At 39.0% G+C, this 238,064-nt stretch overlaps 8 protein-coding genes and 3 long non-coding RNA genes across 14 annotated transcripts; 7 read left to right on the forward strand and 4 right to left on the reverse strand.

Annotated features, from left to right (window-relative positions):
* The first annotated feature begins 52,553 nt into the window (after nt 1-52,553).
* On the forward strand, nt 52,554-87,319 carry hecw1a (HECT, C2 and WW domain containing E3 ubiquitin protein ligase 1a). Of its 3 annotated transcripts, XM_086066049.1 has the most exons (30): nt 52,554-52,708; nt 58,563-58,620; nt 60,231-60,546; nt 61,029-61,136; nt 62,515-62,609; nt 68,289-68,364; nt 68,733-68,902; nt 71,184-71,326; nt 71,411-71,511; nt 72,483-73,384; nt 75,907-76,483; nt 78,294-78,392; nt 78,811-78,964; nt 79,598-79,707; nt 79,821-79,927; nt 80,127-80,312; nt 80,626-80,760; nt 80,865-80,979; nt 81,087-81,183; nt 81,557-81,640; nt 81,734-81,840; nt 82,164-82,278; nt 82,366-82,479; nt 83,290-83,442; nt 83,542-83,640; nt 83,733-83,862; nt 83,963-84,109; nt 84,215-84,329; nt 84,412-84,610; nt 84,917-87,319. In XM_086066049.1, exons 2-30 carry the CDS (start codon nt 58,594-58,596, stop codon nt 85,026-85,028), a joined length of 4,893 nt encoding a protein of 1,630 aa, XP_085922175.1. In that variant the 5' UTR covers nt 52,554-52,708; nt 58,563-58,593; the 3' UTR covers nt 85,029-87,319. The 3 variants fall into 3 exon arrangements, with proteins under 3 accessions (XP_085922175.1, XP_085922174.1, XP_085922176.1); XM_086066048.1 differs by lacking the exon at nt 58,563-58,620; XM_086066050.1 differs by lacking the exons at nt 58,563-58,620; nt 78,294-78,392.
* Nucleotides 87,320-87,750: 431 nt separating this feature from the next.
* Nucleotides 87,751-109,768, forward strand: LOC147155777 (uncharacterized). Its single transcript, XR_015091963.1, has 3 exons — nt 87,751-87,890; nt 97,068-97,173; nt 108,151-109,768. It is a non-coding gene; the product is annotated as an uncharacterized LOC147155777 (long non-coding RNA).
* ubr2 (ubiquitin protein ligase E3 component n-recognin 2) lies at nt 88,984-111,601 on the reverse strand. The gene is made up of 47 exons (XM_086065621.1): nt 111,359-111,601; nt 110,066-110,224; nt 108,145-108,428; nt 107,606-107,684; nt 106,226-106,336; nt 105,868-105,998; nt 105,539-105,677; nt 104,763-104,825; nt 104,544-104,664; nt 104,340-104,447; nt 104,089-104,177; nt 103,336-103,434; nt 102,868-103,031; nt 102,636-102,735; nt 102,436-102,564; nt 101,315-101,498; nt 101,019-101,080; nt 100,780-100,890; nt 100,616-100,681; nt 100,429-100,545; nt 100,289-100,352; nt 100,069-100,193; nt 99,922-99,974; nt 99,730-99,832; nt 99,599-99,647; nt 99,238-99,392; nt 98,779-98,881; nt 98,588-98,697; nt 98,382-98,465; nt 97,227-97,408; nt 96,953-97,164; nt 96,769-96,862; nt 96,011-96,172; nt 95,130-95,218; nt 94,997-95,054; nt 94,724-94,872; nt 94,587-94,642; nt 93,822-93,918; nt 93,665-93,732; nt 93,385-93,523; nt 93,204-93,294; nt 92,296-92,423; nt 91,989-92,097; nt 91,634-91,765; nt 91,378-91,548; nt 91,204-91,305; nt 88,984-90,452 (listed from the first exon to the last, which is right to left on the reverse strand). Exons 1-47 carry the CDS (start codon nt 111,455-111,457, stop codon nt 90,311-90,313), a joined length of 5,442 nt encoding a protein of 1,813 aa, XP_085921747.1. The 5' UTR covers nt 111,458-111,601; the 3' UTR covers nt 88,984-90,310.
* LOC147155779 (voltage-gated potassium channel regulatory subunit KCNG3-like) lies at nt 111,499-117,706 on the forward strand. Its single transcript, XM_086065622.1, has 3 exons — nt 111,499-112,413; nt 114,789-115,545; nt 116,808-117,706. Exons 2-3 carry the CDS (start codon nt 114,971-114,973, stop codon nt 117,433-117,435), a joined length of 1,203 nt encoding a protein of 400 aa, XP_085921748.1. The 5' UTR covers nt 111,499-112,413; nt 114,789-114,970; the 3' UTR covers nt 117,436-117,706.
* A 5,049-nt stretch (nt 117,707-122,755) lies between these two features.
* LOC147155780 (uncharacterized) lies at nt 122,756-125,065 on the forward strand. The gene is made up of 3 exons (XR_015092164.1): nt 122,756-122,904; nt 123,225-123,313; nt 124,042-125,065. It is a non-coding gene; the product is annotated as an uncharacterized LOC147155780 (long non-coding RNA).
* Nucleotides 125,066-141,768: 16,703 nt separating this feature from the next.
* On the forward strand, nt 141,769-174,351 carry tgfbr1b (transforming growth factor, beta receptor 1 b). Its single transcript, XM_086065752.1, has 9 exons — nt 141,769-141,865; nt 157,368-157,619; nt 158,948-159,217; nt 160,529-160,759; nt 163,937-164,104; nt 165,711-165,867; nt 167,580-167,704; nt 167,921-168,051; nt 168,446-174,351. The coding sequence occupies exons 1-9, from the start codon at nt 141,802-141,804 to the stop codon at nt 168,569-168,571; spliced, it is 1,524 nt and encodes a 507-aa protein (XP_085921878.1). The 5' UTR covers nt 141,769-141,801; the 3' UTR covers nt 168,572-174,351.
* Nucleotides 174,352-177,498: 3,147 nt separating this feature from the next.
* On the forward strand, nt 177,499-184,520 carry lancl2 (LanC lantibiotic synthetase component C-like 2 (bacterial)). The gene is made up of 10 exons (XM_086066401.1): nt 177,499-177,770; nt 178,647-178,852; nt 179,311-179,428; nt 179,492-179,699; nt 179,795-179,942; nt 181,228-181,374; nt 181,442-181,624; nt 182,136-182,312; nt 182,571-182,643; nt 182,790-184,520. The coding sequence occupies exons 2-10, from the start codon at nt 178,688-178,690 to the stop codon at nt 182,864-182,866; spliced, it is 1,296 nt and encodes a 431-aa protein (XP_085922527.1). The 5' UTR covers nt 177,499-177,770; nt 178,647-178,687; the 3' UTR covers nt 182,867-184,520.
* Nucleotides 184,521-184,760: 240 nt separating this feature from the next.
* Nucleotides 184,761-189,915, reverse strand: vopp1b (VOPP1 WW domain binding protein b). The gene is made up of 5 exons (XM_086066402.1): nt 189,615-189,915; nt 185,970-186,028; nt 185,755-185,832; nt 185,535-185,668; nt 184,761-185,260 (listed from the first exon to the last, which is right to left on the reverse strand). Exons 1-5 carry the CDS (start codon nt 189,663-189,665, stop codon nt 185,055-185,057), a joined length of 528 nt encoding a protein of 175 aa, XP_085922528.1. The 5' UTR covers nt 189,666-189,915; the 3' UTR covers nt 184,761-185,054.
* Nucleotides 189,916-192,196: 2,281 nt separating this feature from the next.
* On the forward strand, nt 192,197-196,748 carry LOC147155784 (uncharacterized). 2 transcript variants are annotated; one of them, XR_015091909.1, is made up of 6 exons: nt 192,197-192,289; nt 192,510-192,557; nt 193,013-193,090; nt 194,023-194,394; nt 194,549-194,658; nt 194,836-196,748. It is a non-coding gene; the product is annotated as an uncharacterized LOC147155784 (long non-coding RNA). The 2 variants fall into 2 exon arrangements; XR_015091908.1 differs by having other exon boundaries at nt 194,549-196,748.
* An 838-nt stretch (nt 196,749-197,586) lies between these two features.
* On the reverse strand, nt 197,587-207,465 carry stk17a (serine/threonine kinase 17a). Its single transcript, XM_086066636.1, has 7 exons — nt 206,997-207,465; nt 202,996-203,208; nt 200,627-200,774; nt 200,420-200,546; nt 200,282-200,330; nt 200,025-200,201; nt 197,587-199,051 (listed from the first exon to the last, which is right to left on the reverse strand). Exons 1-7 carry the CDS (start codon nt 207,176-207,178, stop codon nt 198,682-198,684), a joined length of 1,266 nt encoding a protein of 421 aa, XP_085922762.1. The 5' UTR covers nt 207,179-207,465; the 3' UTR covers nt 197,587-198,681.
* Nucleotides 207,466-207,894: 429 nt separating this feature from the next.
* On the reverse strand, nt 207,895-236,216 carry reck (reversion-inducing-cysteine-rich protein with kazal motifs). The gene is made up of 21 exons (XM_086066495.1): nt 236,009-236,216; nt 226,846-226,904; nt 224,557-224,631; nt 224,146-224,182; nt 223,899-223,984; nt 223,763-223,810; nt 222,723-222,756; nt 222,385-222,582; nt 221,968-222,232; nt 220,772-220,945; nt 220,272-220,484; nt 219,511-219,647; nt 219,228-219,371; nt 218,964-219,152; nt 217,746-217,868; nt 216,145-216,316; nt 214,644-214,833; nt 213,929-214,139; nt 212,749-212,822; nt 212,095-212,250; nt 207,895-211,161 (listed from the first exon to the last, which is right to left on the reverse strand). Exons 1-21 carry the CDS (start codon nt 236,079-236,081, stop codon nt 210,940-210,942), a joined length of 2,880 nt encoding a protein of 959 aa, XP_085922621.1. The 5' UTR covers nt 236,082-236,216; the 3' UTR covers nt 207,895-210,939.
* Between the last annotated feature and the right edge of the window lie 1,848 nt (nt 236,217-238,064).

A 238,064-nucleotide genomic window follows, 5' to 3' on the forward strand; every position in this document is an offset into this window, starting at 1 on the left:
TTCCCATGTGATGTGTGGGGTGTGTTGAGCGAGGACGTGCTCTGCACCTGGGAAGCTTTGCTTAGTCGTTGCATCGATTTTGGCTGTATTTTATTCAGAACCCTGTTGTGTCTAATTACAAACAAGGGATGACTATATTTCAATTCCATTTTAAATTTGTGTAAATGTTTTTAGAATGTGGAAAGAAGCCAGAGTACAGACGCAGAACTTTTCAACAGCACACAAGAAAGCCGGACTCGGGACTCAAACCAAGTATGAGGCAGAAACATAAATCAAATATCAAAAATATATTGCAGAGAGGGGTCCATAAATATTTCATGCACATAAAAAAAAACAAAAAAAAAACAGTATGTTATTTTTCAAACCTGCATACTGAATGGACACCACGACATTGAAAACTACAACAATAAATATTTGTAAGCAAGTAAGCTATCAAAGTATATTTTTTTTCTTTTGTGACTTGACGTCTCTGCTCAGGAATTCAAACACCTGAAGGTTGTAGAGAAAGAGAAAGAGGGGGGCAAAAAAAGCGAGCTGACATCTCTTTACAATCAGATTGAGCCAATGTATTAAACCAGGTGAAGACGCCTGAAACTTTATACTTCATTCTATTTTAGTTGTCAGATTCTTGACACTGTTACCCGGAGCCAAACACCCCCACTTTCTTGCACTGACAGCATTTGTCATTACACTATTTATTTTGCAGCCACACAATCTCTAAACCAACATAGCAAATCGAAAGGAGTGAAACTTCAGCATAGGAAAACATCAATTTTGTGAATGTGATTCATTTACAGAACGTGGCATCAAATCCCAGATCGAGTTAAAAAAAAGGAAATACCAAATGCACATAACGCTGAAAAAACAAATGTTTCAATCAGGAGATATTTGAGTGTAAATAATTCTTCTGTAAACAAAACACAGCTTGGACTGCTAAAATGAATTTTCAAGGAGGAGATTCAAGTGACGCTTTATTATCATTATCGTTGTTTGTAAAATTTACTCAGATATTGCAACGGGTCAGATTTGAATTACAACGGAATATTGCATATTCATAATAACAAATGTTTGCATTAAATAGTATTAAATAACCATTGTTTGCGTTGTGTGCTTCATATCGATAATTTTCCGAGTGTTAGGCGCAATATATGTTTAAAATTAGAATTTAGTAAGATAAAGTATTTTTTTAATGGAGTCACAAGGGTCAGACTCCTCCTATTCTCCGTAGGATCTCATTTCTCTCCTGTCAAATCGTTGGACTCCCTTGACTCTTTTTGTAATGAGTTCACGGGATTTGAATGATAATTAAGTTTGACTTGTCACCTCTGGACCAAAGTAAGAACTGATAAGAAAATTATTTAAAGGTTCAGTATGTCTAGGTGGGTAAGAGACACACTAAATAAGAAAGCCCCTGCTTCACATCTTTCCTTCTTTTGTCAGGTTCAATAAAGCTTTGAAAAGATGACAACTAATGTTCATTAGGCGTTATCAAACGTTAAATAAAGATGTATTCAATTCAGTTAGCATTGGTTTATTTGTATGTATTCATGCAGCGGTTGCAACTGGATTCTGCCGTGGGCCAAATACTATTCGTTGTCATCTTAACAGACATGATACAGGATTGGTATTATGATAGTACTGGAATGAGTTAACCTTCAGACCTTCACTAAAAGATGAACAAGATGAATTTATGTGGAACCGTGAATTGGTTATCTATTCATATTTAGATTTCCGGTTTCTATAATCTGATCAAAGCGTTTTTTTGTAAAAGTGTGACATATAACTTGCAGCAACTGGGATACTAGCTGTAACTTCATGACAGTAATGTCTAGGCTTCCATTTACTTTAGAAAACAAGAAAGTAAGAAACAACACAGAGACTGGTTTGGGACATTAACTCATTCACTGCCATTCATTTTAACAATTTTTATTAGTTTAACATTTTTTTCCCCATTTTTGTTAACAAGAGTTTGAATACCTAGAATTTTTTTATTGTAGAAGAACAGATATAAAATTTTGATTAATCGTGAATTAACTAGTGAAGTCATGCGATTAATTACGATTAAAAATTGTAATCGCCTGATGGCCCTAATTTTTAATAATCTTTTCTTTAAAAAAATATTACATTTTTTAAAAAAACAATTACAATTATTTTACATATTTTCTTTAAAAAGAAAATATTTTTAAAAATTTGGGCCGTCAGGCAATACATTTTTTTTAATCGTAATTAATCGCATGACTTCACTAGTTAACTCACGATTAATCACAAATGTTATATCTGCTCTAAATGTACAAAAAATATATATAGGTTTTCATACGTTAACAAAAGTGGGGAAAAAAATGTATTTTAAAAATTAAATAAATAATAATTTTTATAATAAAATAAAAATTAATTTATGACATCTATAGCCGTCAATGGCAGTAAATGAATTAAAAACAAAAAAAACATTTTATGCTTGTTGCTCATACTAATTGAACTGTTCTTACCTGTTGGCGTATGAAACAACACAGAGACTGGTTTGGGACAATAACTCAAGTTTGCCTATATTTGACGCTGGTTGCTAAGCAACAAAAAAAAGAAGTAGCTTGGTGCATTTTTCTTCTAGATTAGATGTAAAGTATTCCGTAGCTGGTAACATATTAAATCGTTCATTCATCCTCTACGTTAGCTTTGGGCCAATTCAAAGCTAATAAGATTATGACATCATCATATGATAATGATACTATAATTTGACATGTAAAAACAATGTGGGGTTTTTTTCACATACAAATGCCATCATTCCAAAATGCAGCATTGTTACCACCTCAATCTTCCGTTGTGCTCCTGTGGATGTATGAATCATTCAGAGTGATTAGTTGCTGGAATAGTGAGTGCAGTGTGCCCATCAAATACATAATAAAGTCGATTTATGCGTGAGCGAAAGCTGCAATGCTAAGATATGCTTTTGCCTTGCGCAACGCAAGCTGTGTCGCCGTCGTGTCGGATTAACATGTAAACATTTATTTTACTGAGTAACATTAGGTTGAATAAAACAGCGTTGTTGTGCATCAACCTTATTAAATCTTAAATGTTCCGCTGACACATAAAACACTGCGGTTGCGTTGAATGTCAAGCATTGAAGAATTCAAGCGTGACCGCGGAAGTAATTGCTTGTCTTTAAAGTTTGAGCATTTATTCGATATCCTTCAGCTTAAGGATCATGTACTTGTAATACTTTGTTCTCACTGGTATTATACAGTATGTAGAGGTGATATATGGATAAAAATGCCAACATTCTCGTTTGTGTCTTTGGTATTACGTTACATTTCCAGACTGTGTAGTATTCCGCACATATCAAACGGCATTTGTTCAGACAGAAGATACTTCACATCCATATTTAACCGCCGCTGTTCTTCACTCTGTTTGCACGTCATCTTGGAGAGTTAATTTATCATACAGAGCAGCAGATGGAGCTCAGTACAACCTTCAAACCGATACAATGAAAAGACTGACTCGAGTCACTGCATTTTATGAAGTCTTAAGGTCAAAGGTTCAATCACGTGTCCGTGGGAGGTTTCTTCATAGGTGACCGGATAATCAAGCGGTCTTGATTTTAAACTCCTAGCCTTCTCAAAGTAAAGTGGGTACTCTTTATTTATTGTGCTAGCCCCACCGTTTCAAGAGTATGTCATACATAACTCATTATGAAGAACTTCTTTGAAGAAGTCCAAGTTAAAATGTTCCAAAAAGTGCAAGTCAGGTAGCTAGCTAGATAGCTACATAGTTATCTAATTTACTAATTGCTAGCTAGATAGCTAGATAGTGAAGTGAATTAATTTAATTATAACTGTTTGATTTATAATATTACTATTTAGAAGTGGACATAACTGCTTTAATTTACTCAGTATGTCTCTGTGTGAGAATTCAAGGTGATGTGGGGGGTTGAAGCGAATGTGTTAAATAGATTCCTTTGTCTTTACAAAACCAGTTGGGCAAGAGGGGAGAAGGGACATCTCTTGTGGCTCTGAAAACCACGTAAATCTTTATCTTGTGAGAAGAGGGGGAAGTTTGGTGACGTGTATTGATGTATCATGTGACTGTCTGAGAAGGAGAGGATTGGCCGAAGAAGACAGAGGAGGGGTTTGAAGAGTCACGAAAGGATACTAGTGTTTGGGACAAGAGGAGGAGCGACACACATGAGGGAGAACAATGGCGGAGTTCAGCCGATCTCATGTGTCCATAAGCTTATGTAAAAATAAATCCTGATTCCACCGATCTCATTGTCTGAGTTTGATAATCAACATTATGAACACGGGAAAACAAAGAACGATTTTCCAACAATAGCTAGATAGATAGATAGATAGCTAGATAGCTAGATAGATAGATAGATAGATAGATAGATAGATAGATAGATAGATAGATAGATAGATAGATAGATAGATAGATAGATAGATAGATAGATAGATAGATAGATAGATAGATAGATAGATAGATAGATAGATAGATAGATAGATAGATAGATAGATAGATAGATAGATAGATAGATAGATTCTAATGTTCTACAAATGTGCTTTAGTAATTTGTGCTAGCAGCAACCATTTCCACAACAGCTGCACTTGACCCTTATTGTATTTTCTGAAAATTGCCAAGTAACATAATGGTGAGTTTTGAAAATGGTTGACAATTATTGTCTTGTTTGCTTTTGTTGTAGGATTGTTATGCGTGTATATCTGACTGCGGCTATACACTGGCTTATCAAGCTCAAGTCTAAATGATGTCCCCGGAGAAGCGCCAGTACGTCTCCGCTTCCTCAGCCTTTCAAGACACTGCTAACCGCACTGTTCGTGTCCACTGCCGCTCGCACCACCCACTCAACTTCAGCATCTGTTTTCAACTGAAAAAGTCACTTTTTAGTTGGAGAGGATCAAAGCCCAACTTTTTTAATTAGCTGTATTCACACCATTTGCTGAGGGAAAAGGCTTAATTCATGTTCCCCTTTTTTTAAAGTATACAGGCCTGATTTACAAAAGATCCCACAGAGCTATTTAGAGCCTGAGTTTCAAAGATTCCAAATAGCAGGCGCTAAATTGCATTTCACTCTAACAGATTGCGCATGATTTACTTTTGTCAAACCTTAAAAAAAAAAAAAAGACAGCTGACGACTCAACACTTGATTTGATCTATGGACGCCCTGCGACGTTAAACAGCGAGCTTGTATACTGCTTTTGAGGCTGAACATACAATATATTGTACTATAACACTTTTATTCAACCATAAAAAGATAGATTAACACTCAAGGAAGAAGCGGTTGCTACAGAGAGAGGACGTGGGCGACAATAGAAGAGTGGGGATATATTGAGAGGCTCAGCTCGCTCCCATTCACTTGAATTTACCCGCCGCCGTAGCTCATGTACAATTTGCGGCAAAGAACGTGGCGGCTGTTTTTGTACATGGAAACCTTTCGTGAATCAGGTTAAAAAAATGATTAGCATTTTTAGAGAAACACCATTTAGCTGAAACTGCAACAATATCACTGCTCAGCTGATGCACTCATGAAGCATTAAAATTAAGTTAGCCAAGGGTTCCACTTGCTCATGCTATTATAAACTTGGCTAAATAGAAACACCTTTCTGTATGGAATTCATATTAACATATCAATGGCTTGAATTTTTTACATTTAAATATATGTAAATGAGTGTAATATACGGGGCATCAATATAATATAGAGCAGGGTTCACCAACTGCGGTCCTCGAGGTCCGAAGTCCTGCAGGTTTTAGATGTTCCCGTCTACCAACACACCTAATACTAAAGATCAAAATAGTTTACGCATGCATTGATGTACTTTCAGTTTTTTTCATTCCTATGTTTCCTTGAGCTCAATTTGTCCCTGAGTTTTATAACATGGACAATGAAGGTGCAAAGAAAGGGGAAACATGGGCAAAAATGTGCCCGTTATATATGAATCCCACAACAATTATCGTTGGAGCCTTGTCCATATTTATGATCTTGCGCCGTACACAGGGTTTGTTGTGTTCTACAGTATATGACTTGCGAAATCCTCCGCGCTTCATACCTGCACATGACTGATATGCATGTTTAATTTCAAGCTGACAGGTTCATTGTGTCTCCACCTTACAGTCGCACTTGGATTCATGTCATAACGCTCACACTCTCCGAGCAGACGCAAATGAATCACTTTTGGTGTACTCAATCTTTACACAAACATTACTGCGCTGTGTGGGATTTGTCTACAAACGCAGCTTTACAGAAGTTAACTTGTTGTGAGTTCAATGTGGGTTCTGGAATCCATTAATTATAATCCTGTCAACATCTTTCCCCATATGTGTGTGAGGAAGGTTGCCGCTGTCACCGTGGCGCCTTGACAGTTTGCAGCGTTGCGGCTGGTTCAGTGAGGGTGAGTGTGGGCTGGATACGCTCCCCTTCACTGGCAGGCAAAGGCTGCATTATGCTAATGTAACAACCAGAGGGAAAAAAAAAAAAAAAAAAGACAGTCGAGGGAGAGAGATAGAGGCTGAGGGGGATGAAAACTAAGGGGGGGAAAATGAGCAAAAAAATAAATAAAAAAAGAGCATGAAGAGAGGAGAGGGTCCGCTTTGCGAAAGCAAGTGAGGGAAGTCACATTGTCGATACGTGCGGGGGGGCAAACATGTTGTCATCTGCTGCATTTAGATGTCCCCCGATTCTTACTCTTCACACACCGTTTTAAATTGGGTTAGACAAGTGTTGCTGAGCGAGTCCAAATGCATTTAGAAAAACAGCAGAATCCTTTCAAAGAGATAGAAAACGGAAGAAACAGACATCGCGGAGCTGATAGCTTAGGTTAGCCGCATCAATTCGGCGTTCCGTGTGTTCATATCCGAAAATAGTCGCATTTAGAATTGCGGTATGCACTCTCCTCCAAAAGTAATAGGACACTTTCTTTCACCTGCAAAAATAAAAATAAAAGTAAAAATCTCACTTTTAATATTCCCCATTTGATGTGTTTTGGTCTACATTTATGCTAATATCACATATGTATCCATACATATGTAGATTCAGCGTTTTGCATTCACATTGAACTGTGGCCTTTCATACATAGAGCTGCTGATGAAGAGCTATAGAAATGCATGGACTGTAATGGCACCATCCGACGCAGCGAGTCAAGGATTGCCACCATACCGCTAAGCCGTAAGTACCTTTTATTAAGGCTTTTTTATACTTCTTTTTTTTTTTTTTTTTTTAAAGCGTGGGAGCGTTTTATGACACTATCAAATATAGGCTATGGCCTGGTATATAGACCAGGGAATGCTCTCTCGCAGTAAGATAAAATATGTCAATGCACACTCAATAAGGCAAATGCAAAAGTTAGCATGGCAAGCATATCCAGAGGCGGAAAGATAAATGTTTTAAAGCGGCAGTGTTTTAAGAGAACACTCAAATCAGTCAGACTGAAGGTGAATCTCATTTATCATCATTTCATCTTTCGCATGGAGTCATTTGCTCATGAAGCTTTTGCAGTGAATGAAAATATATATTTCCACCAATGACTGTTTTAATATGAAAAATATCAAAATTGATCACAGGTGTTTGTAATTGTTCGTTAACTCATTCGCTGCCATTGACGGCTATAGACGTCAAAAATTCATTTGAACTATTTCTATTAAACATTTTTTACCATTTTTGTTAACAAGAGTATGAAAACCTAGAATTATTTTTTTGTATATTTAGAACAGATGTAAAATTTGTGATTAATCGTGAGTTAACTAGTGAAGTCATGCGATTAATAAAAATAAAAATAAAAGCTTTTTTTTAAGAAAAGATTATTAAAAATTAAAAAATTAATTAATAAAATTAATAAACTTTTTTTTTAAAGAAAAGATTATCAAAAAATTTGGGCCATCAGGTGATTACAATTTTTAATCGTAATTAATCGCATGACTACACTAGTTAACTCACGATTAATCCCAAATTTTATATCTGTTTTAATACAATAAAAAAAATCTAGGTTTTCAAACTCTCGTTAACAAAAGTGGGAAAAAATGTTAGACTAATAAAAATAGTTAGTTTTTTGTTTTTTACATTTATAGCCGTTAATGGCAGTGAATGAGTTAATTCCACCTTTATAACAATCAGAATCATCTTTAACGGCCAAGTATGACTGAACTGAAGAACTGAAAAAACGTAAAAATAACAATGACCAACTGAGCGGGAAGCCTGGCGGTTCGCTAATTAGCGCCCCTGGTTTCTTAGATAAAATTGCTGGCAATAATTTTATTATTATGTTATGTTAGTCATATGCGCCTTAGAAAAGGTTATTCTTAAAAGAAAAAAGAAAAGGTTACCTGGCCAATTGATGCAGATAATTATGAAAAAGAACACACGCACATTTGCCATTGCCATTTAAATATTCAGTTTAAGTCTGAGATGGAAGTGGAGACAATGTCACTCCCCTTCACCATCTTAAATTAGCCACTTCACCTTCTCAAATTGGCATCACAGCCCTTGACTTGTTTGACATTAATTTATATGTGTGCAGAGGTCGTGTATTTGCATGCTTATATATATTATTTTGTATGACAATTTGAGTGTATGTTTAAACACATAAGTAGCGAGGTTTAAAAATGAGGTTATTTTGTAACCAATACATTTTCTTATGTTAAAAGAGAGAGAAGAGAAACATTCATAAAGTTCAGCATCTTAAAACTTACAATTGCTTTCACTTCAACTGCAAATCAGTGTCTGTTCTCCATCTTCTTTTCGAGTCGTTTCCAAAACAAAATGGCTTCTCGCGCAAGTCATTCAGAATCAACAATCTGCTGCTTATTTGATTTTTTTTTGCTCCCCAATTTACTAAATTTCTTTCTCACACCTGCATTTCATGACTTTATTTTATGGTACCCAGGGATCCAATGTGGGAATGAGCTATAAAGATTTACAGGTATTTTGTCCAAGCGCATGCCATTATTGCTCACACTAGGCCTCGGCACTCTCTGGAGGAGATGGTGTAGTTCATCAGCTGAAGTCTTGGAAGCAATGCGGGCAATCGGAGCATGGATGTGCTCTCAAGGCAATAAATCCGAACAAATCCTTTTGCCCTGGCCCGGTTATGAGTGTGATGCCTCTCTTTTCTTACAGTCAAATGGGCTCCTGGCAGCTCCAACTCACCGCAGTGCTGTTTAATATTACACATTCAGGTTGTGATCAAGTGAGGAAGAACAATTATTGTCATTCCAAATGCACAAAAAAAGGTATAAATGGGCAAATTATTTTGTATCCTTCATATCCGTCATTGCCAGACGTTTTTTCAAGCCGAACCAAACTATGATCATTTTATTTAACCGCTATTTTACCACCCGGATGTCTTTAAACATCCAAAGTCCCACATTCTGACAGCTGAAATTCTCAATACAATTTTGTAACAGCTGTTAAAAATCATGATCCTGCCTGGAGGCAGTCTGTCGTTCGTCAATTGTCAACTAAATCCCTGATGCCTTTAAAACCCAAGGTCACAAATTCTGACAGCTGAATTTTCAACACAATTTTGTAACAGCTGTTAAAAATCGTGACCCTGCCTGGAAGCACTCCATCGTTCGTCTATCGTCAACAAAATCCCTGATGCCTCTAAAACCCAAGGTCGCACATTCTGACAGCTGAACTTTCAACATAATTTTGTGACAGCTGTTAAAAATAGTAACCCTGCCTGGAGGCACTCCATCATTCTTCTATCGTCAACAAAATCCCTGATGCCTTTAAAACCCAAGGTCACAAATTCTGACAGCTGAATTTTCAAGAGAATTTTGTAACGGCTGTTAAAAATCGGGAGATAGCATGGAGACACTCAGTCGTTCGTCTATCGTCAACAAAATCCCCAATGCCTTTAAAAATCCAAGGCTTTATTCTGAAAGCACAACAAAATCCCTGATGCTTATAAATCCCAACGTCACACATTCTGACAGCTGTATTTTTAAGATAATTTTATTAACAGCTGTTAAAAATCGTGACCCCGCCTGGAGGCCAAACTCTCCCTCAAAGCCCTACTTTGAAGGCCTGACACTTTTGAAACCCAAGGTCACACATTTTGACGGCTGAATAATCCAAGTCAATTTTGTAACATATTGTTCATGTACAACAAAGCGGATGTAAACAAGCTAGTTCGTCGTTCCCATTTCAGTTGTTTGACAAACAAGATTTATCCCCTCTGTGGCTGCATCCACCGGCTGTCAGACTGGTTGCACCAGTTCTGCTTTTGTAATTTTCTAATCAACTGTGTTCAAATTACTTCTCTGTATTTGCCAAATGGAATGTACAGCAATCTCATTAATCATTTGGGATACGATTCATACTCCAAGAATGGAATCGGTCCGCAAGACCTCCAGAACATGTGACAAGAAAGCAGGTCATTAAAATGCTTGGTGAAAAAGCAAGTGACTAGTGCACAATTTTAGGAAGTGTTTTCAGTGGCGACAGAAAGTTATTATGCGCAAACTCATTTCGTCAGAGGTCTCTAACTGCCCATATGTCTCGCATATCCCACCCACATTTAAATATTACATTGTTACCCTCAGCGCTCACCCTCATAAGCTGTCAGTTTGGAAAGCGCTTATTGGACTTTTTATTGGCTTAAGTTTCAACTGTCAGCACGAAACATTAGCAGCTGATTGAGCATAATGTCTGCGATCTTGGAGATTACACATCCGGGAATAAACAAGTGAAGAAGAAACAGGATGACTCACTTTATCCATACGGTACAAGGAGTCAGTGAATGTTTGAGGAATATGAAAACGGTGTTAATTATACACTGTTTATTCACGAGAAAAGGTTTCATCACTAGCGCAATGGGGATAGAAGCCTCTTGTGGCACACATTTTTGAAGTGGTGAGGAGTCTTTCCCCCACTGATTGGCGACCTGCTGTAGTTATTAAGATAGCAGAGAACAGCTTGGACACCGGTGCGAATCGCATATGGTCGAAGCTTGGAAAGATGCAAAATTGGCACCATGCAGTTCTAATTACCCACATTTTTGAACTGTTGGTGGAGTTTCTCAGGAGTCAACCATTTTACCAATTTACAAGCACTGCCACATTCTTTTAAAATGTTTTTTTTCCAACATTTTTAACAGCTGTTACAAAACTGAGTTGGAAAATTCAGCTGTCATAATGTGTGACCTTGGGTTTTAATGGCGTCAGGGCTGCAGAGTAGGGTTCCGAGGGAGAGTTTGTCCTCCAGGGAGGGTCACAATTTTTAACAGCTGTTACGAAATTGAGTTCAGCTGTCAGAATATTTGACTTCAGGTTTTAAAGGTGTCAGGTCTTTATGGTGGAGTTTCTCAGGAGTCAACCATTTTACCAATTTACAAGCATTGCCACATTCTTTAAAAAAAAAAAAAAATCAACAGTTTTTAACAGCTGTTTAAAAAAGGGAGTTGGAAAATTCAGCTGTCAAAATGTGTGGCCTTGGGTTTTAAAGGCGCCAGGGCTGCAGAATAAGGTTCTGAGGGAGAGTTTGGCCTATCACAATTTTTAACAGCTGTTACAAAATTGAGTTCAGCTGTCAGAATATTTGACCTCAGGTGTTAAAGGTGTCAAGGGCTTCAAAGTGGGGGTTCAAGGGAGAGTTGGGCCTCCAACAGAGTCACGATTTTTAACAGCTGTTTAAAAAATGGAGTTGTAAAATTCAGCTGTCAGAATGTGTGACCTTGGGTTTTAAAGGCGTCACGGCTGCAAAGTAGGCTTCCGCGGGAGAGTTTGACCTCCAGGGAGTGTCACAATTTTTAACAGCTGTTAAAAAAAATGGAGTTGGAAAATTCAGCTGTCAGAATGTGTGACCTCGGATTTTAAAGGCACCAGGTCTACAAAGTATGGATTCAAGGGAGAATCTGATTTCAAGGCAGAGTCATAATATTTAACAGCTATCATAGTGATGTCCGCTAAAGCTTGCACACCTCTTTTGCATTTATGCTCTCACCTTGCATATCCCCCAACACTACGTTACACTTTTAAGGTCTCTCAAAAACCTTTCGTGGATTAACCTCTGTACTTGTCAAAGAAGAAGCTTTCGTTTTATTTTAGGTGGGTAAAATAACTTTTTTTAAATGAAGTGATATTAACTTAAAATGTCTGTTACATCCCACCTACGGGTGTGCAGGACGCAACACAAAGCCGTGAATATTATTTTCACAAAATGTTCCACTATGAATATTATCAAGTAACTTTGCACATCTTGACGAAAAGAAATGTTAGTGGTATACTATACGTTTTACTTGATACTGGTAAAATAAGGTGCAACGGTTGTTTTGTTTTTAATAGAAATTCTACAAGTTGTGCTACTTCAGTATAAAGAAGACAGTATTGTGACTTAACCTGGGGAATTATGAGTCAAACTGAGTTTCATGGATGTGAATGGAATGCGTCTGAGAGCTGTACGCCATGTTACAGGATATAGCGGAGTGTAAAGAGAATTTCAAAACTGCGGGCTTTGTCTTCATTTTTGAGACCCAGCTACTGTTGACATTCTGACAATGCCCGAAACATACCCAATGATAGAACACAAGCTGATTTCAAGGATTCAACATCGTATTTAAAAAAATAAAAAATAATCTGTTGAGTTAGGTTGTCGTCAAGCTGCTTTGCTATGATTAAATTTGGTTCTCATGCTGGCACACTTGATGCTCATCTTGTTTGTGTGATGTTTGTTTCCTAATTGAGTCTTCAGGTTATGCGACAGCAAACAACCTGTTGGGACTTAAAGAGGCTATTTTAAATTATAGTTTTACTAGAGGGTAATAGGTATAAACAATTATTGTACGCAATCATACCTTTTTTTATTGCACATTTCTCACAAATGTTCTGGGTTCACTATTTAAACTGTTGCTTCGCTACCTTTAAGGGGAATCTTTTTTCTTTTTCTTTTTTTCACTCAGCCAAGTGCCAACTCATTGGCAAAGAAACTTACTCCGTGGGCGTTATGTTGTAAATTAGCTAAAAGCAGGCAGTTGTGTAATTTCACACTTGAGGGTTGGGAAGGATTTCCAGAGACCAGTAACTATTTATATACAAGAAATTAAAAAGTTAATGTCCTATAATACTTCCCTTTTAAGGTCCAACGCCATAATAAATTGAAAGATTAAATTGGCATGTTAATTGGAGATTTTTTTTTTTTTTTTTTTTTTTATAACTGGCTTCCCACATATTTCGTAAACACTCCATACCCACATCACTCGTGAATGCAAAAGTAGATGTTTAACATTTAATAATGTAATCTGATGTGAACTGACTTCGATGCAGGCAGTATTTGCTCATTTATGCTTTGGTTGTCATTATACGTACCCTGTTGAGCTTGTGTTTCATTTATTAAGCCAATTTTTGATAACCTTGGATTAGGAATGTAGCAAGTAGTGGCAATAAAATGTATATTTCCACTCAGCCAACATTGATTGAGAAGCTAAATATATTGTTTTGACGAGCTTTGCGTTTGTGTCGTTTTACCTCGCTATATGCTTAGGAGAACATAACTCATGGTCACAGACAGCCGTAATTATGTCGACTAAGAATTTACGAGTATGGAAATTTCAAAAGAAATCGCTCTGAAAGCATACATCTATGTTTTGGACATTGATTATATGCAATGGCATGTATTTGCATTCTTACCAAAAGATGCATCAAATAGAGTAAATAAGAATAGATACAAATAAAACACCACCGCTTTCTTCTGGCTCAGTTCCTGACATTTCCAGCCATCAGTCGCAAGGTTTTTCCGATTCAAGCTCTGCCAATCTTTAATTGCCTGATTTCCTTTCATAACAGCAACTTTGCTTTTAAACTCATTCAGTTCATTTCATATCCAATTAAGGTTACTTAGTAGTGTTGTGAACCGTAAATTCCTTAGCGCAAGAATTGGTATCCATTACTTGTCACTTCGAATAGCAACATATAGCTATGTGAGAGGTAGCACTAATAACTTTATTATAAATTAATGAGACCAATTTGAAAATATTATTTGCGATTTAGTGACTACTGTACATTTACACCCCACTCTATTTACACATGCAGTATACCGTTTCTGACAAATGCTAAAGGCACAACTAACATGAACTCTAATTAAAACCAAACAAAAACATTAGAGTGTCTGATTTTCCTCCACTTTACACAACTTGCTGATCCATACCAGACTCCTGGAAGATTAAAATGTTAAGTGGTTGGCTTGAGGCAGCCACAGAGCCCTCATCACTTCTCGTGCGGTTTCATAAAAGTAATTCACTTATCGATTCGCCAGTCAAAAGTGATATGTGTAAGAGACCAGAGGGGTTTGACAAGGTTGATCTATGGAGGAGGTGAAAGACACAAGTGGGCAATGCGGCGAGGAAGGAGTCGGGATAGGGGAGATAAGGCAGGTTCAAATAATTAAGTCACAAATGCCAAGTCGATAATCAGCGCGGCGGTGATATGACGGCTACTTTACTCCCAGGAAAAGGATGTTGACGGGCTAGCATAAATATTGGCTCGTTCTTACAGATTGCAACACATACCCGTTCCTGTTGGGTTTTTAAAACCTATATGCGTTGACAGTCGATAGCATTCTGACACGTCAATGGAGCTGAAACATACTCAATGTAACGCGCTAAGCATAACTTCAAAATAAAGTTGAGCAAATACAGTCATAGATTGACTGCAATGCAAATAGCCTTAGTACACTTTTACTTTGAAGTTGACCCACGTCGCGGCGTGACGGCTAGCTTGACTTCCCTTTTAGACGTTTAGTATTTCTTCGTTATAGTTGCGACCAACATCAACGCAACGCAATCCCGAACTCATGTTCAATCGCTAATTTAGGACTAATTAATCACGCCATCATTGTATGATACGGTAGAAGTCTCCAACGTAAGTGGCTAGCGGCTAGCTGGCTGGTAGCTGTAAATGAGTTTGACAGCTCGTACCTGGCTTACTTGAATTCTTTTTCAATATTCTGATACTTTCTAATACATTCTCCATATTTAAAGGAAGGGAATGTGCATTAAATTGCACGTTCTGGTGTTTTCATCATTAACTCATTCACTGCCATTGACGGCTATAAACGTCAAAAATTCTATTCTAACTATTTCTATTAATTTAACATTTGTTTCCACTTTTGTTAACAAGAGTATGAAAACCTAGAAAAAAATATTGTACATTTAGAACAGATATAAAATTTGTGATTAATCGTGAGTTAACTAGTGAAGTCATATGATTAATTACAATTTTAAAAATGTAATCGCCTGACGAGATGGGGCGTTAGGTGATTAAAATTTGTAATCGTAAATAATCGCATGACTTCAATAGTTAACTCACGATTAAGCACAAATTTTATATCCGTTCTAAATGTGCAATAAAAAAAATCTAGGTTTTCATACTCTTTTTAACAAAAGTAGAAAAAAAAGTTAAACTCGTAGAAATTGTTAAAATTATTTTTTGACGTTTATAACCGTCAATGGCAGTGAATGAGTTAAAAAGGAAAAAAAAACAAAAAAACTTTATCTTCATTTATTTTATAAAACACTTTTGCCCAGAAAAAAACATTCAACTCAAATTGTCAAACACGGCCGTTTAGATTTTAGGAACACAACTTTAAGCCATTAATACCTTGTTATTTTACACATGAATGCAATGACGACATGAAGTCTTGTTGGAAATGAAAAGCATCCTTCTATCTTCAAAAGGCACAGTGCTCAATGAGAAGCTCAAAGCTGCGCACAGATTTTCGTATCACTAGGATCGTGCCGGAGTGCTATAAGAGAGTCTGATGGTTTTAAGCCTTGTGACTGTCTTATAATATCCTTGTAGTATCTTTGGACAAATCATCGTCTAATTGCTCCAGCAAAGCACCGATGATGGCGGGAGCGAGAGAAGTAGAAGATAAGGGTGTCAAATTTTTAATGATCAGAACATGGCTCTGGGATAGTAAGACATCGGGACAGTGGAAGCTAATTAATTATACAACCCATGACTACTCCCCACAGAGTCAATCTAACACCTTCTTCCATATTTCATTCAAAGTTTGCAAATCTTGCAATCAGGAAGACGAAGAAGAAGCGCTTGTTTAAAAGCATTCCAACAGGAAACTTTCGGAGACGGAACTCCTTCGCGGGCAGTTGATTTAATTAAGTGTAATTCGTGACTTTATTCAATGCCAGCCATTTTCTGACCATCCTTTACCCGAGAGTGCTGACAGCGGAAGATCAACTCCCCGTTACTTCCTAGTAGTAGCTATTCCAAATATGGTCAGTTTTGCACTGTTGTCCTTAAAACCCCAAAAAAATGAGTGCAGTGTGAAAAGGCCTTTCTATTTTTTTTTTAATAAAGACAAAACATGTTGCAATGCTTTGAATGTGTTTTATAAGTGCGCTGAAAGTGATAATTATGCTTTATTTTTTTTCATAATTTTATAGCATAATTGAGATATTAAACTTTCATACTGTTTGACCTCAAAGTAATAATTGCAACATGGGAAGTTGTGAAAATTCATCTATTTTCTATACCTTGTGCTGCAAAAAAATAAAAGTATTCAACCTTTTTTCTACCAGTAAAAAAAACTGGCTTTAAATCATCTCTATTTATTTAATGACTTTATGGCTTTCTCATCCATCAGTTTAAATCTGAATGACAATAAAAGCTCGTTTTAACTTACCCTTTTCCAGCCTGCACCGTATTTCGATGTAGCTATGATTTTAAGCTACATTCTCTCAACGGATCAACGTGTGTCCCCAACTCTCGGTCCCCTCACACGTGACACAGATCTTGATGTTATTTAATCAGTGTGAATTGCAAGGATATTGCTCACGGAGTGGCATATTTTTATTCCATCTGGGCCGTACACGTATGTTAGCACGTGCTGCCAAATCTGTTCCCAGAGGCGAGTGACCTACATGTAGCTCGCGTTGGGGACGCGGCCATTATAATTTGTCAAAGTCTATGTCAATGTATAAATCCTGTGTCAGATATTTGCAGAAATACTTAGGCTGAGTAACAATAATAAGTTAAACCAAAAAAATAAGACAAATGTCTGTTGAGTGTAATGCAGTACAGCAATACTGTAAATATAATAAATATAAAATACAGAGAATTTACCAAGCTAAAGATTTGTTATTTTTTGTTCAGCCAGAGTTTTGGCAACTGAGCAAAAGGCCACCATGAAGGGAAATAATCCCTGCCTTTCTTTATCAGCTCTTCATTCATGCGTTTCTTTTTATGTTAAGGGCTTGAGCAAGGATTTCCTTCTCCAATAAAATAAAAGGGTGCCCGCCTCTGTAGTTCAAGGATGATCATAGCGCAAAGCCCTCAATCTCCTCCATTTGGGAGCTGCAACATGTTTAGATGCAGCATGGCGGAAAATGCGTGGGGTGGAAGAAGCCTTGGGAAAGGATTTTGTAACTTTTCCTTTTGTCAGCCATGAGAAAAATGAATGATTCTGGCACGATTCCAATCACAGATTGTAATTTTCCTGTGATGTGATGCAAAAAATGGTTGCGTTTGTGTTTGACGGCATGCAATACAAGCATATTATGAGGGATATGCATGAGAAATCCATAACTCTTTTTTTATTATCAAATTTGTAATTTCTAAAGTTCAAAGCAAACATGGTGAAGCAGCATTTAGCTGTTACGCTGCACGCAAATGGCATAAGCTGCTAGCAGAAGTAAAGTCAGTCCCGAATGTAACTGCATTTAATTCCAGGTAAAAATAATAATAAATTCTCCCTTGTTCTAGCGCTTTTACATGCATTAGTAAGATTTTAATCCGTGGCTATCAAATTTAGTAGGTGATTAATGTTTTTTCTTCCAATTTACACGGGTTGGCGGTAAAGATTGTATATCAAACATTGTATCCTGCTTGGAGAGACTACAGAAAGGGAGGGAAACAAACGTGCCCTGATAAAAATGTTGTGAGTTAAGACAACCAGAGAACTTAAAGATGTTATGATAGCTTATTTTCCTCTTTAAAAAAAAAAAGTTTTTTCCAAGCAGTTACATTTTGTCCTGCTGTGATGATCTGCTAGCGCTGACATGCTATCAACCAGACATCCATAATTAAAAAAAAAAAAAAAAAAAAGCCACATCAAGATATAGTACATCAACAGGAACCGGATTGAACCAATTAGTGCAGCAACTATTTGTTCTCTAGCCGGTTATTAGACATTGGGTCACGATTAGCTCATTAACTGCCACTGACGGCTATAGACGTCAAAAATGAATTTGAACTATGAGTTTCACATTTTTTTCCACTTTTGTTAACAAGAGAATGAAAACCTATTAAAAAATGTATTGTACATTTAGAACAGATATCAAATTTGTGATTAATCTTGAGTAGTGAAGTCATGTGCCCCTAATTTTAAAAAAAGAAAAAAAATTGGGGCGTCAGAGGATTATTTTTTTTTAATTGTAATTAATCGATTCATCACAAATTTTATATCTGTTATAAATGCTCAAAAAAAATAATCTAGAATTTCATACTCTTGTTAACAAAAGTGGGGGGGAAATGTGAAACTAATATCGTTCAAAAGAATTTTTGACGTCTATAGCCGTCAATGGCAGTGAATGAGTTAAAGGAAAAATAAACCAAAAATTTGAACTTTAAGGTTTACATTGAGGGTTACTAGAGAGTGTGATAGAAATTAAAGAAACTCAACATCCTTTTTGTTAATACGTTATTTGTCACGGGAATCCACGCGCTCCTCAAATCAACCCGCCGTCTATGTATAAGAGCACCTCACATCATTTGTATGGCCGTGAGGAGTATGCGAGTCTGCTAGATTTCCCCTCATCGTCGCAAAAGAGCTTGGCAGCGAGTTGTTATGTACATGTAAAGCTCAACGCGATGATCTATTGTGCCTTGTACTCCACAGGTGTTACCTATCTTATATACTGGACACTATATATGTAAATGTGGCGTATACATACAGATGAAAAGCATACAAATACAAATAGGTGCCAAATAGGATCACTGTGCAGACCGACAAAATAACAAAATTCTGTGTATGCTTGTACTGGGTAAAATTTAACTCAAATAAATGTGTTGGCTTATTTTTTTTGACCATGCAGACACTGGCATTTCCATTTCACAAAAACATTTGTACATTTACATTGACCATACCTATAAAATATTGTACTTCATCAATCTGCCAAATGTCAGTTAGTCCACTTTGACATAAAAGCAGCTCACAAAACACTGACATCAAGGGATCAAATATATTTGAAGGCAAGGACTGAAATACTATCCATATCTCTCATTTAAAAGTTTAAGTTGATATATTATCAAATAAAATAAATAAAAAAATCACTAAAAGACACACAATCTGCTTCTGCTGACACTGAATTCCTCATTTCCAGTTCGGCAGACTGTGGCAGATTTTAAGTGCTGGGATTCATGCATTATCCTATTAGCTATAATTAATTTAAAGAGGACTTGATGAATTATGAATTGATTGATTTACCCAAGGCAAGGTACATGCACAGGTATACTGACGCAATTTGTGCAAACAAATCCCTTAATAAAAGTCTGCATCTGACAAAAATGCTTTGAACGGTTAGTTATCCCCGTAGGTCAAGAATGGGTCTACACTTTTCCAGCTTTCCAGGTTTCTCCCTCCAAATAAGAGTAAAATATTCTTCAAACTATCAAATCTCGTACTCCATGAGAATCATTTCTTGATCGATGGGAGCCCAGAGGTCATACAAGGCTCCATTCCAAAGAGACGCTTGAAATTCATAACACCTCCCTGAAACCATCTTGCTGCATCTGAAAATGTCAAATTTAACTCGCATTTGAAGGCTGTAAAAGAACTTGCTAGACCTCCTAGAGAGAACCAGATGACAATTTAAAGGAAGATTGACCCAAAAGTCATTATAGGGTTCCTAAAGATATAGCCTATTTATCTATACCAGGTGTGTCAGAAAAGTTCCAGGACTGGAGTCAGAAAAGATTTCAGGACTTCAAGTCACGACACGTTTCCAGTCTTGTCTATCAGGCTTTCTTACACTCCTGCGGGAGGATTCTTCCGGGATCCCCCGCAGCTTCGTCATCATCACTAAAATGGGTCCCCTTGAAGACCCACTTGAGCTTATAAGAAAGCGGAAGAGCTCCAGCATGCAGATGTTGCTCTCAGCCGGGAACTGTCAGATGCTCAGGGGACTGTGAGTTCTGTCCAAATTGATCAGGAACGATCCCCTGCGATTGCGTCCTACATTTGTTCAAAAATGTATTCAAAGCTGGTGATTTCTTTCATTATAATAAATACGCCATCGCTCGTTAATTAGGATTGTGTATCTGGGTTAAGCCGGTTTATTTGACATGAGATGAGCTGTATGATGACCGTCCATTGATTTTCAGATAAAAAGTGATGCAGTAGCAGTCACTCTACAAAAAGACTCCTGTCTGGATTTTATTGCATCTCTCCAACTGACAAATTTAAGAGGGCTGTGCACTGTCAGCTGTCTGATCCGTACTGATCCGCATTTTAACAGCTCGAAGTGTCCTTCGAGAGCCAAGTGGACAGTTAAATAGATCGGATATTTGACCAGTTGTGGTGTTAGTGTGTGGACGGAATGCTCGATTGATAACTTGACTGCGATGCCTTTCCTGCTCGAATGGCTTTTTTTGAAGTGGACTTTGGAGTAAAAGCTTACAGGAAGGAAGTGTGGGTCATAAACAGATCGCCTCTTCTATTTTCGATACCACTTATTCTCATTAGGGTCCTGGGGCAGAAGCACCCGTGACTGGTCACCAGCCGCGGTGAAAAGATTTCATCTAAAGCATAGGTCTGAAACTCCAGTCCTTTTAGAGGTTTTCCCTCTTCCAACACACCTGATTCAAAGGATCAGCTCATTAGCAAGCTCTGTAGAAACCTAATAACTATCCTGATTATTTAATTCAGCGTTTCTCAACCCTTGTCCTCAAGTACCCCTATCCAGCCTGTTTTTCATATCGCCCTCAGTCGACACAGGTGTTTCAAACGATCAGCCGATCAGTAATCTCTCCATGAAGCCTGATAACAATCCTCAGCCGTGTTGGCTGAGGGAGACGTGGAAAACAGGCTGGACAGGGGTCCCCGAGGACCAGGGTTGAGAAACATTGCTCAAGCTCAGGTCCTTGAGGTCCACAGTCCCTGCATGTTTTAGAGATTTCCCTCCTCCAACTCACTTGATTCAAAGAATCAGCTCGTCAACAACCTGATAACGATCCTGATGATGTGGTTCAGGTGTGTTTAAGAAGGGAAACCTCTAAAACGTGCAGGACTGCGACCCTCGAGGACTGGAGTTTGAGATCTATGATTGAGCACAGATCTTGAACTCCAGTGCTCAAGGGCCGGAGCCCTGCACGTTTCAGAGGTTTCCCTCCTCCAGTATACCTGAATCATATCATCAAGATCATTATTAGGTTTCCGCAGAGCTTGCTGATTTAAAGATCTTCTATCTAGAACACAGGGCTCAAATTGTGGTCCTCGAAAGTGTGTTTTAGATGCTTCTCTCCTCCAACACACCTGATTGAAATTATAACAATTCTGATTGGTTGATTCAGGTGTGTTGGAGGAGGGATTTTTTATTTTATTTTATTTTTATTTTTTTTTTTAAACAGTGGTGTCAAAGTCCGGTCCTCGAGGACCTGTGTCTTGCGTGTTTTAGAGGTTTCCCACGTTCAACACAGCTGATTCATATTTAAGTTCATCAGCAAGCCCTGCAGGAGATAGATCATTTTCCTGATCATTGAATCAAGTGTGTTAGAGTAGAGGAACCTGCAGGACTCAGGCCCTCAAGGACTGGATCTTGACACATGCAGGACTGCGACCCTCGTGGACCTAAGTTTGAGACTTATGATTTAAAGCACAGGTCTCGAACTCAGGTCCTTACATGGGGGGAGATGGGGGGATTTTGTGTTTCAGATGTTTCCGTCCTCCAACACACCTGACTCAAACGATTAGGATCGTCATTAGGCTGCTGCAGAGCTGCTGATGAGGTGCTGAGTTTGAGACCTGAGATCTAGAATGATCAAGATCTGATAAAGCAGACCCAGTTTCCCCAAGAAAAGTGCAAATGTTTGTCATTCACATCATCAACGGTCATAAACAAAAACACTTCTCCAATGTGTAATTAGGGGAATTTAGGGGTCGAATTTGCCACAGCAGAAAAATACATCAGAGTGCTTAGATCCATGTAGATAAAGATAATTGCCTTCTGTTTGTCTTTTTGTCGCAACAACAATGAAACTCCCGCTAACACCCATGGACATAAAGATGATCATTTCCCTGCAAACACTTCTAATTCACAGAGCTGTTAGTTGCGGCAGCTTCCCGTGCCTTTTTTTTTTTGCCATTTCCATAATTCAACAAGTTCTGCTGGCGCCGAAGTGAGCGAATCGACTAGGTGAAACGAGGCTAAATCCCATGCTGAATGCGGCAGACATTGGAAAGGATGAACGGGGGAGTCTGGGCTGGATGGTGATACGCAGAAGTAAGTCGGCTCTCTTTGCTATATGCCACTCTTGAACAGTACAGAATATCTGAAAAGGCCATGATGGCAGCCAAAACCATTATCATTGATTTATATATGCCTGGGAGCGTTGCTTACCCACCCTGATGCATCACCTGCCAAACACACAAAATAACTTTATCTCATAATAGGTAACTTCGCTGTCACGAATAATGATAGATTGTCACATCAGGTCTGCTATCTTTCCAAGCGACTCGTCTTTTGATTTTCTACACTTGATTGGATCTTTTAATTTCACCCAACAAATTAATGAACCAGCACATACGCGCGATTATGCACTTGACTTGGTTCTTTGTTGTTGTTTCTCCTTTTCACAATGTTGAGAGATCTGACCGATGAATTTCGGATTCTATTTGACAAAGACCTCCGAGAGTTGGAAAATGCACACAGCTCTAAATTCTGTTCTGAAGTGGTTGTCAGATTAGAACATTTCCCGAGCAGAGACGTTGTTTTTATGTTGAACATAAACAAGCAAATTGGGCAAAAATGTGGGACGTCTTTAGTCTCATCGAGCTGCGTGGAAAAATAGTGGCTGTTTTTAATGCGCTCAGTCTGTCTGTATTTAATGTCCTCTGCCATGGTTTGTGTATTTTGTGACACTGTCATTTGAAATTAGCACTAAAATGTGCGCTTTGGCCGCCTCTCCACTCATGTTTACTATCTCCTTTGCTAATGGTTGACACAAATGTTCACCATGAAATGTGGACACTGGGTAATGTTGGAGAATTGAATGAAGTTTACGGTGCACCCCCGCACATGTAATCCTGTCCTGTACCTGATCTTGTAAAAATGTAAGCAGAGTTACGATTCAATTTGTCAGACCTGAAGCTGGTTCATCCTCACTGTGCAAATGTCCATTAAAAGCGGGACAGTCCCTGTTTTGCCCCTTGTCACGAGTCCCGGCGGATATCGCCAGCTCCATTGTTTTGTCCTACTATTTATGCAGGTTCCGTCCCGGCAGTCCGTATTTTTTTTATTTAGTCCAGTCAGCAAGCCAATTGTTTGAACCATGTGTACGTCAATCACAGTCGTCATAGCGATTCATGAGACTAATCTAACTACATCTAATCGCCAGGAGGCATGTTTTTGTCATCCAGAAACTAGAACTACTTCCAGCTTCCGTGTCATGGGATCATGGGAAATGTAGTCCTACGAGCCTAAGTCTGCGGTTGCCGGTCAGACCCAACTGAACTTTTCTGGTGGCATATTTCCAATGTTACAATGTGGGACCCGCGCGAGGAGCCAATAGCTAGCTACCGGGATGAAACAAAAACGGCGAGTGCATTGACTTGTTTAGCGCTGTTGAATTGTCGACCAAGATAGCATTTAGCATTAGCTAAAGCAATAACACTTTCCAATTGGCATGCGTGTCTGTTTTAGTTCAGTTAGAATGAATTTGCAGTTAAAAGAAGCACGTTGCTTTGTAGTTTGCGGGGTTTTTTGGGTTTTTTTTGTTACCGTGAGCATTCCCAGTCCATAGAATACCTTTCATGGTGATCGGTCAACAGTTAGAGTACTACCTTTATCTACAGCTAGTCAATTTTTATACAAAATGTTTGACTTTTGCCAGGGGTCTTAAACATGTATGTTTAATGTTGTTTCCTTAACATTGATTCCTTCAAGAGTGGAAACGATCCGCCCCGACACCCCTTGGGGAAAAAAAATAATAATTTCAAATTTGATGTCTGCGTTTGAACAAATATTATCCAAGTCCCCACTTACAAATGTTTACACGGGAGAAGGGACATCCATGTTGCAGTTGATTATATTGACCTGAACTTGGATGACATCTACCTCATCGTACCGAAAATGAAAATGTCATGAAGACCCTTGGAATTACACTGTTTATACAGCGCTTGAATTCTGTGTGAAAAAGTGATTGAATCTAAAAATATAACATTGATATCAAGTGATTCTTCTATGATAAGAACTGACGTTAAGTTCTTTGAAGAGTTGATCTTTAGTTGTGCAATAAAAAAGTTGAGGGGGAAAAACAAAACTCGGTATGCAAAAGTACTGCTTTCGCGGATCCTCAGTCTGTTTTAGACGGAGCACAGCCTAAACAGAGGGTGTCTGAGGTTATTCTCTTCATCAGTTCCACTTTCTTTCTCACACTTTCTAGCCAAGACTGATACATAAGGCCTGAAAGAATAGGGAGCCACGGGAATCCAGCTGTCACAGAGACCTCAAATATAACCTGAAGAAAGCTCCATTCTCCAATTCTCAGCCCTCCTAACTCACTCTCTCGTTGCCTTTTCTCTGTTTTGCAGCCTCCTCATGATCAACTGTCTTTTTTCTTTCCGGGTTTAGCTTGCTCTATCGTCCAAAATTTCCAAGGGAGCAAATATTTAAGTACACATTCAGTACCTCTGCCAAGACCCAACAGTCCCCTTTTACGCAATTAATTAAGCACCCATAGCTGCATGATCCTAATTCAAGCTCTGTGAATGTTTAACAGCCAACCATTGTTGGCAACAAAACAATACAGTTAAAATCATCCTTTATGAAATATTAGCTGTGCTGTAATCCTCTTTTTTAAAATCCATTGCAAGCAAACAATTGCTGGTGAAAATATAATTTCAACGGTGCAGTCAGCCCAGATTGGACATTGATATAGAGTTCATTAAATTTGTTTTTGACTGTGACCCGTATGTGGGTCTCTCTCTGTGATACTGGCAAGGATATCATCCATTCATCCATCATCTACTGCTTATCCGGGGTCGGTCGTGGGGGCAGCCCAGCCACTTCAACAAGCTCCTCCGACGGGACCCCAGGGCGTTCCCAGGCCAGCCGAGAGACATAGTCTCTCCAGCGTGTCCTTGATCGTCCTCGGGACCTCTCATGCCTGTCCAGGGAGGCGTCCAGGAGGCATCCGAACCAGATGCCCGAGCCACCTCAACTGGTTCCTCTCAACGCGAACGAGTAGCGGCTCGACATTGAGTCCCCTCCAGGATGATCGAGCTTCTCACCCTATCTCTTAAAGAGAGCCTGGACACCCTGCGGGGGAAACTCATTTTGGCCGCTTGTATCTGGGATCTTGTTCTTTCTGTCACGACCCACAGCTCGTGACCATAGGTGAAGGTAGGAACGTAGGTCCGATCCGCCTGTCGATCTCCCGCTCCAACCTACCCTCACTCGTGAACAAGATACTTGAACTCCTCCACTTGGGGCAGGATCTCATCCCCGACCCGGAGAGTGCATTCCACCCTTTTTCGACGGAGGGCCATGGTCTCGGATTTGGAGGTGCTGATTTTCATCCCAACCGCTTCACACTCGGCTGTGAACCGCTCCAGTGGGAGTTGAAGATCACGGCTTGAAAAAAGCCAACAGCAACATATCATCTGCAAAAAGCAGAGATGCAATGTTGTCTGGGGCTTCATGCCCTTGTTCGGGTCACCCATGGCAAACAGGTCCTAGGTGAGGGACTATAGAAAGCATCAAAAATACCCCAATTTTGGATCGCGGTTTCCCTTGCCCGAACGCGGGTCACCGGGGCCACCCTCTGGAGCCAGGCCTGGAGGCGGGGCTCGAAGGCGTGCATCTGGTGGCCGGGCCTATTCCCATGGGTCCCGGCCGGGCACAGCCCGAAAAGGCAATGTGGGTCCCCCTTCCTATGGGCTCACCACCTGTAGGAGGGGCCAAAGGGGTCGAGTGCGCAGTGAGCTGGGCGGCAGCCAAAGGCGGGGACCTTGGTGGTCCGACCCCCGGCTACTTAAGCTAGCTCTGGGGACATGGAATGATACCTCTCTGGCAAGGATATCAAGTGTTCTTAAATGTGTTTTATAGTCATGTGGATTATTTAATATTTACGGAATTGTTTTTTCCCTCATCCTTTCTTTATGTTTTCCCTTAAATTGGGGCACTGTTTGGTGACCCGCCAGTTCTGTCTCCCTCTGTTGGTCATTGTTTTAATTTCGTAGCTCTGCACTCGCACATGCGCAATGACAATAAATTTGATTCCATTCAATGCCTCGAGGGTAGCAAGTTTTCCTCCACGAGATCATCAAAGCAATGCACTTAAAATGCATAATTCATAGTTTAATGGCACCCACTTTTGATCTGTGTGCATTGAGCAATCTAGCTCGTTTTTATAACAACTCAAAAGATGGTATAGCATAGGCTATCGTGCTTTACCAGTATTTTGTCATCATCATGACAACATAACGTTATGGTATGGACGCTATCGGAAGGCGCTCTGGTATTTATTAATGATGCGGCTGAAGTAACGTGTATAGGGCTTCTTCTTTGCTCACACGCAGCAATTCTACAAAATGTTTAGGATGGGACTTCACAGTGCAGATAAATACTGATACTGAGAAACTGTGGTGGCATTTTTGCAGCTGTAAAATCCAAGGAGATGTCAATCCACAGCAATTACCGTATACTGTATAGCGAAAAGCTAAAACAACAAATCTGATGACATAAGACATTTTCACAGCGCTGTATGTCATGCTGTCATCTACTTTTTCTCTTACCGTGACCTCACAGTCAGCACCTTACTGTGCCTTAAAAAAAATAATAATGTTAGGTGGGAGGTGTCACTTCCAGCTGACAGAGTGAAAGTGATAACTAACCACTTTCACATCCATGCCCGGGGTCCTCGGGGGATATGGCAAAACACAGCGGTTGCATGGGGATGGCTGCCATGTCCACTCGTCAGATATAATGCAGAATTGAAGCTCAAAATTTGCCTGAGTAAGAGACTGACACGAGTGGTGCATAGTTTTTTTCTGTTATCTTTATGGAAGAAAGCATTTTCTTATCATTTTAAAGACTCGACGACGGATGATATAAAAAAAAAAGAAGAAAAAAAGCTTTGAGTTTGGGGATATTGATTGAAAATGCAGAGGAAAAAAACTATGAATAATATGAATAATGGATGCTTCTGAGCATTTCTGCAGGGAGAGATATGCTTGAATTTATGAAAAGGCAAGATTCAGACACTTGTCAAAATTAGTTCTGGAATTAAGCTTATGAAGACTTTCGTTAACACTGACCTGCAACATCTAGAGTCTGTATTTAGTTTACGAGTATAATTGTCATTTCTAAAGGGAGCAAAAAAAGTGTGTAAAAGCATGTAAGTAAACAATATTCTGATATTCTGATTTGTAGACACGATCTGGATTTTTGGGGTCGAGCAGCGAGCTTAAAAAAATGATAACCAATCACTGATCCAAACACAAGATTGACACTTGTTTATTAACTGTTTTGTTTTGTTTTTGGCTTTTTGGGGTCAATCAGCATTCGAGTTAGAAAAAAAAAATGGTGATCAAATGTGACTGCCCTGTGACTTGCATTCTGTGTATGAAAAGTGCTGCATAAATAAAGTTTGATTGAGAACACTACCCATAATGCTAACTCTTTATCAAAGGTGTGTTTTGTTTATACTCCCTCAAAGTATGAAATCATCACAATAGTCAATATTATAGCCTCAAGGTGCTTTGCCAATTTATTTGACTTACTGCCTAGAAACCATATTAGATTATCAAAGTCCATCCATCACCAGCCATCCAAGACCATTTAACCCAAATTATCCCAATCGAGCCATAAAGCCTCCGTGCCAACATTGATGAATGAGCTGTCATGTGATGACAATAGCCGGTTTAGACCTAATAATTATTTCCCTACCTACCTGCGATTGTCCAAATCATCCAAAATTTAAACGACAGCATTCCATAAATGCCTCAAAGCAATATTTTTGTGTGCATACGCACGTTTTACATTGCTCCGACTGCTGCCGCTAACCGTTGCCGTTAAGCTGCCAGACGAGACTTTCGGAGTGCAGATGAATGAGGTCATTCTAAGCCAGGTGTTTCATTTAAAATGGGAATCGCAGTCGACTCAATGAGCAATTTTACTAGTTTTTGTTTTTACGGCGGCACAAGCCCCAATCAGGAGGGGAATTGCTCCCAGCAGCAGTAGAAAAGCACTGAAAAGAGAGATATTTCCATCCTCACTTAATGGAGTTTAAATTGAAACACGTATCGGTAACAAACAACCTCAATCAGCTTTGGATGAATTATCGTGATGATCACATCCAGTCAACATGATTTCAAGCATAATCTTCTCAAGTCGGAACAAATTTATTAAAAATGTCTAACATACTGTCCAGTTCTATCGACATCTGCAACAATGTTTACTCTATTACATTGCCCTGTATGTTTGCACTCCAAGATAGCATTTAGCATTAGCTAACTAAAAACACAACCGCCGGTCACCAAATTGACAGGCGATTCAATTTACTATAAATAATTCCTGGTGAGAATATTGTATACCGTAGTATGCAAAATTGTAGCATGCTGGTTTTTAATTTTGAAAATCTGGTCACCCTAAAACTGACTCGAGGAAGATTTGTGCGTTACCATTGAACTTTGAAATACTTATAAGCCGGGAGAGCGTATACGTCATTTTATTTATTCATTTTTCTTACCCGATGAAATGCATCTTACACGAGAGGGTGACGTGGGCCCCGCGTCATATTTTCGAATTTTATTTGAGCACTTACGGCTGACGCAGATTCGCAGGAGATATGAAATAAAAGACGCAATTGTTTGTAGACAATTCGGATGTTGAACATTCTGAGGGCTTTGGAACGGAAAGGACGACGAATAATTATCATTCAATCTCCCGAGGTTATTACAACTGCGCTCCAGTGTTGAAGGTAAATATACCCGCAGATGTGACACAGTTGTTTGTTGATTTTATTTTATTTTTTAAATATTGAAGGTCTATAATAATAATAATAAACTTGTGTGAACGCCACATGTGTAAGCTCTGAAATGATTTTTGGAATTATGTTTCTATACAGCTGAGATATCAATTATTTAGCATTGACAATATTGTTGAATTTCCAGGAAAACTTCAGGTTTTTGGGGGTGACTCAAAAGTCACCCGTAGGTTTTAGAGGCATGTTTTGGCGGGCGCTTTAGTCCTTAATGGGTTAAAGAGCAATTCTATAAATATGGGCAATTTTCAAGCGTTTATTGACTGTTCATATCGATGTTCCCGAACGTCCATCAAAGTGCACGCTCATAAATTGTCATCTTCAAACACTGTTGCCTTTTTGAAAAGGTTGCAACTCGTGACAGATTTTTCTGAACTTATTGCTGTGTGCTCGCTTTTCAGGGAAAGGCAACATATTGGACTGCTGGAAGATGCTGCCAAGTGATTATTGCAACAGCTGTGCTGCACAACTTCCTGAGGTAACGTTGCAATTCTTCCTCTGATCAGGATCAAGCAGATGCACTGTAGCCATAGCTGAGACAATGACCAATGAGGAGTTGCACAACGAGCTGGTTTCATTACAGCACTTCCAGATAAGATTCATACACGATAACTGTAATCACCATGGCTGTTTTTTTTTTTGATGCAGTACCAAAAAAAAAAAAAGGCGTAGACAAATTATCGAACGATCCAACCATTTTTTTTTTTTTTTTATCATGTTGGTGTTCTCCACTAGTTTATATGGGGGATAGAAAGAGACTGTACTGTATTTTTTTTCTGGTCCATATCCAGCCATTTTAGTCATAGAAAGCACTACTGGTGTTCTCAGACAAAGCTCCCTCGGGCAGCAGCTGCGTGAAGGCAATTCAAAGTTTGGAGTGAGTCTTCCAGCGTTCCTTCTCGCTCTCCACGTCGGGACAGCGAACACAAAAGTGTGTTTGGTCTCAGTGTTCAGGTCCTAAGGGTTTACAGGTGCGAACGCCGATTGATTCCTATACGCATCGGACTCCGGCGCATGCTTTTTTCGAGGATTCCTGACAGGTGTGGAGTGAAATTCCCAGATGCCAAAACAGATCTACTTTATTTACCCACTACTTTTTATATGGCTCTAATTGAGCTGTTGTTTACGTTTACAGCCAAAGCTAATGACACGAGCGATTAGGTTTATTTCGCAATTTTCAGATGTAAAGCTGAGAAAGCAACAGTGTTTCTCTTGATATTCTACAGTTCATCAGGGGATTTACCGTACAGTATTTCAGACTGTAGGATTGTTAACTGAAGCACTTGGTGTTGCTTATTAAAAGCAGTGCAGCCATTACACTAAGTACAGTAGTAATTGCAGACTCTCTTCTTTCACATTAACTGGTCTGAAAACCGCAGATAGACACATTTGGCAGCTTACTTTATCTATTATGTGGAGTACTTAGGCCTGGTTGAATCGAGTGGTGTGAGCACAAGCCAGCTGACCAACGACGAGTTGCAAAACCAGATGTTTTCATTACAGGTCTTCAGATAATATTCACACATATTAACTGCAATTAGGCAGCCAAATAAATAGAGTACAGAACTTTGAATAAAGACGATTATCTCAACAAGTTTTGATTTTTTTTCCCGTACCATAATGTTCTCCTGTAATCTAATTGGCCTAATAGAATATATATTTTCTCATTAGGCACATTATAGTCTACGGATTCTCCCGAGCAGCATGACTCCCAACAATGAACAGTATAGTTTTAACCTACGCTTAACATGGGTTTTGTTCAAGTGAGGTTTCCCTTTAACCTTGACATATCAGATAATTGCTGTCCTGACCTGTCCACTCTAAATATTAAAATTTTATTTTCTTGATGAATCATAATTCATGCTATATTGACATGCATGCTTATGCCATTCATCCATCTTCTGCCGCTTATACGAGGTCGGGTCGCGGGGGCAGCAGCTTTAGCAGGGAAGCCCAGACTTCCCTCTGCCCAGCCACTTCAACCATGCTGTTGATTAATGCTATTGGGAATATTGAACACATATATGCTATAGAAGTTGATTCTCATATAACATATTTTGCAGTAACATTCAGTTATTTGTAGTGTATAACAGTGTTATAACATTGTTATAACAGTGTTATTACATACATACTGTAGTTGTTATTATGCCTAGCGCCACCTAGTGACTGTGAGTATGTTTAAGATGAGAAATGATATATGTGAGATGATTTCACGCAATCATTAGTTTAGTGCATCATCTCCAGAGTGAGAGCAAACTTGACATTCTTTACTTAGCATGCATTTGTGTGGGTGGGTAGTCATATTTTTCATGCATGCTTGTCGGGTTATAATGACTTCCAGGTGGTGCGTATTGATTTTGGAGCAAAGGAGGGCGACAAAGTTCTTCTAAGTTTCTCTGATCTTGCTTAGCAATTAAACCAAACAGGCAAAGGACAAATTACTCGACTGAACTCCTAAATCATTGCGATTTTATTGAGTGTTATCTTCAAGGTGGCCAAATAAACCCTTCGTGCACACGCACCAGCACATAGGCGCAGAAAAGAAAAGAAAAAAGACCAAACAAGATTGGATTAAACAATTTAATGAGGGCAGCAAAACATAGTCTGGTTGCAAGTGAAATATAGAATGAGGTTCAGCAGTTAAATGGGACAATTAAGCTGCTGACTTTGACACAGCAAGGTCACAGCATTTTTGTTTTGTAGTTCTCTTTGTTCCGTGACTTAAAAACAACTAAACCACCTAAAAAATAAAATAATAAAAGACATTCGATACAACTTTGGTAGATAGGTGCAGATTTTATGCTTTTAATCAACAGTATCAAGTAAGATGCCGTCATCGTAATATAGCGTATTGGTGATTTGCACATTTAATCATACGTTTTTATTTGTTTGTTTGCCAGTTTGTATCACTTCCTGTACAAGTAGTCGGAGAGTGCATCTAATCTCCATAACAAGCTGTGTGCATAAATTGATGAAAATGTAAACAGTAAAATTAACACGCTTTAAAGATTTTATTTGACATTTACAAGATCCGTTTGTAAACATATGCTTACAGTTACCACGAGCGACGATTGCATTCACGCCAATAGCGTTTTTCATTAACACATCACTCAGTGTTTAACGGTGATGGTGAAAATGCTGTTAAGTGTCAAATTACAAGCGTTGCTGTTAAGCGTGAATTAGAAAGCCGTGCCATTGCCGTGGCATTAGTGTCTGCTCTAAAACAAATACGTGAAAAGCACAGTCAAAAAAAATATGGTGTGGTAATTGATGTGGTGGGGACGTAGCGATAGCATCGGTGCTGTGCGGATAATGGCCGTACGGTAAATAGCAAATCCCCACAAATAATTAGCATTCCCCAAAAAGGGGTTATAATTGCCTGTACTCATACTTTAAACCATAAATATGCCACGCCGTATTATCCCAAAACACGAATATGGCGTTTTAAATGTTGCTTGCCGTATATAAGCTTATATAATCACTATATTGTATATATCACGTATATATGTGACTGTGATGTACCGCGTAAAAAGGTCAACAGTTCACAGCGGTCTTGTTCTTTGACTTGTCACATTGCCTCTTTCTGTCAACAACCTATTTTCCGCCAACGTTCTCTACCATGAAAAATAAGTCGCCGTTGCGTGATCTGGTTGGGGCCACTGTGAATGGAGGCATCACATTTAACAGCACAGAGGATGGCGGCTAGCATGTTAGCCTCACAGTCACCGGAATGAGATTCCGATTTGAGATTTCCGATTTGAATCACTGTGTTGAGGTTGTATGTTCAGGACTACGTTAGAAAATTCCCCTACTGCTAAATTAAAACTCATTTTGAAAAGAGATCAATTGATCTGGTATTTACCATTGAAAGGCTCGTTTGTTAGCCACACAGGCTTAGTTAGCATTGACGCATGAAATGCGAGTGAGTCACTGTGAATGAATACTCACGAACTTCAACGTAACAGGGCTACTTACCGTGTTGTTGTTGTTTTGAATTGCCCTGATCTAAGTTACGTGTTAGCTAACATCAATTATATGTACGCTATTTATTGACTCCGGCGCACTCACGATGGATGGGTATTTTTCAGCGGAAGCATTCTTTTCTTAATCATCCTGAATACGGTGAGGACGTTATACAGACCCGGGAGGTTAGCAAAGCGCACTCTTCCTATTCGAGCTGTCGGCGAAGCCTGAGGCTACGATGCGGCGTCAAACTGGTTTTGCTTGCTTCTCACAAATCCCCCAAAATACACTTTTTTACGCCTAAGAGTTGAGAACAAATGGCCAAGTATCTCAGATGCTCTTTCTTGAGGTGTTGCATAAAATAAAAACCAATAAAAAGTCCCGAACGATAGCTTTTGGAGATAAGCGCCGTCAACAACTACAGACAGACCGCAGCCTCTCTTAGCACGGTAGACGGGGCCAAAAGTTAGTGAGCCGAGTCAATATAAAAGATTTACAACCAGGGAGAAGGACTGCAGAGAAAGCTACTGAAGGAATGATGAGGGGAAAAGACATCCAACAGCTTTGTGACGGCTTTATGGGGAGCAAAGTGCTAAACCTCACATGTTTGAACAGCTTTTTTGAGGGTTATGACATAATGTAAGGGTTATAAGAATGATGTTTTGGTGGAGAGCAATAATGTGTTTTGAGCAACACTTTAAGTTGGCGATGTACAAAATTTTGCTTGTCCGTCATGTCAGGGTGTCGAAATTGTAATCGTCAATCCATCAGTACGTCATTTTATTCCAACCACGCTTCCTCGCCCCTATTATAGGACCGTTAGTGATGATTACACCGACAGATGAAAACCTACTTCTGTTAATGCTTAGTCCGTCATTTTCATTTTTATTTTTATTTTTAAAGCTTCTCATCATTCATTAGCAAAACGACGGACGTCAGTACTGATGGAATACGCTAGCCTGGCAAGCCACACCCACTTTCTGGAAAGAGAAAGTGGGTGTGGCTTGACAGGCGTCCATAAACAGCGATTCGGCTCCGGCCGAAAACAGGCCGGCCAATCAAATTTGTCTATTTGCGTGACGTCGTCTTCATATTGCCATGGTCCCAAAAACTTATTCATTCATAGGTTTTTTTAAAATGTTTTTTTAATGATAGAGCATACAGAAGGCTTTGATGCAGCCTCTGACCTGAAGAGAACGGTTGAAGCAATGGTAGTTATTACAAAAAAAACGGCCAGTAGGTGGCAGCAGAGTATAAGAGATCAACCAGGGTCATAGCTCTTTTTACCAGGGTTCTCAACAGGTTTGTGAATAATGATGAAACTTAGCTATATTCTAATGCTAATTGCTGCAAAACGGAAACAGATACAAATAAGAAGAAACTCTAATCTTTCTTTTGGTAGGTTCCATGTTTTTATAGCAATAGAACAGAATATTATAGTGGGCCTTGCAAAATCAGTCAAAATCCCGTAAAACAGCCGGAAGTGAAGGGGGTTGCTTCAGTGAAAATGGCTGGGAGTGAATGAGTTAAAGGTACGGTATTTTTGTGAATGCCCATTTCTGTTATTATTCTTAAAATGTGTTTTTCCACGGCTACTTTTAACCTTCGCCGTAACAACACCTAGCAAGTGTCCTCAAATAAACCCCGTCTGTTTTTTGTTTTTTAAATGTACTTCTCAGCACTTTCCCCACACCTGTAAATTACTAGGTGGTTTTTTTTTCCACATCAACAGTTCCCCATCTAATTTGCTGATAATGTATCCCATCTTGAATTGCCAGCTCTCTCTCAAAGGACCACTAACGTGTCCTTTCTTAAACTGGTGTCCGCCTGATGGCACTTATTTCAATAGAGGGCATTTGGAGCTGCTTAAAACTTTACACTTTTATTCCCTAGAGGCAGGTTAGACTTCAGAGGCATTCGACAAGACTATTTGTCTATCGGAGGAAATACAATTATTGTTGTTAAGCATTTTTGGTGAAACTGGGAACATTCTGGGTTTTATTTATGCAGAGTTTAATTGTATTTTTGTTTTATGAATGGAAGTAAACTTCAACTGGGAGTGACAAATAAACAGCTTGAAGCAATATGAAAATGGTTCCGCTCATGTTGTCTGTTTCTTAGCGGGAATTAAAGTCTCTCATCACTTTTCTTTTTTAGTAGCCGCGAGAGGGCTCGGAAAAGTTGTCAACACTGACTCATTGCTTTTGTGAAAGCCCCTCTCTGGTCGTAGTCATTTTGTTTTTACAAAAAGTAGAAAATAATGATGGTCTTGTATCAATTAAAGAAGGGATTCCCGATGGCCAGTCCGCCTCTGCTTCTGTCCTTAAAACACATCACGTTTCTGTATCGAGTTAAGTGTGCCTTAAGTATCTGTTTTTGTAATAATGCTGCTAAACCTAGCGATGCTCAAGTGTTTAACATTGATTGCTTTATTTTATTTTCTCCCAGCACAGTACAAATTATATGATTATACAAGTTCACCACAATGCAAGAAATGCATGTACTGAATGTCGTTTCAAAACCCACATTGAAAAGAGTTTCAATTAAGATGCAGCAATATGGTTTCTGATTATAGAATGGATATAATTGCTTTGTGTGTTTACAAAACCCATTCAGGCTCAGGGGCAGCATATTCTACTGCGTTCCACTCTGGCAAGAATAGTTCTCGTTTTTAATTCACATGTTGTGTGATTGCTCCAACATTCTTAGAAATGTTGAAAGGTATTTTCTACAACCATACAAAGAGAGCTCAAATTGTCATTCAAGCTTCTGAGTAAATGAAATAAAACACTGAAATGTTGTATTTGTATTGAAGAGAAGATTTTGTGCTCTTTTTACCAGCAGTCGTGAGCATAGAATTTTTTTTATTTTTTTATTTTTTGGGGGTCACATATGTTTCTTTGTATTCCCATACATTTCTTTGTAATGAATGGATGAATGTGGGGTTGTTGTTTGTTTTTCTTTTTTTTTCTCACAATCATACGGCAGACGTTTACAGGCACATAATAGAAAGCCGCTTTGACAAGGCCAAGTCGTCTTAGTGGTCAAGATTGACTCACGGCTGTTTGCCAGCGTAGCAACGATTACTTTTACAGAACTCAGAAGGCCCACGATTAAGAATTGTGGAGTTGGTTACAAAAGTATCTCTAGTCTCAATGTCCATGAACTCACGCAAAGTTGTTTACAAAAAAAAGTTCAGCATTGTTGCTATGGCTATGTCACACTTAAAACAGGTCGCACACTCATTTTGACACATTAGGTCAGTATTTTTATGTACTTGTTGACAATTTTCCACTCTTTTAATTAAAAACACATTTAATTTTGATAAGGAAAATCTCTATATGAAAAACGTTTTCCTCCTCCCACTCTTCCCTCACTTGATTCAAGTTACTTCGTCAGACGCAAGGGAGAGACTAAAAAAAGCAGTTAAAGGGGTGGGGGCGTGGGGGGGGGGGGGTATACTACAAATGGAACTCTGACTGATTGTGGTTTAGCATGCCCTCCATGCCTTGCCCGGGGGGCGTCCTCCTCGGGAGATCCTCGCAACCATCTTAAGTGCCCTTTCCATTTCTCTAAAAACTCAAGTGAATTTTCACGAGCAAAAAGTCTTCAAGGGCGAAGGGCGACACGGCATAATTTATCATTTTGTCAAAGGGATCCGCTGTGGTCAATAGATGTAAACACAGAGTCAAGGTTTCTGAATTACAAGCAATAAGTGGTCGTTTGGTCTCAAATGAAGTTTCAGTGGCTTGTTACTAACACAATGCTTGCTAACGCTTGTTAGCAGGAAGCTACGGCTACATGTGCTCATGAATACTGCTATGGTCAATAGATGTAAACACGAGTCAAGGTTTCTGAATTAGAAGCAACAGGTGGTCGTTTGGTCTCAAATTAAGTTTCAGTGGCTTGTAACTAACACAATACTTGCTAACGCTTGTTAGCAGGAACCTACGGCTACATGTGCTCATGAATACTGCTATGGTCAATAGATGTAAACACAGAGTCAAGGTTTCTGAATTAGAAGCAACAGGTGGTCGTTTGGTCTCAAATGAAGTTTCAGTGGCTTGTAACTAACACAATGCTTGCTAACGCTTGTTAGCAGGAAGCTAGGGCTTAGTACATGTGCTCATGTATACTGCTATGGTCAATAGATGTAAACACAGAGTCAAGGTTTCTGAATTAGAAGCAACAGGTGGTCGTTTGGTCTCAAATGAAGTTTTAGTGACTTGTAACTGACTGATAGAATGTTTGTGAGAACAAATGTTAGCAGGAAGCTACGTCGACACATACACCTCAAGATATTGTGAAGCTAGGAATAGTGCCAAGTTCTTCTCAATGGTAGAATAGCTCAATAGAGAATTTCTGGGAAAATAAATAACTGACCATATGAGTGACCTCCTTCCGCATCCCCCCGCAGCAGCACAGCTCCAGTTCCCACAGTACTTACACCTCCAGAGTCAACAGACGACTGGGTTTTGGTTAATTGCCTTCTGCACTTCCAACTACCTTTGAGGGGTCATACGCTTGGAGAATTTTAATGCGGCAAACACACATTTTACGTCATCTATCAAGTGTTCTAACAACAGCTCATTTCAACAAGGTGCTTTTGACTCTCATAAGGTCTGGTCAACTTTGTAGACAGACTAACTGGCAACATTCAAATATTGTCATTAACACTCAATTCCCTCTTAAATAGTGGATTTATCAATGCCTAACACAGAACCAATAGTTTTGCTTCACCGCCATATTGGCACGCTTGCAAACTGCTCCTGGAAGTAGCCCAGATTTTTGAAAGAGTCTTGCTATTTTTCTTCAGTTTCAGGCAAAAGGAATTAATTAATTGGGCCAATATCAAAAACACTAGAGGGACATAAGACTCCTTCACGGCATCCCGAGGCGCAAACAATACAAAAGGGACGTCCTCATCACATTTTTGTCAAGAGAGACCACATTAAAAAAGACTCGTCCCACATGATTTCCACTTACTGTAAAATCCCGTGAATAACATGCACCCATATATATGCCAAAATCTTTTTTTTTTCTTCTCTGTGCTTGTATATAATATGGTCCCCCGATTTGCTGCTATCCTTTTATAATCAACAAGATTTGAAGTATGTGCCACGATGTCAGTCTCACATTTGCTCTCTCATGTTGTATGTTGCATACATGCAAGCTTGTTAGGCCGTTTAGCATTCCCTTGACGTTTGTAGTGACATGCAGTTAATACTCAAATCTATTTCTTTGATTAAAACCACAAAAAAAAAATGCGTAGCCTTTTACTGCTACTGCTTTAATGCTACTTTGAACTTGAAAATCGGGGGTTAATCTGGTTGGTTATACAGTATCTGATAAATCCATTCTCTTTGATTAAGTTCAATTTAAACTCAATCAACTGCTTCCTCTCAGAAGCTTTCGTTATGCTTTGCTGCTGATTAAATGAGCAATCTTTATTTGGGTGCTCGTGTATTTTCATCTAGTTTGCTTGCACTTTCTTTTAATGAAGCATGTCCGCTCATCTTTTCCATTCCAGGCCCATTCATCATCTTATCTGTTTACATCAGACGATGATGACTATCATTGTGACGGACGACAATGAAGTGAAGCCGAGTGGGATTTCAAACACGCTGGCTCACTCAGAATTTGAACTCAAGATGCCAAACTATTTGTTAAGTTGTGTTCATTTTAGCAAACTATGAATATTTTTGTGCCTGAACTTTTTGGTGACTCCATTATCTTACTGCTTTAAAAAATACGGACTGAGTATTTTCCTGTCTGCTGCACAATAAATACAAATAAGCACCTTGGTCAACCTTTATTTGTCACTCCCAGTTGAACTTTATTGTAAAACTGAAAAATTTAAAATGGACGGATGGATATTTAAACTCCAAATTGCCCAACCAAACTGTAAAACTTCATCTGCTAGCTTAATGCTAATGTGAAATGGACTGGCTAATGAAATTAGCATCGATGTTAAGATAATTCTAAACTCTTAAACAACAGCTACTTACATTGTCGCTATGAAAAAGGTCATTAAGGACATACTCACACAAGGTCAAACTGTGCCAGAGATGGCCGACATATACTGCTTTTTAACTCATTCACTGCCATTGACGGACATAGACGTCAGACCATTTTAACTGGGCTGGCAGTGAATGGGTTAAGCATCTGGACCTTCGCTCGTTTCCGCGCCATCACGGAGTTATACAACGCTACATTCTGTTTATTTTTTTAGCATGAATGGTAGTGAGTTTAACATAGGGTGACCAGATGTACCATTAGCATGAGCTAAAGTAATACACAACCACAGGACAGTTGTTTGACTAACGATTCAATTTGTTATAAATAGCTCCTGGTGAAAATCTGGTGTACATTTAATTTTCAGCTAAATTGTAATGTCCCAGTTTGTGATTTTTTGAAAATCTGGCCACCCTAGTTTAGTATTTATTTTTTATCATTCAAGTAGCCCACATCTTTTAAGAGTCACTCACACAAGTCTAATGTACTGGACTTTCAGGGTCAAGTGGGCTGAAGCATGGCAGAGAGAAATTCACTTCCTTTTTACTTTCAGTTTAAGGAAAGCATTTGATATATTCCGCCTCTCTATTCCAATATTGCACTGAAATGTATTGAAGAACTTCAAGGATTGCATCAAAAAGGGATTTTTGATCTGTTGTTCCTTCTTTATCCAGGAGCCCCTGAAGAAGCACAGCCATTGTAAAGACTTTCATGTTTTGTCAAGAACGTAAGAATAAGAACTTGTATAACATATCTTGTGGAATTATGTCTCAGTTGTAGTGTTTAAAGTATCCCATGAATAATAGGGTGGCCCAGACCGGTCAGCCTGAATATATTCCGCTTGATTCACATTAGTTAGACACGTTCCTTGCAATTTGTTGTGCCATAATAATGGTTGACCCATTGGTATAATTCTGACCGGCCATACGAGTGGATATGACGTGTCCTTTGCACATGCTATAATTATGTCAGTAGCCCTGTAACTGCGGCTATGACGATTATGATGACAAAGCCCGGGCAAATTAATTTTCAATAAAGTGCAACAACATGCAGGGGTTGAGTGCGCAGTGAATGATGAAGCATTCCCAAGCCTCTTGCGTTGTGTGATGATAACACATTTGTCATGTCTGATAACAGCGCCCGATTCCAGTCGGCTAAGTGTCTGACTTCTCGGTTGTTGGGCGGTTTTTATCAATTTAAAATTGCCGTATCGGTGACATCACACTCTGATGCCGCCAAAAACATTATCCGCAGACCATCAAATTGTTGACAGCCAGTGTTCCAGCAAACGTCTATCAGCTCAAGCAGAGCAGTGGTTTTGGACAAAAGACGGCGTCTGTATCATGTCAGAGCTCAGCAGCGGTGTGCATTCAACCACTTTCAATGATTTTTTTCAAGCTTACATATTCACATCAGGGGCATTGGGAAAAAGCAGTTCACGCTCAAATCCCCATTGTGATATTCTAGAAACTGGGAATTTCATAGACGCCGCGCGAATGTATCTTTAGGAAAACCGCTCTTCATTTTTTTGTGATTTTTTTTGGCGAGGTTGCTCGAGCAGCATTTGAACACAACATGTACTAATGGGTCTGGTGGGCATCCAGAAATGAGTGCTATTAATAATAGAGAGCCCATTGGAGTGTGCGGCCCCTATTATCTCTGTGAGCAGTCTTGTGGGGATAATGTCAAGGGTACTGGATGAGTGTCTCAAATTAGTATTCATATGTGATATTAGCCTAAAGCAACCTAACGAATTTAGGCTAGTGCGACGGCGGTTCACAGCAGAATTAGCATGCTATCTTTGACGTGGTCACTCAGATTGACTAAATTAGTAAACTAGATTTTTTTTTTTTTTTTTTTTAATGGAAGGTTTCTGGCTCTATCTTTATCTTGAGAACAAAGTGGTAAAATGACAGTAACACACTTGCAAGGAGCATGGAGAAGATGCTAACATGCTAACAGCGTGCGAATGCGCGGCAGTGTGACTATGACCTTTACATATAAATTTAGCTTGACATTTCTTCAACCCTCTAAAGTTTTAAACGCACATGGCATTTAATTGAGCAGGTGGTCAAAACATTGCAGCCTTTGTGTATATGTAAGAAATAAAGCAAATCAATTACGTTGACCAACTTTTATTGTCCATTTCCAGTACTATCAACAACTGGAAGATGCCCAGTGGGATACAAGTGCTCGCAAACGGCCCCATAACTGAACTACAGTAATGTGATTGTGTTTCTGGCCTGAAGTGTTCATTGAACGTGGTTTCTGTTCTGGAAAAAGTTGTATTTTCTGAGCTACTGAAGCAAACACAAAGTCCAATATAGACAGCCTTTCAAAACTGTAACCAGCTTTGATATTTACCTACTGTCCTTGGACGCCACAGGGTGATATGTGTCTTTGTTTTGTTTTGACCTTATTTGAAGTGTCCAGGCCATTTCACACCAGGGATTCACTTGGTGACGAGCTTGTAGCGCTTCTGCAGCTGGTCACCTGACCCCTAACACACTCTGCACCCGAAGAAGCATAAACTCTCTCCTCCTTTATCTCTTTATATTCCATTTTCTGGCCCACTTATTTTGGCGTTCTGAGGCTTGCAAGTTACACATTTATGCAACATGTATTAGGCCTTTAAACAAAGTTATTCCTATTTTTTGTATTCCTGCCACTCTACTTCGACATAATTAATCATCATTCCAATTTCAACATATTCCAAATAATTACGCTATGGTGGTTAGTATTTTTCTTATTCAAAATATTCCAAAAAAAATCTGAAAATTAAAAAATCTGAAAATTAAAAAAACATTAACCATTCATTCCCAATTGTGCATTTAACATTTGTTCACATTGATTCCATTTCGAAATTAAATCATTCAGTTCATTAAATTCACCTTCGGAACGATTTTCAAAATATACCAAAGTTTTGCACATATGAAAAATTCCCAATTTTTCACCACAAAAAAAGGCCTATATTAGGACATATTTACTCCTTCAACACTACGTGAACGATTAAAACCATTCCAATTTCAACATGTTCAGCTCATTCCAGTTCATTGTATGCTATGTTATACAATATCATTCTACATCATTCAGAATCATTACAAGTAATTCCACATGCTTCAATGTTTTTCATTCAGCCTTCTCCACAATTTCTCCAGAAATTGCAAATTTCATTCCGGCTCATTGTTTCATTCCATGTCATTCAATATCACTTCCTATCATTCCATATCATTAAAAGTAATTCCACATCATTCAACGTTTTTAGTGCTGTCACTATTGAATATTTTTAGAATTGATTAATCTATCAATTATTCCATCGATTAATCGAATAATCGGTTTCATTTGAATTTTGCATCAAAGTGTATTACAAAATCATTTTTTCTCTGATTACTGTATATTCCCCAGTGATTGTTGTTTATTTCGTACTTTGTATTCATATAGCGATTAATAAAAGGGGGATTGACTATGTTACCAGTTCGGTCATTGTCTTCCAAATTAAAAACAAATGTTTGCAAATTTCTTATTCTGATTAAACACAGAAGATAATCAGTCTTCTTTCATGAATGACTACAGAACCAGTGAACAATTACTGTAGATATGCTGAAATCTATGGATTTGGACAATTCTGAATAAAATAAAAATGGCTCAGAATGATTACTTTCTTATTAAAATAGTTGTCGATTAATTGATTAATTTTGACAGTTCTAATGTTTTTTTCATTCAACCTTTCAGCCTGCACACGCAATTTCTCCCAAAAACGCAAATGTCTAGTTCTGCATAAAATTAATTCAAAAGACATAATTTCATGAGAAAACATTGCTTAAGAATTACTGAATGTTTGGAGGTTCCATTGCTGCCGTACTCCGGATCGGCGCTCCCCAACCTTTTATGCACCGTGGGCGGGCCAGCATAGAAACAAGTAAAAATTAATTAATGAATGCACAAATCACCATTACAATGAATGTAGTTCTCATTGTCAGTGGGTTGCTAATACAAAAGGTCAAGCAATTAAGTAGATCTTTGTGGATCAGGATGAGATCAGACTACGAAAACTGTCGAAGGGGAGCATATTCATGCTTGCCTGCTGTAAAATGCAGCAGACATGACCTCGACGAACACGGGCTTCATGTTGTTTTTATATTCCAGCTGCCACAACGGCATCGTTTTTCAATTATTAAGAACTCATAATCACATTTAACATTAGCTGAGAGTTAGCATTAAAAACAAATGCTTGTATGGGAGAATGAATTTGAAAACAATGCATACTATATAAAACTCATCTGTTGTTATTTAGGGATCTTGTCACCAGTGAAATCATTCCTCATCTATGTTCTTACCGCCCTCATACCTTTTCACTGTTCAATTATACATCACGTCTCGATTCTGCAAGTATGAGTGGCTGGCTTTCCGCTCATTTGATGTGCAGATGAAGGAGAATCTGAAATGCACATTCGCAAGTGTGGCTGTGTAGAGCAAAAATAAGTGCTTGGATTCGGAAGTTTCTAGCTGCTCTTTAAAAAAAATTTTTTTTAACTCCATTTAACTCATCTGTCTGTCTCAATCACATGATCAGCCATTTGCCCTTCAAACAGTGGTTTTTTTTGTTTTTTTTTATCAGTATAATGATGTAACTGTGTAGCAACAGACAGTCCGAACTGGGCCATCCCATTGAAAGACATCACGTCGCAGTTTTTATATCTCGATCTAGCCATCAAAAAAAGGGTGCGGCTAAGTATAATATCATCTGAATTAAGTCAGCAGAATATTTCCATTAGTAATCTTGATATATAATGTTTCGAAAGAGAGCAGAGTGCAACACTTTACGAGCTTTAAAACAAGTTTCACTTCGCTGGGGATCAAAAATAGTGGAAGAGATCGCCAGGAAGTACAGCGCGGTGCCCTCCTCAAAGAGGATTATGTCCTCTTACCAGCGTGTGGGCTTGTTAAAATACAACGGCGGCAGTGCTTAAGGATCTGGCTCAGAATTTTGTTCAAGCACATCTTAATACAAGTGTTTCATGTAACATGTACTTCAGAAGAAGTATTTTTGCATTGGAGTCATGGTCTCGGTTTTCAGCAAAACAAGGCGATTCAAATCAAAGCTAAATCAACTCACATCCTTGTATTATTGACACCAACGATGCATTTTACACACTGGAAAATCATTTCAAATGATAACTTGATTTTGTAAGATATCACATCGGAAACGAAAGCTGATGTTACATTTAATCCTTTAAACTAACTTTCAGCTAACTCAAACTGGAGCTACCACACATTTAAAATAACTTGATTTTTGTAGGTTATTACATTGGAAACAAATACTGATGCTACATTGAAACCTTTAAGCTAACTTTAAGCTAACTCAAACTGGAGCTACCACACATTTAAAATCATAACTTGATTTTTGTAGGTTGTTATTATTATTAATATGGAAACAAATACTGAAGCTAACTTTATGCTAACTCAAATTGGAGTGACCATACATTTTAAATTACAACTTGTTTATGTGATTAAATCGGAAGCGAAAACTGATGCCACATTTAAACCTTTAAGCTAACTTTAAGATAACTCAAACTGGAATCACTGTATATTCGAAATGTTGATTGACTTTGATTTTGTAGTGTCAAACTGTTAGCATCATAAACCATTTTGATTAACATTTTAACATTCTTGGTGACACAAACGCAAAACTAATGTACACCAGGTGGTGGTTAGAATCACCAATCAATTTTCAATATAATTGGCAGAAATAGAACCTAATTTCCAAAATATAATTTTGCTTATAGTGTCCCATGGAGACTTTGTTAATGCTATTTGCCTTTTGAGGTACCATTGTACAGTAAATTAATAGCTGTCTAGTCAATGAATTTAATATAATAAAGTTTTCCAGTTCCTGGCTTTCAGAAGGTTTTATATATATATCGTAGTTCTTTCTCACCAGTCAAGAAAGACTCATTGACCCGACTTCAAGTGTCATGTCATTTTCAACATCCTTTCCGGAGATGTTCTAGCCCAGGCATGTAAAGGACAACTATCTAATTTTCCTATTTCATGTGTTGTGAGTGTGTAGTTGCACCAGAACATGAATAATAGTTTCCCTACAAGAGTGCTCACATCTAGTGCAAGAAATGATCTCTGAGAAATTGTGGCTGTATTTATCTGTGTCGTCTCATTTGATAAACTGAGCTGAGAATCTTTTGAGTGGAAAATTTTGACATGACTGATATATAATGCATGGCAACAAAGACAAAGAAGTGTTTCATAATAGGAAAATGCTGTCAGGTAAATTTAGTGGTTTAAAATGTTGTTGTTTTTGTTGAGCTTGAGGTCCAAACATAATTCATCAATTGTAGCAGGTTTATTTCTGCGTTCAATCAAGAAACACAAACATGAGTAATAAGAACGAGAGAACAGTATGGGCCATGGATGGATGATAGCTAGATAGCTAGCTAATATTATGAAGTAGCATAGGGAATTTGACCAAATTGCGAAAAAATATTGATTAGCCTACTTGCCCAAAAAATATACGGTATGTATTTTTCAAGGGGCTCTCTGTATTCTACACGGCCAGTGTTGTATTGAGCAGAAAAATTCTTCCAAGCATTTTTTCCATTATGCCATATAATGTGGATGGAGCTCAACTTCCCATAGCTGATATATGTACAGTGAACCCCATTTATCACAGGGTATATGTTCCGGACCTACCCGCAGGTAAAAAGCCGAAATACAGAGAGACCATAAAAAAATAAATTTTCCAAATACAATATTTTCCTCTTTCTTTGTTTCTTTGTTTCTTTCTTTCAAGAAAGGGGAAAATAGTTCTCCAAGTTTACTGTAAACCTGAGATGTGAATAAAGCATTGTATGTTTAAATACCAAAAATGTCCAAAAAGATCACATTATTTCGTATAACAAAAGTCTAATAGCATCATGCTAACATAAAATGTGAAACGCCACAGAAAGGCTACAAGAAGTTAGCTTAGATGATACGTAATTATAATCAATGGTAATTATAGTCAACTATTCCAGTCTCTGCCAGAGGTGGCAAATCCAGGTCCAGAAAGTAAAAACCCTGCCACAGTTCGGCTTTAGACCCTGATGCTAGCTAGCTCCCTAGCTAGCTCCCATGATGCTCGTTTACCAGCTAAGGAGCTATCTTTAGGGTGGTGCTCGTTTACCTCCTAGGAAGCTAGCTAGCATCAGGGGCTAAAGCCAAACTATGGCAGGGTTTTTACTTTCTGGACCTGGATTTGCCACCTCTGGTCTCTGATTTACACCTGATCAAGCTAGAACTTAGCGTAGCAATGTTTACATGAAAGCCCAACCAATCCGAAGGTCTTAACAGCTGTGGAACTGCTGTTGAGGTGGTGTGTGGGCGGAGGAGGGTCACAGTTTTCACAACGCTGTCATGATGGTTTAACAGCAGCAAAGTGAGAGATAACACATAAATGTGACAGCGTAAAAGTAATTGGCTTGAAAGGGCAGCACGTTAGAGTGTGATTGGAATACATGCGACTAAACTAATGGACCGTAGCAGAGAAAGTGGAAAAAACTGTGCTGTGACTTAGAGGGCATTCACAAGGAGATGGTCTTACTGGCTGAACTTTTACTAAGCTTCATTTGTTCTAGTAAGCAATGCAGGGGCTGTAAAGGGACAGGGGTTCAAACAACATGGTATCACCATCAGTATTGTGGTCAGTTATCCATAGTTATGTGTCCTACAACCACTACAACTTTTTACTTTTTTTTATTTGTATTTCTCTCTGCAGCCACGAGGGGGAGCTTCCATTTTTTAAAATCAATATTGCATCATCAATTTTCTCCATTGGGGAGCATTAAGCCATTTAGCGCCCGTTTCTGGAACCATGAATATTACATGAAATTGTTCCCTTGTCCGAAAATTGATAAATGATGTAATAGGAAACTCGCATAAAAATAAAAAAAATGTTCTAGCCTTGGGTCCAGTGCGAAACTAATTTCACCTAAATTGTATGATTCAATCAAGTACATAACAAGCAATTAAAAATATATATTGCGTTATTGGGGAAAAAATAGAAGGTGAACATTGATGGAAACCGTATAGTATTGATATGTTTGAAAATTACAAAATCAAACCAAAAAAAACCACTTTTGGAAAGTTTGATTGCAATTGTAAAAAGTGTTCAAATAAAGGAATTCAAAGTGGAACAAACAGCCAGCACAGAGCCCACAAGACAAAAATGCATAACACCAAATTGTTTCAGATGTAGAAATCCTTGTTTGATCACATCCTCCCACCAAAATATATTGAAAAAGTGCAAGATGAATATAAAGGAATGAGCAGCAGATGGATGAGGAGAGCAAGAGGGCGCTTAGAGTTACAATATGCGTTGCACAATGCAGCAGATTGTCTGCCCTGCTGCTGTTGGCCAGCAAAGACAAGTCGAAGCAATACAGAAGCACGCACACACATCCCCTTATGTAAATACACGATTCCGCACTGGTATGACAGAGGCAGATAGATAGAACTACATGATGCTACAGAGAGCACACAGCAAGGCTTCTCAATACTTCAACACTAAGGGAGGGAGTGGGCAGAATGCAATGACAGGCGTGAGGACAGAATGACCACACTGCCCCCTACAGGTGGCATGGGATACAACATCGAGACGGCAGCAGCCCAAGCTCGTCCTTCCCACTGCGACGCAAAACAAGTGACAGTACTTAAATACATGTTTTAGGTATTAATACTATATTTGAATATTTAAGTTGAACATGTTAAACTTCAGCTCCATTTCCTTTAGAACTTGTTTCCATCTAGCAATGTTATTTGATGGCAAAATAACTTTCAATAAATCTCTAAATTTCACACTACTGATACTGAGCTACTTGTTGTCGACTAGAGTTAAAAAAAAAGAAGATGAATAATAATCTGTGCTGACTGAGCAGTTTGTTAAACCAATTTACTCATTTAGTTAGTTTAATTGCCATTTAAATCCTATCCAGTTATTAAAAAAAAAAAAAAACACTGTCTCCTAAAGAAGACAAATCTTGATTCCACTATACTGAAAAAAACATTTGAAACCTGACATTTTTAGGTCAAGTCCTTGAGAAAGTTATTGACAGCTATGGATATATTTTTTCCCTGCTATTGAATAAACTGGAAGACTTCAAGTCAGGTTTCAGACCTCATCGCAGTGACAACTGTCTGGGCACTGATGCAGGTACAATCTCAATCTTAGTCCTTTTGGATCTGAGTGCTGCCTTTGACAGTCCATCAATTTGATCTTATTAGAGGTGAAAGGACTGGGTAGTTAACTCTAACTTGAGAACAGGAAGTACTTTGTTCCAATCGAAAACGTTTGGTTAGACAAAAGAACAGAGATTTGTGGGATCCCCCGGGGCTCCATCCCGGGACCCATTTTGTTCAGTGTTCACATGCTGAACCTTGGCCAGGTAGTATGCGATAATAATGTGTCCAGGTAAATCAACACTCTCTGAAGTCTAAGTCATGGCTTATTTATTTATTTATTTATTTGTTGCCCACAGAAAATGGGAGAAATTACCTTCAATCATAAGACTCTCCTGAACTGGTCAAGTGTAAGTCACATTTAGACAGACAACCATTCACACTCACATTCACACCTATGGACAATTTTGAGTCTTCAAATAACCTAATTTGAATGTGGATAGAGATAACCCAGGAACCTGACCTGAGATTCCACCAGTGCTGTCATTTTAGCAAATATTGTCAATCAATTCCTGGAGGAGCTTATTATCTTTGTAATGGAAGCTCTTTCACTTTTTTGTTATTGCAAGAAAGCCGATCAATGTTTCCATGTACTGTATGTTCACTACCAGCATAATTCAAATGCTATTTAACTGGTTTCCACAAAGCAGTGTGTCATATAGGGCAAAGGGAAGACATTTAACTATCGTTATTGATCGCAGATATTTATTTTTATTATGATCCGTCTTTGTAGCAAGTGATCAAATGAATATGCTGGACCTTGCTGCCACCTACAGGGCACATATGATGGTAGCGGTTTAGTATAGATGCTTTCTGTTTCTGAGTCAGTTTGCAAATTATAATAGAGAAAATGGTTCAGATTGTACATAACTGTATATATGGAGTGTATTTTGAATCACAGTTCTACAGAAGCTTTGTGAAAAAAATATGGCAAAAAAAACAGAAATAGATAGTAGTCTAAATCTGAAGGGATTTTGTCATCTACAATTCATGATTTTTTTGTTGTTGAGAAAACATGGCTAGAAATAACACAGAATGCAGCGAGAGACTCCCTTAAGTGGTACTGCAAGTTCAAAATGCATGTGAGTCCTAAATGAGGTTACTACTTCAGTTTAGTTCACAAACCCAGCGGCAGAGGTGGCAAATCCAAGTCCACAATGTCAAAACCCTGCCACACTTTGGCTTTAGCCCCTTGTGCTAGCTAGCGTCCTAGCAGGTAAACAAGCACCCGGGGAGCTACGTAGGGAGCTCGCTAGCTTCCTCAATTCAAGTTTAATAGGGCTATGAACAGAGGTGGCAAATCCAGGTCCAGAAAGTAAAAACCCTGCCAGTTTGGCTTTAGCCCCAATTGCTAGCCAGCTAGCTCCCCGGGTGCTCGTTTGCCTGCTAGGGAGCTAGCTAGCTAGCTAGGGCCTAAAGCCAAACTGTGGCAAGGTTTTTATTATCTGAACCTGGATTTGCCACCTCTGCACATGACTAAACTTAGAAAACAGGTGAGCCGTGATTGGTCGTTACCTGAGCAACGGTGATGTCATTTTCAGTCAACAGCAAAGTGGCAAAATGGCCGCCCCCCTTGAGAGGGGAAATTAAGCATCACAGTGAACCATAACCACATAATTGATGTTTAAAACCTACACATGGTGAAAAAAAAAAAGTTTCATAAATTTAACAGCAGAGGTGGCAAATCCAGATCCAGAAAGTAAAAACCCTGCCACAGTTTGGCTTTAGCCCCATGTACTAGCTAGTGATCTTCCTAGCTAACTCCCCGGGTGCTCGTTTACCTGCTAGAACGCTAGCTAGCTAGCACAAGGGGCTAAAGCCAAACTGTGGCAGGGTTTTTACTTTCTGGACCTGAATTTGCCACCGCTGGGCCCATGAAAATGTGTCCAATAAGCATAAGGATGAGGAGATGATGTCTGGAGGAGACGGGTGACGTGAGGGATGGCAAAGTAGAGGGAGTGGAAATGAGTATTGAAAGGGAATAGGAGATCATTTGAGGGGGTGGGATGACAGCGAAACAGGTGGTTATCAGGGGACCACAAGTGCAGCCAACTTCGGAAGATGTAAATGCCGGGTGCTCATTTACATTCACGGAAGCAATTTCCCTTTTCCCCTTCAATCAAAGTTTCGCCCACACAAAAAGTGCAATCCCGCTATGAAGTTATTGCATTGCAATTCCCTTGGCAATAACGGAAACAAGGACTGCTATATCAAAATTAAAATATCGTGCAGCTGTCACGCTGAGAACAATGTACAGCAGTTTGCTTGTCGGCTGATAATGGAATTAATGCAGGAACAAAAGTAGCACGGATAAACTGTCTGTCCAGAAGGTGCCTCCAGAGACCCGGCCGCTCGGTTCGCCGCTGTAATTGACGACTGTGAATAACCAGACTTCTGTCAGTTGCTAAAAGTACAACTCACATCTGTTCATGTTCTAATAATAAGAGGAGACTCGCAGGATCCACACAGGAACAAATGAACTGCCTCTGTAAGGAATATGCTGATCTGGTAGTGAAGCGAAAGTGCTTTATTCATATCTAGTGGCTCTCTTTGATACCAAAGGAAATATGGTGTCTAGCAGTTGTAACCCGGTTTACTGGCAGAGTCCCCCCCCTCCCCCACCCCCCTGCTGTGTCTAATCTGAGAGTGATCAAAGAGGCGGTGCGCATCTTTTGCATCAATAAAATGTGTCAACGTTGATAGCGGTGGGAAAAGAAAAGCAATTCAAAATGCTCACATACTATCAGTCAGTTCTTTTTTTGAAAATGCATGTGCATTTACAGTATACGTTGACATAAATTTTCACATTTATTTTTCATTTATTTTATAGGTTACTCAGTGAAACACATGTTAGAGGTATTGACTTGGATTTTAAAGAGGGGTTAGGACAAGATATATATATATATACCAAGTAGTGTATATCAAAGATGAATTCTGTTTTTGGCCTATAGGCACGAAAACTTTTTTTTTTCTATAAATGAAGAAAAAAAACATGAAATGTTACTGCCGAAATAATCTGTGCAGTGGAATATTTCATCATTTTTGAATTGTGAATATGCAGGGTTTCACTGTATTATGTTATACAATTATGTTATTTTACTTTATTAAAAACTTAACCCAAACTGATGTGTGTGTTTTTTAGATTAATTTAGGACATACTGTACTATGCATATAAATGTACAAAGTATAGTTGTTAGCAATATAAAGTGCGAGTATAGCAATGCAGATCAAAATACCTATCAATATTTCATAGCAAACACACATTTTTGTATTGAATATTTGCAGTGAGTAGAATAAATAGTCTTGAATACAACAATAATCTTTTCATTATTATTATTATTATCATTATTATCTGTAGTAGTAGTAGTAGTAGTAGTAGTTGCTTTGTGTATTTTGAGACCGGGTGAGGTGATGATGTTGGGAGATGATGACGCGAGGAAGCGTTGGGAGGGGCGAGGGGGCGTTTCCTGATTGGTTGTGAGGTGTGTGTTTTTTAGATTAATTTAGGACATTCTGTACTATGCATACAAATGTTCAAAGTAGAGTTGTTAGCAATATAAAGTGCGAGTATAGCAATGCAGATCAAAAGACCTATTGATATTTCATAGGAAACACACATTTTTGTATTTAATATTTGCAGTGAGTAGAATAAATTGTCTTGAATACAACAATATTTTTTTCATTATCATTATCATTATTATATGTAGTAGTAGTAGTAGTAGTAGTTGCTTTGTGTATTTCGAGACCGGGTGAGGTGATGATGATGTTGGGAGATGATGACGCGAGGAAGCGTTGGGAGGGGCGAGGGGGCGTTTCCTGATTGGCTGTGAGGCACTTTGCTCCCACTGTATCAAGTGACCCATATTTATCTACAGTCTTGCCAAAAACGAAACTTTCAAAATAATAGCGTACTTCGTCAGCGCAGGCCCAGTCGCTCGCGTACAATTTTATCTCCCTGGTTATACACGTTTTGACGACATTGTTAACACACGACGTATATTTACGCAAACTAGTTTTTTATTAAAATATTGAGTAGATTTCTCCAAGTGTGTCGACGAGGAGTGCTGTTATAACAGGAAACAGATTCCTCGTTTAGTCCCACTTGACTTTGGTCCAGAGGAAGAGGAAAGGATGTGACTCCAGTCTCTCGTGTTTGTCATCAACCCTTCATCTTTCAGTCTTTCTCTTCCAAATGGAGCTCGATGGAAAGTAGTCGGCGTGTACCAGTTCCGGTTTTCACATCCGCATCTGGAGAATGATCCACTCTCAGGTTATTTTATCCCAGGTAGGTCGATCGTCACCATTGTTGCTGTGTAACGTTAGATGATGCAGGCTCGGCCCACAACTGCGCCCGTTAGCTTGCATGTTACATCGTCTTCTAGTCGGAGAAACAATGACATGCCGAATAACATTCAAAAGGAGTAACGATAATGGATCGATTATGAGAAGAATTTCATTCATACCTTTTGTTTTGAGGGAGGGCTAATCGTGGCTGTGCTGTGACACTAATACCGCAGAAACGAAGCATTATGACAGTTCTTTTTTCTTTATAAATAAATAAAATAGGCATAGTCACATTTTATGAGATTTGTCATGCATACATTTTGGTACCCTGCTGAATAAATCCTGCTTCCAAATGAGTAAAGAAAGAGGAAATTTATTTTGAATAATAATGTCACCTTCTTCAAATAATGACCTTTTGGAAAAAATATATTATTATTATCTTTTGCCTTAAACATCTCTTCAACTACCAGTACATCCTTACAGATAATTCAATTCGACCCTTGAAATTAAATTATTACTAAATAAAATATTAATCAGTATTTGGTTAATTTTGTGATATTTTTTATTTATTTTAGCAAGGTGACAATAATGAAATTTTTATTGTAGTCTAATTACAGTAAAAGGGATGAAAACAATCTAAAGTTTTTGCTCAAGATTACGTAGCTCTGTTAGCTGCTATGCTAACTGATCAGGAAAAACGTTTTTGTTTAATAACAAAAGAAAAGCTTGGTTATTATTCTGCTTTTTTCCTGATCATATGAGGAACATAGGTTGATTGGTTTAAGTGACACACTCAATCATAGCTTAAAATATTATTTAAAAAAAAAAACAGAAGCAGACTTCAGTGTAGCCATGGTTAGCGCAATTAGCTTGATGATGTCATTTATGTTGAGTCAAGTGTCAAAAATCATAACAAAAATGTCATACTTGAAAATGTCCTCTAATTCTGATATGACCCACAGATATTATATTTGTGGAAGCTGTATTTGTGAAGCTAGTAACTTTAGCAAAAAAAAAAAAATCCATCTTTGAAATGAACATTGTTCCAAGGATTTTAGCTCAGTCCCACTCTGTCCTAATTTTACTTTTATGATATTTTATTTATTGGCTGCTGAACAGGCACAATGCACATTAATAAGCATGTCTGTAAATGGGGCAGAGTTAACCAAAAGGTTATTTTGCATCTGTAGTCCCCAGATGTTAAAAAGTAATCCTTAAAAAAACCCAATTTTAATTACAAAGTCAATGAGGAAAATTAATGTTAGACTAATACAACACCATATTATTGGACAACGATGGAAAGTAACAATTTACTTTCAAGTACTTTAATTATTTGTTTAAACGGAGACTGTAATTTTTGATAACACTATTGTAAAATTGGGATTTCCCCCTCTTTTGTTTGGGGATTCCCCCTTTTTTTTTTAAATCCTCTTAAACGCTGGAGCAACACATGACCTGAAAAACACTCATTATTCCTTTGTGTGAAAAATGTCATCGTTGGTGTCATGCAAACTGATCATCTGTCTCGCCAAAATAACACTTTCACCTCGCTGTCAATTTGACACCAACTGCTGTTCTTGCTAATATATGACTAGCACGCCACCAATAACTCAACATGTAAAATTATTGTTCATATCGATTATCTTAGTTCCAGATTGTCAAAGTTTGTTGAATCCGCTTGCTATATGCACTCCTCATTTCATAAATGTATCCAGCTATGTCTTGAGGTTTCATTTCTGACTGCAGGCTACGAGCTTTTATGTCTTTACAAAAGTCAGCTTTTAACCAAGAAAGGAACATTTTTCCGCTGTGCGCCGAGGAGTGTGGAGCAGTGAAGTATGGCTAACCTTCCTCCATTAGTCGGGACTTTCAGACACGGTCGCAAATGAGTAACGTATACAATCGGACAGACACAATCAAAAGGAGAATGAGTTTCGTTTGAGTTCCAATTTTTTCTCATTTTAAAACAAATTTGTTCCATAGTCAGAACATCATAATAATAGTTAACTTGCATGTATTATAAAGAGCCCAAACAATTAGAAATTGGCAAAAATCAGCAGATTTATTTCTTTCTTTTTTTTGCACATTAACACATGACAACATAAAAAAATGGACATTTAAATAATAAAAGAAAAAGAAAAATCTGTAAAAATGTGTCGATCTTTACCGATTTTTCTCTCTGTTGTAGATTAAACAAATAGGATAGAGCATTTCAAAACATTATACTATATTTTTATTTTAGCTTAGCTTATTTGACTATATATTATAATGAAGGCTGGGAAATAGTCAACCAACTAAATAAAATTCATAACTGAATATAAATGATAAATTCTTAACTGAATTTACAGATCCAATTTTCTAATTGTTGTTTTTTAAGCAGTTTTTGCTTCCCGTCTCAAAATGAGCATATTGTTTTTTACGTGAAATTGGCAAAAATCAGCCGATTTTTTTTTCTGTTTCTTTTTTTCAATTATTATTTTTTATTATCACGTGACAACAACATTCAAATAAATACCGAAAAAACAATAATTGGTAAATATCGGTCGAACTTTACCAATTTTTCTCTCTGTTGTAGGCTAAACAAATATTAGGACAGAACACTTCAAAACATTATACAATAATTGTATTTTACGATATATTTTAAAGAAGGCTGAGAAATTAAGTCAAACAACTAAATAAAATTCATAACTGGTTGTGTTTCAAGCACTTTTTGCTTCACGTGAAGTGGAGCATCCACAGTATCCAACAGTCCATATGGACAGCAATGATCGGCTGACAACCTCAGTTACTCATCTTTAGTGTAAACAAAGAGTTGAAGAAAGGCAACCATTGGAGATCATTATTGAGCTGCAGTAGGAGATAATTTCATTTCCTGCATGCTTTCCTGTCTCCTATACTGCCTGCTCTGCATGTGTGCTCAATGAATAATTATGTCATCTCGAAGGCAATTATACGAGTTTATCTTGGGGACTTCAGAACAACGAAGGACAACTGAATATTTCCCTGGAGAATTCGACATGTGTGTCAGTGTAACTGGCTGTGTCACCCATATAATGGGATACTAAAAGACTAATGAGGACTGTGGGGATTTGAACCTGAATGGATCAGGAAGTCCTTATTTAGCATTTGCGTGTAGTCGCGCACATGCGGCAATTTGCTAATTGATTGGATGGAATGTGTAATGAAACAGTTCCTCTAAAGACGATTTTTTAAATCAAAGGCATCTCAATGAAGCTCAGTGAAATCAGCATTATCAACTCATTCACTGCCATCCACGGCTATAGACGTCAAAAATTCATTTGAGCTGTTTATATTGGTTTAGCATTTTTCCCACTTTTGTTAACAAGAGTATGAATACCTAGAATTTTTTATTTTATTAGAACAGATATAAAATCTGTGATTAATCGTGAGTTAACTAGTGCAGTCATGCGATTAATTACGATAAAAAAAAATTAAATCGCCTGATGCCCCTAATTTTTAATCATCTTTTCTTAAAAAAAAGAAGAGATTATTAAAAATAAAATAAAATAAAAGATAAAAAATTAGGGGCACAGGCGATTAAATTTTTTAATCGTAATTAATTGCATGTCTTCACTAGTTAACTCACGATTAATCAAAAAAAATTATATCTGTTCTAAATGTAAAAAAAATCTAGGCTTTCATACTCTTGTTAACAAAATGGAAAAAATTAATTAAACTAATAGAAATAGTTCAAATAAATGTTTGACGTCTATTGCTGTCAATGGCAGTGAATGGAGTTAATAGGCTTACATTGCCACCAAATTTTGACTTAAGCGTGAACCCGTCTGACTTAGTTCAATGCAATTAGAGCCGTGTTGTCCATCCTCAGCTCAAAACATTCGAGTCATTATCCAAGGTTGTATGTAGGCAGTAGGAGTCATAAATCAGAATAATGGCAAGTGGCTCTTGACGTTCAAGTCCGTCTTCTTCCAAACAAAGTGGGCGGCACCATCTGCGGCTTTGCTTTGATGGACACTCGTGACTTAGAGAAAGATCAATGATGCCAAATGCGTGTCGGTGTAAAGCGTCTTTTCATCAAGCCCTCAAAAAGTGGAGATAGCTGGTTTTAAACCAGACAGTGACAGACACATTATCATCATCGTACTGTAATGTTTTTTTTTTTCCAAGCTTACTTAAATGGTCCACATACAGATATTAATCGGTCATTGAAAATAATCTTAAGTGAACACGCTATATTCACAATAGCAATGTTATATGACATGATATGGATTTTATTATCGTTTGTCAGAGCTTGGAACGTAATAGACTGGTTGTCATAATGTGGTCTGGAAACTGAATGATTTGTTATGACTTGTTTGGGTCGCCCACTTTCTTTCCTTTGTTGATGATCTTTGTAAACACATCAGAACTTGTCATGCCCAAACTGATCACAACACAAGAAGTGTACCATGAATATATTATATTAGGGCATTTATTTTAGGCAGATACCGATTTTTGGCAGAAAAAAAAAGCTGATTAATCTTCCGATTATTAAAAAAATATATATATACATATAAAGCATAAAATTAGCCTCCTCCCCAATTCCTTTTCAATGGGTGTCACACACACACTATCGCTATTAAGATTCTCTGTTCACTGGTTCTCTCAATACTGACTGTTCCTGCGCGTTTTGGCCTCTTGGGGGCAGTGTGGTGCCGTGCATCCATGGCGTACACACTTAAAGTGAGTACGGAAGAAAGTTACAATTGAATTATATTAAAATAACTCGTTTTTCACACATTGGAAAGAATGTGTGCCTTTGTGTAGTGTTATCTCACCTGTGGGCATGTGTTCCCACAGCATTTGTGTGTAGATATTCGTTATTTGAAGGAAAAACACTCCCGAAGTCGATGCTAACTTCCTGTTAGCATTTGAATGTGATCCTCCCTTCGATTTTAGCATTAGCGCTAGGCTAGCGATGTTTTTAAAAACGAAGCATGTTTTGTATTTAAATATACAGTGGATGTAATTATTAGCATCGTGTGTTTAGTTTTACAGTTAACACCAACGGAAGTGTCATTAAACAGCTTAAAGGACCCTTGGGGACAACAGAATAACCAGAATAACATACGCTACACACTTGCTAGTTGCTAATGCTACGCAAGCGGGGGGGGGGGGGGGGGTCGCAGCCGTTTGTGTGTACAATAAAGAAGGTAAGATAAAAATATATATATATATTAAAAAAACAGTCTGCTGTTAACATACGGTTACAGTGCTGTATAAAGAAACATTTTGAAAATAGCCACTGGAAAAAATGTAATTCAGTCGAACTGCGGACGCCTTGGACGTCCAGATTTCATGGGAAATTCAAGGAAAAACAATACCGCTTTTGTTCAAAGGTGCTATTATAATCAACGAAAGCCAAATGCTGCTTTGTTCCGCTTTAACCATTATTTTTTATATTTTTTTAACTACTCTTAAAATATTTTTGGGTTAGCATTAGGGCTATAACTGTTGTTGTTTTTGCCAAAATCTACCCATTTAGTCAACACTAGTACACCAATGATTTGGTGCTGTCTTTAAAGTTATGAACAAATATGAATAAATGTAAGGACCTGGAAATAAATGCTGAGATAAATATGTTCAGTGTAAAAGTACAGCAAAAGTAAAGAAATCAGCCTTACTCTTCCAATTTGGAAGGGTGTGATAGGTATGTTTTCTTTATTTGTGTTTTGCTGTTTTTCATCTGAGAAAGATGAATTGTTACTTCATGGTTTCCCCTCTCATAAGCACACACAAAAACGTGTGATCTACACCTGCTTAATTCGCCGCCTCTGCTTTTGTGTTGTGTGGTTTGTAACCGACCACCCCTCTCCTCCTCACACTTCCCTCAGGTTTTGGTCTGCTTTGGGTTGACTGGTCATTATGCTGATGCAGCTCTGTAGTATCAAGGTCAGTGTGCCCCCCTGGAACCCCGCTCCCACCACCACCTACCGCCCATGACCGTCTTCTTTCGTTTGCCTGCTGCCAGCCATGATTCAGCTAATACAGTTAACTGCATTTCGTCCTGAGAAAAATAATCAAGGTTTTGCTATATTATTTCAACTTGTTTGCTTTACATGTTACAATGACAATAAAGATTCTATCTATCTATCTATCCAGTTAGTAAACCATAGGCTGAATCCACATTCATTTTCTGCCCTCTCCTGTTGTGTTATGACAATAGCAAAAGCATGATTTTTGCTTTGCGTGCTGAGAAACTGCCTCTCCTCTACCAACTGCATGCTCCAAAGTGCTTCAGCATTTAACTGACCCGTCGAGGCTGGCTGAGCCATGCCCCCAAGCTCCTTTCTAACTGGAGCATTCCATGATCCAAGATCCTAGGATGGGAAATTGTCTTACTTGGTTGCGACTATAGTAAACTGCAGTCACAGTGTCCATGCTGAAGTGATACAACTACTACATGGGTAATGTCACAAAATGGATACATCAATAGCCTATTGGTTTCGTAACCTTGTTAGAGGTACTGAACCCCACCAGTTTCCTACGCACATTCACTGAACCCTTTTTTTTTCTTTAAAATTTTTTTTTTTTATAGAGCACTTTAAAACAGCCACGGCTGTTTTCTTAAGATGGAACCCAGGGGCAGCAGATACAATGAAAACAGCAGAGGCCCCAGAATTGAACCCCGTGGAACACCATACGTTCAGTTACACGTGATTCAAATTGCACATATTTGTCCAAACACATTCCTTTTTTGCTCAGCATAGTTAGTATGTAGGGATTACAATAATAAAAATCACGACGTACCATCACAACAGGGTCAGATCACCACGAATCGTTTGATTGACCAATTTACACTATTCCAACTAAACTGTTCATGTTACCCCTACTACCATCTGTTTTTTCTCAATTTCAAAATGAATACACAAAGATTTCCCCCCCCCCTCGAATTTCTACATTTTGAGTGATTTAAACCATTCCAGTTTTAAAATGTTCAGCTCATCCCCAATTATAATTATTCTTTTTTTTTTTAAGATTTTTGTCCCCCCCCCCCCCTTAATTCGACATGGTATGACCGATTTACACCATTGCAACTTTAAACTATTCAGCTTATCCCTAGCCACAATTATTTTTCAAAATAAAGGCCCATTATTAAGTTTTTTTACTCCTCTAATTTCCCAATTTTTTGACTGATTTAAGCCATTCCAACTTTAAAGTATACAGCTGATCCCAACCACAATTAGTTTTCAAAATTTCAAAATAAAAGCCCACAATTAAGATTCCCCCACTCTAATTCCCCCCCCCCCCCAAATTGACCGATTGAAATCGTTCCAACTTTAAATTGTTCAGCTTATCTCTACCAACATGTTTTTCAAAAATTTTAAATAAAAGCCAAGAATTAAGACCCCCCCCCCCTAATTTCTAAATGTTTTGGCTGATTGAAACCTACCTCCCAAAAAAATTCAAAATTTCAAAATAAAAGCCTAGAATTCTTTCCTTTTTTAAAAAAAAATGCTATCTGTATAACTGACAAGTTCTTGCTGTGCATTGCATTACAGAACCTGTACCAAAATCGCCTTTTTGGCCTGGCGGCTATGGCCTCACCCACCCGCAGCAACCCGAGTCGCCAGCGCTGTAAGGATCGTCACAGCTATGGGCCAGACACCTATGCTGTCGGCGGTCTGAACCAGGAAGCCTTCATGTTGGGGTTGTCACGGTCAACCAGTGACACTGACCTGGTCTCCCCGGACACTCGCTCCACCCTCACCGTAAGCTCTTCTCACTACACTATAGGCCAGTCCGAAGACCTAGTGATCGCATGGGACATCAAGGAGGAAGTGGACGCTGGGGACTGGATTGGAATGTATCTCGTCGGTGAGTGAGTGTGAGAATGTTATGATTATTCACTGGCATTTTTCTTGTTTCATAACAAATTATGTAAGAACAGCTATAGGCAACTATTTAAAAAAAAAATGTCAGAGTGCTTAAGTAGGAAAGTGCAAGACTTACTGGTTGTTCACACGTTCTCATATAGGTCAACGAAAATTCAATCTGACACCTCCTGGCATAAAGATGACCCAGGATTTAAGATTTCCAGCACCCTAAAATTGAACCCAAAAAGAATGGATCAAGACATGATCATTGTAGTGGTTCAAAAAGATTATGTATGTACAGTTGGCGTGGGTTCAATCCCATCAGTTTTTAGTCAATTTTTTTGCCCAAGTCAGCTGGGATTGGTAAACAGTGAAAGGATAACAAGAGAGATGCAACAATAGCACCATTAAAATGTGATTAGGGTATCTGTGGTTCAAATCCCATGCCGATTCAAGTCTTAGTGATTCTTTCTCTTTTTCCAGATGAGCCTTTATCTGAGAACTTTCTGGATTATAAGAACCGAGGCATCAATGGATCTCACAAAGGACAAATAGTTTGGAAAATCGACTGCGGTTCTCACTTAAATGACTGTAAGTTACTTTCCCAGCAATTTTCTTGTCCCTTAGGAAAAACAAAATATTTTTTTTCTTTTACTAGCCAACTATATTTGATGTTTTAAATGTTATTTGAAAGTAAAACATGTACGGTATTTATTTTCATAACACTGAAAGCGCTGGAGTACAAATGTTGCCATTTTGAATCTTTTGAGTTTCAAACTGTAGTCTAAAATTGTCTCTAAAATATCTTTCTTTACATTTAGAAGCCTGCTGGAAAAATAATAATTTTCATTAATTCATTTTGTGGTTCCTGTTCACGGGCTGCATAGACCAAAATATATTTTAATTTGATAAACATTTATTGCCTGAATTATTAATATTTGATGTATCCCTTTATCAAGGGGGGGGGGGGGGTCCCAAAAGTTGTGTAAAAAAACAACAACAACAGTTTAAAGCCTCCCACATGCTCTAAACACTAAATTTATGAAATAATTCAACTTATTTCTTTAAAGTTGTACATTGTACATCTAACCGCCAAAATGTTCACCCAACGAATATCAGCTAGCTCAATGCTAACAGACAGGATGCCCACAATGGTTTTTATTGTGTTTTTATCCCTTTGGCAGCAGATGTGTCATTGTTTGTTTGTAAACATGCTTTGTTGTCAATAAATATTTCAATCAATTAAAAACAAAACTGAAATTAGCATCGATTTAAAAGAGATTTCTTTAAAGATGTACATTGTACATCTAACCACCAAAATGTTCCACCAAACAATTTGATTTAGTCATACGAATGTCGGCTAGCTTAATGCTAACAGACAGGATAACTGAAATTAGCATAGATTCAAAAAAACATTTATTTTAAGTTATACATTGTACATCTAACCACCAAAGTGTTCACCCAAACAACTTAATTTAGTCTAACGAATGCCATCTAGCTCAATGCTAACAGACAAGATACACAAAATAAGCATCGATTTAAAAGAGATTTCTTTATGTAGATTGTACATCTAATCACCAAAATGTTCCACCAAACAATTTGATTTAGTCAAACGAATGTCTGCTAGCTTAATGCTAACAGACAGGATAACTGAAATTAGCATAGCTTTAGAAAACCTTTCATTTAAGTTGTACATTGTACATCTACACACCAAAATATTCCACCAAACAATTTATTTTAGTCTAACGAATGTCAGCTAGCTAAAATGCTAACATACTGTAGACAGGATAACTGAAATTAGCACAGATGTTACATATTGTATGTAGTAAGCTTATTGTTGGGGACAATCTATCTTTTCTTGCTTTTTTAATATTGCATCTCTTATTCTCTTCTAGTAGACAGTAGCTTTTTTTTGTTCCGTTAGTTTATTAAATCCACCCCCCCAATATCTGCCATGTTCCGCCCACAGCTGAGACACCGGTCTGCTTTAAGTACTACCATGGCGTCACTGGAGCGCTGAGGGCAACCACACCCAGTCTAACCATCAAAAAGGGACCAGTTCCTGTGAGTATATCTTGAGTTAATACTCAATGCTGCTTAAGATTTAAAGGCCTCGGTTTCCTGATTTATGCTACATTTGCTTTGTTTAGCATCTGTGCTTACACACTGCCCACTTATCCACCATTGCTGGGTTTACTCTGTTTTGTCTTCAGCATTTGCCGGATACCCTCTTGAGCACAGCTGGCAGTATTTGCCAGTAAAAGATCATGTCCTTGTCGCTTCAACGGCTAATCGTATTGGTTGCTCTGTGTGTGGTACTGAATCCCGAGGAAGTGTGTTTGTGTGTGTGTGTTAACCTCCGAGTTCTTCGAGTGTGTCTGTGCTGACGCTCCTCACGCGCAGATGACAAGAAACGGCTGTTAAACGGGAAATTAATGGTTCATACGGAAGTCATCACTTGTAATTTTGTTTTGATTTGTCTTAGAAAGATGTGGAATTAATAAGAAAAATAATTTTGTTGAACCTTTGCGGTCGAAAATTTATTAAGATTTTTTTCCACGGGAAAATAATATCAAGTACATTCCATTAGTGATGAACGAGATTGTGGAATAATAATTGCTATTTTATATTAAATTGTATACGGTGAACCCGTTTATCATGGTCGGTAAGAAATTGCAATATAGAGAGAGAATGAGAAAAACTAAAGCAAAACATCACAACCTGCTAGCTTAATGCTAAAATATAATTAAAGATGCTAGGAATGTAACGATAACGGCAATATTGCGATATTAAAACTGCCACAATATCGTGGTCATCAGGTCACGATATTTAAAAGCAGCACATCTGTTGAAAAGGCAGGTTGTATTCCATGTGTGCAGTTCTGGCACCCTCTGTTGGTTAGTTTATTCACGCAATAAAATTTTAATTATTATTAACTATTATCTCCGTCAAAAAAAACATTACTTTTCGTCTGCTTCAGCCGAAAACAGCATTGTAAACTACACATTACTATACATTCTATACTATACTTTGCACATGACAATGACATGGCATGGGCCAAGCCTTTTAAAAAAAAAAAATTGTGATTTTGTTTGCAGTTTTTATATCGCCAACCTCCCCACAATATCGTGATAATTATCGTAACGTGATATTTATTGTCTTATGACGCACTGAACACTTTTTTCAGATCAACCAATTGAGCACTGAAAAAAAAAAAAGAGCAGAACATATTTCACAATTATCTAACAAAGTGTCATCATCTGTGTTTACCTTTAAGTCACGCGGTTGCAGTATCAGCATTTTTTTCCAACTCACTTTGGGACATCCGCTATAGGCATTGCGATTTAGACTTCAGAAATTATTATTCTACGAGTGTCTTTTTTTGCGAGCCTTCGTTGCGATCTACGAAGTTGTTCTCAAAATGTTGCATCAATTTTATACACTGACCTCAGATCACGTTTTATCTGCTGGTTGAATCCGACTCGGTTCCTCAGTACATCCATCTGCATCAGGCATACGCCATATCTTAGCTGGCGACGATCAGACCTACTCACTTCAATTTTGAGCTCTTACTGTCAGAGCGGTCTCGTGTGGGACATCTCCATGACAAAGTGCATCATGATGGCTTTTGATTCATGAACAACTTCTGACATTATCTTGACTTTATCGCACGCTGGAGCAAAACTTGAAGTATAGCATCAGAGAGGTTAGAGGAACATTTTGATATGTTGCATTGCAAATATGGAACGAAAGTCAGTCTTGTCATTCCAAAGTGTTTATCAGTCAGACCCGGGAAGGGATTGTATTTCCATGTGTGCCTTTTCAATCTGCTGCTGCGGGCACTTTGAAAATGCTGATGGAATGAGAACTTGATCTATACTCGCTTCTTCAGCACAAAGGAGTAAAAATGAGCACTGATAGGAAAAACGGAGGGTGGAGTCAAGATAACAGAGGACAGTCCAGTCTAGGTAGACTGGAATGAGGTGAATCGCTTCCAGTCAGTCCACATAGGCAGGATGTGCAGGACTGGTTTACTTCAACTGGTCATAATGGTCAAACTGCTGCAGATAGAGAATTGCATCAATGTACGCATGTGATGGACTGCATGTGTCTTCAGCTGGGACTGCTACCTCCCAGCCAGCATGGAAGGAGCAGCAGAAAAAGGATGAGGCTCTGCTGGATTGCTTGGGTAAAAGCTCAACATTTTCTCTTGCTTGACATATCGCCTGCTTTGCTCAACTACGTGATTTAAGAACTGAGGAGTGGTGGCACATTTGCCATTTCACTTTTATAGTATAATATTTTGTCATCACCATTAAAAAAATTATTGTGGGAATAGCATTCCCACATATGTTATTGTGATTTTTATTCTCCACACTTTTTTTTTGCCGTGTAACAACTCCCACATAATACTTCCGATTTACACTGTTCAGATTTCAACTTGCTTCAAAAATTCACGCCTCCCGGGGTATATCTGGTCTGATTCCACATTACTTACAGTATTTGCACAATTTACCGTTAAATATCAACTTTTCCCTATTCATTTTCAATGGGAAAGTACCACTTTACACACTTATAATTACCATACTGCTCGGTGGCACAGTTGGCAAAGTGCATTGTCCAGTAACCAGGAGGTCATAATTTCATAATTTATCCCTCAAATCTTAACATTCAGCTTTCGGCATTCCCATGCAATTCCTTATGAAATTGCACTTAGTCGAGTTTGCTTTAAATATTGTGCTTCAAATACTGTATAGGATAGAGGTATTTGATAATGACATATTTGGGCAAAAAATTATGTTGAATAAATAATATCGTGATCTTTTGTTTAGACAATAAGCAAATTTTAGTGCAGGGTCATCAGGGATGAAATAAAACATCCCACTACTAAGATATATTTTCACTACGTTGTCAGTTTTAATCACGTTGTGCTTTCTTCAAAGTCCTATCAAATACATAAAAATGAAGCTCGAATGAGAGTTTGAATTTAAAAACAAAAAGTAATTTTAAACCATTTTAATAATACAAAATAAGAGCAGCGATTTTTAAATGCTTCGGCACGATACTGAGTTATGTTGTAATTCTTACGCAACAGTGTCCAGTCTTGTGATGGTAATTACTTTCTGGTAAGTTGATTGATTTTCTACTAATGGCTTTTTTTTTTTTCTTGAACGTCAGATCAACTTAATGGTTCTTTGCCTAGCAGCATATTAGAAACACCACAAGACATGATATGGCTGCCAACAGATCCACGTTAAATAACAGCAATTCAGCGAGCCGAAGCGACTGCCACTGCACTTCTTTGTCTTACTTTGAGATTCAGTCAACCTCTTTGTCCTAAAAGCATCAGGATGCATTAAAGGAATGGAAAAATACCAGAACCAGGGCATTGATGTCCAAGTTATGGTGTATTTAGAGCAGATGAACAGCCCTGTCCCTTTCAGGCTCAACATCGTTGGGTGTAGGAATATTTTATGTTTGAAACCTTTTCAGCTCTTACATAATTTATGACATTTTGTCATCTTTACATTTTTAAACACCTATATGACAGTTGATCGTACATAAAGTGGCGCAGATCTGTGGGCTAAAAATAATAATAAAGGACATCTGTGCTGGCGCTTTTCTTTCAGGCTGTAGTAGCCGAGGCAGATTAGCATCTCATTAGACCAAATTGCGCCAAACATCTGTTTTTTTACTAATCCTTTTGTTTTCACTGCGGTCTCTGTTTGTTGTTGTATTTGCTTCCACGCAGTTGCATAAGTCTTCAAAACTCCTACAGCATTTGGGCTTTTTGGAATAAAACTTTTCAGAAAGTCACCTAGCTTAATGCTAACGTAGTCTGACTCACTGTCACATTAGGTTCCCATAAATGATTAACTTTCGTCCTGATTTATGAAGTATTTATTATATATAGTTCGAATATGTTGAGAATTGTTTAGTAAATTATATGATGAAGTGGATGAACTACATTCTACAACCAAAATGGAAACAACTACAGTCTCTTCAAAGGCTATTTGAGATGTACTGATGAAGCTATGCAATTATGTAGACAGCCTTTTCCCATGAATAAGAAAGTAAAAACAAAACTGCAACACCATGCCTTCAAGACCGCTTTCTTCTTTTTCTTTTTTTTACTTTAAAGTCGTGTTCAGAGTAAACAATGATAAAATGTATAGTAAAACATTTGCCAGAGTAACAATATTTACAGTCCACTCCACTTCCTGCTCTCTCCATCGATTACACTGACGCTCTCTCCCATCCCCCCCTTTCTTTTCTTCCTTACTGCACAGTGTCAGAATAATGAAGGCAGCGTATTGATCACAGAACTCTGTCAGCCAGACTGAGAACACGGCTTGGAAATTAACTGTGAGAATAGACCACAGACATGAACATAAAGTGATATTTACAATTAGTTTGTGACCTACTGTTGATAAATATTTAAAGAATACAATTGGTATATAATTTCAATTAGTATATTATATATTAGGGGTGTTAGAAAAATCGATTCTGCAATATATCGCGATATTACAGCGCACAATTCTCGAATCGATGCGATATGCGGCCGAATTGATTTTTAAACATCTATTTTTTAATCGGAATATTCAACAAAACATCTTACTTAGGGTTAGGATTCACACATTAAGCATGGAAGAATGTTATATTATTGGAACATTAAGCCTTAATATTTCATTTCAGTGCTGTTAAACATGAAACCGGCTGCAACCTGTTTGTTAAATGCAGTGGCTCAGTTATAAGCCTGAATTTTCAGATAAATACATTTTCATACGAATCTTACAGTGTACATGTACAAGTTTACTGATTAGTATCTTCTAAATTTGAGTAAAAATAAATAAATAAAAATCGCAATAATCAATTTATAGATTTGTATCGGGATTAATAGGTATTGAATCGAATTGTGACCTATGAATCGTGATACGAATCGAATCGCCAGGTACTAGGCAATTCACACCCCTATTATATATGTATGCCATGTATGTAAAACGTAAGTCTTTTTTGGGAGGGATGTAAATTACTTGTGGATTTTCATGTGGAACATACAGTATTCTCATTTCCTTACTATCCGTATGCAATGCCTTCAGTTATTTATATTCCCTGCCTTCTTATATTGTATGTATTTATTTCTCAGTACTGCATTTTGCCTCAACTGCAGTAAAGCTTCTTTCTAGGTGTCATTAACTCATTTGCGCTCAAAAACTTATAAATATGTTCTATTTTAAATATCACCATAAATAGCCCAAAGACGTATTTATAAGTTTTTATTTATTTTTATGCAAGAGTATACAGAAGGCTTTGATGCAGCCTCTGAACTGAAGAGAACGTTTGAAGCAATAGTAGTTATTACAAAAACGTCCAGCAGGTTGCAGCAGAGTGTAAGAGATCAACCGGGGCTATGTTGCAACAAGTTGTTCCCCCCCCCCACTGTTTTAAACAAATTTGTGAATAATGATGAAACTTAACTAATAGCTATTTTCTAATGCTAATTGCTGCAAAACAGATAGAAGTATACTTTTTTTTTCCTGATGAAAGAATATACTCTCATCTTTCTTTTGGTAGTTTCCATGTTTTCATAGCAATAGAACACAATACTCTGTGGGCCTGCAAAATCTGTCAAAATCCAGTTAAACAGCCGGAGGGCGAAGGGGGTTGCTTCAGTGAAATTAGCTGGGAGTGAATGAGTTAACGTTCAGTCTGATTTGTACGTGTGTTTTCTCACTTCGGCAGGTGTTAAAGCCAGTGGTCAGTCCTGAAGTCAACCAAGGACGGGGCAACAGGAGACTCATTAGCTTTTCACTGTCAGGTAGGAAAACAACCTCTCCCTCTTGACACTCGCATCCAGTGCCCTTGAATCAATGGCACTCACAGACGCAATCTTTTGACCTCTAACTCTCTTAACATCTCCCACTGTCGTGTCGTCTTTAAGAGCAGCGGTTGACCGAATCAATGCTCTTGTTGTCATCAGTCTAATCAGGATCTCTTAATTAGTAGTTTTAGTTATACGTGCACAAGTTCAGTTGATGTGATGCAGCTTTTGGCATGTCAGCATGGAGTGAGAATTATTATTATTTTTTTTTACTATTTGCGTAAGAAGGACTTTTTTCCCCCTCATAATCCTTACAAAAAATTTTGTATTATTCCTCTCTTATACTCCACTGACCTACACTGCAGACCTCCAAGCAGTCGGTTTGAAGAAGGGGATGTTCTTTAATCCAGACCCGTACCTCAAGCTGTCCATTCAGCCTGGCAAGCATAGCATCTTCCCTTCGTTGCCACACCACGGTCAGGAGAAACGCTCCGGCGTCGTTTGCAACACCGTCAACCCCCAATGGAATGTGGAGGTACACACACGCGGATACTTCCATCTGTGCTTGTCATCGTACCTGTCAAACACGCTCCACTTAAAATCATATTCATGCCTCACATACGCCAGAGGTGAAAGTGCTGTTATCGAGTAAGTGGAGAACATTCTGAGTGCTGCTGGAAGGACGCCGTGTGTCACAGATGCAAGACGTGGCATTTGTGCCAAGGCCCTCTCGTGAAAAGAGATGTTCTTTCAGTCAGTTCCTTCTCTGTGCATTTTTGTCTCATTTTCATTAGAAAAACAAAATTTGAACAGTTTCACATTTCACCACTAGTAAACAAGCCCTTGTATGTCATTTGACTAAGGCAGAACAAATGAGGAAAAAGTATTTTCACTCTTCGAGGCAGCACTTCAACACAAAGCCATAGAATTACACTTGTCTGGCCTTTGAGCATTAGTCAATTAAGTCAGATTACCACACACACACACTACTGAAACATTCTCATACACTCTACTCAAATGCTATCATACAAGCAACTGAAACACTCTCATACATAGTAATTGCCATGATTTGTGCTTGTCTAGATCCATTCCCGAGAGTATTTCAGTCGAGTGTATGAGAGCATTTCAGTAGTATACAAGTGTGTGTGGGGGGGGGGGGGTGATTAATAGTGAGTATTAGAGCATCTCAGTAGTGTGTATGAAAGCATTCCAACATATGAGCCCTAAAAAAAACTGCAGTTTTCATGAGAACGTGTACAATGCTCTCATACTCACTACTGATTTTTTTTTCCAACTCGTATACTACTGAAATGCTCTCATACCAACGGCTGATTATTTCATCCACTTATATACTACTGAAACACTCTCATACAATCTACTCGAATGCTATCATACAAGCTAGTGAAACACTCTCATGCATAGTAATTGTTATAGAAATTGTCATGATTTGTAGATCCAGTCCCGAGAGTATTTCAGTAGAATATATGAGAGCATTTCAGTAGTATATGAGTGGGGGGAAATCAGTAGTGAGTGTGAGAGCATCTCAGTAGTATATGAGTGGGAGGGAAATCAGTAGTGAGTATGAGAGCATCTCAGTAGTATATGAGTGGGGGGAAAATCAGTAGTGAGTATGAGAGCATCTCAGTAGTGTGTATGAAAGCATTTCAACATGTGAGCCCTAAAAAAAAAACTATGCAGTTTGCATGAGAATGTGTACAATGTGCATGAGTGAAATAAAACAGTAGTCTGTATTACAGCATTTCTGTAGTGTGTATGATAGTTTTTCAGTAGTTCATATGAGTGGGAGGAAATTGCAATGCTATGAGACTTTTCGGCAGTGCGTGTGTGAGAGAACATTTCAGCAGGACATATGAGCAAAAAAAACATCTGTAGTGTGTATGAGGGCATTTCAGTAGTGCTTGAGTGAGAGAAAAAATAACAGTCTTAGAGCTTTTCAGTAGTCTATATAAGCAAAAAAATGGGGGCGAAATGTCAGTTTGATGAGAGCTTTTAGTAGTGTGTATGAGAGCATTTTTGGAGTGTACGAGTGGAAAAATATCAGTATCGAGTATGAATTTTTTTCAGGTGTGAATGAGAGCATTCTGTCACTGGATATAAACAAAACACATCTTTAGTGTGGAATGGGTTTGTTTCAGTAGTGTCAGTGACTATGAGAGCATTTCAGTTATTTTCACACATGAAGTTCAAAATGTAGATTTTTTTTTGGGGGGGGGGTTCAATCTCTCCTTTATTACCGTCATCACATCTCATCCTTCTTTCTACCCCATCCTCGCTTACTCCTAGCATCCGCATCACTCTTCCTAGACACAGATGAGCACTTTCAAGCGCACACCCGCTTCCTCCAAGCCTCTCCACATCCTCGTTTATCGAGTTAGTCGCTCACTCCTCTCGCACAAACGCACACGCGGCCGTCTGCTGCCTCCCTGGTTCATACTTTTAAATTATTCACTCCTTTTTATCTTTCCCCTATATCACCGTGGTTCTCCCAGCACAACCTGTCTTCACATCCTCCCAGGATTGGTTCACTTTTTCAGCAAGGCGGTGTCATTTAGAATGCAACCAAATACATATTTAAACTGCAGTCTGTGTCTTCTGTCATATAATTCCCCCTTCTTGGCCTTGTGCTTTTTGTGCATCCACCCAGCTACACGCAAGAACTCATTTAGAGCCAATCACGTCAGACGCTAAACTCATATTATGGTGAACATGATGAGCGCAAACATATCAAGTAGCCCTCAAATCCAATCATGCAGAGCGATTTGATTGTTACAATGCACTTGTCTTTGTTTCCTCAGAGATTTAACTTTTTGTCGCTACCCACTGATGTTCTGGAGATCGAGGTGAAAGACAAGTTTGCAAAGAGTCGGCCCATCATCAAGCGCTTCCTGGGGAAGCTGTCCGTCCCTGTCCAGAGGCTGCTGGAAAAACATGCCATTGGGTAAAACTGGTTGAGTTGTTTTAGAATCTCTTCTATGTTGCAGTTTTGTTTTGTTGTTCTTTTAATCCCACTCTTTGTCAACAGGGACCGGGTTATTAGTTACTCTCTGGGTCGCAGGCTACCAACAGATCATGTGTGTGGACACTTACAATTCCGCTTTGAGCTCTCCTCCTCAATTCATCCAGGTACTTTTTGTCACAAACTGTCACCACAGCATGAAACTTCCAAGAGTGTAATAACACTTGGCAAGTGTTTTCTCATCTCTCGTCATTGCCAACATCTGTTGTCCTTTGTTTGCTCGTTCTGGGCACCACCAAACAGGACATTCTGTGTGAGTATATAAAAACAAAGTGTAAATAATTTGATAGGTGGAGTTTTTTGTGGTTGAAAAAAACATTCTGAAGAAATATTTCAACTCTAACAAGACTTGAGAACTAGCGTGAACTCAATCATCCTTAATTGTATTTATTTTTATGTTGGATACAGTTGGCCAGTTTCACCTGGGAATGTACTCACTTTTGTTGCGAGTGGTTAGACATAAATGCCTCTGTTTAGTTATTTTATAGGACAGTACATTTTCACTTCTGTACAAACTGTACATGGACTACTTTACATTCTAGCAAAGGACCAAATATGCCTAAATAAAAAATTAATACATAAACTGAAAAACAAAAACAGATATACAAAATATCATAAAAAAATTAAATACAAACAAAAATAATTAAAATGGAAATAATTGTATTAATATAATTAAATGTCAAAAATACATATATAGACAGATATACATAAAAAATAAATACAAAAATAAAAGTGAAAATAAATACAAAAATAAATGTGTGTGTCAATCAATAAATATACGCTCTGTTCTCATATTCATTTATTTCATGCAGCAGATGCTGTCAGCGTGAAATTCTTCATGAAATGTTATTGAAATGAGGGGGTGGTCCTAATTGTGTCTTGGGTTGGACTTAGCCGTTGCAAACTGCCATTTAGCCACTAAATCTGTGTATAAAACATGGACGGCCCAAACATTGCTTTGAGGCCGTCGACCTGTTTTTAAAATCAACTTATCCGACTTGGTCGTCTTTTTTTCCCAGCTGTAGTATACAGAACTGTAAACACTTATACTGTACAACTAAATGTTTTCTCTTCCCAGATGATGAGGACGTTTCACTGGTCATAGAATCAGCCTGCCCTGAAGGAGGAGTCAACGCAGACGCCAACGATGCTGCTAATGCACCCGATGATGACACATTAAGTGTGGGACACGATATGCCCGACCTCCCTTTGGATGCCCCTCCTGACCCTGAGACCCCAATGCCCCCATCCGAGACCCAACCTAGTGAGACCGCGGGGCTCGAAGTGTCTCCAGAAGTAGACGTAGCCACTATGGAGGACGAGAGCACGGTGAGAGAAGAACCATCTGCAACTGAGCCTCAGGCAGACGGCGAATCGGCTGACAGCACCGCGAGAACGCTAGTAGGGGGAGAATCAGAAGAGGGGCAGCAGGAGGAAGAGGAAGCACAGACTGAGGAGAATATAACACAAGTTGAGGAGGGGATAACAGTAGAAGAAGATGACAAGAAAGCACAATCAGATATCCCAACTGAAAATACTGTCGCAGCAAGTCCAAACAACGATACAGTGACTGCAGAGGGCAACGACACATGCCCGGATTTACTCACGGAAACACCCGAAGTATCACCAGGAGCCCAAAGCAGCAACGGCCCCTGTCCCTTCTCAAACTACCAAGTTCCCCTCCGGCGTAAAACCCGCCCTTGCTCCCTGCCGGTGTCGGAGCTGGAGAACGTGATCGCCTCGGCCTGCGGCGAGCCGGAGACGCCCCGATCGCACTACATCCGCATTCACCATCTCCTCCACAACCTCCCCTCGGCGCAGCATCGAGCGCCGAGCCAGGAGGAGGAAGAGATCGAAGAGGGAGAGAACACAAGCACAACTCAGGACAACACCTCCACATCACCAACACTTAAAAACTCCAAAGACAGAGAGGAGGAGGGCCAGGAAGATGAGGATGAGATAACCCAGTCACCCTCTCAGGTAGGATCTGTTGGAGCCTGAAGAATGACTAACGCACTGATCTATATATATTACTGGATAGTCGATAGCCCATACACGCCCATGCAAGCCGTTAAAGCCACAGGGCGGCCATCTTACTCCTCCCATCTCGTGAACAGACTACTTCATAAGCTATACGAATACGTACAGATTAGACATATACAGCTCATAGGCTTAGTATAGGGCCGGGGGCGGTCTCTATTTTTTAACAAGTAAAAAAAATAAATTAACAAGTGGACGGTATGTGCTGCTTTGAAGACCCCTTTTTTCTTTTATCACTCAGTTCCTGTCAAGTTATGTGTGTTACTTCACCACAACTCTGCCCAAAAAAAAAAACTGCTTGATGAATTGTTGAGCGCAAAGGACAACTCGATTGTTTTTGTTCTTTGGTTATTCATTTTCTTAAAGATGGTATGGTGGAACAGTTGAACAGAGTAAGTTGGAACAGGTTGGAATAGTTTGGAACAGGTGGGAAAAGGTTGATAACCTTTGAAAAAAACAGAAAGGGTATATCAAAATAAAATACATAGTATTTTTACCAAGAGTTAATAAAGAATATATATTATATACGTTTTAAAAGGTTCCCAACACAAAATTATTCAGAATTAGACTAGCATCTCAAACAAAGGAATAGTTTAGCTACTTAGAGTTGACTTCAATCTCAAGTTCAGTCCAGCAAATCAATTTAATCAATTTAAATAACCAAAACCAAAATTATCATTGCATTTGAAATCAAAATCAGCAGGAAACATTCAAACTCAAAGTCATTTTCCTACCACTTGCGTCTTGCAATTCACCAAGAGTTGTGGTGATAACGGCTTGTTTGCAGGAGGCAGGCGAGAGGGCTAGCTGAGCTCCTTGCAAATATTTCAATGCCATGTGCCTTCCATGGGTGCACAGGTGAATGTGGTCCGTCTTATAGCACTTCCTGTTTCCAGTTTCCACTAGCTGTCTGTGTGTGCTCGCCCTCTGCAGGTTGGGAGGGCATGCTGAATGTGCTCAATGGGATCATGGGATGATATTGGTGTTTGATGCAACAGTTCCTTAGACCCCAATATTAGATTTGGCAGAGGCATCTTTTGTTAAATTACAGTTTAAATTATTTAATTAAAAATATGCAAGTTTAATCCTGTAAACATCATTAGGATATAATTTATACATGATTTAAGGCAAGTTTTAAAATGTCTGAAGTCCACTTGTTTATGTTTAACAAATTTAAAACATCATAAATCATGCGGTTTTATACTAAATACTGTCTCAAATGTTCTCTAATTTATATACTGTAAATGTATAGGATTGTATACCTAAAAACATTTCTTGGGAGGAGTAATATGGCGGCCTCGCGGCTTCAAAAGTCTTGACCTATTGGCTATCCAGTAATATATACAGATCATTGCTGTAACGTCAGACAGAGTTTCTGTTAGCTTAATGCTAACATACATTGGGTTCACCGTTTTATTAGATGCAATATCAATGAACAGTTCTATTTTTGAAATATTTCCATACAAAAAACACTCCATGTTATAAGGTGCGTTATTTTTGTGACACAATGTATGTTAAATAGTTTATTATAATTGTTACGTATGTTTATTTAATAGATTTAGCGCTATTATGCTAGGTTATATCGGGTAGACGCACATATCATGTCGGCTTTTGTTCGCTGTGTTTCGAACAGACCAAAAAAAAACAAATCGCTTATCAATCTGGTGGCCCGTGGTTGTGTTATTACTTTAGCTAATGCTAAATGCTATCTTTGTTACCAGTTCACACAGTTCAATCAATGCACTCACCATTATCCAACCTTTTTTATTTGCAACTATTGGAAGCTGGCTGTGTCGTTTACCTCGCGTCGGTCCGGTCCCACATTTTGATGTTGGAAATTTGCCGCCAGAAAAGCTCAACTTGCGTTGGGTCTAACAGGCAAACGCAGCATTAGGCTAGCAGGATTAAATTGCGTGGCGGACGTAGCTCAGGATGTTGAGACGGCTGTCCAGTAACCAGAAGGTCGTCTGTTCAATCCCCGCTCTCCCCAAGTCATGCGTCGTTGTGTCCTTGGGCAAGACACTTCACACACATTGCCTCCAGTGCTACTTACATTGGTGTATGGAATGGGTGAATGGACGGAGGGGCCGTAGGCGCACACTGGCAGCCATGCTTTCGTCAGCCTGCCACAGGCCAGCTGTGGCTACTTAAGTAGCTTACCGTCACCAGAGTGTGAATTTGTGAGCGCGTGAATAATGTATCCGTTGTGAAGCATCTTTGAGTGTCCAAAATAGCGCTATATAAATCTGATGCATTATTATTATTTCCCATAATTCTTAGACACGTAAACAGGAAGTGGTTCTAGTTCCGGTATGACGAAAACAGACGTAATTAGATACGAATGAGAATGCAAACATAATTTGAACACGTGTCACCTGTCCACTATTGTGTGCTGAAAAATATGGTCCTTTTTTATAATGCTTACTATTTGCAATGGTCTATTATGTAAAATTTATTTTCAGGTCCCAGAGTGTCCCGGTCCATGCTGCTGTCGCTCCCTCCCACGCAGCCTCTCCATCGAACGTCTCTCGGAACTCAACCAACTCCTGGAAGGCGACGGAGGAGGTGGAGTGCACGCAGCAGTTAGAAGGATCTCGCTCTCTTATTTGGAAAGCGAGGAGGGGGATTCCAGTAACGGAGTTGGCAAAAAAAATCCAGGGAGCAACCATCGGGCCCGGGGTGAAAATGAGTGTGAGTTCTGTGACACTTCCTGCTACAGCACGTCCTGCTACAGCACGTCTTGTTACAGCACATCATGCTACAGCAACTCGGGCCACGAGGGCAGGGGTCGCTACTGCAGCCACACCCGACTCTCCTCTGTGGACAGCAACCGGCTCTCCGGAAGCACAGTGTTCTCCTCGCAGGACGAAGAGGAGGATGAGAGCACCTTTGAGTCGGGGCCAGATGCAAACAACTGTCCTGAGGGCCAGGAAGTGGGCGGCGGAGCTGGTGGAGAGAGGAGTGGAAGGCGGACGGAGGCCAGGGGAGAGGAACGTGGGGAATCAGTCGGGGCAGAGTCACGGGACACCAACAGCACTGGTAAGTGATAGCAAATCTGCTTCTGCTCTTCTACCGCCCGTATCTCTACGCTTGCTGACTTCCATTATGTGGCTGCATGCGATGTTTGTTTTCCAGTTTCGTACTGTGCCCCCCCGCTTTATAGAAGCATAGGTTGAGCCTTGTTTTTTTTTGTTTTTCCCTCTCCATCTACGCGTGAATGTCAGTCATGGTTAAAATGACGCCTGAGATAAACGGAATTAGCATAGTTACTGTATTAGCATATTATGAAAAATGTAGAAATGGGTCATCGTAATTTCTGAATAAGACATTTGATGGATGGAGGTAACAGTTTTACTAGTTAGGAGCGACAGTAATTCCACAGATACCTGCGGGCTGCTGCTTCTTGACATGTTGGTGTGTGTGTGTTTGTGTATTCATGTCCCACTGAAATTTGCTCTCATTATTTTGTTGCCCTGACAACCCAAGTGTGCCTACTTTAGTGCAGTGTTTCCCAACCTTCATAGTGCCAAAGCATACATTTTACTTTTTTTTTTATGTCACAGAAGGGGGTAATAATTATGTACCTTGGTTGAGTGAGGTTTTTTTTTAAGGTGTGTGAGAAATGTGAGTTGAAAAGAGTTTTTTTGCATGTGAGTTTTTTTTTGACCCACTGTAAATGGCACCACCTCATAAGAAGACAGCAATTAATAGACCTTCATTATGAAACCGCACGCCAACACTCAAAAGATGTCAATCTTTAAAAAAGTTAAGTGTAAGATGACATCCAATATGTGCTTGCGATACACACACAATACAAATAAGCGTAAAGTGTAAAACGTGGTCAAAAATTAGGTTGCGATTGCTTCTCGAAGAATTTGTGAATTCATTTGTGAATGATGCCAGTCGTGATAGCTGCGATGGGAAAGTAGGTCGCATACATCCAACGCTGTACTGTACAACTCACCAACTCTGCCAGACTTCCCTCTAAATTGGCTCTGTCCCCTGCTGTTCCCATCAAATTACCTCAACGTATGCCAAAACTGTGTGTTTGAATTCTCATTATGTGAGTTTGTACTACACATAGACAATATTGGCAGATGGCTTTAATTAAAGTTATTTTTGGGACAGTAGCTTTGGTGTCTTTGCTTCATGTAAACATGCAGTCTATATTTGTCCCCATTTGGGTCCCCCGTTTCCACCTGTACTTTAAAGTACAACCCTTACTTAGTGTAAAAAGTTTGATTGGTTGATAGATAAAAGGTGTGTCTCACTATATCTCATCACATTGTACTCCATTCCAACACACATTTATCAAAAAATTCACCACTTCATTGGAGAGTTCAAGCTGCCAGTCTTTCTGGACGGTGTGGGGCGAGCAAACAACTCAGACTCACGCTACGAGCCAACTCAATCGCAAGATGGATGTGATGTTTGGGTTCCTTTGCAAAATGGCTGCCACCGAGGAGAAGTTGGCATCCTATCTTGAGCGAAGTGATTGCTAATTTGCTAATTGTATCCTTACCGGGAGTCACAATTGAAAGGAGGAAGGTTGTCTCCACGGCAATGAGACGATAGGCCTAGCATTGCTGTGATTGACAATGGTATGCTTGGAACACTCTCAGAGCAAATATCAACGGGCCTTTCTGTCCTGTCCCCTTCTGTTTGGTCATTGTTTTTCATGTTTCTTGATCGCCAGTTAAGTGTAATTTAAAATAACCTCCCTGTACTTGTGCATGTGCAGTGACAATAAAGTTATTCCTTGATTCATTCACTCCTTAGTGCATTTTATTTACTCAAACAAATGTAGCTTGCCCTCGTGGTGTAACGTATTCCGAACTGTCTCCTGTAGGCTCAGGCTTCTCACCTCCCGTCGGCCATCCTCCAGTCCTTCTTCCCAGCCTTGACTTAGCCCATTTTCCTGCTGCCACTGACCAAGCCTTACCTCCAAGTAAGCACCAACGCATCTTACTATGGAGTCACATGCCGACAGCTTGGTCCACACCTGTGTGTGTGCATGTGTGTCATTCCGTTTGTGTTTGCTGCCATTCCTCCCACCTGCCCCTCCTCTCATGCTCAATCCATTAGGATTTAAATGTATAGTGATTCCCGAGATTTCTAGAAAAACATTTGTTTTTATATATACTGTTTTTTGTTTTTTTTACCCCTTCATTTAAAACCATTGAAATATATGTAAACTATTGACTATGACAATGACTATGGGCTATTGGAAATTAGCATAGATGCTACAGTGATTCTAAACCTTCAAAGAACGACAGTACACACGGAGCAACACATACAAACAGAGCAAGCGGGGAATTGGTTGTCAATTTCACCTCAAGCTAATCATTGTGTCTCCCGTGGCTCAGACTGGGAAGCTCGCATAGACAGCCATGGCCGAGTGTTCTACGTCGACCACGTCAACCGCACCACAACCTGGCAGAGACCCAGTCACAGTGGCAAGTGTAGCCATGGGATTCCCCGTTCAGGATCCAGTCAACAGATGGAGCAGCTCAACAGGAGGTCAGACGAAATATACGAGCTTTGACGTAATAGCTTCGCGGTGATTTCGAACGGGCATGTGATCATTAACATTCATCCTAGTAATTTCGTTCTCAGGTCATTGAATCGATCGCAACTGGACTGTTCTGGTTTTCTTTAATGTCCCTCTCGTCTGAGCAGGGTTTATCAGTTTATACACAGGCTAGCACAAACCTAGCATGTTGATGTGGACACCCAACAGTTTATACGCTAAGTTCGAGGCATGCCCCAAACCATGAGAGGTACCACTTTTTCAGACTCAAAATGACAACGGTTATTTTTGGAGAGCTGTTTGCTCTCTACCGAACTACCCGTACTGAAAATATGTACTATCGGTTCATTTTTTACTTTACAAATTTTGGATTATTGTTCAACCAAATATACAGTATATATTGCTAACATATGCTAACTAATAGTTACAGTTATTTTAAAAACACTTAAGTATATTAAGTATAAATAAAACGACAACTTTGCTCTACGCTCGAAGGTATGAAAACGAGATCATTGCCCGTCGTCCCTCATCACAAAACACAGTAGGCCGAGTAGCTAAGTAAAAACAAAGTTAATTCTGCAAGTTCATGCTAACCTTGTCATACGTCATCACTATCTTGGCAGGTACCAGAGCATCCAGAGAACCATGGCCACTGAAGAGGAAGGCGGAAGTCAGCGGTTAGAGCGAACTCCAAGTGTAGAGACAGACTCCGATGCTCCTCCAACAGCGACAGGTCAGCTCCTCGTCCAGGGTCCTCTCTTAACGCGCAGTGATTATAATTGTATCGTTGTTGTTTCTGGACAGTGGTGGGAAAACACTATCATTATTTGTCTTTGTGTCCACAAGGTCCAGCATCACCTGTCAATCATCAGAAGATCAGCCAGCTTCTTCAGTCACCCGCTGTCAAGTTCATTACACACCCGGAATTTTTTACTATGTTGCATAGTAACTACGTGAGTGCTACACTCCCATGACTAAGGCTAGTCCTCTATGAACTTGGCAGAACCAGTCAATGCCAGTACAAATGAAAAATCTTTTGACGTATAAAGCTGACAGTGGCAGCGTATGAGTTAACTCATCATTTTATCTGAAACAAAAATGTACAAACTTGAGTCCAAAACTTCTTCTCCTCTTTTTCTCGGTCCTTCCCAGGCAGCCTACCGGATGTTCACCGGCAGTAGCTGTGTGAAGCACATGATCCTGAAGGTGCGCCGCGATGCCAAAAACTTTGAGCGCTACCAACATAACCGGGACCTGGTGGTCTTCCTCAACAAGTTTGCAGACACTCAACTGGAGTTGCCGCGGGGCTGGGAGATCAAAACTGACCCACAGGGCAAGGTAGGACGGAAGAATGACGCCATAGGAAGTCCATATTTGGGCATAGGGGGCGGGACTGGAAATTAAGGGGCAGGACTTAGACCAGAAGTTAAGTGGCGAGACAGGAAGTGACTCACACCTGCCAAAAAGATTGACGAAAGTAACATTCTCTTAGGACACTTTGAGACTTATCTTGAAGATTGTATGGTAGATGAAATTTTAGCCTTTGCATTTTAGAATAACGGGAATTGTGATTAACGTAATCACGTGAAGGTTTACCTTCATTATATGTGCAGATTTTGAGCGTTTGATTTGATTCCCATCTGTCTTCCAGTCTTTCTTTGTGGATCACAACAGTCGAGCCACAACCTTCATCGACCCTCGAATCCCTCTTCAAAATGGCAGACTACCAGGCCACCTCGCCCACAGGCAACATTTGCAGAGGCTACGTAGCTACAGTGCAGGAGAGGTACACACCAATAAAATATTTGTCCTAATTTGATGCTCTCTAAAGTTAACTGTTATGAATATGATTATGACTGAAACGTTTATTTTTCTGTTGTTTTTTTGCAGGCTTCTGATGTGTCTAGGAGTCGCGGTGCTTCTTTCATGGCCAGGCCTGCGAACAGCCTGGTTGCTGCCATACGAAGCCAGCATCATCCTGACCCGCAGCAGTCCGCCGCTGCATGTAAGCAACCGCCCAAACTTGAACTAATTGTTTTGGAACTAAAGCACATATACGGAAAGCTGTTTACCTGTTCACCGTTTTTCCTGTTCTCCCGTTTTTTTCTCTAGCGTACAATGACAAGATTGTGGCGTTCCTTCGACAACCAAACATATTTGACATGCTGCAGGAGCGGCAACCCAACCTCAACAGAAACTATGCACTTAGGTATGTCATATATTTGCGTCTCATTATTTGCAAATTTACACATTTGCAGATTATTTTTTTGGATCATCTATTTTCTGAAAAGCTCATGCTCATGCCAAAGCAAAATAAAAATGGTTTTGACACCATCTTGTGGCATCTTGGTTCCAAGGAACTATGTAGAAGAGAGTTGAGGAGCTTCAGCTTGGCAAAAGTAGTAATTGGGCGCCATCTTGGAGCTTCTTTTAGACCAAAGGAGCGCTTTCAGCCATCTTGTGGCATTTATAGGCAATTATCAAACTTCATTTAATTACAGATTTTTAAAGAAGTTGGTAAGTGTATTTTTCTTGTTCATTTGCAAATTTAGACTTTTTGAGACTCTTTGTTTACATTGTAGGGAAAAGATCCATTACATCCGGTCTGAAGGTACCCAGGGTGTTGAGAAGCTATCATGTGACGCAGACTTGGTCATCCTGTTAAGGTGTGCAACCCAAGAACCGACACCTGATTGGTTTTATTGTGACCACATGAAAACAGAATGAAAGATGCTCCTTGTTTTTGTTTTTTCTTGCAGTTTGTTTGAAGAGGAGATTATGTCGTATATTCCGCCTCACCCAATCCATCCTGGCTTTAGTTTTTCGCCACGCTGTTCCCCCGGCAACTCGCCGCAGAACTCTCCCGGTAGGTCGGTTCATGGATCAAACACCCGTTGTGATTTTTGCTTCTTGACTTAAAATGATAAGACGAGCCCTGAGTGGTGATCATTACACTGCTGATAGTACTTGCCGTGCAATGTTAGGGAGCACTAATGTGATCTAAATTGAGGTCTAGTAGACCTTGGGGGTGCTGTGATTCCTCCTGTGCTGGGGTTTTACATGCTAGTAATGAGGAAAGTAGGTCAAAGCGGGGAAGTCTGTATTGATGATGATAACTATCCATCCATCCATTTTCTAAACCTCCAACTGATGATGTCATCTTTTTATTTGTTTCCCCTCTTTGTGTAGGTTTGCAGAGAGCCAGAGCGCCAGCCCCTTACCGGAGAGACTTTGAGGCCAAGCTCAGAAATTTCTACAGAAAATTAGAAGCAAAGGGCTACGGCCAGGGACCAGGCAAGATTAAGTAAGACCGGCAGCAAATGTATTATGAGACATACAAAGATATACAGTATTTACCGCATTTACTCTCATGATATTCTCATTACTGCAGACTACTGATAAGACGAGAACACCTGCTGGAGGGCACCTTCAACCAGGTGATGGCATATTCCCGCAAAGAGCTACAGAGGAACAAACTCTACGTCACCTTCATTGGGGAGGAGGGGTGAGACACACATAGACAGACATATCCTCTTAATAGTTATGAAGGTGTGGTAGCACCCTCAAGTGGTATGTGAAAGAATCACAGCCTTATCACATTGCAGTTGTAACAAAATATTTGGATTTAATCTTTCGGAGCTGTTTGCTTTAAATGTCGCTTCAACGTTAAGTTTTTTTTAATGTAACTTTTATATGTAATACATTTTAGTTGAATCATTATAAAACTGTCTGATAAACAGTGGCCAAAACCAAGCAGCATGTAAATGCTTGTGGTGAGGCTCCATAGTTATTGAGTTGCTAATGACAGGCTGCTGTTGTGTACAAATGTTTTGACATTAATGGATGTGGCAAGGAAGTAAAAAAAAAAAGATGTTCATATTTCAAAGTTTTAGCGACATTTCATTTACATTTTGGAAAGACAGAAATAAAGTAATATATGTATTCGACATACAAAAGTAACACAATAGCTATCTAGCTAGTCAGCTAGCCAGCTAGCTATCTTGTGTGTTCCAAAGTTTTAAAGACATCTTATTCACATTCTAAAATATAGAAATAAATCAATATTAATTTGGACATACAAAAGTAACATAATAGCTAGCTAGCCAGCCAGTTAGATAGCTAGCTATCTTGCCCAACTACAGCAATGCTAGCATGCTATTGGCTAGGTAATAATTAGCAACAATATTACACACCAAGAGTTATGATTTCTGAAAAAGACCACTCTACTTTTATTGCTGGAGACTGATTTCGCATTTCTTCAAAACTGACAAATTGGAGCACTAATAGGTTCCCTTCCTCCATTTTGTCTTCTCAGGTTGGATTACAGCGGACCCTCCAGAGAGTTTTTTTTCCTTTTGTCTCAGGAGTTGTTTAATCCCTATTACGGTCTTTTTGAATATTCGGCCAATGACACCTACACTGTTCAAATCAGCCCTATGTCGGCATTTGTTGAGAACCATCTGGAATGGTGAGATAATGTACACAACACAAACAGAACAGCAATGTCAGCGCACTCACGTCCTGACTTTCTTTCAAATGCCATTTGTGTGTGTGTGTGTGTGTCCAGGTTCCGATTCAGTGGGCGCATTCTGGGCCTGGCGCTCATTCATCAATACCTCCTTGACGCTTTCTTCACCAGGCCTTTCTACAAGGCGCTACTCAGGCTGTAAGCATATTCGGTCATAAGTACAGCACTGTTCCGGTTCAGTTTGCATCCGCGCTATTGTGGTTAATGTCGCTGAACTTTGGATCTCACAGCCCGACAGACCTTTCCGATTTGGAGTATCTGGATGAGGAGTTCCACCAGTCTCTGCAGTGGATGAAGGACAATGACATCACAGACATCCTGGACCTCACATTTACTGTTAATGAGGAGGTTTTTGGCCAGGTGTTGCATATGTGGCTGTATTCAGTAGTTCAATAATTCAACACACACGACCTTGATTGGTGTTTTTTTTGTAACTTGTTACTTTCACTACTGTTGCTAGGTAACGGAACGGGAGTTAAAGTCTGGCGGCTCCAACCTGCAAGTGACTGAGAAGAACAAAAAGGATTACATCGAGCGAATGACAAAATGGAGGGTGGAAAGAGGAGTGGTGCAACAGACGGAAGCGCTGGTCAGAGGCTTCTATGAGGTAGATGCGGTTTGAGCTCGCCAAAAATCCATTCTAACTGGACTGGCAGTGAATGGGTTAAAACGATAGCGAGAAAACAGTTTTTGTGGTGGTTTTGTGTCACAGGTGGTCGACTCCAGACTGGTGTCAGTTTTTGATGCCCGAGAGTTGGAGCTGGTTATTGCCGGTACTGTGGAAATTGATCTCGGGGACTGGAGGAGCAATACAGAGTATAGAGGAGGTATGTGTGCGATTATTTTGTTTTTTTTTGTTGATAATTTCCTGTAAACCCAATTCTACACTAAAAAGTCAATTTTGCCTAGGTTACCATGACGGCCACATAGTGATGCGGTGGTTCTGGGCGGCTGTGGAGCGATTCAACAATGAGCAGCGCCTGCGCCTACTCCAGTTTGTAACCGGGACGTCCAGCGTGCCGTACGAAGGCTTCGCCGCCCTGCGCGGATCCAACGGCCTACGACGTTTCTGCATTGAGAAGTGGGGCAAAGTTACGTCTCTACCCAGGTAATTAATTCCAATAATAAAAAAGTTATAAGCCTGATTTTTCAGATAAAAAAATAATAAATCGTACAAATCGTACAGTGTACATGTACAAGATTACTGATGTGTATTTTCTAAATTTTAGTTTTAAAAAAAATCGCAATAATCAATTTATAGATTCGTATCGGGATTAACCTGTATCGAATCAAATCGTGACCTATGAATTGTGATACGAATCAAATCGGCAGGTACTAGGAAATTCACACCCCTAATATATATATATATATATATATATATATGACTATATGACTATATTTTCCCTTTTTTCAGGGCCCATACGTGTTTTAACCGTCTTGACCTGCCCCCATACCCTTCGTACACGATGCTGTACGAGAAACTGTTGACAGCCGTGGAGGAAACCAGCACATTTGGTCTGGAGTGAGACTCATAAAGCACCCGGCGAGGGCAAACGTCGACTCGGAGCGGTCGGACAGACGCATCCTGGATTCTGTGATCGTGCAGACTGAACAATGATGACGGTGACGTGGTTATTGCGTATGTCAAATGAATGTTACGGTATCGTGTATTAGTGTCACATTTGAGGGTTTTTCGTGACCGGAAGCGGCCGTTCGGCCTTGAGATGTATAATGGTATCAATCATAAAACATGCAGCCGACATGCACGTATCCAGATGCTAATAGCAACAAATAGAGCTTACATGTAAAACTGTTAACAGTTAATTATTTTAAATGACACTTTTTCAGTTATTTTACAAATCCTTAGTTCTGTTCCTCAAAATTTAGCAACACAAATGATCTTTTAAATGTTGTTTCAATTTCCGTCAATGAACGAAACGGTGAAAAATGCTATTCAGAACTGCTACGTTGTTATGTGAATTCAACATACCAAACGAAGGGTTTATATGCTCAGGTAGTTTATTGGACATAATTACAAATACACATGCACAGAACGGCTCTAAAGAAGAGTGTGGGCAGTAATTCATAAAATGGACGCCAAAGAAACATATCTAGTATTTATATGTAAGAAAGCTCGCTTCCACTTGGATGGATCAATGCAAGTTTACAATCATAATCAGAGGTGGCAAATCCAGGTCCAGAAAGTAAAAACCCTGCCACAGTTTGGCTTTAGCCCTTATTGCTAATTGTTTCAGTTTCAGTCGTGCTAGCTAGCTAGCTCGCTAGCTCCCACGGTGCTCGTTTACCTGCTACGGATCTAGCGAGCTAGCTTGCTAGCACCAGGTGCTAAAGCCAAACTGGATTTACCACCTCTGCTCATAATTAAATTTAATGTAAGAGTAAAAGCATCAAGAAATATTTAATCAGATAGTTTAGCATTAGGGTTAGAGTTAAAGAAAGCTTGGTAATAGATGTATTTAAAAAATCAAAAAAAAAAATTGTTTGTGGTTGTGAACCACTGGGAAGATAAGCCACAAATTTACAAAGCATTTACGAAAGCCATTTTCCCCTATTTTTATGCAATGTTGCTAAGTTTAATATTCTGAAAAGCATTTTGGTTTGTTTCTATCATGAACAGCAACAACAAATGGAATCTCAAAGGTCAAACAGTCTGTTCTGAACAACAGCTGAAACATCAGCAGTTGCTCCAAGCTTCGACTGCTGCTGAAATTCTTGGAATATTCTATTAATTTATTTATTTTTACATTGAGGCTTCCAAAAGTCTTCCACTGCACTGACATCTGACTGATGTGGGCTTTTTGGACTCAGCTGTGTATGTGCAAGAGGGACAATCTAAAATCAACATACTGTTTTTCTTGCAGCTGAACGTAACATGGAGAAATGTGGATGTGCAGAAAAACAACCTCATATAAACTAATTCCTAGTCCTAATAAAGTAGTGTAGCTCCATATCGGTGTTCTTCAACAATAGCTCGCTAGATCTCCAGTTTGATTGCAATCAAATGATATTAGTAGCCAGAAGATTGATGCGGAGGCCGAAATCATAAAATTGGAGGGCAAAGACGATTATGTTGCAGAATCCACTTTTTTGCTACCAATTTTTTTCTACTGTTATTTCTATGGTATTGTATTCTAATTCAAGGGGGTTGGCTTGACGCTTTCCTCGAATGTTGAGTTTGTTCATTGGCGACGGGAGCCTGCCTTCATTTTGAAGCCTTTGCATTTTGATATTTATGGCTTTTCTATTATTAATGTAGCTCACTTGTTATGTTGTTGTTGTTGTTATTAATCATGTTGATTTTTCTGTTGTCTGGCTCAACTGTCAGTTTTTCAGATTTATTTATTATTGTGCGGCATGTAACAACAAACAATGTTATTTTTCCACAAACTTTAATATTAAGCACTGATATGTAATAGGGTGGGGGATTATACCTCAGTTATGATCATGGCTATTGAGTTTTGTTTGAAATAATATAAAAATATTTATCAAAATAAGCTTATGGGAAAGGATCCGATTTGTCAAAGTGACAAATTGTGGCGTGTGGTCATTTTTGCAGGGGGCTGAATACTGAGGCATGCATTTTGTGTGTACATTTTTTTGTGTCGATTATTCACAGATGTAGATAATGTTGAAAAGTACAGTTTTATTATTTATTTCAATAAGTGCTCAGGCAGTCCCACCAATTCAGCACCACTATTCCATATGTCGATGAATTTGTGTTCATTTGCTGACATTGTTGTATGAAGTGAAGGCAGTGTTTGCCACTGTTGTCTAAAATAAAATATGGGAAAACATGTATTTGTTTATTTTTGGTGGAATTCAGTTGGCAAGAAACTGCACTTGAATAAAATTCTGAACAGCTTTTTTTTTTTTTACATTTGTCTTTGTGGCTTAACGATCCAAAACAAAGGGCCAGATCCACTAAAGGTTTGCGTAGCGCTAAGTTGAAACCAATTGCCTTTTTCTATTTATTTTAAATATTTATTTCATTTCAGAAAGCGTACACTACCTATAGGTTTAAAAGTGACAACATTTGGTGTTTTTCACACCTCAATTAAAAATGACTCATTACTTCGTTTGGCCTGCAGGCAAAAATGCTGCAAAAATTATCCTCCTGAAAGCGCACCGCTACTGTGCTTTTCCCAGTGTGTTCGCGCATGCGTAGTCAGCTTCCCAGTAGAAAAGTCCTTTACGCTTACGTTCGCACAGTGCATTCGTGAATTCGAAACACACTTAGTGCACCGCAAAGCGGTAAAATGACGACACTCTGGAGAATATAAAACTATTTTCACGTCTTTCTTTTGAGGGAAAACGCTATCTTTTGAAGGACAGGAGACCAACGCCTTATCTACAGGATCTTCATCAAAGTAAGGGACAAAGAATTATTGGTACTTTTCACAAAGAATGGTGCAAAAGGAAAGATTGGCTTTGTGGATGTGCTTCGATTAACTGGCTGTTTCACTTGACATGGTGTTTGGCATTGCTATTGCTATTGCTAGCTTGCTTTTGTGAGGAATTGTTCTTTTACACTTTACTACATTCTTTCCGGTCATCCGGGCTGGTTTGAAATTGTCAGTTTTTCGTTGTGCGGCAAATGGGAGACGTTGGCACAGAACTTTAGTTGAGTGGCAAGTGTTGAGCTGCCGCACTGGAGGCGATGTTTTTTTTTTTTTGCGCTGTTTGCAGCGCATTCTTAGTGGACTTGGGCCAAAGTGTGATAAATATACAACTGAGTTTCCACTGGCTCATTAAAAAAAACACATTAATTCATTCAAATGAAATTCGCTAAACTAAGTTCTTAAATGGCATCAAGAAGAATTAAGTATGAGGTTGAGCGGCATTCAAAATTTTAATAAATGTTTTGTGTTGCATACAACATTGTGCAAAGGAGTTACTATAACACAATCATTTGCCAATAATAAATGTGATAAAAATATGGATTTGTGGGGACTGGTTACCAGTTGTATTTTACAATGTTGTTACTTCATATTTCATTACTAATTGCTCTGAATTTGAAAACTGTCACCAACGTCCTACATGAAACACTTCATGCCACCTAGTGGCATACCTTTGTAAATTGTATCTACTTTTATGTTAAAAGTATGAAAAACCTAGGGGGAAAAGATCATTTATTTTACGTTTAGAATAAATATAATATGCAATTAATTTAGGATTAAGTGCAAGTTAAATTAGTTTTAAATTGTATAAAAAAGCATGCAATTAGATTTGATGATACCTGCAGAAACCTTGTACAAATTCAGTAGGAGGCATTAAAAAGACTCCAGCTGTTTTCAAGTTTTTATTGTTATCTATTCTTATACAATTTTGTACATAATATCCTAATTTGTACAATAATTCACATATTGACAAGTCCGAGTTGATAAATGAAGCCACAGCGACGAGGCCAGTGTTTCTCAAGCCTGGTCCTCGGGGGACACTATCCAGCCTTTTTTTTCCCCCCCATGTCTCCCGATTCCGACGCAGCTGAGGATCGTTATCAGGCTTCTCCAGAGCTTGCTGATGAGCTGTCATGGGAATCACCTGTGTTGGGAATAGGGAGACATGGAAAACAGGCTGGATAGTGTGCCTGCCTTGAGGACCGGGGTTGCAAAGAAACTACCCCCCCCCCCATCCATCCAATCCATCACATTCTGAAATATATATATTTTTTTACAAAAAAATGAGAAGAATGCAACAAATCAAACGCAGCTTTTCGCTTTTCAAAAAAAAAAAAAAAAAAAAGCACAAATCACAAAAGTCCCAAGCCTTGGAAAAGAGGAAGCATTCAGCACTGTAAAAGAGGTCACACCGCACGGCTCACTCGGCAAGCAAACGCACAAGGCGGAAAAAAACATGCTGCTGCTGATGGATGATATGTGACGATATGTTGTAAGAGTGACACATAGCCCAAAATTGGTCTCATAAGACCAAAAAAAAAAAAAAACTCAATCTGCTGCTACTTGTTTGTTCGCATTTTCAGTCTGAAAGTTGAAGGATTTCAAAGTCAGACGTCATCTCATTGAGCAATCTCAGAGCCAATCAGATGCAGGCTAGGGCTGGGTAAAAAAAAAAAAAAAACTAATACATTTTCCTTTTCTAGCCTGATTATTCATAAAACCATGAATTTATTATTTTATTATCTTTTTCCCATAAATCCATAAGAAAATAGAATTTTAAAGGCAGATTTTTTTTTATCTTACTCTTGTCTTGAAATTTACTGTCCACATGAATTTAAAAGTATTTCTTATATTTATGAAAGACCTGACTTTTTATATTTACAATTATTGAATTCAAATTATGAAAACATTTTCATATCATCCTTGCTGATGTCAATGTTTGTGTAACACTGAAGTGATTATAATACGTGTTACTTTCATTAGTAAACTAAATCATTTAACTAGTTACTGCCTCCGTAATTTTTTTTTTTTTTGAAATTTAATGTTTGTGGAGTTTTTATCGTGTCGTTGATATTTAAGAATAATTAATGTTCCATAATTAATCAATAACAGAAAGAGTGAATCGAATCAAACTGAACTCTTGTGAATAAATTGAGGAAATTAGAATTGATACCCAGCCCTAATGCAGACTAATAACCATCATAGGCCGATGCATTTAAGAGAAAAAGAGATACTTTTTTTGCCTCTAATAAGGGGAGACAAAAAATAAATAAAAATCCCTGAAAGCTGCTCCGAGGTGATTGCTGAGCGGCAGCAAGCTGAATTGCCATGGAAAAAAAAAAGGGGAGGCGGCCACTTGTGGTATCCAATCACGAGGCGTTGACTTGACATCACAGGTGCTGCCAGTCGATGGCCACCAGCGTCTGATTGGCCTCTTGAGCGTGACCTATGACCTCAGCGATGCCGTGCTGCCGCCACAAGCGTTGGATCTTCCTGTAACGCTCCACGCAGAGATGGAGGGGGTTTCCCCGCCTGGAACAGACAGACGCACACGACATGTCAAAAATCCACAAGGGTTGGACAGCTTTTGCGTTTTTCAGGATAGTTTTGATTTCCTTTGGACTTTCCTTTTTATATTTGTCTTTTCTTTTTTTAATTTCACTTTGTTTTAAGTAGTGTAGTTTTTAAAGCAAAATAGTTACTAGTTTCAGTTTTAGTTTAGTCATTAGTTTTAGTATTAGTTTTAGTTGGGAGGTTTTAATGCTTTAGTTTAGTTTTTAGTTTCAGTATTTTAAAATGCTTTATTTTAGTTATTAGTATTAGGTTTTTTTTAAATGTTATTTACTTTAGTTACTAGGTTTTATTTATTTTTTATTTTTTTAATGTTTCAATTTGTTTAGTTAGTCTTAGTGTGTTTTTCAACACTTTAATTTAGTTTAGTTATTACCTTAAGTATTTGTTTTTTTTGAGGGGTGAATGCTTTAGTTTAGTGATTAGTTTTAGTGTTTTTTAGGCTTTAATTTAGAGTTTAGTTAGTTTTATTATAAGTTTTAGTGTTTTTTTTGAAAAATGCTTTAGTTTAGTTATTAGTTTTAGTATAAATTTTAGTGGGGGGTTTTAATGCTTTAGTTTCAGTATTTTAAAATGCTTTAATTTATTTTAGTTATTATTTTTTGTTTTTTTTAATGGTCTTATAATGTCTTATAAGTAAGGACAAAGCAGGTATGAGTCAAGCCTAAGTTGGATCTCAAGGATTTCAAATAAATGCTCTGTTAAAGCTTACTTGAGGCCCTGATCCGTCTCGCCGTAATCGTCCAGGTACGGGGGAGGATAGAAGCAGCCCTTCGTTTTACCTGCCACAAACAACACCTGACTCTCTCGAACCCTGGATGTAAACACATAGACATCGCGTTATACATTTCCTCCACGTGGACCAACAAGTCAACAGTGCTGATACCTGAGGAAGAGGCCGAGGCCCGCGCCGCAGGTGAAGGTGTGGGCGGTGCAGGCACCGACGTCCTCACCGTCCACTTCGGTTTGACAGCAGTAACTCTGCGAGCACAGCATGGCGCCGCACACCAGACACAGAGTGGGTGCGCGCGATTTGTCTCCTCCTGATCGAGGGCACCTGGACAAGCCAGGCATGCAAGAAAAAACCTAACGAACACGTTCCCATCTGCATGTACGAATATGCAAATCCTGTTGTTACTGACGTAAAGCTCGACGCCTGGTTAATGAGGACGCTGTAATCTTCCGGCAGGTCGATCAGTCGGTTTGACTCTCGCGGGAACTTGTTGACTCCGCCCTCTTGCAGAGTCTGTCTGACGGATGGATGGCAACACCAACTGCACACACACGCACGTTAACCGTCATTCGATTTTTTAACAAAACGACAGCTGTAAAGACACTTTTTGGTTGTACCTCATTTTCTGTTTAGCTTGATATTTCACATTTAGTTTGAAGGTTTAGGTTAATAAAAAAAAAAAAAAAAAAAAAAGAGGGGGGAAGGGCACTGAATATGTTTTATTAGAAAATCTCACAATAATAATAATGGATATTAAGCGCTACCTGTGTATGAGTGGCTCCAGCAGTGTTTGTTGGCTCTGATAGAGCTGCAGCAGGTTGAAGGGCAGACTGAGGTAGCTACACAGTGCCTCCCACTGGCCAGGTCCTGTACCTACATAACACACACAAACAGTATCATCATCCATCCATACCAATACAAATAAACTATAAACACCTATAAATGATCCAAGTGAGTGTAAATGCTTTTTCGTGATAATACCTTTGCGATTGGCTGGTGACTAGTCAGTACACTATCTGGCCCATTTTCATAGAACGGTGACACAAGTCAAATCTATTTTTGTGTTATTACCCAGAAGGTCAGTTGGTGGTGCTGTTGAGTTTAGGTAGTGAAAGAAGAGTGCGGTGCAACGCAGGAACGGCGAGACGCCAGCTTTCACACAACGCCACAGCTGCCAGGATGCCACTTCCGGTAAAACACTTAAACACAGCGAAAGTAACATTTAGAGCTACGGAAACATTCATGTAATACAATTTAATGAAACCCAGATTATCATTACCAGTAGGGCTAACTTTGTGTGTCATTTCTACAAATTTTGGACCAATCTAAAGTGTTGAAAATGGCTTGCTCTCTTTGACGATGCAATTTTAATGGTTGAACAAACGTGCCGTTTTTGGTGATGATTTCAACGGTACAAAGTTTTGATATATACTGGCATTCAAACATTTTCATTATAATGGCAAGATTTCCACTGTTAATTGCGACTACTCGCAAATTAATAATTTTTTATCTATTCTACAAGTATCCATTTTTTTTTCAAGTTTTTCATACTCCTGTTAATTTACATAAAAGTTGTTTGTATTAATTATGTTTGTAACTTGTTTTGAGTTTTTTTCTTTCTTTCTGCTACTAGGTGGCATTGGTGTTTCATGTTGGATGTTGGTGACAGGACAAATATGTTTTTCTTTCAAATTAAGAGCAAATTAATTGAAAAATGAAGGAACTTGTGGACTCCAGCCAATCTTGTTCATTGTAAATTGACAGTTTCCCGCCAGTCTCCACAAATATATCAAATTAATGCTGCTGGACATCATTTTTTAGTGATTTTTAATGCCATTTAAAACCTTAATTTGAGCAAAATCCACTTTTTAATGACCCGTGGAAACCCTGCGTAAAAACATTAGTTTTAAAATCCACGATATAGCTGGGGGTTCACCGCGCATGATTATTATTATTATTCGCCAAATTTCCAACCTCACCTGCCCAGGTGTTTCCTCAGCATGTTATACAGCTGACACGTGAGCTCCTCCTCCTCTGATCCCTTGCTGTCCTGCTCCATACACAACTCCTCTACGAGACACAAACCAACAGGTCAACATGGGTGCATGAAAACAAAACGTGATTTGAAAACACTTGTTGTTTTATGAGAGTGCGCGGTACCCATATTTGACGTGAGCAGGACCTGGACCAGGTGCGCAATCGTGATGAGGTGAAGGAGGTGGATGTGAGCCGAGTCGATCGCATGACGTCCCGACTGGTGCAGACTGTGAACGGACGTGTAGGACAAGACGCTGTAAACCTGTAAAACGCATAAAAAAAACATTTCAAGTCTAAAGCTCTTGAACATTCACCTGGAGCGAAGGGGGGTTGCTTCGGTGAAAATGGCTGGGAGTGAATGAGTTAAATGGACTTAAAGTGGACGTATTTTGATTTAACTCACCAAAAGGTGGAACATGTCAATGTCCAGGATGCTTGGAGTGTTTTCTACCTGAGAGTCTGGAACCAGAGCTACAAAAGACACACACATGACTCAGGTCACTGTGAGTGACATTGTAATGTGTTTTTCGAACCCGTGCAGTCAGATAAGGTGTGTTTACCTGCAAACAATCTGATGAAGTATGTGTGGACCGCATGCAATGACGCTGATGTCCAGCAAGCTGAACTGAACCTGGTGATGGAGCTCAAGCAGTCATCCTGTAACGATACACAGTTATGATGTAATCGTCTCGCAAACGTGCTTCAATCAAATAAAAACTGCAGAGCAGATAAGAGGTATCAAGAACAACTTCTTTCAGACAAATCAGGTTTTTTTTCTCTGCTGTTTTGTTGAATTTCATGAATACATTTGGACATCCAGACTAAAGTGTTCAGTCGTCTTTATTTGGGCCCGAGCGATTAATTGGCCGCTGATTATAATGGGCCAGTTATTGCCCTTCAAACATCGACCAATTGGCCGATTATTTTCCTCTTAAAATGTTGTCATCGAAGAAAAACGAAGTTTCCGACGCTATGAACGTACTCTGAATGCACCATTTTGCTTGCGTGGCATTAACAACTAGCAATCGTGTAGCGTAATGTTATTCTGCTGTCCGTAAGCATCCTTTAAACTGTTTAATGACAACCCAGCTGGAGTTAACAGTAAAACTAAACACACGACGATAAGAATTACATCCATTGTATATTTAAATACAAAACATCGCTAGCCTAGCACTAATGCTAAAAGTAAAGGGAGGATCCCATTCAAATGCTAACAGAAAGTTAGCATTGACTTGGGGAGTGTTTTCTTCAAATAACGACTATTCACATCAATGATCAATATAAAAGCTATGGATCATAAATTGTCATTTAAGAGCTACCATTACCTGTCTGCAGGGTAAACTTCCAAATAAAGGCTTTTCCTCGTCCGTCAGGAGACGCTCTGTAAGCAGATGCATATTTGTAATGACACTGGAATGTGAATGTGTACATTGGATCGGATTTATTGAGTGTGTGTGTGTACCTATTGCTTGAATGGTGTAGGCGCAAGAGGACCAACTCAGCACAGGGACTCTGTGGTCCTGCTCATTAGGGTTGGCTTTCAGTCCCACCTTGTAGGTTGACATACTGAACGTGGTTATCATCTCGATGATGCTGGTGGAAAAGGGGTTCCTAACGGAGAGGATGGAATCGGGAATGACATTAACATGCAGCCGATTCGATAATGGAAGTCAATTTTGTTCACATAAAGCTGACAAGACTATTGATCAGTGAAGACAGAATGGTGGTAACTCACAGTGGAGTGAAATCAAGTCTGAATCCTTCAGGAATTGGAGGTTCCACCTCTTCTGCATCTGAGAAGAAAAATCAACACAGACGTCAATGCAGCTCCAGTAATAGCTTTGACATGACTCCATGACACGACTGACCACTTGAAGGCTTTCTATGGGCATAGTGCAGCGCGGCAATCTCCTCATTGGTTTTTTTCAGCCAAACGGCTAGACTGGGGTGGTCGACACTGTAAGACAAATGGAACATCTATTTCAGGGGGCTGCCAACGACTTATTGTGGCATTTAAGAAAAAACTATGAATGTTAAGGTTATGTTAAAACTAATTAAGAATCGGTACAAATGATTGTTGTCTGAACATTTTGCATAGGAATTATTATTGAATAAATGAAACCTTTAAATAAATGTTGGTTGGGTTTAATAGATTAAAATCGTAATCGTCCTGAATGTGTTAAAAAAAAAAATTTGATTTTATTTGTGGCCATACCACCCAGCCCTACGGCCGATAATAGATCCATTTAAAAAAGTGTTCAGGAGAAAAGATGAAAAAAAATCAGGGAACGAATTATTTAATTTTCATAGATGCTTCTGACCTTGGGAAATCTCTGCACCTTGTGTTTTTGTTTGAAATTAAAATGAAGAAAAGTAAAATTTTAATATTTTAGATCTTTTGAAATTAAACTTGCTACTGCCTCTGGAAGATCCCTGAACTTTTTGTTAGATTTTTAAAACAAAGATGTCTATTGATTAAGATTTTTTTTTAAGCGTTGTTCAATAAAATGCTTTAAAAAAATGAATAAGAGCTGCAGTTTGTATTTTTTAAATATTTGATGCCAATATTTTCTCTTTTAGTGAAAATGAATATTGAATCCAAATATCAGTTATCGGCGTCCTTGACTACTAATAATCGGTGTCGGCCCTGAAAAAAAACATATTTGTCTATCTCTAGGATGAAAACTATCATATATCAGACTATGAAAATGTTTACTACACAACTAACACGTAACGTGCATACACATACCGTCGGTCAGGTGTTTGTGTGTGTGGCAGCAGGGGGATAACGGTGTTGCTAAGACACTCGCACAGAGGACAAAGAAACTCTCCGTTCTCCACATCATAGCTGGTGTGACCTCGCAAACGCTGCTGTCGTCTCTGCTCCTTCAACTGCACTGCCTCAAAGTACCTAAACAAAAAGAGGACTGTTAACATGTCGGTCATGAGGGGTACGGGGGGGTTAATTATAGAGCCATGTGCAAAATACTGAGGGTCGCTACATTAACTCATTTGGTCCCAAAAACGCATACAAATGTTTTATTTTAAATATTGCCTTGGTCCCAAAAACATATTTATACATTGTTTTTTTTTTAATGCTAGAGCATACAGAAGGCTTTGATGCAGCCTCTGAACTGAAGAGAACGCTTAAAGCAATGGTAATTATTACAAAAACGGCCAGCAGGGGACAGCAGGGTATATGAGATCAACCAGGGCCATGTTGAACAGATTTGTGAATAATGATGAAATTTTGCTATATTCTAATGCTAATTGCTGCAAAATTGAAACAGATGCAAATATACTTTTTTCCCCCTGATGCAAGAAGAGACTCTAGTCTTTCTTTTAGTAGGTTCCATGTTTTTATAGCAATAGAACACGATATTCTGTGGGCCTTGCAAAATCAGTCAAAATCCAGAAAAAGAGCCGGGAGCGAAGGGGGTTGCTTCAGTGAAAATGGCTGGGAGTGAATGAGTCATTCAAGTCTGTCCCAACCCTTCAGGCTCTCACCTCTGCCAGCAGGTGGCATGCATGATGTGTCCACAGCTGGTGGTGTGAATACCCATGGAAAGGTCAGGATGAATGAACAAAGGGTCATGACGTTCTAAAAATAAATAAATAAATCATCAATTATGAACACTGATTGAGTATGCATCTGTCTGGGGGGAAAAAAAAAAAAAAATATCAATCACACCTGCATTGGGCAAAGCGCGGCAGCGTTCTTTGGACAAAACGGTGGACCTCTGGACAAAAGCTGCCAACACCATTGCCCTGCCGTGACATTTGACCTCCTGCTCCTCCTGACACAGGATGCAAGTGACGAGCTGACGCCGCTCGGCTCCTGAGGCAAGCCTTGAGGGGCCAACGCAGACCTGAGAGACACAGGGTGGCTCCGAACCGGAGGGACTGCAAAAGGTAAGCGATGGTTAACGAGTGCACAAAGTAACGGGGCTCCTCTGTAGATGTACCTGTGCTCCGCATCGGCAGACGTGGACGCCTCAAGCTCTTCTAAACTTTGCTGGAAAAGTTCTTTGTTCTCATTGATGAAGTGTTTCTGCATCTCAGACATCTGAGCCATGATTTTTTCCCTACGTAGCCGAGCCATCTCCGCTTTCCTCTTCCTCTCGGCCTTGTCTTTGTCCCGTATCGTCTGCGGGAAGACAGCAAACACACTCAATCAACTATCACGCGTATTTTAAAGGGACAGTAACGTGACAAAAATCAACATTTGGAGCTTTTAGCCATGTTAAAATGCTAATTCCTCACCAAAAACATCACACAAGTGTTGTTTCCCTCCATTTGCCCCTCTATGAGAAATTCTAGGTCATTCTGCCCTCTAAGTACCTCCAAACCCGAGAAAACGAGCGTACTGTACTATAAAAAAACGAGTGTGATATTGATTTGTGTTGGTTATTTTTCTGCCACTAGATGGCATAATTGCATTTGTAAGACATTGGTGACAGCTCAGTTCATCTTTTTTTTCATATTAAGAACTATCTCATCTTTAACATGGAGGTAACTTGTGAAATTATGCACATTTTAAAAATTGTAAAATACAACTTGACTCCAGTCTCCACAAATAAATGCATTATATTTATTTAATTTATTACTGCTAAATTTTGACCTGGCCGTGTCTGCTGCATTGCAACTGGAATTCCCCCAGTACAGGCCCAAAAAGGTTGAGCCTGACACTTGGGTAAACTACAAGTAAGATTTCTGCACTGTTGAACCTAATTCAATGAAAGGTGTAGTGATTACCTGTAAGCAGAAGGTCCCGGGTTCACATCCCACTAAGGGTTTGTTTTTTTGTCCCCGCCTCCTCCACTACAATTTCTTGCGGCAAAGGAGCCGTTTTGTTTCAAATGTTTATTGAAGAATTGAATATGCATCCAATTTCTACATTTAAAGACGACGCGATTGTACTGTACTGGGCTGGGGCCTGTCTAGCGTGCAGCTTTCCGGAGTTCTGTGGGCGGTCCTTAGGAACCGGTTATGCTGAAAAATAGCCAGCAAAATACCTTATATGTGCTAAAAAATGACATCGCCATGCTGTCGAAGGTAAGATTTAGACTTCAAATTCCGAGACACATCCACTTTAATAGTTAAAGCAGCTTGAGCCTGACCTCTTCCAGTCCATGTTCTTGGCTGATGGTAACAGTGGAGGTTGAGGAGGATCGTTCTCTAATAGTTTTGATGTTCGCCACCATCTGTACAGGAAATACAATTTGAAACAATTATGGGACGTAAAAAAAATAAAATAAAAAAAAAGATGGCAACATTTTGACAACAACATATGTGTGGGCCAAAATAAACCGTCAACATATTGCACCTTTAGAATCCAGGTGATCATGTCTTTGTGCACCTCTAAGTGAGGAGCATTCTGGAGACTCTCTAGCAAAGCAAGAACACTTCCTGAAGTACTAGGAGCATCGCCTGGACCTAAAAATAAACACACACATTGCATTCCATGGACGCGATAAAGAAGTCAATATGTTTGTGTGCATTGTTGTGTGTACGGACGTGTGATTTTGGCCGTATAGATAAACGTGATGTCTTCCTCGCCGTGGCTGTTTTCCAGCTGTTGCTGCTCTTCCAGCAGAGCCATGCCTACCAAATGGAGCACCTGCAGTGGCCAGACAAGCACATACGAGACTTTTTCCCCATTGTTTTCAACCGGTTTGTGAATAATGATGAAACTTAGCTATATTCTCATGCTAACTGCGGCAAAACGGAAACAGATACAAATCTACTTTTTTTTTCCCTGATGAAAGAAGACACTAATCTTTCTTTTGGTAGGTTACACGTTTTTATAGCACTAGAACACAATATTCCGTGGGCCTTGCAAAAATCTGTCAAAATCCAGTAAAACAGCCGGGAGCAGAGGGGATTGCTTCAGTGAAAATGGCTAGGAGTGAATGAGTTAAGATGGAGACCAATTTGCATCAAAAGTTCCCTGTTCTCTCCCTCTGCCACACTCACCCTCTGCAACATGGACTCTGTCCAGCCTCCTCCTCGCGGCTCCATAGCCCACTGCAGCACAGCACCCTTCACAGCCAGCAGCACATCACACTGCAGAAGGTTCACCAGGCTCGCAAACAGGGGACACAAGGAGGGAGGGACTGGTGGGGCAAGTGCTGCGTGGCAAACAAACATATATGTTAAAACACTGCTGTGTTGACATGGACAAACTGGAAACCTTTAGATGCGGATGAAGTCTACTGACTGTAAATGTGTCATATTTTCTCTGAACGTTGCTATTGATTTTATCGCCATCTCGGTTTCCTTATTGGATTTAATTGATATCGACAACAAAACAAGTGTTTTCCCTGCTCATTTTCACCTGGCTCCTCTCCGCTCTGCCTCCTCTGCTTCCTCTGAGCCTCTTCGGCCTGCACACACATTGTGTTGTCAAAACAATGCAGTATAAACACCTAATAACAGAATGGAAGATAGTGTTAGATATTTGTGTACTTTGGACTGATCGGCTCTGCTGTAGTGGTAGAAGTAAAGGTTGAAGTGCTTGTTCCACTCAGGACGCAGTTCATAAAGACCACGGCCTGTCACACCTGGCTTCCTGTAAATTGAGATGTTTTTTTTTTAAACACTGGAGTGCATTTAATCTCTACTGGGGTTTATTCAAAATGAAAACAAATAAACACTAACTTGAACGAAGCAACACTGTCAATGACACGCTCTAGACCAGTCTCCTTGCTTCCCTGTTTATAGAGAGGGCGAATACGTTCACATTTACAGAAAAAGCCACAATCTGTTACGTAAACAGCAATCGGGACAAAAATAGAGGTGTCTTACATTTTCTGGCAGAGCCTTCACCAGCTCACTATGAGCCATAGGTCTGATTGACAACTGGTGGATGATCTCCCTTCGGACCTCGTCAAATGGCTCCACCTGGCCAACACCAGCAACGTAACGTTCACCTGAACAACACGAGACCAAAATTCGCAATTGCTATTCTGAGGTACAAACATGAATAAAATAAATATAGTTTAAAAATGAAACAAAAAAGACACACCAATCACAGTGATGATTAAGTGTAGCATCTCTTCAATCAAGGTATTATTCTGCTGGACCAAATCCTGGATAGCATGCGGGAAAAATAAATGGTAAGCAGTAGAAAACATTACAATAACAGTGCCCGAATCCCAAACTAACCTTATTGGTCGGTCTGTATCTCTTTCGGCAGTCTGCGAACCTAAAAATGTGGAAAAGTTCAAAACGACTAAGAACGATCATCAGGAAGTGGTTTGGATCCATCATAGAGGCACCAGCCTGAGAAAACAGACATCAACTAAGAAAATAGCAAAAAGGCAGAATTCTGTGTCGGTCAGTGGGTCTGTACCTGAAGCATGATAATATCTTTGTCGAACATCTCCACTCTGCACTTAACATTGTGGTAATAATAAATCTGAAACCAAAAAGCAGTATTACTTAAGTTTCATTTCTCGCCAGCTGGCTCCTACAAAATACGTTCAAACCAGTACTGGAGGTATCATTTCAGCTCACCTGATTGATAAGAGAGAAGCCGTTCCTTCTCCACATCCCAGCCAGCACTTGCGCACAGAGCACCAAACATCGCAGGGGGAGTTCGATCAAAAGTGGTGGGCTGAGTTCCCCCTGTGAGCAAAAAGGCACCAACAGTGATTTAAAACCGAGGGCAGCACGTGATCAAGGTAACAGTCGGAGGTTTTGGCCTCCCCGTCTCACTCATTAACTCAAAAATAATAGCAGTAATAGTTACTAACCAATGGGAGTTGTTCAGGGAGGCGAGCCGCAACTTCTGTCCTGCTGAGGAGAACATGGAGACCTGGAAGGATGGTGCAACCTTATATGTAAAATATTGAAGGGAAAATACTATGTGCAGGTTTCATGGAGCAATTTGGGGAAAACGTTTTATTGTCCACTGTCCCATCAAGCTTTATACAAAAAAAAAAGGAGAAGTCCTGTATCAATTAATTGCATTTTAGTGTGTGCCCCCACTAAGGAAAAATAACACTGAGATAGATTTATGAAGTCACAAAAGAGTCATGCGTGCATTTACCTGCAAGTAGCCTGCAGACAGGCAGGTGGATGGACACTTTGTCCTGAGACACTTGGTACAGAAATGTCTCCACGCAGTGGCCAGCCAGACTCAAGCTTATTGGCTGTTCACCATCCGGCAGGCCGCTGTGACACTGACTGACTGCACTCAAACAATTCCTGTAGGCCTCGATCAGCACACGCTCCTGATGCAGAAAAACATTGAGGGAATCATATTCTACAAATATCAGCATATCTAATGTAACACATTTTAATGTAGTTTTGAATGTAACCTAAAACAAAAGTAATGCTTACATTGAGTCACAGATTTGTATTGAAATTATTTGTCTGCCACTAGGTGGCATTAGCATTTTATGTTGGTCACTGGTGACAGAAATGGTAATTTTTTTATTTTCAAATTAAGAGCAAATCAATTGGAACATTAAGGAACTTGTGGACTCTTGCACAATTTGTTCATTGTGAATTACTAGACACCAGTCACCACAGATATTGTTATTATATTCATTAATGCAAAATTGTTGTAGTGAATCCTTTGCACGGCGTTGTCTGCTTTATTTTGTTAATGGTCACTGGTGACAGAAATGGTAATTTTTTTATTTTCAAATTAAGAGCAAATCAATTGGAACATTAAGGAACTTGTGGACTCTTGCACAATTTGTTCATTGTGAATTACTAGACACCAGTCACCACAGATATTGTTATTATATTCATTAATGCAAAATTGTTGTAGTGAATCCTTTGCACGGCGTTGTCTGCTTTATTTTGTTAAGTTTTTTACAGATGCGTAACGCAGCTTTCCTACAAACGAGCCAGGAATAACACGCAAGCTACCTTTAGGAGTTGTGTAGTGTAGACCTTGTTGAGAGCCGGAGCAACTTAGCTCGGTGCTAACTGTTAACCGGCCACCGTATTTAATGCCATTAAAAGGCATTCATTTTCACAAAATCCATTTAATGCCCCGCAGAAACTTGCTTTTAAACTATTTTTACAAAGTTCAATAGTTTTAAAGTAAAGTCATTTGTGGTGTCTACGTCACTGTAAATAATTATTTTCTTACTGCTGGAAATTCAACAAACATGTCAAAATGTAATGTGGTGTATCTTATACTGTATAATGTCTCACATCAGTTGAGCACCACTCCTGGATCATGGATATGATATGCGTTAATTTCATCTGTAGGGTGAATGCCGCCTCCCACTCGGGCTCCATCTCGATGTGTTGCCCCACTTGCCGAACTACCGGGTCCATGCCCTAAAAGAGAGAGAGAGAGAATTTAGTTTCTGCACTCCATGCACGCGTCTGCAGAGTTGTATCTTAATTACCTGCATACACTTAAGGAGCTCCAGAAAGGCATCCAGACCTTCTAGAAACTTCTCCCTGAGCTCATCACTCCATTCAGAGGGTCGGCTTATTAAGACGTACCTGGGTACACGCAAAACGGTTGCAGTGGTGTCTGATAAAAGTGTATAGTACAATCTAGTGCAGACAGATAATAACAAAGTCATGCATTGTGAGCACATACAGTGAACGGCATGTATATGATATAGTTGTTACTTGAGGTCTCCAATAAGGCTCTGGACTCGTCCAAATTTGAAGGCCTGCTGGGCGGTGTAGCGGTCAAACTGAAAGCGCCCCTGCAGATCTCTGTGACGGAGATGATCTACAAACGTTCTGATGATGGTCGTCATCAGGTTCTCTTTCACCATCAACATACGGGCCTGAAATATATCACACGTAAGCACAACACTTGATTAGGAGACAATCAGTTAAATAGGTTACAAAATGAAGCTTGAAGCAAAAACACTTTTTTTAATTATTTAAAATAAAAAAAACGTTTCTAAGACTTCAGCTTGGCTCTAATATACAAGCAGCTTAACAATTCCGTATATGGATGAGCACGCACGACAGTTTTAAACTACCAACGGCATATACTGTACATATTTTTCTTGACACCACAGTGCACATAATCAGCATTTCACAAATCCAGCACCCCGAAGAAGGAATATGGGTGTGAGAACTCACCATTGTTGGCACAGTGAACAGCTGTACAGACAGTGAGGTCACTGACACCACCCTCTCATGATCATCTTCCATGAAATCTGTCTGGAGGCGTCTGTAGTTCTAAAATGGGGACAAGCACTGGAACTTACTTGATAGTATGTTTTTCCAAACAAGTTAAATGCTTTCTTAATCACAAAGAGATGCGAGAAATGTTTTTCCACACTACATTATTATGTATATTTTTTCGTGTCGTTTTCGGATGTGGATACAGAGATCACACTAACCCAATATTTACAGTTAAAAACTTTAAAATTTAATGAATTAATGGAGTTTAACCTTAAAATAAGGTATAAAGCCAATCATTACATTTTACCAATTAACATGCAAATCAAATAAAAAATGTAAAAAAAGGAAAAACGCGTACAAATTAAGAGGAACATATATTTTTTTCAGACCTAATTATAGAACAAAACAAAAAGAACGATGTTTGTGGAACAATCTGGATTGTACAACCACATCATGTCAGTCTGTCTATATATATATTTTTTTTTAATGTATAAAAGCACAATTACTGGAAATATATATTTATATAGCACAAGGTCATGCTGCTGAATTATTTTGCAGAATTGTTACATTGCAAGCATCTTGACTGCTTGTTATCATTCATTTTTCGTTTATCAGGGGCAGATGCCATAAAATGCACTTCTTTCTGTCCCCTTTCATGTCTTTTTTAAAGAGTGAAATCAAAATTTGAATTGAATTGAAATGTATTACCTTGGCAAACTGGATAGCAAAGACCTTCTTGTACTTGAAGTCCATAAGGAGACTGTTCATCAACAGCTGGTGGTAGATGTTCCTTGCGCCTTCACAGGGGGATGAAAAACAACAGTTATCAAAACCATACTTGGGAGAGAATTGATAACTCGAGCAAGTTTCTGCGACATCGGCAGGTGGCTCCCAGCTGATTCATTCCCAAATGCCCAGTGAGAAAATGTTTAATATCACGGTGGAAAATAAAATCACACCTTTCCACATCTTGGAGTCGTTGAGCATTAAGCGGTCGACAAGTGATGAGTTTTCTCCTTCTGGGCCTTCCTCAAGTCCCACCTGACACAGTACCCTCTTCAAGCCATCTGGAACAAGGACACAAAAACATAAAACACACAAAAAACAACAAATATGTTTACTTTGAACAGGCGTAAACACATAGTGTTCAAATCGAGACATACCTGAGTACTGGATGATTTGTCCTAACCAACTCAGAGCTTTCAGAGCAAAACATTGATGGGCAACAACAGATGAGTGCATCACCTCAACTCTGAGGGGCTTCGACTGGCGGCTGGTGTTCCGCTGTGGATAAAATTGGCAAATATTCAAATGTGAACACTACAGTAAGCGGTCTATTGTCAGGTTAGGATGTATAAATGAGAAGAATTCTAGAAACTTACCACTATAACAGTCTTGGCTTGTTCACACAACTGAAAGTCTCCATATCGAACGGACTTCCTGCCCTGTAAATGAACACAAAGTAAAGTTAATTTAAATTATCAGCACCATTTTTAAATACATAAATGCTCAACTCATTTTTATTTTATTCTTACATTTTATTTTTACATATTAGGTCACAATTGCTTTATTGTGACCTAATATGTGAGGCTACCCTGTCATTAAATAATTTGCTCCCAAAAACATATAAATACATTCTATTTTAAACGTTTTAACTTGTCCCAAAGACGTATTTATACTTTTTTTATGCTAGAGCATACAGAAGGCTTTGATGCAGCCGTTCAACTGCTAAGAACGGTTGAAGAAATAGTAGTTATTACACAAACGGCCAGCAGGTGGCAGAAGAGCAAAAAAGATCAACCAGGGGCCATGTTAAAAAAAAGCTTTTTACTCACATTTCTAAATAGATTTGTGAATAATGATGAAACTTAGCTATATTCAAATGCTAATTGCTGCAAAACGGAAACAGATAGAAATATACTTTTTTTCCTGACGAAAAAAAGAGACTCTAATCTTTCTTTTGGTAGGTTCCATGTTTTTATAGCAAAAGAACACAAAATTCTGTGGGCCTTGCGAAATCAGTCAAAATCCGGGAGTGAAGGGGATTGCTTCAGTGAACATGGCTGGGAGTGAATGAGTTCAAAGTTGGGTTTATTTCACTTGTAGGGCATGTTACCAATGAACAAGAAGCTCTCAGGTAAACAAAAGCAATACTGACGTCTCTGTCCACAGTGGTGGCGAAGCTGACGGCTTCTTTCTGACTGCAGTTGACAGCCTTCTGCAGGGTGTAGATCACCTGTTCATAGGTGTGGACTTCGTCATTGAATAGCATGCAGTAGTAGTTGTCTCCTCTTTCACTGCACACAGACAAAGAGAGTTGGTAAAAAAAAAAATAAAGCTAACCGTTTTAGTAACCTTTTGTGCTGTGCTACAAAAAAAAAAAATCTGCTTACATGAGCTTGCAAATATGTCATCATCACGATGACATCTTTACATTAGACAGGGAAAAAAGTGAATAGGCAAGTTTCTGGTCAGGCAAATACATACGGTGGTTCAAGGCCTGCAGGAAGTTGATCCTCTTGTGGCCAAGTAAGCATATCCACAGCGTATTTCAGGATGATGGAAAAAATGTTGTAACTGCGGACAATCATGTCAGCTGGTAGCTGGGCTGCAGGGTCCTGTGAGCACAAAGATATTGAACTGATTGAAAGCTTATATCAAACGTGGATACTTTTACGGCCTTTGACAGGAACCGCTTTGGACCGATTCTTATTCAGTTTTTCTCTTATTAAGTGGCCTGATATACCTTCAATATTGATTTGATTTGATTAATTTTTTATTTAAAAAAACAATGAGCTGCATTTTGTGAATGCTTTCATAACGGGGAAATGAATAGCTTACGCACCTCCTCCGAGTCTTTGTTGGCGGTCAGTGTATGTTTTTGGCAGTAAGGACCCTTCTTCCAGGCTTCAGTGTCTCCGCAGTCACAGAACCCCCCGCCACCGGACGTGGTCATCTGAAATGCACATGCACAAGCGGTCAGGTGTGTCACCTGCAGTAGACAAGCAGCTGTCGGCTGCAGGGTGGTTGTCACGGGCAGGTTCAACTTTAACCTCCTAAATCGAATTTACCTTAAGGTGCACAATATGTGGTGGACAATTTCACCTAACCATGGTGATGTCCTCCCGATTGCCACACACACGCGTACCTGTCACACCTAGAGGCTATGACATCATCACAACAGATGAACAGCAGGTGTGACAGAGTGTCGGTGGGATGCTCGGCGTCATGTGTCACATCTAGCAGCTGCTAAGGCTGACACACCTGTCCAATTTGCAGAAAGGCTTCAAGTAGCTTTCTGTCGATACGTTTGAGATGAAACATAAACGGGGCATATTTTCAAGGATTTTCTAAATAAGAAAGGCCTCCACATACTGTATTTTTCACTTGTATTACCTCACATGTCATATTGCGCTGAAATTCGGGGTAGTGTGTATAAAACAAACATAGACCCAAATGTTAAATTACAGGGGGAAAAAAATGAATAATAAATAAGGTTGGTTACAGGGAAACAACTATTAAGTTATTTATAAAATCAGGTATGTTGAAATGTATGGATATTGTGTACTTAAAACAATGGAAACACTTTTTCGTGTAGTAAATAATAGTTTACCTCATTGTATTTAAAATATATTTAAACTATGAAATACATAAAGTGAGGACTAATGTAAAATACAGATGTGTCTTAGTTTTGGGAAAAACAAAAATATTAAATCATTAATGCCTTTAGTGCCACAGACAAAACGTAAAATACTAAAGTGCTGTGGTGTCCGTGGAATGATTATTTGCTTTGTTTTGTTGTATTTTTATGTGACCCCACGTGATCGTATATGTGTTTTGAATTATGTTTAAAAGGAGTCTTATTGTTTGAGAATATTTCATTAAGTTATATAGGGGTAGGAGTTAAAAAAGTGTATACTTCTTCCTACTCCTTTTTTTCCCCCGAACGTGTAGGCCTATAGGTTATATTCTTATGTTTTATATGATTTTTAATATCTTTGAGTAGATGTGTATTTTTTTTTCATGTTCCTATATATATATATATATATATATATATATATATATATATATATATATATATATATATATATATATATATATATATATATATATTTAAAGTAAAAAAATGTATTCATTCACTATTTATAGAAAGCTTTTTGAGCAATTATTTGATATCCTTGAAATTGATATCCTTATTCTCCCATGCAATTTCCTGTGTACTCACTCTGTATCGATGATCTTTATGAACGCTGCCCAGGAAACACTGCATGCACAAAACACAGGTGGGGTCAGCTGCACAGTCCCTAAAGCAAACATACACACAGAATCGTTACCAGAAATCATTATTGATTGATTGTCCCTATGAGTTAATTACAGTAGAACCTCAAAACTCGGACACCCAAAAATAGTTATGCTTAAAAGGAATACAATTTGTTTCTCTTTGGTGGGGTAAAAAAAATAAACGTATTTGTACAGCGCCACACTTTTTGGCTTCATGTTATTAGTGTACAAACCACAGTGGTGCTACACAAAGACGTTGGAGACAGAAAAACTGCATTCCCCTGATTGGTCAAGGGAGAATTGTCACATCTGTGTGAAACTGGATCTCAACCATGTCAACTGTGGTTGCGGCACGTCAGGAATGCTTGTACGTTCGTATCTTGTTAATAGCATGACTAAATGCCAAGTGTGCGTGCCACCTGGAAGTGTTGGCATGCGTTTGTTGCCTCAGAGCGAAACTGGCACAACTTGTATGTATTTTACCTGCAGGAGTATGTGGGCTCTCCAACCTTGAACACGTGTCCGCATAGGGGTGATGGCTGATTGCTTTCCTGCAGCTGAGGGAGGCCTGCAGCTGGATCCTCACCCAGGAGCAGCCACTCCAAGGGAGCCAAGAGGAGCAGCTGAGATGCCAGTTCTTCCCTCTGCTCCTCTCGCTGCTCCTCCCTGCTGCTGCAGCCGCTCGGCCCCAAGCAAAGGATTCTGGGTACATTTTCTGCCAGGTGACGATAGATTTCCACCTGAAGATTTGCTTCGGCCAACCACCGCTGAAAATGATTTGTTTTTGTTTTTTTGAGTGGCACAGTTTCATGGTACTAATAGAGCAATACCTCCCCATCACAAATGTAACGAACAGCGAAATATAGGTACTACATTATAGCTTAACATGAAAATGTTAGAATAGCTCAAGAAGACTGCCAGGACTATTAACCTGCTCACTACTATAGTACATTTAAATAAAGTAAACGTCACACAAATGACTCAATATGTGCTCGACTGAGCATATTTACTTTTCTACTGTGGCAATTACGGGAAGAAAAAATAAAAATGTGTGTTAGTTTCATCTCCCAGTCACTTCATGAGCACTAATGGTACTACTGTATGCCGCACCAAACTGCAGGTACGTGTTCAGTATTTCCAAAAGGAAACTAAGTCAACAGAGCAGAGTTTAATCAGCTCTGTCGGTCTTCGTTTGTGTCACCCGCTGAGACTCTGTGGCATACGGAGTAGCTCAGTACCGGACAATATGACCGACAAAGAACTGCCAGTCCAACAAAATCAGATGCTCGATGGCAGAATATAAAATGTTTTCTCACTTCTGCATTTTTGCTTTAACTTAGACTGGTTCTAAGAATTAGGTTCAAAGTATCAGATCATTTTGTGGATTTTTTTAAACAGGTACATACAGTATTGTTTCTTTTCAGAAGTTTTTTTTTTCCTTCTTTAGAATTAATACATGAATTGTTTGGGATAGATACATTTTGTCATATTTTCAAAAATGACAATATGCTACTCTTAAAAAAAGTGTTGTATTTGAGTTATGCCTTAAAAATGTGTTGTGTTTTTGATCAAACACATTTCCATCACAACTGCAAGATGCATCAGCGAGTATGCAAATGTAGGTACTTGTACTTTTTTTTTTAAGCGGTATTGCCCTCGTTTATAAATTTCTGGCTTGACAAAATGTGGTCTATCAGGATATCTATTTTCATACAGCACGCTAAACAAAAGCAACACATAACTTGTTAACTAACCACTAAATATTTTTTTAAATTACAGATGGTGAGCAGCAACGCAGGTGCTTTGAATTTCAACCCCATATTCTATTGTATTGTTGACATGCATGCACTCAATTAACAGCCCCGTGTCAAAGTGAATTAGCCATACGTACATTTGCTCCCATTATACTTACTCCCATTTTTGTCATTTAATCGTTTAATTCTTTAATATCGTTCTCAAACGTTAACTGTTTCTGGGTGATTAATGACACTTGGAAAGAGTTAACGTGTAAGGTTTCGACAACGTGCAAGTGTGGTTGAAAAGGTAAAAGACATGTTACTATATAAAGCAACAAATCATAAGGTATGACACATTTAAAAAACAATAATTGTTTTTAATTGAGCCTAAAGTAGACGAAATGCGTTTAATTGCGCTGTTTTAAACGGTTTAGACCTGAGAATTAGTGATTACGTAAAAGGTTAAGGTTGACACGCTGACTTGCTGTTTTTGACAGGTTTCAGATGACATCCAGATGTTGTAAACAGAAGCTAATATTAGCATTAGCTTTCGGGTAACCTAGTGATTGGCAGATTAATCCCGCAAACAACACGTTAGGCGGGTCAGAGTGAAAATATGACAGAAGGGCTGGACGTCACAGGAACCGAAAGCCGGTAAAAACGCTTACCGATGCGACGTCTTTGGCCGAGAAATTCAAGAATTCCGAACATAAATCGGACAGTAGGGTTCTTCTGTCGGGCTCTGCCTCAGCCATCTTTCCTCCCACAGCTCTGTGGCGAAGAACAAGAACCCGGAAGCGGAAATAATTCGTAGGCAGGGGGCGGAGCTATATGGAAAATAAACAGTTGTGGGTAAAAAAAAAAAAAGTAATGCCAGTCTTTTGTGGAAGCGATACTTGAGTAAAAGTGCGAGTATCCGATCAGAAAATAATTTTGGTATAAGTTAAAGTCGCCTTCTAAAAATAATACTTGTGCCTTAGTTGACTTGAGTTGTGGTCGATAGCAACTTTTAAATTTATGCTTTACATTAATTTATTTTTCATAAATTAACTTTATGCGTTTTATAGTCAAGGACTCGACGTCAGGTCGGCCAAAAAATTATCTTTAAAATAATACGTTCTGTGCAGCCCTTGTAGTCTATACATGTCATTCTGATTCATATTAATGTGCGTTTGTGGAATATGAGTTAAGCAGCAAAATCCACCCATTTTTATCCATTTCAGGTGGCGGCCATTTTGCCACTTTCTGTCAATTGAAAATGACAACACAACTGTTCAGGTAGCGACCAATCGCGGTTCATCTGTCTAAAGTGGAGCCGTGATTGGTCGTTACCTGAGCAACTGTGATGTCATTTTCAGTTGACAGAAAGTGGCAAAATGGCCGCCACCTGAGTGGGATGGATCAAAATGGGTTGATTTTGCTGCTTTATTCGTATTCCACAAACGTAATATTAGTTGAGACTGACATGCACTTGTATATTATATTGCATTATATTACATATAACATGTATACAATGTGACAGATTTTCCTAATTTTACATGTACTCTTGTATACATCCCCTTACATTTTGAAACCATTTTTTAAATCTCTCCTATTATCACACAAAAAATTGTTCAAAGCATTTTAATTTAACTTCACCTAAACAAGCCGTCAAGTTAGTCCTTTTTCACTATTGTCTACTCCCAACAGAATCATATACCTTATTCAAGTTTTTTAATGTACCGTATACATAATGTAACTAACTAAACAAGAAGGGGGGGAAAAAAGAAACAAAAAGTTATTTGTACATTTCTACTACTTAACAGATAATTCAATAATTACATCTTGTTCAAACTCACTCATCTGATAGCCTAAGTGGCATGAAAAATGAAATAATGACTGCCAAACATTACAGCCTTCTAACTTTTAAGTCATTATCCAACAAAGGCCATTGTGTCAAAAGCACTAAAAGATGAACTCACCTTGTTTGGAAAGTTCCCTTTCGATATGTGTGAAAACGGCTTTTTATCATTGTTTCCAAAGCTCATTTTCTTGATGCTTCCTGAGTAACTTTTGTCCATGTTAATGACTGCTGCAAGTTTTCAGGGTTGAAGACGGTTCTTAATGGTCTCATATTAGGTTTCTTCTAGTGGCTGAAACGCTCTGGATCGCTCCGGCGTAATTCAGCATGCACTTAAGTACATGGTAATTGGACACTGAAGGACATGCAGTGATTGGGAAATAAAGCCGCAAAGGATGGAAGATGCAAAATCACAAAGACATACGAGAGGAAGACAAAAGCTTTGAAATGTGGGGGTGGCCAAATATGACTCAAGGCCAGGAGAATATTGTACAGTACTAAACAGTACAATACAAAACTCTTAACATTCAGGATTTTCATTGTAGCACAGTAATTGGTATTGTTATTCACAACAAAAATTCGTTTTCACCTTTGTACTTTTTACTTTTACGTATTTATACTTGTACCGTACTTCTACTTAAAACAGAATCTGACCACTTCTAGTTTATAAAACAATCCAAAGGGGGGCGCTATTTGGCTAGAATTAACTGCGCTCGGTTTGAATTAAGTCGATGATTCATCTTTGCCATGATTTGATGTAATATCATGAAATATACTCAATCAATCTTTAATTTGAGGGATCGTGAGGTGTGATGAGGGAGGAGGGTGAAACATTATGAGTGTGGCACATTCGGAGAGGGAGGACCGAAGAGAAGCCCAAGAAGGACAAGGAAGTGGATGAGGGAGGTGGAGGAAGGCAAATGTCTCACTCACATCAGTCACTCAGAAGCATTTATGGCAGTTCATCTGCTCAGACCCACTTTTTTTTCTTTTTTTTATAATCATGGGACACTCATCCGACCAGTGGGAGGAGAAGGCGATAGGAGAAGCTTGCTGGGATTTTCAGTTTGGAAATTGAACACAAGTTTATCCGGTTGGCTGCTGGACGAAAGTTCGACGAAAAAAGAAGAAAATAATCCCTGACGAACTCTTGTGAAAATGTGAAGAGGTTTTGGGGTAAGTGACCTAATTATTGGAACATGAATGTTTGGTTGTATCATTTTTTACATTTTTCTTATAGTGTCTGTATTTGTAGTTTTTAATACTGTTTAAATTCATCAGTATTCAAAGTATGCCTGGGCATATTTAATTAACAGGTGAATTGTGTGTGAATGTGTGGAAGTGATTGTTGCTTCCTCAAGCAATGGAGGCAAAATGGAGTGGCTGCAACCACTGTTGATTTCGTCTCAACTAGTTTGCGTGAAATCAGTTCTATGAAACATCTGGTTTTGCTAATTCTGTCCCACACTTCTTTTTTTCTTTTTTCAAATACAACATTATAACAATTCAGAATATTCTAGAGATTGTCACATCTTGTTAGAAATGATTGTGTCCCTCCTGTTGCCTTAAAAATATTTTGTCCTGGAATCAAGGATACGAAATTACTAAACCTAAAATGTAAAAATAACCCCCTTTTTTTTTTTTTAACAAAACCTACATTTTACGCTTTTCAAAACGAACTAAAACTATTATTATAGCGAAAATGACCATTGTTTTAGTTTTTGGCTTGAGGTTGATTTTAAATGTGATTTTAAGTAGAAAATAGAAACCGTGCCACAGATTAGCTTTAGCCACAGGTGCTTATACTCAACAGGTGGAGATGAGCTCATTTACTTGCCAGCTTAGTAGAAGCACCACACAGAGGTGGCAAATTCAGACCCAAAAAATAAAAACTCTGCCACAGTTTGGCTTTAGCCCCAGGTGCTAGCTAGGTAGCTCCCTAGCTAGCTCCCCGGGGGCTTGTTTATTATGGAGCTAGCTAGCTAGCGAGCATGAGGGGCTAAAGCCAAAGTGTGGCAGGGTTTTTACTTTCTGGACCTGGATTCCCCAACCCTGTTTAATTAAATATTAACCGGAATAAGGACTTTTGAAATTGTGGCTCATCTAGCAGCAGCCAATAGAAAAGCACCTTCAGATGACATCGTTCCTAGGCGACAATTTTGTGTCCTTGACTTTTAACTCAGCCGAAATGCAACACTAATTAGCGGACCGCCAGGCTTCACAATTTGTCTCCCTCTTGTGGGCATTGTTATTTTCTACAATGGCGTATTAGGGCTACGTATACATTTTTCTTTTTTTAGAGGGCGGGGGCAATATTCTGAGAAAAAACTTGCAAATTTGCCACTTCATAAACTCGCAAATTTACAAGTTTTTTTCTCGCAACTTTTACCAGTTTATGAAGTGGCAAATTTGTGACTTTATAAAGTGACAGATTTGCGAGAAAAAAACAAAAAAACTTAAAGAGAAATACACGTAGCGTAGCTATAGTCTAATCATGTGAGGATTCGTGGGTGTTTAATGGGACACTGTTTATAAAATGAAAAGGCAGGTTGGAGACGGATTCATTCTTAAATTTAAACTTTACTCATCATTCACCGCAGCTCGAGCGACAACACTTCCTGATCCTCTATCAGCTGACTAACACTAACCAATCAGATGCTAGCATACTTTAGGTAAATGCCAGTGAATGATGGAGAGAAGCAGAATCGACACATCAATTTAGATACTAAAATAATTCTGGAAACATAAAGGTACAAGTAAATATATATTTTAACAAATTAACTTAAATGCTTGATCGTCCGAGTGTGGACCTTTGCAAAGTGAGGCGTCTATGTCGCTGGCCAGAAGCCGTACGCAACGGTTCAAAGAGCGAATGCTTAACATGATATGGTTAACTCATTCACTGCCATTGACGACTATAGACGTCAAAAATTAATTTGAACTATTTCTAGTTTTATATTTTTCCACTTTTGTTAACAAGAGTATGAAAACCTAGAATTTTTTTATTGTACATTTAGAACATATATAAAATTTATGATTAATCGCGAGTTAACTAATAAAGTCATGCGATTAATTACAATTTAAAATTGTAATCGTCTGACGCCCCTAATTTTTAAACTTTTTTCTTATTAGGGGCATCGGGCAGTTAACTCCCGATGAATCACACATTTTATATCTGTTCTCAATGTACAGTAAAAAAAATTATAGGTTTTCATACTCTTGTTAACAAAAGTGGAATAAAAAAGTGAAACTAATAGAAATAGTCCAAATTAATTTTTGACGTCTATATCTGTCAATGGTAGTGAATGAGTTCATCTATGCTAAAGCAATTAGGCTACTATCTCCTTATTTGGAAACCCCACCAAAAAGTATTGGCGCAAACAGTCGAGTAGTACGCTAAGTGTATTTTTTCTCTCGCAAATTTGCCCCTGCCCTCAAAAAAATAAAATAAATTCATACGTGGCCCTAATACGCCGTCGTAATTTTCCGTGTTTACATACATTCTTGCTTTATTTTCTGGTGACTGATGTAAGTTTTTCTTTTTGTTTAAGCAAAACAAGAAGAAGAATGCTGACGATGGAGAAGAACCCCAGCGCAACATATGCAACAGAATCGTTCCTCTTTGAGTTGACCAAAGATCTGACAGCTCATGTTTTTACAGTTTTATAAGACAATCTAGGAGTGTGCGTATCAAGACCAGAGGACAATTTTTGGTCTCAACCTCTGGCCCAAAATGAAGTTTGGAAGTAGTTTTTGCACCCTGAACGTTGGCGGCCGCAGATTTCCCTTCTCGGTGGAGCTGATGAAGCACCTCCCACTGAGCAGACTCAGCCGCCTGTACCGCTGCGTGTCAGAGAGCGAGCTGTTAGAACTGTGCGACGACTACGACCGTGACAGAAACGAGTTTTTTTTCGACCGCCACTCCGAGGCCTTCAGCTTCATCATGCTGTACTTGCAGCACGGCAAGTTGCGATTTGTCCCGCACATGTGCGAACTGTCCTTCTATAACGAGATGCTCTACTGGGGCCTGGAGAGCGCCGACCTGCAGCTGTGCTGTCAGCGGCGGCTCGACGAGCGTATGTCTGACTGCTTTGTGCACTTCTTCCCCGAAGAGGAGCCGCAAGGCCCGGAGGAACCGCCGGATCATTGGCTGGAGAGGATGAGGCGCACGTTCGAGGAGCCCACGTCGTCTGTGGCGGCACAAATCCTGGCCTCGGTGTCGGTGCTGTTTGTTCTCATTTCGATGGTGATGATGTGCGCCAGCACCTTGCCAGAGTGGAATGCGGCTGAGACATTGGATGAATACAGGTAGTCTTGTATAATACCAGACGTAAGAGACCCAGTTTGCACGGGCGTGTCTGAAACGTATCCTTCTGTGACAAGGTGGAAATCGAGACCAGGGGTCAGCGACCTTTGCTGTCAAAAGAGCCATTTTAGGCCAAAAATCTCAGCCGCAAAACAAAAAATGTTAGCTAATTAGAGCTGCACCATAAGAGAAAATAGCCAATACTTTGAGATTCATTTTCTTCTACATTTCGTCTTCTGTTTTTTGATTATTATTATTTTTGGGTGGTAATTTATCAGACTTCATTTTTCATATATATTTTTTTTAGACTTTTCTTTCTTTCTGTAAAATTTGTGACATTTTTGGCAATTATTCGCATTGTGGTATTTTTCTGCCTGGACATTTAATGGCTATTTTTTTGTCCTTTTTTTGCTATAGATTTTTTTTGGGGTGCAATTTTGTGGACATTTTATGGTAATTTTTGGGATTTCTTATGTGTTTGGACATTTTATAGTATTTTGAATTTTTCTGCTTTTTTTAAACAAATTTTGCTACCTTTTTGTTGTTGCAATTATGTGTACAATACATTATATGATAATTTTATGTTTTTCTTCTTCCTGATTGGATATTTTAATTAATTTTTATGTATTTATTTATTTTTAACATTTTCATTTACCTTTCGTCTTCCCTTTTCTGACAACATAAATTTGATTATTATTAACCAATTGTTCATTTTAATCTAAAGTGTTAATTATTTCAAATAATATTTTATCTAAAAAATTGTTTTTAATGAATGTGTATTTTTTTCATTAAAAAATTAAACTAGTTTTTTTTTTAGATGCACAGGGAGCCACAGGAGAGGGACTTAAGAGCCACATGTGGCTCCAAAGCTGCAGGTTGCAGACCCCTGATATAGAACATATGATTTTACCCTTCTCACACACTTTACACATATCAACTCATTCACTGCCATTGACGACCATTAATGTCAAAAATATTTTTTTACTGGACTGGCTGTGAATGAGTTAACTTGTCAAAACACCTTTTAAAAAGTATCCCTCAGTGACTGGTCTCACTCTTTCCAAGTCATTTGAAGTTTTATCAAATCAAAACCACTCTCTACCTTCGAAAATCGATTCTGAATCGAATCACAGGGCCAAAAATCGGAATCGAATCGAATCGTATTATAGATATTCAAAGATTCCCACCCCAAGTATTGACCGATTTCCCAGGATTACGGTAGTTCCTTTGCTTGATTTGAGTCTCTCTCATTTGTTATTCCCAGGATCATCGAGGCGGTGTGCATCGGCTGGTTCACCGCTGAGTGCATCGTCCGTTTCATCGTGTCTCGAGACAAGTGCCAGTTTGTGCGCCGTCCTCTGAACATCATCGACCTGCTGGCCATCACCCCGTATTACATCTCGGTTACCGCCACGGTCCTGACGGGAGAGAACTCCCAGCTTCAGCGAGCCGGCGTGACTCTCCGGGTGCTGCGCATCATGAGGATCTTCTGGGTGATCAAGCTGGCGCGTCACTTCCTGGGCCTACAAACCCTCGGCCTGACCCTGAGACGATGTTATCGTGAAATGGTCATGCTTCTGGTGTTCATCTTCGTGGCCATGGCCATCTTCAGCGCGCTGGCCCAGCTTTTCGAAGGAGGAAACCAGGACTATACGAGCATCCCTGCTGCCAGCTGGTGGGTCATCATCTCCATGACGACAGTGGGCTACGGGGACATGTACCCAGTGACGATGGCAGGTCGCGTACTGGGCGGGTTCTGTGTGGTGAGCGGAATAGTCCTTCTAGCGCTGCCCATCACCTTCATTTACCACAGTTTTGTGCAGTGCTACCATGAGCTGAAGGTACGTTCGGCACGCTGCATCCGCAGCTCGTCCACTGATTTCATTGACTGAAAGACGCGATATAGCAACACGATAGCAGGAAATACTACACAGTGGACTTGAAAGTACTACTAAGAGTCTGGTTGGCTTCCTGAAAGGGGCAGTTCGCATGACATTTCACGGAAACCGGTGTTTTTTTTTTTACATGACAATCACATTTGAACTCGTTCACTGCCATTGACGGTTACAAGATTAATTTGGACTATTTCTATTAGTTTCACCTTTTTTCCACTTTTATTAACAAGAGGATTAAAACCTAGAATTTTTTTCTTGTACTTTTAGAACAGATATAACATTTTTGGATTAACTAGTGAAGTCATGTGATTAATTACAATTAAAAAATGTAATCGCCTGATGCCCCTAATTTAAAAAAAATAAAATATTATTAAAAAATTAGGGGTGTCAGACGATTAATTTTTTTTATTGTAATTAATTGCATGACTTCAATAGTTAACTCACGATTAATCATGAATTTTATAACTGTTCTAAATGTACAATAAAAAATTTTTTTTAGAGGTTTTCATACTCTTGTTAACAAAAGTGGAAAAAAATGTGAAACTAATAAAAATAGTTCTAATGATTTTTTTTTTACGTCTATAGCCGTCAATGGCAGTGAATGAGTTAAAGGCTAAAAATATTAAATAACGCTTATCAATGTTCAGGTTTTGAAAAATGGCATCGTCATTTCGATGTAATCATTGAAAAGTGCAGTTAGTACTTTACAACTTCAGGCATCTTACATGAAAATTGTGAACCTATGCATGTCAATGAACATTAGCAAAATATGATATTGCAGGAGCAAGCAGTTGCTTTGTTTCTTATTCTGGTTTCTAAGTGACTTTGTAAATAATTTGGATAGTTTGTATATTATGCTGTATTATAATATATTTAGGCTTCACTACACTTTAAAAAAATTTTAATTTTTTTTTTGTACCGTATGAGCAATTAGAGCACAAAGACAAACATTTATCCAACCATCAATTTTTTTTTTAATAAACTAAAATTAAATAAAAATTAAATGGACCCCCCCCCCCCAAAAAAAGGAAGTCAGAATGAATATTCCATAAAACAACCCGAAAATTGGGCTTTTTTGTGCAAAACTACCCCCCAAAAATGTTGTAATTGTAATTAATCGCATGACTTCACTAGTTAACTCACGATTAATCACACATTTTATATTGGTTCTAAATGTTTCATACTCTTGTCAATTTTCTAGGTTTATAGCCGTCAATGGCAGTGAATGAATAAAAAAAAAAAGAAAGGATAAAAAATTCGGGGCGTCAGGCGATTAAAGTTTTTAATTGTAATTAATTGCATGACTTCACTAGTTAACTTGTGATTAATCACAAATGTCATACCTGTTCTAAACGTACCACACAAAAAATCTAGGTTTTCATACTCTTGTTAACAAAGGTGAAGAAAAAAAAAGTGAAACTAATAGAAATGGTTCAAATGAATTTTTGACGTATATAGCCGTCAATGGCAGTGAATGAGTTAAAGGCGCTTGGGCATATTATTCAAATATCCTTAATATTCATCTCATGTTGTACTATATATAGGCAGACCCCTTTTGGGACATCGACAAAAAGGTGATGCTAACACACCTTCGCAATCCACATTCACGATGCAACTGTTGTATCCTCAAATCACAAATCTGACACGGTGCAGTCTTTGAACTGGCTTGCCTTCGCTCTGCACAAATTCAAAAAGCTGCCACTTGCCTACAGCGGAGCAGAACATCAGACCGCTGCTATCTCAGGTGCCAAATTATGCTATAACCTCCCTCCGCTCCTCTCCGGATGTGATTCCGACTCATTTCATCATCTCTCGCTGAAATCTCCAAATGCTCGAAACCTTTACGAAAAGTACAAAATAAGCTTTTATTACACCACAGGTGACATGCACTTCTCATTTCTTTATACTAATTAGCATAAAACATCCATCCATTCTGTTTTTTGTTTTTTTGTAGTCTTTTCTCCACAACCATTTACACTCACATTCACACTTTTTAGAGTCTTAAACTAACTAACTAGCTAACGACTTCACTCCTTGCACATTGTGTTTCTATATTTGCCATAACCAGCTGCATTACCAGGGAATGTTTGGTGGAATCACTTCTCTTCAATTCAGGCGAGGAGTAGTTCAAACCGGAACCTTTTGGAACACCAGGAGTTAAGCAGACGGACTGCAACTGAATATGTTGGACGGTTTGGACAGTATCGTCAGTTTCCATGGAGACAGCGGACTCGGAGAGGGGGAGATGAAGTGGTGGAAATGTCAGGCTCCTCGAGCTGCTGGAGTGTGAATGGCGATTATCTCACTCTTAGCGTTCTTCGCAAAGAAAGTGCTTGCGGGGCTGAAATCCAATCTCGGCTACGCACTTCGCTCCTTTAAACTTTAGACCCTAATTTGAGGAAGTAAAAGGTATTATTATATTTGATACATTTCCTGAAATAGCAAATAAAGACCGTTTTAAATTAACTCATTCACTGCCATTGACGGTTATAGACGTCAAAATTTCATTTGAGCTATTTCTATTCGTTTAACATTTTTTCTCCACTTTTGTTAACAAGAGTATGAAAACCAAGAATTTTTTTGTGCATTCAGAACAGATATAAAATTTGTGATTAATCGTGAGTTAACTAGTGAAGTCATGCGATTAATTACAATAAAAAACTTTAATCACCTGACGCTCCGAATTTTTTATAATATTTTCTTTCTTTTTTTAATTATTATTCATTCACTGCCGTTGACGGCTATAAACGTCAAAAATTAATTTGAACTATTTCTAGTAGTTTAACATTTTTTTCCACTTTTGTTTATAATAGGGTGAAAACCTAGATTTTTTTTATTGTACATTTAGAACAGATATACAATTTGTGATTAATCGTGAGTTAACTAATGAAGTCATGCAATTAATTACAATAAAAAAATAATAATCGCCTCTTGCCCCTAATTTTTTATAATCTTTTTTTTAATGAATTTATGGCAGTGAATGGGTTAATTGCCTGTCACCAATAATTTTTAATATATATATATATTTTTTTTATGAATATATGGCAGTGAATGAGTTAATTGAGTTATTCTGTAATTACACAGGGATTGTGGCGCTAAAAGGTGAATTAATGCACAGCTTGCCACTGTTGCTCATTTATTTTTTGGCGGTAGTTCATTGTTGTAATTATTATTACACCGAAGGGAGTCATTTTCTAGTAAAGTCCAAAGAAAAATGTGGTGTATCTTTTTTTCTTTTTTTTGGGGGGGGGGGGGGAACTCAGCTTCATCAGTTAATAGCACCAACTGTAATCTGGCTCGCCAGATGGTCCCCTTCCCAAATATCCATCTGGGGAAATAACGAGAGACTGTTTTGCGAAAGGGTGCTTTCGATGAAACTTGGAAGGTGATCACAGAAAAGTATTCTGTCTGTCACATCCATAGCAGGGGGACTGAAACTGAACAGATTGCTTGGTGAAACAATTCTTTCAGAATTTTACAACAACAAAAATATAGAAATGGAAATGAAATACATGTGAAAATAGGAAAGTAGTACAACACAGGTTTTATGGCTACGTTGAAAATAATGAAAATTAGTGTGCCTTTTTTCCCCTCGTTTTGTTGTTGTATGTTTTGCCAATAAACTATTCATTTATTTTTACACTTGACCAATAGTAAAGAATGTTAAATTGTTGCTGAAAACTGCCTTTACAGTCATTAAAGATTATATGATGGCTCTTGGGCGGAATATTTTCATTCTTATGAGGAAATGTAGCCACTAATTGTGGAATTAATCAACCACTAAATCTTTTGTCTGCCTTTGTCTGATAATATTCAATTTTTGCATTTTTAATATTGATATAAACAGTCTCCAACCAAAACATCGTTTAGAACTGCCAGTCTGACAGGATGAATGAGAACAACTCAGAATGTGATATTATTCGTAAGTCCTTCGAGAGTGTGAAGTTCTCATATCAACACTGTCACACGTTACAAAATATTTCTTAGGCACGACAACAGACAGCAAAGGTGGAAGGATCAGATCGACGCAGCTTCTTTTCACGTATGAGTCATATATGATTTGTCTTCTCTGTATAATTTAATCATGCTTTACTTTTCTCCAATATAATTCAGGCTTGTGCTTCTTTGTCCTGAAGTTAAAAAACAAACAAAAAAAAAACGGTGTGATGTGACTTGCATTTGCTCCTCAGCTCTTTGCATTTAATTTATTTTTACTGTGAATCTGGAAGACCTTGAAAACCCACTCACACTCTTCACAGCTTCATCGTGTCACTCCTCCTCCTCCCGTGTCTGTTAATCTGTAGGCTGTCGCAACAAGAAGAAGACGGAAGAAATACAGTACATCAGTAAAATAAACATAAAAGGTTGCTGGTCGATACTAATCATAATCGTCTCATTAGATTCATATCATTAGTTTTTATAGGCCTATCCATTATTCTCATTTGGGTCACAGGTGAACTGAGCCTAGAGAAACAGAGTACGGCCTGGACCGGTTGCCAACCAATCGCAGCGTGAGCCTTTCGTTCCAGCAAATGCATATTTTATCAAATGAAAATGTTGGCATAGACTGATTTTGATAGATACAGCGATAAAATGGATGGATGGATAGATAGTTATTATTATTATTATTATTATTACTTCATCATCAAGTTGTAACTGGTTTGAAACTAACAACTATTCTATAACAGCCAACTATATCACAACTGTACATTGATAGATATACACACAATGGCCACTTTATTAGGAACACTTAAAATCATGACTACCAACACAATTAGGGCTAAAATAAATATAAATGTTAAAATATGTTTAATAAAATATTATTTAAACATATCAGCGTGTCTTGCATTAAGTAGATGACTGTGGCCGTTTCTTACATAATTGCCAAAATTATTGATCGTTGTGCCATTGTTTGTTCTTAGTTTTGGTGACGTCATAAAATTGCGCCCTGTTCAGTGTTTACTGTTCTTGACGTTTGACTCCACCCTAAGCGTAAACGCGACCGCCATATTGAATGTGTTAAATCTGCACAGGAAGGTAACGTAAACGCAAATAAAGTACAGTAAATTGTAAGACAAGCGATTCCCTTTTATTTCGTTAATCACACACACACACACACACATTTATTTTTAATAATCAGATTCAAAAATACATATGCTACGTTGTTTTCGTTGCCGAATTACTTCTTAATTTACATAAACACTATTTGGAAGACAATTTAAAACATTAAGCAAATTTGACACATTCAATATGGTGGCTGCGTTGGCGTACGAATCTGCGCCGCAGCGTCATCTATGTATTTGTACTGCTATGGATAGCAGTTAGCTGCAGGTCAGTGGTGTCGCTCAGTGGCCATCACTTTAAAGTGAGTTTCAACTAACCTGCGTGAACGATGTACTGCACTATAAATTGAATGGCTTGACACAGCGGCTCACTGGAGCAACTGCCAACGCGTACACCCCGCAGGTAAAAGTCATAGGAAAGTAAATCCAACATGTATTTTGGCCTGGTGTTCGGTGCAGGGCGGACTTAATAATTGTCAGAGGTGGCGGATGCAGCCTCTACTCACACTCTTTTGAAGTGCACATGCTGTGTATAAAAAGACGTACTCTTTTTTTCCCCATACTTCTTATTTAAGTACAGGAGAATCCATACTCCTACTTTTACCAGCCTTCCCCCTCCCAAAGAATATGCACTTCTACATAAATACAGAGTGTTAAGTGTTTTTGCCACCTCTTTACAATGCAATTATAATAATACGTATTTAACCACAATGTTTTGTTTAGGGTCTGCGTCCAGAAGCCCCTACCAAGTTGGTGTCTGAAGCAGGAAGCAAGTGCCAATAAAGTCCCCTGACTTGCAGAAACTCTTCCAGGTAAGATGTAATCGTGATGCCCAAATGGTTTTTCATTCTTTTCCCAGGCATACTTTTGTTTAGTCACACACAAGTCGAGTTGTGTCTGCAATTGTGGACTTGCTCACAGCAATGACAATAAACCTTCTTTCAAAAAATCTGCAGATGGATCAGGCAGGTCATGTTTTGTTGAACTGTCTTAGTAAATTAAATAAAAAAAAGTGTCATTTCCTTGGCTGAAAATGTGTGAAATGAAATGTGTTTCTCAACATTGTCCTTGAGCGCTTTCATTGAGCATGTTGCCATGGTTTCATTAAGTTATGCACAGACAACGCTTTTGCTCAGATTGAATACAAGAACTTCAAAATCAAAAATGTGTTTTATTTTAATTATAGAAAAAAAAACAAAGTAGGCAAGTCAGAATTTAAAGTTGTGTGCCTTCGGTGTACATACCAAGTTGTGCCACAAAATGCCAGGCAGCTCAACGGGAAGACGAGCAGTGTAATTAACACAAAGCGAGGCGGAGAAGGTCCCCAACTGAGCCAGAGTAATAGTTGTTTTCCCAAAGAGCAAGCAAATATGTACCTGTATGTATTGTTTTATGCTCTGTTTGTATATATTACTGCTTCATATGCTTTAAAGTTGTTTTTTAATTACAGTAACATTTATGCTACTTTCCGTTAGCCTGTCTAAAGTGCTTCCTACCTCCTTAATTTTTTTTAAATGATCTGTTTCATCTGATTGACAAGCCGCTCTACAGGACCACCATTGGGCTCAGTCTCGCAACAAGTGATTCTGCGCAGTGGCTTGCACTCTGATTGGATGGCAGGGTTGGTGCCTTCAAGGACATTTGGGGATTTAACATTGAGGGCACAGTAAAATCATATTCAGAGATTATTTTGTAAGGAAAACAAATAAAGTTTTATTTTGTTGAAGCAATGCTAAATTTTTCAGGTCTTCTAATATTAAGTAGCAAAATGATGAACGGACACGGTCATGTGAATTAATAAGCGGGTTTAATGATGTAATATGCATAATTAGAGGCATGAGAATATTTCAAAGCGGCTGCTGCTGATCTAATGATGTGAGGGTCAAAACGCATATGTTAACACCAAACGCACTGCAGTGTTGGGATCCATTTTAAGGGTCGGGTTATCGAGGAATCGAATACAAATCTAATATCAGCTGCTTTTCTCTGAGCCCAGTTGATCCTCTCTTTATGAATCCTGAACCTCCTTATAAATGTATCTCAACAGCCTCATATTGATGGATTATGTAGGATTTGCTGTTCTCTGCCTGGTTCCGCCATTACATTATTGGCCCTTTTGGGCCACCATACTTAAAGCTTTGCCTAAAGTTGTTTATTATCACTCTCAGTTGAGGTTAATGTAAACCGAAGACAAAGAAATTTAGGTTGCGTATGTATTTAACCAAACTATGTTAATTTAAAAAAAATTGCTGGCTTAATGCTAACACACACTTCAAAACGCCACAGATGTGGTAATTATTCACATTTAAACATTTCATATTTGAAAAGTGGTGGTTGCAACGCATTCCTGTGAAAAAAAATGACTAATATTATTGCAACTTTATTGAGACTGTCTTCTCTGTCATCTAAATCGTGCACACGGTCTGTACAAAGCGATCTGTATGTGTTATACTGCCCCCTGGTGGCTAAGGCACGCCCACCAGAAGGAGTGACACAATGCCAATTGAATTGTATTTTATTTGGTAGGCCAGCCTGGAAAACTGTGTTAATGCCTATTTATTTATATTGTCAAACGTTTTATTTACAACAGTGGCTGAGCCCTTTTACCCCCCCCCCTGCCCCCCCCCCCAAAAAAAAAAATTCAATTATTCCTTCACCAATGAGGTTATGTTTCCATCTGTCCTCATCATCATTTCCATTCGTAGGCGGCTCAGCTCTGGTGTTACAGTTGTTGATGCTCACTTGAGCATGATATCAACCGACACCCACCCCCCCCCCCCATTGTCCTGCGCATGAATGAGCCATTAACTTTGCCTCCATGACAACATCATTATGCCGTCATCATTAATCACTTTGTTTTTTAAAAGAGCTCGAGTAACGGAAGTAGATGTGCTCATATACCATTTTAACTTCTTCTATTGAAAGCCTTTTGACGAGTAAAATTCATGTACGCTTTGTCGTCAACAGGAAGACAATTCAGTGTTCAACTGTTTTGTTTTGTTTCCACTACTAGTGCCACTTTTGGCTGACTAGTATGGCCTTAAAGTAGCAATTCATTTAAAATAGCCGAGACGCCCTCCCGCCGATGAGCGGGAGCGCGCGGTTGGGGGGCCCAAGAGTGGTGGTGCGAGTGTTGGAATGTGGCCAGAAACGGCGCTGATGTGTAAAACCCGGAAGTCGGAAAGAATATTATTTGATTAATCTTTTAATTTATCTTGCTAAGTTTTATTAATTTTTTTATTACCTACATTCTAGAATTAGCCCTTCAACCACGACCAGTACCATTGCAAAATGGTTCCTGAAGTGACAATAATAATAATAATATATATATTTTTTAGAGTAATAGATTTAATAATTTAATAATATATTTAATTTATAGTCTACTTTTCATCAGCACGATCTCAAAGTGCTACAGAATAAAAAAAAATAAAATAAAATAAAAAGCATGAACATGACATCTGACATGCCATGAATATCAACGAGTCTTGCTTCTTTTATGTGCGATCACTAAAAGGTCACAGACAGTGACAGTGAATATAAATTGTGCTGCACTTTCCAAAATATTGAAGGAGTACGGTGATCATTCATCCGCATTAACACACATCTTCCTCTTATATGCCGTCATCTGTGCCTACTGTGGCAGCATATCCTCTACAGAGGTAACGTGGAATATCAGGTTTCAGCAGCTGACTGACGGTTAAAGGGCTCGCCGCTCTGCCCCTGTAGTAGCGACACCATGTGGTGACTCAGAGTTAACGCAGCTAAACGTTTATTCTCTCAAAGCCCCACATACCAGAAGGAGTATGCTAAAAAACGATTTTTAAAATTAATTATCAGAAGTGGCAAATCTAGGTCCAGAAAGTAAAAACCCTGCCACAGTTTGGTTTTATCCCCATGTGCGAGCTAGCTCCCCGGGTGTTTGTTTACCTGCTAGGGCGCTAGCTAGCTAGTACAAGGGGCCAAGGCCAAACTGGCAGGGTTTTTAAATTCTGGACCTGTATTTGCCACCTCTGTTAATTATGCTAATACTGTATGAGTGTATGATTTTATAAAGTACAATATTTTAGAGTGCTATTTTTTTATAATTCAAAAATATGTGTTGTTTGGCACTGATTAATGGGATTTCCATTCATTTCAATAGTGAAAGATGATTAGAGTATTTATGAAGCCCGATTAGAACAAATAAAATGTACCTGCTGACTCTGCTTTCTGTTTCTGTCATTTCTATCTGTAAACGGAATACTTTTTTTGTTTTTGCTAAATTGTACTCATTCATTAATTTCCTTTTCCAGTTGCCATGGTAGTGAAACAATGCTGGGCCAACTGGACCTTGTTTAAACTGCTCACGAAAACGTGCTGTTGAAATAATAAACGTAATTGATGAAACTTCAAGTCAATAAACAGCTCCATTCATTAGTCGGTGCATTTAATTACTTCCTCCCTCAATGTCATTAATCACGTCCAAGGAGAGTCCAAGCTGGAGACGCGGAATCTCATAAGTGGCTTAATATGAACAAAACTATTAACTCAGTGTAGTAATTGATGGAGAACACAGCTGTCATTCAAGGGAGAGAAAGGTTTAGGTGCCGTCACCTTGCAGTGTGACTTGAGTTCTACACAGGACACATGACAATGAAGCAGTCACCATGACAACTGAGCATCCACTAATGATGTTAGGGAGATGCTGCTGGATACTTGAAAATGGAATTATAAGGGCCATTTTTTCCCCCCCACGTTGACACTGAAGAGGTTGAATTGTATATTTTGAATGATTGGATCTGGGGGGTATAAAAAAAACAAAACAAGAATTTCGCTATTGGAAGTCAGATTAAGTCGTTGCCGTGGGATAAGCTCCTACTCACCTTCACCCGGAACAGAATAAACATTAAGAAATGGACGGATGGTTGCAAAATTGTATAAATAGAATCTTAGTATATGCATTTTTTTTTAAGTATACTGAAATATAGTTTGTCCAATTCTCATTTATCACCACTAGATGGCAATAAAGTACTATAGCAGAATTAATCAGAACTGGACAGGCACGTGTTTAAAAAGGTTTAAAAAAAAAATCCACTTTCACAATTAAACGATTTCTTGTCATCGTCAAAAAACATTTGTGGCAAACAAATAATGACATGTATATTTTTATGGCTGAGAAGTACATCTTGGTTTACTCCATTACCATCTATTGCAATATTTTTTAAATGATCTCATATGCGCTATGTACATTTATTTACATTGGAACTCCTTTTCTATGGTTTGGTCGCTCCCTAATGCCTTCAAGAAATGAATCATGTTGAAAGTATTCACTGCATTTTTTTCAGGAATCATGAACTGAGTAACAGACAATAGCAACAATCCAAACCTGCATGCAATACTGTATAATGTTATGTTATGTTATGGTGTAGAGTTGTAGAGAAAAGGTCACCCCCCAAAAAAATGTTTGCGATCTGTATCAGCTAGTAAATAACTTAATCAATAAATGCCATCCTTGAGAATGGTGCTTAATGCTGGTGTTATGTAATGAAGAATATATGATGGAAGAAATGAAAATTAAAATGTAATTATTATTAACATTTTCTTTGGTTTTAATTAAGGGCAAACTAAGGAACAAAAGAAAAAGAAACCAAAAGATTAAAAAAATGCACAGAAATGCCTTTTTTTTTTTTTCATGTCATTGGGCACTTTCATTGTGTATTCATCAATTTAGCACTCACTCTTCATCTTTAAATGGTAAAGTCTTTAAAATGACAGCATAAAAATAGAATTTGCATTTTATACGGAATGAATGTCGAAGAACTCGTTGCCGCACTGTAACAGTCATTGCACTCATGCCGGAGTGATGAATTAATCCTCGACAGTGGCAGCACTTGCAAGAAAGCATTGATTTAATGACCCACTCGTGACGCCAACACTTGCAAAACGTCAGCAGAACACGCATGGAAACTATAATTATACAGTGAACTTCCTCTATATCGCATGGATTTAAGCAATCTTTTCTTTTTCTTTTTTATGGGTTTTTAACACTACTAGTATGGACCACAAGCTGGATAGCTATACTTGATATTAAATAAATGCTCCATAAAGTTATTTAGTTTAGTTTACTTTAACTAAAGAGAATTTTAACCAAAACATATTAACGCTGTCTTGTGAAAAGCCCACTAGCTTAATGCTAACACACAATTCAAAACGTCAGAGACAGGCTAAAAAAAAATAAAAAATTAGCATTGATGTTTCTCACTATTGTCTTTTCCAGAAGGGAAGAAACAGCAGTATTGGTGTAGTTGGTCTTCTAAACACACACATTAAAGTCTATGGCCTCTTTTATACCTAGACACCGCTAAAAATTTCACATCAGAGCCATAACTAGATGGCATTTACCCTTTGCGCTCAGATAATAGTGCTGGTTATACAGATCGGCTACTGAGAAGAAAGTGGAAAATATGTTCCGGCTGTCTACGTCTATGATTAATTTCTTTGATAACAGAAAAAACGAAGTGTGTTTAGATAGCAGCAGAAACACTATCAGAATTACTTACGTACATTTACAACCTTTATTTTAATAGTTGTTGGAATTGTATCCATTTATTCCTGTTGTTTCTCTCGGCTGCATTCCTTCCTGTACTTTGTACATGTGGAAGTCGTCCAATCAGATTTCGGCCTCTATGTGTTGCCGTGTCAATTTAATCTGCCCAGGACTGACCCTGTTCTGTCCTCTGATTGGTTGGTCAGAGCTAGCAAAATGTGGCTTGTATAACATAGCAGTCTTGATCTGCACACATTAAGACATTTAATTATCAGCTTTGGTGGTGAGTATATATTTTAATGTTTTTTTTAAACTCTTTTACTGCCAAAAACGTTAAATAACGTTTAGTAAAATCCTACGGAGGGGCGCCAAAGACGTTAAAAGATGTTCACTATGTTTTTTTTGTGGGTTTTTTTTTTGGAAACGGGTGGAGGAAAGCCTTGGCCAGCTGTGCTGAAAGTATCAAGCAGATCTAGTTAGTATAATGACTAGTTTTGGCCCCTAGATGGCAGCGATGACTCTCTTTGGACAAGATTGGGTGGGCGTCAGTAGAAGACGTGAGGTGGAGCTAGAGTGTTGAGGGGACAATGGCTGATGAAGCAACAATGGCGACCGGTTGCAAGCAGCTCACGCTTGAGCATTTTTTTCAAACACGAAAAGCATCGACTAATGCTAAACAGCGCATTGATGACGACGACGATGATGATGATGGTGACTCCGAGCTTGACGCCGAAGTTGGAAGCGTTGACGCGGCGGCTATGATCACGTCGTAAAGGCTCACCGGCTAGCGATGCTAATGGCGGAAAACGAGCACTTCTGCACAAGCGGACGTTCAATCGGACGATGAAGAGTAGTCGTAAAGCATCGACTAATACTAAAGAGCACATTGTTGTCAAATTGTTACACTGTTGAATGTAAAACGTATTTTGCTATCAAAATTTTTTTTTTTCGTTGTTGGTGGTAGTGTTTTACATAAGTAAAGCACTGTTTAGATGTTTGTGGCATCATTCATGGAAAAAAAAAGTGTCAAATTCACTAGAGTGCATGAAATAATATCGTTTCACTAAAAGCTTGATTTCTCCGTATTTTGGTCCAAAACAAGAGCATTTGGGTGAAACTAACCATTTTCTATTGTTGATTACTGAAGAACGGAATAAGGTAGAAACAAACTTTTTTTTTCCTGATGAAAGATGAGAGTTCAATCTTTTGGTAGTATGTGTGTTTCCATAGTCCAAACAGAAAATTTTCTGTGGACCTTGAAAGATCAGTCAAAATGCTTAAATCGGCTGGCACCCACAGCATCCCTTTTCTGAAAACGTCTGGCAGTCAAAGAGTTAATCACATATATAATCATGGATTCCGAACTGCTCCAATTGATGTACCGCAGGCGATATATGGCAAAGTTGTATAACTGCACTTTTCCAAAGTTTCTATAATTGAAACATTCTTGACTTCCACAGTTCAAGGTAATACACATTGTTGGCACAGAATACGCTGTGCTTCTTATACAACTTTTTGTACAAAATGTATTCTTTCAGATCGAGTCTGACTCATCAGACTGCAGGACGGCATGACAGTCAATGACAAGTGCAGCAGTGAGGGAATGTAGAACCTCGCTGGCCTGCAGATTGCAAGAAGAAAAAAAAAGAAAGAAGCCTAGTGGAGTCTTTGGCTTTATCTGACAACCCTGAAATTTGTTGATTTAATGTGGAGTGACACAAAAGTACACAAAACTGAAAATATTTTAAATGACACTCTTTTGTACGAGTGTTACGTTCGTGTACAGTGAATTGGACCCAGAACTTACTTTCCACGAGTGCATGGAAAATGAACAGAATACATATCAAGGGTAGAGCATTATTCTTCCATCTGCCACCAGGTGTTCAAATGGCTGTTAAAATCTCTCTTTGGATGCATAAAAAAAAAGATGGCTCCAACTCAGACAAATCACACCTTATAAATCATTCACAGCTTATGAAGCAGAACAAATTGGTACACTTTCCAACTCTTGAAACATAAATAAGTATAAGTGCTTGATCCGGCGTGATGAAGGCAATAAAATTGAGCAATTAAAGAAATTCCCACTGAGGATCCTTAATACCTTTCATTAAGATGCCCAAGCCAAAACCAAGTGATTTATCTATCTCTTTAAAAAAATAAAAAAAGCGCCCCCTCACTATATATTACTTATTTATCCAGAGATTTTTTTTTCCGTAATTAAACTGCAGCGGTTCTAATCTGCGTTCGACTCCTATGATTGGCTGTGCTGTAGGGACTTTGGTGCGCACAGTAGTCGACTTGTGAAGTTGTGACTGATGTGATGGTACGTTGTGTGATTTATAATACTACTAATAATAATAATAATAATACATTTAATTTGTAATGCACTTTAAATTTCAAAGAAAGAAATCAAATCAAAGGAAGTGCTACACGTGAGGGTTAAAACAAATTACAGTGAATAAAACAGTTGAAAACCATAAAATCTAACAAAGTAAAAAAAATAAAAGACCAGTAGGCCTTTTTAAAAAGAAAGGTCTTGAGGCCTCTATTTTAAAATCCCTTCATAATAACTGTGTCGAGCACACACACAAAAGAAAGTGAAAGTGTGCAATATGAATTCATGGTGTTCCACAGGGTTCAATTCTGGGGGGCCTCTGGGTTGCATCTTAAAAAAAAAAAACAGTAGTGGTTGTTTTAATGTGCTCTATAAATATACAGTAGAATCATTTCAAACAGTAACTACAACAGCATTTGATTCATTCATTCATTTTTTATTTTTTTTTATTTTTTATTTTTAGTAATGTTGCTAGTGGTTAGCAGGTTTGTCTCACAGTGGAGAGCTTTCGAGTGATTTACTGGTCTGGCTGACCATTGGATTTTTTTCATGGGGGGTGAGCAGGTGGCTGTGGATGCCCCCCTCAGGTGGATGCCTGTGGTCCTCCCCAGCCCCGCTTTGCACGCCCCTGTGAGCAAATGAGCACTTTCTATCAAAACAAGTTAAATCACAACCAGAAACGGAGTTGAGCCCACCCGACTATAATAAACACCCACCCCAAAAAAAACAAGCTCATTAGTCTTCGCTATGGCTTCCTTTCGGCAAGTCCCTCCCACAGGCCAAAACATGCTTTCTGGGTTCATTACAGACTTTAAATTGCTAGTAGGTGTGAGTGTTATTTTTAACGTTTGTCTGAAGTGGTGATCAGCGGTTTTAATTTATTCGAACTGCAAGGGTCTTTTTGAAGGAGGCTTTGAGAGGATGCTTTTAGTTGGACTTATTTTTGGCTTTGTGCTTATGTGTATTTCATTTTGCGTAGGTTTTAAATGTTACAGTGACTTAAACATCTTTAACTCTAGTATAGTGTACTTGTCAAGTCAAGTTCAGTTGTATTAAAATTTTAAATTGAAAGGCAACCCAAACATTTTTTTTGACAATAATATGTTATATGTGACCTCACTAGTCTAAACATGACATTCTGATTAATATTACATTTGTGGAAGATGAGTTATGAAAAAAAATCCAGCCGTTGTTATCCATCTCAGGGGGCGGCCATTTTGCCACTTGCTGTCGGGTGAAAATGACATCACAGTTGCACAGGGCTCGGGTAACAACCAATCACAGCGCAGCTTTAGAAAACAGGTGATTGATGTAATTGATCATTTATTCGATATCCTTGATGTCCACTTTTTTACCCCCATATATATTAAAAGCTCAATTGCAATTAGAGGTGGCTAATCCAGGTCCAGAGAGTCACACACACTCAGTCAAACACTGCCACAGTTTGGCTTTAGCCCCTGGTGCTAGCTAGCTAACTCCCTAGCTAGCTCCCATGGTGCTCGTTTACCTGCTAGGGAGCTAGCTAGCTAGCACCAGGGGCTAAAGCCAAACAAAACATGGCTTTAGCCCCTGGTGCTAGCTAGCTATCTCCCTAGCTATCTCCAATGGTGCTCGTTTACCTGCTAGGAAGCTAACTAGCTAGCTAGCTAGCACCAGGGGCTAAAGCCAAACTGTGACAGGGTTTTTACTTTCAGGACCTGGATTTGCCACCTGTAATTGCAATTTTAGAAGATGACAACATATTTTGAATATAATATAATATATATATATATATATATATATATATATATATATATATATATATATATATATAGCATTATTTTTTTTAATAACCAAAGAATGGTAACATAGTCACTTTCGTGGTATCTTGTGCATATGGATGGACCTGATGACCCTGTAAATAATATAGCTACACTAAATATCCGCAAAACCAGTACTTTAACAGAAAAATGCCCTCTCATTATACACCAAACTCATTTAAACATTAATGAGGCAAAGCCAAGTGTGTGCACGTTGTGTAGCTCACAGAATGTTGGAATCAAAGTAGAACTCATCTGCATTTCCTATCCATGCGTCTTCACTATATACCTTTTTAAATTGCAGCAATATCGGAAAGCCATGCATAATTTAAAAGGATAGATTTTCCAATGAAGGCGGACTGATTTTTTCCCACCGTCGTCTCATTGCACGAAGCCACTTTCCGCTTTAGAGGAGAATTACATCTGGAGGCTATTGGTCTGCTTCATTCTTCTGTCCCCTTGACCTCAATTCCTATTAAAATTAATCTCTGAATTCAGCACACAACATTGTACTTTTTCTTTTCTCTTTCTCAGGCCAAGAAAGCGCAGTTGCCTTCGAGCATGTTATTTGCTACGAGATTATTCCATTTAAGTTTCTCTTCAAATAAAGTAAATGCAGAGCCACCACACCAGGAAAAGGATCTGATTCTTGTCAGAGAATTGATGCTGTACCAGAAAGGGGGGGGGGGGGCAGGGGGCACCCCATTGCTTTACAACACGATGTGCTACGTGAATATGATGTGGGGAAATAACTAATACAAGCACTGCTGTGTTGCCAGCATCTGGACACAAAGATTGGATTGAACTGCATGGATTACCGTATTTTTCAGACTATAGAAAAAGAAAAGGCAAAATCACATGTATATGTATATTATATAATGTATAATGTACAAGAGGCTCTGCGGTTATTAACTCGGTCCAGTCAAGAAATGTAATATAAAACAGAGAAAAAAAAGCTGTGGAGTATCAGTCGCTTTTTTGGGAAAAAAAAAATCTACAAAAACCGAGACCGAGAACATTTCGGACTCACACCCAAAATCTAAATTCGGAGGTATGTTTGGAAATACGCTCCGAGTGCGCAGTGCTTCACTCGGACCGTTCGGAAACACAAAGCGTTGTTCAAATGTGCCGTACGGTTACTCGTAGAAATGTAACGATATTATCACATAATGAACCTCGTGATACAACAATTATCACGATATAAGGAGAAAACTCACGTAAAACAACAACAGAAAGCCACAATTCTTTTCTTCTTTTTTTAAATTCTCTGTTATTGTATTTGCATTAGGACAAATTTGAAGGAATTTAAAGCTTGCATCATTTTGCTTGCAATATTTGTCTGCGCATATGCTGTAACGGGATTAAAAAAAACCATGGTAAATTTCAAGCATTTTTCCAAATAATATGTTATGTTGTGCCTGCAAGCCCCCGAAGCACATTTTCACATTATTGCCTCAGTCAGTCACCCATTTAACAATTTTCCATTTGATAGACATGCAGTTGCTCTCCAACCTGAGCCGAGACATTTTATTGAGCTCGCTAAAAATACCGTACAAAAGGAGATGTCAGTGTCAGTATGACATTGAAAATGAATTCAACAAAGGTAGAAAATTGGCCCTTTTTCTTGTCAGACACATTCACGCTCATCATCTGGTACCTCGAATAAACTTTTACACAAGTATGCTTCCTTTTATTATTATTATTATTATTATTATATAACCTTCTTTGGTTTTCTTTGGTCCCCTCGGGTCTCCTGACGGCGGTGTTCGGTTTAGGTGAACGGTATGGGATTTTTTCTAATAGGTTTTTGGTGAGCTAACAAATACACGCACGCACACACGCACGCACGCACATACACGTACTCACCCACATACAAAAAATATATATATATATATATATATATATATATAAAAAAATAAAAATAAAAAATAAATAAATAATGAGCAATGATGATGACATTTCCGAATGAACAATACTGAGCTCTTTATAGGAAAAAAATAATAATAATACCGTACAAAAGGAGATGTCAGTGTCAGTATGACATTGAAAATGAATTCAACAAAGGTAGAAAATTGGCCCTTTTTCTTGTCATCCACATTCACACTCATCATCTGGTACCTCGAATAAACTTTTACACAAGTATGCATCGTTTTATTATTATTATTATTATTATTTTCTCCCGAGAGAGCTCAGTATTGTAGTATGCTTTGTTTTTATCATACACTCAGCCCCATCTTTGTAGGTTCTGTTGTCCCCCCCCACCTTCAGCTCAACAGACATTTACTATAAATGATCAAATAATGAACAACCTTTATGCAGTTTGCCACGGGTTCAAAGCGAATAAACTCAAAGCTGGCAAATGAGGGCCAAACTACACGTGACAAGGTGAGTTGTACAGAGTCACATTGTCTGTGACTTTATCCAGAGAGAGATTTATTAAGTTTTATCGCCATGTTTATACAAAGTATGTACTCTCTTCAAGCCAAGGTCACATTCAATGATTACATTGAAAAAGTGATCATTTGCGACACTCCGGCCACACCACCAGATACCAGAGTGGAGAATGATCCTTGAACAGAGTACATTCTAAAAAGTTTGTAACCTTGTCGTGTATTCACAGTGCAGTCTTATTCCAAATACAAATACAAATGAAAAAAAAAATAATGAAAAAAAAACGAAGACGTCTCGTGTACATTTTTCAGTCGACCGTGCATGTCACAACATAAACCAAGCATAAAGTCAAAGGAATCGTCTGGAGACAAGATTGTCTCGAAGGACAAAAAGATTTCTGCTGCTTTGAAGGTCCCAACGAGTACAGTGACCTCCGTCATTTGTAAATGTTAGATATTGTGAACCGCTAAGACTGATCCCAGAGATGTCTCTGGAGACATTGGAAAATGGCTGCGCGCAGACGATCCCCGTCCAAAGGGAGCTTGAAAGTGAAAGGAGCAAGTGTTGAAGAAAAGTAATGAATAGTTACGTATATGTGATTTATTTATTTGTTTATTTATTTTCAATAACTTCGCAAATATTTAGGAGAAAATTTTCATGTTATCATTATGGGTGTTTTTGTGTGTAGAATTTTGACGGGGTGATTTATTTTGTATTTTTTTTATTTAATTATTTTTTTTTTAAATCAGTTTTTCATAATATAATATGTGATGTAGTCATATTTATGAATTCAGAGTTAGTTTCAGGAACAGCTGGACTTTTTTTCTCAAACATCATAGCTATAAATTACAATGCGTGGTAAAATCCATATTGCGCAAGCTTTTCTACATCAAACTTAACTCATTCACTGCCATTGACGGCTATAGACGTCAAAAATTCATTTGAACTATTTCTATAAGTTCATTTTTTTTTTCACTTTTGTTAACAAGAGTATGAAAAAAAATTAACATTTATACCAGATATAAAATTTGTGATTAATCATGAGTTAACTATTGGAGTCATGCGATTAATTATATATTTTTTTAATAATCGCCTGACGCCCTAATTTTAATCAACTTTTCTTTAAAAAAAGAAGAAGATTATTTTAAAAAGAAAAGAACAGATTATTAAAAATTTGGTTTTTGAAAAAAGATTATTATAAATTAGGTCGTCAGGCGATTAAAATTTTAATTTTAATTAATCACATTACTTCAATAGTTAACTCACGATTAATCACAAATTTTATATCTGTTCTAAATGTTCTAGGTTTTCATACTCTTGTTAAAAGTGGGAAAAAAAATTAAACGAACATAAATAGTTCAAATTAATTTTTGACGTCTAAATTTGTCAATGGCAGTGAAAGAGTTTTAAAAGCAAAAACAATTCAAATATGTGCTAGGGAAAAAAAAAGTGAAGACACCTTTTTTTAAACAGCATTAAAAATACTTTTACGAACACATAAAGCCATCACTGATTAAAATTTGCTGTTGACCAGTGTAATCAATGCTTGTTTCTATGTGTATTCTACTGCCCTCAAGTGGCCAAAGTGCACATAACAGTAGGAGGAGTGCAATGTCTATTGAATGGAACCAAGAATTGTCGCCAAAATATTTTCTAATTTAAATATATATTACAAAAATGCTATTTTATTTTTATGTATTTATTTTTAATATACTTGCACCGATTCATGAAATTTGCATTCATGTCAATAGTGAAAGATGAAAAACCACACACGCAAGAGACCGTTCAAACATGTGACCAAGATTGGAACCCCGAACCGCGGCTAATTTGTATCAATGACAGAAAACACTTTACCTTGCATGCACAGAACATCACTATATAGAAACTGAGTCCAACTGGAAGCGACATGCACTTGATGCAATGAGCCTTGACATCTTATCTAAGCACATCTCACCATGAGTCAGCGCCGCATGTAACCATTTGGACAATCCAAGAAAAGAATAGAAAAACACAGTAGAACATGCAAAATACAAAGTAGTGTGAGGGAAGTATGCTCGGGATTTATGTAAGTAGTACTTCATTTTTCTGAACACCAGCTTAATTTTTTAATTGTAATTATAGTCAATCAACTGGGATAGGCTCCTAAACCTTACAGTAAAATGGACGGAAAATTTCACAGGAGTGTAATTCGGATTAAAAATGATGGATCTTCATTAGGAAACACGTCACGCATTGAATGCACAATGTCAAATAGTGACGCAAAGGATTAATTAACATGGGGGTCGTAAATCAGCGTAGCCCCGCCACAACTGATATCATTATAATATAATTTTTCGGACTTCTGTGGCTCAGGTTATCTGTTGTTTGCCTTTAGTTTCGGTTTATCTTCGAGCTCTTCAGTCCAAGGTTCGTGCAATTGAACCTGCACTTTCTCTGGGCATACAGAGTAAAAGAGCTGGCGAATTATACACGAGGAAAATGATGCTTTTAAACGTAATGCCTCTTTAAAAGCGTGCTGGCAGCAATACATTGTGTATAAGTGTGCTCGGTTCATTGAAGGTTCAGTATACACTCCACAGTTCAGCTTTAGGCAGGAAGCTATCAGATGTATACATCTAACATTAAAATCACATGTGTTTATACCTCGTTATATGTAACACCTTTTGTGGTTGCCATGTAATGCATTATTGATGATGACAGTCTTAGGGTGCACTTAGGCCATTTCTTCCGTACTGTACTGAAGCCTGATTCCCCTCCCCTCCCCTCCCCTCCCCTCCCCTCCCCTCCCCTCCCCTCCCCTCCCCTCCCCTCCCCTCCCCTCCGGGTGGCGGAGTGGTTACCGTCACTTGCCTTCGGTGCAGGTTGGCGTGAGTTTGATTCCCTGCCACGGCTGTGCGCATGTGCGGCTTACCGTACCGTTCTCTGGCCCACCGGTTATCCGCACCGTACTCGGGTACTGAACGATTGCGCTCAAACAGCAAGCGTGCTTGGGCGCGGTACTTTGTCCTCACTTTTAAGACAATTCTGCGCACTAGTACATAAAATGACTGTATCTTTCCCGGTTTTTCCACTACTGTTTCTACTTGTTTTTAGTATTTTCTTTTGTTTAAAAATCAATATTTTCCAAACACATTTCTTATATAATGCGCCATATCCTAACAGGGGTTATTTCAGGTCAGTTTTCATATAGTTGAGGTTACAGAGCACGTTTCTCTTACCCTGGAGGGATCCATAAATCTACTATGAGCAAGCACTGCTTTATAAGCCAGCTATATGAAATAGAAAAGAAAAAAAAAAGTGCAATAGGGAAGTCACATATGGAATATAATGTTTATTTTAAATAGAAACTATCCATTTTTTTCTCTCAAAATGAACAGCACTGCATGTATTGCTTCAGTCATGCCACATTTGTAAAGAACATGCATTTGGGGATGAGCAACACAACCGAGCATGTGACGAGCCATGCAACGCGCCAAATCTTCACCGTTTATGCCAAACAGTTGTTTCTGTCCTCAAGCATTTTCCCACTGCTTTCTCCTCTTCTTATCGCTGGGAAGCTGTGAAGACCCGCCCTTGTTGCCTTTTGGAGTGAAAATGTGGTATGATAGTGATTCTTTCTCCAGGGAAGTCCCTTTTCCGTTGCGCGATGTCTTCAGCTCGACATGGCTGCACATGTTTTTTAATAACAAGAACAAAGTTTTGCCTTTTTAATATGCATTTTTTCACACAGGCTCGAGAGAATATATTGTTGCGAGTAGTATTGTATTCTCTTGTGTTGATGTAACAGTTGTTTGAAAGTTTATAAACACCATAACATTGATGCTAATTTCGGTTAGCCGGGTTATGGTTTTCGTGTTAGCATTAAGCTAGCAGGATTTCGTTCGGCAAAATTATGGTCGAGGGTGTCTTCTTTTTGTGTCTTCAAAGTAATGTCATACAATAGGCTCGTTTTTCGTCAATCATTCATTAATTTGTGTTTAGTTCAGGCAACATCTCCCAGTTGACATCGGTAACAAAAACGTTGTGGTACTACTGTAACTACACCCCCAGACCTCAATACAATACATTTAAATGCGGTAGAACTAACGTACAGCAAAGAGTCCGAAGTGATGTGTTTAGCTCTATTTATTACTGATATACTTTTAGAGATCTTCCACCTTAGTTTGCTATCAATTAGAATCCCAAGACATTTCATTTCATTCACTCTTTCTATACCAACCACTTTCATCTCTACTCTTAGATCAGTATTAGTTCTTCTGTTACCCAAAAATATATATTTTTAGTGAAAGTTTGTTTTGTTCAAACCGTAACTGTAATTTGTGCATTTCAGTTTTCATAGTGTCAACTAACTGGTCTACATTTTTGTCGGAGTAAAAAAAAGATAAAAATGGTGTCATCAGCAAGTAATGTACATTTCAGTTGCGTGGATACTTTGCACATGTCATTAATATACAAAATAAACAACATTGGGCCCAATACGGAACCTTGAGAGACCCCCTTGACAGCGAGAGTGAAAACAATGAATAACATTTTTTTATTTTTTTTAATTGCGGTAGTATAGACAAGATAGCAATAATTGCATTATGTGGGGTAGTCCAAGATAACAATTATAACACATTGTTGCTAATGCAGTCTGTGTTTACGTCAAAATTGAATTTTAAGATATCTTCCGAAGAAAACAATGGGGGACGCTAGCTAGTTGTGCAACACAGTAATGTCCTGCTTCTTGTTTATGACATTAAAATGGGCGATTAGGTTTGGAATAGTCATTATTCCAAATGTCCCTTTTTATATTACAGTGTAGTCTTTTCTTGTTTTGAGACGAGTTGGGTGTAATGAACCCCGCATACGCGTGTACAAGCCTCCATTAGCTTGTGAACATGTGTATGTGCATGCGCGGTTTGCTGTGCAAGGTTCAGCTGGACATCAAATAATGGCCCGCCATCAATCTCTGTCACATTGTCCACAGAGAGCGTGCGAAGGTGGTGATGTGGGGGATGGGGGCACGGGTTCTGTGACAGCCCCAGACTGCAGATGGGATGGGAGTATATGTGAGTGGACAAAGGGAAGGGTTACAACCTTTAGGACAATACGAGGGATGTCTTTGTTTGAGAATACTATCAGCTATGAAGTGTGTGTGTGTGTGTGCATTTTTAGAGACTGACATATGGACGACTCACGCGGGCGCAGCCACAGCATGTGATTGACGAAATCTAATCAAAAGAGAGCAGCAGGAAGAATATTATCCGTGTTGTTTGTTGATATTATCGTTACGTTATGTTCCCTCGTTCAAAGCCACTGTGACACTGTCTTCAAAATTATGCGAATGTCGCCTATCTCTTCTATGTCGATTGTGTGCAGACTGCAGAGCTTTGTTTTGTTTTGGATTATTATTTTTTTTTTTATATTGTCATGGCTAAAATAACATCACATCTTGCAGGTACACACATTTATTTGCCTGCTTGAATTTAATCAATGTCTTGTCCAAAAGTCACAACTTTGATCAACTCAAAAGTCAGAAAGAAGATTTATTGCTGCTGAGTATGTTAAATTACTGTAGGAGTTGTTTCTGATTATGGAACATGCTAATTTCTGTTAGCTCGTTTATAGCATTTTGCATTATATGCTAGCATTACGCTAGGCAGCTTTCGTCAAGATGAAATGCAATGGTTTGGTTAAGCATTTTGGTGTTTAAATATATTGTGTTTAATTCTCTTTTGTTGTACAAGTCAATTTTGCAGGGAGTGACAAATACACAGCATGAGGCAAAAGGATAGGGATACTTTAAAAAGTGTGTTTTAATATGTTTAAATGTGTTCAAAGCGTGTGGGAGGGGTAAAACCTTATACACAGATAAATGGTGTTAAAAAAGAATGGATAGTGCACTTTATGACCATATTGTGGTTCACTGTAACAACAAGTTAGTCATGATAGTGAAACTAAAACGGACTCGTTGTGATAACAAAACAATTATATTTAATTTATTTGTTTTAAAATGTCAACTTAAAAAAAAAACATTACAGTACTTTACAGTGTTGAATAGTTCCAGTATTTGTTTACAGTGATTGTAAGAGTGATTTTGTTCTTTTTTTTTTGTTAATGGGTGGCACTGTTCAGCCCGTTTTACCAATCAGCTCCAGTCTTCTGATTTTGTAGGCGGGACCTGCAGCTCTATCAACCACTCAGCGCTCACCGTTCGCAGCGCGTGGAGAAGTTAGCACTCGAGTGCCAGTCTGGTCCGTAGCCACGATGGATACAATACCATGCTTTTTCCTCGTCCTGCTTTCTTTAACAAGGATACAGGAAAATAACGGTAACTACTCTTAACCTACTATATCTACTTGTTCTCGTTGTTCTCCACGTTTCCACTCAGTTACACTGTTGCCGGCAACGAGTTCGGGCGGAAAATCTCTTTGTTTAAGAAACCCCAAGAAGCGGAGTGTGTCAAACTAAGATGGCGCATGGTCGGCGGCTATCCTGCTGCTGCCTGTCTGTGGAATGTTTATTGTCTGGAGGGGGTAAAAAAAAAGAAACGAGGTGCTAAAAGTCACCCTTGGATTTACGGGGCAACGAGAAAAGCTCTTGGTGGAAGTTGCTGTTTCCTTTGTAAGCTTTTCCTTGCTGCCTCTTTTTGGGTTCGGGCTGTTGCAAAGAAGTACGTCCGGAGTGTGTCCAGTTCCTCAAACGCAAAGTTGGCCGCATCGCCCTGCTGGATGTTTGCTTATTTGTCAAGCTTTGGTTGTTCATTTACGTTGTGGAAGGAACGTGTATTTTGTAAAGTGCCCGGGGCAAATATTTGAACAAATTACCCCCATGGGATGAAATGTCATCGCTCCCTTAAGTTTACCGTTATAGTTCGATGCGACATTGTTGGAGAGATGCACTTGTTGACATTCCTGACTCGTTTCTTAATTTGAGGTTTATGAATCCAGTTTTGCTTAAACACCTGGAAGTTTGAGCGGTAGATATATGAAGCTTGTGTGAGTTTATTATCATTATGTACTAGTCGCTGGTACACAATGGTTGTTTTGTTTATTTATTTATTTATTGAAGTTGAATGCGTCGTTGTAGTTCCGATTTATTATGTGGTCAAAAATAATGACACGGTTTCTTTATTAACCTTAGTTGATCCGCCCAGTTGACATACATGTGCTCAGTAATGTGCTTTATTACTCATACCACCCAATTTGCTGCTCTGGAATTTGACATTTCAGCGCTGGATGGAAACTGACTGCGGTTGCAATTGAACAGTGCACGCTCAATGCAATAAGAAGAAATAAATATGTGAAATAAGTTCGAGAGGGCTTAATTAGGGCGTTAACCACCATCCAAATAATACTCAACAGATTTAAATGCCACCCATCACCGATTTGTCCGCATCCACAATTGTTGCCATGTAACACACCCATTTTCAGTATATTTGCTGATTGGCTAGTTTCATTAGTTAATGTGCACCCAAAAAAAAAAGAGAGATTCTATCTTCGGAACATCCGATTGTGAGCTTTTCTATTGACTCAAGCGTTTTCTTTGTGTGTCTTTCCTTTGTGTAGAGAAGCATGGGAGCCCGATCATGAGTGGAGGGCGCATGCTTTTCACGCACAGCATCCATGGGGGCTGGTCACATCCTCCCCATGCTAAAAGCGGAGCGGTGTCCTCACATAACACCCCGCCGCCTCAGAATTAGGGGCGGTTATCGAATTGATATGTTGGCTTTGGGACACGCGGAAAGGGAGCAAATTCCACATTCTTTGTCCTGCAATTGGATTGTCATGGCGCGGGGGCCGTTGTAAAAGGGAGCTGAACCCTTTTACGTTACATTATTATTATTTTTTTTACATCCAAATGTATATATGAAATGAATAGCTGTGTATGTTACCATTCATTTAAAGCAAATTTCATGTCTTTTACTGATCCTGAAAAGAGAGAAACATGCCCCTGCAGCTTACGCGCCTGTTACAAGCAACATAAAGGCTTACGCTTGTCTTTACACTTCTGTGTGGCTTTTTTTTTTTTTTCACGCACGCACGCACGCACACTCACAGCCACACACATCCAAACACTGGCAGTGGGTTAAATTAGGTGGTGTCACTATTGCGAATCGCATCCTAATAGTTCCCACCTAATAGGCTGTGTCCTTGTTCCCTGTCACCCTCTTCTCCCTCAGCCTCGCACCCCCCCCCCCCCCCCCCCGGGCTCATTTGTCTGTTCAACATCACATGATCCTCCCCTCGCCCCCTTTCCAGAATAATAAATAAGTTCATGACGAGTGAGGATGTTTGGGGGGATCTGTTTGGAAGGTTATCTTGGCTTCGGCGTTGCTACCGCTCGTGAGATTCCATTGAGGGGCCGGAAGGTCCAAATTGAAGTTAAAATGTCAACAGTTTCAAGTTGAAACTCTCAACATCATATATATATGATTTTTTGCAGTCTGCCATACAAGTTACCAATTGGGTCGTGTAAACTAAATAAGACTAAAATGAAGCAAAACTTTTTGCCTTTAGAAGATGACAGAGGAAAAGTGTTGGCAGAGACATACTTTTATCTTCTGACATATAGGGCTGCAGTTATTCTACCGATTTATCCCATCCTTTATTCGAGTAATCGGCTACAGTAATCGTATTTCCATTTTCAAGTAGCAGCGATATACAGAGGAACATTTGCATACTAAATAATTAAACCATTAATGTGGAAGCATTAAGATTAATGGACAATGTAATAAATTATCAAATTAGTCGACAACTATTTTAGTAATCGTTTAGAGCCTTGTTTAACTTAAATTTGTATTTGTCTAAATCCGCTGAGTTCAGACTCTAAACAGCAATTATTCTCTGATTTCTGTCATCCATCATGAAAGCAGCCGAATTGTCTATTAATCAAAATAAGATATTTGCAAACTGCTTTTACTTTGAAAAACGGATCAAGCCCATAACTAAATCAGCTTCAAAAGGTTGGTGACTGAGTACGTCGACATTGCTTAATTGTTGTTTTTTTAATCAAGAAATAATACCAAATAAACGATAAATCAAATGTTAATGATCCGTTTGCATGATTACTTGATGGAATAATTGATTCTAAAAGGAATCAATAGTGACAGCCCAATATTAATGCATCGATATTAAGGACGTTGTCACTCTAGTTTGAGCTCTGGCAGTGACAGTTTACCGTTAGCCTATGAATCGGACGAGTAACCTAAAAACAACCAGATGGTCATTTCAACTCTATTTAACGAGCTAATTATCTGACCGAGATGCTTTGTCACGTTTCTGTGGTTCTGACCAAGTGGCTCGGAATCCTCAAAGAACAGCTAATAATGAACGCCAATTAATTGGGAGTTCAAGTGTAGTAGAGAAGTCACTTCTATATGTAGGCGCGTTTAATCACTTGGAAGTTGATTGGGGATGAAAATGTCTAGGATGGAGTCGACTGGCAAAACAAAATAAGGATTTTGTGCAGTTCTGGCCATGGATTATTCTTCATCACCTCGCGCGCTAATGACTGTCAGGGGCCGGTTTAGATGATTCGTTTAACCTCTGTGCAAAGGTTAACAGATTGGACGGATGTGAGACCAAGTGTGTTGTGTCCATTTTACCCGACGATGAAGTCAATCAACGTCAATTTGATTGGATTGCTGTTTCGCAGTATGCAAGTTATTCGTAGTGTTTCTCACGTCCGTGATTGTAATGAGAGGCATTCATCATAGATGGGGGAAGGGGAAAGACAAAGAAAAAAGAAAGCTCTTGTGCCACAGTTGTGGTAACGTTAGCGCTTACTGTCTTAGATATAGCTACTTGATTATTATTTTCGATCCAGCACCTTGTGTTGTCAACCCCATTAAGCATTTGCGTGTGAAATGTTGAGCGCAACTCTCTCTCTAAATTCTGGGAGATCATTTCTCAGATCTGGACCTGCCAAGTCCATTTTCTCGAGTTTGGGAATCTGTTCTTGCAAAATTGGGTGCTTGTATCAAAAAACTGACATGGCCTTAAACGATTCCTGGGCCACCGGCCAGGTGTTCCCCGGTTAATGATCCGAATGTAGCTAGCTTTCTTCCTTCCAGCACGAAAACAACAGCAGAGACGGTGGTGTTGTTACACTTGCACATCAAACGAGATCTTTTGCTGGGTGAAATTCGCCCGGGCTTTTACCCCAATTGCAGTTAAAAATGATGGTCAGATAAAAAAAATTACGATGTCGGAGCTTTTCGGGGGAAAGATGGCCGCCTCCTAGTTTTACATGCTAGAAAACCTCTGGCAATTAGTAAAAAGATGCTGGTGTAACTGTTAATCTTAAATTGTGTGGGGCTTTTGCCTCACCGCATCTGATACAAACGTTACGTATCGTTGTTGTCACACGACTGTATGGTTATGAACACCATTTATTTGTCAATTACTGATCCTAGTCTCATGTGTTAATCGCAGTCCTGAAGAAAGAAAACATTTTTCTCCAAAATTTAAACAGGCGCTCTTTGTTTGTTAATGTCTGGGTTAGTTTTTGACATGAAACATGTTATGTCAGCAAATAGGCAGAAACGTTCATCCGTTTTCAGCTGATGTCCCTCAACGTATGGTTAAAATACAAAAAATACTTTGCTTGCTTTCATGGAGGTCTTTGGAAATTAGAACACTTTCATATTTGAGAGGATGGAACAAATGATGTGGCCTTTAAAAATAAATAATTAAATAATAATAAAAACGGTTCAGAACGTTCTTGCTTCCTTTCCATTTTCTGTGTAATAAATAAGCTTGTACACAACAACAATGTTTAATTGAATTTTTGTGTTCAGTGTTGCCATTGGGCCTTTAATTATCTGGCTACTAATGCCTTGGCGTCATTTTGTTTTAACTCGGCCAGATTGACACTATTGTTATTTGGCCTCTGTGAAGAGGAGCAGCTGAATACAAGCAGGTGATGATAATCTGATTAAAACCTGAACGATTTGTTCCCTCCACTTCTGAAACCACTACTACGCCGTGGATCTACCTGTCAAAAACGAGAAAGATGTCATTGAAATGAATGACGGGTGTTTTTCACAGCGGGAGCTGTCGTACATTCTGGCGAGGAGACTCAATACAAGACATAATAATGATTATTTTTTAAATTATAGTTACTAGGGGTGTGAATTGCGTAGTACCTGGCAATTCGATCCGTATCACGATTCATAGGTCACGATTCGATGCTGATTAATCCCGATACAAATCTATAAATAGATTATTGCGATTTTTTTTCTTCTTCTTTTTTTAAACTCAAATTTAGAAAATACTAATCAGTAAACTTTTACATATACACTGTAAGATTTGCATGAAAATGTATATCTGAAACTTCAGGCTTATAACTGTATTTAACGAACTGGTTGCAGTCTGTTTCATGTTTGAACAGCACTGAAATCAAATATTAAGGCTTAATGTTCCATTTATAGAACATTCTTCCATGCTTAAAGTGTGAACCCTAAGACATTTTGTTGAATATTTCCATTAAAAAAATTGTTTAAAAATCGATTCGAGAATTGTGCACTGTAAGATCGCGATATATTGTCGAATCCGATTTTTTTTTAACACCCCTAATAGTTACCTGTAGCTCAAGTTTTGAATGTATAATTGTTACTCATAATACCATGTGAGTGTTTCGTTTTCGTCTTTTATATAGACCCTCCAAATATTCAGCTGATTCTCCTGAATCGATTGTTAGAGTTTACGTTATCCCGCACCGTGTGCTGTCCTTCCTCTCCTGCCTGTCTGTCTGTGTCATGTTGTTTTGTGGGCTGCCAGCGTCGGTACGAGCAGCAGAGAAATGCAAAGCATTCATGTGACCCTGGATGTCCGTTGTCCTGGCCCAAGGAACCGCAACTAATTTAAGGGGTTGTAGCTGTGCCACCAGCCATTCGATTCAGAGGCAGCAAAGCGTTAATGAGTAACGGCCTCACTTTGCTCTTTTTATGAAGAGAACGGCGAATCTCGAGTCTAATTGTGAAGGGGGGAAATACATTTTCTTTGTCAGATTGGGTACAGAGTAAGAGATATTAGGAAGGGCTGCAGCAATATATTATACTAATAATATTTACCGGCTGACTAATGGGACTGATTTGTCACCAGAATTCCTTTTGAGGCCTCTCCATTAAAAAAAAAGAAAAGAAAGTGTACTCCAATTTCTATAAAACATAAAAGGCGCATCCTTTTCAACATTGCATGGAAAATATTTATGACAAAATTCTAAATGAATGATTATTCAAATCACGAACCCCTATGCACTGAGATCTCACAAATATTACTCGTAGTTAATAAGATGACAGTGATCTATTTAACTAACAGCAAACTTTCATTTGAGTGGTGTTCAATGAATGCAAGATCATGGAAATTGGAAACCCCGTTTCTGATCATTATAACCTGAAATATGATACATATGAAGTAAAATAAGCTAACCTTGAGTAAATATATTTTGTGCTTATCGAGAAATCCAGCCTGAGTGAAGAGTGAATTCACTCATTACCCCCCCCCCCCCCCCCCACATATGACTAAATTCAAGTTGCTGCTTGTCATTTTGCCGATTGTCCACAGCTTGCAGACAAGCTCACAGACACCACAAAGCCTGTCAGTAATAGACATTTGCCGAGACTGATGAGTCAATGTATCCCATTGGCAGACACTCATCAGAGACTCATTTGTAAATATGTTCTGTCTGAGCAGCTCTACTACGGATAGTTTTGTTTCATGTATAATTATTACTAGTTGTATTCGGAGTTCAGATGACCAAATCACAACAACAACTTTTAAGGAATTAATGCATTATTCAAATATTGGAAAATTATATCAAAATTTGTTGATTTGTTTCTAACAGTAGAAATTGCATAATGTGTGATTAACACGGGGGGGTATATTTTATGGGTGCACCGATCATAATTTTCTGGCTGATCACCGATTCCCGATCTTTTAAAAAGTCTGACCTGCCGATCCCGATTTTTTTTTTCTTCCCCATAACAACCAGCATACACCTTCAGTGTTCCAGTTTAGTTTTAGTGGAAAACATTGAACGATAGCTATGAAATAATACAAACGGGTTGTTTTAACTGCACATGAAGTAGTTCTCCCAAATAAAAATGAAAATTCATCATCTCAGCAGAAGAGGACAGTGGCTGACTTTTTTAGACCTCCAAGGAGGGAGATGAGATCGGTTTATTTTGAAGGGATCTCCCGATCACCGATCTTCCCAAATGAAGGAAATCGGGGCCGATAAATCGGCTGGCCAATCAATCGGTGCACCCCTAGTATATTTCGTTAATGAAACATTACATAACTGCTGAGGATATATTTAAACAAACAAGCATGTAAATAGCAATTTATCAACACCTTATTTGATCATTGAAATGCATTACTGGTAATTGGTACAAAAACATTCATTTTCAGTTCCTCCACCCCTTTAGTTAGCTCTTTTTAAGGACATTGTGTGAACAATCTATAATAAGGTACTGTAATTGGGAGTTACTGCGTTTTTATTGTTTTTTTTCCCTTGGGAAGTTGATGGAAGCATTTATTTGTCTTAAGTGGATGGTTCAACCTGCGGCTAATTGGGGCACAGTGGCCACTTAGGGTTTTTTTTCTAGTCAATTTTGTCCGATTTGATCAGAGGACTGTTAAAAAAAAAAATTAGCATACATTTCCCCCATGAAGTCACAACAACGTAATAAATTAAACTCCATTTTTTTTTGTGGATTCGGCACGCATTTAAGCTGTGGCTGACGCAACATAGCCTCAATTGCCCTGTCTTTTGGTGTGTATGATCAGCATTGTGGATGTCAAATCTGATATGTGCAATCAGCTGTTCTAAAAAGTGAAAAAGAAAACAATATTTGGAATCGTGTTATTTGTCATGGAAATGTTTTTGACTCGTATGTGTAGATTCTTGCAGCTGTCGGGGCTTTTGCCGTTTAACCTTTTGATCAAACTGCTACATATTCATCAGAGGAGCCCTTCAGGCAGATGTACGGCCCGATTCCCCTCCCATTCTCCATCTCTATGGCCGTCCTTACCCTTGTCTTTGTTTAGTTAACAAAAAAAACCTCACATAAATCTGATGTGGTTTCATCTGTAATGGTATAGCAGGTGCACCTCGCCGCGGTTTCCTGAAAGACGTGTTGCAAAATATGTTGCTGCTAGCAATAACGACATAACACGGTGAATACGACTAAAACACACAACTGATTTCCAGTTACCTGGTGTCAAGGACAGTATCTGGTCCTCTGACCCCCCCCCCCCCTTATAGTGTGAGACACGATTTAGTTTACGCCACCCTGCTCAGCTTTGGCTCTAGTAAGGACAAACAATTCAGTGGGCAGATAGCTGGTCTCCTCTTTTTGCCCCGCACAGTCAAGATTTTGCAAGAGCACATCTGGTGTAGACAAAAGAGCTGGCCATAATGGAACGGTGGCAGGGGGCGGGGAGGTTGCGGTTTGTGGGGCCTTGACCTATGGAAATGACTCTCAAAGGTGAAAGGTCTTGCTGGAAGAAAGGGGGGAATGCGTTAGCTTGCCCACACACTCATTCCCTCCCATGAATGATCGCAGGAATGAGATGGGGGGGGGGGGGCAGGAATGAGATGGGGGGGGGGGGGGGTTGGACAACAAGCTCGCACGAACTACTCAAAGACACAACTTGGATCCAACGAGTCCTCCATTGACATTGCTGAGTGCTGCACAGCGTCTATGGATGGACTTCCATTGACGTTTACGACAGTAATTGCCATCTGAGGTAATAATCGCAATTATTCTGATCAAAATTGAGATCCCCATTGTTATGAGGTCTAGGAAAATTTGGTTTCTGCCCTAAAGGAAATGAGGTACATTGGTTTCTACACCCAAAGAATTAGGTGGCTGTGATGCGAGCTGGGCGAGAGTACAGCAGGGAATGGTGTTCAATTTAGGATTAGGTGTTTGAAATGCCATACGTTGCACTTCTTGCAGATCCCAGGGAAGCAAAGCATTGAACATTTAAAATTCTTTTTACGTGCCTCCTGTCAAAATTGGGCTTTTAAGTTTTTTGAGGCTTGAAAGAGGACTATGTGCCCCTGACACGTCTCTCCTTGCCATTCTCCCGGGAACTTATTTTCTTCTTCAAAACAAACTACAGTCTTATTTGGAAAAAAACAACAACAACACTTTTAAACAAAATCTGTTCTGGGATGCCACAGTCATACAGAATCATGCTGCTATCAATTTTCCCTTTTGTCTCACTAAGAACATTGTCAATACCTCGTCTGCCTTTGTCTTGTTTGTGTTAGAAATTTGGTATTTGTGAGCGTGCTGATGCGTAATCGCCCTAATTCGTCTTGCCAAGCTTCAAAATAAACTTGTGACTTCTTCAACAATGACTGGACCGAGCGCAACATTGATTCAGAGGTAATTCGGTTACTGCCTCGGATTATTTAAGGCTTTGTGTTGGCCCTCGTACTGCTTGTGTAACGATATTGTTAAAAGGTTTGGCAGAATTAAATTCATATTGATTCATGAAATATGAAACTAGAGCCACTTTTTTTTTTATCTCTCCCACTCTACTGCGTGGTTCTTGCTTTTAATTTCAAGAGCCTCGAAGGGATTCTGGAGACAAACTGCTGTTGGTCAGAGGGGCATTAGGTTTATTGATGAGTGGACAAAATTATTGATACACACCGCTTAGTCAATTAAATAAAAAAATCAAGGGTTGGTGCTAGATACATTATTTCACCCTAAGTCTTAATTCTTCCATTCAGCAAGCGAAATGTTTCGAACATTCTATATTATAAGTTAATTGTCCCGGAACAGTGAATGTTGTAAGGGCTAGCACAGACTCCATTTGTTCATTCATTGTCAGTTCTTAAACATACACCATTTATGGTAATTTATTAGTTGATCAGAGATTAAATTGTTTGAAAATATAAATATCAATATGATAGTAACCTAAATTTAATCATGGATATCCGTCGTATACTACAAGAATATTAGCAGTCACCTAAACAAAAAAAACACACAAACATGCACAAAAAGCAAAGTTATAGTTTGAAAACTAAAATTATGGACAATTTAACCCCTTGAAATTTCCTTAAACTGGTTTAAGACTAATGGAATAATTTTAAAGTTGATTACCTAGTCATTAAGTTGTGACAGCTTATCCATTTACTGCTGTTCTGCCCCAAAATTCCACTTCTCACACCGCAACCCAATACAGCAAGCTGAAAAATGTCATGCCCTCAAAACCTTTTATATGATCTATAGGACGGTGAGTGTGGAACTCTAGAGGAAAATCAATCTGCTTTTAGGAACTGTGTGTTATGTCAAGAAAGAAGAAGGTTGGTTTTGCTGGGTGGAGCCAGCAGTAATTGCCACAGGAAGTCTTGAGCCGGAAGCATTCCTTGCCAAATGATGATTCCCATGAGTCACTAAATGGGTGACTACAGAGGAAACAAGATTTGTTTGTCATGGAGAAAAAAAACCCGGTATCCACAAAGTCCTCAGTTTTTATTTTGGTAACTCGAGCAACTGCGTTTGATTTACTTGGTCTCAAAATCAATACGATGACGTGCGTCAACCATCATCGGCGTAACATTAGCACTAGTTGCTAAGCTAGTGTCAACAAACATAAGCACTATGCTACAGTTTGGCTAACATCAGAAGCTTACCTTTTATGGTTATGAATTTTATTATTTGTCCTTCCTGGCAGCTGACGTGGATGAATTTGCTTCAGTGGTACGAATTTATGTTCCGTGAAATCTTCGGTATGTCTTAAAGTGATCTTGTGAAAAATGCAGTCATTTTGCCTGGAGACAGACATAGCAGAAAAAATCGAGCTGGCGGAATTTGTACAACGGGACGTGCGTGGCATATAGTCAATTCCATTCGATTATCGATGCGTCTCACTGCAGCTGTGCTGTGCTACTTAGCAGTCACACAGTAAGAATATTTGTATTTAATATTTGTGATACTTGCTTTATGTTTTACTCGATCAAATTGGAAGAGCTGCATACCTTAGCATGTACAATTTTCCACCAATAGTGATTAATACTTATTGCACATTAATCAATTCACTCATCAATAATTGACGACAGCAGCAACATGACATTGCTTCATCATATCAGTTTTACTTGCCGAAAGTTAATATAAAGGAGGTAGTCACTGTATAACATCCTCAGGGACGTCCAACTTTCAAGCGTGAGCGGTTTCTCTCTTCAGTATGAAACAACAAAGTGTCAACATTCACACCTATCTACTGTTTTTTCGTCAATGGTGTACAGTGAACCTCCACTGTCACGGTTGGTCATCATCTTTTTCCCCTGCATTGTTGGCAAAAGGCGATGTCGCATGAGTCACTTAAGACAGGCATAGAAAAGCTGTGATGAAAGCTTGATGTGGCAGAAGGGAGAGATTTTAAGAGAAGCCCCACTTAGCTTTTTACTACTCGAGGATGTAGAGATAAATGTGGTTCAGCTGCTTTAGGTTCCATTGTTGCCTGGCTACCACAATGTTCACACTGTTAAATTGTTCATGTGGAAAAGACAAAATAGTAGTAGTAAAGGGCCATAAGCACCCATGAATAGAAAAGTGTGAGCGGGTCATATGATTTATGTACTTCATGTGCTAAATGCGTGTGAATTGAAAATGCGGCTATTTGTGATTATGATTTTTTTTTTTTTTTGCTAGTTTCCCCCACCTTCAATATAAAATTAATGTCATCTAACTACCGCTATACAGTACACTGCAGTATACTAGCAATTTTCAAATTAAAATGGAGAAATAAGGTAGTAATACATTAGAATGCAACTGCTTGATTATGCAACTGCTTCATGGCATCCATCTTCCCTCGGGCTATCTCTGCTTGGTGACTAGTGTTTATGTCGGTTTGCTCACATCTCTGTCACATCAGATCTTTTCAGTTCAACACTCAAGACTCCATTGCCCAATGTGTCCGTCCGTGCCTCTGTGTTGAAAGCAGTAGCTGATATTGCGCTATGCATTATCCAACAATTGTGTGGACAGGGAGGGATGAGAGAGTTTTTCACATGACTCTTGGACAATAAAACTTTATTATCAACGTTCTATTTTGTTTATACAAAGCTTTATTAGCATCAATTTATGGATGATTGTAAAGAGGCTTTAAGAAGAGAAAATGTACTCTACAATTTCTCAGAAACAGCAAGCCTTGTGAGCAATGTATCAGACCTTTGGTCCATGTTTTGTTTGTTTTGTCTGCCTCTCTAACTGGCGTCATTCAAATCTTTGTCTTAGATTAAGTCAACTGTATTGCAACCGAGACTGGCCTTGTCTGTCTGCCATTTCATATTTCTTTAAGGAATTGAACTTTGGAACTGGAGGGTCACTGTTCAAGTCCCTCTGTGGCGAAAACAATGAAAGCTGTTGACACATAAATGGCAGCTAGTCTGATTCCAAACTACTGTCGAGGTGCTCTTGAGCAAGACAACAACACACCCCTGAATGATCAGTTTTTGGTGGCATTTTCATATACAAATGTAAAAGAAAACCTGCTTAGGTTTTCCATGTGCCCTGATTCTGTGGTGACCAGTTCAAGGGTGTAGTTCGCCCTTCATCAGAAGCCAGCTTGGACTGGCTCGAGTTCCTTGAATGCATGAAATTGAAAGTATGTTTCTGGTTCCTTCTCAATGCAGCTAGGAATAACCCGTGCAGTCTACTTTGCTGTTAAAAAATTCCCGCATTTTCTAACCTTAGTATACACAAGAAACCATATGACCATGTAGTGTGTATAAATGTCATCAAACCATCACTGCAGTATGATTTGATCACCTCTGTTGTATTGACAGTATCACCCCTCCAAATTGAACCCACCGCATAAATCTGAGAAAAATACCTCCACCATTTTGCTGCTTTGTTTGTTTTACGCAGAACTATGCCAGCTGTGGGCTTTCTCAGGTGATTCCTACTTGGCATTACGAGGAAGTTACTTTGTTGTCTAGACCGGCGTCTGGGTGTCTCTTGATGCGACAGACAGGATTCTCTGTCCTGAGGTTGACTCAGAGTAGATCAGTGTCATCTGGCTTTTATTTAGCTGTCTGGTGTCTTGAGTATTTTTCCAACGGCTCCGCCCGTAGCATTCAGAACATGGGCACACAACTACTTTAAAAGTGCCTGTCTGGATTTCCGGGAGAAGGAAGTCTGCTGCGAGACGAAATCATTCCTTGACTGCCAACTGCACATTTTATTCTACCACCAGTCTGCAGATGTTTCACCAGAATTCCATTGGTGTACTCTACTCTTCATTCTGCTCATGTTTGTGACGATATATAACAGGCTATGTGTCTGTCAGGTTAATTATTTAAAGATCTTGTCTTAGTAGATGTGTTGTTTTGCTTTAACCTAGTCAGCCATGACTGATGTACCATTGAGCTCCTGTCTACTCTGTGCTAGGGGGAAGGACACTTTAATTTATAATGAATAAATGAGGACATGTCTACATTAATTCAGTACTCACAATAAGTGACTGATGGTGTAGGAACTGTACGTGCAAAAGCCGAGGTGAAAAGCTTTCACGTCCACAGTATTGGCTCTTCTTGGGGTGGTTAATTCTGCAGGGTGACGGGGGGAGCTAGTGTTAACCTGTGTTTATTTCTGTCATGCAATTGTATCATCAAGTCATCTGAAGAGTTGAATTGAAACCAGTGTGGTTGTGTTGGTCACTCAATCGCATTAAACGTGTCCAAACCGATCCCACAAGTGTTCATTTGGATTGAGGTCTGGACTCTCATCAAACCATTCCATCTTCTCCACTTCCACATTCTGGAGGTGCCCTGTGATGGTCCAGACTCAGCGGATGGGAGTGTTAACATCCAGGAGGTTCGAGTTTCGTCCCAGATTGGAGTTGGCATTGCATAGCCACTCCCATCACACACCGGTAGCTAGGGAGTTTCTTGCCATTCAGAGGGCTACGATTCAATTTGATTACAGATTTAAAAAATGTATATTACATTGACTGAATAATTTGAGTTCATTTTTTTTTCTGACACATCACACGTGTCATGTCAGTGGTCACCTTAGTCTGCGCCAAAGCCACAGACGGACCAAACTCAAGATAAAATCGTATCTAACGGCAAGTTAATAAACATTTAATCAGTGTGCTACTAAGAGGGGCGAAGAGGAGCATGCGCTAAAACCCGAGCAAGTGCTTTACATGATGTTTTAATCAAATCAGAATTGTATTGGCCCAAAACGAAGGGATTTATTCATATGGCTTCTTTTGTGGGTGCAGTGGTTGGTATGCGTAATTATTCACATTTTTGTAATTAAATGCCCATTTATTAAAGTATTGCAGATTATTTTGCGGACCCCTGGGAGTCCAGAAACTCTGCAATCGTTATTAATTAAATTTTAATTATGTCTTCACAAATGACAAAATCTTTAAGCGGATGCTGTCAGGCTGCTACTGTTATGCTTCTGCTTTTACTGTCACATGCATGCACAAGAATACGTCAAGCCTTTCCTCACAGGGTGTAGCATTTCCGTCCCATTCCAGCAATAGATAAAATCCAAGTCCTATATGATGTTTTTATTGTTGTCTTGCTATTAGTCTTTGGGCTGCAAAGTTACCATAAACCAATTCTTGTCCTTGGGGAAATAAGGCAGCACTCACAAACGAGTTTTGGAAGTAACTGCTGCGAAAAGGGTCTAATTGTAGTGGTTGCTGATGGATCTATCCGGTGGTCTTTTTGTTTGAAAGTTTATTGTGGGATGTGCTGTTTTTGGAGTTAGTAGAACTCGAGAGTTAGGGTTAAGTGTGTGCCTAGGAAGTTTTAAATAAATACGTCAAAAAATGACTTTTACTTTAACAGCTTCATATCCTTTCCTGCAGATTTCTACTTGAATTTAGTACACTCCAAACGACAGACAGCAAATGCGCGTGTGTCCGTGTGAACAGTGGAAGACTGCGAGTAACAGCAAACATTCCAAGTGACAATTTTAGTGACGTATCGTCTCATTCTGTCAGGGAGTTTCCATGCCCTGATGTTCACAAAACACACTTGTGGTTGTGCAGCTCTCGCTGTTGAAAAAATATTTTGTAATATAATATGTTGTGTTTAACTGCCTGCCTACCTTCCCACAGCTGCTTTAATTGTTTCAGTACTTTTAACAAGAACGCCTGTCTTGATAGTGGTAGTAGTAGTAAGACGAGAGAAAGTGGTTACCATAAGTCTTTCATTTTGTAGGTCAAAGTATTGGCAGGCTCACAATCTTCCCACCACTACTTGTTCTAGGTAGATGCCAGTACATAGGAATGAAGAACCGCACAACACACATTCACATTTATATTATTCGTTGTTGTAGTCTTAAAATCAAGTGTTTTATGGTATTATTATTATTAACATTTAATTTTAAACTTGCACATGTCCATTATTTTTGTAAAATTTTAGTATGGGCTTTTGATGGCAAACAAAACAAAACTGATCATTTATTTTAAAAACCTGTTGCATCCACTATTCTGGACTCATCTGGAGAGCGTTTCATTTTTGCTGAGAATTTTTTACAGGTGATGGTAATGTTGAGAAAAAATTACAGGGTGTCTCAGTACTCTCCTAATAGTTCATATGTTTCCAACATGGTCTCAACATAGATATGGCGGAAAGGAAATAAGTGTGCATCCTACACCTTCATCACAGTCTGTATTTAAAAGTATTGTTGTCTTTAAATGGTTCCCCACGTAGTGCAAATTTATTGATTTGTCTTTCAAGGGACAAAGTGAAAATGTGTTTTCTATTAAAGACATTTGTTTGGATAGTTTCACCTCATTTGTAACTTAACACCCATTTCCTCTTCCTTATTTTCCCTACAGGCCTCCAATGTCACTGTGAGCGCTGCAGTGCCAACTCGAGCTGCACAACAGATGGCGTCTGTTTCGTCAATATCCGCAAGACCGGCAACCGATTGACGACGGAGCTGCGCCAATGTGTTCCCGAAAAAGAACTCTTCCCGCGGGATCGACCCTTCATCTGTGCCCCATCTATCAAGCATGACACAGGCCTTTATCCGATTTGCTGTACCACCGATTATTGCAACAAGGACCCTGACCTCACCGTTTTCCCTGGTGAGACCACACATAATACTGAATATTTTCAAAATGAGCCAGCGCTGTCAGTTTTTCCTCAGGAGATTTTGGACTGAGTATTAAATGGCATTTTATTAGGAGACTGTACAATTAAATCAACAGTGTTAACAGACGCTTACAAATGCAAAAAGTGCTACAATTACATTCTTGATTGTTCCACCCAATCCAACCTCCATATTCATAGTACATTTTCGAACCTCGACTTTCTTGTCCTCAAGTGAGATGCAACATGTACAGAGTAAAGACCTTAGGCCCAAAGAACCGTACGTGGCAACTTTTTGATTCAACTCAATTGGACACCTTTCTGAAAAGCATGTGATGTATTCTAGTTGACCTAACAAAATAACACGAGTAACCAGGATTTCTTCCTGAAAACAGACGACGAACGACATGTGCCAAATCAGTCATCATAATCTCCCAACTAGTTTACTGACACTGAAACAAACACTCAATTAGGCTCAAAAATTGGACAGGGATACTGTTTACTTTATTTCTTGTTTTTTTCCTTACCACCACCATCCTTTTCACTTAAAAAAAAAAAAAAAAACTACTGAAATGAAAACACAAAACACACGCTGAGTTAATCCTTCGGTGCTCACTGAAATTAGGCTGACCCGGGTGCTTTTTTTGTCATCCTCTTACCAAAACAAGGCGCAGCAGACATTTGCTCATAACAGTAGAACACAGAGGTCAGATTTGCACAACTGGGGAGAATGTTTGGCTTGATTTGTATAATTTTAGTAAGACTACATAAATTCCGAGTTTTTAAGTTTAATTGTGAGCAAGTCTTAATTAAAGCTAACATTTCTTTCAAACAAACTTGATGAGTGATCACAGATAACCTCAAAGTCAGCGCCCAGGAAAATAAATCACCAGTGTTTTTCTTTTTATCTCAAAAGTAGACTCTTAACAATGGCCAGTGAGGCATCGAAGGCTATTCCATTTCCTGGAACTAACATGGTTTGAAATAGCCTTCTGAGATGTTGCTTTTTTTTCTTTTTTCTTTTTTCTTTTGAACATCTTTGAGGTTATTATTTACCGCATAAATTGTCCTTGATGGACGGAAGCTTATTTTTGTCTTCCTTTCTGCCACAGATGTCAGGCTGTCCAACTTTGTTTCCACAACAGAACCCGCCTTATTCTTACTTATTCTTAGTTGATCCTGCTGAGAAGTGTCCATTCATGTCTTTTATATATATATATATATATATAAAAAAGACATGAATGGACACTATATATATATATATATATATATATATATATTTATTTATTTTTATCCTATGTCTGTGTGTTCTTTTGTCCTGCAGTCCCCACTACAAAGACGCCATCTCTGGGACCTGTGGCTCTTGCTGCAGTGATTGCCGGGCCAGTGTGTATATTCTGCCTGCTGCTCGTTTTGGCATTCTATGTCTGCCATAGCCACCGGGGGCTGGGGGCCGGTGGGGCAGGGGCCCACCATCACCACCACCACCGCGTGCCCAATGAGGAGGATCCTTCCATGGACCACCCTTTCATCACTGTTGGGACAACACTGAAGGACCTCATCTATGATATGACCACCTCGGGCTCAGGATCAGGTATGCTGCTACCGACTTGCTCATTTTGTTTGTCATTGTCTTGCCGTCTGTTTTGTTGGGAACAAAAACAAGAAAAACAAAAACAGCCAAGAAAGGAAATCTGGTGCAGTTCATATACTTAAGCTTAAGTGTGAATAAGACAAGGACCAAGGTGTTAAAATAACATCTCTTGGCAGCATCTCTCGCCGTGTGTGCTTGTAGTTCTTATTTTATACCTAACGGTTACCAAGGGCACATTTTTAATACTCAGCTTGTCAAGAGGGTGATACTCCTTTTTATATGATCCTTTTATGTACCCTGAATCAGCGATTTGGACTAGTGGAGTTCCGCTTTAATATCACATTAAATAAAATAAAAATCTAATAGACTCGAGGTAATGCCACACATGAGGTTGAATTTTTTTTGCCGCTTAATAAGGCAAATGTCTGGCAATAAATTGCTTCGCCAGCCACAATTGCCGTCAAATGATGCAGAAGTTACTGATGTGGAGAAAGAAGAGTGTTATTTAAACTTTAATTCTTGATTGTCTATGCAATTCCGACAGAACTCAAAATTGAGTTTGACAAAAAACAGAAAAATTCCATTGTTTTTAATTCATTTTAAGGAAACATGCTACCTTGGGATATATATAGGTCTTTATTTAAAATTATCTGTCATTGTTTGTTTTGTAATCAATTTTTTTTCCTCCTTTTTTTTTTTTTTGCTTGCTTGTTTGTTTTTGGGTTGTTGTTTTTAACCGGGTACTAGTGATATCGGTAACTACTCAGGAGTTGAGTACTGGAATGGGTCTGAAAACAAGTGCCTCCAAACATCCCTAGCAATTTACACTTCCTCTCTGTGTAGGCAAGGCTCACTCACATGCTTAGAGTATCTGTTCTGGCTTCAGTCATCTCTCCGTGGAGAGTGTGGCACCTCTTCCATGCTGCCAAGAGAGTGCTTGGATCCAGTCCTCCAAGCTATTTACGCCATATTGCACAATGTGCAATTGTGCATGTGACTGCTTCAATGTGTAAATGTGAGGTGTGACATAGCTCCGTGGGCTTTTTTAATTACTTTTCCCAGTCAGACTGTTTGTGTTTGTGTGGGGTCTCTTAGTACCAGCAGATGATTTAAAATTAATTCTCATGTTTGCCAAATTTGTGATTGAACCATGTGAGCTTGACAAACTTTTCCGCGGTTTAATTTCCTGGCCTGTAAATGTAATAATATGACATTTTTTACTGTCTCTTTTTTTTTAATTTTTTACCTTTGCTTAAGTTAGCATTGATGTCAGCAATTATAATTTTGAATGGCCGTCTGCTTTTTCTACAGGCCTGCCACTTCTTGTCCAGAGAACCATTGCCAGGACCATCATCCTCCAGGAGAGCATAGGGAAAGGGCGTTTTGGGGAGGTGTGGCGAGGTAAATGGCGTGGTGAGGAAGTGGCCGTAAAGATTTTCTCCTCGCGGGAGGAGCGGTCTTGGTTTCGAGAGGCTGAGATCTACCAAACCGTGATGCTGCGACACGAGAACATTTTGGGCTTCATCGCCGCAGACAACAAAGGTGAGCTCTTCCAAGAGTATGCTAGTCTGAGGCACTTATGTGTGCAATATCAAGTTTAGCATCCAGGATAGATGTACAAGGACAACATTACTATATCAGAGAGGAATACAAATGTTGAAAGTTTGATAGGGTGCCTTGAAGCGTTGCAATACATTCAAGGTTCCTTAAAAATAGATTTTTCTGGTAATGCGTTCATCTGCAAATGCGTGCGATGGCAGTTTGACTACAGGTGAGCCTTGAGTTTTTACTGTACAAAGGGAACTGTTGCTTGAGGTGAAGTCGTGCAGGCGGTTGTTGGTTGGAATGAGCAGACTGCTAGACAGTGTGGAGGAGTAAAACTCCCCAGTGAAGATTGAGCAGACATTAACACAATGTTAAACATCATCAAAAAACACATGCGGGTGCACACGCACAAACATAGACATAGAATGCAACATTACACGTCTTCTCCTGTGTGTTATTTTCCGATTACAGAGTTCCGAAACAAAGGTGAGAGGAAACACACAAACACAGGTCTACAGCTAGAAGAAACTGTCGCAGTGCAGTGCAATGTAACGATGGCTTATTATTCCCTCTACTGGGTGCCCATGTAGATGGGCCTTTTGAGCCAGTGAAAGAAAAGACAGAACATATTTTGTATCTCTAAGGCTAGTATTTTTGGTACACCGTAGTAGTAAAGTATGTATTTACAGTGCTTATTTATGGAGCACATTTCCACTGTTTGAATTTACACTGAATTGGTATGTTTTGAATCCACCCTCGCTATCCCTTCTCACTGTAGCCTTATTTTATTCCTCTATCCCTCTCATTCACACGCATTCTATCTTCTGGTAATCTTCATTCCTTTTCTGTCCAGTACACACTTCCGCCTTTCTAAATGTTCCTCCACCTTGCTTTCACTGCAGATCATGTCATCTGCAAATATTATGGTCCGTAGCGATTCCTGTCTAATTTGACCAGTCGGCCTATTCATGACTATTGCAAAGAGGAAGGGGCTTAGAGCTGATCCCTGATGTAGTCCCACCTCCACTCTTAAGTCCTCTGTCACATCTATAACACACCTCATTACTGTTCTACTACCCTCATAGATGTCCTGTAATATTGTAACATACTTCTCTGCCACTCCAGACTTCCTTGTGCAGTACCACAGTTCTTTAAAGACACCATGCAGGTCCTACTGACCTTCTTTGTCCTTCTCAATCAACACTCTCAAGACAAATAATACATCTATAGTACACTTCCAAGACATGAAACTAAACCTACATAATCTTCTTAATGCTGAGTCGAGTCAACCTGTGGCTGCAGTAAACTCCAGGCTCACCTTATTTAAAATCTTTGGCTGGCATTCCACTGAAATGCTCCATTAGAATAGTCTGGCCTCGTCTCCGTCTTCCTCTTTCATCTTCTGACATTTATTGGCAGACGGCAAACAACTTTTGGTGTGGATTATCGCCACCCACTTCTGTTTCTGCTTTGAGTTTATACTTTGATGGTGGTTGAAGTAAGATCGAGCGAGGCATGCTGAAGTCTTCGTCCAACGGTTAAAGACATATTTTCCCAAAACTTAACTCTGATTACAAATTGTCAGTTTTCAAATTGAGGGTGAAACGGTAAAAAAATAATAGGCTAATCCATATGGCAATTAGTTGGTGTTAGTATTATGAGGGGTCTTTGATAAAATTCTCCCCTGTGCTGGGTTTCCTGGATTTAAATTGTTGTAATTTTTAGGGCTTTCAAGAATCCTTTATGAAATAGTAAAATGAACACATATATATGTTTCTTTTAAAGCTCCCATATTATTAAACTTTTCCACATGCTAAAATAGTCTGTGACAGGCATTTGTCAAAACTGACTTTGGATCTAATATTTTTGCTGTCCCTAAATCAGCAGAAAGACGCCCTGTTCAAAACAGCCTGTTTTCGGCACGTGTCCCTTTTTAAGTAAATAGCTGCACCAGGCCACGCCTAGGCCATACCATTCTCCCTCGAAGGGGCTGTGATTAGCCAAAGTGCTAATGTTGTGAATGGAAACGACCCGGCCATGGCCGAGCAGAAGCAGTGAGATTTGAGAACTATTTTAATATGCGGGAAAGTGGCGTAACGTTTTACCGTAAGAAAAAGTAGCATAACGTTACTACAGACACTGTGTTGTATCATTAGTTTGCGTGACTATTTTTGCTGTAACCAGCAACTCTCCCGCGAGCGTTATTTTGTCGAGAATGTCTCCGATTTGCCGTGAATGGTTGTAGACATTTTCAGGCGGTTATGAATAACACAAATGTGCACATTTAGGCCACTGCGCGGTCGCAATGTGCAAGCCGTCTCGTCAAGACCACTTAGCGGCCGGTTACCATCACAAAGTCATGTCAACAAGGTGGCAAGTTGCCAGTCACGGCAAAATAACCACAGTGGATTGTATCTTGGCAAAACAATACAGAATAATAATAAAAGGTGGAAATTTGGGGGATTTCCGCCCCCCGTATCTCCGGAACGCTAAGTCCTACTAGAGACATAATGTATGCTCCAGCGGCCATGGGATGCTCGGCCGGTGCTTTATTATCCAACCACCATATGCTTTATCTTATCTGACCTCTTGTAACCAAACAACCTCCACACGACAAACGTAGCTCCCACTTTAGACACTAACTATATTCCAAATAAAATGTTAAACTTACGTCTTTCACGTTTGCAGTCGTGCCACACACCGCTCGCTGGGACCGATCCATTATGTTTGCAAATCCAGCTCTGAACGGGCTTTTCATTAGCAAAACAGCCCTTTGGGAAATGTTGTCGGTACACGTCCTTCAAAAATAAAATCAATCCACTGTTTTCTCAAAGACTCGGACGAAGGAAGCAACCACTTGTTCCTGATCGGTTGTTTTTCCATTGCTCTCCACGGAGCGTATGAGCAGCCAGCTTCTCGAATTTCTGTGGGGGTGACGAACCTTTACCAGTTAGTGACGTCAAACTGTTACGGAAGTTTAATTTGCCCGTTTGAAGCACACAATTCAGATAGGAGGAGAAAGCTAAATAAGTCGCGGACGGACGTTTTTCTATACAGTCCCGGGATGCATATTATTGACAGAAAACCCCACTGAAGTGCATTTTAATATGGGACCTTTAAGTGTGTTTGTACTAGATGTAATAACTCACATTATGTTGTTATCCCTCTCTGTAGATAATGGAACATGGACTCAACTGTGGCTGGTGTCAGACTATCATGAGCACGGCTCTCTGTTTGACTACCTTAACCGCTACACCGTCACCGTTGAAGGCATGATCAAGCTGTCTCTGTCCACAGCTAGCGGCTTGGCCCATCTCCATATGGAAATTGTTGGCACACAAGGTAAGAGTAACCATGAATATATATATATATATATATATATATATATATATATATATATATATATATATATATATTCTTACCTTGTATCTAGCGCGACTAGACTATGAGATGTCCTCATTCAAATGATTGCCAAAATGAAAGAAAACGAATAATAATGGTGAGAACCTTTTTCAATAAAGCAAAGTTTTTGAATGTTTTTGTACACTTTCCATTAAACCCCGAGAGAGAAAATGGAAATAGCTCAAAATAGCAGCAGTTTCTACCCATTACCCATGTCGAGAAAGTGCCTCAGCCTTTATACACACAAATCGGGAAGGTAAACTTGAACTTGCCTGAGGCTAAAAGTTGCAAACTAAAAAGCCTCTCCAGCTGTCAAAGCCTTGTTTTATACTTTGCCACGTCAAACATTTTGGGTGCAGCGGTTAGCGGCACAATATTCTAAAATTTGAAATGTTGAAAACTGAACAACCACGCGAAAAAGAAAATCATTTTTTCAGGGTTAGGCTTTTAAATATGAAGACATGCTTCAAAAGCATCTGCCACTCAGCAGCAAATGGACTGTGCAACATATGACGCCATGCCATTATATACTTACATTTTTCACTTATCCAAAAATGCTGCAGCTGCCCGTGAAAAATATATACACCATTACTATTTGATCAGACCACATTCAAATTGCTAGTTTAGAGTATTCAGATCTGTTAAATAGTAGAACCGACACAAGCAATTTGGCTGCTGTGTTGTTGCCCCCCCCCCCCCCCCCCCATCACTCTGAAGGTTTTTAAGGCCATTTCCAAACTATTTGCGAGTCCGTCATTCTACACCGAGGAGGATCATTTGCTTGTGAAAAACATTCAAGAGTAAGACACTTGCTAATCTTTCCAAGTAGTTGGATGTCCTCACAATTTTAGTTCACTCCAAGGTCAGGCTGCGCAATGCAAGGCAAAGCACTTAAATTAAGAGCTACATGTCGGACTCAGAATGTTAAACACTGCACACGTTTGCCAGGAGTATCGTGTACATTAGCGATAACAGCTTGTGGAAACAACTCCAGGGTCGAAAGGAAGTGCCGCAACAAACAACAGGGTTTTATAACATTCTTTGTCCACGTGCTGACAGTGTTAGAGTAACTTGACCCACTTTAACTTGAGGCTCAATGATGAGCTTTGTCTGCTACTCTAAGATTAACGTCATGGTTACCTGCACTGCTAATTCCTTGTTTTCCTCTTCATTACATGAATGAGTGGGCACAGACTGCAATTGTTGTCTTTGCAGTTTTGCTCCATTTTTCGCGACACGTGTCACTTGCCATAAAATCTACTTCATTGGTAATGCGGTTTAATATTATTCAAAAAGGGGTTTATTCAAATAAAAGCTTGCTCCGGTTGAGTAAGCAAACACCCCTGGCCACCTTTTTGCAGATAACCACTCATTCGACTGTAGGTTTTTCTGGATTTAAACTGTGTCATTATTGTTATGCACCACAATGTTGTGCCTATACTTTCCCTTCTTTTATTTAATAGTGAGGACATGCTCTGCATTTCTAATCAGCTGTATTTCATGCTCTATGAATGCTCTAATGCCTTGGATCCGCGACTCTCCCCAGGTAAACCAGCGATTGCTCACCGAGACCTGAAGTCAAAGAACATTCTGGTGAAGAAGAACGGAACCTGCTGCATTGCAGATTTGGGTCTAGCTGTTCGACATGACTCCGCTACTGACACAATTGACATTGCTCCAAATCACAGAGTGGGAACCAAAAGGTAATGCTGCATAGGCAATCACTTAGGGTTAACAGTAAGTGGGTGTCTGATAAGTGATGATACGTGTGACATGTTTGTTGATCCTTGTGTACCTGTGGGGCATCTCTAACCTTTAGTACTAAAAACTTTTGTGGCTTTGGTTCCTCTTTCATCGTTTTCAGTACCTTCCGGTAAATGACATTGCCACATGTCAGTCATCCATTACTGTTGTCAGTCCTCCCAATCCAGATGGTGGAACGTCAGTGTCAGTCTGTGCCAAAACCATCGGAGACAATTAATTGACAGATGAGGTCACTTGGGCTCTCAAGACATTAAGCTCGTGCCTGTAGTCGAGACTGGTTCATTCAAATCAACAGTCGTTAGCTGAGGCTAAATTGAAGATTGCATAGTGAACCCCTCCCTGCCTATTTGCGTTTTGCTATTCACAAATGTTTCTGTTTGTGTTTTTCTTTTCCTGTGGAACCTATTCAACCAGTGCTCTATGGGAACGTTGTTTAAAAAAAAAAAAAAATAATAATAATACAATGTCTGTATTTTTCTGACTACAAGTCGCTCCGGAGTATAAGTCACACCAGTCAAAAAATGCATCATGAAGAGACAGAATAAAAGCAAGACCTAGGGATAGCAGCCACATATCCTAAGGCAATGTTCTGACTTGTCTCCCCAGTAGAAAGCACTTTTTGCCTGTAAAGTTCGACACGTAGTACGCAATAGTGTGCAAGTTTTATTTATTTTTTCCCTCTGGGTAACCAATAATAATAAAAATCATTTGAAAACTCACTTTTTTTTACTTTTAAAACTTATCAATAATATGTATGTGACATGCGTTCATCAAAATGCCACAAGTATTAATAATACTAATATCTACTTTACACACCCTATATTTTTGTCTTGCTGAAATTGGCCTCTTTGGAGGGTGGCCCTGTTTCGTGCATGTGAGCCAGCTGTCATCCACATCCATGCTGGGCCAATGTTAAATGGATTTTTATTACATCAACAATGTATAATTTGTTTCTCTATATGGTCCAATTTGTACACGTATGTTCCATCTTCATACTCTGTGATTAAAAATGAGTATGTTCCTCTTGGGAACTGATAGAGCTTGTTCGACACTGTTTATTTGAGAAGCCCAACAAACAGTCTCTCTCAAAGGCTCTTTAATTGTATTTATAATTTATTATACTAATTACAATCCCTCAAGGGAAAATTCAACTTCCACTCTGCAATTTGTTTTGTATTGCGTGCCACATGGAAAACCAGATCACACAGATGCGAAGAGATGTCGGAAAGGTAGCGAGGGAAAAGTGCTGCAGGAAGCAGCCTACTTTTCCGGCAACATTTTCTTTCTTTCTTTCTTTCTTTTTGGTCCATAGCTCAAACACAGCACAAGTCCATAGCTCAGTATATTTTATTGTCCATAAGGCAAACTTTTCTTGCAGACAGAGTACAAGCAATGTTATTGCTCTGGAGGCTAAAGAGTCTCTGGTCCTATATTTCCTGTATTAGTGTTGAAGTAGGCGTATTGACTGGTTAGTACTCAGCTCTTTGTTTCTGGTGGCCTTCAGTCTGGATATGTCATGTTTCGTTTCATTGACTTAAGTCCCAACAAATAACGGTATATAATCTTTAGAGGCGCTTGTTATTGGTGCTACAGTTTTCAAACAATAGATCCTACATGGCATTCATAACACGCCTATTTTTTTTCTTTCCAGGTACATGGCGCCAGAAGTACTGGATGACTCCATAAACATGAAACACTTTGAATCTTTCAAGCGAGCTGACATCTACGCCATGGGATTGGTCTTCTGGGAGATTGCCAGTCGCTGCTCCATGGGAGGTGAGATTGCAGTGTGGGGTTACTCAAATAACTGGAAGATTGACAAATTGACTGCGTGAATGGTGGATAAATGGAACACAAGAGTTCAGTTATTTGTAGAATTATTGACGCCTCGAGTATTAGGGACACGGCCAAAAAGTGTAGCAGGCAAACCACAAGGGAGGAGTAACAGCATGTAATTTGACCTATATATTTTTTATGTTTTTTTTTTTTCAGGAATCCATGAGGACTACCAGCTACCATATTATGACCTGGTTCAGTCAGATCCATCAGTGGAGGAGATGAGAAAGGTGGTTTGTGAGCAGAAGCTTCGCCCTAACATTCCCAATCGCTGGCAAAGCTGCGAGGTAAAAAGAATCATGTATTTCTATAATACATTATATTTTTCCCCAAAAAATGAAATAGAGAATCAGATTAATGGAAGCATTTTAGAATACTTTACTACATTTATGTATGTTTCTCAATGATAATTGGTTGCTGCAGCTTTTGTGTTCAAATAGTTACTTAAAGGCTTGTAACGCCACAATATCAATGCTAGTTTTGTTGGCTTTTGAATGATAATCATGTGGTTTGTTAATATACACAACGTACGAATGGGTTTGTTTTCTGTTTACTTTTAGTTTAGCGCTCAAGTCAGATTTTTGCAGCTTAAAGACACAAAATTATCCGAGCGATGGCTCGCCAGCATAGAAAAACTCTTAAGTCTGGTGAGTTAAACGTTGCTGTGTGTCCTCTCTGCAGGCGTTGCGTGTCATGGCTAAGATCATGAGAGAGTGCTGGTATGCCAACGGCGCCGCCCGGCTCACGGCGCTGCGGATCAAGAAGACCCTGTCGCAGCTCAGCCAACAGGAGGGAATCAAGATGTAGACCGCAAACTACCAAACCCATTTCTGACTGGCATCCATATCATTAGCATTACATCGTTCTCATCGACATTGTTGATTCATTCGTCGCTCCTCTCCTTCGGAGCGGAAGGGAAGCTCAGACATTATTTCCCCAGTGTTGTCTGTTTCTCACCCTTAAATCACTCAATGGTGAGTTTTGCATTTAGAACTGAAGGCGTGTCGGTGCGTTGCACACCCGAATCCATTGACGGCGGATGAACGGCTGAATCTGACGAGGGACGGCAGCGCCTGACAAGGCGGTGCGAGTGGCTTTAAAGGAAGCATCGCCCGTTTTCCTCCGTGCTCCTTGACTCACGAAAGGAAGACTCTTCGAGACGAGAGTCCATCCAGACGAGCCTTCATCGCTCAGACATCCTCAGGTAGATTCAACAGCAGACACTCAGCTGGTATCACCTGAGAGACCGCTGAGCTGCCTTACATGTTCATCCTCACCGCCCCATTTGTATATTAGCCTTTCATTATTCACTTCACTCGGCTGTAAGCTACTCGCATTCATTCAATACCTTTTTCCTCTAATGTGATATGTCACATTAGCCCAATCCATAGAGACAATTTACAAACACAAACGCACGATTATACAAAGTGCTCCCACGACACTAATCCATTCTAGACTTGGGTTAACCATCATTAGTTTGACTCTACAGTGAGCACAGGGTTGTAATTGGCCGAGTTTAAGAAAACTACTCTGTTCTCAAACTGTAGATTGAAATGCAGGAAGTCCTTCATGATTCTTTCTGAAGCGTTTTGGTTGTACTGGGAGCAGCAAAATGAAGTCGTCGTCTGCTTGGACAATTTGAAAAATTGCTTTGAAGCTCAGCCGGGATGAATCGTATTCGGGCATAATTATTATTCATCGGAGATGTTGGATGTGAGTAGCAGTGAGGACTGAATCACGGACCAGAGTATTAAAACATCCTGTGCGGTCCAGTCAGAATTTTGTGCAAACTTTCTCATCGCTGCGCCGATTTTGCACCTGGTTTTGATTTTCTTACCGATGTATTATTTCCCCATCTCCCCGTGTATTATTATGGAGATGCAAAGGTCAGTTTAATTTATTGTTGTTTCTTTTCTTTTCGTTTGAGTGGCAGGGCAACTTTTTGTTCTTTTGACAACTTAAAACTGGACACGATGACCTCATTCAGTTTTGGCAAACATGCTGCATCATATGCAATTAACAGTAGATAAATGTGTATTTTCTATACTCTGCGAAAATCACAAACAACAACAACAATCAGCTGCCGCCATGCCTTCCAGTCCAGCTGTTACCGGAAAGTGCCAGTGCTTGGAAAAAGAAAAAAAAACTGTTCGTGCCAGCTGCTGTGCAAAGCATTTGTTTCTGGCGTGTATGCAGCTCTGTGTGTGTGAGAGAGAGAGAGAGAGAAAAAATTTCAAACACTTCAAAGAATGACTGATGTTGTCCCTTGAGTATAATCCGTTGGATACTAAATTTTCATGTTGAACTTCTGTTTGTGCAACAGTGCAAAGTGGTCTTCTCTGTGCGACAACATATTTGTTTCAAAGTAGAATAAGCCATAGGTTTTCCCAAGTTGTGTATATATATTTTTGGGGTTACTTTGTACAACATTTAATAAAAAATGAAAAAAGAGAAGTCATCCTTGTGAGGGACCAATGACAAGAACTTATTTTATGTACATATGCGAGAGGTCATCAGAACTGACCAGAAGAAAAAAGATGATCAAAAGATGTTCACCATTCTCATCAAAATCATCCCCTTCAAACTGGCAAGACTAAAAATCGCAGTCCTATAGAAATCCATTTGAGCATTTATTCTGTATCCTTTTTCCTCATGAGTAAAGACAATTCAGGTTTTTCCCTCCACTACTATATGACATTCTGCAAACTAATAGGACCACATTGGCATTCTAGCAGGACAACTACATGTTATTAAAAAAAGTTTAAAAAAAATCATTTTGACGGTATGATAACCAACCGGTGTTAAAACTACATTTCTAAACAATTTCTTTTTTTGAAATATTTGGCGGACAACAGTCCCAGAATGTTTGGTACAGTAAAATAATGTTCAATTAAAATGATTAGATTAATGTCAACCTTCTATTTGTGTTGTCCTTAGGGCTAATTAGTACCCGCTGGCATCATTTAATAATAATATTTTTTAAAATCTGTATTTGCAGTGGCTTTTCATCTTGCTCCCTCCCTTTTCCTCCTTAGTGTGTAACTGCTCACCCCGCCCCTCTCTGATTATGAGGAGGAAAATAGTTAATTGGAGACAATAACTTAAACAAAGTGGTTCTTTTATTCAACTCGACCATTCTTATTGTGCCCTGCTTATACGTCCTCTTAAAAAAAAAATAATAATTCTAATAATGTTAAAAAAGAGCTCGTTTGAAACCATGGTAAACCATCATACTAGTAACTGGTCCATGCCTACTAACTAGCTAACGCTATTAGTAGGGTCCAAGAGGCTACTACTGTAGTGTGTGTCAGATGCCTACATTTTGGGAATAATAGTGTTACTAATGCATCACAGTTGTTCTACTAAAGAGCAGACTAACACATTGACTTTAAACTTGAAATCAAGAAATTTGAATGCATTTAGTACAATGTTCCCAATGAGGTTTTCAAAAGTTGCCAGCCTGGCATTTGATTTTAAGGCCGGAATCAAATCATTTTTACAAGCAGATGCCGGTACACTGTACAGCCAAAATCACATGTAGCATCTGTTTTCGCCGTTTGTCAGAGTTGTGTTTGTTCTGTTGCAAATTTTGCGCTACCGTACATTTCAATCACGGGATATGTTTGCTATTTTGTGCCAAAAGCCATTGTAATACCCAGACCAAAACGTCAAATTCAATGCAGCTTGTTACATGGGCAATAGAAATCCCACATCTATTTGTGTTCACTTTGACCCCCCCGCCCAAAAAAATTATTTTGTCAAGTGTTTTTCCTAATAGCTTTGTGACGTATTGACGTGTTGTGTATTTGTCCGACACTTTCCTTTTTTTGCGAGCTGCATTGGATGTAAATATCCTCACATGGCTTAAAAAAAATCAAGTAATTCTATTCCATGTTGCAAATCAATCAAACCCGTTGCTCTCAAATTGAACAATTCTGTCTCTGATTGGTTGTTTATCCTCCAGCTCAGTGGTTTTAAGAAAAATCGAATGTACATGTTGAAACATTCTTAATTAGCCTAAATTTCCTTGAGATTCTTATAAAGCCTGAATATTGGATATCGTTCCCAAAATAATGTTCATGACCTGCTGTGGGTTTCCTTTCGATGAACACAGCTAAAGCTATCTAACCATAATTAACCCTGCGATAGGTCACATGGTTTGTTGGTGTATGTGGTGGATTGGCAATTCCGTGCCAACGCCTCAAATGATGGGTTTGAAGTCTGCTGACTCGGTGCAGGTCATACCTTTCTAGTTGATGATGAAGCAATGTTCCGCAAATAGCAAGTGAAGTCGTCGTTTTTCGTTAGTGTTAAAGAAAAATCAAGACTGAAACTTTTTTCACGTCACAAGAAAAAAAAAAGTGGATATTGTTGCGCTGTCAAAATTGAAGGTTACTGACTGGAATGATAGCTTGCTCGGTTTTAAGCCTTGGAGGATAAAGTGATTGGTGATGTTGGTGGAATAAAAGCAACATTTAGGGGCGGGACTGGGGCTTTTGTGTTCCATTAGCGACGTCATTTCTCTGGGATTATTATTACTAAACAAAAGCGGCAGCACTTCTGGTATGTCTCAACTCTGATAACTTTCATCCTTGTCTTAAAAGTCACCAGCAGCCTTTTTATTATTTCTTTCATTTTCTTTTCAAAGCCCAAGCAAGGTGACTTATCTGTACAAAAACACAACATTTGAGCTTCATCCAGCAACTTTTCACGTCCTTGATGCTTTTGTTGCCTTTCAGTCTTGTCGTCACGTGCTCTAATCTCATCGCTACGAGGGCCACACTTCACTGCAGCTTGCAGCTCAGGTTTCACTTGACTGAAACTATTTGTATTTAAGTATGCATGAAACAAACGCGCATGCACAAACAGGGACGCTTGGAAACACTTGGATACCGATTAATTAGCAGGTATAAGCTCTTTTAAAAAAACGAAAGGAAAGGAAATCATGCACCAATATAATAAAACCATAAAAAATACTAATAAACAATGTTTACTGAGGAAAAGTGAAACAAATACTATTGGACCAAGTTTTGTGAAACAGTTAAATGTTCCTCCTGTATTTTGTATCTTAACTGTTGTGTTCGGGGGGCCAAAAAGTCATTTGTTTCGTTTAATATATATATTTATTTTTTCAATTAATCGGCCTTTTGCTCCGCCATTGCCCTCAAAATCCATATTGGCCATGCCCATCTTCAATTTGTTATAAATTAGAAGTGACTTTTTACAGCACAACCCACTTCTCTGCGGTTGGCTGAGTTTTAATGAAACCGATTCAGGTCTGTTTGCAATTCTCATTTATCAATCAAAAGATGTGAGCTGCGTTGTCTGAGCTACTTGGTGTCCCAAGCCTGTCAGGTATACTCCACACGTACTGTATGCCTTTTCTAGTCGAGTAGCCGTTTTCCTGCTCTGTCTTTCAGAGCTTAAAAAAAAAAAAAGAGGGACACCGAAAACTATGCCAGCGGGCTCTACCACCTCAGACCACAAACAGCTGTGAATGTATCGACCCAGCATCCGAGCATGTACGACCAGCCGGATCGCAACCTTCGTCGCGACCCGAAAGGTCACGGCGGCAGCTTGTGAGCGTGCAAATATCTGCAACGCTGGTCGTCCTCTCTCTTTTTTTTATGCAAAAACCGCCAGAGCATCGTCCGCACAGGTTTAGTGTCTATGCTTACGTGATCCACACTGTGAAGAGGACGAGTTGCTTGGAAATCGGTTCAGGAAACGAGCACGTTGTAGCCCACCGCTCACCTACAGGGATTTAAATATTACGCAACGAGAAGGCTTGGGTCCAAAATTGCTCGGAAAGGCTGCAGTGAACCTGTCATGGCATTAAAAGTAGCAAAAAGCTTTACGATGTGTTTGTTTTTGTTTTTTTCATTAACTTTTCAAATGCCAAGACTGCACGATTGTCCATTCGCTTTGTAGAAGTCATCCAGAAGCATCGTCATAATCATAATCAACCTAACAAAACAAACAAAAAAAGATCACTTTTGAAAAGAAAATACCTCCATTTTAAAGACCAATGTGTTTTACCTCACTGTAAATAAACTCTCTATTTGTTTACTCTGAATTGTTTTATTTCTATGAAATGCTTAAGAAATTAAAGAGAAGTTTTGTTTTCTTTCTTCTGTGGTACCTTTTTTTCCCGTCACGCGGCGTCGTGTTGTGTTTGTGTCGAGTCCAAACATCGATGGAATCGATTCCACTTTTGCCATCCATGCTCTGTGTATGACCCGTTTTGGTCGTGTTGTTCTACGTGAGCTGTACAGTCAAAAGTGCTTTACAGATGTCAAGCCCCATTCTGAGCTCTGCTACAAAAATGCCTTGTTCAATATGCTCTTTGTCTTAAAAACAAACGGAGGGGTGAAAAAAGTCAAAGTGGTGTTAGAGGAGCCCCTCTCGCCACGTCACCCCTCTTGGGTTTCTAAACATATTATCTTGACTTTTTTTATATATATATATATAAATATATATAGTGTGTACAGATGAATGAGAGATCATAGGAACTAGAGGACTGAAACATGTTAACTTTTAACATAGCTGGAGTAGAAAATGGTGTGAATAAAGAATGTTTCACTACATTGTTGCTGTTTTTATTGGTCACGTGTTCAGTGTTTACAAAATTTTATATGATCACCTGTCATAAAACTGTATATACAGTAAATATACTGTATACACACAGCGCCGTTTCTTTTTTGAACAAGATTTGGGACCAAGTATCAATTGATTTGAAAATATCCGAATTTTTAAAGGAATACTTGATTAATTTAGCCATTTTCAGCAGTATGAATATATTTTGTCTCATTGTGATAACTTCATTATTTTTCATATACAGTTAATACCTTTAAAAACCCAATTTTGCCACTTGCTGTCGACTGAAGACACATCACACAAGCTCAGAAAACAGGAAACCACCAATCATGGATCAGTTTGCTAAAGTCACATGACCAAACCCAGAAAACATGAGCCGTGATTGGGCGTTAGCCGTTTCTTGAGCATGCGCGGTCATCTTCAGTCATTATCTTTATTATTAATATAATTTCTGACAAAATATCTTCTTACTGCTGAAAATGGTTAAATCAAGTGAAGTATCCCTTTACATATACACAACCAATTGGCTAACTAAGTCATATTTATAGCTAAGAGTCCACAAAGTGCTAATTAAATGCTAACATTAGCCAAGAAGTGTCCACTCTTGTCAGCAAGGTCACATACTTTTTGCTAGCTATATATTGTTACACCAAATCACTGTTCAATATGCAAATGAGATTACAAGTAGTCACATTTGTATCTGAATGGTGAATAGGTGCGCTAATGGCGTATATGCCACGGAAGGACTTCCGACTTCCTCGTTTTCACCAACCCAGAAGTCCGTGGCATCTACCCCATAGCGCTTTGTGATTTATGTCATGATATACTTACTTGCTAATAATAATTAGCAACAAAAAACACATTCCTGTATCGTTTTAGCTAAGCAATACTTACTAAGAACATTTTTTAAATACATTTAAAAGTGTTTAAAGCTTGTGACAGGTAAAACTTTTTTTATTTTTATATATATAGCGCACTTTCACCTGTCACGAGTCCATTAAAAGCCAATTTTCCATACAGCGTCCTCTTTTTAAGCTTCATAGTCATGTAGATAGAAGTGCATTTGTATGTTCCGCTTCCTCAGCAGCAGAGCCGCATCGGGGCCAACATCCATACGCCGCCATCCATCACCCGGCATACTGTCTGCAGCCTTGACAAGCAGTTCTTCACGTCAGGACAAACAGTACCCCTCCCTGCCTCACAGATAACATTGCACTCTCTCCATCTCCTCCCAGAGGCGCAGTTAGCGTTGCCGTGCAAGTCACGAGTAATCGCATCATCATTACCCGCAAACACTCACTGCATGGGCCGATTTCAAAATGTGTTGGGCGTGCACAACGCCATCTTCTTGTAAATGTATGTAAAACAAACAAACAAAAAAAAACTTAGTTGAGCTGCCTTTCGACTTTTCCCAAGGGAAATCTGTCCGCCCACTGCAGCACAAGACACTCAGAATAAACGTGTGGCACGTTGTGCGATCTTTAGAAGGCGATGGAACTCCACGGCCTCTCTTGCGGGGTAATGCAGCAGTAAGCAAGCGCTGCAGTGTGCAAACAGACCTCCGTAATGATCTACTGCATTCGTTTCCCTCATTCGCTATCGACTCGCAATTCCCATGGCATCTCTTATTATTCACAAAAGCAGGGAGGAAAGGGAATGAAGGGGAATTGAAAGCATCGGATAAGCGAAAAAAAAAAATGATGGTGACTTAAAATATTGACACTGGGCAACATTTGGACAGTTTCACTTAGGGGTGTACTCACTTTTGCTGCCAGGCGTTTCAGTCAGCTTTTGACTCCCAACTTCGTGGGAACAGGTTAAGAAAGCCAGTTTCTTTCACCGTGTATGTTCCAATACATAAAGCAAATGCCACAAAGGCTTGCTTGAGTTAGTTCAGGCAAACATTTATAGGTTGAAATAGCACTGAGTCTAAGACTGCAAGCCCAGCGTGATCTCTGACATGACGAAAATCAGTGATTCTCAGAGTAGTACGGCGGCGCCCTCTGGTGGTATTTAAAATAATTGTAAAGTTTCAACACTGCTTTAAAAAAACCCTCAAGCCACTACTACAGTGTCTTGAGTTATTGTATTGATATTGTAATCCATCACAGTGCGTTTCTTAAGGACAATTCAGTTGTATACAATTTCAAATACATCTGCACTTATCAAGTGCTTTTTTCCCCAATAATATTTATTCAGTAGCATTTTTTTTTTAAATACATTTCTGACCCTCATCCACAACTGTTTGGAGCTGTCCATTCCTATCATTTTTATGAATGTAGGCCTTAGGTTTAATTATATTAGGGCCATAATAATTACGTTTTCTGTTTCTGTGTTTAAAAAAACGTTCCAAATTAAAGGGTAAGGATGAATAAAGTTATAATAGTTTAATTAAGGATTTAACAAACAAAGCCACACCGAAAATTTCGATCCCTTTTGCCTGGCTCACACTTTGGCCATAAATGCTTTTTTTTTTTTTATAGAGTCATGACTTTGATACTTTGATTTGAAAAATGAGAATTATCACTGGAAGCGACTGTAATAGATGTTTTAATCTTAAAATGGCCTACCTCAACCCGAAACCGGGTGACAAATAGTCACAAATAAAAACCTGCGACCGAGTCAGCAGAAAGAAAGGGGGAAAGGAGTGAATCGTCGAAACCCGAACCGCGAAGCAGCGAGGGAACAACGTTTCACCTTCTCATTGCAATTTATGTTAGTTGCCAGGAGAGGGCACTGTAGCTCAATAAAGTATTGTAGTACAAAACATGAATCGCTGTCAAAACGTTTTTACGTTGTTTTTGCATTTATTTATTGTATTGCTATGTTAACATTAGTGTGAATAATATTGTAATTATGTTGTTTAGGAAATATGAAGCATGTGACTCCTATTGAATACAAATGTTTTATGGTGGTGAAAGGGAGCGTGCAAGCGTACTACTCCGTAAGGGTGGGTGGCGGCATGTGTGGATTTATTTGCAATGATGTCTCATCCCGACATCACGGCATCATACACCAACACCATCTGCCACCATTCACAGTCGGAGTCAGCTGCTTGCATTGGGCTGCTGGGTACTGGCGGGTACTGATTGTTACAGGGACGACTTGAGTGGCGCTAGGGTGGGGAGGGGGGTTAGATCTTCACCCGCAGTGTGTGTGTGTGTGTGTGTGTAGGGGGGTTGCCCCTTCTTCTTTTTTTGTCGAGCGGCATCCGCAGGCAGGGTTTGAGGATGCCGAGGGACTGCAGCTGATGGAGGCTTCTTGTCCCGCCCGATCGCCCTGACTGCGGCTTCCAGCTTTCGTTCACTGTGGAAGGGAGAGGTTGGGCTGGGGGAGACGAGACGCGACCGGGAGGCTGGTGAAGTGGAATCATCGTCATTCACTACCATAGCCTGCTCATCACATCCTGGTGATACATTTTCCTTCAAAATGTGTTTATAGCGTTTGTGTTTGGAGAGTAAAATGTAGGCCTATAGTGAAGATTGCATGCTGGTGACGAACCACGTTGTTATGGTTTACCTCAAGAGAGCCGTGAAACTATAATTACCTTCATATTATTTGTATGTACACAAAAAAATCATAACTAGTTTTGTATTCAAGTTAGCAATCTTCAGCTATTCAATTTATTTCAATATAGATTGTTATTATTCTGTGAGTGCGACACCTGTGCATTAAAATGTGTCATATAAAATGTAAACACACAATGTGTAATTTTCACATGAACATGACGTTTTAACCAAGTGTGTCCGTGGATTGGTTTAATTCCTTTCGTCTTCCTGTAATGGTACGCGAAATAATTAGAAGAAGTAAATGTGGTATTTAATTTTGACTACATTTTTCAATGTGATTTTTAGGAATAAAAACACTATAATTGTTTGATTAACACTAGGCCTACAACTTACTGCATTTAATGTTGGCAATGATGGTGGTGGTAATTTGCATACATTTTTTAATAACACTCTACAGTACAAAGTCAAGATTCAAAATGTTTATATGAACAAATACACTGTGCAATGAAATTTTTAACTAAATAGTACAGCAAAAACTAAATTATGCAATTTATGACAACTCTGAGAAATATTTATAATCCAGTATAGGATGGAGATGAAAAGCTCTAGTTTAGCAAATTTTGACTACAATGAGGTGTTTATTAATGTATTTTGTAAATGGGAATTTCTTACTCAATAAATATAGGGACAGTCTAATGGTGTCTGCAGTTTTTCCTTGTTATTGTTGATAGTGTTGTTGTCTCTTTTACGAAACGCGTTTTTATTTATGGTTCCAGCGTTCCGGCGGATTTTTTGACCCTCCGGAGCCGCCGTAGAGATGGGAGACAACATGTCAAAGCGCCTGAAGCTGATTTCGGTGACAGAAGCTGAGATGGAGGAGCGTTCTTTTGCCAACCCTTACGCTGACTGGGACCAAGGAACCCTCACGTCCAATTCTGGAGCAGAAGTGGATTACCATGAACCGTTTGACGAAGAAGGACAGGCGAGTTGCCCTGTGGTTGTGCGGAATTTAATGACAAATGAAGTACCATTTACCACACGTAGGCTGTGGTGCATGCTAGCATAAATAAGGAATGGCTAACATGGACATTTTGTCACAGGTGCTTGCTTTCACACTTTTAAATACGATTTAAGTATAACTAAAATGCTGCGTAGTGGAATAAGGTTCGAAGATTGTTACGCAAAATACTACAATTCAAATAACTTCTGACATTTATCAAAATAAGTGTCTATTTTGCCGTGATTGGCAACGCGCCAGATAGCGCAAAAAACAACAACATTGCCTATATCCAATGTCAATGTTAAAAATAACACGTTATTTTTCAGCGACTTATTTAAATAAGCAACATAATAATAAGATAATAATAATAACAGATGTATGGACATAGTAATTGACTCATACACATCCTTATGTAGCCTACTGTATTCTGTCGTTCTCAGGTGAGCTCATCCTTCCAAAGGAAGGTCCAGAGTAAGATAAAAGATCTGCTTCAGCAAATGGAGGAGGGCCTGAAGACTGCCGACCCTCACGACTTCTCCACTTACACTGGATGGACAGGTCTGTGAAGATTATTAATCGACACTAATCCCACAATGAAAATGTTGCCTCTCTTCTATCCAGGGATTGCTTTACTGTACGTGCAGCTGTATCGTGGCTCCAATGACGCTGCACACCTGCAAAGGGCACTGGACTACGTGAAGAGATCAATGAGGATTCTGAACGGGCGAAAAGTGACTTTCCTTTGTGGTGACGCCGGCCCGCTGGCAGTGGGTGCGGTGGTCCACCACAAGCTGGGCAACACTGCTGACAGCAACGACTGTCTTTCTAGGTGAGCCTTCCGGACTGACATTTTTCATTTATTTTCGTTTTTTGATTCCGTTTTCCAGACTTTCTGCAAATTGAATCGACTTTTTCCCCACTCAGGCTCCTGCAGCTGCAGCGATCCGTGCTCAGTTCAGATTCCGAGACGCCAGATGAGCTTCTGTATGGACGAGCCGGTTACCTGTACGCGCTTCTGTATGTTAACAAGGAAATAGGAGGCGACACTGTGGATGAAGCCACCGTTGCAAAAGTGAGCCATGCACTCATTTTGTGCTTTTAAATACAGTTTTTAAAAACCCATTTTTAGATTAAAGTCACATATTTATCTTTTTTTTTTTTTCCCCTATGAAAGAGCTGAGTGTGACCATGCCAGTAGATTGAGGTAAAAATAAAAATGTTGCTTTGAAGCAGCAGTTTCCTGCAGCACTGCAGTGCAGTTAACCAGTTTTGTGCTCATAAATCTGGCCTGGCCACCACAGCTCATTGCCTTTATCAAACTGTGCCTCGGGGTGCAGTTAGCAAGTGTTGTTTCCTTTTTGTTTTTTTCTCAGCGTTCTGGGAGTCTGCAGTTATCTTTGATAGTCACTTCATAAGCTGTCTGCGAGCTTTTTCGCTTTACGGCCTAGTTAAATTGTTTTATTCAGAATCAGAATGAGGTTTATTGGCCGAGTATGTCAAAACATACAAGGAATTTCTTTTCACAGGCAACCCGCCTGAGAAACATGAAAAATGATGATTGTTATTATTATGATTTTTTTCCCCCCAACATTAATTCATGGCCAACAGAGGGAGACAGAATGGGAAGCCTGGCCGTTCGCTAATTTTGAGATGGAAAAAAGAAAAACAAGATGTGGAAAACTTCAATGAATATTATTACTACAATTATTATTATTATTATTAATTATTATTGGAAGTATTATTGCTTAGCTTTCTTAACAATAATTCATAAGTGTGTGTTGGTGGAAATGTGCATCACTACTTCATTTTTAATTATTAACTCATTTGCTCCCCAAAACGTATGCATTTGATCTATTTTAAATATTACCATTGTCCGAAAAACGTATTCATACGTTTTTTAAATGTTTTTTTTTTTTTAATGCTAGAGCATACAGAACGTTTTGATGTAGCCTCTCAGCTGAAGACAACGGTTGAGGCAATGGTATTTATTACAAAAACAGCCAGCAGGTGGCAGTAGCGTATAAGAGATCAACCAGTTCTTTTCCCCACAGTTTTAAACAGATTTGTGAATAATGATGAAACTTAGCTATATTCTAATGGTAATTGCTCCAAAACGGAAACAGATATAAGTGTACTTTTTTTTTCCTGATGAAAGAACAGACTCTCATCTTTCTTTTGGTATGTTCCATGTTTTTATAGCAATAGTAAAATAGTAAAAATCCAGTAAAACAGCCGGGAGCGAAGGGGGTTGCTTCAGTGAAAATAAATTCAACCAATGTCCGATTCTACTTCATTTTTTCCAAACATCGAAAAAGTGTTAGGAGCTTTTCTTAAGACTGTTTCCGTCTCCATCCCAGGTGGTGTCGGCCATTATTGAATCTGGGAAGAATCTGTCAGCAGAGCTGAAGAAGACTGAACGCTGCCCTCTGCTGTACGAATGGCACAAGAAGCAGTACATCGGCGCTGCCCATGGCCTGGCTGGTATCTTTTACATGCTCATGCAGGTAAATAAATTGGGCGATGTCACGTGTGAGACGACGTGGCCCAGTAAAACGTGTCTTATCTGTTCAGCCGGGGGCGAGGGTCCACCCCGACGTGCTGTCCGAGTTGGTTCGGCCCAGCATCGATTATATCCGCCACAAGAGATTTCGTTCCGGCAACTTCCCGTCGTCGCTGAGCAACGAGAGCGACCGACTGGTTCACTGGTGCCACGGAGCGCCTGGCGTCATCCACGTGCTCATCATGGCTCATAAGGTAAGAAAGCGGCTCCGGTGATTCTAAAATGTCCAAGTTGAAGTTATTGGAAATGTTGTGGGAAATTTATTCATCTGTTTATAAAACAGAGTTCGAGGGTGAGCGAGTTGAGCTTGTCCCGCGCTCACTATATTTCTTTTTAATAGCCCGACTTCACACTCACTGTTGCTATAAATTGTTGTTGAATTCCCTCCCTTCTTTTGTCAGCGAGCCGCTTGGCACCAAAAGTGCTGTTAGCGCTCAGACTGCAGTCACGAATCCGCACAAACCTCAGCGAGAGCCACATGAAGCTCATCTCCGGCGCAACATTACAAGTCCTTAAAGGGGAACATTTTTGTTTGGCTGTATACAAATAGTTGGGCCACCCGCGAAGTGTGAAATTAAACAAGCTTGTAAATCCTTTATGAGCTGTCTATTTTCTTTGAAAAGAAAGCAGTTCTGCCCCGCTGTAGTGAGAATTTGACCTTTTAGATGCATTTCACAGCAATTCTACTGCCGCTCGTGTCTGCAGGTTTTCAAAGAGGACAAGTACCTGAAGGAAGCGGTAGAATGTGGCGAGGTGATCTGGCAGAGGGGTCTTCTCCGGAAAGGCTACGGCATCTGCCACGGGACCGCCGGCAACGGCTACGCCTTCCTGTCCTTGTACAAGCTCACCCAGGAGAAGAAGTACCTGTACCGTGCCTGCAAGGTAATCAACGGCTGATAGTGGAGAAAAAAATAAAGCAAAGTCCTCCTCGGCAGTAGGCGGCACTATAACGCGGCCGTTTGACACTGAATCATTTGCGTCAGAAAGAAAAAAAAATTGTCATTGCGTTAAATGAAATTGAGGTATCGGTACTCTGTGTTGGTGAGTGCTCATCGTTGAGTTAAAAAAAAATATTATTATTTATTTATAACATTTTAAGTTTTTAAAGTTATTTAAAAAATGTATATTCCGTTCCTTCAGTTTTCCGAATGGTGTTTGGATTATGGGACTCACGGCTGCCGCATCCCTGACAGACCCTACTCGCTTTTCGAAGGTATAATCAATCCCCCATGTCACGTTCAACAACATTTTCATATGATTTCCGTGACTGATAATCTAATTCTCAACAGTTACTTTAGCTTGCTTATTCCATTTTACATTAATGATTGTTGATTAATACGCCGCCATTTCGCCCATCAGGCATGGCGGGCACCATCCACTACCTGTCGGAAATGGCCGCACCCGAAGCTTCCCGTTTCCCTGCCTTTGAACTGTAATCTGCTAAAGTTTGGATGTGATATCATCTCCGTTTCTTTTAAGTCATTTCAAACCACCAAAATATTAGGGGCGGATTTTTGGACCAAACTACACTTAAAGGTCAACTTTGAGGGCCTTTGCTATCAACACTGGTATGACTTTGGGCAACTATGGAAAGCCATTGTCACATATCCTTTAAAAAACACATGTGTACGTGAACGTATCGTATTTGTATTCACATGCATGCCCAAGTGGTTCTTCATGTCCTGTTAGTAATGTGATTTTTCCTTTTTCCCTTCCTGTTCCATTTTTAAACAAAAAAAAAGTTTTTTTTGTCTTTTCTCTCAAAAGGTATGTTTTTGTGTGTGTTTAGCAAACCAAACATTAATGCATGTTTGACGATAACCCAGAAATGAAATAATTAGCCTCTGAAATGGTAGCAAAAACACATAACTGGTATATTAATGATTCATCCAAAGACGTTCTGTTCATTTGAAGCACCTCAAAAATGTTTTATAAAAATACGACGGAAGAGGATTAGAGCCAGTGAAGAGAGAAAAAAAAAGTTTGGCAGCCTTCTCACTTTATTTTCACTTTAACGTCGGAATTCTGACTTTAATCTCAAAATTCAGATTTTAAAGTCAGAATTCTCACTTTAGTCTTTATTCTCAGAATTTAAAGTGAGAATTCTGACTTTAAAGTGAGAATTATCACTTTAATCTCAGAATTCTCTTTTTAAAGTCGGAATTCTGACTTTAAAGCGAGAATTCTGAGAATAAAGTCTGAATCCTGACTAAAGTGACAATTCTGAGGGGGGGGGGATCTGAATTCTGACCTTATTCTCAAAATACTGACTTTATTCTCAGAATTCTAACTTTATTCTCAGAATTTTGACTTTAAATTCAAAATTCTCACTTTAAGGTCAGAATTATCACTTTAAAGTCAGAATTCTGAGAATAAAGTCAGAATTCTCAATTTAATCTCAGAATTCAGATTTTAAAGTCAGAATTCTCACTTTAAAGTGAGAATTCTGAGTTTAAAATCAGAATTCTGACTTTTTTCTAAGAAATCTAACTTTAATCTCAGAATTCAGATTTTAAAGTCAGAATTTTCACTTTAGTCTTTATTCTGACTTTAAAATCAGAATTCTGACTTTTTTTTCTAAGAAATCTAACTTTAATCTCAGAATTCTGATAAATACTACAATGACCAACATCAAAACAGAAGGTAGCGTAGTGTTCATCAAAAAACAAGAACATTAGCACTTAAGCACTTAAATACTGTATAGGGGAGAAAAAAAAAACTTAAATTATTATTCTATTAATGTTACACTCATTGAATTTCACAAAATGTTTGAAAACACTCCCTGGTAGTTACGTTGAATTGGATCTGATGTGTGAAAGTATTTATCGCACACTACGTACTGCTGCTAACACAATGGTCATTAATGAGGCCGACAGCATATGAATGAACATGAATGCCTAATTCTCCTAATGGGATGTTGTCCTGCGTGTCCCTCACTGTGTTTTTATCTGAAATGTGTCCTGTTTGTTTGTCCAGCCAATGTGTATAATGATCCAATAATATTGTATAAATTATGGAAAAAAATCACATGTACTACTTGTTTTGCAGTATATTTTACAAAAAAACAAAATACACTGTGGCTCAATTGTGTTTTTTGCGGTTTGTAAACGGGACAATGAGAATATAGTTTTACAGTTTTGAGTGAAAACAAAGAGGGACTGAACCAGAGCCCTGCAGCACACCGAACAGAAATGGTCCGTATACAGTAAAGTCTCTGGATTACAAAATGGGAAGGAGGCAGTTTGGGGACACATTTCTTTTCCTTTTTTTTCCTCATGTTTATGACTTATCAACTAAAAATACTTTTTAAAAAAAATGCACTGACACAAATCATATCTGACTTTTTATTACATGGCATATTTTGATGGCATTATACATTGTGCAGTTGGGAGGCAAAAGGAAGCTGGTGATGGTGAATCCACCTGATCCAATTGAATGAAGAGAAAATAAGCGGTGAATGCAAATGAATGTGTGAGTGTGCATCTAGATTCGGACTGCTGTGCCTGTTTTTGTTTTTTTCTTTAAGTCTCCGGGACAACAAAGGGGTGCCACAGTCCTCACAGCAACCGTTAAGGTTCAAATAAATGGCGTCCTTCCGTCTTCGTCTTATTGTGCTTTCAGATGTTACTTCTTGTCCCCGTTGTGGAAAATTTGTTCATAGGACGGTGGCGGGTGGTTGCAGTAAGATGGCGGTGGGGGGTATGAGGCCAGCATCATGTGGGTGGAGCCGGGCTGCGGCGGGTACGTGGGGTGCGTCATGGCGAGCGTCGGGTCACCGCCCGTCATCCCGTTCACGCCGAAGCCCTGCATACTTCCTGGCTGCTGGGAAACTACACAGAACATAGACAACTTGTGAGGAATGCAGTTGTTTGAATGTTTATTATTAGCTATGCTAATTTCCGTTAGCCCAGCTAGAGAGTTTTGCCTTATATGTTAGCATTAAGCTTTTTGTTAGGGTGAACTTGGTGTTTAAATATACAATATTTAATCATTTTTAGTTGTTTTACGGTAAATGTATACATGGTTTTTGGAGGCTATTCTAAACGAGTAATTGGTATCAAGGAAGTATGTCAAACCAGATTTTTACTCAATGCTTTAATTTACCCGGCGTGGTGACAGGGGGTCTGGTGAAGGACACGTTGAAGACAGGCTCATCTCTCAGAGACGAGGGGTACATCCTTCGACGGATGAAGAAGCCGGCGCCGCAGCAGAACAGCACGCCCATCATCAGGAGCACCCTGATGACCAAATGACCAAGACGGCGGATGGAGAATGAAAATAAACATTTGTAGGTTGTCCTAACTTCTGACGGCAGAATACTCACCAGAAGTACCAAAGTCTCTGGATGGACAGCGCTCTCACACAGCAGCGAGTGCCGCAGCAGTCCTCGTACGAGCGACATCTGGATTTTGACGGGAACACAGACAACAGTTAGCGCAGGTAAAGCACTAATCCCACATGGTTAGCCATAGCATATATTATTAGCTTCCTAGTTAGCGTTCATCCGTTCCAGTTAAATGAGTTATATGAAGTACTTACATGAAGTATATTGGGTATCCGCCTTCAAAATACCAGCAGTACTTTTTGGCCTCTACAGCCTGTTGAAAAAAAGAAGAAAAAAAAAGACACATTGGAACAATACTTTAGATGTTCATTTTATCATTTGCTACAAATTATTTGTATGGTAATTTACCATTTCAGGGAAACTCAAACGCCACAATAGAGACAATATCACAGATATTGAAAGAATTTACAGTAGTTTAGCTTCAATGCTAACTTCCATTAGCCCATCTATAGTTTCACATGATGTGTTAGCATTAAGCCAGCAGAATTTCGTTTTGATAAAACTAGTGTTTGAACATTTTCCAGTGCCGTTCTAATATGACTATATTAGGCTATTCTTTTTAATCATTAAATATTAGCATTCAAATTATTTGTATGGTAATTTGAAGGGAACTCAAACACCACAACAGAGACAATATCATAGACAAATTTTCAAAGCATTTACAGTAGTTTAGCTTCAATGCTAACTCCCATTCATAGTTTCACATTATATGTTAGCATTAAGCTAGCACAATTTAGTTGGATACAATTTGTATTTGTTTGAAGAATTTTAACGTTTAATTCTAATTAATTTGTTTTATGACTTTATATCTATGACATTGTAGTTCGAACATGACTCAAATGTAAAGAGATAAAACAAACAAAAGGCAGTTCAACAACCTGAACAAGTTACTATAGCAGGTTAGTTCCTTTCATCAATAATATCAAATATTGTGGAAATGACCACCAATGAGTGTCAGTTAAAAGTTTTTCTTATAAAGCTATTGTATCTTGTGCAAGTGTACCTAAACATGTGCCCGAGTGACTCAAACAAGTGACTAGCTATATCATAACACCCATTTGTACACATTGTCACAGTCCAATTTGTGATTTAAGGTCACAACCTCCGAATGCTCCCTTTTGCCGCCATGAGAATGCCGAGCGCCGCTGCCGGCTGTCTGCTTAATTAACTGCCTTTGAAATGATCTCCCCGTGCGCGCATGAGACTGCCGGCTTGATCAGATTATTTGCAAGAAGTAGCTGAGAGGACCCGGAGCAGACCCGGGCGGAGTACGACCCCCAAGGGCCGCATTTGGCCCATCATCGGGAGTCCCTGGCTGGCCCTTGTGAGGTCATCATGAGGTCAAAATAAAACTAGCTAGGTGGTACTTAGCAACAAATATAATTGAAAATATGCACATTTTGGATGTGCTTTGATATGACATAACACTGAAACATTAAAGTGAATTATTTTCAGTCCTGAAAGGAAACCAAAATCATTGAGTGCTCTCGGGATTATAAGTAGCACAGTGAAAGTTGTTGTTTCCTGTGGAAAGTAACACTGTAAAAGTAGCAGCCTCATCCCACCCATTATGAGATAACACGAAAAAATTGGTGCAACCTTGAGGACTCGGACTCATTTACATTCTGCAGCGTTTTTATTTTCAGCCATGTTCGATTGTTTTCAAGGTCACCAGTAAGCCACAATATAATAAAGATAAGAATTTGACTGATTTACAAGACTTTGTTATATTGTATTTGTTTAACATTACAACGGAGAGATAAATCGTCAAAATGTTTGATTTATTATTATTGTCATCATTATTACCATGATTTTTGTTTTATATTATAAAAAAATGATCTGCAAAAATCACCCAAAAAACGGACGTTTTTTGTTTTTTTAACATGAAGAGCTAATATTGGCTGATTAAATAAATTGGGCCCAATTATTATTATTTTTTTTGTAGTTTTAAACACATTTAAACGCATTAAAAGTTGGTGGCTGTTTCGGGTTACTTCTTCTTCCCAATTTGTAATTCATTTTGACACAAACCGGAAACTTTTTATTTCACATTCCAGACTTTGCCACAATCCATTTTCCATGTCTGGACCTAATTGACCAAATTTACCGCCAATGGCCGTCATCCAGCCCTGTTCATTGTCTTCCTCCAATTAGACGGAGTGAAAGAACTGACAGAGCAGGAAAATGCCCCTCTCTGTGCTCCCGTGGGACAAGAATGACTCTTACACAACCAACAAATGTGCGCCGCTGATTTAAAAGCTGCTCGGAGGTTTTAGCCAGAGGACATCGGATGAGGGTTGAATAGTTCAAATGGTTCGACGCTGAACATTAAAGCCCTTAGAAGCGCGGGAGTGCATGTGGCGATCCGGCCGTTTCGCCTTTTGTAGAAAGGCGATCAATAATGAACCTACCTTGCACTCTCTCAAAGGAGGAATATACAATTATGGAATATTTGTCTTATAATATACAATATACAAAGTCGTTTTCTGAAACAATTAATTTTCATTATCTGAGCAAACGTTTGATTGTCAGAGTGTTCTGAAACGACATCAGAATCAGAAACACAGTCACGCCGTTAAAGAGCCCGATTCCGACCACGCTGCCTATGTACATTTAAAATGGATGAGCTCGGTCAGATGAGTGAGGATAAAATAATAATGATTCGCGTTAATAATAAATGTATATGAGTGTCAGCGGTGGGCTGTAAGAGGAAATGGGAATCGTGACCACGGCGTTAGCTTCAGAACAAACCTTATTGTCACCCACAGAGGAACTTCAAACCCCCAAAATTACTGAACATGCAGTGTTAGCATAATGGACTATTTTGCCTAAATAGAGCTCCTCAACTCACAAATCGCTGACACCAAGATGCCACCAGATGGCACCAGAGCAACACTGTCATTTGACCTGAGCAAAAAAAAAAAAATGGTGGGCGGACAACCAGTCCAGGGTATTCCCCACCTGAAACATACCTTTTTTTTTTTTTTTTTTACAATTGTCTATAGATGCCACAAGATGGCGACAAAATACTTCCCCCCCCCCCTATATTACACAAGGATATGGTTTGATTAAATGAAGAATGTGAGAAAAGAAGCTCCTCCCCTTCAATTTAACATAATCATGCTATCAGGTGGTGCTAAAGCAATATTTGTATATTAGACACAAAATTGCAAATTCGAATCTGCTCCAAATCACTTTAGGTTAAACAAATAAAAAATAAGTGAGTTTTTTCAGCAAGTGAGAAATCTGTTAATGCCAAACCTAATATCTGTTCGCCGTATATTCATTTTAAGACGTCAAGAGGTGACGAGGTACATTGTTGACATCTAAAAAAAATAAATAATGAAATATTGCATAACATTTAGCCATACAAAGGACCAACAACGTAACGTGGGGATTAAGGGGGTTTCAACCCATAAACAAAATATAAAATGAGAATGAATCAGACAATAGATAGATATTCATTTTTTTCAGGACCAAATTCTCGTGATCTCGACCTCAGCTGACAAGACAATGGAAGAGAAGCAAGGCTGTCAGTCTCACAGTTAGGATTTGTTTGAAGTCCAATTGTTCATTGCTATTTTTTTGCAAGCCGATTTGATCAAAACGTGTCCTACATCCCATTGATGTCCTACTCTGACCTCTATGATATCGTGTCATTTTTATTCCACGGGAGCGAAAGTTAAATTGTTGTGGAGCCTGGTGGAACAAACGTATTTGATTTTTATTTATTTATTATTATTTTGTAAAATCACAAATGGAGAACAAACAACCCGCTTCTAGCCTACAATTCCCCTTCAATCTCCGACAAAAAAAACCCCACTCCGATCTTGACTCACCTCTAGAAATAGCCAGAATGTCAAGGCTAAATCGGTCCGAGGATTCCTCATCTCTCCGCCGGTCAAAGTAACCGCTCCACGAAAAAAGGGCCGACGTGGAGGCTCCTTTATGGCCGCGTCGCTTTCATTCCTGCTCCCGGGGATCCGCGGAGATCACATCCGGCCGGTCCGCCAGCACCGCGGGAGTGCGTCTGGCGCCCGGTACGGAGGAAGAAGACAAGACAGGCTCGGTGAGACGACGGAGGATTTGCTTCCGTGCTAGCACGCCCCTTTCGCACCCTCGCCGTCGTCGCCCGCTCAACTCACACGTTTCATTGTACATCGGCTTTAGTACTAGTGTCATAAATTCCCTGATCAAGCTCCTCATTGAAATGTATTGAAATGCCAGTAATCTATTCCACTTTTCTTTTTTTTGGTAATTATTATTATTTATTTATTTTTATTTGTTATTTGTATTGTTTTGGGTGGGGATCAGAATAATAGTATTTATTTTTTTTAGACTATTTTTTCCGTTTTTTTAAATTTTCAGCTTTTTTGTTGTTGCTATGACGGAAAAAACATACAAAAGAAAATAGTTAACATATAACACTAATAATAGTTAAAATAGCGCCCCCTAGTTTTTTTTCTTTTTTCATTTTTTTCCCATATTTTCTTTCCAGATTTTTTACAAATAAGATTGTGTTCTCCTTTTGAGAATAATGTTTTTATTGTCGTGGAAAAAATATTCCAATAAACAAAAATAAAACAAAATAAAAATCCATGAAACAGAGAAAATGATTGAAAAACAGAAACTTAAAAAAAACAACTATGAAAAAAACACACAAAAAATAAAAACTACAAACTAGTTCTGATTCCTAGTGGGCACCCATACTATACATCTTTTCTCAGACTTAAGAAAAAAAGAAAAAAGAAGCTCCGATACTACCACACCAACACCACTTTACCAGCCTGACATAATGTCCAAGCAAATTAAGTCACCATTTTTTCTCTCCAGCCGAAAATTTCGCTTTGCAAAAGGGATGATGAACACAACTTGGTGACAGACCGTCCAGTGAACACCAGTTACAATCTCGATAAAAAAAAAGGATGCTACAAAAGTAGAACATTCAGATCACAACACAGATGGAGGCGGTGTTCTTTCTCCATGTTGGTTTGAATTTTGCATGAGAATGGCAGATGGTGCCATGGAAAATAGCATTGGCCTATAAAGAAGTATTTAAATGTTTTATCTTGGGCACAAATACATGTAAAGCTTGTTATGTTTATAATTAAGTAGTAATTTGGTACATGCGATTTTGGCTCAATCCATAAATATTTTATATGATATAAAATCAAGTTTAAAAGTTGTATAAGACAACATATTCCGTAGTTTTAAAAGCATACAGAGCTACTGTATGCTCAGTATCACGTTGCAAAAATTATTCCATACAAGGCAATTTTTGCTCCAGGGACAAAAATGCCTGTGTGAAGGCTAATTAACCAAGACCGAATCCGTCATGCAAAACACACCATGTCATCATCATTTGCTATTTCGGTCTGCTGTATACCACACTCAGTGTGAACACACCCTTAGTGGGAAACCAGCACACTGGCTCCCTAACGTCTTCACACATTCATTTTTGCTTGCTTGGCAAAAGAAAAGTGTGAAAATGAAGTGATTAATTTACAAATAAATCCCAATTGTAATCACAGGATTTAATGTGATATTCAAACCTCCAAACTTGCTGTAAAATTTTCGAGCAGAATATTTAAAGCGGATATTTAACAATTACTATCTTGAAGTTTTGCTGAGCACAGGCGACAGTTTTATCATTTTCTGCTTGGCTCGTCTGTTCCCCCGAGACAAGAGATTTCTCTTATCACATTTTGAAAGGACAGATGTTCAGAAGGATTCAACCCATAATTTGTCTAGTAATTCTACTAAAAATAAAAAATAAAAATACATACATTATTATAGACACTATTACACTTGCACAGTAAATCCCCCCTCTATTTGGGGATTATATTTTTTAGGGTCCTGATGTAACTGGATTTTGTTCTTTATTATTATTATTATTTAGTGTAATTCTACTTTTAGCCACAAGGTAGCGGTACAGTATTGCATCACGCTGTGTAAATCTGAACGAAGAGGAGAAAACAGGATTTATTTTTAATTTTTTTAATCACATTAGACAAAACATTATCTTCTTGCTGCTGAAAATGGATCAATGAGTCAAGTATCAAAATAAGGGAAATAATGGAAAATGAAAAACGGGAACGAGGCTTTATCTGGCAACCCATATTGAAGTCACAATATAGTCAGTAAAAAATAAGCAATTTAAGCACCTATATATCCATGTAGACATGCTTATTCTCCAGGAAGGGGGTGGGGGGGATACAAATAAACCACATATTAAAAAGTTAGTTGTTTGGACTGTATTTTGAAAATGTTTTCCAAACTATTTATTTTATTTATTTATTTATTTAGCATTGTCAAGACAACCTTTTTTTCCAATCTTTTTTTTTCTTCACATTTTCGTTTTCAACACAACCTGCCAACCACGCACTTTTGCCTTAATTGGAATTGAACGTTCTCGCTTACCGTACGCATCCGGTTAAGCAAGAAACTATGCATTCGAGTGTGTACAGTATTTTTCTTTTTTTTTAATTCACCTGCCGTTTATATGTTCGTATGTGTAAGTATATACACGACCTAGAGTATTTAAAAACAAATACAACACTCTAGTTTGTTTATTGTTACTCGCGAAGTCATTGGAATCTCGCGTGCTAATATGTCAACAAATGTGTGTGGCTAGGCAGCTAGCACGCACACAAAGAGCACTCGGCTGTCAATCAGAAGTCAATCAAGGAAAGCGCTTGACTTGAATGTTGTTTGGCGTTTTCTTCTCCGCACAGAAGCTGATGTACATCATGCGCAACTCGTGAGCAACATCTTCTAACAAGGTAACACGGAAAACGACTGCTTAATTGATTTTCGTTTTAGAATAGAGACCCCAACATTCAAATACAGCTTGGTTTTCTTGTTTGTTGACTGGAACGGCTAAGGAAAAGTCAAACAAAGGTTTTATTATTTTTTATTTTATTTCAGTTTAGGAACACAATTCGAAAAACTTATTTTTGTTTTGGATTGCCGGAAATTGCCACTGATAGCATTTCCCATACTGGCCAGGAGATGGCGACAAAGTGGGCGGACAAAACAATACATAAAAAAAAATAAAGCAGTCATAAAATTGGCCTGGACAAAAGATTATGGTGCCTCTACAAAAGATAATTTGACCAGTAGGTTGAAAGCTAAACTGGATTGTGGCCAAATGACAGCAACGTGTGAAAAGGGTTGAAAATGTTCCTCATTGCTGTTTTGTTTTTTGTTTTTTGTTTTTTATTGCATGACAACACAGGGGACGTTTCAGGCAACCAGCGACAGACTTGTGGGACGGACAGCAACCTGCCAAGCTGCATGTGGACACATGATGATTGTGAGTACGCAGTGTTGTGTGCTTGAGAAGCTGGGCCCGTAGTTCCAAAGATTCGGAAAGTTCACCTCAAAAGTCTGAGCAAGGAGTCTTAATTCCAGAACATTGTTTGATTAATGGACAGAAACTTTAAAGACTTTTCTTTGAATTTGGCCCCTCTGAGCAAGTCCTTCACTAAGAATCTTTGGGAATCCGGCCCCTGATGTGTGAGGTTAAATTGGCTTCAATGCTTCAAAATTGTCACGTCAGTTTTAATGTACAATAAATTGTTGAACTTTAATGGGAGTCTTTTGTTTTATGAGTAACTCAAGTGAGAGTTGCACTCGTGTTGGTCTCCACATGACCCTAAACTACACCAGTTGTGAAATTGCTGTAGTTTTGGGTGATGTGAGAAAGGAACAGTAACAGACTCATGTCCATTGTTATGACTGATGTGCAACTCTCACCTCAAGACGCAAAGTGCCTTGTAAAAAAAACAAAAACAAAAAAAAACTGCTAACCCCGCCCAATTTCGGCTCCACCAATCACAACGCTGCTTAAATTTGCATAACCAATCAGAATGCTGCTTTTTTGCATAGCCAGACAATCCGACCAATCACATCGCAGTGCTTCTAATTTGCATATCCACGCCCACATATCAACCAATCACATAGTTTTATCCTCATTGCTCCACCCACCCCTAGTGCTGTTGGCGAATCATCAATCATTATTCCAGCATCGCCACACCCACTTTTGGGGATTTTTTTGGGGTGCTGAAAAATAAAAAAATTTAAAAAAGTTTTGGGGAAAAAAATTTGGAAAAAAAGTTTTTGAATTATTTACTGTTCAATTTAAGATTTATGTTTGAAAAGGACACATTTAAGATTTTTGTGACATGTTTGAGACAAATTGAGAGTTGAAGTGTTTTTTGTAATCAAGCTTTATTTCTTTTGCAGAGTACACATCAAATCACAAAGCAAACGAAAGTTTCAAGTTGGATGAAAGTCTGCTCGTCTCTGCATGCGGTCGGCCAAGAAGGATAGCGTGGACCTAAGGGAGAAAAAAAAAAAGTTACATTAAATTGAAACATGTTAGCTGAAACAAAATGTGCCTTCTCTCTTACCAGCTGAAGTCTTCTGTCACCTTGGAGCATTTCCAGCAGCTTCAACGTCAAGACGCCAGTCAAGATACTATTTAACATGTTTATTTGCATATCGACAATGAATATGTAGGCGGCTTTGAGCGCCATCTTCAAGTTGATGTTCAGGGTCCTCGGTGCAGAATCCGACGGACGGCAGTCTTACTGGAAGCAGAGAAAGAAAAAGCAGGCGAGTGCTCTTTAAACTCAAACATGCCCAGTTTGTCTGGCACTCAAGTTGATCATGATGTCATGTTTATTGATGGCCTGCACCAGCACCACCTAGAAAAAAAGAAAAGAAAAAAAAAAGTCAAGTACTTTGATTAATCAAGTTTTTGCAACAGGTCCAAACCTTGATGAAGAGGAGCTTCGACTCCCCAAGTCCAGCAATGGTGCGCGAATCAGGCTCTCCAGTGTCACCTGGTGGACAACAGCAGGAATAACATGACGACAGGTACACGAGTGAGAAAGTCAAGTATTTTATTGATTGAATTAAGGCTTCCCCAATCCTGGTCCTTGAGAACCAGAGTCCTGCAGGTTTCCAACACACCTGGAAACTGCAGAAGAGAAACTTGTTAAAGAGTTAAAAAAAATAAAAATATCTCACTTCATACCCAGTCTTGTTCCACAGCTCTCAGTGAAGCTCTGTTGTGACTGCTGCAGACAAAGTCATGGTCCCAACTGGAAAGCCCCTTCAGGCCTTCTTCCCCTCTTTCCTGAGTGATCAGAGGTTCAACGTTTGATACTGCAGCAGCACAAATTAAAATTAGTCCACGAGTGCGTTTGCTCTCACCTGAACCCCGATTACGTCACATGCTGAAATAACATTTTCAAACATTTGTACACATGAAAGCGAACAGAGCAGGGCAGCAACCGGACCTTATTATCACACGACGGCAACGTAAGCATTCAACTGGTTTAAAAATAAAAAAAAGTCAGCCTTAAAAGCCAGTTTGGCTTAGCAACATGTCATTTGCTAACACGTTTAGCAAGAGGAGACTTGCACAAGTCTCATGAAACCATGCCTTAAAAGACAACAAGGCCGCCATTTTGGAGAAAGAACACAGCCTGATACTTGATTGAGTCAGTTTAATAGATACATTTGATATAAAAAGACATGAATTGTGCCATTTTGCACTCACTCTAGCCGTTGTGATAGACATTAAAGAGAATTTGATACACTTGATGGAAATGGCTTTACTTGAATCCAGATTAAAACGCACGGGAAGTCGGCCATTTTAGGCTCCACTTGAAGATTTCCACCTGTAGACAGACAATTAAGCAAACACGCGTGCACAAAAATACATTTGATTAATTCCGTGTAATTGCGAATTATTTATCAGCATATACGGCAAATTGAGGCGTTTTGGCGTTTAACCAAGTAGAAGCCGTTAAGTGCCAACGCTGGCGCAAACATTTTAGCCATCAAGTTAAGATGTAAGCACGCCAAAAGTGCCACATGACGTTAAAAGTGAGCAAAAGTAGTGAGTTTTAAAAAGCTATTAAAAAGAGTGAACTGAAAACTCACCTTGTCAAAAGTGTTGGATGATCTTGTGGAAATGCGTGCGGAGCAGCAGGTGGACGAGGACGACGGGATGCTGTCTGAGGTGAGAAAGAACGATTGGCGTGTTTGCCCCGACTTAAATAGGTTTCCGGTGATGACGTCACTCCCGGTGAAAAAAAAAATACAAAAAAACTTTTAAGACAGAAACTAATAGAAAACGAGTTGTGTTGCGTCGGTAAAACAGCGAGAAACTCTTCGGTACAGCGAGAGTGAAAATAAGTACAACATAAGATGGTCGACAGGATTCGATCTCGAGTCATCTGCTTCAAAGACAATGAAGTTGGCCATTCGACTAGAGCGCCTTATTTTTGATGTGCTTTCCCGGAGTATTCATCATATTGCTGACCGTGACGTAACACGCACATGTGTCAATCGGTATATAAATACAAGCGAACAATATGATTTTCCTTACATGGAGTTGGTTGAGTGGTGTATGACTATGCCTGTGACATTCATCATATTGCTGACCGTGACGTAACACGCACATGTGTCAATCGGTATATAAATACAAGCGAACAATAAGATTTACCCTACATGGAGTTGGTTGAGTGGTGTATGACTATGCCTGTGACTTAAGGAGAACCCTGTACGAATCTTGTTCTTTGCTCATTTTTAAAATCTAAATGGAAAGCACTGTGGGAATCGTACCAGGGTCGTCGGAACCCCAAGCAATGTTTTTACCTCTTCACCACTTCATACAAGTGCCAACGATCTGAATTTATATATATTTATATAAATATTTATTTGTGAACCTCCATCACTAAAAGTGTCCTACCCTATCCACTTGAAACATTTTATGGCGCAGCACCTTAAAAAAACAAACAGATTCCACGTTAGCACTGCGGTGTTTACATACAAACAGTAAAGTATCGACGAGTTTTTCCACTTCTATCGTGTGTTTAGCTCGAAACTTTCTAATGACTTCATTTGAGTCACTTTATGACCGAAGAGATAGTGTAGTTTGTTACTTGTGCTTTATTATTTTTTTTTAGGAGAAACAATTCAAAATATTGCACTTTTTAACCCCGGCGAACACATGGATGACACCCGGCTGTCCTTGGGGTTGGGGTCGGTGCCAGACACGTCATGTGGTGGTCTCACAGCAGCCAGGTACAGGTTGGAAGGCGACCCAGAGCATCGCACCGATGTTTCAGGCTGGCCAATGGAGCCCATCGGAGGCGTTTACCGTAATTGCAGACACACAACCGAATTATTAAAAAACAAACATGGTGTTACGCGGCTGTTTGCAACACCTACTACATTTCCCCACTGGAGATTTGGGCACCGTCCTACCACGCTCTTCTTACCACTGTTGCTGCCACCCAGTGGCGACAGTGCGCAGTGCCTCCAACACTTAATGGGCAGTTACTAGTACGAAACCTTTTCTCAAGGAAATTTCAGTACTGTTGAGTAACTTATAAACACTAAGAATGCAACGAGACTGGCGTCATTTATTGCAAGATTATGCTTGTGAATGCCCCCCCCCCCCATTGTCCCTTTTTGCCTTTTAGTTGAAATAGAAATTCCCTATGTTCTATTGTTTGTTGGATTGTACTTCTTTATGAGCATTTAGAATAACTGAAATGTGATTGTACCTATTTTGTTTGTATTTGAAATAAAATAATAATATGTACTGTCGAGGAACATAATATTATACAGTATACCCATAATTTAAGCATAAATGCAATACAATTGAAACAAAAATCTTCATGACCTGTTTGCGCTCACCTATAATGAGGGGAGCGGGGGTGGGGGGGGGGGGGGTGTACAAATGCTGCACACTGTAAAAATTTTCTCTTCATAAATCACAAATGCAACTCCCAAAACACTGAAAATGTTTATATGCAGTACAAGACATGCATGTACAAATGTTTTCCCACGGTTTCAAACGTGTACTTTCCACAACCGGAAAGCCGAGAACGCTCACAGTCAATATGTACAACTCAGAACAAATACTTATCGGGTTGCTTCAAGTTGTACCCTATACTGAATGTTACACAAATAACATGACATGCATATTTAACAGCACTGTATTTTTAAATTAAATAAACAACCATCATGTACAAAAAAAGAACGAGAACAATAAAAAAAAAGAGCTTGTTATAAATGTAATATAAAAAAAACCCCCTAAGTGACGTTCTTTAATCGTGGCACCAAAAACAAACAAATACACCATGCGCCTGAATGTTAAGTGCTGAGTTATTAATTAGAACAACCAAATTATGGCAAAAAATGTTTCCCCTCAGTTTTAGTGTGAAACCAATCAAACGTGTACTGTACAGCGTATTTACATAAGTGTCATTTCAATAAAATGAAGGCGGAACCATGTTTAGCTTCTTCTTTTTTTTTTAAACTTGTGGCATACTTGTGTTTTTTTCCCCAAGTATTTGCCGGCAAATATTAAACATTCATGATCCCACCAAAAAGGAAGATGACTACGAACATTTTAGAAAGAAATTCTTATCATGTATGCACATTTGAATTCATTTGTTCTCACCAGCCATCATTCAATAGATCAAGTTTGGCCACTAGAGGGTGCTGTATTCACCTCCTACATCCACTGTAGTTCTTTCTTGAGCTTTGTCTCATCTTTTTTTTGAAGATTTGCTTCCCGGTTTCGGTCAAAAGGTTGCTTATAATTTTTTCTTAGCTGGCGTGATATGATTAAAATTTAGAAGGAGGAGAAATAACAACTTCTTGTTGTTGAATGAAAAAAAAAAAAGAGTCCGTGTTGCGGTGGGGTCCCATTTTTAGTCCTTCATGAGGAGCCACTTCAAAAATCGTTCTAAACTTCACACATCCACATGGAACATTAACTTACAACGGATGGCGGTGCGTGTTTCCTGCGACACCCTTTTACCAACACCCCCGACTAAAGTAACCCCTTTCCTTCTACCGGTCACGTGTGAGATTTCAATAGATGAACTCCCCGTGGACGCCCTTCAGGACACTGAAGGGCTCCTCAAACTTGAAGCGTTTGGAGTTGGCCTTCTTGTCAACGACCACCAGGGCGTCCTTCTCGGCGCTGGACAACTGGCGGCACTGGCCCAGGGTGTAGGCGGCCATGACGATCAGGTCCTCGGTCACCGGACCTTCACCGTCTTCCGCTTCCACGCCGTTGGCGCAAGTTGCGGTGGTGGGATTTTGCGGGCCGCTGAGGCCGCCGGCGCCGGACGCATCCTGGACTTCCAGCGGCGGGTGTTTACCGCACGTCTCCGTTTCCTGAGGATCTCCGCACTGAAGCCACGGATGCTGGAGACACTGCTGGGCTGTGGCTCGAACCCTAAACTCAGACGGAAATGGAAAACCGTTGAGAATTGACTCAAGATCTCAACACTTCACAGTTACACACGAGAAATGGTAACAAATCATCCTGTAGTGTTAATTTCATCCCCATTGTTAAATTTAGTCTCAGTTTTAGTCCATTTTCAATCCCGCTTGTTAGTTTTGATCATAGTTAGTCAACCTCATCCTGTTTTTATTTAGTCCATTTTTAGTCAAGTATAAATCGAGCATTTTAGTCTTTATATTAAAATTAGTCCAAGAAAATATAATTTTATCCATCTAGTTTCAGTCAACAAAAACGGTTAATATTTAGTCTAGTTTTCGTCAGGACAATCATTTAACCACTGTATGTTTTTTTTGTCAGCAGATAATGTTGAACATTTCGGACCTAAAACTATTTCACATCAAAATTTCTCTCATCTTTTTTCGATGAAAACCAACTTCACACACAATTGCAGTATATCAACAAGTGTATGGCTCCATGCTATGAGCTAGTAAGTTAGCTAGCATTAGTTAGCGGTCGGATTAACATTATTGTTGGAACGTTATCGCCGTAAATGTTACATTATAACTATAATTAACTTTTCTTTTTTTTTTTACCTTTCAGCATGAAACCACCTCCTGTCTGTCCGATGTGTTTGTGCATGTTGCACTTGCTAGCGGCAGATTTGAAAAGGGGGGGTGTCACATGACAAAATCATCAAATTTTCGTCTTGTTTTTGTTCATGAACTATAATGTCCGTATGTTTTAGCCCAGTTTTTATGAAGTGAAGTACATTTTCGTCTCATTTTCATTAGTCGACGAAAATGCATACTGATTTAGTCCTAGTTTTTGTTTATTCATGAGGGTTTTAGTCTAGTCTAGTTTTAGTCCGGTGAAAAATGTGTGTTGACGAAATGAACACTACCACCCGCGCAATCATTTAATAATGAGGAATAAAAAAAAAATGTAAAAAAACGTTTTCACTGACAGTGGCCGTTTACAGAGCAGAGTCCGGATGAAGGACACGGCCTGTTGCAGGTCCTGCAGCTCCTCCTCGTCGTAGCTGACGTTCATCTGGGAGATGTTGAGAAAGGTCTCCTGCTTGTCTTTGCCCAGAAAGGGAGACAAGCCTGTCAGCATCACGTAGGTCAAAACGCCGATACTCCTGAGCGAGAGCATCAAGAAATACCAAAAATTAACAAATCAAAGCTTGTCAATGTGTCACGTGTGATTTTTCTTTCTTACCACATATCTGTTGCTGTGCTTATGGGCTCATAATTTAGAATCTCTGGAGCTGTAAGAAGAGTCAAAAAAAATAATAAAAATTCTTATCACGACTAATCATGTGAAGATGGTCGAGTCGAGGAACAGCGTCTCACTCACCAACGTACTCTGGAGTTCCCATAATCTCTCGAAGCTCCTGGTGGCTGCTGACTATACGAGACAGACCGAAATCCACAATCTTGATGTCACCCAGAGCCGAGGCGCTGGTCAGGAGGATGTTCTGAGGCTGATAAAAAAAAAAAAAAAAAAAATCTAATCAAACGTTTCGAGCCAGTCTTTTTATAAATATGTCTTTCCCGCACCGACCTTGAGGTCAAGATGGACGACATTCCTCTGATGCAAGAAGGCGACCCCTTGCAGGATCTGCCTCATGAGCCTCTTGACGTCATTCTCAGTGAAGGCTTCGTCCTCCTGCTCCGTCACGCACTGGTTGAAGATTTCTCCTCCCGCGGCGCTGGACGCACAAAAGCGGAATCAGGAAAATCGCATCAGGTGAAAAATTCTTTTTCTATCCTGTCAAAAGGAAATAAGGGCAAGTTAGTCAGGAATAGACACAGGACCCCCCCCCCCCCCCCCCCCCCAGGGTGCTGCTGAAATAGGCCCCATCTCTGAGGAAGAACGTACGTTTGGATTTGGTCAAGGTCAGAAGAGAAACTGGTGATGAAACAAACGGGAAGCATTTTAGAGGCATTGGAAGTCAATTGGATTTTTTTTTTTTTTAGGATTTGAACACGACACTCACCACTCATCAACTGCGCAACCTCCCTGCCGCACTTTTTTTTTTTTTAAATCGGACCGCATTCTTTTTCCCAGCCAAGCGTAATCAAAGCGGCAACCGACGCCAAACGTGCCGCATGCTCACGTTTTGGAGCAAAATGCTGAACTATGAATTCAAAGTGGATGGGACGCCGGATGAGAACAATGGAGGTCCGAGCCAGTTAGCGGCTAACCCCACAGGAACAAAAGCGACAGAAAAAAGCCGAGTGGCCCACTGCCCGCGCGGCGCCCGAACGAGGTCACGTTCACGCACTCGCAGGGATGGATTGAAATTGGTGCCGCTGCAACCGATTCCATTCAAAGGCGCAACAAATCCGAGTGAGGTCATGTGAACGCCTCAAGGCGGCCCCCGCATCCTGCGCTCATGCTTGTGTCTGCGTATGGAAACACAAAGACCTTCATTTGCACCAAATGTGGCGCCCCCCCCTTTTTGAGCCAATCGGAACTAATGAGTGCTCCGACGCCAGATAAGACACATTTGAGAAAATGATCAAAAACATTTTTATTAACGATCGCAACAATACTAAGTGGGCTCGATTTGAACGGTCCAGCGAACACGAGTTATTCCAACAATGCGACTGGCATCACACGCACGCACACACAGCATCGTGTAAACGACGCCGCGACGGTCAATGATGTCATCCCGCTGGACATGTCAGGGCCATGCTTGACCTGGTTCCCATAGAGAGAGCGAGCGTGTGTTTGATTGTGCGTGAGCGTCCGTGTCCGATCCGTCTCACTTTGGCTCTCCTCTCGTGTCATTTTGATGACGTCTCTTTTTGTATTGTGACAGTCGCCAACACGCACGGACGCCGATTGGGGTCGAAGGGCGTTCAGAAGACTTGAGGGCAACCACTACATTAGATGCTATTAATATTGACTTACAATTTCTTTGGTGACCTCCTGCCTGCTCCAGACTAATATGCTCAACAACTGACGGATATTTTCAGTAGTAGGGCAAATGGCGATGGTGGAAGATCCCAGGAGGGGGGGGGGGGGGGGTAAGAGGAGGTAAAGAGTTGCAAATAAAGCAAAAATGTGCTCAGTATAGAGCCGTCTTTCCCAACATGAAGTATACAGTCTTAAACTGGCCAAATCAATTCCTAGACCTCAACCCAATGGAGTAGCATTTCAGCCACTGAGGCGGAGACTGAAGGGAGAAAACTCACAGAAACAAAGAAGTGAAAGAATCGACCCGGGGGGGGAAAAGATTGAAATTGAGATCCACGCTGGCCGAAATCCAACTCTCATGATAACAGTGGAGGCCGATGAGCGCACGTGACATGCAAACGCGTGGCCCCTCGCACAGAGGTCACGTGAGGGGGGAAAACAGCGGCCCGGCAGCTCAGAACCCACTTGCCAATATCGTTTTCCACTGGCTATTGTGAAACGATATCGTGACGTACGCGTTGTCCCCTTATTGAGATCAGTTTCTATTCGCCAACCAATGATGGTTTACAGATGAACGAACGATTCAGATTCAGTTCAACATTCACGCATACAAAACAGTCAATTGGTGGACACGATGACACAAATACGGCTGATTTAAAAAGTCTACACACCCCTCTTAAATTCTATCCTCCTAAAGACCAAGATTAATCATAACACATTCACTCCCATAGACAAAAGGATTCAACGGGTTGGCAGTGAAAGAGTTAATGGAGTATCTTTGATTATTCCAAAGTGTCTTGTTTTCAGTTTTTCTGTTTGTTTGTTTGTAAATAAATGCTGTTTTGGGCATAAATCCTGCTCACAGATCTTGCCCTCCACACGCCACCATGCAAACCTCAAACCAATCTTTTCCTTAAGTGCCAGAAGATATACTTCAATAATCTGACAGTTCATTGGTTGATTAAAAAAAAAAAAAAAAAAAAAAAAAACGAGAATTGCATCCTTACAACTCGAGGACCAGCACCATATCGGAGGCCATCTCGTAGACCTGGTGAAGATTAACCACCCGGTGGCTGTCCGTCGCCAGCTCCAGCACCGCAATCTCGTGGATGATCTCCAGGCGGCAGTCCCGCCCTTTTCGCCGCTTCCTCATGAACTTGGCGGCGTATTCTTGACCCGAACATTTCTTCACGCACTTTCGGACCACGGCAAATTTGCCCCTGAAGACAAAAAGACAATTCTGTCAACATGTGTTTATGACGTTTTGCGGCCACTGTTTGATGTTCCAGTTTGAGCAGTTGGAGCTATTTTTTATTTATTTATTTATTTTAATCTAGTGACTTCATTAGCCACATGATCATCACAAGAGACTTTAGAATGCTTCAGGCAATTTGATGTTTTCATTCTTGCTTTTATGCTTTTTAGCGCACTTGGGATTGACACATACAAAAAAAAACAACAACTCTTGCTAACCCTGATGTAAAAGTTGAAACTTTTGGCAGTCCAGCGCCGGTGGGCAGTGGGTGTGTTTTCGGTGCGGCCACAACTGGACAGGGCCGACACACTTGCTGAGTGGTTTGGGAGACCGGACCTGCGCTTTAGAAAGCGTACTGGTTGACCACAGCCTGTACTGAAGCCGCCCGCGTCAGCACATTTCTAAAGCCGGCAGCCTCGCTAACAGACTCCGCCCTGAAAACGATGGCTTTTGTGTGTATGTTCGTGGTAAGCTAAGCTGACATCAAATGTGTTTGGTAGCAAATATGAATATTTTCCCTTAAGGGGAATTGTGCTTGCTGTTAAACTTTAACATGTCAATTCCATAGACCCCCCCCCCCAAAAAAAAACTGTTGTAATACTATTTCTTATATTAGTGTATTTGGCGCAGACACGGCGCGGGCGCAATCACTCAAAAGCTTAGTCTCGTAGCGCACGAGCTAATGCGAGCGTAGCCCTCCTGTCACGCAGTCCCAGCCCGGAAAAAGCTTTGGTGTCTTAACCATATGGAATTCCATTGTCGCCTGGCATTTGCAGACTCTACGGAATGAGCTTGGCCACGGGCCATCTGGGACGCCACTGCAGGGGCATATTGAGAGCATTACCTTAAACTGCATCCTCAAGCCCGGCTCGGTAGCCATCTGGTGGGTGGGGGGTCATGAGGAAAGCTTTCGGACGCAGGCGGGACGAGTGGTGGAAAGCCAAAATGCTTTTCTTTTTTCCTTGTTTACAATAATATGTTCTATGGAGTCCCACGGGTTCAAGCATGCTATTATTCTGATCAATATTTGCGTTTGTGGAATATGACTTATGCAGTTTTTATTTATATCAGGGGGCGGCCATTTTGTCACTTGCTATGGACTGAAAATGACATCACAGTTGCTCAGGGCTCAGGCAGCAGCCAATCACGGTTCAGGGCTCAGGTAATGAATGTCCAATCCTGGTTCAACTGTTTTCTGGGTGTGCGATTCGATTCAGAATCGATTTTCGAATTAGAACCATTTTTGATTCACAAGGATTTGACTGACAATGATTTTTTCTTCAATTTATAGATGTTCAAGGAATCATAATGATCTACTCCAGTCTGACTCGCTAATGCTAATTAGCGCGCTACTCAAAAGAACGGCCCCACGCTGCAAAAAAAACACACAACTTTTATTGGAATAATTTGATCGTGACTTTTTCCTTCTACTCTCTAATGTGGCTACAACTTAACAGTGTATCAGACTGCGTGAAACCACACTGCCCCTAAGTGGCCAAATCGGGTACAACATGAACAGCGCTCCCAATAAAAAGGCACACACAAACAAAGGGAAGACAGTATAAAATAATTTAAAAAAAATCGATTTTGGGACATTTAAAATCGATTCCGAATCGTACTAAATGAGTTTGCGTTCGGTCTTGATTATTGTTTCTCATCTTCTTTCTCATAGAAAGTTGCCACTTTATTTGGCCCTGACGGTGGTTTACTGAACAGTCATGCTCAAAACAAACTTTTACACATTCATATATTTCTAATATTCCTTCCGTCGTTCCTTTTAAAGGCCTACACCAACGAACATGTAAAAAAAAAAGAAGAAGCTTTTTTCAGATTCAGTGGTCTTTGGTGGGCTCAAATATTCACGCGAACTTGCGTCAGATGACTTACGGACGACAATGCTGCAGTATGCGGAGTGGTATGGGCACTGCAGATCAATGTAACCTTTTGATGTTGATCTGGTAGCTAAGCTGAGTCACAATGTCAGGTCATACGACGCAAAGGCGCACGCGCGCGCGCGCACGCACGCACTCAATCGGTCATACGGCTATTCGAGGAGGAGACTGGTGGCCCATTTCACTCGGATTCAGCCAACAAATCTCATCTGAGGTTACACCGAGGTTAACAGACAAAAGAGTCGATTCGCACCAACGTTGTGACTGATTATTCCTTAAGAATATTCCGTGCAAAACTGGGCGGGCCTCGTGACTTTATTAATGACCATTACTTGCCCACAGGAACGGAAACATGTACAGGAATTCATTTCGCTTCACTACAGCCTCACTAAACTGTAATCCAGCAGTCAAGAGATTTTTTTTCTCTCTCTCTTTTTTTTTTTTTTTAATGTCGCGACAGACCACCCTGAGTGAACAATGGAAACATAATGAAGTCAATCAATACTTAACCCATTTCGAAGCGCTACGAGCACATTCGCTGAACAAAACGCACAGTTCAAGGGCAGAGGGGCGAATAAAAAGAACTGATGACTGATGCCAGCCCGTAGCGAGTCTTTGGAAATACTTACGAGGGTTAAGTGTGCTTCAACACACAATCTTTTACAATCACACTAAAAGCCATCGCATTTTTTGGGAAGAAAAAAAAAAAGTGGCTGGAAAAATAACCACAGGCCTGCAGATGCGTAAAGATCAGATAAATATGTTGCTTTCAGTGAGGGGTGACACGCGTGTGGGTTTGGCACGACTGTTGTTTTCCAGTGCTTATACAGCTGTTGCACTTGTGGGAGACACGCATGCACACGTCACAAAATGATGGCAGCTATTGGAAAAGCATATATCAATCATATATTGAAAGAAACAACAACAAGAAACCGATTTAAACGTTGCAGTGAGGCGGCAAAATGAATGACTGGATCCCCTTAATTTTTTACATTATATTCAAATATGTGTACATTTATTTACAATGGAAAGTTAAATACAATGCATGCTATTTGATTTTTTCTCAAATTAAATCTAATCAGTCAAACAAATTACAATCGGAATGTTGTGTTGGTCCAAAATCAACGACGGTCAAGAATAAAGAATTGCCATTCATTTAGCAACGTGACGGGATTTCCCAAAAATTCTAATCTGTCAAAATGAAAAGCAGCAAGACTTAAAAAAATAATAATAATCGGACTATGCGTTCCAAAATTTTGCTTTTTTTTGTGGTGATATTGCTTTTAGAAAATCTGGTCCAAAAAACACCTTCAAATTTCAAACGCAGCCCTAAAAACTGGACTTAAATAGCGCAGATGGAAGATTATGAAAAAAAAGCAGTGTGGGCAGCAGAACAGGTCATATACATAAGCAGTCCATGTTTTTTTTCTTAATTTATTTGTTGTGGGGAAATATTGAAGAGCTCTTTCCATGTCCATATTTTAAATTCCACAAAGATGGTGGCCACTTGTCACTCATCCTTGGGGGGAAGGGGGGGGGGGGGGGGGGGGGGATAATAAAAAGTACTAGTGACGCCCCTGGTTGAGCCTATAATGAAACTCATCCCTATTTGCATACTTTAACACAGTAAATAACAATGCATAAAAAAAGGATTTTAACTAACCAAAAGTGAACGCAAGAGAGACAAAGATGTACTTTTTGACTCTAAACACTATATTACTGATATTACTCTTTTGGAAGTTTCAACATTTACATGAATACAGACAAAAAATATTACTATAATCATCATTTTTACGATTATTATTATTATTTTTTGGGTGTACAAATGCCCAGAGAGAAGAAGCGGTTGAAGCGGTCTTACCTTCCAAGTTCTTTGCCGGGTATAATGGTGAAGTGGTCGGTGAAAGGTTCGTTCTTGATGACGGTTGTAATTTCGCTCAACAAGCCGCCGACGACGCTACTCCGGTTCGGTTCGGCCGGCGGGCTGTGCTGGTATTTGGTCTTATCCGCCGTCTCCACGGCACGTGGACATTCGGGGATCATGGCGTCTTTTTGAATATCAAAAACGTTAATATCAAAAGAAGTTCCGTTTGAACTCCTTCTGTGAAGTCCCTCAGTCGAAAGCTAACCTTGGCGAATAAAACAAAACGCGCGACAAAAGACACGTAAACATTCGTCTAAAGGTAAATGTGTTGGTTAGAAATGAAAAAGAATCGTAATGTTTAGTCTAAAAAGGCGTTTGGGCAGCTCATGGTGCTAAAAGTTGTCAGTCCGTGTTTTCATTTGTCAGCGGTTCACTCCAGTTCTGTCCTCCCGGCTGAGAGCTTGCGGTAACCGTGGAAACGGTTTGATTGACAGGTTGACTGGCCAATCAGGTTAAAGCGAAGGAGGCCGTACCAATACTTGTCAGTTATCTTTTCAAAATCAAACAAACCAATACATTTTGTGCGGTCTCTTCTTTTTAGTTTCCCCCCACGGATGATCTTAAAACTCCAGTGAGGAAAACAAAAACTTACAGAGATATATTTAGATGTGTTTTAAACATTGTATGAAAATTATATTATAAAGACAAACAAGTGGACAAAAGAAATCAAAACAGTTTGGTTGTCTCATTTTCATGTAAAAATGTGAGTCGACTGCTCCATATTTCTTTAATAAATTGTGACTTTTACTAAATCAAATACTCAAAAAATAAACAAAACAGGACATACATAAGCAGTCAATTTGGTAAGCCAACATGTACAAAATAAGACACAAAGTAAACGAACCACAAATTGTTCTCATCTTTATTTTGTTTTTTTACTTTAGACAGAGCCATGCTGTTCTGCCACATTATATTCATTTCATTTTTCACATCTTAATTGCAACATTTTTCGTCTTGCAGTCCTGAAAATTCAACAAAGTGTGGAAAGACTTTTAGATCTCCATATGTTGGAGGAAAACAAGACATATACAATTTAATTTTTATAAGTAACATATAACCAATGTTGGAATGAAAACATTCAGTTATGACAAACATGACAATAATAATAATAGATAGGTAGATACACACATACATACAATAATAGGAGCCAGGTGAGGTTTCCCTGTTTAGGTTCATTAGAATTAATTGAAAACATGAGGACAATAAAGCCCAAATTTTGGGATAAGTCCTAATATTAGAAGACCAAAGTCATAAAATGGGATTTTTTTTTTTACATTCACTCTATAATTATGATTTTATTCCCATAAGTTTACAACTTTTGACTGAATTCTCTAATAATGCGACTTCATTCTCACACATTTTAAAAAAACGAATTTTACTTTATTCTCCTCGCTGTGGCAATAATACTCCTTTGTACCCTGAATTAAACCGCCTTGCACAGTAATACTGGTAAAGACTGGGACGTGTGTGCTGTACAGGCAGTCAGTTAGATAATACAAATAGATACAGAAACACAAATGGATAAAAATCACTTCATCACTATCATCATGCACAAAAATAACATCTATTTAAAAACATGGCACACATGATATCGCAAACATTTCCATATATTTATCAAATATAGAGAACTTTCTTAACAAAAAAAAAAGAAGATATTGCATTAGTAATAATACTTCATAAGACACTATTATGCAAGGCATACAGTGGAAATCTTTACCCCGAGAGGAGTATAGGTAGCAAGAAGCTGATTGTCTTATTAGATGGCTTCTAGTTTATACTGTAAATGTACAAAGAGATGAAATCCCTTTTAATACTTTAAACTTAAGAGCTACTGGCCTCACACAAAAAAAAAGAGGATGATGCAGGGTATTTTTTTTTTGTTATCAGGAAACCATCTCTAGCACAAATGAGGAAAAATACAATTCACCAGTCATGATCGCAATGTATGACGTCATCCGTAGAGGATGACATATTACGTCATCCGTACAGGATGACATCATACATTGTTTTGTTTTCATTTCTCAAATCTTCATATCCACACACAAATCGTCCCAAGCCATCTCATGTCATCATCCCGCACACAAAGTCCTTATGTTTCGACTTTCAGTTCCTATCGGTCTGGGTGAGCAAAAATAATCATCGAATTTCTTGAAATTAAAGCAATTCAAGCAAAATTTAGCACACTACCTGAGTCGGTCTCAATTAAATTGTGGTCCAAACAAATACAACTGGAAGATCAGCGTTAATGCACATGGAAACAGGAACCTAAAATGAGCCATCCTTTTGTTTTGTGGTTAGAAAATGGCTAACCAGATGGCACAAAACTAATACTGTATACGCCAACAAAATGTGTCATTTTTGGAATTCAGAATTAGGTGCGCCAAAATCAACTCATGCCTGTAAACCAGATTTCTCAAACGTCACAGGGGCCCTAAAAAAACTAACATCTGTAACCTTAAGTCATCGAAGGGATGTGCAAAGCTGTCGTTGTGACACTTACAACTAAGGTTGTAAAATTACAGAATATTTAAATTAGGGATAGACCGATTAGCGGCCGGGCCGATTATGACGAATATCGGTATCGGCCTTTTTAAAGAATTTAACGGCCGATAAAAGATCTATTTAAAACTGTGTTTACCTCAGGGAGCTACATTTTCAGTTTTCAGTCCCTGGGATCGCTCTGCACCTTTTGTGATTGTTTGAAATTATAACAAAGATAAATAAAATAAAATAAACATTTCAAAAAATAAAAAAATTGGGAAACTTTATTTACCGGAGAAATTAATACAGAGCTATTTATTTAAGTTTTAATTTAAGTTTTTAAAGATGTGCTGAAGACCCTGAACTTTTTGTTAGAATTTTAAAACAAATATGTGTATTTTGTAATTAAAAAAGTAAAACAAATCTGAAAAGTTGTTCAAGAAACTCAAATTAAGAACTGGAATTATTAATTTTTTTTTTTCACACAAATATTTGTTTCCCTTTTACTGAAAATGAATATTGGGTCCAAATATCGGTCATCGGCCTCCTTTGCTACTAATTATCGGTATCGACCTTGAAAAAACATATCAGTCTATCTCTAATTTCAATGTTGTACATTTCCCATGCAGTCGTATTGGAATGAAATCCAATTTACGAGAACACATTTGAGTAAATATTTTGCGAAACTACGGCGAACCGCATCTCAAAAGGGACATTTTCAAATGGGGTGTACTCACTTTTGTTGCGAGCACAAAAACATACCTAAAAAAATTGCATAAAAATAGGTAGGCACATATTGTCCGTCCCCCGACGTTAATTTACACTCCCATCTTTACAGATGGGGTTATTTGTGATCCACACAATCTCTTAGATTATCTTTGGTAATGAAAACGCGTGAAGCAAATTACCACCGTAATATTGATCCATCCCTTTTCAATGCTGCGTGAAAGTGGAGCTAGTCTAACAAAGGCACCTCGAACACTGCTGAGGCTTGTGATCCAAACGAGGTATACCTCACATTTTGATTGATAGCTGGTACTACACTCCGGACGTATCAACAGCAACCAAGCTGACGTGTGTATGAGCATTAAAGAGAACACGCACTGACGCAAAAACATACCTAATACAATTCCGACCAAACGAATGTCAGAGAAGAGCTTGCTGCTGGGATTGAACACTGATCATTTGAAGCCAGATGCTTCACAAACATCTCACAAACTCGCACACGCTCTCAACGCGCTCCAATGCACTGAAATAAAGTGAGCAACTCATCTGCTCATAATACTGTATGTACAAAGCTTTTCAAATTAAAAGCCTTTCCACCTTGATTGTTTTACACGCCGGCGAGATTGTCCGAAGGCTTTCTTCTGGCCACGGGAATGATAAACGTATTGGGTATTTACAGCTGTTGGGGGCTCAAGGCTGCGGCCGCAAAGAGACCCAGGAGAAAGCACAGGGCGGGGCGCAGGGGCGATAGTCGAGCTCCCCCGGAGGAGGTGACGGAGGACGTCTTGGTCTCGGAGGCAACGAGAGCGGAGAGGGGAACGTGGGAGACGAGCGTCGGACTGGCGTAGTTGATGAGGGAATCGATCTTCTCGGCTTCCTTGCTGCAGGCTTCAATCTGGAAAATAGAGACAGCCCAATTATGCTTCCCTGTGACTTTTACAGTTAACCCTATAAAGCGTGAAATATATGAAAAAATATATATGAGAAAAAAAATGCTGATTCTGAATATTTATTGGTCCTTTTGAACAACAAAACAATTTTTTATTTATTTATCAACTTCCACAATGATTTGTGTCATATTTGATACACAATGCTTTCAATTCGTACATTTATAACGGTCAAAAATAGAATAATAAACAGACCACACTACATCTGTAAATACTGGCTCGAGGACCCCCCCTTAGGGCCGCTTAGTAGTCTAACAATATGCCCAATGTAAAATACACACAACTCAGCACTGAACTAAAGCTAGCATTAACATAGCATTTATCATCCGCTGATGCCATCATAGCACAACAAAAAAGGTAAGGTATTTTTTATTGTTGAAATACTGTACTTTACTATAAATGTAAAAAACATAAATATAAATTAAAATGGGAATTTTCTGTTTTTAGAGCTTGGGAACGGATTAATTGCATTTACATTGTTTCCTATGGGAATTTTTTTTCCGGAGGTTGAACAATTCGGACTTTGAACACTTCGCAGGAACTAATTATGTTCACACTCGAGAGTTACCACTGTGTTAGTATTTAAAAAAATCAGAAAGAACATTTCCCACTATTAAAAGTAAAAGTGTCTCTTCTTTCTCTTTTTTCCTTTCGCTTGCAAGGTTCAGCTGGGTGATACTACCCTCTAATGGATCTTCCATGAAATGCATGTGTCAGATCATACACGTCAGGGTTTTAATGGGAAAAAAAATATTATACTCATGAAATAGACGGCTCAAAATGTCTTGTATTAAATATGATACATTTGGCTTTATAGGGTTAACCTGCTGATGACCTTATAATAAAATGAGTATATTAACCCAGTGGTGTGTGTGTGTTACCTGCAGAGGCGTTGGATGCTGATCCACAGCAGCAATGAGGATCACCAGCTCGTGGTCAATACTGAGGTAGCCAAAGACGTCACACTGTGGGACGGACACGTGAAGTCGCAGGATTTGGAGGACATCGTGGACTGACACCGGCTGGTTCTTATTTAGCTGTAAAAACGAATATGAAGTCAAACAACAAAAATCTGAGGATTATTGACGACCTGTCCCAATGGAGTTTTTAATTTTGTTCACTGCCATAAATTCATTAAAAAAAATTATATATATATATATATATATATATATATATATATATATATATATAATTAAAAATTAGGGGCAAGAGGCGATTAATTTTTTTAATCGTAATTAATCACATGACTTCACTAGTCAACTTGCGATTAATCGCAAATTTCATATCAGTTCTAGATGTACAACAAAAAAATTCTAGGTTTTCCTACTCTTGTTAACAAAATTGGGAAAAAGTGTTAAACTAATAAAAATAGTTCAAATAAAATGTTGACGTTTATAGCCGTCAATGGCAGTGAATGAGTTAATTTCACATAGCTGCCACAAGATGGTAGCAAAGTATTTAAAGCAACTAAACCATGATTCCATAAAGATAGGAAATGGACCAAAAAAATGGAAGAAAAACTGGTGCATCCGAACCTTAGAGAAGGTGTTCATTTGTTGTTTGTTCCAGAGGACTTGCAGCATACTGGCACAAATTGGGCAGCAGGCTCCTGAAAATGACAAGTTAAGGCTCATTATGATGCATCCTCCAAACTCTTTTCATATACTGTACATAGTCATTATATTATGGCTTATCATTGGAGCCCCTGCTCATTCTTAAGCATTAAAAAAAAAAGGGTTTTACAATATACGAGTCAAATTTAGAGTCTGTTTGCTCTAATTAGTCATTTGTAGCTGTTGCTTAAACATTTAAATGACTGTAACATCGATGTATGCTAATTTCCATTTGTCTGTATTGTTTTGCATTGTATGTTAGCATTAGAAATTTGATGGTTTGGTTGAAAATGTTGGTGTTTAAATATACCTAAAGAATATTTGACTCTCTTACTTTTATGTGTCAGTTTTACTAGTGTGGCAAACAGCTACATCAAAAAGGGAGTTATGATACATTTGTCATATTTTAATACGTTAAAATTAGTGCTGTCAAACGATAATTCTTTAAAAACTGATTAATCGCATAATTTTCCGTAATTAATCGCGATTCACTCTCAGCCATTTTCACTGAAGGTTGTTTTACTGGATTTTGACTGATTTTGCAAGGCCCACAGAGTATTGTGTTCTATTGCTATGAAAACATGGAACCTACCAAAAGAAAGATAAGAGTCTCTTCTTTCATCAGAAAAAAAAAGTAGATTTATATCCGTTTCCATTTTGCAGCAAGAATATAGCTAAGTTTCATCATTATCTGTTAAAAACTGGGGAGAGAGCTTTTTGCAACATGGACCTGGTTGATCTCTTATTTTCTGCTGCCACCTGCTGGCCGTTATTGTAATAACAACCATTGCTTCAAGCGTTCTCTTCAGTTATGAGGCTGCATCAAAGCTTTCTGTATGCTCTAGCATAAAAACATATAAATATGTCTTTGGGAACATGGTAATATTTAAAATAGAACGTATTTATACGTTTTTGGGCACCAATGTGTTATTTCATTTTAATTTAATTGTCTTTTTTTCTGCTTCTACTTTTTTCTTCAAAGCTGGTAACAGATATTTATATATGGACTGTAATCAATCTTTATTTACACTCATTTAGAATAAAGTCTCCCTTTGACGTCTTTCAATAAAATCTTACTTTATGAAAAAGTTGAAAAACTCACCTGGGGGCGTGATAGGCTGGCAGCCCGGAGGCGACAGACGCGGACAGGAAATTAGACTGCAGGCAGAGTCAGCTGCCGTTCCAGACATGGCTCCCACGGCTTGACAGTGTCCCTCGTAGTCGAGAGCCACGCGGTCTGAGTAGGCCTCACACACCGTATTATACGTCTCGCCGTTGTGGCCACAAACTTGCTGCCGATGCTTGCAGGCTTCCTACAAAAAAATAACTCTAATTAACTCACTGGCTGTAACATTACATACTACCTATCTAAAACAAAAACTAATTAACTCATTTCATTCACTCCCAGACATTTTTAGTGAAGCAACCCCCTTCGCTCCCGGCTGTTTTAATGGATTTTGACTGATTTTGCAAGGCAATTGCTATAAAAACATGGAAATTACCAAAATAAATATTTGAGTGTCTTCTTTCATCACGAAAAAAGTATATTTCTATCTGTTTCCGTTTTGCAGCAATTAGCATTAGAATATAGCTAATATAGCCCTGGTTGATCTCTTACACTCTGATGCCACCTGCTGGCCATTTTTGTAATAACTACCATTGTTTTAAGTGACCTCTTCAGCTCAGAAGCTTTCTGTATGCTCTTCCATAAAAAAAAACATTAAAAAAAAAAATTCTTTTTTGGGATTAAAAATAAAAATAAAAGTATTAAAAACGCATTTATAGGTTTTTGGGTTTGAATGTGATTCTTCCCTCACCTGACAGTGGCCCATATAGGCAAGTGTTTTCCCAGCTTGTTGTAGCTGGCACAGACTGGTGTGAATGAGACCGTCAGTATCGCAGACTGGCTCCACACTGTTCTTGTCACAGGCCAACTGCCGGCCGACGCATTCGTACTGCAGGCAGTCCGACAAGTCGCTCAGGCAAACTTGATATTTTGGGATGCACCTAGAAACACAGTTTAATTTGATTTCAGGGATGCCAAGATTCACGTCGAGTTCTTTCAAGTAGGAACCAGCAGCTAATTTATGAGCAAGAGGTGTTTTTGTGTGTGTAGTGTTTACACTCAGTAAAAGAAAACTGCTTAGACCAGCGCATGTTTGTGAGTTTCTTCAATCAAATCCATCCAATCACGCAGTGATGACTGCATGCATGTTCCTTTGATCGCCGTGCCAGGAAAAAGAGTTTAAGGATTTTTTTTTTCCTGGGGGGATCACAGACATCATGGAGTGTGAATGAAAGTGGTAAACCGGCATGAGGGTGTGTGAATTTGTATGAAGAATGTTTTCCAGACCACATCGATGGTTAAAGTGAAAATCCTCAAGCTTTGAGCAGTGTGGACATCATAACTTTCTTTCATTGTTTTCTTTGTTGGACTTTTTGTAATGTTTTCAAAAAAATTGTAGTGCTAGCCTTTGTTTGCCTAAAAAAAAATAATAATAATAAAAATAAATTATAATAATAATAACAATAATAATAATAATAATAATACAAATTTTTCTTATACTTATATCGGTCTGAATTGAGAGGAAAATTATAAAAAAAAAACAGAAAAAAAAATATTCCGAAAAACAGAGCTGGTGTTCTATTTTTCAGAGTATTTTTTATTTTTATTTTACCTCTGAACTCCAAGTGACAAGCAGACTCGCTAATAGCGGAAGCGGACACTTTCCCGCATACCTCCTAATGCAATAAGATGGCCATATTTACTCAATGGCTCTCAATAAAGGAATGAATGTGTATACTGTATTGTGGTTTGTTCTTTCATCTCTGAGGGAAAGCTCCTTAAAAAAAAAATCTGAATTTTTTTTTTCCTTCTGAAAAACAGAAAAATAATTGTTTTATAAAACAGGGAAAAATTACTCAGAAAAACAGAAAAAAACATTTAGAAAAACCGGAAAATAATTTTTTAAACAGAAAAAAAATAGGGAAGAAAAATATTCTATAAAAGAGAAAAAAAAACAAAGTTCCTTCCAAAAATTAGTCAGAAAAACAGGACTATTTTTTTTTCAAGTGAATGCAATACGCTTCTGTACAAAACATCCCTAAAACAAAATATAATAAAAAGTGAACTTTAGAAAGGAATGACTTGCGTCAAATCTGCTGCAGGCCTTGCCCACATGAAACTCGAAAAATATTGAGCGGAAAATGCCATAGATGTCTTAATAATAGGTTTGTCCAGAACTGTGAGGTTTCCTCTATTTGTCAATGTCATGACTTGCTGAGTTTAAGCTCAGAATAGACATCAGCTGTACCAACCTCTGGTTTCTCTGGCAAGGTTTACTGGCGCAGGGATTAGTGAAACGGCACTGGCCAAACACAAACTGATGGTCCATGAAACCCATACAGCGAGCCACACAGGCACTTGGATACGTGCGGCCGTTGGAAGCGCACACAGGGATGAAGTGGTCCGGACAGTTACATGGAAGACCTGAGGAAAGAAGCGAGTTAGCCTTGACTGGAAACTGTAGATTGACTAAATGCCATTATCAGAATACAAATAGACAGTATATGTGAACATAGTTTAGCAGTTAGCTAGCTGCCTTTTGCTGCCTCCAGTTAGCATGTTCTCCTTTTCCAAAAACACGTTAGCTTAATGGTTGTTTGGCTATATGTACCCTGAATATGGCTAGCGCTTTCGAAAGTGGATTGGGTCACAAGAATGGATAAGTCTAAGGTTTGTTGAGGTTACTCGCATTCTAAATTTATGCATCGGAAAAATGTTATCATAGCTGTCTGAATAGATAATTTCAAGCTAGGCTTGGTTTGTTTTCCCAGATGCAAGTGTATTTACAGAATTGAGGGATAACCATTGACCACAACAGAAGGCAAACATTTTGTTTAGTATTTTTAGCTGAGCTAGGACAAAATATCAGCATTATGATACGTCAGTACTGTCTGTCATTCAAGTATGTTGAGTTTGACTTTTTAAAGGGGAAGTTTTTTTAAAATAATATGTTCTATGCCGCCCCACTAGTCTATATATTGTGGTTAATATTGCGTTCGTTATATGGAATATGAGTTAAGCAGCAAAATCCAGCCGTTTTTTAATCCATTTCGCCACTTGTTGTCGACTAAAGATAACATCAATGTTGCTTAGGTAACAACCAATCACAGCGCAGCTTCGGAAAACAGGTGAGCTGTGATTGGTCGTTGCCTGATCTCTGAGCAACATTGATGTCATCTTCAGTTGACAGCAAGTGGCAAAATGGCCGCCCCCTGGGATGGATAAAAACGGCTGGATTTTGCTCCATAACTAATATTCCCCAAATGTAATATTAATCAGAATGTCATGTTTCAAGTAGTGAGATCACATATAATTGTCAAGAAATGTTTAAGGCTGACTTTAAAACCGGATTACAAGTATGTTGGCCAAAAATGGACAAAAGGCAGCATGTTGGCAAAGCTTTTCAACATAAAAGTCTTGATGAGTTACTACATTTTAATTAAACTTATCTTCATCTGTTGCAGTGAGTGACAATTTGTAATCATGACTATCTTGTGTAGTCTACAATGAACTGAAAAAAAGACCTGATACCGATCTCATGTCAGTGCTCTGGACGCAAGAACTGGCTAGACATCAACCGAATTAGGTTTATGATTGTGCGGGATATCAGAGTACCTGATGTAAACCTACGCAAGCAAATGAAGAACAAACAAACTCCAGGGAGAAATCTTGCACACAGATTGAAACCTCAATATCTTGCTTGCTTTCTCTGTTGATTTAACTGGTATATAACAGCTTTAGTATATTATAAATTATACAGAGAAGGACGATGACAAACAGATGTAAAACATTATTTATGCTATGATAAACGTATGATTAAACATCCAGGCAACCCTCTCACACAAGCACATACCAGTAAAATGTAGGCGGTCGTCATCTGAGCTCTCAATGTTGAGACATTCTCTGTCAGAACAGATGGGGTGGCCAGCAAAGCAGAAGCAGGTGTCACAGTCTAGCCTATAAGATGCCCCGTGATCTGGTGAAGATAGAAAAACCGCATACAGACAACTTGAAAAATTGGAAGAGCGCATGATAAATGCTACAACGGTAAAAACAGTCAACCCAGATACAAGACAGGAAAGCAAACAACTTTCATTGAAAGCAAGCATAAAACAATGCCTGGCATATAATAACTAAATCCAAAAACGCTAACCATAAATGTGCCGCAGGCATTCTCTAAAAACAACAACTTGGTTTTACTATGACGGTAGCACGTTATTTTTTAGAGCATATAATAGAACAACTACCCGTAATCTGTCTCGATTCCCAACAACAAACACCCTTTGGTATCGGTTATTTCTGCTTTGGTATGTCTAGAATTCAGAATCCGGTGAGTGTGAATTTTGTGCTTCATTCTAAATGAGTTAAAAAAACAGGTAAATAAAATTACTAATAGCATGGTTGTTTAAAAAAAAAGCCTTTAAAAAATGTAAATAAAAGTTTCACTATAAATGGCTGTTTAAAAAAATAAACATCTTACTATGCATGGTCATTTACAACAACAACAAAAGACACTTTATTATATACACCGTCGTCAAAAAAAAAAACGCCTTGTATTTTTTGGTTTGTTTTTTAAATGACTTGGTCGTTTAAAAAAAAAAGTCGCCTTACAATGGTCATCTTTTTAAAAATGCTTTACATTTCTGTACATTTCAACAATTTCATAGTCATTTAAAAAAAGATACGCCTTACGTGGTCGTTTTTAAAAAATTAGCAAAAAAACACCGTACTATGGTCATTTTGAAAAAAGAACGGCCTACTATTTATACATGGTCGTTTTTTTTTTTTTTTTAAATAAATAAAAGCTTTACTACTATTCATGATCATTTACAAAAAAATTAAAAAATAAGCAGCCTTACCCAGTCATGTTTTTTTTTTTTAATGAAAAAACTAAACACCTGACTCAAGGAATTTGAGACGGTCAAAAGTCATCGCTGCATTGCTAATGTGAAGGATATGTGGTTTGTGTCAAATCTGGCCCCAAGCAATTGCCTACCTTGCCCCAGGCAAACAAATGATACAAAAAAAAAAAAAAAAGCACCCCCACAAAAGATCATTCAGCAGCACTTACTCATCTTCTGTCCTCCGACAATGCAAGCCTTGTTGGTGTCCACACAAGGCATCTCCACACAGTTCTCCAGGCGGCCGCTGGCACCACAAGTGCAGACCTCGTAGCAGCCGGCCGGGCCGGTGCGAGTCGGCACTTGCAAGCGAGCGTCCTGCTGCACCAGAAAGTCTGAAGCCTCGCCGAGTTTACATCCTGGAAACGGACAACAAACTCATCAATACGCCGTTCGGTTGAACGTGTTCAGCGTTGGCGTGAATGTGGTCCGACCTGGCACGCAGAGAAATGGCTGACAGTTGAGTTCATCAAGGCAGCCCTTCCTGTTGACCTGGCATAAGTGGTTACTCGGGCAAGGGTTAGGGTTGCATGGGTGGATGACCTCTTCAACGACATTGTTGCCCAGAGTACTTGGGGCTGATGGAGTAAACAAATTAGCTAATCATTGTTTGAATTCATTTCTTTTTGGGCATTTCAGATCATATCCACGATCCATAAACCTTTTAGACGATGGTTTGTTTGTCTTTTTTCTCTGTACTGTACATTTTTCACTCACTGAGGTATCTGTGGAGGGGAATGCAGCGTTCAGGGTCATCAATGGGTGACAGAATCTCACATATCCTCTCAGGAGTTTGTCCGTCGTGGAAACGTTTTCTGTCCCCACACTGGGTCAGGATTTCCACACAATCCGATCTGAACCCAACAAAAAATATGGTCACGTGAAAATGTAAAACGTACAGTAAATGTGTGTTGTAAAATTACAGAAGGATTTTTTTTTTAGACCGATGCAGATATATATATATATATAAAGTAAATTCAAAAAATGTCAATGGCTATCAATTATAAGCAGATTTTCACTATTCATGGCTCGATCTGTTCAGAGAATGACAGGTCCATAGAATAAACCTATCAACAAATTTCATTATAGATTCAGTATTTAAGAAGACAAGGTTATGGTATACTAGGATTATGTGTAATTAATAGTGAGACCAGTGTCACTTTTGTACTACTGCTGTAAATGGTTAGACTACATAAAGGTAAAAATAATGTAACGTGTTACTTTTCTATTATACAACATCAACATTGTATACACGCCACCGACGCATTTCAAAATTCCAATTCATTACAAAAACATATCTTCTTATTGTGGTCAACAGGCTTAAGATTTAAAGATTCACCCCTCGTAAAAAATCTATATTGACGTCTATAGACGTCAGTGGCAGTGAATGAGTTCATCTTACGGTACACCGCCTTAAAAAAAAGTTTGGACACAACATTTTAATACTATTTTAATAATAATAAAGCTGGCCGACTTACTTGCATATGACGCTCCCTCTCGACTTGCTATGACAGGGTTTGATCTGCAGAGAGCAAGCGACCGCCTTCCACATATCCGGCAGACACTTCCTGATGTCTAGCACCGGAATGTTCATATAAGGCATCTTGATTGTTCCATTGGACCACAGCTTGATATCATTCATAGCTCCCTGGTCTGACTGCATGTTACAGCTGCGAAACAGCTCTGTCGGCCTGTGGGGCAGAGATAATAGAAGGCGTCCGTCGGTCTCAACAGAGTGAGCTAATTGGCGCTTCAAAGCAGGAGTAGCTTCTATCTAGACATTTTGGGTGTGTTCCATCAAGCTTTGTTTATCTTGAGCAACTGTTTGCGCATTTGTGTGTTGACATACATCGTGAACTTAACTGAAAATAAATATACTCCAGTTTCCCGTTTAACCGGGGGATAGCAATCTTCTAATTTGGCAAGTATCAAAAAGCCAGTTATTGGTCAAATGTGTTCTTGTGCTAGTGAGTCTGACCTATTGTTGAAGTTGGTGCAATAGGAGAGATCCTTGCACCCCAACTGGCAGGGCTCTCTGACATCAGCCAGGCAGTTGATCAGTTCCGTCTCCACCGGGTTGTACTCGCACAGCTGGTCAAAGTCTTGCCATGTCTGGCTGCCCCAGTTTGTGCTAATTTCTTGACACATGTCCCTGTCAGAGCAAAGAGATGGGAAATAAAACAAGGGAAGTGACACGTGTTTGAGCCTTGTCCATAAAAGTATGACCAACCCTAACCCCCACCCCTTCTCCGATCTTTCAGAAAAATGGTTGGATGCCAACAATCATGGATATAAACATCAATAACAATGTGATGCTCTTAAATATAACCATAGCCAATTTGGTTAGCTAGTAGCTTAGTTAGCTAAGTTAGCGCTGTGGTGTTTGTAGAACTTGTCAACTGTCGACCAAGTCGTTCGCCACAATAAAAATGAAGAGCCGATGTGTATTTAGATAAGCTAAAGGTTAGCCTAGCTTATTCTATTTCATCTTGTACTAGTACCTCTCGTACTTTGTATTTTCCCTATACTTAAGCTAGCTCTGTGGCTAGCTTCACAAGTGGAGGAGAAAGACTGTTTGTAGAACTTGTCAAGTTTAACCAAGTCATTCGGCATAATAAAAATGAAGAGGCAATGTCGTTACTAGACAAGCTAAAGGTTGGCCTAGCTTATTCTGTTTCATTTTGTACTCGGTTTGTATTTTCCCTGTCTGGAAACCTTGTGGCACGATGTTGCCTCTCACAGTTTAAATTGGGCTCTATAGCCGACTTCTGTTTGAAGGCAATGATTGTCAGGAGATATGTGTGCCGTGTCTTGTGTCGGTCATCTTAAATACACTACATGCTGAGACCAGAAATGTCAGTCCGTAGCATTTTAACTTTGACTTCAGATCATCAGAAATATACTAAAACCAAAAATGTTAATACAGATCGCTATTTTTGGACCAAACAACTGATTACAAAAACCGTTAGGCAAGAGCCAAGCTGAGACAGCTTGTTTGTTTGCTAGCCACAAACTGCCTGCCATTACTACTGTTGGAATTATGCAACAGAGTCTGGTAAACATTAAGCAAAGCGCAATATTAAGAGGAACACAGGACCAATTGTACACTTTAAAATGTTTCCAAGTTTGAAATAGTTTAATGCGCAGCACTATATAGTGAGCAGGCTGTGGTACCTGCAGAGTGAGGTGTTGGCCTTGGAGCAACAGTGCAGTTTGGCACAATCCATTTTGGCAGTTAGTGGGACTTCTTTTTCAGTTGGGGACGGTGGATGGGCGCTTCCCAGAAAGCACTGCCACATGGGATCTTGGGGGAGAGGCTGGGAACCGCACTCGTCGATCAAACCCTCCATGATCTCATGCTCTGTGCTCAAGGTACGGAGGATTCGCCGGCAAGCCGTTTGGCAGTGGGGAGCCTCTGCTCGGTCACAGCAGTACAGACCTGGAGGAGAGGGGATTGATTAGCTGCGCAGCCACCATAAATTATTTTGGACAAATCAATGATCTAATATATTATATCATCTAAATTGTACAATAAAGTGGACATTGGAAGATCGTATTTGCGTCGACTGTACATATGAAGTTGGAACTTACTGTCTATAGGGCTGCGTATTGGGTAGGACTTGGTGAAATTGCTGACGCAGCTGAGCAGCTGAGCACTGTGGCTCTGACAGTACTCTTTGACGGCGTTGATTTGAGACACTGTGGGGGTTGAGTCTGTCCTGAAGATGGCCTGACAGTACTCCCTACAGGTGGTGTGACGCCCCGCATAGCTGCAGCACGTGGAGCCCACTAGAGGGCCACAGGCAAACACAATGTAGCGGTCACTTATTGTATACTCTATAAAGTACATAATAGTGATGGAGTTATATTTCGATTGTGATTAATAATGTTGGACTCGAGCCCTATTGTTAGTAGTGTAGTAAACTTACTTTCATTTTTGGTGATACAGCTGTGTAGAGGATTCTGGAAGAAGAAAAAAACAGTTGGGACTACTGTAGTGTTTCCCACACCATGTTAATACTTGGGCGGGCCACCCAAGAAGTTTTCAAGAAAATGTAATTAAAATTATATATATATATATACACATAAACCGTGTCGAGACCAGATATACCGCATGTAACATTAGTTCGCCGTCATTCACTTGTGGATCATGAGGTTAGAGGAGACTCAAGTAACAGGACTAAGAAGCCAAAGCCCCCCACACCCCCGAGTCCACCCACCCAAGTAGATTTAAAATCTGTGGAAAAAACTGCATGAGCGTGCCAACAATTTTGCCAGGGAAATTAAAAATTAAATACAAAAAAATTAATATAAATGGATATATATATATATATATATATATATATAAAAAAGTAAACGTAAAAAAATTTAATAAAATAAAAAAATTATTCAAAAATAAATATACCCAGTTCATATTTATATATTGATATTTAATTCTATTTTTTCATTTATTTATTTTTGTATTTATTTCAACATTCATATTTAGTTTATTTGTGTATTAATTTTTACTTTTATTTATTTAGGGTTATATATCAGTGTTTCCCACACCATGTTAATACTTTGGCGGGCCACCCAAGTAAACTGGCCACCACCCAAGTACTTTTCAAGAAAATGTAATTAAAAAATATATATATAAAAAAACATGTCGCGACCAGATATACCGCATGTAACATTAGTTCGCCGTCACTCACGAGTGGATCATGAGGTTAGAGGAGACGCAAGTAGCAGGACTGAGACCCCCCGACCCCACCCCCGAGGACACCCACCCAAGGAGTGGGCAACACTGTACTGTATGTAACGACTGTTAAATAAAATATAGTAAAATCTAAGTAAACAACAAGCATAATTAGAAATTGCCCAATTTGAATTGATTATGTCTTATTGCTAAAAAATATATATATATCTACCCCCATTATGTGACTTTTATTTTTAAGTTGATGACTTTTGCATGCATGCTCTGTCGACTTACCTCTGTGACTTTTTTGCATACTTTTGTCAGGTCATTTTTGGATGATGCCTGTAAAGAAAATCAAAAGCAGAAGCGCAGGATAACATTGTATCTAGAAAACAAAGTTAAGACACGATTTATTTACAGTTCTACATACCTGTCTGCATTCCCGGCGGCACTCAGACGAGATAGCGAGCTCACAGCAACCAAGCCCTGCCCAGCTGTCAGACTTTCTCGAGACTCCTTTAGACCAATCAATAAATACGCTTGGATCAAACCCCGAAATCGTCCATAGCCAAACTTTTAGTTAAAAATATATTTTCATTTTGTGAATGGACAGCAAACGTGGCAAAAGACTGTAAATATTGGCTTGACAATTTCTCTCCAATGCATTATCATCTTACCTGGAAGTGTAGAGTTGATGCAAACCCACAGCTCATTCTACAGAAAATACAAATAATAATAGTGTTGTAATGTCATACAATAGAATGTTTTAACTGAGCTTAACGCAGAGTTTGTCCATTGTGATGTACCACTTTAAGTTGTTGAAGGATATCTGATGTGTTGTGGCATGTAGTATTGCAATACAGCCATCCGGAGCTTGTATAAACAGACTTAAGAATCATTCTTCTTCCTTGAGTCATGACCTACATCATCACCCATACCGCCTCCCTCATCTATCATGTTCCGCTTAAATGCTAAATGTAAACTAATCTGTTCGAATGCAGCAGCTCTGCTTACCTTAATGGCTTTGACATGTTTTTTTTTGTGAACTCATCCCAAAACCAATTGGTTGTTTTCTTGGTCATACTCACCATTGATTCCGAACAGTAACTTGGCAACCTCTGCAGAAGATGCTTCAATCGAGACTCACTCTTTATAGTGGCGAGCTGCAGGAAAAGAAAAGAGTTAATAAAAATACATTGCATGCTGAATGTTTTCAAATGGCTTTATACGGATTGTGGCTCAGCATTAGCATTAGCATCCAATCGAGGATAGCTTACGGTTTAGCTGTGCTAATTTGGGGAAAATAACTGGTAATACTCCACCCGCCACTGCATGGGCTGTCATGACAAATCTCTTAAAAGACTTGTAATGAAAAATGACATTCGTGTGTATCAGCACAAGGCACCTCATGAATGACTCAGGAGAATGTTTTGACAGTTTCCTTTACATAAACTGAAGGGATGGAAGTAAAGGACATATTATACACAAAGCATGTTTGTTATAAGACACTCCATCGTGTGTTGCTTTTTTGCCTCACGAGAAGTGAAACACAACACCTAATATATATATATATATATATAATTTTTTTTTTTACATTATACTATCTCTGTAAAAGCCATGTATGTTTTGTGTGACATATACAATGTAAAAGCCTGGAAGTATGCAGTCACTGCCAAGCGTGATGAAAGTTTCACACGTTCACATCATATTGGGCATAAGCTAGTTATTTATTAGAAATGACATGGAAATAAAAAAAAACGCCTGTGGGGATAAAGAATAGAAGGGGAAAAAAATGCTAGAAGATGGGAATGTGATAATCATGTGTCACCCTTGTCGTTTTGTTAAAAACATCCCAAAATGGCTGTTTTGGTTTGGAAGTACATCTGACTGTCTGTAGCAGAAAATAGCCACAAGGAAGAGGTGTGTTTTCTCAACACTCTATTTTTCTTTTCTTCCATAGGATGAGAACAAACGTCCTCAAAAGCAAAAACAGTAGCTGTATTTGGACATTCATGTAAGTTGAAAAGACCACTACTGTGCTGACTTAGACTACTTTGACAACCAAGGAAAAACTAAAGACCAAGCAGCACAGCGATGCCTTAGTTTATTATTAAAGACAGTGAACCAAGACGCCATTTCATTGAGGTACATTTCAAGACTGATGGCTTCTTTCATTAGAGTGGATACTACAGAGCCAGCGAACAGCTCATGTCGTTGGGGAGAAAAAAAATATTGAGACGATAATGCGACGTGCCATCAAAGGCTGACAATCAGCAGGGTTTTCATTTCGTCAAGTCAAAAAGAGTTGAGTCTGATGAGTTATTCTCGGTCCTTTTATTTGTTTCCAGCTAAATCAGACTCACTTGTTTAAGGGGCCATTTAAACGAGACAATACTTTACAACAAAGTGTAGATTTTAATACAGAACTCCTCGAAGTTTTTATTTGCATGTCAGATGGGCAGTAAGGTTACTCACAAGCAGTTGATGAATAATTGGTTATTTTTTCTTTCTAAAGTGCCATGCGCTATGTTAAAAAAAAATTGTATAAAGACTTTCTTTGCTTTGCGCAAAACGCCTGCTCTAGAAGTTCAGCGTGGCGATAGCAGCAAGCCTTCCACTGCGTGGCTTGTCAAAAACAGCTCCTGTTTAGTGAAACTTGACGAGCGCAAACTCAAACTGGCACTGAACAAGCTAGCTAGCTAAGTTTCAGTCCTATTATCACTAAATTAAAAACAGCAACCAAAAATAGGATAAGCGCTTTGATTCATTCGTGAGTGTAATTATGTTGTAAATATAGCTAAAAAGGGTGTAACCAGGCTAAACGGAGCTCTCATTTGATGTAAAATAGAACTGTTGATTAGAATGCGTGCCTGGCACTAGCCCCCCCTCCGCCCCCTCCCTACACCACTCCAACATTTTGAGGTGACTGCACTTGTAAAAGACCATCGTCCTTCATTCTCCATCTTTTTGATCCTCATCTATTTCTTCCTCCTTTTCCTCTTTTGTGGCATTTGCTAAAACATGCAAGAAACCACTTCCTCAACACTTCCACTCCAAGCGCAATGAATTGGACTCGGCCTGTTTGCTGGTTGCGTTCCCAAAAAAAAAAAGAAGCTTTCTTTGCGCTTCATTTCATCATGTCCTGTTTTGTTAAGGAGGTCACGGTGGCGGATTCAGAACGGGACATTGTGTCACCTGCTCCTAATTGAAGCAGGGTGAGAGAGAGAACTTTTACTCTGTACTTCAAAGAGTAAAAATGCACACACACAAAAACAACTTTACACTACCCCTCCCCTTCAAAAGCTTCTATTCAGGGGCCAACAAATGGGCTGAGGAATGGGTTAGAGTGCGAGCGTGTGCTGCGTGTGCGCTCATACCTGATCGCAAGCTTCTTTGCAAGGGGAGAACTCGGCAGCATGATGGCAACAGGAGGGATCTGAAAGCATACACACAGAGTTGGTATTTACTAGGGAAAGACCGATAATATTGGCGCTGATATTGGGCATTTTGAAAAAAAAAATTGACGATCGATAAAATGTAAATTTAAAAACATTTTAATCTCAAGGAACTAGTTATTTAATTTTTAGTTAACTTTATAAGAGATTGCCATTTGTATTTAAAGTTTTAAAGTTTTTTTTTTTTTTTTTTACCCCAATCTCCCCTCACTCCCTACCCTTTTTTTTTTTTAACCGAAAATGAATATCGGCTCCAAATATCGGTTATCGGTCTCCATGACTACTAAGAATCGGTATCGGCCCTGAAAAAAACATATCGGTCCATCTTTAGTATTTACAATAAGAACATTCTGACAGTATAAACGGACAATTTGTTTAATTTTTTTTCAGAGAAGCTTTGGCCAAAATACTGGAAATGCTGCACTGAAAACTGTTGTCGCGCAATAAAAAAGTTTTTCCAAAGCCAAACATTACAATGTTGCTTTTAACAGAAAGCTCTGATGTAACCCTTTTTTCAAAATAACTATTATATATATACGGTATATATATATATAATTGCTTGACAGCTTGTTTTTAACGTGTCACCCGTTGCAGGACACCCCACATTTCAACACTGCGTTCATGTCATCTCTATAAAAAAAACAAAAAACAATTGACTCACAAAATGCGAGAAACAAACACACAGAAGCAAGAGAGGGTGTGTTTTGTGGCAAGAGAGGTCCAAACCGCAGCACCGGCCCAGGGTTCCAGTAAATGTCTTGGCTCCATTTGCTGTGGACAAACTTCACCCGCCTGCTCGATGTGGCCAAACACTTTTAACGCAGTAGTGATGTTGGACTCGACTGGACTTTTAGCTGCTCTTATGCAGTTACTCATATTTGACAGGTGAAACCTGGGGTGTGCAGACTTTTTATAACATATATGCTTTTTCATATAAGGCGCCAAACCTTTTGTTCCTGACCAATTCTGGCGGGTATTAAAAGACTTAAAAGAAAATGAGTGCACTTGTCAGGCAAGACATTGAGAGAAAGAAACCATCACACCCACTTATCAGTGTGTCTATGTGTATGGATAAGCACACTTGTGGCTGCGTTTACGTTTGTTGGAGAGAGAGAGGGGGGGGGGGGACGCTGTTGGTGTGTCCTCAGCTGCTTGACACGGGGGATTCTGGATTCCATCAGCAGGTCCAGGCGTCTTTGATGCTTGAAGGAGGAGCAGACTTCCACTGTATGTGATTTGTGTGTGCAGTGTGTGATTTAGCGCGAAGGAGGACAGTGCCCGTTCTAAACGGGCCTCTTTCAGGATTGGCTTGAAAGATGCTGGCAGCCGTTTCAAAGATAACTTTTGTGTAATAAAAATGCGGTCAGAGGAGTTGTAGACAGATACAGAGCAGCGCGCAAAATAAATCTGAAAGGGCTGCGTCACAGTGGCCATGTGACATCACACCAGGTTGATTTGGGATCCTTATCTGCCCTCAAAAAAAAAAAAAGTTAACTCATCCACTGCCATTGACGGCTATAGACGTCAAAAATTCATTTGAGCTATTTCTATTAGTTTCATTTTTTAGTATTGAGTATGAAAACCTAGAAAAATATTATTGTACATTTACAACAGATATAAAATTTGCGATTAATCTTGAGTTAACTAGTGAAGTCATGTGATTAATTACAATAAAAATAATAATAATCGCCTGATGCCCCTAATAAAAAGAAAAGAAAAGATTATAAAAAATTAGGGCATCAGACAATTACATTTTTTAATTGTAATTAAATCGCATGACTTCATTGTCATGATCTTGATCACAAATTTTATATCCATTCTAAATGTACAATAAAAAAAAAAGTGAAACTAATAGAAATAGTTCAAATGAATTTTTGACGTCTATAGCCGTCAATGGCAGTGAATGAGTTAATCAAGGTAAAACGACGAAATGTCTTTATCTGAAAGGTTTGAAAGTTATTGTTGAAAGTAGTTAGTCAGTATAGAGTCTGCTTGACTTATTACGTATAATAAACATATCCAATAAAAATGGAATTTGTACACATTTCTGTGACTTAAAAAAAACTTGCGCGAGCTGGGAGAGGAAATATTGATTGAAATTGTTTTAAACAGAGAGATTTAAAAAACATTTTTTTGCTGAAACTTTTTTACATTTCTGAAACTTTTTTTTAATAATTACCGTAAGCATAACACGGGTCAAAAAGACCCATTGCTGTTCCTGTTCACACAACAAATCTGATACTTTTGGAGAATTACCTCGGGTCAAATTGACCGAGGATGATTAGCAGGTTGAAATTAAGTATTGTGATTTTCTGACAGTTTTAGATGATTAAACACCCTGCGGGTCATTTTGACCCAGGAACATTATTGCTGATCCCAAGAAATTAACATAACACAAACATACTGGTTAAAATTAAGTATTGAATTTGGATTATACACATTTCTGACACATTTGGATCACTAAACATGCCCTGGGTCAAAATGACCCAGGGACATTATTGTTCATCTCAAACAAACATAACAGGAGGGTTATTATTATTTTTTATGTTTTCATTAGTTACTGGTTGGGTGGACAATTACTTCACAGAAGGCTTTTGTTGGAAGGAAACAGAAGCAAAAAAGAAGCAAGGACTGAAGAAATGAAATAGTCCTTATAATACAGTAAATGATATTTAATTTTTTTGAGTAAGGCAAAATTAATATTTTTCATTGGGATAAAATCAAAATTTAAGGTTTGAACTTGTACTAGTCCAGCGTACTGTTTAGAAAATGTTAACCATCATTTATTTGTTACATATTTGCCACGCAAAAACTGTTTTTTTTTATGCTACTGTAAAGAATAAAGTGACTCACAACGTCTGCTCTTTCAGTAACCTCAACTTATGTCGGTGCTGTTTCTGAAACAAAATACGTTGGTTTTTTTCGACCAAAACTGAGAGGACATAACTGCTCGTTCAAACAATGGCAAGTGACAATTATTGGAGAGCGAGCATGGAATGATGGAGGCCATTCAATCATTAAAAATATGAGGCCTCTTGCTCGCTTGCTAATGAGCACCGGCCCCATTTTAGAGTTCAGCATATATAACGAGGACTCAGTTACATTCAGAAGGTCAAACTCTCACTGTAATGCCAACGTTCATTTAAAAGAAAACAAGTAACGGGATCCTGATAAACTACAGTAACTGTTATTGCTAACATCTTGAGTGTGCAAAAAACAAAGCTGTATGGGGGGAAAGGAAAGGGGGGAGGGGGCGAAACAACAATGACAGAAGATTTCACTCACAAGAGAAAAGAGCTCAGTTGCTGTAAATCAACAATGTCTTTAAATTTCAGCATGGGAGTCACATTAACATCATCTTTCGGCAACTGCCGCCCAAATCGAGTTGAACTGGGGACAAACCGAACCACAATCAAATTTAAAGCAACTGTGACAAGTGATAGCTATCCAAAATATTAATATCAGTGGAACCTTAATATTTGATGAAACAAAACATCAACTTTGCACACGCACATGCACATACTCACGCACATACAAAATAATTTTTTTTAAAAAGAGAGTAATGATGATGATATGTCGAATCGGTAAAATTACCGAATGAACAATACTGTGCTCTCTCAAAAAAAAAAAAAAAAAAAAAAAAAAAAATATATATATATATATATATATATATATATATATCAACACTAAACAAAAAAATAAAATAAAAATAAAAATAAATAAATAATAAAATCACAGCAAATTTAAAGCAAATGTGAAAAGTGATAGCAAATCTGAAATACTAATATTAGTGGAACCTCAATATTTGATTAAACAAAACATCAACTTTCACACAAGCACCAGAGAGGCTATCCTAACATTCTGCTTCCTGCATTCCTAAGATCCGCAGCAGACTCTCGGGGGGGAGATTTTAATGGATGGGGGTCCAAGGTCACTTCCTGTGCATTGATTAATTATGAATGGCCATAAGGAGCTGGATATTATCTGGTCAACAGAGTTTGTAAGAATAAGAGATAACTCCAAATACATGTGTTTGTCTGTTTTGTTGAGCGCAAATTTTTTCACATTGAAATGAATAAGAATAAAAAAAATCTACATCTCACATGTTTCATGTTTTGTCATGTTTTTGTCTTGTCTGCTCGTTAGTTTTTTTTGTCTCCACCTGCTCTCATCAGCTTTTTCTTGTGTCTACCAATCACCACCCTCCAGCTGCCCATGTCTTGCCCAGGTGTGCCTCGTTGTCTCGTCAGTTTTCACTTTTATCACTCAAAAGAACGGCTCCACGCTGCAAAAAAACTACTTTTATTGGAATAACTTGATCGCGACTTTTTCTTTCTACTCTCTAATGTGGCTACAACTTAACAGTGTATCAGACCGCGTGGAACCACACTGCCCCTAAGTGGCCAAATTGGGTACAACATGAACAGCGCTCCAAATAAAGGTACTCACAGACAAAGGCAAGACAGTATCAAATAATTTAAATAAAATCGATTTTGGGACATTTAAAATTGATTCTGAATCGTACTAAATGAGAATCACGATTCTTATGAGAAGAAAAGCTGCTTGCTTGAAAATGCTTCCTTCGGTGTTGCTTCCTTTTTCTAAACAACCGTGTTTCAATCAACGTTTTTCTCTCTCTCTCTCTCTCTCTGTGTGACTGCTATGTAAGCTTCGTGATACATCTTCCAATCTATTATTTCTCCCACCCTCTCACCAGACATGAGCTTATAGCCACAGCAAGGTGTATCACAGGATAGAGAAGTAGTTGGGAAAAGGAAAAGAGGAGCTGAGGAGGCCAGCCACGGGGCCGAGAATCAAGTTTTCTGTTTACTGTAACAACAGGCATCCAGAGTCAAGATTGATGTGCCACATATCACACCGCCGTGAATAAGAGTCACCCTCTGACCGCAGTCCATTCGTGCCACAGCATTACATCAGTATTGCGGCAAAAATAATCTATCGAACAACATGAAGCAATAGCTTTAAACTGTGAAGATACAAAATGATTATTAACTGCTCTGTCAGTGTTGATGCTCTTTTTTTGTAGCCGCATTTTACACCCAGTATCTCCTCAATAACAAAAGCTTCAAAACAGATTACATTCTCGGTGGTTCTGTTTGGATCTGGACTCCAGTGAGTAACAACTAGTCAAGTCCACAGCCAACCAGCTGTAGACAATTAAAGATCAATAGAAAAGAAAGACTTGTCCGCAATAACAAGCCAATTGCATGTTTTCTAAGATAATATGTGATAATATGATAACAGCGTTTACAGGAAATTAGTAGAAGATACAATTACATCCAAACAACATTCTTTGAGTTTTATAAAAGGTTCATGTCCAGATGATGCTTGTTTTGACTTACTGACTTACTGTATGCAATTGCAGGCATAACACATGCGGGCATTTCCTTTGTTCTCGAATTACTAACTTAATAGGAAATAGAACAGTGGCAATCCGAAAACAATTTTCCATTTTCATGGACCAAACCAAAGCTGCCATGAAAATGAACAGCCCACATAAATACAAATTTAAAAAAATCTGTTCTCAGTTAAAAATGGCCTTGTGTCAATGGCTAAGGAAAGAGAAGAACAACAGAAGAACACATGCAAACTCCTGAAATGTTGAATTTTTGAAAACAATTTCCTCTAATTACCATGGTTCACTAGCAACTTTGGTATAGTGTCTTAATTAAATTAAAAGAAAAGACTACTGAGCCACTGTGAGCAGCAAAAACTTTAGTTTGAGAGCGCTAATGGAGATATCGTAGCCTAACACAGTCATTAATTAGGACAAGATTATTTGGTTTTATTTCAGTGTTTATACAACGCACATACTAATATTTTAATAAACAAATAAACAATTTTTTTTAATAATAAATAAATATAATCCTAATACTCAAAATTCAACTCAAATTTTCTTCATTTTTAACTAGTGATGCAGCTATCATATATATATTTTTTTAATAATCAATTATTATACAAATAATCCACTGTTGCTCCTAATTTATTTCTACATGGAGTGTTGTGCTTCTGCTGTAACATTAGTCCATGTGGAAAAAAAATCACTGCATATCTTCGAGTCAGAGATTTATTTGCGTTATTTGGTTTATCGGGCCCCTGATGCTAGCTCTCTAGCTAGCTAGCTCTCTAGCTGGTAAACAAGCACCATGGCAGCTAGCACGACAACGGAAACAATTAGTGATAAGGGCTAAAGCCAAACTGTGGCAGGGTTTTTACTTTCTGGACCTTTGCTGACGCGGGAACGTGTACGTGTGATGACGAACTGGCCACTGTTCAATTTGTTTTTAAGAATATACATAGCAACCAATTGTAAGGAAAGTTACAGTACGTACATGACATAATAATATGATGTGGTTACTATATGGTACATGGTTTTCGCATAACAGCCAACTGAGGGAAACCATAAGTACTATGTGTCCCAAATGAGTTCGACACACCAACTTAAATACACATGGAGAAAATGCAGAATCAACAAAAGCAATTATAAATTATTTTTAAGAAACAAAGCAAACAGGTGCGGGCGATTTTTACAGTCACATTACATCGGTAAAGTACAGTGTATCTTTTACTGGGCAGCTAAAACAAAAAAAGTAATTTTGGAAGCAGAGTGTATATTTTTCTACCATCTTGGGCTACATGTTGTATACCATACTATACATTTAGCTTTTGCTAAAAGCTAGCGCATCCATTTTCTATGCTAATCCCATTTGATTTGGGAATACAGCTTGGACTGTTTGCCCGTCAATCACACGGCACATACAAACAAGCATTCACACTCGCATTCACAAGTCTGAGTATACAGAGAAAAACCAACACGAGCACAGGGAGAACATGCAAACTCCTCACAGGAGGGGAGCGCGCGAGCAGAGATTGGAACCTCTCGCCTGGGAGGCAGACGTGCTAACCACTAGGTCACCGTTCTGCGCAAAAACAACATTTCATACTCAATTCAACAATCACCAAACGGAACCACGGGCCAAGAAACTCCACTCCAAAGCGCCACTTTAATCTAATGTTCTGAAAACTATAATTTTGTTTGCGGGATTTGGAGCCCATTCCTGATTACAGTGGACACGGAAAGAAAGAGGGCAGACGTTCACGACGCTCCTTCCCCGCTTTTCCACCTCCTTCGCCGCCCCTTCTGCTCAAATTGGTTCCAGATGCATTCTCTCGTGGCTTGCCTCCACAACAAAATCACAACATGAAAGAGGTGACGGAGAAGAATTCTCGCCAAACTCAATCGAGGCAAAAAAATGCAAGGAATTTTGACGTCAAATGAGGAAGTGCCTTTAACAAAGCTTGTTGATCATTTGACCATATGGCGATGTTAATTGTACTTTTTAGAACCTCGTGGAGAGCTTCTGGGCCTTTCCTTTGGACTATTCCTCCATTCTATATCGTAGACAATGTGCACCCCAAATGAGGATCTAAGAGCTGTTTTACTTTCATGTTTCGTGCAGATGTGTGAATGAAAAAAAAGAAAAAGAAAAAGAAAAAGAGAGAGATTCAAAGTGATAGCCAGAGCAAATCCACATCCTTAACCCATGTGGACTTGCACTTCAAAGACCTACATGTTCTAATAATGTAAATTGGACGCTTGATTTCAAAACGAGTCCCGCGTTTGGATCAAATGGCAACACACCTTCCCAAATGGCCTCAAATGTGTCAGCCATTGTAATGAATTGGGTTACAGCCCCAATACACACGCTCACTTGTTTGTCTGTCTTAACAAGTACCAGATAATTAGGCGAGTTAAATACTTAAAAGGGCAGAATAGTAGTCAATTAAATTCAATTAGATAGTCGTAATTTTTTATTTGGTTGACACTGGTATAAATTACAATATGGCCAGCTGTCACATAACTGTATGCGAGCTATTACGCAAACGTAATGCAATCGATATGAGTACCACCAGTAGGACAATGAAATCACTGAATTAAATTTTCAAACTGTGCATAATGTCTTAATGTCTTAAACCTTTTTTTTCTTGAATACATTGGGGTACCGTTGTATTTAATTTGAAATACAATCAATTTGCATACAAGGGGTGCACAGATCACAATTTTCTGGCCGATCATAAATCTGACTGAGATCCTGATTTCTTTTTTTCCCCCATAACCAACATCATACACCTTCTATGTTCCAGTCTTGTTTTATTGTAAAACATGGAACAATAAATAATAAATAAAAAGCCTATTTGTCATCTCACAGCAGAAGAGGGACAGAGGCCGACTTGACTTTTTCAGACCTCTGCGGGGGGAGATGAGATGCTGTGGGCAATATCGATTTTATTTTAAGGGATCGTCCAATCAATGATGCAAGTTGGGGCTGATACCGATCCTGGATCCATTGTTTTTTTTTTGTTTTTTTTTACAATTTCACTTCCATGTGATACATTTGAACTGAGACATTAAGTAATTTTATTTCCTCACATTTTACACATAATGTAACCGTTCAAACTGTGCATTATGTCATAGCTTATATTAAATATACTCCTTATGAATAAAACCTGCCTAGCTTTTGATGAACATGTTATTATGTTGGAGAGAAGTATTTTTGTGAAGCTGTACTGTACAGTGACAACTTATTATCAATAGCGTATCAAATCGAATCGACTTGCTAATAAATGCGTGCTTAAAATAACATTTACCGCTTAGTTTTGGAGATAAAACTACTAAACTGGATATGTCATGATGTCGTAAATTCTTCCAATGTCGCGCCATTATCCAACATTAGCTATTTAAACGGTTCCGTTATTCAGACTCGAGTCTCACGAGAAGTAGTTAAAACACTCTTCCAGAACTAAAAAAATAAATAAAAAATGCCATTCAACCACCATATTTCACACTGAGAGGTGAAATTTGATTGTAAATAGCTAATACGAGAACATACCGAACGGGCCAAACAGCAGGTCAGCTGTCACTAAATCCACAAACTTTGGAAAAAAGAAGTTAACACTCGAGCTGTGGACATCTTTTCCCCCTCTTTTGAATGTCAGGAAATAGGCGGAGAATGGGAATAAGTTGACAAATGACTTTGGTCGAGAAGTCATAAACGAGACTCACCCTGAGCTCGGAGCGGCGGGAGGTAAAAGTTTGCGGCGAAGAGGAAGCCGATTATCTGGCGACACACACGCATCTTATTGAAATCCTAAAGTGCATCGTGGACGAGAAGACATGGAGAACACTGAAGATGTGACATGATGGTCCATGGAAGCTCTCTTTCGCTCGCTTGCTCTCCCTCTCGGACAGCCTTGCTCCCCCCACTGCGCCCCTCTCTCTCTCTCTCGCTCTCTCTCTCTCTCTCCTTTTTGGAACATGCGCAGAAGAAAGTTTGGGCCACCCCGTTTCACACATGGGGAAATATTTATTTATAATTCAACCTTTAAAAAGTTGTACTTTTTATTTTTTTTTTATAAAAGTTTTCTTCTATACACGTGTCTTAAATTATCATTCGTAATGGTCACAGAAAGTCGAGTTGAAGTACAGAAAGTGTGAAAATAAAATAAACTGGTAAAAGTCGAATACGTACAAATGCAGACTGATATTTGCTTGCAGAAAGTACAGATCAGCAATAGTGAGAGCAAACAAATCACAGTGTTACAGTGTTAAAACTATAGCTCGAAAATGTACTTTTTTGGAATATTTGGTTAAGTCATTTTCCCATTAAACGCATTTTTTAAAAACAAAATAAAGAATATTTGGTACATTAAGAAAGTATAAATAAATACATAAATAACATTCTTCTTCTGTTTTTATTCTCACACTTGTACACATTTTTATAAACATTGTCCCATACAGTAAATTACATTTAATATAAAACATGAACAGTAGAATTGTGACTAATTGATCATTATTTTGTTCATGAATGAGTGGTTTCGATTCAATTCGAATTGACCAAAATCCTCCGCATTTCTGCCACTCAAATTTCTTATTTAAGTAAGTATTCTCAGATTTCTGGAGTCTTGCATGAAAGCAGACTGATTATCTTGTGTGTTGAATTAAAACAAAAAAAAAGGCAAACATCTGCTCGTACTTTATGATCAAGATTTTTGCCAATTTTTTGCCATATTACGGACCAAGCAATAGTTGCCGCTATATTGTGGCAGTTTAACACATCGCAGACTCATCTAAATCAGAAAGAAAGGTCTTGATGAAATTTTATATATCAAAAGTAAACGGTGAGAAAAAAGTGGTATGGAACATCCCCAGCGTGTTGTAACCCTAATGCACTTCTATCTTCAAATCACGATTGTTTACCATGTTTATTTACAAATCTATTGCTATAATCTGAGCGAACAATAATCCGATAATCCCAATATCATGATAGTGGAATGAATAGAATACAAAATTTAAGAGGGAGAGCGAGGTGGGAGGCACTGCCTTCCAAGTGTGTCGCCTCATTGTCCCCCTTAATACCCGTGTCGGCTGAGCCGAGGGGCTTTTTGTGCCACAGCAGGGAAATCTGTGTCCAATAAGACACCCCCTTTTGTAATAGGTCAAAGGTCGGCATGAGGAGGATGTCAAGGGCTGGAGTCAGCACATTGGCTCCGTGTGCGGAGACTACATCATGTCAACAAGCATGAATAGTGAGAGGCCCGGGAAAGTCGTTCATTTAGAGATATCCTATATATGTATATATATATATATATATATATTATGGTGTTTTATCTGTCATAATTTTTTTTCTGCAAATGATTAAAAACAGCTTCACCACTAAAACCTGTTGAAGAGAGAGTCTCTTGTTTGCTCTTGAATGTACAATACAAACCCTGAAGCCAGTCGCACCATCGCTCTCTTCCTGCCCAACTGGCCCATAGATTAAACATAAAGGTTCATTGTCCTGCAGTCAGATGTGCGATTCAAAGTTGTTTTGTTTCTCCGTTAGGCCTATTTGCTGAATCCACTAATGAGATTTTACAGAGATAAATATTAGTTTAGATAGAAATAAAATATCCCAATTTAGCACTAATATCGCACTATATTGTTGTTTATCTAAATACGGGTGTCAAACTTATTTGAATTCACCCAAATTTGGTCATGAGCCGGACCACTACGTCCATGGCCTAATAAGCAATAAATAACGACAGGCCAAAACATTTCCAATTATTTTTAGTGCACA

This window comes from Leptonotus elevatus, chromosome 21 (assembly GCF_054856555.1).
Source record: "Leptonotus elevatus isolate MCC_2025b chromosome 21, RoL_Lele_1.0, whole genome shotgun sequence".
Lineage (NCBI taxonomy): Eukaryota > Metazoa > Chordata > Actinopteri > Syngnathiformes > Syngnathidae > Leptonotus > Leptonotus elevatus.

Coding starts and splice junctions, on each gene's coding strand:
- vopp1b (XM_086066402.1), bottom strand. CDS start 189,665: ATGAGGAATCCTCGGACCGATTTAGCCTTGACATTCTGGCTATTTCTA. Junction 186,029..189,614: donor CATTCTGGCTATTTCTAGAG/GTGAGTCAAGAT, acceptor TTTTTTCAACAG/GCTGTAGAGGCCAAAAAGTA. Junction 185,261..185,534: donor ACCCCCTGTCACCACGCCGG/GTAAATTAAAGC, acceptor TGTTCTGTGTAG/TTTCCCAGCAGCCAGGAAGT.
- stk17a (XM_086066636.1), bottom strand. CDS start 207,178: ATGATCCCCGAATGTCCACGTGCCGTGGAGACGGCGGATAAGACCAAA. Junction 203,209..206,996: donor CCCGGCAAAGAACTTGGAAG/GTAAGACCGCTT, acceptor TTTTGTCTTCAG/GGGCAAATTTGCCGTGGTCC. Junction 199,052..200,024: donor CTGCTCTGTAAACGGCCACT/GTCAGTGAAAAC, acceptor GTCTGAGTTTAG/GGTTCGAGCCACAGCCCAGC.
- ubr2 (XM_086065621.1), bottom strand. CDS start 111,457: ATGGACAAAAGTTACTCAGGAAGCATCAAGAAAATGAGCTTTGGAAAC. Junction 99,393..99,598: donor GCAGAGCGGAGAGGAGCCAG/GTGAAAATGAGC, acceptor TTTGCCACGCAG/CACTTGCCCCACCAGTCCCT. Junction 93,524..93,664: donor TTGACATGTTCCACCTTTTG/GTGAGTTAAATC, acceptor TGCGTTTTACAG/GTTTACAGCGTCTTGTCCTA.
- tgfbr1b (XM_086065752.1), top strand. CDS start 141,802: ATGGATACAATACCATGCTTTTTCCTCGTCCTGCTTTCTTTAACAAGG. Junction 159,218..160,528: donor CACCTCGGGCTCAGGATCAG/GTATGCTGCTAC, acceptor CTTTTTCTACAG/GCCTGCCACTTCTTGTCCAG. Junction 164,105..165,710: donor GGAAATTGTTGGCACACAAG/GTAAGAGTAACC, acceptor GACTCTCCCCAG/GTAAACCAGCGATTGCTCAC.
- hecw1a (XM_086066048.1), top strand. CDS start 52,679: ATGATCCACTCTCAGGTTATTTTATCCCAG. Junction 61,137..62,514: donor CGGTTCTCACTTAAATGACT/GTAAGTTACTTT, acceptor TTCCGCCCACAG/CTGAGACACCGGTCTGCTTT. Junction 83,641..83,732: donor TACAAGGCGCTACTCAGGCT/GTAAGCATATTC, acceptor TGGATCTCACAG/CCCGACAGACCTTTCCGATT.
- lancl2 (XM_086066401.1), top strand. CDS start 178,688: ATGGGAGACAACATGTCAAAGCGCCTGAAGCTGATTTCGGTGACAGAA. Junction 179,700..179,794: donor AGCAACGACTGTCTTTCTAG/GTGAGCCTTCCG, acceptor TTCCCCACTCAG/GCTCCTGCAGCTGCAGCGAT. Junction 181,375..181,441: donor TCTTTTACATGCTCATGCAG/GTAAATAAATTG, acceptor TTATCTGTTCAG/CCGGGGGCGAGGGTCCACCC.
- LOC147155779 (XM_086065622.1), top strand. CDS start 114,971: ATGAAGTTTGGAAGTAGTTTTTGCACCCTGAACGTTGGCGGCCGCAGA. Junction 115,546..116,807: donor GAGACATTGGATGAATACAG/GTAGTCTTGTAT, acceptor TGTTATTCCCAG/GATCATCGAGGCGGTGTGCA.
- reck (XM_086066495.1), bottom strand. CDS start 236,081: ATGCGTGTGTGTCGCCAGATAATCGGCTTCCTCTTCGCCGCAAACTTT. Junction 222,583..222,722: donor CTGTATCACCAAAAATGAAA/GTAAGTTTACTA, acceptor GTGGCCCTCTAG/TGGGCTCCACGTGCTGCAGC. Junction 219,153..219,227: donor GCCATTTCTCTGCGTGCCAG/GTCGGACCACAT, acceptor GTCCGTTTCCAG/GATGTAAACTCGGCGAGGCT.